Source organism: Cupressus sempervirens, chromosome 4 (genome assembly GCF_028749045.1).
Source record: "Cupressus sempervirens isolate cs-2001-9-10 chromosome 4, ASM2874904v1, whole genome shotgun sequence".
Taxonomy (NCBI): Eukaryota; Viridiplantae; Streptophyta; class Pinopsida; order Cupressales; family Cupressaceae; genus Cupressus; species Cupressus sempervirens.
The window spans coordinates 519,439,397-519,727,754 of NC_143121.1; the positions used below are offsets into that span (position 1 = coordinate 519,439,397).

Consider the following 288,358-nt stretch of genomic DNA (forward strand, 5'->3'; position numbering starts at 1 on the left):
ACCTCTAGAAAGATTTTCTCCCTCTTTGTATTCTATTTTATTAACAGCTGTTGGTGAACCTGAATGTTATGATGACAGTGTGCAGGTAGATACAAAGATTCAATGAGAGTCTACAATGATAGATGAAATGGATTCCTTATTGAAAAAATAGACTTGGGATTCATGTAAGTTACCTATAGGTAAAAGGGTTGTACAAAAGAAATGGTTTTATAGGTTGAAAGAAGAGGATGGAGGTAAGAAATGATTTAAAGCCAGGTTAGTTGTAAAGCGATTTGCATGGAAAAAGGGCATAGATTTTGATGAGATATTTTATCCTATTATTAATATGACTTCTACTCACATTGTTTTGAGTTTTGTGGCTATTGAAGATTTGCATTTGGAGCAACTTGATGTTAAAACTACTTTTTTTTCATGGGCTAGAGTAACAATTCTCCGACTATCAAAAGGGTTAGCCCTATCCTCATAGGGGTGAGGGGCTAGAATAAGGTATATATGTATGTATGTATGCATGTATGTATCTATGTATGTATGTATGTATAGGTATATGTATATGCACATATACATATATGTATATGTACACACACACACACACACACACACACACATGGTGAAACCATAGGGATTTGAGGTCAAACATAAGGAGAATTTAGTGTGCAAATTAAAGAAAAATTTATACGGCTTGAAGCAAGCACCTTGACAATGGTATCTTAAATTTGATAGTTTTATACATGAGCATGGATACACTAGGTGTCATTCAGATCATTGTATTTATTTTAAGAGGTTGGATAATGAAAACAACATTATTTTATGTTTATATGTTGATGATATGCTTGTAGTTCAATCTAAAATGGATCACATTAAGGGGTTAAAACAACAGTTAGCACATTCATTTGATATGAAGGATTTGAGGGTAGCAAAACAAATCCTTGGTATGAAAATTGTAGAGATAGAAAAAACATAAAATTAACATTATCTCAGGTTGATTTATTGAGAAGGTGTTGCAACATTTCTCTATGGAGAATGTTAACATGGTAAGAAAACTTTTACCTAGTCATTTAAAATTGACTAAGAAGATGTATCCAAAGACACGAGAAGAGGAGGATAAGATGTCCAAGGTTCATTATGCTTCAATTGTAGGGAGCTTAATGTATGCCATGGTATGCACTAAGCCATATATTGTACATGCAGTGGGAGTTGTTAGCATGTATATGAGACATCCTGGGATTGAGAATTGGAATGCAATCAAATGGATTCTCATATATTTTTGAGGAACATCGAGTAAATGTTTACATTTTGGGGGCTCTACTACTTATTTACAAGGCTATGTTGACTCAAATTTGGAAAGGGATCTTGATACTAGGTTGGGTACTATAGGTTATGTATTTACTATTGGTGGGACAATAGTGAGTTGGATTTCTTGGTTATAGATGGTGAATAATTTATTTACTACAAAGGAAAAGTAAATTGTTGCTATAGAGGAAACCAAGGAGATGATATGGCTTCAATTATTCATGGAAGAATTAGAACATCCACATAGGGGTAATTATCTACATACAAATAGTCAAAGTGTCATTCATCTTACCAAGAATTCTACTCTGCATTCAAAGACAAAACACATACAATTGTGATACCATTTCATTCGGTCAAATTTGGATGATGGATAGTTAAAGCTAGACAAGATACATTCTCATGATAGTCCAACATATATGCTCATAAAGGTAGTGACAAGGGACTAATGAATCAGCTAACATTTGTATTTTGAGTGTTGTTACAAGGTTACTTTTGGGTTTTATAGGTAAAACAAGTAGGAGAAAGATCATGCACTAGTACTCAAATTGGAATTTACACAAGAAGCAAGAAAAAATAATTAGATCCAATAGATGAGGTTTGCATTCTCCTATTTTGGTTTCTTTTGGTCTATCATATTTTTTTCTTTGAGATTAGTCTGTAAATGCTTGGTTTATCTTTGTATTCTTTGCACACTAGTTTTAATAGCATACATTTTGGCATGCTTATCGGCCCCCCCACAATAGGATCGTTCCTCTATCCTATGTTGACTTTGTTACTTTAATAATTGACTAATGAATCAGCTAAAATTTATGTTTCGATTATTGTTACAAGGTCATTTTTAGGTTTTTCAGTTAAAACACATAGGAGAAAGCTTAAACACAACTAGTACTCAATTGGAATTTACACAAGAAGCAAGAAAATCCTCTCTAGTTCATGATCCCATGCTTGCAAGAAAAAAACCTAAACCTTTAAAAAATTAATAAATGTGCTAGATTATATCTTTCTCACATCGGGTTGACCCTGTGAGAGTGTTGTATTTAAGCTATGAGAATTCTCTATGGTAAATTCATCTGTAGGTCTCTATTTTATGTTTCATTGTTTTCTTCATGAATTTTTGGCATGCTTTCCTAGGTTGCAAGAGCATGATCTCATGACCATGGGAACACTCCTTTGACCTGTGGGAACACGCCTATTATAATTTCTAACTTATTTTTTGATGATATATGGTATATTGTTGGTGTTGTCTAATTTAGTTTAGTTTAAAATTGAACTCACTTTTTGTTTGGAAGCTTGGAAATGATCAATGCATGCCTTCATCTCATACAATCTTGAATGATTAAGTGAATGAACAAAACAAATAATTTTTCAATTCGGGTATAAACAGAAGTCATACAATCTTAAATGTATAATGGTTAATGAACATTGTAAATCAAACAATTTATTTTTGGGCTTAAAATGAGAAAACAAACTCTAGAATGCTAAAGGCTAAACCATTCTTATTCCCTCATCTTTCAAACTTTCACATTTGATTTCTTAAGTTGTCTATTGATTTCTTAAGCACACATGCATTTACTTTCAAAGAATGAACCCTACATCTTAGTCACATATGTCTTCTGTCATAGATAGAAAATCTAAAATCTCAATTATAATGAACAAGTGTTTGATGTGTTTCTCAAAAGCACTTTTAGGGGCTCATTTACCTTTCTACATATTAGATCCAAGTAATTAAGTGACATATGTACCAAACAGTTGTTAGTAAGATCATTCACAACAACTCTAGGAAAACTTATAGAGAATCACGTCCTTTGGGAAGTGCATCTCCATCAGAGAACAACCTCAAACTGGTAAAATCCTCAACTGGTATATAAATAAAGTGCTAAATTTTTTTGAGCTTCATCTCGTCAAGCTTGGGCAATGCGCATTTCTTCTTGGATCCTTCCCCTTGTTCATACTTAGGTAAGGGTTTGATGTAGACCTTCTGATCAAAATTGGTTTTGTGTCCATCGACCACCTCAACTTTGTTATTTTCAATAACATCTTGAATGAGGTGCTTAAGTCTCTTGCAATTCTTAGTTTTATGACCTTTTTTTTTCTAAGATAGTTGAAATAATGGTTATTATTCCACCACCTAGGTTTGACTTTGGGTTCATATGGTTTTGAGTTGTCTAGCAATGTGATAATCTTATTTTGTAATATTATTTTCAGCACCATCTCAAGTGATTATCTTAAAGGTGTAAAAGTGTGCTTACGTAGATAGATACCTATGATGACTTGTCCTTGATAAATTCATTAGATTTAATTGGAGCAACTTGGATGTTACTAGTCAATTTGAAAATGAGCTCTTTATATTTGATATCAGATGTGTCAACTACACCATCAATAACTACATTCTTGTTCTTGTTCCATAATTTTCCCTTATCAATTCTATTGTTGCTATTGTTGGATTCATCCTTGTTTAGAGTGATTTCACCTTTTTTTACTAGAACATCTTCAACGTGTAGTACTTTCTATCACCGTATTAACACATGACAAAGATTTCTTTTTTCAAGTTCAAAAAATAGTTTGGAAAAAAGGTTATTTACAAAGATATCAATCTTCTTTGAGTTGGGTATTTGTTGAGGGTAACATGAGTGCATATTCCTCCATTTCTGATGAAAGGTAATAAAGGCTTCCCTGGTCATTGTTTGATGTTTCAAAGATCTAGCATGGCAACTACATGTTGAATGTTATAGTAGTATTGTTTGATGAATCATTGCAATAGTTGGTCAAATGACCTATGTGGAGGAGATAGTTTGGTGAACTACTGCATAGCTTGCCCACTGAGGCTCTTAGGAAAAATTCTCATGAGATATGTATAAGGCTCGTATAAGAACTCCATACTAGTTACACAAAACTCCCTAACATGGTCTTGAGGATCTCCACTACCATCATATTTGTCATACTTAGGAAGCTCAACCTTGGGAGGAAAAGGAAACATGTATAGATATTTGTCAAAATGAAATGAGCATATAGTCTCAAGTGAAAATGATGTCTTAGGTTGTTCCTTCTCCTTCTCAAGTTGAATCATCTTTTTTTTCATCTCTTCCATTTGCTTGATTATGATCTCATATGGTGATGGTTCTTCTTTTTTAATCAAGTCCTTTATATTGAATTTGTGTGGGATTTTCACTCCTCAAGAGGCTAGATGCATAAAGTATTTGCCCTTGTCTTGATTAAAACTCAAATTCATGAGCTTTTGCAAAGTCTTGTCTTTCTAAAAGCATAGAATGCCATCCTCAATGTTCTTTGTATCAAAATCATTGTCTTGGGATGCATGTCGCGACACATGCTACTATGTTGTGGGACATGTTGTCAACCATATATAGAGGTATGATGATTAAAGGCTTGGTTCAAATGCTAACTCTATCTTCCAAAGATTCTTGGTTCTCTTGTCCAAAATGTTTGTCTCCTATTTTTTTGGAGAGTTCATCTATCTTTTTTATTTCACCCCGCCATCGATATGGTCAAAGAAACAACATTTTCAGACTTAGATGAAGAATATAAAAACTCACTAAATCTATTAACAAAGGTATTCAAACCCCAAGATTCTATCTCTTGCAAAGGTTTCCTATCAAAGAGATCCTTGAGTTGGTTTCCTTGGTGAATCTAATTTCAAGTTTGCATCAACATGAAAGAAGATGCAAGAAGCTAATAGGAAAAATAGAATGTGCTTGATTTTCAAACTAGTCAAGCAAAGTGTACACTTGTCCAAAGTAGTGATCTAAAATGATAAATTATAACTTGTCGCAATATAGCCACATTGAGGGCTTGAATGCACAAGGTACGACACCTATGAACAAGAAAATATAAGATAAAAATAGAAAAAAGAGTTGATAAGAAAATGTGTGCATTAGTGATACACTATGCTAACCAAAACTTGTAGTGAAGTAATTTAAGCCCTCTTAGCTAAAGGCAATTCCAACTTGATGTGATAACCCAAAAAATAGAAAAATATTAAGAAAGGAGTGGCCCTAAAGAAATTTTGATCAAGTTTTGAACACTAAAGACACAAAACAACAACTAGTAAAGTTGTATGATGAAACTCTACACATGAGACAATAAAACATAAATAACACAATAAATCATCATAAGGAAGGTGACATAACTCTCTAATGTGACAATACTTGTGAACTTAGGTGACAGATCTCCAAAAGTAGGTTGATAACCTGGATAACTGATAAGTGACATAAGCCTGTGTCATATGATAAATCACATAACTACATGTGATAGAAGGATTTGAAAGTGAAAATTGTTTGATTATTTGACCCAAAACATGTGATTATGCATTCTATTTTGATTGTTTGAAAATGTTTGATTGGTTTTGAAAACATCTAGGATCAATCATGATAGAAAATTATTGTTTAGAACCACTCACACAAGACACAATGTAATGCAAAATGTAGTTTTCAAACAATCTCACAAGGGATAAAGCAACCTCACAAGATACTTACACTTGTGAGGTTTAGTTTGGTGTAAACCCTAGCTATCGTCAATGTGTATGTTCAAATAATTTTCACGAGTCTAGCACAACTAAAAGAGACACCAAACACTTTCTACCTAAAGGATCTGACTAGTATCAAAGTCGTTTCCCATGCTAAGTATCTCATGAGTACTAATGTTTTGGAGAGTGAGTGACCCTTAGGTCCAAAGTTGCCCATTCATGTTTTTGTACTGCATAGTACAAATGGTGAGTGTAAAATCTTCAAGAAATCTGGTTTGTCCACTTGGATCAATCCTTGCACAAAGATAATGATACTTTTAGGGATAAAAGAGTGCCCTCTAACCTAAGGTTCTTCATAAGGGTTTTCATTGTAGCACCCCCTAGTTCAAATACATGATTAAGGCTTCATGACCCTAGGAGTACTTATATATGGTGGCCTCGCAAGAAAGATTAAAACCTCAAGGGCCCCACACATAAATAAGCATAACCAAATTAGTAGTCTCACAAGAAAGATTAAGACATCAACGGACCACTAATTGGATAGAAGTAACTACGTCATTTAAGACTTTGTTATCAATGACAGGCTTCTTTTTTATAGTGGGTTGGAATAGCTAGGTCCGCTTGTTCCCACAAGATTTTTTCCTTAATGACATACCCTCTAAAGGATCTAAACAAAATGAATGAAAAGTGAACATCTAAATTTCTAATTTTCCTAAAATGGAAAAGAGCATAATGTTGTCTTGCATTTTGTCACCACAAAATGTTGGTAACAACATGAAACTTTTTCAAGCTAGTTTCGTGTATCTCTAAGTTGAATTTGGTATTCAATTGCTCAATGTTGATTGATTGATCAATTTCAATTTGCATATCAAATTATTTTATTGAAGGCTTTTGTCAAGTCTTTTTCATTTTTCTTTTTGTCAAGTCTTTGCTTGATTTTTGAAGCCTTCATCATCCTTTTCTTTTCTTTTGAGTTTGCATTTGTTGATTTTTAGTCCTTTGGTTTTGCTCATGTCATGGCTTTTAGTTTCTCCTTTGATTTTGTCTAACCTAGAACGTAATCAGAGTTGTTAGTCAAGAGTTATGATCATTTTAGTGCCTCAAAAGTGGACCTTTTTGATGCAACAACAAAAATTAAAAATATCATGTTATATTTTTTATTTGACATTCACTTTTTGAAAAATATAACTTAAATTCACTTTATGTTATGTTTTTAAGTTACTTTATCATTTAAATTTTCACTTAAAGTAACTATAGTGCACTTTATGTTATAAGTTTAAGTTGACTTACTTTTTGATTTTTCACTTAAAGTGACCATATAAACTATATACTTTCAGTTTAATTTTTGACATTTAAATCAAATGCTCATTTAAATGTTACTTTTTGAATGATATTTACGTGTTATATTTATTAATATAATATATAAATATGGTTTATACCCCATTAAAGTAACATTTTAATGAAATTAAATTGATATATGTTTATTAAATGACTTTAAGTTATCAAAAGTGGACATTTTATATGCCATTACATGTAAAATCTATCAAAAGTGGACATTTTACATGTCATTGCATATAAAGTTTATCTTAAAAGCATAAGACTATTAAAAGTGCACATCTTTGTTGTCATTACACCAAAAATGTGAGCTTTCACTTGAAATGTGTCATTGCATCAAAAACATGAGCTTTAACTTAAATATGCAATCCTCCCCAAAAGGTCCAATTTTAACCAAGTGCATATATAAAAATGTGTCATGCCTCCAAAAAGGTGCAATTTTCCTTATGGAGAGTTTTTAAAATATGCATTCCATCTTAAAAGGTCAATTTGCATCTTGCACATATTTTAAAGCATGCCATGCCTCCTAAAAAGTCTGATTTTGGAAGAACACATGTAATGGGCCTCCAAGAACTTGATTTTGGAGATTGTGAGAGATTTACTTGATGGTTTTGCATGAGATCTTCTCCAATAGGGTCATTTTTTCTTGGCAATGAATTTTCTAACATCAAAAATGGATTCATCTTGCTAAAAGATGTTTTTCTAAGCTCTATCCTAGGGCACATTTTTGGTAAAAATTCCAAATAAATCCATTTTTGGCCCATGTTTTTGCTTAAGGAGGAATTGACTTAGCATGTTTTGGATTTTGCATTACATCTTGGTATATGTTTTTGTGTTTAATGACCAAAACGTGTTGATCTTGTGCCTTGGAGAAAAATATTTTTTTTAGCGAAAAAGTCCCATATGCATGCAACCCAAAAACGTTGGATTTTGGAGCAATGATAGGGCACATTTTGGCATTTTCCACCTGAAACACCTTTTTTTCTACCTTCTCCCATTCAAATTTGCAAAAGTTTGAAAGATTCTAGTGTTTTTGAAGATTTTTTAAGCTTTGGAGCATCTTTTTCCTCTATTTTTGGCACTTAATCCTCATGTAAGTGGAATTATTTTTTCTTGCTATTTAATGTATACTTATCTTGTTGATTTTATACACATTATTGCTTGATGATTGCCACTTGTTGAAATTGATACCATGGAAAGTGCATTTTTTCTTTAAAAATGAAGAAATTGTTCATTTTCATGTTTTAGATTTTTTCTCCAAACTCCAAATTTGAAATTGTGTGTTAAAGTTCTTTGTATATTGACATGTTTGAGTCACTTTCCAAAGGTACATTTTTCTTTGATTTTTTGTGTTTTGTGCTTGCTTTCCAATTTTCTCCACTTTGGAGAAGTTATAAGCTCTTTCCCAAGAACTTGTTGTTGTTTCACTTCATGCAAAAGTATCATCATGTTTCACTTCCATCTTCCATGTCACAACACTTCACATCTCACCTGACAAATGTGATTACATGTTTTCCATCTCACTCACCATCCACACATGCATGTAATCCCATTTTCTGATTCCATTTTCACTCATCTCACTTTCTGCATTCAATTGCATGACACGATTACATGAAAATCCTTACGTGTAATTACATCTCAAAACCTTGATTTTGACTAAAAGTCACTTTTTAAAAAGTCAAAAAGATGTCATTTTCATCTTCCACATACTTTGACTTCAACTTTTCATCAAAGATGACTATAAAGTTCATTATCCCTCTTCCATTTTCCATTTCCATCTCTCCATATGCATTTGCACCTTCATAAGAAAATACGTGTTTCCACATCTTTCCATGCTTTGCACCTCATCCATCATCCGCTCTTGGATGTAAAGTTCATCCTCCATCCACATTCACATCTTATCTCACTTTTCATCTCCCATTGCATGTTGCATTTACATGTAATCATTTTTCATGCAATAATGCCTTGAAAACCCTAAGTCACATTTGAAATCAACAATCTTCATTTGCACACATTCTCATGCATTCCACATTCACACATTTTCATTTCATTCCATCTTCCATTTTCCATATTCATAACACTTCATTCCACATTCTATTCATTTTTCATCTTCATTCACTGCATATGGATATGATTTCTTTTTGAGATAATTTCATCGGATCTACAAAGTCTCCAATCCATTTCTGAATCTTTGTTGCTAACCACAAATCAACTTGTATGGTGATTCCTTTTGATGATGTGTTTATGTTTTGGGATTTTTGTGTTGTAGCGCAAACACAAGAGATGCCCTCATCATCAAAATCTAAAGGAAAGATGAAATATCAATACAATAAAGAGTTGGCTCATCCAACTCCATCATCAATTGTATCTATTCTTGATAATGTAATGGACACAATGATCGGTCATGTGGACGTGGCTGATTTTCTGTGGAGAGTTGAAACTCCTATTGGCCACGAGATGAAGCACATCAAGAGAAGTCACATTCACTTGGTCTCTGCATTTCCTATGACAACCATGGAACTTGATTTTGTCCTTAGGTGTGCAAGAAACTTTAGTCTAAAATCAAAGACTATCAAGGATGTTGACAGTAAGGTTGTCATTAGCCTTGATCCAAAGGTCATCGAATAGATCTTCAAGGTACCACATAAAGTAGAGTGTGCAGATCTAACCAAGGAATCATTCTTGGCATGTTGGAATGAGAAGAAAGGTGATTATCAAAAATATGTCAACCAATACTGGTTAGACAATAAAAGAAATAACTTCTCAAGATGGCCAAAGATCATCCATCAATCTAATCTCAAATAAGAGAACAAAGACCACATCATCCTTCTTAGCAGAGTTTGCGGTCTCAAAGATTCTACTAATTTCAAGCCATGGATGTACAAGTTCATCTTCCAAATCATGGACAATAGAGAACACATCTTTTGGGGAGAGTTGATTAGCACTACACTTTGCCAACAATTACTCAACGTAGGAACTTCAACACCTTTTTACATGAACTCCTATCTTGTCTACATTGCTACTGCCATGAGATCTTTCTCTAGTCTCTCAACCAAAGGCAATCATCTTCGAATTCTTGTTTGGGATTACTATGACCAAATCACTCTAGCAAATAGTAAATTCCATTACAAAAGAGTCCATGATGCTTTCTTTGTACATTTTTGTTGCTTGTTCAATAGACAGTTATCTGTCAAGAGGGTATCTAATGTAGCATGGGGAAAGGTGAATCAATACAATTGTATTTTCATTCAGTTTCCAACTGTTACATACGCAAGAGTTGCATATTTTAAAGGCAAACCATATACCTTACCTAGGTATGCTATAGATCAAATAATCTTGATAGAGCTAGCTAGACAGCTTATGGATGTGTAAAGTGATCAACATGTTATGCATAGGCCTAGTTTCAACATTAGTTCAACCAAACCCTTAGCGATTGGCAACTATTCAATTAATTCCATCCCCAAAGCAAAGAACATGGAAGTAGAGTTGCACTTAATCACCTTGAAGAAGTTCAAAGCCAGATTTGACTTTTATTACCAAGAAATGAATTCTCAAATGAAAAGAGCTTACACATGTTCATCGCATTGAGGACATCTAGATTGATATGAGAACAAAGCTTGACATAATGAAGATGGAGTACTGTAGATTAACCTTATAGTAGATAATCAATCTCAACATGTTGGAGATTCCTTCAAATTTTCAAGTTGAAGATGACGACAACATCCTTGATATAAAGTTTCATCAAGCCAACTTTGATAAGAAGTGCCCTTTTCCTATTCAGTGACAACAAAAGGAAGGTACATCTATCATGGATAGATTTCAATCTATCTTAGTAAACACCAACAAATGACTGAAAAATAAAGGCCTTAAAAGGGTTAATCCTAAGATGGGTTTGGATTATGGACGCTTTGGCCATCTTGGAAGGAAGTCACAGCTGAAAATAATATGAAAAGATGGTGCCTCATCTTTTGATGCTAAGGGTTCTCTCAAATTAAAATTAAAAGGTGGAAAAGGCTCTAAGTCATCTCAAATATTTGAACCAGTTCTAGAATCAGAGGAAGAATCATAAGAGGAATTGGAGACAAAATTGGATAAAGAAGATACAAATGAAGAATGGGAAGTCGTGATCATATCTCCCCCAAGTCTTGCATAAACTCGTGCACCATCCATACATGAGGCACCTTTTCTAGATGAAGTAGATGATGATGTGGATTCATTCTCTATTGTTTTCACTCCTATTCCAGTCTCGGGAGTTAATATAATGAATCTTCCTATTTCTTTTGTTACTCCTCTCATCCCTGCAAATGAACAATATCATTTGGCAATTGTGTTTGAGGATTTTCCAACTCTTACATGTGGTCAAGTTTCCCAACTTGATACTTCTTTGATAGGTTTTGAGCTTTTCATGACAGAATCCTCTTAAAATGCTCCTATGCCTTTAGTTGTACAAACTAAATCTTGTTTCGTTACAATGGAAATACAATCTGGATCAATGCCAATGGTCTCCACTGTACCTACTTCTACAGATGAAGGTTTCAACTTGCCTACATGGTTGAGCAGAATAACAACAAAGAGAAGAAAAGTGGTTGTACCTTTGGATAATCTCCTTGTCAAGAAGACCAAATCCAAATCTTTGAAGGATAAGATTGTTTCAAGGATTTTGGTTGATTCAAATAAAACCAAATCTGTTGAAGTTGTTGAGCCCTTAGTGGACAAACCTATGAAATAACTTACTCGTTCTGATTACAAGTTCACTAAGGTTGAAATTGGGAAACAATCACATCTGAGTTGTTTACAATATGCTCAAGATGCATTGGCTAATGTATCAAAGAGAAATCATGAGCTATGGGAGAAGAAAAATCAACTTAAATAAGAGGTTTCTTGCCTGAACGAGGTCATTTGGCAACAATCTTCTCAAAGTGTTGTTGTTATGTCTTAGACATCTAAGGAAAGGAAGTTGATTGAAGTCGCCAAGCCTTGGATAGGGGAAATCATCTTTGAAGGAGTTCGAGCTATCACAAAGACATTTGTAGTTCTTATGTGCGTCAAAGAGATAAATGAAATGGAGTGAAACTTGATCTCTTCTTTGACTCCAGAAGTAGATGATTTGAAGGAAATTCTCCATGATTGGGATGAGATGGCAAGATTTGACCAGGATGCCTTGGTCTCATGTGACATTCTTTCGTCATGTGAAATGTTCTTTAGATTTTATGGACTTATGGGCTACAAAGAAGAAACCTTGAGGAAGTTGATTATAAAGTTGTAGGAAGCCCTTGGAGATGGTCAAGCAGTTGAAATAGGTGTTACTTGTGACTTGGAACAAATGGGATGCTAGGTTCTTGAGTTGAAAAGGTAAGCTCAAAATATACAATCAGGATCAATGCTAATGTAGACTCGGAAGACTTTGGGTTACACAAAATGAAAAAGTTTGTCTTGTATAAATCCTCGAAAAAACACTTGGTAGATTCTTTGGCAACAAATTACAAAGTTGTACAATCAGTGTATGCAGATGCAGTGAGGATTGAAGCCATATCAAAGACCATGGAAATTGTTGATCTTCCCACAGTGCGTGATATCATCGTCAAATTCAAGGCATTGAGAAACAATCTTTAAGATTGTTTTATTTTATTTTATTTTATTTTTGTTTATAGGTCTAAGAGGATGCATTACATGAAAAGATGTAATTAAAGGTAATGTGAGTTACGTGTATGTAAATAGATGTAATGTGAGTTACATGTGTAGTTGCATGTAACCCTATAATTTCTTTTCTAGTTAGACTAGGTCAAAGTTGGTTGAGTTGCTCCCACTTTTTCCTCCACCTTTTTCTCAACTTCTACGCCTCTATAAAGGAGTGTCCCCTCATTGTAAAAATCATATTTATCTTTATGCAAGAGAGATCTGGAGAAATTGTGGCTACATAAGTTTGTTTGTGTAAGCACTATTTTGAGAGAAAGTGAATACAAAGGAGCATTTGAGACTTAAATTTGATTAAGTGAGATTGTTACTTGTGTGACTTATAAGCTTTGTCTATGATTTATCTAAGTTATCTTTGATTCATGTTACCTTGTGTTCTTGATAATTGTATCTTGTCAATTGAATATAAAAGAGTTAAGAAGCAATTGGAGCTAGAGCTTTGACTAGGAGCAATTGTGGAAGTGTATAGCTAGAAACTTTGTTTATAGCTGATACTTCTTTCTTAATTCACAAAATAGTTAAGTTATTCTTACTTTTAGGAGTCTTTGTGCCCTAATTGTAAAGCTTTTCCATATAGAAGTATGACCAGAGTTAGAGCCAAACTGATACATTTTCAGCTAGCCTCTGAGTTAGTGAAGGTTTATCAGTATCATTGTTTCTAGCTCTTGATAGAAGTGTTGTTAGAGATTCACCTTGCCCATTACTCACCCCACACATAAGTGGATTCTTTCTTAAAAGATAAGAAGAAAGGATATTGGTAACACCCATTTTATAAAATCTCTCGACTTCTTGCTTACCTTGGGTTCATTCAAGGAATAGTGAGAAGGGGGAGCCTTCCCTTTGTAGGAGGGACTCTGTCTCACACGCTATGGTTGGTCATCCTATTTTGCAACTGATTTTTTACCCAAAACTGTCAGTTGCAAAATATCCACCCAACACATACTCTCCTACTTCATATGTTTCTCCCAAACACACTAAACACTTGGTTTATGTTGTGGTTCCATAATACACACCCCATTTCTGACTTTAGAAATGGAGACCCCCTTTTTTTTGGCTTACATAACCTCATTCGTTAGAATAGGGTATCTTCCAAGGTGCTTGAGGGAGTGAAAATTTTATAGTTTGGGTTTAGGAGTCTAGTCAGTTACCGTAATTTTTAACCCCTAGCACTAGTATAGTGATGTTTATCTTTTGTGTAGTTCATCATGACATCCTCATCATCCATAACACAAAAAATTACCATGCTATTGCATATGCATTTTCAAAATAGGTGTCTTGGGATTTTAGATAGAAGAAGCATAAGGAGTTTGAGTCTATGACAATGTTGGGCTATACAGAGGGTATAAATCATCAAAAAGGGAAAAATAAGTACACTAGAGTACTCCCAGATCCCATCTGAGCAAAACCTAGAATCCATTTTCAAAATTGAGAACTTTGAGTTTTTGGTGAATTGAGCACCTTTCACACTTTCTTGAAGGTGCGTAGGTGCACAATTGTTTAGGTGTGCAAGTGCTCAATTTGAAGATTTGGTGAAGGAGTTGACTCTAGAAGGTATGTAGGTGTGTAGTTCTAAAAAGTCTTGAAGATGCCCAAAGTCCTAAAGATGCTAAGGTGCACAAGTGCACAATTTTACAAAGTTCAGAAGAGCAAAGTGCATAGGTGTCCAAATGGGCCTAAATCATCAAAAAGATCAAAATAAGTACACAAGAGTGATCTAAAACCCCATTTGAGAAAAATCTAGAAACTATTTTCAAAACTAAGAACTTTAATTTTTTGGTGAATTGAGCACCTTGTGCACTTCCCTGAAGGTGTGCAGGTGCACAATTTGAAGATGTGGTGAATGAATTGTCTCTAAAGGTGCACAAGTGCACATATCTAAAACATTTAGAGACCCTTGAGGTCTTGAATATTATCACGACTTCCTTGTGTTCTGCAACATCTATGATCATACTTAAACCCATGACTTTCAAGTTCTAGGGAATGCCCAAGAAGTCACACTTCATGATTTCCAAAGGGAAGTGAGGGAAAAGTATGAAACTTTAGATTTATTAGTTCCTCAAAAAATCACCTTTGCCATCCAAAATTTCAAAGGGGAACATCTTGACATCATTTTGGTATGAAGGGGAAGAAAATTGAGATGTTGGAAATTTAGTTTTGACACTTAGAAGAATTTTTGGATCTTTGGGTCTTGTCACCAAGGTGCCCAAGTTTTTTTTTTTTTTTTTTTCCAAGGTGTGCTTTTCTCAGAGTTGCTCGAATAGTTTTGAAGAAGAAGCAATGCGCGAACAATTAACTGCCAATTGCTATTTTAGAGCATTCCATGCATTGGAAAAGTATTTTGATGTCAATTTAGCTCCTAGAGAGAACTAGAGAAGGTCGAGCTTCCATTTTTAGAGCTCTTAGTGACTCCTATATCACCTCATGGCTTCTATCTTCTTATCTTCTCATTCTTTTATTACTTTTAAGTCATGTAAAGGCTCATACACCCATTAATTGATATAAATGAGGGTGAAGACCTACGTAGCACCATTTAGAGAGTCAATTTGTATGTAAATAGCTTTATTTTATTAGTTTTTTAGCATGAGTTTGCATTAGAAGAGCTCTTACTCCTAACACAAAGGGAGGAGATGATTTCTTTTAAATACATGTATGTAATATGTACTCTAGGTCATTATTTCGATGCTTATTGGTGCTCTCATTCTGAGTGTAGTTATTCTTGTCAGAGTGTGTTATTTTTGTGAATGCATGTTCATGAATAATAATGGAGCCAATGGTTTTATTGTGTTGTTATGATTGTGCGATATTTTAGTTTTGGTGTTTTCCTTGTGTTAAATTTTTTTTTTGCTGTAGTGACGAATTGGGGAAATGATCATCTTTGTTCTTGCATACCATTTTGTCTCATGTGAGCGCACTTTTTGTGGCCTCATGATTTGATGTAACATGAATCATCTTTTGGTTATTATTGAAGTTCCCATCGACGATTGCATCAGTGGAGTTGAGGAAGGGAAGCGTTGCTTCTAATTCCATTGGTTTCCTACCAGATCCTTTTGATAATTTAATTCATAGACATGTTGTTGCTTTGGCTTATGTTCGTTAGTAATTTCCCTTTCAGTTATTTGCTTTAATATCTCATTACTCTATCTTTGTTATTTTCTTTTCGAACATTTGGTTAAAATATGAATTCATATAGTTGCATTGATAGATTACATTCATCATAAAAGAAAAAAATATCAAAATATCTCTTTTGTGGTTACATTTCAAATAACAACAAATTGTGTAGATGGGTTATAACTAGCAAAGGCCTCCTCACAAACATACACATTTATCTTCAATTCAGTTACTCAGTAGGTTGAAAAACACCCACTTGGAACCTTAGAGTTGGTCCTTGATCAACTTTTCAAAAGAGAGATTTGAAAGGGTCTCTACCATTCATCATCATGCAAAATGACAGCTCAAAAGTTTATTAAGGTCACTAAAGAGAAACTTTCTCCCAAATCACTTTCTATGATTAATCCAAATGATCTAGGTTTCTGATTGTCTTAGAAAGACAAGAGCATAATCCCCTACCAATGGAGAGACACATACTAATAAGATTTAATGTGTTTAATAAAATGAAATGAAATCTAATAACAAGTGTAATGTTTGCTTGGACCTCCAAGGCAACCTACAAAACAAATGGCATTAGTAGTTTAGCTTTCTAACTTTGACAAGTGTACCTACAAGTTAGGAGCTTGACATATCAAAATAAAAGCACATGAACCTACAAAACCTCTAGATTAGTGAATATAAGCTTTTGTGTAAAACCAAAAATGCTAAATACAACTCAAATGAAATCAAATCAGGCTGTTAGAATTAGAAAATACTTGCTGGAAAAAATGTGCAATGAAATAAACTTCACCAAGATATTGTACAACAAACTCTCAGAAGCCAGGTGATAAAACCCGCACAAGCGACAAAATTCTAGAACCAAAACAATAAACCTACAAAAGCAAGACAATACAACTACAAAAAGCATAATGATAGACTATGGATGAAAGCCAATCACCTGCAAACCAATGAAATGTTGCACATAGATTAGAGTTCTATCATCCAATATTTTGTATCCGAGCACAAAAATAAAAGACCTACAATATATAAATCTAAAAAAGCAAAATGGTAGAGTTGAAAACCTGGTTTCAACCCCACAATGAGTGCCAAAAATGTATACCAAAAATATGAGATACTTCTATAAACCTTTGTATCCAAAATATCCAATGGATTTGGAGTCTTAGAAGGTGACTAATTACTTCATATCCATAGCTTGCAATAATCATGTAGATAAATATGGTGGCTTTCAAGTGAACCCAATAAGCAAGATCCCTGCAAGGTGCACTATAGAATGAAAGATTCAAAAGGTATCAAGAAATGAGAGTGTTAGTATCCAAGATCTCCATGATGATATGCAAATGCAAAGCTAAACTAGATGATATGCAAAAGTGCAGAATAAAGAAATCTAAGCCAACAAGATGAAAGAATTACTATTCCAAGCTATTTAAGCTAGACTCTATAAGCTAAGAGAAAGTAAAGTAAATGACAACTAAGCTAGTATGCAAGTGCAAGAAAGCTCAAGAAGTGAAGCAACATTAGAATGATATTATAAACTCTAGATGTATCTAAGATGAGAGAATGAGGAGATAAGATGAGAGAATGAGGAGACAACCTCCTTTAAAATAAATCAAGAAATAAGCATACAATCAAGATTAAGAGACAACAACGTGGAGATTGAATCTTGGTTGATCCATGTGGGCGACGTCTATGCAACTGGAAAAATGCACCCGACTCTAACAGATTTTTAAATTTATTAATTAATTTAAAAAATCAAATGCCTGTGGTTCTGTATTTTTAAAATTAATTAATAAATTAAAAAACCTGTCACGTCAGGTGCATTTTTTTTCGCTATTTAGCCAAGGGCGATCCATGTGCTCATGTCTTAAGAGGCAAAGGTAAAGACTATGATTAAGATACAAAACAATGAGTGTTGAGATAAGGAGACAAAAGTATTTTGAAAAGTCAAAAGATTCCACTTGTTGAAAATTGCACTTTTAAGTGGGCGAGATTTTCTTTTTACTTTTATTTTAAAATGTCTTTTCATGTGCAATTATGATAAAAGAAATTTAATTATTTAATTAAAACAGGACATGTTCTTTTAATTAAATAAAAATAAAATAAATTGGTCAAACTTTAGGATATAATCAAATAAATGATTATGTGATGATTTAGTCAAGGATCAATGATTTTTAATTATGTAAAACTGTAGTGTATAATAATGGTCTAGTATATATATATTTAAAGTATTCAAAAGATAGTTTATAATTTACTAGACCAAAACCGAATGATTACAACAAACTTAAATTTATAGTCGCTAATATCTCCTCCCCATCACCCTATCCATCTATTTATACTAGTTGAAAAAATATTAATTTAATACATACAATTCTAATTTACTTGTGCCAAATTTATTTTCCTTTCATCTTTTTTAATCTATTTTAATACAATATTTTTCCCCTAACAAATATCATTTTCTAAATTCGAGAGTACTTTAAAAAAAAAAAAATTAATCAAAGTTTTCCTAATTGACCATTCGCATACCTTGAAAGTACCCATATTACTAAGGTACTAGAGTACCCATATTACTAATGCCGATTTATTCTTTCTTATAATTGTGCTTTTCATGACGACTAGATCTTAAATGACCATCTCCATAATTAAATTTTACAACGACATCCATATATACAAACATATTTCTATTAAAAATTAAAAAAGTAGTAAAAATACTTCATACATGTGATTCTTAAACATATTTCTATTAAAAATTAAAAAAATAGTAAAAATACTTCATACATGTGATTCTTACAATTAAATTAAACCGATATCAAATGGCCATAGCTATCCGACATAATCTTAAAAAGTTCTGAGCGTCCTTTTATATAAGCTATGCATGTTAGGGTACTGTTTCGACATTTCCATTTATATTCAATTTGAACAAGAAACTGAGTGCAAGGGAGGTGAAAGGGCCGACATGGAGAAGGTGCATTTGTACGTGGATCGATTGTCCCAGCCATCACGAGCTATCGTCATATTCTGCATGTATGTACAAATCGAACCTCCTTTTCCTTCCATTCTTTGGTTAATCTTACGTACTTAGTTGGATTCTCCATACGAGTCTTGAAATTCCAAAAGTTTCCAGGAATGAAGATATTGCAGAGCTAAGTGAATGTTTTTATCTCTAGAAGACAGTGTGTATCTTTACTTTAATTTTTAAATTTTGATCTTTTTACTTTTAGTAATGGTCTCTTATTGGCGAGTGAGTTTTGGATACGAAATCCTAGTGTCCTCAAGATATAAATTTAGGTTCAATGGACACGGTAATGCTCACACAGTTTCACAATAATATGTTTATCGAAAAACTATTCATACAAACTTGCGCATAAAATATCGATCCGATAATAATACGCGCAATTGAAATCTACGAAGAGCAAATTATCAATAACAAGGATGTCACACAAGCAAGAGAGATGAGTAATATACTATACACATGGAGAAAACAAGATGGCGAAACGGTCGAAGAGTATTACACACTAAAAGATGTTTTGGCGAGGACCGTAGTTACTAGGATAGAAAAGTCCATTCATTTGGTAGGCTAAAAGAGTTGGAAATCCGGAATTTGAAAAACAAAAACAAAAAACTAAAGTAAAATCTCCCGAGAAATTGAAAAGTCTAGACCAAATTTGTCAAATACTGGCGGTTCAAAAAATCCAGATCCAGTCAGAATTGAACCAAGTGCATGATTTGGTAGCTATTTTGTGGACCACCCTAAAATCATGATAAAAATGAAGTGCCGTATCCTGAGTATTAGAACCCATGGAGTCTAGTAAGTCTAAATATAAGTCAAAACTGGAGAAGAAATCGATATATTAGTATTGTTAATGCGATTACTAAAGAGTGGAATCTTTGCTTGACCAACTTGAAGCTCTGTTAGCGAAAGTCCATATACTGTTTATATAAAGAGTTCAAAGTTGATGGGTTTCACTTGTTGTGCGAGCAAAAGCCTAAACTCAGAGTACATTAAATGTAACAGCACAAATTAGTTTTAAAGATGTAACAGAAATAATTGAGGTGAAATAACAGAATATAAAAAAGACACAGATTTACATGGTAAAACCTTGACAGCATGCCTAGGAAACATCCATAGGGCAAGGTATCTGTATTCTTATAGCTCAGAGGAAAAACATCAATCTTCACAGCCGCCGCTGTCACAATTATGATTACAATAACTTTACCTTCAAGGCAACACAGGTATATAAAATATCTTTAAGATGACAAACAACATTAAACATAGAGAAAACAAGTTTTATTCTTTTAAAGAAATTAGGAATTTCCTCTCAAGAAAAAAAGTGTTATTCTAAAATAGAAGATTAGATTTGTTTGATTGTTTACTTTTCTATTGTTGTCATTATCCAACAATTTCCACCTTGACAACAATTTACCTAATATCCCCTATGCCCATTCATCATCTTTTTTGCTAGCCAAATAGAGCCAAACTCCACCTCAACTTCTCTATGAGTATTTGTTTAATAAGCATATCTGTGCTTTTGTTCTGATGTATGAATTTTGTCAAGGGTTGCTCCACTCTATCAATAACTTGTCTTACAAAATGGTACTTAGTTTTAATAGCCTTAGTCCTATTGTAATAAGTAGGTTTTTTAGTCACATGGATAGATAGCACTTGGACTCTCACAAAAATCAGTCACTTTTTCTCACACTTTTCCAATCACACCCAAAAGACCCTTAAACCAATTGCCTCTTTGCATGCATGTGAGTCAGCCATATACTTTACCTCAGCTGTGGGTAAGGCATGATTTCTTGAAGCTTTGATATCCAACAAATATCACTTCTTGCATTAAAGGCATTGCCTTAAGTAGATCTTCTTTTGTCCAAATCACTTGCGAAATCAAATTCAGCATAACTACACTCTAAATCACTGCAACCATCATAGGTGATACAATAATCACTCGTGCCTCTAGTAAATCAAATCACCCATTTTACTGCTACCCAATGTCCTTTACATGGATTTTCCATGTATCTACTAATTGTAATGGTAATTGCATGATTGATTAATAAAAAGATGAAGTACATATATAGCCAATCACAAAGATAATGTTTCCATAACAAACGATCATAAACTGAAGAAAATCAAAACATTCTATTTTAACAACAATTCATCAGAAAATACTAAATGACCATTAATTAATAACTAAAATATTACTTTAATGCCCTCCCTTAATGGCCATCCTCTCAACTACAACAAGTTGCACCTCAAATTTTACAAATTTGTTCTGTCAGAGACTTGGTGAGAATGTCTGCAATCTGATTCTCAATTGGAACATATGACAACTGTACTAATCCATCTTCGACAAGCTTGCAGATGAAAAGTGTAATATCCCTATCCAAATCTGATTGAAACTTGCTATATTTGCTTTTAAAAATTTTGTCAAACACTTGTACAACAGAGGGATATATGACTTATTTTATTTTCAGTTTGTTTTCAGAATAAGAAAGATGACTTCTAATATCATAGGATGACTGAAAAATGACTTCTTTTCCGCTTAGTCTACACCTAACATGAAATGCAGCTCTTTTTTTGTTTTTTCTTGATGCAATATATGACATCTATTCAATGCAAATTAACACTTACAGCCAAGTGACATTATGTCAAACAGTTGGCATGCAAACTAACATTATATTTCAAACTTCAAATTGATTTTTTGCTGATATAAAAATTCTGATATAAAATCAGGTTACAATGCCTTCAACAATCTAACTAGACTGTCCATACAGAACCATGTAGATGTATTTTTAGATAATGCATAAACATGAAGATAAAATGAAGGGAACCTGAGATTGGTAGGCAGCTTTAAAACTGATCAGAATTTGTCGTGCACTGTAGCGGTATTGTTCACAACATTGTAGCAATACTATTCATGACCATTGTAGCGATAACACTATTCAAGATTCCTGTAGCGATGACACTATTCACGATTCTTGTAGCGATGACACTGTTCATGATTCCTGTAGCGATGGCACTGTAGCAGATGGGTATAAACTTCCTAATATGTCTCCAAATTAGCTGCTTAACTCCTTCCAAAGTGCAGATAAAATGAGGGCATCGAATGACCCTTAAATCTAAAGTGTATCTTCTTCATGAATTGCTGCAAAAACTCAGGAAGCTTCAATGAAATGACTGAAATATCACCTCTAGCAAATGCAACAATATCAGCTGATAGTTTCATAGCCTCAAAGTTGCCAATCAAAGAGAATTATCGTTCTCAATTATTGAAATGTCCTGTAGAAACCTTTGGCTCCACAAGTGCACAAGCAAATGTCAATATCAAATCTGGATACCCTACAATGAGGCTTTCTCTCCTCTATTTATTCTATTGCTTCACCCCTTCTAGAAGAACATAAAATATTATTTTATTGCACTTTTCTAGAAGCTTCCTCCTTTCCAACAATAATTAGTTGTGCTTCTAGAAGATTCCCTTTTCCATATAATATAATATTATTTTAGTGACTTATGATTTAATATTTATTTTAGTCACTTTTTAATTAAATTAATTAAATATAAAGTCACCTTTTAAATTTAAAATTATTTAATGACTTTATAAGAAATTAATTTAATTATTTCACCTTATTTCTCCACTTAGCCTTTAAAGAATGAAAGGCTAAGAACTCCATTGAGAGGCTAAAAAGATGGGGACATTATAGTCCGCCCCTTTGGAAATTGCTTGTCCCCAAGCAATCTCAACTATGGATGTTGTAGAATCTCTTCACTCTCCCATGTAGCATCCTCAATAGGTAGGTCCTTCCATTTAATCAAATATTCTCTAATGACACGGCTTCTCAACTGCTTCTCTCTAAAATCTAATATAGCCTTTGGTATCAAAATCAACTTACCCTCATCATCTAAGGGTGATAGAACCGCAGTAGGAACCACATGATGTCCCAATGCCTTCTTGAGGCGTGATACATGGAAAATATTGTGCACTTTGTTGTCCATTGGCAACTCTAGCTCGTAAGCCACCTCACCCACACACCTAATGACCCGCAAGGGTCCATAGTATCGTGGTTTGAGCTTCTCTGCACCACTCTTCTTGAGAGTAGACTGTCTATAGGGCTACAACATCAAATAAACCATGTCCCCAACCTCAAAAGAGCGTTTTACTCTCTTCTGATCTGCATACTGTTTTTGCTGGTTTTGTGCCTTCCGGATGTTTTCACGAAGAGCCCTCATGATATCCTGATTTTCTTGTAACATGTCTCTAGCACCAGGCACTCTACTATCACTCATCAACAAATCAAGAAAGCTAGGAGCCTCATAACCATACAAGACCATGAATGGTGTCATCTGAATAGAAATATGGTAAGTGGTATTGTAGCAGTACTCGCAAAGGTATATCCACTTAACTCAACCTTTTTGTTGCCCAACAATATAATTTCTGAGGTACTCTTCCACCCATTTGTTGACTATCTCCGTCTGTCCATCTGTCTGAGGGTGGTAACTAGTACTTGGAGAAAGCTCGGTCCCACACAATCTAAAAAGCTCTTGCCAAAAATTGCTCATAAACCGACTGTCTCGGTCACTAACAATGTTTTGTGGTAATCCATGCAATCTAAACACCTCACGAAAAAATAGTTCAGCAACTTGTGTGGCTGAATATGAAATAGTGATCGGAAAGAAATGTGCAAACTTGGTCAAGCGATCAACCACCACATATACGCAATCCTTACCTTGCGCTTTTGGCAACCCTGTGATGAAGTCCATGGATATACATTCCCACTTCCTGTCTAGAATTGGAAGTGGCTGTAATAAACCAGCAGGATATGTATGGTCTTGTTTGTTTTGCTGACAAACAACACACTCCCTAACATATTGTAGAACATCAGATTTTAGTCCTTTCCAAGTGAACCTCTCCCGAACCTGTTGATAGGTTTTGAAATACTCGGGATGGCCTACCAATGGTTAATCACGAAAGGAACTCAATACTATGTTCTTTACTTTTGATCCTGGAGTCAAGAAGATCCTCCCCTTGTAAATGATAAGATCATTCACCACCGTATACCTATCATCCTGCAGTGACCCATCAATAATACCTGAAGCCCAAGAATCCTTAGCATATTCTGCCACAATCAAATGACTCCAATCCTCTGAAACCTCAGCCATAGAGCTCAAATGTGGTTTGTGAGACAAGGCATCAACGACTATATTCTGTGAACCTTTGACAAAAGAAATGTCAGTCATAAGATTGCAACTTGATTACCCACTTCTGCTGACGGTCATTAAGATCCCACTGTCGAAGGAAATGTCTCAAGCTATTATGGTTTGTTTTTACAACGAACTTACTACCCACTAAGTACTGCCTAAACTTGGCCAATGCATGCATAATGGCCAACATTTCCTTGTCATATATACTGTAGCTCCTCTCAGGACCTCTCAGCTTCTTGCTCTCATATGCAATTGGATGTTTGTCTTGCATAAGGACAACTCCAATCCCCTCACCCCAAGCGTCACATTGCAACATAAAGGGTTTAGTGAAATTAGGTAATGCAAGCACTGGGCAAGTAGTCATAAGTCGTTTGAACATCTCAAAGCATTCCTGTGTCTCACGAGTCCAAACAAAAGCCCCTTGGTCAAATCTGTAAGTGGTGCTGCATGGCAAGAATACCCATTGAAAAATCCACAATAGAATCCACATAAGCCCAAAAATCCTCTAAGTTGGGTTAGATTCGTCGAAGTAGGCCACTCAACAATTGCCTTGACCTTATCCGGATCCATCCGAACTCCTTCTGCACTAATGATGTGACCCAAATATAATAATTTTGTCATGCCCAAGTCACATTTAGATTCCTTGGCATATAGAGATTCGTTACCAAGAATACCCAAAACTATGTCAAGATGTGCAAGATGCTCTTCCCATGTCCTGCTATAAACCAAAATATCATCAAAGAAGACTAACACAAATCGCCTCAACTGTGAATGTAATACCCTATTCATAGTAGACTGGAATGTAGCAGGGGCATTGGTTAGTCCAAATGGCATAACCACAAATTCAAAATGTCCACAATGGCAACGAAAAGCTGTCTTCTCAATATCTTCTTCCTCACACAAATTTGGTGGTAACCCGATCTCAAATCAATTTTGGAGAAGTACTTGACACCATTCAATTCATCAATCAACTCATCAATCCTTGGAATGGGATATTTGTTCTTGATTGTTCTCTTGTTAAGCATTCTATAATCAATACGCATCCTTAGAGTACCATCCTTCTTTTTAACCAATACCACTGATGAAGCAAAAGGTGACTTACTTGGTCTAATATGCCCCATAGCTAGAAACGCTTTGATAGTTTTTTCTATCTCATCTTTTTGCCGCTTAGGGTGCCTGTAGGGAGTGACTATCACGGGCTTAGCACCCTCCTCCCATTCGATGATGTGCTCTATCCCTCTATCTGGAGGTCTACTGGGTGGAATCTCGCTAAAGACCTTATCATGCTTGATCCTCAACTCTTGTATATCAGGAGGATAAACAGGTTTTTGCTGCTCTTCCTGTGTTGGCTTCAAAACACAACCTGCTGCCCACTCAACCATGTCATGACACAAGAGATGTTCGATTTTCCTGAAAGAAAGTCTTGCAAGTGGTGTCTCTGAGTGCTTTCAACACATGAGTTTTTCCATCCATCTCAAATCTCATTTCCATCTCACGAAGGTTGAGGGTGAATATTCACGAAGGTTGAGGGTGAATATTCCTATGTCATGTAACCATGTCATTCCCAAGACCATATTTGTGTCTCCCATGTTCACCACATAAAAATCTGCCTTAAACTCATAATTATTCAAGCGCATGGGCAAATTTGAAATCATCTTGTCACACCTAAGAGTGTAAACATCAGCAACCTTAACTTGAATTCCCTCAAACTCCTCAGTGTGTATACCACGCCTCTCAACAAGCCTAGCATCAATGAAATTGTGTGTCGCACCTGTATCAAGAAGGGTAATAATCTTTTGACTAGCAAGAACCCCTCGCATCCTAAAAGCCCCTTCTTGCTGAATACTTGTGAGATGAGCCTCTTTAAGCTTCACTTCTTCCTCTAATTCTTCATCATGTTCTGATTTTTCTAATTCTAAATCATTAATTTCAGATTGCTGGTCTGAATCAGAATCTTCAATTAGTGCCCACATTGCACAATTTGACTTCCCTTTAGGTTTCATAGGGTAGTCTTGGTTAATATCATATGGTCCCTTACAATAGAAGCATAATTTCCTCTTTCTTAAATCATTAAGAGTCTCACGGTCAAGCGGAAAAGTAGACTTATCTTTAGCTTCGTCCTCCTTCTTAGGAAACTTCTTGTTGTCACAATTGGAAAATGTTCTCTTTGATGTAAATTTGCTGGTACGGGCAGCGAACTCCATGCTTCGTGCCTTCTTCATTACTTCCTGTAGTGAGGGAGGATTGAAAGCTTTCAACCAACCCTTAAATGGCTCCATCAATCCTTCCATGAATAAGACCACCAATCTTCTTTCACTGATGTTAGGAACCATGATCGATAATTGTTGGAAGTCATTCACATAAGCATCAAGGGAACCATGCTGTTTTAGTTGTGCCAATTCATGGAAACTCACCTCAGGATCTTTGACATCAAACCTTTCAATCAGCCTGTTGGTAAACTCCTCATATGTAGTGATAAGGTTGTGTCCAAGAGTGACTAACCCATGATACCGCCACTCGTGAGCAGCTCCTTCAAGATGTAGTGTGGCAAATCTTATGGCATCCTCTTCAAGCATTGGTCTCAAAGAAAGATAATTATCAAGCTTTTGAACTCAAGACCTAGCTGTGCATTTGTTACTTCCATCATAGTAAGGCATGAAAATCTTAACAAGTGTTTGTTGATAGTCATTTTTTGGAGCATAGTGATCATTCCTTCCTCCTCTCCTATTTCTTTGCTTCATGAATTGATCAAATGTCCATATTTCTCTCATATCAGGAGGGAGAGTGGTATACTCCAAGTAGGCCTGTCTAGCTTCGTCTTCAAAAGAAACAGCTGGAGCAGCACGTGGTTGTTCTTCTCTTGGTGTAAAGGTGGGAAAAAGAGGCCTAGAGGCTAATCCTCTAGTGTCTTCAGCGCGATGTATAGACCTTTCCTCATTAACTCCACTATGTTCAGTTGTGTTTTGATTTTGAGTGACTTGCTGATCCATTTTTGCTAATAAGCGTGACATCATATCAAGCATGGTATCAAATTTCCTTTCACCTCTTGCATCCCTATTTTCTTCTTCTGCCATATTTTGAATTGTTTTGCCGATATCTCTTTCTCTTAATGCTTCTGAGAATGTATCCCCTTCAACCTGAGGATTCTGATATTGTTGTCTCTGTTGTTCCCTGCTATAATATCTGATTTCTCTCTCACTCATCTGCTATTTGACTGATCACAAGATGGTAGGATGAAAGCTCTGATACCACTGTAATATCCTTGTCCAAATCTGATTGAAACTTGCTATATTTGCTTTTAGAAATTTTGTCAAACACTTGTACAACAGAGGGATATATGACTGATTTTATTTTCAGTTTGTTTTCAGAATAAGAAAGATGATTTCTAATATCATAGGATGATTGAAAAATGACTTCTCTTCCGCTTAGTCTACACCTAACATGAAATGCAACTCTTTTTTTTTTTCTTGATGCAATATATGACATCTATTCAATGCAAATTAACACTTACAGCCAAGTGACATTATGTCAAATAGTTGGCATGCAAACTAACATTATATTTCAAACTTCAAATTGATTTTTTGCTGATATAAAAATTCTGATATAAAATTAGGTTACAATGCCTTCAACAATCTATTAAGACTGTTCATACAGAACCATGTAGATGTATTTTCAGATAATGCATAAACATGAAGATAAAATGAAGGGAACTTGAGATTGGTAGACAGCTTTAAAACTAATCAGAATTTGTCATGGATTGTAGTGGTATTGTTCACAGCATTGTAGCAATACTATTCATGACCACTGTAGTGATAACACTATCCACGATTCCTGTAGTGATGACATTGTTCACGATTCCTGTAGCGATGGCATTGTAGCAGATGGGTATAAACTTCCTAATATGCCTCCAAATTAGCTGCCTAACTCCTTCCAAAGTGCAGATAAAATGAGGGCATTGAATGACCCTTAAATTTGAACTGCATCTTCTTCATGAATTGCTGCAAAAATTCCATAAGCTTCAATGAGATGACTGAAATATCACTTCCAGCAAATGCAACAATATCAGCTGATAATTTCACAGCCTCAAAGTTGCCAATCAAAGAGAATTATCGCTCTCAATGACTGAAATGTCCTGCAGAAACCTTTGGCTCCACAAGTGCACAAACAAATGTCAATATCAAATTTGGATGCTCTACAATGAGACTCTCTCTCCTCTATTTATTCTATTCCTTCACCTCTTCTAGAAGAACATAAAATATTATTTTATTGCACTTTTTTAGAAGCTTCCTCCTTTCAACAATAACTAGTTGTGCTTCTAGAAGATTCCCTTTTCCATATAATATAATATTATTTTAGTGACTTATGATTTAATATTTATTTTAGTCACTTTTTAATTAAATTAATTAAATATAAAATCACCTTTTAATTTTTAAATTATTTAATGACTTTATAAGAAATTAATTTAATTATTTCGCCTTATTTCTCTACTTGGCCTTCAAAGAATGAAAGGCTAAGAACTCCATTGAGAGGCTAAAAAGATGGGGACATTACAAAAAGGTGATAAAGCTAAACATGTGTGGTTTGCTCGTGGATGGCTTTTTTGGCAAGTTTCAACACCCCTTGATTATCATAGAACAAGAGAAAAAGACCAGCTTGATTATCTAGTAGACTCTTGGCATACTTTGACTAAGAAATAAAAACGTGACCATCTAGCTGCCAATTCTTTGCACCAAGACAATAAATAGATTAGTCGCAATTCTATCATATCAAATGATTGGCACAAATTCTATTTTATTCGCTTGATCAAATGTGCTGCACTATCAGTGATGATCAGGTCATCAACATAGAATGCAAGAAGGATAACACTACTAGTATTCTTAACATACAGATTGGGATTGGAAGGACTCCTCTGAAAGACTTGTTCGACTAATGACTTATCAATTTATACCTACCAAGCCTGCAGAACTTGTTTGAGCCAATAGAGTGCTTTTACCAGTCTGTATGATTGGTGTTCTTTACCGACAACCTTAAAACTTGGAGGTTTCATCATATAGGCTTCTTCTTACAATCCACCAGCGAGGAATGCACTCTTGATGTCCATTTGATGGACTTCCTATTCAAATTGGGTTGAAATAGCGAGAATAAGCCAAATGGTGCTCATTTTGGTTGTGAGAGTAAATATCTTCTCATAGTTGATACCCTCTTTCCGTGAGAACCCTTTGGCTACCAACCAAGCCTTGTACTAGTCAATAGTTTCATTAGCCTTATACTTGATTTTATACATCCATTTGTAGCCAATGGGTTTATTCCTAGGTGGAAGATCGGACATAACCTGTGTTCTTCAAAAAACTATGGTGTTCACCTTCTGTAGCCTGTTCCCACTCAGGTATTCGTTTAGTCTGTAATTATGTCCGAGGCTCATAAACACTATGAAAGTTGGCATACGAGCAAAGTTGACCATGTTTTTTTGCTTACTCTTGTGTCTAATTGATCTATCCTCAATAAGCTCATCATCATGAAGATCACCAATGCTCTTGACCTACTACTTGGGTTGGAGAGTAGCACCTTCAACATCAAATTGGGTGCTTGGAACAAAGTCATTTGAATGTGGATCAAAAGTTTCTGGAGGAAATTTGAGTGGTACAATGTCATGCTTGGGAGACTCCACAACTTTAGAGTCAATGTTATTTGAATCCCTTCCATTAGGTGGACCTAGGGGGAGATAAACACCCAAATCCTTAGCCTTCAGAGGCTGATCTTTAGGGCTCAAAACAAGAGAAGAGAGTTGAATGGGTCTTCGTTCTTCATCAAGTACAACATCACAACAAAATATGAGACGATCAATGTCTACATCAATCAAACGATAAGATTTATGGTCATCATTGTAGCCTATGACCATCACTTTTTGGCTGGTTGAATTTAGTTTTGTGCACTTGGCATTTGAAATTTAAACATACGCAATAGAGTCAAAGACCTTCAAATGATTGATTTTGGGCTTCCTTCCAAATCGAGCTTCCCCTAAGTTCTTAACAACTTGTGTGGGAGATCGATTTAGAAGATAGACTGTAATGTAAATCGCTTAGGCCCCAAATTTCTTTGGAACATTTCTATGCTCCATCATAGAGAGGGCCATCACGGTGCTTGTGCATTTTCTATGCACAACAACACCATTCTGTTGAGGGGTGCAAGGTGTTGTAAAATGACACTTAATTCCATGTGTGGCATAGGAATTGGAGAAATTAGAAGAACAAAATTCACCCTCCTTGTTTGACCTAAGAGTGACTTAGATAGCTCGACTCTATTTCCACTAAGGTCTTAAACTCTTGAAATATGATAAACACCTTTTATTTGTTTTTAAGGGAAAACATTCACATTTTTCTATTGAAATCATTGACAAATAATAGAAAATACTTGGATTTAGTGACTGAGGGAGTGTTCATTGGTCCATAAACATCTTTATGAACTAGTTGCATGACCTTGGATGCTTGCCAAGAGACCCATCTAAGAAAGGGTTTTGATGTTGTTTTCTTGAGTGGCAAGCTCTACAAACTCATTGATTTCGTATTTGAATCTCTGGTAACCCAACAACTAGAATCTCTCAAACTAATTGAGGGAGAGTGCACTTTAAAGGTGCCTATACTATTGATGCCAAAAGCTGGTGATGGAAGAACTTTGGCTGCCATGACACGCTCCTCAGAATCATCAACATCTAAAAGTCTATAAAGACCATGATACTTAAGTCCAACAACAATTATACAAGTCACTCTATCAACAATGCTGCACTTGTGCAAATTAAAATGACATTTAGCTATGAAGAATGACACATAATTTGATTGACTAACAATAGATTGAGCTCCATACTTGGGATAAAGTATATATTGAGAAGTATCAAGTTTCTCCTATTAGATATGTTCTGAACTTTTACCCTTTCCAAAAGGTATACTCTTTGCCTTCTCCAAAGACTTTTGATTTAGTAAAAGCTATGCATTGTATAAACCAATCCTGATAATGTGTAAAGTGCCAAGAGGCGCCAAATTCAATATACCAAGCATACAATTTCACATGACGAGATGAGCATTTGGCTATAAACACATAGAAGGCAAGGTCCTTATGTTTAGAATGCTTGGCAACATGGGCCTTTTGCGAGATCCTCCCTGTCTAGGTTGCTTAGATGCTAGTAGTTTCTTGCAATTTTTCTTTATATGGCTATAGGACCATGACAAACTCTTCGGAGTTATGACTACCATGTTCTCTTCCATTGTGTGACCAGTAGCCTTTAGTTGGTCGCAAATGTCCTTTATCTTCATCAAATGCTCTTGCTGGGACAATTTTTCATCCTCCATGATTAAAAATAACCAGCTCTGGAGACAGAGTGGGTTTCATGGAGATTATTGACCTTCAAGTGTTTCCAAATTTTTGCGACTATCTTGACAAACAAAACTTTGGGCAACTAATCATCGGTGACCTATAATTTGCAAAGCAACATTGCTTCACGGTTGTGCTCATCATATTTGTCCTGACATTTTCTCATTGCCGTAGGTTGAGTTGTAGTGCCTAGAGGCTAGAACAACCTCATCAAGACATTGATACTCAAAGATAGTTAACATGCATCGTTTCCATGTGTTGTAGTTGTGACTGTTGAACTTCTGATTGTTTTCCAACATAATGTTGGTCAAAGAAGACATCACAAATACCATGGTCGAAGAAAGTCAGCCTTGTGCGGGCTCAAAGAATGAGGCAAAAGCTATTGATTAAATCATTGAATTAGCTATCACATATCCCAAGGCAGTGTTGTCCGGAACTTCGTATTTTCAAAATTGGGGCAACAGTATGAAAATTATTATAGTTTAAACTCTCTAAGGCAATTTATTGGTTGGATTGTGTATTTTTGGTTTTGTTTTTGTCCTAGTATTGTTGCTATTGAACTTTGCTTGTGTTGAGCTATCTTAGGCATCAATTAGAGTTGAATTTCAGGAGATATTGAGAAATTAATCAAAATGCAGGTGACGTTTTGAGCTTGTCTGCATGTCTTCGTAAGATATCACATAAGTGAGCTTTTTGTTGGTCTTTACATGACGTCTTGGGTATTATTTATATGCAATCTGAAATTAAAAATCCTCCGTACATATTTGTAAAAGAAAATGTGAACTTTTATAAAGATCTTAATGTGTTGGGGTTTTTTTTTAAGCCTTAATGCATATTTTCTCTTTAAAAGTTTAAGTGCTTGTAAATGTACATAAGAAACTTGTTGTGATCAAAAGGCAAAAACATTTAAAGGCAAGGAGGTGATATGTCAAAAATAGTCTTAAGGAATATCGCAATTATTCCCTTATTCTTTTTTGAGGTACTTCAATTTATTGACCATTTCGTATGCTTTTTAATTTTAACATTCCACACTTTTACCTTTGTACCAAGGGAAATTTATGCCTAAACATGCAAGAATGAAACACCACAACTAATTCCAAAACCATTCTATACCTTGGCATCTATTCCCAAATTTGGGTTGGGTGTCGAGAAAATAGGGTAGGTGGATAATTTTTTAGGTATGGGTCATTCCAAGGTCATGACAGGTCATGAAGGCCACAAATAGGGATATGGGACCTCAATGATGGAATGCATTATGGGTTTGGAGGAAAAACTAAGAACACCTAGAAATAAGAGCTAACCTCATTTTTTCACAAGATTGAAAGGATTGAAAGGATATAGGACCCTTGTTTGAATTTAGGTATTTATAGAGTTCCATATAAGGTTTTACCATAGAAAACACACTAAGGCAGACACAAAAAAATCCTTAAATTATACATAAATTAGGTGCTTACAATTTAGTACAATACAAATATTAATAATGTTAGATCTTGTAGCATATGGATTGACTGAGGTATGTTTATCCTTGCATGTTTCTAGTGGAGTCAATATCGAGAACATATCAAGACCTCGTATTCATTACCACATGAACTAGTTTCAGACTATAAATTAGTTTATTATGGAAAGAAATTGCACGTGGGTAGGAAAAAATTGCCTGTGGGTAGGATTTTTTTAAGAAAAAATGCAGGCACCCAAAAAAGTGGACATAGACCAAACCCAATCAGTAAGAGGAACATTTTGATGCAGGAAACATTAAAAAATGTTGATGAAAATCCCATGTCTTTGCACCAGAAACCCTCAGCTAACAAGAGTCATCACGTTGATTTTTCGAAACAAACACAAATTACAAGAAATAACAAAATGCCCATAAGTTTTTGCTTGGTACTATATAAAGGTAATTGCATAATTGATTAATAAAAAGACAAAGTACACATATAGGCAATTGCAAAGATGATGTTTCCATAAGAAAAATCGTAGACTAAAGTAGAGATAGAAACATTTTATTCTAACTATAATACACTAAAAACACTAAATGACCATTAATGAATGACTTAATATTACTTTTAGTAATGACAACATCAACGGCATGTGATATATCTGGTCTTGTACGTACCTTCAATGACACCCATTAAATTCCTACTACATTAGCATAGGGTACACGATATATAATCTTTTTCTTCTTTATTTTTAGGACATAAACTTAAAGAAAACTTAAAATGGGAAGCTAAAGGGATATTTATAAGTTTCACATTTTGCAGACCAAATCTTAAGATAACCAAAACTTACAATGTCCTCTTTCTCTATGCATAAGTATGCATTAAATTTGTTTTTCTACTCCTACATCCTTCATATCAAATGTCCTAGTCAATTGAGCCTTCAACTTATTAATTTCAGCCATGCTTTTACTTGCTACAAGCATTCATCACCTATTACACCAAGATAGTGAATAAACTATTTTTTGAATTTTTAAAGTAAACACAATGGTCATACTCACTTTTTGGTAAGTTCACACTCAACATGAAGGAATCAAACTTTTTGTACGATTGCTTGGCTTACTACTTCAAGCCATACAATGAGTTCTTGAGTTTGCAAACAAATTTTTGTTGTGAAAAATAAATAAAACCTTCTTGTTGTTCCATATATATCTCCTCATCCAAATCTCCATGTAAAAATGTTGTTTTAACATCAAGTCACTCCAACTCAAGATCAAGTAATGCAACTAATGCTAATATTATAGATCAAAATCTTTGTGAGAAGTGGTAGAGAACTATGCTTCTCGTGAGAAGTTGATGCCAAGAAGTTCTCAAATTATTAGCAAGAAGTTGAATACTTCTCTCGAGAAGTTGAAAAAATCTCACGGGCGACACTAGCAAAACTGGGACACCTAAAGAGTTACCATTTAGTGGCCCATTTTATATTTGCAGCCTTTGGAGCAGAGGAGAAGGGTTTGGTGGAGACAAATAGTCCTAGGCAGCCTCGTAGATCCATTGCAAGTGGATTCAAATTGATTTTTCATGCAAATCTGGATTCAAAGCAGTGTAGTTTTGCATCGGAATTGGATGACATTTAGCAGGAGGGCAATGAGAGCGAGGATACAAATGATGTGGAGTCATTGCTAGCGCCAACACCATCTACATCTAGGATGGATATCAAGTCACAACCACAACCACAACCATAGTTGATTGCTAGGGCTACACCCCCTCCCACTCCCACTATTGGGAAGGGGAAGAGGAAGATGTAGAATAGTTTCATATTGTACTTGACATTTGTATTTGCTTACCTTTTTACAAAGACAATTTTTAGTTTGCTTCAGAGTTCAGAGTCTCAGACTATGGCTGCTAACCATTGACATTCCATGCGAGGATGTGATTTTGTTACATATTGCATCTATATATATATATATCAGCTTTTTTGGTTTGTTTACTCATTTACCAACTCATTAAATGCATCTCCTTATGGAATTTTGCAAAAGCAAAATGTATTTCTAATTAAATTTAAGTCTATATATATATATATCAGCTTTTTTGGTTTGTTTACTCATTTACCAACTCATTAAATGCATCTCCTTATTGAATTTTGCAAAAGCAAAATGTATTTCTAATTAAATTTGAGTCATTTTAAAATTCTGGATATTTTCCGGAGAAGTTACCAATTAATCTCCGATATTCATTGAGTTCTTGTTTTTTTCGCCTCATTGATAAATGGAAGAGAATGAGATTTTGAACTATGGCTTATACACCTTGAAGAGAAACAAGATTAACAACTTGTAAATTTTTTTTGAAAATCAATGCCCTTCCTTTTGAGAATATCCTTGTACTACTAGTCTTGCCTTGTACCTTTTCAATTTTATTACCAAAGTCCTTCAGCTTGTAGACTTATTTCCAACCAACAATTTTCCCACCCTTTGGAACTTCTACTAATTTCAATGTTTTATTCTTCTCCAAGGTATTTATTTCTTCTTTTATTGCTCTTTTCCTCTTAGCATTTTCTGTGCCATCTATTGCTTCTTGATAACAAATTGGCTCCACATCATTAAAAAATCAAAGCAATACATGAAACTGCTCATCATACCTTTTTAGGAGGATTTTTTGATTTGTGTAGACCTCCTTAGGATTTTCTGCATTCACATCTTCATTTTTAGGAGCTATTTCTAGCTCCCTATTTTTTGTAGGTTGTTGGCAAAAGTGTGTTATGGCATCGGGATTAGTTAAGGTGTGTGTTAGTAACTGAAGGGTGTTCTGTTATGACGCGATGATTCAGTTGCACCCCTTTGGGATCTTTATGTACGTTCTCCGTTGGAGAGAGGATTTATTCAGTAATAGTCATTTCTATCTATCTTGTGTATTAGCGTAAGATGTACTTGAAGCATTAATGAAATACATATGTGGTTTTTGAAGCATTACACATCTTTTTGTGTCATGTCCTATATCTTGTTATTGTAGCATGCATTAATCCAGTTTAACTTGAAGCGGTTAACATTTGGCACCATTGCCTGCTTGAATCTGGAAAGAGTGACGTAGTGAATGATGTATACAGAATAAATGGGAATACTCGTACTAGAGAATATTAAAAGAACTAATGAAGATGGAGTGACTGAGTTGTTCAAACTGGAAGGCGAGCACACGCTCATGGAAAACTTCGTACACAGACAAGCCGTACGCGCAAAAGTTCCCTAGGACTCAGTTTGGGATGCTTTGAATGCGAGTCCCGTGGCAAATCGGCTTTTGCACCAGTTTTTTTGACTGTTTGCTCAAGCATTCCTTGCACATGCGAGGCAAAGTGAAGAAACGAAGAGGGAGCAACACCGGCAACAAACTGTAACATACCAATTTTCCTAATCAAGTTTCAATCTAGAAATAAACTGATTTCCTATTTCAATTCTTATGACTATGCATTCCATCAACGGTATAAACTGAAATTTGAAACTTCATAACATAATCTACGAGTTTACAAAATGAAATATTTAACTTCATAATCAGCTGAAAGTAAATATCAGATGTTCTTGAAAAGAAAAATCAATTTAAGATATTATTCAATGAAGACAATTATCTACTTTATCTATTCAATTGAAATTAAATAACAGATATGTAATTAAATTAAAACTATTTGCAAATAAAGAGCTTTCATCTTGAAACGAAATAACTAAATATTCAGAGGTTAAAAGAACATATAATATAATTTGTGAAACTTCTTTTACTTGTTGTCCATGCCCTGGCATTGGTGAGAGGAGAAGCATTGACATAGGCTTAACCTCCTAACCGCGGGCCATTACTTATCTCCACTTATTCTAAATTATTAGAACGACCCTCCCTACCCCGAGGTCGGGCTTGGGATGTTCATGAGTCCAGCCATCAGAGTATTCAGGTGGGTTGAAGTCCCAACAGTTATTCGACAAAATAATTGAAGCATCTGGACAATCAACAAAGATCACTTGTTCGGCAAATCTGCCTAATTCCACCCTGGCCAAGGATTTCAAAATGTGGGTCGACAAACGTGATCTCCACCACTTGGCTTGACAACATCCTTCATGAGTGGAACATACATGAGCTAATGCATTATTTATTTTATTATTTATTTAATTCTAATGTCATTCTTGTTTTGCAGGTACATCTACACCTCCTCACCATGTTCAGGCCATCAAGCCAGTGATTCCTTGGTGCCTTCAGATTACTTCACATAGAAGCTTTACCTTCTTCACCTTAGATTGGCATTTTCGCCTGGTGAATTCCTTGGTGTACTGATTTCATATCTCATTTTCAGTTACTTGTTTTATATTAGGATGTAATTGATTTCCAATTGGGTAATAACTTTCTTGCCATTGACCTTAATTGATTCAGAGATTTACTACATATTCGGATATTTATATGGTTAAAAGAAATCATCAGACTTATGTATAAATCATTGTAATGTTATCACAAAGAAAAACATCAAACTATTCATGGATTACGACAGACTTCAAGCATTTATCGATGTCATATTACCACAAAAGGAACGACAAACTTTGCAGTGGAATATGACAGACTTTGTACAATTCGGGTCTTATTTTCATATTCTATTACTAGAGAAATCATGATTAGAACTGCCGGCTTAAGGATTAAATACTGCATTCATAATATTAAAAGAAAGTGTAAATGGTTACACGAGGTTAATCAGATATCTTATGTGACTCTCTGTCACCAAATTCTGAGATGAACCCGTGCTTGAATAAATTCACCAAAGCTGCTCTGTAACCTGCAGAAGATGGTATTGATTTGATTTAAAACAGAGTAATATTTGAACAGGGTTCAGTCACTACAATGATAGCTAACAAGGAACTCGATTGCTAAGGAATTAGAGAAGCCGAAGGAGAGTGAATGAAAGAATGCCAATAGACCATAATAAAGATTAAGCCTATCTCTACGGCTACCTTCAGTTACAAGATTCAATTCAGAAGTCACTCAATAAAAGAAAGAAAAGTGGGAAAGAAAGAAAGAAAGAAAATGAGGAGTTTTGAAAATTAATATTATTTTATTATTATTATATTTTCTCATCTATTCTTATGTGTACGTAATAATAGAGTGGCATTATTGGATTATTAATTTATAATGTAATGGTGTCATCTTATAATTATTTACATATGACCATATTTGAGAATGTAAAATAATAATTAAGTAATATTAATATTTTGATAATTTATGTTTATTTTACATTGTTTTATTATAATGTTCCACTTTTAGCTCATTCTTTTCCACCATGAAATATGTTGCCAAGTCCTAGTAACTTTGCCAAGTTAGTTTTAGGTCAAACTTGTCGATTCTGATGACCGAACCATTCGACCATCCCCTTCCAATGAACCCATTTCGCAATGCTGCCCCTCTCTCTTTAGTCTTCATCCTGCAATCATTCAAAACAACATTCTCGCTCAAGATTTATAAATTGTTAAATAAAAATCATCAAGTGACCATTAGGAATTCCATCAATGTCAGAATAACTAACTTTACATGCTTATCATATATGTACAACGGCTATAATTAACTAACTCAATTTCACATGATCGTGAATAGATTGATACAACGACTATAATTAACTAACTTTAGTATGATAATTAAATGGATACAATGGCTATAATTAACTAACTCATTTTCACATGTTATAACAACGACTATAATTAACTAACTCAATTTCACATGATCATGAAGGAATAAACAACGGCTATAATTAACTAACTCATTTTCACATGTTATAACAATGGCTATAATTAACTAACTCAGTTTCATATGAACATGAAGAAATAATTTGATTCAACGGCTATAATTAGTTTTAAAATTCTAGGGCAAAATTTGGGATGTAACACAACTCTGAGAAACTTTCCCGAACGTAACTGTCAGGAAGAAGAGGAATGAGATGAGACCCGAAGGAGGTCTAATCCATGAGCCTTAGGCCTTGGGAATGTTGAAGGAAAAGAGCACTTGTAGCTTTGTAATGGTCGCATAGACAACCCATGATGTACGAAGACTATAAATAAATAAAAAGCGTTCTTTCTTAATTATGATGTTTTGAATTGATGCCAAACCAATTAAATAAAGATAGAAATAGAAATGTGCAAAATGATGTCGTACACGCAGTGCATTAGACTTTAATCTTTGTGCAACAAGCCTAATAGAGGCAAAGAATTAGGCAACTTGCCGAAGGGGAACATGGTGGTGTCATGGAGGGTGACCACGGTGCCCGGGAGGTGCATTGGCCGATGGAGAACACTGTTCGCTTGATCATCAAGTGGTGAGAAGTAGTAAGGACTTGATAGAAGAGGCACAACAAAGATTAAGTTGTATCGAAGAAACAAGAGAGGAGTTCATCAACTTGTCTCGCATACCACGAGTGGAGAATTGTTGTTGGAGCGAAGAGGGAACCAACATGGCTAGAGGTGTCGAAGCAACACAAGCTCGGGGTAACCTTTCGTTCCCCACACATTGCACAAGCGAGTACAGTGCAACGCGGGTGTGCAAGGACATGCACAAACACAGACCTTGCACGGGGTACAACAAAAACAATTGTTACAACCGTTACAACCAACTGTAACAACACAACAACCACGAGCTATGGTAGGACAAAAGCAAAAACTGCCAAAATTTATGGGTGATGGTACAAAAGACTGTATGCGACATTGTAAAACATGTGAGACTATATGGACGACCAACAACATAACGGATCATGATGATTGGGTGCGACAATTCATAACCACTCTAAGAGGAGTAGTAATCGATTGATTCTCAGACATCGATCAGACGAAGGTAGTCACATAGCCGGACCTGAAAAAGTAGTTTGGGGTAGAGTTTTGGGTATTAAAAGATGATAATGAAATTGTAGCGGAAATCTACAACACCAAATAGGCGAAGGATGAGATTGTCTGCAGATATGGGCGAAGATAGGAGTTGGTGTGGAAAATGGAAAGCCCAACTGTTGACGGTTTGAAGAAACACTGGTCCATTGAAGGATTAAAGCCCGCACTTTGGAGAAAAATGAAAATTGTACCCCCGACATCATACATCGATACATATAATAGAGTGTTGGATCTCGAAAACGAAAGCAGGATGGGGAAGAAGAAAAAGAATAGATCATCCGATGAGGAAGATGATTCTTTCGGAGAGAGCAGCAATGAAGAATCAAACAAGAAGATCCAGGCGCTACAAAAAGACATGTTGTGCATGATGAAGGAATTTAAAAGCATGAAGAAAAACCCTAGCCGAAGCACCAATGGGGACTTATGGTGTACATATTGCAAAGAAGGAAGGCCACACGAAGGGGTCTTGCCCCCAAAATTAGTTTTGCAACATCTACTAGATAGTTGGACATTCTGCTAAAGAATATCTGTTCAACATGAAAACTAAAGGCCACCAACAAGCTCTAATGACAGAAGAAGTATCTACTTTAGGTGCTACGGGAACGTGGAATACAAACTCTAACGTGGCATCATCGAGACAATAAAGGAACAATCGACGAGGAAGAGGCAGAATAACAACAATAATAATAGAGGTCGCAATCGTATATAGTACGACCTAAGTGGGCGACCAATGATACAATGCCGTGCTTGTAATCAATGGGGCCACTTTGCCAGAGTGTACAAAGAGTGAAGCACTGTAGTTTCTATGTAGATGGTGTGGTCTTGGAGACCAGGATGAGTCAAAATGCTTGAGGCCAGGGGTAAACCTGTGAACATTGATGGGAACAATGAAGATGTGTTAGTGGTCAACTGAGCACAAGGGAAGAAAGTAGCGTACCTAAATCCCAAAGAAAAAAAATGAAGGATGTGGGAAGAAAAAGTCAAAATAGAGGAGATGATGGCAGAAAGAAGGGAAATGAATGATATTGCGAGTACCTCAATGAGGACTCAGGCAGAGCAAAACATCATAAGACAGGTAATGCAAGCTAAGATCCCTATAAAACTAAATGACCTTCTTGCAACGCCACAACTAAGAATGACGATGTTAAACATGACACCATCCTCGAAGACATTGAATGGGCCAATGGAGAGTATTGATGATGAAAGGGAAAGCTCCATCTGAAAGAACATTCCTCTTCGGACAGAGAAGGACCCCATGTTACTTGCTGTGAATATGGGAAGACACCTTGCAGTGGTGGAGATAGGCATCCTTGGGCCCATCTTGATGGACACCATTGTAGATGGAGGTTCTGGTGTTAATGTATTGTTGGAGGAAACATGGAGGAAATTAGGACGACCAACACTATGGCTGCCGACATTTCAGCTGCTAGGCGTTGATCAACATGGTATCAAACCTATTGGGACTCTAATGGCACAAAGAGTGATGATCGGGACACAATCCTTTGTCCTAGACTTCGTAGTGATCTTACAGAAGAGGAAAGGATATGACGCGATGCTCGGAAGGGATTGGTTAGTGCAAGCAAAATTGAAGCACGATTGGAAGAGGAATACTCTTTCGATGGAGAGAGGGGGTCACAAGCTCACAATCGACCTACAAATGGAGATGGTGAGTGAAGATCTGACATCATCGTTTGATTTTGAAGCTGAAGAAGAAGATGATGAAGGGAAGAGAAGCATGGAACCTAATAAAGAGGGAATTCAAGAACTGGAGGGATGTCTTGATGGGGACCTAGATTCATTAAATGGACTCTTCCATTGGCAAATGGAAGACTATGAGGTGTTTTCAAGTTGCAACATGTTAGGGGTGGATGAAGGAGATGAAGGGCATGAAAAGAACTCGTTCCCACTAGAATATGGGGAATATAAAGAGGGGAGGCACCAATGGATGAAACACAGGCACATGCATTCGATAAAGAAAAACCTTCGGTGAAGGCAATGAACCTAGGGGACAAAGCCAATCCAAATAACATCTTTTTCGGTGACGACTGGAACCCAATGTTGAAAGCAAGATCATTCAAGATATTTATGGAATACAAGGACGTATTCGCTTGGACTTATAAGGATTTAAAAGGGGTCCCTCCTAGTGAATAAGCTAATTATTCAAGGGTGGTTGAGTAGATGGTTGCTCCTTGTACATGAGTTCACATTTAGTATTGTTTACGCCCCGAAAGGAGTCACGTGAGTGCAGACCACCTATCAAGGATCAAGCTAGGAGAACCACGCGAAGAATTGAATGATGACTTACTGAATGTGCACTTGTTTCAAATTGCCGTACTCCCATCTTGGTATACAAGCATTGGAGAATACCTTTCAATAGGGTAGTTCTCGAGGGAAATGCAATTGAGCGAAAGAAGGAAGCTTGTGCTTAGGAGCCAAACATTTTAGTTGATTAATGAGTTGTTGTATAAGATGGGACCCGACCAAGTCCTTCGACGATGTGTCATGGAAGAGGAAGTGTCAAGCATATTGAGAGAAGCACATGAAGGTCCCGCAGGTGGATACATGAGGCCTAACACAATAACACAGAAGAGACTTCTGTCAGGGCTGTGGTGGCCTACCTTGTATGATGACGCTAGGGAATGGGTTGTCGGTTGCAATACTTGCTAGAAGGCGGGAAAGCTATTGAAGAGAGATTTTATGCCGCTTAACCCTTTGCACGCACAAGAACTTTTTGAACAATGGGGGCTGGACTTTGTTGGATCCCTAAAGGCAAACAAAGCTCGAAGGTGTCGATACATCGTTGTAGCGACAGAATATCCCATGAAGTGGGTAGAGGCACGAGCCCTACTAGATAATTTGACAGTAAGTACGACAAGGTTTATCTATGAACAAATCATTACCAGGTATGTTATTCCTATCTATTTAACAAGTGACCAAGGAGGATACTTTGTGAATCATGTCATCTGATTGCTCACGATGTAGTTCAAAATTTGTTATTCCTTTTTGAGTCCATGCTACCCAAGAGAAAATGGGTAGGCTGAATCAATGAACAAGATATTGGTATCCGTGATTTATAAGTCATGCAGAGTCGAAGGAGAGGACTGGGAGGAAATGCTGCAATCTGTGTTATGGGCCTACTGCGTCACTTATAGGTTACAACGAGAAACCTCGTTGCAATTGATGTATGGTTAGGAGGCTGTGGTGTTGGTTGAGTTCATGGTCCCGAGCCTGAGGATAGTAATTGAGAACAGATTGGGTGACATGGAGAGCCTTAGGGAAAGGTTGTATAATCTAAACAAGCTCGATGAATGGAGATTAATGGTGCAGTGGGCCACCGAAGTATCTCAGCTCAAGTGCAAAGCATGACATGAAAAACACTTGAAGCTAACTAAATTCACACTAGGCCAACTCGTGCTGAAATATAACGGGCGTAACGAGATTAAATCGGGCAAGTTCAAGGTCAAGTGGGTTGGACCATACAAAGTACATGAAGTCGGTGAGATTGGAGCAACCAAGTTGTTGAACTTGGACAGGAAAGAGATTGTTGACCTGGGCAATGGCTCGAAGCTAAAGATCTACAATTAGAGGAATGAAGACCAAAGAAGTAATACCATTCGTCTAGAAGGGTGGAATACTTAGACTTCAGGATTTTTTTGGAAAAAAAAACCGCATGGCCACATTGAGGAAATACCGTCTAGCCAAGGAAAAGAAAATACTGTACAGTCAAGGAAGAAACACACAATAAATAAATACAAAGCCACTGTACGGTATGTTAGTGTGGAGGCATCATAGTATGTTTAGTCACCGTACGTCACAATATTCATGAAGAGGAAGTGGATTCACCAAAGCCACCATCGTACGACGGTCAAAGAAAAAAGATGCAAATTTGTACGATGCTTGAAGACACAGAGAAGAGACTAGTAATGTATGACATTTCAGACTAGTACTGTACAACATTTAAGATAACAAGAAAACCACATAAAGACTCCTATACACAGTATGCTCAAAATAGTATATCCACCATTCATGGGAAATGTGGATGAACAAATTATAAGTGATCAGTTGGAACATCGTATGGTTAAGATAAAAGTATGAATTGGCACCCGCATCACTGTACAAAGTTCAACAACGTGCAGGGGTTGACAATTCAAAAGCATCGTACGGTGACAACCGATTGGAGGGGCAAAAGTGACAACTGATTGAAGGAGATCAGCAAAAACACCGAACATTGACTTACTGTGCGAAATTCATCAAACCCAAGCACTTAATGAATCATAGTGGTACTATGCGACCATGAAGTGAAAAGAGGCAAATATTGGTGGGAAAACTTGATATATTTGTAGGCGCTAAGGGGAAATCATAGGCATGAGAGGGAAGTTGTACGCATATACAGCTAGGGAGCAATCGTCTAGGAAGCGAAAGGAGTAATGCTAGAACAAAGCAAACACAGGGACAGAGAAACCACGCATACAAAATGAGCCGCAAATGGTAAGCAACCATATAAGCACCTCACAATCTTCACTGCATATTGTATGACCAAATAGGGAGCAAAAGGGCATGACACCAGCAACAGGAAAATCCTTCAACAAGCACACAATACGGTAGAGAGATTTCCGTGCGAGGGAAGGAGTGTGAATAGCCCTAATCGTTTCTTCCTTCCTCCTATTCAATAAAAAACAAAAACCGTTATGGACAAGCAACCGTGGAAAGCAAAGGTGTAGACGCAGGCTAGCAGTTCAAGTTTGAGCAATACTATGTTCAAGAATACCCAAGTACTACCCCCAGGAGTGAAAATTGCGGGACAAATAGACACAGGAAAAAAGAACATACGACCAAAAGTAACACGCCTGCAACATCTCATGTAATGCCTCAAAACATACATTTTGAAGGGTTGAATGGCTTAGGGTGCCGCAAGTGGTGGCTGGAAACTCCAAATGATGATCTAGGGAAGGGAAGCATAAGGAGAGCGCAAGTAGAATGGCTAATAAAAATGCCAATTTTTTGCTTTAAAGATTTTGAGTGTTCCTTAAGGATAATGATAGATACCTATGACAGGCACTCGAAAACGAGCACCTTTTCCTATCTAGACCATGATGTAGAAATCTCCTTCAAGGCGCAAGATTTTACAAGAGTATTCAACGTACCTGAATATGTAGAAGGGGGCAAAAATATACCTTTAAAAGCAAAGAAAATGAAATAGGAGGCACATGAGCGACTCGTAACCATGGTGTGCAAAGACCTATCTGACGCAAATATACAAGCTTTGATGCAGACTTCTAGAGGAAGAGGGCTGAAAAAAATAGACATTAGAGAGGAACTGCGTTGTTGCATTATGAACTTGGTGAAGAGTAGACTTATGGCATCTAGCCGTACTTTAGATATTTCATTTATGCATGTGGCATTGATGAACGAGATTATGACAGGAAGGGTATATGACTAAGCGGCACTGCTTTTAGAGCATATGTATGAATTTATGACATTGCAGCATAAAACATTCTATATGCTGCACTAGGCTATTGGATTGTTTCTCGATGCTAGGACATCATTGATCTCAGTTGATAGACTTGAGATCAAGCCAAGACCCTTAGCTCTAGGAGAGCCTTCAATTATGCAATGGTGCCATTTGGACACACCAGGCAGATAGAACGCCATGCTAGGGAAGCAACGCAGAGAAGAGGTGGAATCTAGATCCAAGCACAGGAACACAAACAACGACAGACATGACAACTCATTTGAGAGTGCCACTAGTGACACAGATGAGGGGAACGACACAAAGGATGAGGAGGTCGAGGTAATCACGATGACATCACTATTGTTCCCACGACCTCTTCTCTCCTTAACAACTCATTTGACCACCACCGTAGGTATGCACATTCTTGCTTTCGGACAGATTAGGCAACCTATCGACATGACTTTGACTGCCGTAGTGGCGGTGAGAGCACCCACGGTGATTTCTGAGCCAACAACCATTCCTGAGGCAATAGTTACACCTTAGACCAATTTTGTACTAGAGACAGAGTCCCACACCTTGCCAGCTAGGGTTGTGTCAGATGAGGTGATGGAGGTACCTGAGCAGGAGTAGACACACGATACCCAGGAGGAGCCATAGGTTCAGTTAGATGAGATTGGGTCAGATGTTGTTGTCATAGTAGATGCAACATTGGTAGTCAGCCCAACTAGAGAGAGTACCGACCAGGCAAGTACAACACATGATCTGTGTAATTATTTGAGCCAGAGGTTCAACAAAACATTACTGGCACGAGCATCTAGTGTTCTCTCACCTTTGAGGGAGGTGCCTGAGGTCGAGGTTAGGGAACTGAATGTATCTCCTAAAGTTCTTCCAGATGAAGAGAGCTACCCCACCCATGCGGATAAGCCATCACCTCCAACAGATTGTGCTTAGAGGATGTTGGAGACAGTAGACATGGCGATGGGCATGTAGGAGCAGCCAGCATCAAGGTCATCCAAGGACATGAGAGAAGATGTAGAGGCCTACTTAGCAAACACGAGCACTCGAGGGGGTAGTTCAAGAGTTGTAGCATGTTCTCTCATTTATGAGAGTAGGTTGCCCTATTGCATTCATCGCATGCTTCGAGGCACGAGGATGGTCTGTCACAGAGACTCCTAAGATGAGATAGGATTGGATTATTGGAGAGGCGGTAGTGGAAAGCTGAGTGGAGACCCTTACTCCTGAGATAGTGTAGGTTTACCGAGACACCTACTATGCTCTGTGATGGAGTAATGCAAATCAGGTAGCAACAGAGAGGGCTCGAGAGGAGACGGCTACCCGATTAGTTGTAGTAGAAGGGAACTTGGCTACACAACAATCATTCAAGGAGTCGGATCAGGCAACACTCATTGCTCAGCTTGAGACAGAGAAGCAAGAGAAAGAATCAGAGAGGACAACATTCCTAGCTCAGCTTGAGGCAGTGAAGCAAGAGAAGAGTCTATTAGAGGATTCTAAAGCAAAAAAGACAAAACGCGAGAACATCGTGGAGATGATGAAGACATCATTGGAGATTCAAATGTAGGCTGAAGAGAATTTGAAGAAGAGGATCGAGCAAGTGTGCGAGTTATGGGCACAGTTGCAAGCTTCCACATCAACATCTCCAGGGAAGCATCCTCCTTCCTCCTAGTTTATGTTTTGATGTATTGTATATAGTCACATCATCTCCATTTTTGTATGTTGTCTGGAGATGACTTTCTTTTTGGGGGGGATGATGTTGTCAACAAAAGTGTGTTATGCCATTGGGATTAGTTAAGGTGTTAGTAACCGAAGGGTGTTTTGCTATGCCATGACGGTTCAATCACATGCCTTCGGGATCTTTATGTACACTCTTTGTTGGAGAGAGAATTCATTTAGTATTAGTGATTTCTATCTATCTTGTATATTGGCATAACATGTACTTGAAGTATTGAAGCTTTAATGAAATACTTATCTGGTTCCTAAAGCATTACATGTCTTTCTGTGTTATGCCCCATATCTTGTTACTGTAGTATGCATTAATCCAATTCACTTGAAGTGGTAAATAGATAAGTTTCCAAGTGAGCATGCTGATATTGTGGTACTTGTTTCAAATTCAAATAACCTTCTACAATGTTTGATTTTATTAGAGAAAATTCATCAAATACTACATCTTTGCTAATGGTGATTTTGTGGGTAGGAGGATCCTGCAATCTATTTCCCTTAACTCCATAACCATAACCAACAAAAATATACTTCTTGGATTTGGGGTCTAATTTAGAATGCTAATCCCTAAAAATAAGAGCATATTCATCACAACAAAAAAAAATTCAAATTTGAATAGTCACAAGAATGGCATGTCCATGCCTCTTCAAGAATCTTATAACGTATTGCAACCAATGGTGACTGATTTACCTAATAGCATGCTGTATTAACTTTTTCAACCTGTAACTTTTGCTTCAACTTGGCATTATAGAGCATCTCTCTCTAGAAGAGTTTTATTCATGGGCTTAGCAACACTGTTTTGCTGAGAAGTGTTAACTGTGGTTTTATATATGCCTTTTGATCCTAGCTTCCTTACAATAATTTTCAAATATCAAACATGTGAACTCACCTCCATTATTTGTTCTCAAACATTTGATTGATCTAGTAGTATTCTTTTCAACCAAAACTCTAAAAAGCTTAAATACACTAAACACATCAACTATACTACCCACACCTTTCTAGAGTAATTGTCTATAAATGTTATGAAATGTGATGCTCCTACAAAAAAAATTGGAGGGGATGATCCACAAACATCTAATGAATGTAGTCTAGAACACATTTACTTGTATGAATACCTGATTTTAACTTCTTACATTGCATCCGAAAGCTGCAATCTTCGCAAATATTCAAATATAAAGATTTTGAATCTGGAAGTAAATTCCAGTTTATCAATACCTTAGTCATTTCTCATTTATATGACCCTATCTGGATTCATTTGCTTCTCTAGATACCACCACTGCCTTGTTTATCTTAGTACCTTTCATCCGGTAAAGGTTTCCAATCTTTCTAGCTTTCATGATGACCAAAATGCCCTTGGACATTTTCAGCAGCCCATTTTGAGAAGAAAATTATAACCACCAGAATCCAAAACTCCCAAGCAACTTAAATTCTTTTTTAGTTTATTACACGTCTTATCTCTGTTAATGTCTATGCAACACCTTCAATGATTTTAATCTAATACATCCAATCCCAACAATTGTATATGAAGTATTAATTTCTTATAAGAACAATATGACCATCAATAGCTTGGCAAGTAAAAAGTTAACTCCAATGTGGATACATAAGATTAGAAGTACCGAAATCTAGTAACCACCCCTCATGATATTATAAGATGTTAAAAAGAAATAACATTTCACCCATAGTTGGAAAACTCGCCAAATGCAAAAACTCGCCAAGCCCCCCAAAAGTTTAATCGGGAAAAACTCGGCGATTTAAAAAAAAAATTCGGGAAAAACTCGGGAACCTAAAAAACCGCTGAAATTTAATTAAAAATACATTTATTTTGCAAAATTTAATGAGAAGATGCATCTAATAAGTTAATTAAAGACAATACAAAAGAAAGAAACAAAGTTTAGATATATATAAATGCATAATGCGTACAAAATTGCATTCTCATGCAGAATGCTCATGGTAGGAAGCAAAATAGTAAATTACTAAATAGTTTCAATCTGTCAAACTAGAAGTAAATACTAAAAGTCTAAATACATCAATACAATGTGACAATGCCAATCACATCTTCCTCTTTCCACTTGCACTAGCAGGAAAGCGAGGGGGTCTAGTCCTAGAAGAAGTGCCCCGCATTGGGATAGGGCGTGAGCTGCGTGACTGTGAACTCTGTGGCTGTGCCCCCTCGCTCGACGTCCCTACTGACTGGCTCGGCGTCCTGGAAGAGGATGCATCTCCTCCTAATGGTAATGTCTGATCCTCGCCTGAATCATCATCATCCTCGTCCTCATCCTCAATGTCATCCATAGTGAACTGAAAATCAGTGTCAACCTCCCCCTCCATTGCTTGCCTCTCCAAATCAGCGATCTCATCTGGTGTAAAAAATGGACTTGGCTCCTGTGCTGTCCAATCAGAATAAGGATCTATCTCATCTAGATCAAGCGGACCAGGTAGTTCTAAGAGCTGTGACTTTTTTATGCGCAACTTAAGATTATAGTGCACATAAACAAGGTCATTAAGCTGTTTTTGAGTCATTCTGTTTCTTTTCTTTGTATGGATGGACTCAAATAAGCTCCAATTGCGCTCACAATGGGATGAGCTACAAGGTTGGGATAGGACTCTGAGAGCAAATTTCCTTAAATTGGGGGTATTGCCACCCCAACTTGCCCACCAAGCATCTGCAAAACAAAATTTAAAAAGTTATAAAGCAATAAAAAAAAAAATCAGAAGCACAACTTATCAATTAGCAAAAGTTTTAATGTTTGACGCTTTACCTGGTGCTTGAGTAGATCTTGCTCTCTTTGCTAGCATAGAAGAGAACAAAGGACCCCTTGATTCCACATAGATTTGTTGTTCGGTCACAATAAGGTCTCTCTCCTCTTCACTTGATATCATTCTCTCAATGCATTTAGAGAGACCTTCCATGACCTCTCCATTAGGATCTGAGTAGGAATCATCAGCCCTAAAACAAATAGAAAATGATATCAAGTCTTACTACACAACCTTAAAAAGTAAAGTAAAATAAAGACTTATTAAAATCCCAACTTCAAGGACAATCAATTATCATAGTACCTGAATTTGGGATTGAGGAAGTAGCCTGCTGCATGAATAGGTTGGTGGAGCATATTGTTCCACCTCCTATCAATTATTTCCCAAATGGGGTCAAATCGGAGACTGTCCCCGTGATAGTAACTTCTAACAGCCTCTTTCGCCCTATCCATGGCCTCATAAAGACCTCCCATTGGGGATTGCTGCCCATCACATGTGCGCAAGACTAGAACCAGGGGCAGAGACATCTACATTTGAAATTTGAAAAATACAAATTAGTTAATAACATAGTAAGTTATGAATTGAAAATGAAACTTGAATAAACTAAAAGTCTAAAAATATAATGAAGTTACCTCCACAATCTCCTTAGCCTTTGCAAAAAAGCTATCATCAAAGACTATTCGTGCCACAGCTTCTCCTTCGGGCTTCTTTGAGTAAGGTGAAGCAACCCAATCAACACACACAAACATTTGCTTCAAAGCCAATATGTGGTCAAGAATACTTTGCAACGTCAAGAAGACCGTTGCAAACCTTGTCATAGCAGGTCTCATCAAATCTTTGCCTTTAGTGGCTTTTCTCATCAAACTGAGAACCCATGGGTGATTATAGATATATTTCGTGACTCGCCTAGCATCTTCCACAACTGGACTCACCCAATCAAGTTTTCCTATGTCCTCCAAAAGAAGGTCAAGGACATGTGCTGCACAAGGTGACCAAAAAAGTGTGGGATGCCTCTCTTGGAGGATTCTACCTAAAAGATTAGCAAAAAATCAATAATCAGTAACAAACTTTCCATATTTAGTATTTACAAATTACATCAAATCTAAATTGAATAATACCATAGCATTACATTCATGATTCATATTGATTCAAATATAAAAAATTAAATCTACCTGCTGCCACATATGCTGCTGCATTATCTGTGATTATTTGCACCACATTCTCTATTCCCACCTCCATGACAACATTCTCCAACATTAAAGCCAATGTGGCTGAATTTTTCACTTTGTTGGAGGCATCGACAGATTTCCAAAACACCACATCATCTTTGCAAGCAATCAAGAAGTTAATAATGGTTCTACTTCTTCCATCTGTCCACCCATCAGATAAAATGGTGCAGCCATACTTCTTCCACTCTTTCTTTTGGTTTTCTATCAACAATCTTGCCCTACCAACCGCTTTGTCAAGCAACCTACAAAATTTAAGTGTAATATTAAATAAAGTGTAAGTGTTAGTAAAAAATTAGGAAATAAGTTATAACAATTAAGATTTAAAATATAACAATGAACTAAAGTGAATCTCAATTATTTACAATTACTAAATAGTAAAATACTAACCTTCCACTCATATCCTTGCGATTAGGCGGCTTGTACCCTTTGCCTGATATTGTCATTGCATTCACCATATTGACCCAATAGGGACTATCAGCGGCATTCATTGAGATATTGTTGAAAAACCAAAAATCAGCTGCTGCAATATCAGTTTGCTCATGCACCTCCTTAAACCATGCAGTGCCCTCTAATGATGGCTGTGCTCCAGGTGTGTTCCTGGGCACAAAATAACCACCTATCCCTGATGGGGATCTAGATGGTGATGATGAAGAAGTAGGAGATGTAGAAGAAGTGGAACCGGTAAAAGAGAAATTTTGTTTGCGGATCCGTGGGCCACGAAGAGATCCTGGTATGTTCTCAAGTGCTTCTTCTTCCTCTTGCATATCAAAAGGAGCTCCTTCAGATTCAGCTATGGCTGCCCTCATAGCTATTTTTGCCCTCTCCCTATTCAATTTTTTCTCTTCAGCAGCTGCAAGTAGGGCATGGATGAATCTTTTTTCTTCATCAGTTACCTTGAGACAAGGATTTGAGTCATGTTTCTTTATGCCTGCAAGGTGGTATTTGAGGCGGTTTATGCCTCCAGAAATAATTCTCTCACAGGGAATGCATATCACCTTCCCAATATCATTTGGATTTGGAGCTTCATAGGCATACCGCCATGCCTTATCTCTTGCATTTTTAGGTCGAGTGCCTATATATCCAGATGGGCATGGTGTTTGTGGCCACTCTTCTTGTGGGTTTGTCATTTTTTTAATGGTTGACCGTTGCCCTACACATAAATATATAGAGAAATGAATAAACAAAGTTAGAACTTAGAAGCTAGGGTTTCAAATGATTCAAACTTCAAACTTGAACCATATCCTTAGCAAACAACAAACTTCAACCATATCCTTAGAAGCTAGGGTTTCAAATGATTCAAAATGATTTTAAATGATTTGAAAACATTTACAAAAAACAACAAAAACAAAAGAACATTTGTTATAAAACTATAAAAAGTTTTCAAACTATGATAAGATGAACATACCTGGAAAGAAATTTGTCTTCTAAAATCGGTTAGAATCCTCTACAATCCACTCAAATCCGCCTTGAATCACTTGCAATCAGCCAAGAATGCCTCCAAACCTTCTTCTCTTCACTCCTCAAGGTTCTAAACAATGCAAATACAAGAAAGAATGAGAAAAAACACACTCACTGCCGCTTAAATCCTCACAGGCCGCGTTCACCAGTAAACCGCGAGTTTTTAGGAAAAACTCGCCGAGTTTTTGCCGACTACTCGCCGATTACTCGGCGAGTTTTTACCAGTTTGCCGAGTTTTTAAATCGGCGAGTTAACTGGTTAAAAACTCGCCGAGCTAGGAAACTCGGCGAGTTTTAAAAACTCGCCGAGTACTCGGCGAGTTTTCCATCTATGCCTATGAGAAAGGCGTCTAAGGTAGGTCCTAGAGGACCGCCGAGCCATGTCCCTTGCATGGGCAATGGGCTCACGAACAACGTCGCTAGGGCCTGCGTCTGTGCGTGTGTGTGTGCGTCTACCAATGCCTGAACGTTCTCTGGCTGCCTCCTCTGCCATGGCCATAGCCTCTGCCTCTACATCCACTTGGTCAACCCATGCGCGGTCTTCCTCAGTGAAGACTGGTTCCATGGTCTCTATGATTCACTCTGATTCTGGATCAATCTCCTCCAGAATGATCGGAGAGGAGTCAGCACCCAAAATCTGTTTGATCCTAAGACGAAGGTTGTAATGAACGAAGACAAGATCATTCAATCTCTGCACTGTCAACTTGTTTCTCCTCTTTGAGTGGATGTGCTCGAACATGGACCAACTGCGCTCACATCCAGAAGCACTGCTCGGTTCACGCAGAATACGGATGGCAATTTTTTGAAGGTTTGGAGTTGTGGCCCCAAACATTTTCCACCATCTATCTGAAATAAGGAAAAACAAAAACAATTAGTCTCGTTTACAAATTACAACTCTAAAATTAATGCATTATATAATCAACTTTAAGTTTAGAATCTAGATTCATGAACATTGAATATATTATTTAATTTTTACCTGGCTGTAGTGTTGTCTGAGCATTTATGGCCATCCTGCCAGAGAAAAGTGGCCCCTCTTTATTGTTGAACTGGTCTAGCTCAACAATCGCAACAACACTATTTTCATCGCTACTCAACCTCTGAATCATTGTGTATAAGCCAGTGAGAACCTCCGCATCCGCCTTGAACTAAGGACAGAAACGAAATGCCGGATTCAGATAGTAAGCTGCTGCATGGATAGGTTGATGGAGCTGATTCTGCCATCTCCTATCGATGATGTCCAAAATAGGGCCATACCTCTCCTGCACTCTTGCATATTGGACTCTGATGGCCTCCTTGGCCCTATCCATGCCCTCGTAAATGTAGCCCATAGAGGGCTTCTCCCCATCAGCAGTTCGTAGCAAAGCTACAAGGGGCTCAGTGACCTACATATAAAGTAAAACGAAAAATTTGAGTCAAAACCTAAATATAAAATAATATAACTTAAAGTAAAAGTAAAATACTAAATGTTAAATTGCAATAAATTTACCTTAAGGATTTCTCCAGCGGGTTTCCAAAAACCATTCTCATCAAATATGCAATCCGCCACATCTAACCCTACAGTGGTCGTAGCATAGGAAGAGCAAATCCACTTCTGCCCAACAAACATGCTCCTCAATCCATCCCTTGATGTCAACAAGGACTGTAAGGTGATGAAATTTGAGGCAAACCTCGTGATACCTGGGCGAGCTAACTCCTTGCCTCATGTGTACTTCCTCATTGTGCTAAGGACAAATGAATGATTATAAATGAACTTGCATATGTTTTTTGCCCTTTCCACACATGACTTGACAAACTCAAGTTTGCCAATTTCCTCCAACATGAGGTCAATGCAGTGTGCCACACAAGGGGACCAAAATATGGTGGGGTGCCTCTCTATCAAAAGTTTACCTACAACAATTTTAAGTCAATTAGAAATTCAAATTTCAAAATTCAAATAAATTTATTTTCAAAACTTGAAAAGTTAAAAGTTTACCTGCAGCAACATAACTTGCTGCATTATCCGTCACCACCTAGATCACATTTTGTTCCTCGACCTTTGCTATGACTTCCTCAATAGCCTCACATAAGTATGTAACATTTTTTACATGTGCGGAAGCATCAATGGATTTGATGAACATGGTATATCTTACAAGTAACAAAACAACGAATTATAATATTAAATGGATCATCAACAAATTAGCATTCAACAAATCAAAATTTACAATTATGTATGTAGGAAAGTAGAATAATCAATCACCTCCACAGGATACAAGAAAATTGAGGAGTGTTCTATTCCTCTTATTTGTCCAACCATCAGTCATGATGGTGCAACCCTTTGCAATCCACTCCTTTCGGTTCTCCTCAAGGTCAACCCTCATGTCCTCTACCATCTCATCCAAGAGGTATTCGCTCAACTCAGCCTCAGCTGGGGCTTTAAACCCCAGACCATAAATAGCAACTGCATCTATCATATTCTGCCAATAAGGAGCCCTGTCACAAATAAAAATTTAGATGTCAAAGACTCAAATTATAAAACAAGTAGATATAATTAAAGTTTTACTTTTACTTTTAATTTTAACTTTAAAGAAAACAAAGAAAAAGGAATCAATTACCTGGCTGCAATAAATAGAATGTTGCAAAAGTACCAAAATTTGCATATCTCCTTTCTGGCAGCATCATGAATCTCCTTGTTCAAACCCATGCCCTCAAGCGTGGGTTGGGAACCAGGAGTAATGCCGGGCACAAAGTAACTATCCATTTTGTTTTTCCGCACTCTAGGCTGCAATAGGTTGGTGTGGGACTCTGTCTTAGTATGTGATTGACTAGCACTAGCACTAGCACGAGCAGAAGAACTAGGATAAAAAGGAGGTCTAGAAGAACCCTCTCCAACACAACCTACGAATGCGGAAGCTGATGCAGATGTAGATGTGGATGCGGCTGCGGATGCGGGAACATGGGAGCCAATACCCCTTAACCCTTCAACTTGCATTTTCCTATTTGCTTTGTCTTTTTGAATTTTTTCTAATGCCATTAAGCAAGTGCGTTTTGCCTTAGGAGTTTGGTGAGTGCAAACTGTAACATCGTGTCCAGGTATACCAGCAATGTGGAATTTCAATCTATAAATACCCTCGGAAGTTATTTTTTCTTTACAAAACATACATTTTGTTTGATATTTGGTTCTTCTAGGAAACTCTTCGTTATATTTCCAACATTCATTTCTTTTACCCATTGCGAATTTGCGAAAAATGAGAGCAAAGGCTGCTGCAATAAATTTTTTAATTTTAAATATCAAAGTTTGAAGCTAATAAAAACTACAAAACAACAAACCCTAGTTTGCAACTTAGTAAAAATAAAGAACATTCAAGATTTACACTAAAAATCTTGAGAACTATAGAAATTTAATAAAAAATGCATAATACACTAAAAATTTAACAAAAAATGCATAATACACTAACATGCAAGAAAAAATTGAGCACTTACCTCTTGCAAATGAGTTGAGGAGTGTTGATATTGGCTCCTTAATCCTCCCAATGCAATTGATGGGCTCCCCAAATGGCCTGCTGATCTCTTTGGTGCTCTTCCTTCTTGCCGGTTAGAAACCTATGGCTTTTCTTTTCTCTTCTTCTCTCTCACTTTTCCTCTTTTCTACTCATGCTTAACAAATAGAAGGCCCTTTAGGGTTATAACAAAGAGAATAGGTAAAAAAGAAAGTAAAAAAAACAAGTTATTTTAAAAAAATTTCCAACTCCATACTTTACATGCCACGGCCGATTTCCTGGCGATTTTTTGAGCCGATTCATGCGATTCATCCAGGAAAAATCAGCTATGGCGATTTCCGATTCAAAAAAAATCGCCTAGGGTGAATCTGATCGGTGAATTGCCAATTCACGTGATTCTTTTTACTATGGTTCAGATTTGTTTTGCCGATAGACTGCACATTCCTGCACGTACTGCAATACATCTTCTTTAAGTCCCACGAAAACCTCTCGGTGATCTATCTATAGGTTTTGGGAAATCCCCGGTGCTCGGCCAAGGGTGAGGAATGTATTTCCTTCAGGATTTTCTGCTTTAGTTTGGATTCAAGCACTCAATATATCCGATCCTTATAGTAAATGATGTCATCCACCACCTTGTATCGGTCATCCTGAGTGTTGTTGTCCATTAGCTTACATGCAAATGTGTTTTTAGAGTATTCCACTAATAAGTGTGCATTTCAGTCAGTTGAATCTGAGACAGTAAGCAGATAGCGGGTTTTCTTGACAAAGCATCTGCAACCACATTGTTCTTTCCCTTCACATAGTCAATGTCGAAATCAAAAGCCTGAATCTTAATTACCCATTTTTGTTGCCTCTCACTCAGATCTCATTGCTCCAGAAAATATCGCAAACTATTATGATCGGTACGGACGACAAACTTAGTACTCACTAGATACTATCGGAACTTGGTCAGTGCATGTACGATAGCCAACATTTCTTTGTCATAGATGGAATATAGACGCTCTGCTTGTGTAAGCTTCCGACTCTAATAGGCTATAGGGTGTCTATCTTGCATCAATACTACGCCAATGCCGTCTTCGGATGCATCACACTCCAACATGAATGGTTGAGTGAAGTCAGCTAAGGCGAGAACTGGGCAAGTGCTCATTGCTTTTTTTAACTTATCAAAAGTGTGTTACAATTTTTTAATCCAATGGAAGGAGCCTTTCTTAGTCAGATCTGTTAATGGTGCATTTAGATGAGAGGATCTTGTAACAAAGCTTCAATAATAACTGCACAATCCAAAGAACCCTTGTAACTCAGAGAGCAATTTTGGTGGGGGCCAATCAAGGATTGCTTGAATCTTCTCCTGGTGGACTTGCACTCCATATTTACTGAAAACATGCCCTATGTTCAATATTTTTGTCATCCCGAATTAACACTTGGATTCCTTGGTGAGCAAAGACTAAGCCTCCATGATCCCTAGGACTTCATCCAAATGTCTCAGGTGTTCTTCCCAAGTTTTGCGTAAATGAGGATATCATAAAAAATAACCAACAAGTATTGATGCAATTGTTTGTTGAAGATGCTATTCGTGAAAGACTAGAAAGTAGTTGGTGCATTCGTTAATTTGAACGACATGACCAAGAACTCGTAATGCTCGTTGTGACAACGAAAAGCCATCTTCTCCACATCTTCTTCCCTCATGCGGATTTAATGGTATCCGGAACAAAGATATATTTTAGAAAAATAAACTACACCATGCAACTCATCCAACAATTCATCGATCCTGGGAATAGGGCATTTGTTTTTTATTGTTTTCTTATTCAACACATGGTAGTCCACATACATGCGCATCATTCTGTCCTTTCTAACCAATACTATTGATGACATAAAAGGGCTAGAGCTGGGGTGTATCCATCCTTTCTTGAGCAGTTCTTGAATCGTCTTCTTGATCTCATCTTTGAATTTTTTTGGATGTCAGTATGGAGTGGTGATAATTGGCTTCGCTTTTGTTTCTAGTTCGACGGTATGCTCAAAACCTTGACGAGGAGGTACATGTGATGGAATGTCAGAAAAAACTTGCTCATACTTATCCAAAATGGTTTGAAGTTTATTATCTGGATAGTAGGCTTGTTGACCCTTGATTGGCTTTGTAGACACGAAGCACTATGCGACCCACACAATGTCATCATGTCGGAAAATAGCTTCCATTTTTTGTATAGATACTTCCTTCGGACCTTCATTCATCCCTCTTAGGACCACCTTTTCTCCATCGAAAACAAAAGTGAAATCCATCCGCTTGAAACTTTGTGTGTACTCATCCAGAGATTCCATCCACTGTATGCCTAAAATGACTTCCATATCTACTAGGTCTACTATAAAGGAGTCTTCTATTATTGCGTGGTTACCCATGGTGATGCTTAACTGGGGAACAAGGTGTGTGCATGGTAACATTGACCCTCTGACAACTTTGACTTAGAACCTTGTGTGACCTTTTGTGGGCAATCTCCTTTGCTTCACGAGTGACGAGTTTATGAAATTCAAGGTAGCTCCATTGTCCAACATTACAATCACCCTTTGACCTTGGAGAGTTCCTCGTACCTTAGAAACCGTATATCTTGGGCTGCCAGCAAGGGCGATGGTTCCTCCGCGTTTCACTAATGTTGCTACTCTCTCCGTATAGTTGAGACCGATGTCTTCAGGGTCCTCATGTTGGTATTCATCTTCAGTAGAAGAGTCCTCTTGTTCATCATCCGACATGACCTCAATGTAATGTACCTTCCCCTTTTCAAGGCATCTATGTTCTGGCTCCCACAGTTCTTTGCAACTAAAACATAATTTCTTCCTTTATAGATCTTGCTTGGTGGCTTCATCCATTAGGCGCTTTCTTAGCGGAGGTCAGCTTTCTTTTGGTGCTGATGTAGGCTTGGAGTGAAAGTTGCTTCGAACGGAGGAAGATGACACTTCCCAAAGGGTGGCTAGATTCAACCCTTTAACCCATCCCTTTAATGGTTCCATCAATCCGTCCATGAACAGTACTACTCGATGCCATTCCGAAATATTAGTGACCACTATAGAAAGTTTCTGGAATTCAGTGATGTATTGATCCATCGATCGTGTCTGCCTCAACTATGCCAACTCCTTGAATTTGAGTTTCTTGATCTTGTTTATCAAACCTCTCTATTAATCTTTCAGTAAATTCCGCATACATACTGATCTGGTCATGTCTGAGTGTGGTTCTACTATGTTGCTACCATTTGTGCGCTATTCCTTCTAAATGGAGAGCGACAAACTTAATTGCTTCTTCTTCTAATATCAGATTGAGCTAGAAGTAAGTGTTTGATTTCATTACCCAGGCTTCTGCACTCATAGAGCCCAATCCATCAAATCACTATAGGTTTACTTTACTCAACTTCCTTTTGAGATCATTATTATAATATCCTATATTTCCAGATCCAGAATAATGCATTCTTTATTCTGCGTAATCTTTATATGAAATTTCTCCTTCCAAATTGGCATTCCTCCAATCTTCTCTCAGTTGTTCTTGTATTTCTGTGAAATTTGGTTCCCTTTCTCATTGCGGCACCTCTGTTCGTGGAGGGGAAGTCGGCATGGAAGGTTGAGAGGTGCTGGATGAGGGTTTGCCTTACCTGACACAGAGTCCGTGCTGTGACCATTTTGTTCTCTAGATATCTTATTGTCTGCTAGTTTCCTGAGAGTTTCTTCCATAAGTCGCTGAGTATCATTGATTTGAGCCTTATTCCTCGAAAGATCCCTTAGTAGCGCCATGAATTTGGTAGGAGTGGGTTCTTGATCTGCCATTCTATCAACTGAATGGGATCTCCTTTTTTGGCTATAAACTTTCATTGACTGTCCATAGGCTGGGAAGATTAGTGGAGACGTGAATCCTCTGTATGCCCAAATTCGTCTCAAAGGGCATCAAATTGGTGGCCATGTACGGCCTGGAGAGTGTTTGAGCTATATGGTGATTGCTGAAGGGGGCTGTATGGTTGAACTGGGAGGCTGTATGGTTGAAACTGGGAGGCTGTACGGTTGATACTGAGGGCTGTACGGTTGGGATTGGGAAGGCCATAGGGGGTGATTGGAAGGTCGTACGGTATGGAGAAGATGGCGTACAGTGTTGGAAGTGAGGCGGATGGTGGGGAGTAAGAAACTGTACAATGACAGAGGGGGTGCAGTGCAGTGTTGTTCTTGATTCGCTATGGCTAAGTCGTCCAAAATGGAATTGACAACTCAAGGAAATTGTACAAAGAGACACCAAAGTATATTGAGATAAACACAGATAGATGGATATATTCTAGACTAAAATGGTGTTCCGGATTTGCCAGATCCGAAGCAAAGTAATACATCGATTGAATAGGGTGAGGGTTGAATCCCATCGAAAACGAAGAAGCCAAGTAGGGAAGATCTTTCACTTCCGAAATAGCAAACAATACTGAACTCCAACAGGAATTTGCAATACAAAGTAATAATCCAAATCACATACCAACTACTACCTACATGTTGTGCTCAAATACCCTTCAGAGGAATTTCCCGAGGATTTACAAATATAGCCGATAGCCACACCTATGGAACAATAAAATAAAAATGGGTTCGAGATATACTAAATCAATTGGTCCATAAACAAATGTTTGATTAATTATTTATTTTATGACGGGAGCATTACACAAGGATCCACTGGAGACGGTTAAGCACATGTCACAAATCCATCGGTCTATGCTAAATTGTACCTTCACCTAGAGGGACGGAGGCAACTAATCTCCCAACAATCCCCCCTCAACATGACCTGAGGGATTTGAATCTGTAACCTAGCGCTCTGATACCACTTGTTGGAATCACTGTTGCCATTACACCAAAAGCTTGAGCTATCAATGAACGCCACAACGGCTAGAGACAAGGATCCATGGGAGGTGGTTAAGCACATGTCGTAAATCCATCGGTCTATGCTGAACGGTACCTTCACCTAGAGGGGATAGATTCACCAACCTCCCAACAATCCTATCTTCTCATACTTCATTATTACCAAACTAGGAGTAACTACCCAAATTTGTTTAACTACACGAGCCACAAGTCAAGCTCAAATGGATTACATCCTCCAAGAGCAGGAAAATGTATTACAAATATAGGTCAAGACCCAAATCATATAGATCTCCCTCAATTCAATGAAATAGGAATTGAGATCCAAGAGAAATGTTGGCCAAGGATTCAAGAACCTTGAGATTTGCGCCATTGAGCCTTACCAATGAAGTTGGAAGATTGGTAAACTTACATTGGCCATGAAACATTTAGAATTGATAGGTCCTGCCAAGAATCCATCAGATATCTCTCAAGAAGAATTAGATTAGGGTGCGATCCTAGACAATGGTCCAACATGACTTCAAGAACACACTGCAAGGTTCACAATAGCAATAAAATTCAAGTATAGGCTAGTTGAGGAAAACATAGAGACTTTACAAACAGGAAACTGAAAGCAAACATGTTTTTGGTTAATGCAAGATTGCCAAGAACCTAAGATGCTCCTGCATCAGCTATCCACTAACTCAAATTGATAGTGTGAAAGATGGCAAAGAGATCAAGTGGGTCAAACAAATTTACTTGGAGGTTGAAGAGATTTGATTGTCTATGACTAATCATTATAATTCATAATGTTAAGTTTTCAGATTTTAGGGCAGAGAATGGTGAATAATTACTTGCACATTATGTTTTGATGTGTTCATTATTCATCACCCAACACATAATATATATATGAGATGAAGAGGTGTGTCTTCCAAAGGCATGACACTTCAAATGGGGCCAATTAAGCTTTCCCACTTAATTGAATTATCATATAATAAAATAATATATTTCATATTATTAGTATTATATTGCAATTAAATATGTAGCCACTCTTGGCTTACATTTGCATATTTAATTATTTATTGTTGATCTTTTCCATAAAGGCCACAAACATTAACACTCCCTCTTGGACTTGAGAGGAAGATCAACCAATAAGTCTCAAGTCTATAAAAGACCTCAACTTCTCTATCTTCATAATTGGTAGAGGTACCAAAAACATAACTTTAATAGATCTCAAATCTATTTGTAATGTCCCCATTTTAGCAGTTGACCAAGTGTGTGTGCGTTAGCCTTGTTCTACATGGTCCCGAGGGCTGATGAAGGGTTTAATGGGATCCTGGAGTGTTTTGGCCTAGTCATTTCCAGTTTGGGCCAAAACGAAGTTGATTTACTCAGTTTCAGGCATACTTACTATTTTTAGTAAGTCGACAGGACACAGTGCAGGTCAATTTCGGTGATTGGATTTGATACTCCTCGGTGAGAGCTTTCCGATGAGCTATCACTCGCATTATTCGGAGTCCGATTGCTAATACATTTTAATGCCTGAAGTTTTATTAAAGTAACGTCTAATTTAATTGTAAATTATTAAAGTGTTACTTTGATATTTATTTTATGGGGATGTGTACCCAAGGGAGACATAAGGGGTATTTTAATATATGTTTTATATACTACACATCTTTTATCCCACATTGCCCATATGAGTTGAGCGGACCCTTGGAAATAGAATAAAAGGAAGCATTTGTGGCTTCATTAGCCAGGCTGAATATGAGAAGAAATTGGTGTGTGAGTTGCAGCTCCGTTCTTGGCATTTGAGGATGTCTATCCTCTCTTGTAACATTCTAGACATCATTCCTTTGGGGTTTGGCCTTTGGAATTCTTTTTTATTGGCTTCATTATCAGGCAATTTAGTTGCATTTCCAGCTATAGGCAGATTTGGTATTTTGCTCATATCTTCTTCACTACTTTTCCAACGCTTATGCCGCTTTGAGGGAATGATATTACGAAGGTAGTGGACTGATTGAAGGACAAAGCACTGTAGCAGTAAGTTCGAAAGCATGGGCTGGAGTATTATGTCAATACTGCTGAAGTAATTAGTGAGTTGATAAATCTGCCATGTATTTGGTTTTATGAATTCTGAAAATAACATTTTATTAGCAGCAGTTCATTTCCACTTTGCATATTATTGTAGTTTCTTTCTTGTTTATGTTGTATGATACCAATTCCTTGCACAAAACACAACAAACAAATAAACGTTTGATTTTCGGAGTTATAAGGGGTTTAAAACATTAAACGGAGAAATAAGAGGTTGAATGCAAACTATTTGACGAAATTCCTTTCAGCAAATTGGTTTAGTTTTTTGGGACATCCAGGGGTGTCCATTACAGTGGTATCAGAGCTATAAGTCCTGCCATCCCGTGGAGGTCTTATAGGGAATTTGGAACAGTCGGATAGAGGGAAAAGTGTTTGACGAAATGTCAAAACACTAAAATCAGAAATAAATAAAAAAAAACACAGGCTAAGCATTTATGTTTGAGCATGCGACAGGGGCCTTATAATTTCCGCGATACCAAAGCAAGACAAAATAGGATTTCAGACTTGCAAAGCAAACAGTCTAGTACATCCGTGCAGGGGGACATTGAATCCAGCCATACAGACACAGAGGAGATATTCTTTGATCAGGACAACAATATTGGTGATCGAGATGACAGGAATACAGGATTAGGCGAAGGCGGGAATGCCGGTCTAGATCAGGGGGACGTAATGTTCAGACAATTACTGGATACATTAGAGTAGGGGCAGCGTATGCAGCAGGAGCAGAATAGGCGAATGGACATGATGTTGCAGCTCATGGCTAGACAGATGGGTGTCAATATTAATCCAGGTGATGCCAACAACAGAAACAATAACAATGAGGGAAACAATAACAATGGGGGAAACAATAACCATGGAGGCCAAGGCAACAACAATGGTCCTGAGAATAACATTAATGGTAATAATGGACACGGCAACAATGGGAATGAGGCTGATAACTTTAGACACGTTGCATGCCCAGCGCGGACTGCGAGCTTGAGACCTCTTCTACCCACCTTCCCACCCAGAGATCCGGTTCAACCAGTAAACGAACCACAGATTACTGAGTTACAGGATCAGTTCAGGAGGGACTGGGAGGCTAGTGGACCAGAGTTTCAGGCGGATATTTCCCTCAGAGATTATATGGACTTGAGGATGAGACACATGCCTAGAGCAGGAGGGAGGAATCAAAACTTTGAGCTGAGAAAGAAAGTTGGAAAACTTTCCTTACCTTATTATGATGCTTCAGGGAAGATGACTGCACGAGCTTGGGTGCAGAAGGTAGATACATACTTGCAACTAAATCCTATGCCTGAGGAGGAGGCTATCAAGTATGCGGCTATGCACTTGGATGGCATTGCACATGAATGGTGGCATCATGGCATGGTGACTTTGGGGCATAATCAGATCACATCCTATGAGGAATTTAGCGAAATATTGATTGAGAGATTTGACACTAGGGATCCCGAGTTACATTTCAAGGAACTAGCACAGTTAAAACAGTCAGGTTCTGTGGATGCTTACATTGCCGAGTTTCAGCACTTGTCTGTACTTGTTATTGATATCTTTCCTAGGAGATTGGTGGTGTTATTTTGTGATGGTCTTGCTGATCCATTACGAGGTTGGGTGAAGGGACAAGATCCACTCACCTTAGCCGAAGCAACTAAAAAGGCACGAGATTTAGCCCCTTCGGTATACAAAGGAAAAAACCATTCAACAGATTCTTCCTACCGCAAGGACAAAGACAAAAAACTGTTCCAGAAAGAGTATAGCAAACCCAAAGAACGATCAAAAGGACTAGACAATGAAACCTTGAATGAACTTCGAAAGAAGAAGCTGTGCTTCCATTGTAGAGAGCCTTGGGACTTATCTCATAAATGTTCTCTCAAGGCTAAGGCAAATCAAATGGATTATTTTTCAGCAGAAGATTCAGAGTCAGAGGGGGAGGATTAGCACTCCGATTCAGATGAGGGTAACACTATAGAGGAGAGCAGCATTCCTAAGGATGATAGATCGTTGGCACGCTTGACAGGGGCCCAAAAGGCAATCACATTTGAGGTCAAGGGTACTATCCAGGGGTAGAAAGTGACATCTCTTATTGACACTGGGGCTACACATAACTTCATAGATGCACAGTTGGTAGCCAGGAGAGGGTTACAGACAGAGGAGCATGATGGGTTTAGAGTCATGGTGGCTAACGATGATAAATTATTATGCACTCGGAAGATATCTAATCTTCACATCAGGTTTGGAGATGGCTACAAGTTGAAGGATGAGTTCTATATTGTGGACATGGGAGATTATGATGTCATCCTCGGCATGACATGGATGGCTTCACTAGTGGAGTTCACACTCAACCTAGCGAAATTGGAGATGAGATTCCAGCATGGGGGCAGAACTGTGGTACTTAGAGGTCTTTCAGATGGAGGTTGCAGAGTAGTGTCCTTGAGGAGAATGCAGAGACTTTTTCGTCATGATGACATAGAGTGGGCGGCAAAGTGCTACATTATGCCAACTTCACAAGAGCCACAAGAAAAGAGTCATCCACCAGATATCCAGAAGATACTTGATAGACACGCTAAAGTATTTAGCGATATTCCTCATGGGGTTCCTCCTGACAGAGGGATGGAACATGTTATTGAGCTCGAGGAGGGAGCCAAACCAGTTATGATTACTCCTTATCGTCATCCTAAGAAACACAAGGATGAGATAGAGAAGGCGATTAAGGATTTGTTGGAGATGGGGCATATCAGGCCCAGTAAGAGCCCCTTTGCTTCAGCAGTAGTATTGGTAAAGAAGAAGGATGGGACGATGCGCATGTGCATCGATTACAGGGCACTGAATAAGAAAACAATTTAAAACAGGTATCCCATTCCTAGGATTGATGAGCTGATTGATGAGTTGCATGGGGCATGCTTCTTCACCAAAATTGATTTGCGATCCAGATACCATCAGATCAGGATGAGAGCAAAGGACATTGAGAAAACAGCCTTCCGATGTCACTATGGCCACTTTGAGTTCATGGTTATGCCATTTGGTCTAACCAATGCACCCGCTACATTTCAAAGTTGTATGAACCAGGTATTCAGGAAACAGCTGAGGAGATTTGTCTTGATCTTCTTTGATGACATCTTGGTCTTCAGTAAGACCTGGGAGGAGCAATTACATCATCTGGAGGAGGTGTTATCTATTCTGGAGAGAGAATCATTGTACGCCAAGGAATCTAAATGTGAGTTTGGCATGATTGAGCTCCTTTACCTTGGGCATATCATTAGTGCAGATGGCGTTTGGGTTGATCCTGAAAAGATTAGAGCTATTGTAGAGTGGCCTACTCCCACAAACCTTACACAGTTTAAGGGATTCTTTAGTTTATGTGGTTCTTATAGGAGGTTTGTTAAAGGATTATCACAGATTGCTACACCCTTGACAAATCTTACCAGGAAAGGAGCCTTCGTGTGGATAGGGGCAGCACAGAGGTGTTTTGAGCATTTCAAGCAGGTAATGTCTTCATGTCCAGTTCTAGCTCTACCGGATTTCACGAAGCCTTTTGAGCTTCATTGTGATGCATCAGGTGATGGGATTGGAGCAGTATTGATGTAGGAGAAGCATCCCATTGCATTCGAGAGTAGGAAGCTCCGGGGAGTTGAGAAGAGTTATTCTGTCTATGACCGGGAGATGTTGGCCATAATGCATGCATTGGCCAAATTTCGATCATATTTGGTAGGTGGACGTTTTGTGATCAAGACTGATCACAACAATATTAAATAATTCATGAGCCAGCGTGATCTTAATGACCGGCAACCAAAATGGGTGACTAAATTGCAGGCTTATGACTTTGACATAGAGTTTGTCAAAGGTAAGAAAAATGTGGTGGCTGATGCCTTATCTCGGAGACCTCACTTATGTGCTCTAGCAGAGATTTCAGGAGATTGGAGAGATCGGATTATAGCAGAGTATGTCGGAGATGCTTGGGCTTCTGGATTGATTTTAGGTACCATACAGGATGATCACTATGAGGTGATAGATGGATTGATCAGAGTTCAGGACAAGGTTTATTTGATTCCGTCATCACATTTGAGAGAGGCGATACTGAAGGCATTTCATGATGCACCCACAGCTGGACATTCGGGGGTCTTCAAGACCTATAGGCAGATCCGAGAGCGGTTTTCATGGAAAGGGCTCAAGGATGATGTTCAGAGGTATGTCAGGGAGTGTGTGGTTTGTCAACAGAATAAGGGAGAGCACACATTTCCTGCAGGTTTATTACAACCCTTGCCCATTCCTGATAGGAAATGGGAAAGTATTTCGATGGACTTCATCACTGGTTTATCACGAGTGCAGGGAAGAGATTGCATCTATGTGGTGGTGGACCGCTTGATGAAGTTTGCTCACTTCTTTGCTATTCCGTCCACTTACATAGCAGCACAGGTGGCAGATCTTTTCTTTAGAGAGATATTCAGGTTACATGGGCTGCCCAGATTCATTGTCAGCGACCAAGATAGTAAGTTTATGAGTGTTTTTTGGCAAGAGTTATTTAGGTTGTGTGGTACAGATCTTACACCTAGCACTAGTTATCATCCACAAACAGATGGGCAAACAGAGATTGTGAATAAATGGGTGGAAGGATATTTAAGGAACTATGTAACTGCATAACAAAAGGCTTGGATCAGATGGTTGCATATGGGAGAGTATTGTTATAACACCACTTATCATATGTCCATCAAGATGACTCCTTTCATGGCACTCTATGGTTATGAAGCACCTAGCTTCATGGATTTAGTTTTGGGGGACAGTAGAGTGCCCAAAGCCAAAAACTTATTGCAGGATAGTTAGGACATCTTGAAAGTGCTCAAAGAGAATATACAATAGGCCCAAAATCAACAGAAATTGTATGCTAATCAGCACTGAATAGAGCGTAGCTTCGAGGTAGGGGATATGGTTTACTTAAGGCTACAACCATATAGACAGTCATCGCTCAAGAAGAGCGGAGCTGAAAAGTTGAAACCTAGATTTTATGGTCCCTACAGGGTGATTCGCAAAGTGGGCAAAGTCGCCTATGAGCTTGAGCTTCTAGAGGGCAATCGAGTGCACAATGTGTTTCATGTGTCTAGGCTTAAGAAAGCCATTGGTCAGAATGTAGTGCCTTCTGCAGATTTACCCCCTTTGGATGAGGAGGGGAAGCTTGTGTTAGTACCCAAGGCTATTCTGGACACCAGAGAGAGGAAGCTTAGAAACAGGATAGTGAAGGAGTATTTGGTCAGATGGAGAGACTTGCAAGAGGAAGATTCTACATGGGAGAGTGAGCAGGTTTTTCAGCAGGCTGGATTGAGATTGCTTGAGGACAAGCAATTTTAAGGGGGGTGGACTGTAATGTCCCCATTTTAGCAGTTGACCAAGTGTGTGTGCGTTAGCCTTGTTCTACATGGTCCTGAGGGCTAACGAAGGGTTTAATGGGATCCTGGAGTGTTTTGGCCTAGTCATTTCCAGTTTGGGCCAAAACGAAGTTGATTTACGCAGTTTCAGGCATACTTACTATTTTTAGTAAGTCGACAGGACACAGTGCAGGTCAATTTTGGTGATTGGATTTGATACTCCTCGGTGAGAGCTTTCCGATGAGCTATCACTCGCATTATTCGGAGTCCGATTGCTAATACATTTTAATGCCTGAAGTTTTATTAAAGTAACGTCTAATTTAATTATAAAATATTAAAGTCTATCCTCTCTTGTAACATTCTAGACGTCATTCTCTTGGGGTTTGGCCTTTGGAATTCTTTGTTATTGGCTTCATTATCAGGCAATTTAGTTGCATTTCCAGCTATAGGCAGATTTGGTATTTTGCTCATATCTTCTTCACTACTTTTCCGACGCTTATGCCACTTTGAGGGAATGATATTATGAAGGTAGTGGACTGATTGAAGGACAAAGCACTGTAGCAGCAAGTTCGAAAGCATGGGCTGGAGTATTATGTCAATACTGCTGAAGTAATTAGTGAGTTGATAAATCTGCCATGTATTTGGTTTTATGAATTCTGAAAATAACATTTTATTAGCAGCAGTTCATTTCCACTTTGCATATTATTGTAGTTTCTTTCTTGTTTATGTTGTATGATACCAATTCCATGCACAAAACACAACAAACAAATAAACGTTTGATTTTCGGAGTTATAAGGGGTTTAAAACATTAAACGGAGAAATAAGAGGTTGACTGCAAACTATTTGACGAAATTCCTTTCAGCAAATTGGTTTAGTTTTTTGGGACATCTAGGGGTGTCCATTACACTATTATATATCCCATACATCATTTCATGATGTAAAACTCAGACAGATCTCAAAAGATCTCAAAGTCATCATCATATACTCTTAAGTATTAGTCTCTTGAGTCTAATTGACTCAACCAATATCAAATCCATGATGTCAAAAGCATTGGCCGAATATCAAGTCCATAATATTCACTAAATGCTTTGAGTAATGGCTTCCTGACATCAAGTCCATGATGTCACCATGTACTCAATCTGTGGATCTTCGATCCATGAGTCACAAGGACTCAATTGACATCAAATCCATGATGTCACCCGTATTGGTATCCGAACATTAAGTCCACCAAGTACTAAATGCGACATCACATCCATGATGTCACTCGTACTGGTATTTGGACATTAAGTCCACCAAGTACTAAATCCAACATCAAATCCATGATGTGACCTACACTAGAATTCGAATATCAAATACATGATATTCACCAAGTGCTCCGAGTACTAGTATTTGGACATTAAGTCCACCAAGTACTCAATCCTTGAGTTGAGAAGACTCAAACCATGAGAATTTTCTGTTTATGTCACTTAGTCCAGATTTATCTTAGAATTAATGGTTTATACAACCAGTTTTAATTCTTTAACTCATACTTTGCAATGAATATAATGTAATATCCCTATTGACATTCAACCTTAAATAGAAAAATATTCTGCTATGTTTAGAGTGCAACTGGAAATGTTCGAATGCTCATGGAAATGATTTCCTTTGACATTTGGTGGCTTCCTTTGTGCACCTCAGAAGTTTTTCAGTGTTCACTTTCAGTAGTGAATTCCCTCTCAATCAATATGATCGATACTGTCACAAGTTGACTAAACCATCTACTCCCTTTGAAGCCAAGTTTATCAAACTTCTTGACCCATTTGAAGATAACAGACTCCCTCTAAATTTGAATTATATATGTGTTCATCCTAAAAGTATGTCAAAGATAGATTATGAATAGTTCATAAAGCTAAACTATCTCGAATGCAAATACAAATGATAGAAGCATACAAGATTTATTTAAAATTCATATGGATAATAAAACATGAGATACTTATCTTTTATGAATTTCAAAGTATTTCTTTTCGTAAGGTGAGCCCATATAATATCACACATGAATCAACTTTTATATGATTGTTGAATCTGCAATGGATGTGCCCCACATTCTCTGATACCATGTTAAGTTTTCCGATTTTAGGGCAGAGAATGGTGAATAATTACTTGCACATTATGTTTTGGTGTGTTCATTGTTCACCACCCAACATGTATAATATATATAGGAGATGAAGAGGTGCGTCTTCCAAAAGACATGACACTTCAAATGGGGCCAATTAAGCCTTCCCACTTAATTGAATTATCATATAATAAAATAATATATTTCATATTGTTATTATTATATTGCAATTAAATATGTGTCCACTATTGGCTTACATTTGCATATTTAATTAGTTATTGTTGATCTTTGCCGTAAAGGCCACAAACATTAACACACAAGGCCTCTTTAGAACCTCCAACTTGGAGGTGTTGAAGGTAATTTAAATTCTATTTTAATACATATTTTGTTTCTAATTGTTGATGTGTAACATATCTACTTTTAATATTTGATCGATTTTCTTTTTACACCATGTTAGGTTGCTGAAATTTAGTTTACATCACAATTGACTGTTGTAAAATGACTTGTAAAGGTGTTGTATGTTTTAACGTCCCCTTTTGGAAATTGCCCTAATTTTTGCCCTAACATCACAAATTCCATTAAAATAAGGATTAGAAGATGGTTAGAGATATAACCTTAACCATAAAAATACCTTTAAGAAGGTAAACCAACTCAAATACTAAATACAGATCAAGAAATAAAGAATACTTTCCTCTTAGACCCAATGGTCACTTGCATAAACAGTAGGATTGGTACCTGTCATACTATCTGGAATGCTTTTGCGAACCCTTCTGCACTCTTGCAGCTATTTCCATCCTAGCATCTATGATAGGTTCCTCAATCTTCATCTCCTTAGAAACTTCTCAATGACTTCCTCCAAGAACTAATAACAGCCTCCTTATATGTGATGTATACCAAATGTATTCTATAATCTCATATTCCCTCAAATAGATAAATATAATGCACATGTATTAATATCACAGTTCTTGTCTTATTGCAGTAAATAATACTTCAGATACATCTGTTTCCTGTTGACAATATTGACTGTCCACTAGCCACAGTCATCAGACATGTATAGTAGAACAAGAACAGTAAATAGACTTCTCAATCTACACTTATTCAGTCTTCCAAACAGAGCTTCTCTCCTGCTTTTTAGGATGATACATTTTATCTGCTATATTTCGAGCTGAACTCCTATCCTTTAGTTTATGCAATCAAGCTTGCATAGATGAATGGCTTTGGGGGGGATTCTAATAGAGATCAATAGATAAAGAGGAACAATTGACGATGATTGTTCTTATTCCATGCTATTTGTCTGGATAAAGATTCAATGCGATGGTATAGAATTCGTTGGATTTCCCCACAAGTGATTGTAATAACACAGTTGTAAATTTCACTGAAGCTTTTATTCGATGTATATACCTCATATAGCCTTTCCAACTGTATTGAGTTTTGTTGATTGTACATATAACAGATTGGAATACAACCACCGCTGATGCTGTACGTGCTCCCTGCTGATATACATTTTCCTACACTGCTTGCATACATTCCTTACTTGTTGATACTTAGTCAATGTTCCCCCTTTGATTCATCGCCCATATCCTCCATTGGACTCCCTGATGGTCTTGTCTTTAGTGGAAGGAGACAACCTGATAGTAGTACGAACTTGAAATCCACAGGATTGCTTATTCAGAATAATGCCATATTGCTGACTGTTTGATTCTGATTGCTTACTAGATTTATAAAGATTGGCGACTGGATGAGAATCACAGGGGATGCGCTGAAAGCTCATTACAGAATACAATAACCTTGGTCCATGATGTGATCTGAAAGTCTTGGTTTACGCTGCTCCTATATTGCTGAGATGAAACACAGACCACCACTGTAATGAGTCTGTAGTCCCCTTTCCTTGGTTGCTGGCGCTGAATATACCACAGTTGGATGCAACCATGAAGATGGGGGGTATAGATTCCATTGTACTCTGTAAGCGATTATCTCCAAAAGTTATTTTTTTGCCCGAACAAATTGATTGCCTTTGTATCCAACAAGGATTATGAGTTTCATTATGAGAGATGTGTCCTTATATTAAAGTCTTCTTCCAGTTGTATTGTTTCAAGACTATTATGATTAACAATTTATCCATACGATATGCTGTCTGAAATGCATTTTTCTTATTTAATGTTTGGTTGTTTAGTTTTATCAGATCTGTTAATTTTGCAATTATATTATATTATAATTTTTTATTATTGTCACTCATTTATCTATTATTATAATATTATTGTTATTGTATATTATATTTTAAAATAATAATTTATTATATTTATAGTAGATTATTATTTTATTTGTTCATTTGTTATTATGATTATTATGGGTTGGAGTTAGGTTTTCTAATAGGGGGACATGACATCTGCATTGAGCGCTACGGTCATTAATACTCTATAGGGTCTACAGAGGTAATCAAGTACAAAGAGAGTCCAAAAAGTCAAAAGTGAAACATCGATCCTTGCTGGTAAGTGGTGGGCACTTGTGGAATAAGTTTTGAATTTTATTGAGGCCATCATTAGCATGATTATGTATGCTGATATAAATTTTTTGTGCTTGGGAAATGATTATGATATTGAATGGTTGAAAAACTAAGGGCCATAATAGAAGCCAATTAGCATGAGTCCACATAAGCATTTTTCGAAAAAGTGAAAATGACCATTGAACAAGATGACTATACCCTTGAATCTACTAGATTTTTCTTTGTTCCCAAAATTCTATAGCAAATTGATACTTTCCCTATTGAGGATGGTGGCACCACATTCAGATGAAGGGATTGCTATAGGCTACAAGCTTGCATTTAGAAGAATATTCCTAGATGTACATGTAAAAATTGTAGCCTTGAGTGTATTTGACCATTTTATATCTTTAAGGCATTGTGATGTTTGTGCTCTTTGAGAGAAGTATAAAAAGCATGCCCATGATTGGTGATACATACATGACCAAGGCTTTATTCACTTGCATCCTCTTGCAATAAAATTTCTCTCAAGTATGCATCTTTTTATGTTTTAACATTCTCTTTTTTCATTCGTTGCTATATATCATAATTTATATAAGTTATGATTTATGGTTTATAATTTTAAATTTTGTATGCAAAGTAGGTTGTGAGTTTTTCTTTTGTTGAGCATAATTGGAGTACATACTTCTTTGTCCACTTCGTTAAATGCAATCAATTGGGTGCAAAAAAGCTAAGGATTTGGTCTTTGTGCACTCCAACTTGTATTTCTTTCTCACAATACACCTAATTCCAATGAGGATGTGACAGAGAAATGGGATCTATTTGTTGAGTGTGCTAACTTAGAAGCTATAGTTGCATAAGGTGCTGAAGTTTCTATAGACGAGGCGACTTCTGCACATGACATGGTTGGTGGAGTATTGCTCTAGTTGATTGTGGTTCAAATGAAATTGAACAAAATGTTGATGTTGATGAAGAGCACTATGAAGATTATTAAATGTTGATTGTAATTTTCAGTATGTATTAACAAATGACAAATTATTGGATTATGAATTTATGAGTATTGTCAGTTTTGTAAATTATGAGGTATTTAAATACTTTATCTATTGGCAATTATGAGGATTTTATTGTTTTTAATATATATATATATATATATATATATATATATATATATATATATATATATATATATATATATATATATATATATATATATAGATAGATAGATAGATAGATAGATAGATAGATAGATAGATAGATAGATAGATAGATAGACTGACTTGACCAAAGGAAAAAGGATGCTATGCCATCATACCTAGACCCCACACCTCCAATAGGACCAATGACTTAGACCAAAAATCAAGTTTGAACATAAATAGGTGTATTGGAGACTCTAGGCATCTGCCTATGTCACAAATGTCAAAAGGCAAGTTCAAAACATTCACAAGTTGCTCGTAAGTGATCAAGTGCATGCTTAGACTATTGGATGGAAGAGAAGTTAAATGTCAAAACATGAAAAAATGTTATCCAGTAACGAAGTGTATGTCATTGAAAGCAATCTTCATGGTAAACACACTTCAAAAGTGCTCATGAAGCTCTAATCACAGATTTGGCATAAGGTTATAAAGAATTTAGAAATCAAACTCCAAATTTTTTTTCCTTCAGTTTTCATTCAAGGCATTTCAAGGTCATTGGGTTGGGGTTGTTATCAAGTAGAGGATAAATTGTTAGGTTTCATTTCTATTAAGAACTAGTGTTTCATGTATCTTTTGAAAATCTCCCATACTTGAACAAGGAAATTGCATCAGACTTGTTGCAAAGAATCCTCTATCAAATTAATTCTTTTATTCCATGCTACTTTTAGGTACAACTACCTTTAGCTGTTATTCTAACTATTGTGAAATGGCAATGTAGAAAATTTATCAAGGAACATTCTATTTCATCCTTTTAGAACAGTGTACTTTTAAGGCAATTATGTATGCAAATCTTGCCTTATGCCCAAACTATTGATAGCATGGGACATTCAGATTTTTATTTATCTTGAAAAAATTATATGCCAAAAACTTGTAAACACTTGTAAATAAGTACTGATGTCTTGTGCCCTTTGTTTGAGCATCAAAAAGATTGGCATTTGTTTTAAATATGTATGTATTGCATACTTAAAGCCAAGTACTTAAAGAGTGCTTGGATTATAACGTTGATTAGTTGAGAATTATATGTACTTGAGAATTATATATACTTCCCAGTAGATTTTTCAAATCATAAAATGTCTATACATTCTATTTCATGTATTTAGCTGCCAACTATTTGTGTAGGAATCATACAAATTTTATCATTACTTTTTTTGTTGTAAAATTTGAGCTTTTGTATTATATTGTTGAAAGATTGAATTTGTTACATTGACAGGGTAAATAAAATTGATTTTGAAGAGCATCTTATAAACCTGGCAAAGCGTGACCATAAACGACCTGAATTTAAAGGTGTTTAAAAATGCCCATCATTCTTCCTTATTGAATATTGCATCTTGCTTGCAAGGAGTTGTAACAAGAATAATTTTTTTAAAAATATACTTGTGTATTTTGAATATCTAAATTTCCTACTCTTCCAATGGTAATTGTTTGTAGTTTGTGCATTTTAAAGCATCTTGTGATACTGTCAATGATAATGAAAGTGATTGTGCCAGTTAAGAGTGGCCATGGGCAGTTCGATAGGTAGATCATTATTTTTAATTGGTTGATATCTCTCAATTGCACTCGTATTGCTTGATATTAATTAGTATTGTATAGTGATGGATGCACAGAAACTTATTGGAGTTTGCTTAAAATAATGGATTTTGCTGAGTAGGTCTTAAGTAGAGTCAACTCTGATAGCACAAATAAAATCTTTGCAGAGACCAAGCTTAGGGTCTTGTGATAGTCTTCTTGGAATTGGCTAGATAGACATGTTCAAAGCACTATCACAATTAAAAATATGATGGTTTCAATGAATTTCTGAACATCAGCTTGAAATTTGAACCATGCGAGAGGTAGGGCTCAATATGGGAGCAATAATTGCATTTATAGGTTTTGGAATCCTTGATGTCTCTTAGCATATAATATAATCCATTCCATTTCAGTCTCTATTTATTTAATGTATTTTAAAATCATTTGATCTTATACAATCCACTGATATGTAAAGGTGATAACAGAAAAATCATAGTTTCTCTTTATATATAAGAATTGATGGAGCTTAAATGTGACAGAGATACAGGCAAATATAGGAGATGAACTGGCAAAATGTAGAGGGAAAATCTTGTTATTCTACTTTTCATTCAGTGAGAAAAATGTAATTGGTGAATACATGAATGGGAGACATGACCAACTAAATTGCCAACTAATCTTAAATAACAAGGTCAACTGCAAACTTTGACCCTTATTACAAATATTATAATCACAATGTTGTCTTATAATACTGTGCATTTATTTCCCATACCGATGCATATATAAGTATGACTTATTGATAACTGTTGTACCCATACGTCCAAGGGGTTTAGCTTGGTGGAAGCAATGCATTCTCATTGTGGAGACCCTGGTTCAAATTCCAAGAGGGACATCTTTGTGGAATTCTAAGATGCGACTCTTGGTCTCCATTTGTTGTATTTGTCTCATTCTAAAAGGTGGATTCTAAGCCGTGACTCTTTGTCTTTCAATTGTTGTTTCTAGTGCGGTTGCTCGTAAAGAGCTCGAATAAACTTGTAAGTCTCATGTTGTTGTTCTAATGAGCACAATTTGTAAACTATCTTCAATATAAAACTGTTGTACCCATACAAATTTTTTCATATGATGCCAAAGTATTGAGCTGAACTATTTCACTTTTGTCAATTTGAGAGTCTTATTTATTCTGTTGTTCTTGCCATTTCTTTTGTGTCATTGCATGGATCATGGAAAGAAGCTTTGGAGGTCACCATCAGTCCCATGGCACACAAAAGTGAAGAATTGCCACACCAAATGACTGCACGCTAACAGAGGATTTTGTTTTTCCATGGATATCCACTGAGCCTTGGAGTCAAAGGTGCACCTTTGTGAATGAAACAACATTTCATAGCTGAGTCTGAAATTGATTTGTTAGGTTTGCACCTAATAAGGAGAATTAGGTTGACTTGTCATGAGGATTGATTCCTATTGACAAGTGCACACCTATAAGAGGAGGACCAGATTTTATCTTTCGTAGGGTGCACACTTGACAAAGGAATGCACTGTTAGATGTGCACTTGACAAGGGAAAAAGAATAGTCCATGCAGTTTCAAAATCACATATATAGCTACGCACATGTATGAACGAAATATATTTTTACAATTAGATTCACAAATTACAACCTGAGGTGCACACGTCAATAAGAATTATTTTCAAAATCAGTAAACTTCACTAACACATGCCAATGCAGCAGTGTGAGTCAGAGAATGAGAGTCGTTTGTTCAAGTGCACACCCAAGTGAAGAGGTTCTACTTTCTAACCCAAAATATAGATTTCCATGGACATGCATGCACCCCAATAAGGAAGTTCAAATCAAAAAAATAATCAAAAGCAAGTTTTATTGGTATAGTGCGTGTAGGAATGAGGAACGAGGTGGATCAAGTTTATAAAATCAAAGGAGAATTCACACACCTTAGGTGCATGCTTGATAGGAGTTAGATTTAAACAGAAATCAGAGTCTGAATTACATGTAAAGATGTGCTTTGGTGTGTAGAAAAATTAATATCAAGAACTCCATGATGAGTACATGTTTGTGCTTAGGAATTAAGGTCAAGTATTTTAGCCATAGTGAGCTGCACACCTTTATGAAGAGCTTTTGTCTCAATGAGTTCATAGCACATGTTTTCATTTTGAGAAAGGGATTCTGAAGTTAAAAGGTCAAGTCTGAATTGCTTTGTACATAGCTGCCCCTTATTGAATCAAGGTTAAAGTTTGATCCTTTAGATTACCAAGGTGCACCTGTACAAAGAGATGTCATTCAGATGTAAGGGAGAAGCACAATGTATAGGCCCATCTGTATCATAACGAAGTCATTGACTGTTTCAATAAAGATAGAGTTTTCCTTTTTGGGACACACTTATGCGTCAAGGCCAATAGACCAAGTTTGGAAAGATTGAAAAACATTTAGTAATAGGCATCAAAGAGGCTGATTAACATTGCTTGTTAAGGGTCCATCTATTAATAGGGAAGGGTGTCCATTTATACTGTTGTAATTTTCAAATGCACGCAGATCTGTTAATAAGAGAGGTGTCTATATTCAGAGCAGAGTCTGTTAATAGCAGTTCTAGACAAGGAATTAGCTGTGATGATTATAGAGCATTTTGCCACATAATTAACAGGAAATTTGCGATTAGAAAAGCCTTTTATCCTCGCTATATTCCACATCAGCTCACGGCTGAATACAGAACAGTAAGGTGTCAAGTGAATAGAGTCATTTCAGTGGCAGGAAAAATAACAGCAGAATGCCAAATATCATGCAGAATTCCTTCTTTTTGTTAAGTTGGGACTGGTTAGTCCTGTGTTACTCTTGTAGTCTTTCTTTTGTATCATTGCAAGGATCATGGAAGAAAGCTTTAGAGGTCATATTTAGTATAAGTAGAAGTGAAAGGCTGTCACACCAGACAATGCCACAATACCAAAGGAGGTATTTGTCAGAGAAAATGGCGAAGGCAGGAGATTATGGGTGCACATATGTAAAGGAGACAAATTGGAGTCCAAATTTGTAGTGTCAGGTGCCCACATATGTAAAGTTGAATAAAGTTTTTGTAATGTCCCCTTTTTGAGGCATTAGGAGTTCCCAAGTTAAATACATATAATAATAAATTTGACTTCATGAGAGTTTAAAGCGAATTTATAAAATAGGTAAATTTAATATTATAGAGGGATTTAAAAGAGGACAAAGAAGGAAAAGGATGAGAGGAGTCTCAAGGGTCACTTGTTGAGTCTTTAAAAGAGGAAGGAGGAGTTCACTTTAGACATGCTTGGTTTAAGATTCAGACTTCAGTTTCTCTCTTGGAGAGTTATTAGGAAAGTTTTAGCTTTCATCCATAGCTCGAGGACGACAACCTTGGTTCTGTTGATGGGACTTTGTTTCACATCTTGCCAACAGAGTAACAATTGTCACCGGACTGGAATGTTCAACCAATATCGCTTGAAGAATGGGAAGCAAAAACTTTCCACCCCCAAGCTCCCTGTAGATTGGGTCTCGGTCGTGCAAGAATAGTCAAAGTTGGATGAGGAGGTGACTGTCTTATAATAAGGTGGGCTGGAGCTTCATTGTTTTCCTTTGTCTTGGTTAGGCAATGGATTACTTGAACTAGATTGGGCTAATATCTCATAATTGAACTAGGGGATGCAAAGAAAAGCAAATAATAGAAATAAAAGAGCCTATAGAGTTAGAAATCTAATCTACTCATAGTCTACTCTTGCACTATTATTATCAACAATACATGCTTGAATGCTAGGATAACTTAGATACATGCTCGTTCAATCAATCTAACACATAAGTGCTACAAATGAAACTGGTACCAAAGTAAACATACTGACTTAGTTTTATCCAATCCAAGGAAGATAATAGCAACAAAATAGAAAGATCTCACTTTTTTTGAAGGTAAATGAATCCCATAGCAAGCACTCCAAGATTTTTCTACTCAAAACACAACTTACAAACACCAGCAAGCACTGGGTGAAACAAGGATGATATTGCTTTCATTCACATTTAAAGTGTTACAAATGGTCTGGACGATAAAATCATCTGTTTTACCAACCCTAGAATAGTCGACAATCCTCTTACTTTTAGAGGAGTATTTACAATTTGGACGGGAAACCAACTTTCTACCCTAACTAACTCACCTACCATCTTCATTGACAAAATCTACTGCTATCTTTACGTAGAAACATTTGCAGAAAAAAAAAGTTACACTTGAAAAGCCATGAAAAGTGAACGAAATGAAGCGGGGAAATAGAAAGAGGGTATTTCCCAAGGAAAATCTGATCTAAATGATGATCTTTACACGCTTTTTCCATCAAATCTCTACCAGTTATCTCCTCGAGGTGTCCACTGGTTTATAAAAGCACTCCACCACTTTGACAATCTTAAATGCATCAATTACGTGGGGAAACAAGTAGGTGAAGAGGAATTATCTGCCATCATTAACTGCCTACCACTTCATTAATGAGTTTGTTAGCCAACAATAGCAGCGGATGGTCAGCTTTGGAAGGAATTTCAACACATTTAATTGCGTTGTGGAAGGACTTGAGTTTCAAGATATCCAGGCTTAGATTCTTGAATGCCAGCTACCATGTAATGCAAGCTCACCCGACTAGGTCATACTGAAGAAAGAATCTTCGAATTGGAATTGTACTTTGTAGAGTTGTGGTGTTTCTGAAAGCAAGTGAAGCTCCTTCTGAGCAAGTACTGAACTAAACCAAAAAGATCCCTTGTTGCTAAAAATCTTGCTTGTAATGGGGTCCTTGTCATGTATCCTTCTATGTCACGATACAAGGTGCATCAGACATAGAAGGGGAGGCCTTATCGACCTAGGAATATAAATATTTTGGACTTGCTGTCACAGAGTACCGATTGTGCAAGCACCCTTCTGTTTGCTAACTCGTTGCTTTTAAGGCTTTCCTTGCTTGGAAGCCTTGTTTCTTGCGTTGGCAATTGGTCCTTCCATGGTTGGGGTCTTGGGACTTGACAAACCTTAAACCCTTGGAGAATCATCTTCCCTTCTTTGCTCAGAAGTGTCCATTTTACAAGGCAACAACCTTCTTCTGGAATCTATATCGGCTCTTGTCTCGCCAGATAATCGAATAATTTTGCTGATCCTCTGGAGCTAGAATCTGCTAGCACTTGCGAAGATTAACATGTGTTAATACCATGACCCATAAAACCCTTTCTTTTACTAGGCTTAAGATTTAGTGTTCTCAGGACTTTGTACCCTCTTGTCCTTCTTTGTAGACAAATATACCGTTTAGGAGGGAGTACAAACTCTGGAAGCCGAAACAAGTAACTTTTGGTAAAAGACATAAGATGGTTTTCGAAAGCCATACTTTGGAAATATGAAAACTATCCCTCACAGGTCATAGGAGACGAAATCCCCAAATCCTAAAAACCTGCAATTTTAGAACTTGTAACAAAAAAAAAAAAGTTTTCAACTTACAAAATATCGATTGTTTATTCTTCGCTGGAATCCCAAATTATGTCGCCAGGACAAAGACTTCGACGATGTGGCTTACAACGTTGAGTTGTCCTTATGCGGTTGACAAGACAACTATTTAACATTTGCTGGTGTGACGCATGGGATCAATTAATATTGCCTACTTTGGATGTGACAACCATTTGAAATTGAAATACAAGCCAACTGTTGTTAAATGATGCAAGGCACTCAACCAGAGGATGAAGAATGCAACTTGGTAGACGATCAAAGACGAAACTCATCATTTGTAGTCATCCAAGAACATGAACAAGATTACCGGTGCAACGCTAACAAGCCACCACTAACCCACCAGGATTGAGGTTGCACGTGTACTCTTAACCATGACAACATATGCCACACTCTAACTTTCAAAGCCAAAGCCAACAACTAGACACCCATGAGGGCGTCCCTGCAACTTCTTGGCCCAGCCAAACAAACCAACTCGACCGGTGAGATCTAACCCTACACAAAACCAAGTTGGTAAAATGGGCACTAGAGGGCACACAGGATGCAAGAACCACTCTCTTAGTAGGGCAACACCCAAAAAAACCAAAATAAGCAAACTTGCACCACCAAACCACACAAAACAAAAGAAGAAAAAAAACATAACGAAGCCCACCTTCCTCCAGCAGGATGCCTCTTATATCATGAGCTCAAACCACTAGCTAGTGGCCTAAACACAAGCTACCGCATACATTTTGTGGGAGGAAAGTTAATTGGTTTTGCACGCAAGGAGAGTGGAGCTGAAAAGCTTCGCCATACAATGAAGGACTAAATGAAATAGAGCAAAAAGGAAAACATGACAAAAGAAAGCCGAGTGATAGACACCTAAGCAACACCTCGGGAGGCAGAAAAAGAAAACAAGAACCAAAATAACCTTGACAGGACAAAGAGAAAAAAGGACGAGCGATGAAGAAGTAGAGAAAACCACAAATTGCAAATAAGGGAAGCGAAGAGAAAAACACCAACTTGCAAAGGTGCCACAATGCTAGGACCCGTTCTTGTTTGAGCTTGAACCAAAACTAGTACAACCCACCAGAGCACTTAATAGATTTGAGAAATGATTGCTTGTAGGCAATGTGACAACCCAAAACAAAAACTTTGCTTGTAGAACACAATTGTGATTTCAAACAAAGTGACGATTAATCCCTCTAGGCGTCTTAATAACATGTCTATTACAGTAATTAAAGGACATATTAATTGTACTTCTCCTTCATTTATAAACCTTTGCCACACATTACTCCTAGATCATAGAAGCTCCCAGACCATAGAAGCCTTTTGCTGCTGCGGAAGACATGGGGGAAAGGGTTCCTAATACATTCAAAAATCACTTTTTCATCAGCTGTAGACCCCTTGGCACTAGGCCGGGGATCCCTACTTTCTTCTCCCACACACAAGGGACTGGCAACCTGGACAGGGATGTGGGGACCCAAACACTGAAAACCGAAACAAAACACAAAGAACTTTTCTCCAGCGAGGCAAGGCAAAAGCTAAAAGAGGGGACCCAACATTTTGCTTACAAAAAGTAGGGACAGGTATGCAGGGGATAACAGGTGCCGATAGACACTTGGACACAACCCCATTGTCTGTGGAGACATCACACTAGGTGTCTCATGTGCTTACAAGTTCTTTCTTCGTTTTCCAATCTGACTGTAATACTGTGTTTAAGATTGGATTTTTGATAGCTGGTTATTGTATTGCTGATTTATAATGCGATAACACATCTTGAGGAGTTCATGTGAGTTTTTCATGGTCACGCTATTGTATTCCTGAATTTTATAATACAATAGAAACTTCTGGGCTTTTTAAAGATGTAATTGTTTTTTATTTGCTGGTCAAATTTGGAAGTTATTGCATGAGCCATCTGTTTACATTCTGAAAATTACTGTGAAATACAAGTTGAGGATATCTTGGATATTATAGTGGTATTGGAGCATCAACCTTGCCATCTTGTTGGGTATAATCAGAAATTTGATCTGAACATAGCTGCAGATATACAAATGAAGTAATAGGTATATGCAGTTTGTAATTTCTATTAGAGTGGGAGAAAATAAACAATTATGCATCTTGAACTTAAAACATTTATATAAATATTCTATGCGGATATTTCTGGGTGTAGAACACATAATATAGTCGTAGAAAGATGTATGTAAATTTCGTAGAGCCTGTGACAGGATTGAAATAAAAAAGAAAATATTTCCAAGTGGAGACTATTCTGCATGGAAGTTTATATTTTATTTATAATGCAAAATGTTTGCTCTTAACGTTGTATTCATGCCTGTAGCTCTGACTTAATCAAGTATAACCCATTTTATTTAGTTCTAGGCAGAGACGACTAAGAGGAATGAAATTATTAATATTTATTTCCTCTATAGCTTGGACAGGATATAAATTTGGCCATATAATTTTTCAGCGGGTCCCAAAAATATATTTCGAAACAAATTTGTGGAGTTTCTTTTGGGTAAACAATTTGAGCTTCTCAAGTTTTATTGAGCCCGTTACAAAGGAACCATATTGCTGTATTTAGTAAAGTTTGTGATTGACAAAATTCTTGTAGAAGTTGGAATAGAGGTAGATTTCGGACCAATATACCAAGAACGACGATGCAATGAAAGACGTAGTAAATCTTGGAAATTATTTTTTGAGATTTTTTGAGCTGTTTGAGTTAGGTGTAGCAGGCATGAGAATAGTGGAAACTCTAATTTGAATATTCTCAAATTGTAGATTTAAATGTCGGGCTTTCTGGTAATTTCATTGGCAGTGCTAATCATTCTTGGCTGAGAATACATAGGATAATCACGTTTGAAGGAGCCATAGAGGAGGATGTGAAGGATTTTTTGTATCGAATCTAGCAGAAGGAGACTGTTCATTTTTTGGAGAGGCGTGACACTAGCAAGTCCTAAGTTTTCTTCCAGATTTGTAATGAAGAGGCAACAAATGTAATTAAACTTGTTACAAATTTCTGTGCCCATATTGTTGTTTGGCGTGAAGGGCAAACTCTACTTGGAAAAATCTTGGTGTCATTTGCTACGTGAGAAGAGCATCAAGTAATGCCATCTTCAGTCTGGAATTAGCGACTGAGTAAATAATTATACATTATTGTGCAGATACAAATGTTGTCTAGGGAGTTACAGAGATAAGGAAGCGACACAATGAGTCAGAACGGGCAAGCATTACCAGCATTTCAAATTGGTATTAAAAACAAATAGCATAATTGCCACATATCCAATGGGTTGAAGGAATTGAAATTTTTGATTGGGGCCCATCCTATTTCATATTTTAAATTGATTAATTAGAACACTTCATAACATCGGGAGTTATAAGGACAATTTTCAATACACCCTATAGTTTCCGCAAGTTGCTAAGAAGTATTGGCATTAAACAGGTCTGCCGAAAGTATCAAAGTTCTTTATAATGGTATATGTGGATGTTGAGGGACTACAGTTTATATACACTGAATAAATTTTGGGGAACAAACATTGGTGTCTGCAAAGCTTGATGATATAATCAATATCTGTCATCTTGAACAATACCCGAGATGCCTCACTAGCTGCCGTCATTAAGTCTTTTGAGACGGGAGTGTGAAATGTGAAATTAGCTGTCATCAAAGATGCAATTGAGAGGAAAGAAAATCATTTCTGAACTCCTCAAGCTTCAGAGTCAACAACGAAAATGTAAGCCTACTTGACCTTGTACATTTTTCATTCACGAGAAGAGGACATTACACATAACAGTGGAGTGGAGCTGTAAATTCATTGTTGGCGCAAACAAAATTAGGGTTGGTTGAAGACTTCTGGTTGTCAATATTCAATTCCAGTTTATACAGTGGTCGAACTCAAACAAAATCCAATATGTTGCCTATGAGCTGAAAATTCTGCAACTGGTGAGATAACTGTGGAGGAGATAACAACTACCTATTATATCCTGAGTACATTATGAGTGCAGATGCATTAAACTGGGCATATATATATCACACATTTGTAGACGAATAAGTCTCCTGTGATCTGGATGGTGCTGTGCATCGTAAAGAACCTTGCTGTGATATGTTCATAATGATACTGGGTTAAGATGAATTCTTCTCGGGACTAGGCCTGTTGGAATATGTTGATGTTGTATGGTGATTACTTTGATGGTTGTTGAGCATCTCCATTCCACTCTACTAATGGCATCAGAAAAATCAGATTTGGAACATTATCTAGTGCCACTGTTTGGTAAATATGAGACTACAAAATTTCCATAGGAGTGACAATCTCTGAATATTGATGTTAGGAGCAACACTGGTGTTTGTAATGTTATTGGATGTTTGACTTCATTCGTTGGGACTACATGCTAGACCATTGTTGTTACATACCAATAGTTGTAGGAAAGATTTTGAAGTCAAGATTCAATTCTTGAGAATTAGTTACAGTCTGATCAGAAAATTATTTAATAGATTCCTTGAAAGGAAGAGCGTGTTGCCATGGGGAAAACATGTGGCTTCAAAGGAGTTAGAAAAGATCTTTTTAAATTACAACAAGAATTAGCCTGAGACTCGCAACTCGATGTAAGAACAAAGATACTTGATATGTATGATGACTATAACAAACTTCCTTCATAGATTCAGAAAGAATTACCCTTCTATTATGTGGACTTTCATCCAATGCTGCAAAACGAGAGTGATGTGGCAAAAGAAAATATTAATTTGATTTGGCCTAGGATCTCCTTGCAAAAGATGGGTAGAAATTCGTATGACAATAATCAACTTGCTAGTGGTCTTGAAAAGGAAGAGCAGCCTGCTCATGATCATGTGGAAGGTGTTAAACATGTTACAGGTCTATTGACGAGAACTATGGAGGTAGATGAGCATGTACAGGTTCTTGCGGGGCTACCGACACTACTACTCTTGATGAGCATGTTGAGAACAAATTGGAGAAGATTGTCCAGCTAACTAATGATGATGACTCAACATGAGTGCTGATTCAGACCTCTATGAGCCTCTACATATGGTACGGATACTTGTGAAAAATTTATTTCTGAATATGATTTCGCCCCTAAGCCTTTCTCACATCTAACTATAAAAGAACACATTGATGATATGGATATGTATGATGAAAGCACAAGGATTAATGGTTTCAATCAGCCTAGGGGAATAAGGTGGAAGGACTCATCAACAAAGCTGAGGTGTATTCCAAAGTTTTTATTGGTGATTTGCAGATCCATATTGGCGAGGAGGGAAATTCCTTTGAAGATACTATAGATGACCATATTGTTATCCCACTTGTCCTACATGGAGAAGGCATGACCCCAACTATAGAAACAATTGAGTATGATGATTGTGTTGCTCCAACAGTTAAGGGTAAATCAGAAAATGTATCACATGACAACCCTTAGCCCTTAGATGGAATACAACCTTTATCATGGCAAGATTTGAAGGAAAGATTGTTGGTTACAGAGGAGAGGGTTGTACAAGTTTTAACAAGGGCAAATGAGTCTCACAAATACATTGAAGATCTTATGTGGAAAGCTCAAATGGATGAGAGGCAAACAGGGAATCCATGTGGGATTACTAGTATTCAATTGCACACAATCAAAGAAGCTTTTGAAAGGTTAAAATCAGATTTTTGCAGCTGTTCAGGGATAAGGATCTCACTACCAAGTTTGCAGAAGATAAAGAAAAGGAGATAGATGAATTATATCTCCAACTAAGTATGACACAATACTCTTTGTATTAGGCTGAAAACCAAACCTCTATTGCAGCCACCCATAAGGAAGATGAAATTAAATATAGAACTATGGAGGTGGTACAAATTGTTTAAGGAATCAATAGCATTTGTGGGCATGAAAACAAGAACAATGTTTCCACCGTTCTCCATCTAGATGAGGCACTTTGTGCTAATGAAGACCATAAGGACCAGGAAGAGGTGAAACACATGAGTTATGATTTTTATAACAACTACACGATTTCACCATATCATGGGGTAGAAGATGAGCCAAGCGATTTTACTTCAAAAACTATGTGTGATGGTGATCATTTTGTTGATTGAGGTGTTAATTTTAGTGATGACACTTATGGTGAAGCTAAGAGTTCAGATCTATCTTTAGTGTTTCCTAAGGGTTTTTGTAGCTTACCAAGAGATTTATCACAAAGTTCTTATCATATGGTAGTTTTCGACTTATTGATTGGTGATTTTATATTTTTGCACACTCCAGTTATCAGTAGCTGCCTTGCTTGGACTATTAGTAGATTTTCAGATTTGGCTTGGCCTACAAGGGTTATATTAAGATAATATCTTTAATATCTTTATTAAGATATTATCTCCTTAGTTTAATACTTTCTATAATGGTCAACTACTTGTTTGTAGTCCATCTATTAGTCTAGATAGGAATGTTTCCTATCCTGTCTCTTTTGTCTTCAGTTCAGATAGGAATGTTTCCTATCCTGTCTTCAGATTTGTTTCTAAATTCGTCTTTAGTCTACGTTGTTTCTTTTAGAGACATCCTTGTAATTCTTTATAAGGAACACATTTGTTCCTCTGTTAATCAATCAATCATCCGAAAATCCGTTAATCTGCCAATTCTTGAATCTTGTAACGTGGTATCAGACTAATACTTAAATTCTTTTGGAAAAATTTATAGTTTCTTCTAGAAATTATTTTTTTAAATTTTTTCAAAATTCTTTTAGTCGATTTTCTCTGAAACCCACCTAGGGTTTTTCTGCCTAGAGAAATTTGAAAATCACAAACTAGGGTTTTTTATGAACACTCTAAACTTGTTTTGAAATCACTATGAAGATGCATATTTGTATGATGGAAATAAGTTTTCATAATTAGATTTATAAATTATATCTTGAGGTGCCTCTAAATAATGAAATTGTTGAATGGATGTTGAAGGGATTCCTACCAATTAGTTGGTTTTGTTGGATGCTTTTCATCAAAGTGGTATTAGAGCTTGAAGATTTTGAGTGTGTGGGTAGACCGCTGAATGGGGCAATTCACACCAGGACCTTGAAGATTTGGTTTTGATTTTGTTGATGAGTTTTTGGTTGTAGGTGCTCATCCATCTTCCTGCAAAAAGCTGTTGTGTAGATAGATAAGGAAGTTCTATTAGGGCCATGAAAAGGTCCAATGGATGCCAAAACACTAGGGAAAAAAGGAAGGATGCGACTCCTAGGTGAGGCACATGAGAGAGTTGTTTGTGGTGAGTTGTGTTGGTTCCCAAAATCGCAGATTGGAATCCTACGAGCCTTGCCTGCTCGATGCTGGGATATCTAGTTGGTTAAGGCCAACTTGACGGAACTGGATAATACGGTCCAAGTTCCCTGCACTTCTGGCTCTGCAAAACCGAGGCGGGTGTACCTGATCCTGGACAAAACACTTATATCCAAGATGCTTAAAGCAAATTTATTAGAATGCGAATGTTATGAAGGCTTTTTAAAATGGCAAGAATTTTAGAAAGCTATTAAGATTGCAAATCTCAAATTAAGGATAAAAGTAAATATTTGTATGAATGTTTTTTAAATAAAAGTGATTATTACAAATGATTGCAATGAATGAATATATTAATTCTTCAATGGAAAGAAATGAAACATTTGCCAGCGTATGGATTATGAATTAAGAATAAAAGACCAGTGCCTAATTAAATGGGCAATCAGAGTCAACATTATAAGCTGAACGTACAACTTTATAAAGTTCAATAAATTAAACTATAAACAATTTTAATAATTCAAATGCGATGGATCAATTATACAAACGCAATTTTAAATGACTCTAAAATGCACTTTAACTCCTGTGGAGACAAATTAGACATAAATACGGAAACAATAAAATATTTCACAATATTTACGTTTGTGAAATTTAAAATGCAATAATGATCCAATCCACTTATCCGAATATTAAAATATTTATAGAAAATAATAAGAAACACTTATAAAGGACACAACTTAATAATAATTTAAAACTCCGAAATATAAAATAAATAATAATGCTGAAAATAAAATCACAATAGAGACATTCTTTACAGAAGATCCATCTATTGCAAACGTATCCGGATCGCACAAAATCCACTCACTAATTTAAATCCACGGGCTTAGTTCAAAAGTCCATTTCTCTGCCAATTGAAAAATATAATACATCATAGAGCATAGGATAGGTAAAATTTTAAAGATTCAAAAATGAATATTGTCTCCCTCCTAAATTTCATTTTACATCTATTTATAAGTTTTAGAAGGGTGCCGGTTATTATACTAAACATCGTATCCCTTCACTACAAAAAACTAACCAAATTAATTTTATCTAGGTAAACTAACTAATATATAATTTTATCTGAACCCAAACATAATCAGCACTTTAGACTATTGTCTTTTTATCTCCTGGGCATCGTTTATTTCATCTTCTCCTGCGCAATTCTTCACCCGTCAAATGACTTCCCTGATCCAATTGCAATCTGATTCAAAGATCGAGTCCTGGAAAACTTGCAATCCCGTGAGCGCTTTTTTTCAAAACTTTCCGCACAAAGGCACGTAGCTGACTGCAAAAGCACCACTTCCATTCGACCTCTGCTCTTCTCCATACAATTCCTTACTGCGTGACTCTAGAGGTGATGATGCGATTTCCCTAAATCCCGTGGGCATTTTTCTTTGCAATCCACTGAACGGCTTCTTTCTCCAAAGCGTAATTTGTAACATTCCACTCTTTATTTACTTTTCTTTTACACAATATTCAAATCATATACATTTTAGAGCCGCCTTGGTTATGACTTGAAACGGGTAGTGTAATTGATGTCTAAAAACAAATATTGTGCCCCATTCTTAGATTTTAAGTCTCCGCTGTCAACATATGATGCGCTCCTTGTTGGAAGTTTCATTTGCACAATTTATCTTTTCCATCGCACTCCATCATCAAACCTGAAACAAATGCAATGAAATATTAGATATATTAACAGTTGGTGCTGATTAATGTAAAATTTTCTTGATTTCTGTGGAGTGGATCCATTGTCTGGCTCATGTAAATCTGCTGTTGATGACTTCCAAAAAATAGCAAAGGCTTTCTTGATGGATGAGGGATGCACTGTCACTGGATTCCCAGAAGCAGTTTGAAACATTGCAGTTGGCTTATTTACAGTCTGCGACTTGGATCTAGTATGCAATTCAGAAAATGTGAAAGATGTGTCTTCCTGCAAATTATTTTCTGCTCTCTGGATTGACAAAGAGGAATCATTTATAGAATTTCCTTTGCCAACTTCAAAATTGGATGTGGTCTAACTTCGAGAAAACAACACTGTCACATGATTCTCTTTGGCAGCACCAAACATTTTCATATCCTTATTCCTAGTTTGAGGAACAGATTTGTCATGTGATTTGATCAACTCCAAAGTAGGATGTTCACAAATAGCAAATTGTGGTCTCATGATAGAAGATGTTGAAATTACTTCAAGATCTTCTCCTTCAGTAGTTTGAGGCACCAGCATACTATGGGATTCCAACACTTCAAACGCAACATCTTCAAAACAAAGAGACTATTCCTACTGAAAGAAATTAATCTTAGGATAAAGAGCGCTGAGAGAAATTCTCAAAGAAGTAGGTGCAACAGTTTCATGGGTTGTTTCACTAGTCACTGAGTTTAAAGCGAGAAAAATACTGTGGAGTGTACAGACAACACAAGGATCGCCGACATGAACATGCAGGGATTTTGACAGTTCAAGAAACTCCTCTCGAAATCTCTGCAAATGCCATAGTAATTGTATGATAATATTTAAAAAGCAGTTGTACTTGCCAACTTCATTCTGTAGTCTTTATCAATTTGCTTTTATCATCCATCAACAGACCTCTATCAACATGATTAGACATCTTCACTGCCTGATGGTTTTGTTGCCCAAAAGAACCAAGATAAGGTTTATCTTTTCCAAAACTTGCATATTTATCTTGATCTACCGAATAGCTATGGCAGTCATCTAACCCAAAGTCTGTCTCCTCTAGAACTGTAGATGCTCATCTTGGATAACTACCAAAAGAAGACATTTTCTTCCCTGGTGGCACAGAGTTATCCTCAACCATGATTTGCTGCCCACCATTACTGGTTACCTTTAAATCTTTGGTTCTCCTATGATCCTTGTTCTTTTATATTTTTGCACTTCAATTTACTTCAAACTATAATGCATTGATATCAATGAGCCTTTCCATCATGAATCTTCATTATTTTACAAATGGAGGCCTTAAATTTTGCAAATGTTTTGGGCTCCATCAGTGGCTCTTTTTGGGGACGTATGCTCCTTGTGAGCATAGCGAGATCTCAGCTATTTTTGGAAGAGCAGACCAGGCATCCATGCTGAGCACGATGCCTGGTGAAATTGGGTGGCCCCAGGCCCCCCAAAAATGAAAATTGATTCTTTCCTCTGTCGAATACCCAATTTTGACCTTTCAACACTTTGGACCTTGCTGAAGTAGATGCATCATGTTGTTCCCTAGAAGAATCTGATTGGCTAGAACATAATAAATAAACATTGCATAGTATATGCATCTTTTTCATCACTTGTTCAAGGTAATTTGCCTTTGCCTTATCAATACGATCATATGAGAAGAAATACATTTTACCATCATTTATATCAAACATCTGATCTCTTGCTTTATTCATTGGGTACTATACATGGGAGAAAAATCTTCAAAAGAAAGATGGTGATAATTTAACAAAATCTCCCTAAGCATATTGTTAACAAATGTTATCATAGAATATTTAGGAATACTTACCTCGGTATACTGCATATATTTCTTACCTGTATCAAATGCATCATTCTTATGAGCAATACTTACTGTCTCTACTTCATGAATGCAATCTTTGGTATTTGATACTTGTTTGGCCTTTGGCAAATCTTTAGGTACATTGTAATCCATGTTGAATAGGATATCCTTATGTTTTTGATCTGTCATAGGAAATATTGCTTCAGTTTTATTAAAAATCTGATTAGGTAGGATATACGGGGAACTTTCAGCACCAATTGGCAACACGTCCTGCTTATTTGATTGCATCATATTCTCACATTCTAAATGCAAATATTGATCATAAAATCGATTGAAAAATGGCTGTTCCTCTGAGCATACTGCTCCACATTTGCTCTGATTTTCATTACTTTTAGAATCATCCTTAGGCATATCATCATTGTGCAGATTTATTTGATCTAAGAACTCTTCTTCAAACAATGGATTCAAGAAGGCATCCTCAGGAATATCCTCAAAAGATCCTTCATCTGAAACTTCTTCATGCTGTCCTATTTCACTTTCACAAAATATTATGTCTGGATTCTCTTTTGTTTCATTGAATAAAAGATCTGAAGTGATGTTGAAGATGTTGGATGCCTTTTCTTCTTTTTCATGCATATTCACACTATCCTCAAAATCTAGAAATGTATTAGGGCTGTATTCTTCATTCCCTTATGCTAGTTCGCGTATGGGATCTGAAAATTCTTTGAAATTGTAACCGAATAGATTGTTTTCTATACTTAAATCATAATGCACATCTTCAACCAATATGCCATCCTCTTGAGAAGTGCATGATCTCTCTAGTTCATTGCTTTGCTCCTCATGAGAGTGATACAGATTTGACAAGATGAATGAGTTTTCTTGTTCACTGAATGCTTCAGAGGACACATATATTATCTCATCAATATGCTTTTCTTTGTATACAGGAAGAAATTTTTTACCACCCTTTTCAATCATTGATAGAATCTGATAAACAACCTTGCATTTCATTGTTTTTTCAATTTGGATTTAAGGCAAATGATATCATATTGACAAAAGCAAATCAGTCATATTCACAAGCAACAGGTTTCATTATGGAACGATATATCTAATTTCAATTATAAAGAATCTGCAACATCCTTCCAAGAGAAGGTTTGTCTATACTATCGAAGGAGCAGTAAAGTTGTTCATTTCAACTCTATACAAGTGGCTATTCATGTTTTACTGCTTTTTACATGTGGCTTGGTATTGAGGCAGAGTTATTGCAGTTTTGGAATCACGAATTTTGCAAGGATTGACGCAATGAGAAGTCTGCGAATGAATATCATGAAATATGCTTGCTTGTATTTGATTGTTTGCCACATCCATTTCTTGTTGAGGAATGTTGAAAAGAACTTCCGTCGCCATCTTCTTTTGACCTCAACTGTGTTTTGAGCTTTTCCATGTCATATTACCTATTCAGGTCACGAAGCTCTCCTGAGAACCATGTTTCAGACTCCTCTGATAGCGCTAACAAAATACCAATGGATATGATATATGTAAATGCCAATACACAATCTTTAGAGCCTTCTATCGCAGATGAAAACAACGGGATGGCAATATAATAATACACTCTGCAAACACCCATTTAAGACTTCCAGATCATACACCGTCAGGAGTCTTTATCCTCAATAAAGATTGTACATCATAAGCAAGACGGAAATCACAGAAAGTCAAAGAAAATCCATAAATAGTAGAGTGATTCGAAGGCAAGCTTGTGTGACGGGAATTCTCATCATAGGAGCTAAAGAATTATAAAGTGATTGCTGATAAAAGAATTAATAATAATTCTTATTTTGCAAGATATAAGTTAATTAAAAGCAAAGAAGGAAAACTCGATAATCATAACGCTAATAGGTGATTATATTAAAAAGGGTGCAATTAAAATAATCTAAAGCAAAGTATTAATAAATAAAGGATGCGATCTTAAGTATTGAAATAGAGTAACTTTTCTATTTGAAAGGTCGCATCTTTAGAAGAGAAAGATATATATACAAGGGAAGATATTCATCATTGGAATATATCCGAACATTTAGATTGAGAAGAGGCATTTCATATTTATATTTTATTGTAAGGAGGAATAAGGGTTCAATATGATTTTATAATAAAATTCCATTATTTTATTATTATAAAATTATTTTATTTTAATAATAAAATAAAAATGTTCTTTGTTTATCATTAATGGCATGGAGATTTAAAACTACAGGCGAATCGTCCTTCATAATTATATTTTAAAATTCTGTATATGATTTTGTTATCAGATAAGTGGACATGGTCAATTAAGCATTTTAAATTTGATCATCATAGGTGTTGTGAAATATTTAATTGTTTCCACAGCTGTGTCCGGTTTGTCTCAGTGGAGTTAAAATTCAATCTGGACTAATTTAAGATTGCATCATAATTGATCTGTTGCATCTAGATTATCAAAATTATTGGTAGTACAAGTGCATTGAACATCATGAAGTTGTATGTAAAAATTCTCTGAAGTTGACTCTATTGCCCGGATGAGCAAAGGCACTGGTCTTTTTGTTGAAGTCAAAAAATCAATATATTCCTTCTGCAAGCATCAATTCCATTATTTACAAAATTTATACAAAACATTCAATTATCAAATATTCAACATCCAGTTTCAGTTTCATTGAGTTCGAGGACCTTGCCTGTTTAAGAGCTTTAAGTTTAAATTCGCTATAGAAAAAACCTTGAACTGAGCAGTCAGTGTTCAAGGTGAAGGTTAACCCGCCTGGATGTAGCGGAGCCCGAAGTGCAGGGGAATCTAAGCGATTTCCATTCATTGGCCAAAACTGATTAAGAAGTCCTACAAGAGAAGTGGCAAGCTCTTGGATTTCTAATCTGCGGTTTTGGGAACCAACAGATTGGCGACTCTGCTGGGGAGAGTTGCTCGCAGCAGGTGTTGTTCAGTTACCTAGAGTTTCAGATTTTGTAGACCAGAATTAGAAAACAATTGTATCCGTTTGATTGGAAGTGTACTCTACTGGAAGTGAGAACCCGGATGATCAATACATTCCTCGAAAGAGGTGGCGACTCTATTCAATAAAGTTTCAATTGGTAACTCTGCTGAGGGAGAGGACTTAGAAGGAGATGATTTGATTATCTAACATGGACAATATGTGCTATGATCAGGATGAGGATTAATGTTACACCATGGAGGAAGAATACATACATCCCTTGGATGCCTTTTTCAATTTGGAAAGTTATGAAGGTGAGACATCAGCACACTTATTTATAAGAATGGTGGATATTTTTCGGGAAATACCTTTAGACATCATGCCTTCGCACAAGGAATTGATACGAAAGTTTCGTGAGTTGGGAATCTCACCAAAAGATCCTGATTTGATGCTTCTTTTCCAAATCATGGATGAAAAGTCAAGCTATGTATCTCCTTTGGATGCATATTTGAATTTAGAAAAGCAAGAAGATGAATCTGCAACAGAATTCTTCCTAAGAATGTTTTATGCTTATCAAGAAATACCTTCAGAATACAAACCTCCATTATCTGATCTTCTGTACAGGATGCGGGAATTAGGCCTCTTATATGATCGTCATTTTCTTAACTTTCTTGAACTTATGGATAAAGAGCTGGTTGTAGATGATAATGAATGCAGGACTGAAATAACAAATGGGTCAAGTGAGGTTTCAAATTCAAGTAGAGATGAAATTTTTGAACATGTTGAAGGTGAATCAGCTCGTGATGATACGTATATGCCTATAGATGATGATGAATGTGAAAATAAGGAAGAGGATTCCCTAAGTGTGGAAGAGATTTCAGCCTTGTTAGATCAGGAATATCAGAAGCATGTTGAGAAAAATGGTCCAAATTTTTTCTCAAATCACCATGGTGAGCAAGTTGATGAATCAGTGCATTCTAAGGAGGTATTGGATGAAAGATGTGATCATTCTGAAGAATCACATTATGGAGATGAAATAGAATTGTACACAGTGTATGAATAGGAAGAAGTTTTAGAGTATATTGCTGATGAAGATATCCCCCTTGCTGGTCAAGCAAATTATGATTTTCAAAGTGATGAAGTTAGTACACTATTTGATGAAACACTTATAATTTGGGTGAAAGCTCTTTTGAGGCCATGCTTGAATGCTCTATGTTCGTAAACCCTTTGTTGGAGGAGCAAGTGGAAGGAGATATGCTTGAGTTCACCACGTTCTCAAATCCATTGTTTGAAGAAGATCTCTTGGGTGATCAAGCACATTGGCATCATGATGAAGATAGCAAGTCTGATTTTGAAATTGATGAAACTCATGAAGTGTATTCAGAAGGTGAAACATTTTTTCCATCCTATGAGCAGGAGTTGCAGCAAACATGTGATGGTGAAGTGGAATCAGCCAAGCATAATGAGGAGAATATGCTGGAAAATAGTTCTGAAAATTGTTTCAGCATCTTATCTGATCAGACCCTTGATGAAAGTGAAGTAGCATTTCATAAAGTTAAGCCTTGTTGTGAGGAGAAACAATGTTCGGAGTATAGATGTGGGGCAAATTGTGTGCAAGTAGACAATGAAGCAAAGAAGATTTATTTGGATACTCGTATGAATGTTCACATGCATGAATCTAAAGACCTTCCATTCAGCAAAGGCTACATTGCACCTCATGATCTCTCAAAGGCAAGTAAGACGGATACCAAAGACTTCATTGGTGGAATTGAGCCAATAAACATTCTTCAAAGTGATGGCACATCTACTACAAGTTTGATGTTTGGGCAGCAGACTAAAATGATGAATGGAAAGCATGTCTTGATCAGAAGAAAGGTGTTACATGATCAGAATCAGGTGTTCGATAGAGGAAAGATTGATGTTCATCTTTTGGGGGGCTTGGGGCCACCAAATTTTCACCTTGCATCATGTTAAGCATGAATGCTTGGTCTGCTCTCCAGAGATAGCTAGGGTCTCGCCATGCTCATAGGGAGCATACGTCCCCAGAAAGAGCCACTGATGGAGCCCAAATTTTAGAAGCTCCATTCTTATATATTTTCATATCTTTTCGTTTTTTATGTTGTGTACCAATGACAAGAGTTCTCATGCCATATGCTGATGATTATAAGAGATCGATTTATATGAGGAAAGGAGCATTATGAAAGGATTGAGTGAACTATCAAAAGATGTTGATGTGCCCGAGAATTAAGAGTGTAAAAGCCATAATCTGGAAGTACTCTTCATTTCTACCTTGAGATCCAGAGATTACAAAAGAATATTGAACGTGTAGAAGACATTCATATTGATGAATGAGATTAGTCAAGGATTGAAATGAATCAATATAAGTAATCTTACGTAGACCTGCAGAATAACAAATTGACACGGGAACAAGACAGCTTCAAAAAATACATATGAATGTACAATAATGATGTAAAGATGTATTCTCAGGAACGAGATATAAAACACACAAGAATAAACATATAAATCTGTTGTTGGGAAAAAGGCCCAGATACAAAAAGTAAAACGCAGTCTGCATATTTCTAAGGTTCTGTGATGTAGAGAATGGTTGTTGAACATTGAAATCTTGAATAACAAACCCTACTGTAAGCACTAATTCGCACATCAAAAGTCTCTATTGCAGGAGCGTACAATGGTGAATGGCAATTACATTTTTTCATCTACCAAGGTTAGAAATCCTGATAAAAAAAAACAAAGTAGAGCAGAAGTGTTCATCCGTTCATCAATTTGATGTCATTGTCATGTGAATTCCTTGCGCAAGAAGCCAGTGATATGAAGAGTATACGTCAGAACAAGAAGCACCCACAACGATATTCAGAGATGGAAATTCTTCAAAAGCAATAGATATGTTTGAAGACGTATTGACAGGTTCAGAAATCAATGCTTGCTTTTTCCCACCACTCGCCTTGTGTGAAATATTGCTCGTGGAAATAGGCCAGAGGATCTTCGAGTACCATTTGAATAGTTTGGAATGGTAAAGGAATGACGGCTTCAAATTTAATGCTTGGAATGCGTCCATGGAGATTCGACCCATTAAACCAGTATAACATCAAGAAGCCACGCGAGTGGACAAAGCGAATTTTTTTGAGGATTCAGCGTCATCAGGAGTTTTATAGCTTTAAAGGGCCTCGTAAAGGAGATACATTTTAGCGGCAACCAGAGGCGTTGAGGATTGGGTTAAGACCAGTGTCGAATGAAGGAAGATGCCTATGTTTTGCCGCATCTTTATCTATGTGCCAACGGAATGGATCGGAAGCAAATGTGACAAAATTATGCATTATCCCAATACGATAGTATTTGACCGCATCATAAATTAAGGAAATAAAAATATAGCAGATGGTAATATTATAAAATTTGTTTGATAGAGTTAAAACTATGATTATGAAAAATTGTTTACTTTGGAAAAGATTTGACTTTATTATGAAAAGTCATTTTCTTTTATATATTCAAATATAAATATGGAGCGGTGGCGAGGAGTAATATTCAAGATAGCATCTCCTGAATACAAACCATCTTTGAATCCACATCTTGAAAATGAGACAGATTGTGTGCAAGACGATCAGGTGAAGAGGACGCATTCCAATGGTTGTATAACAGATCAAAAATGTAACTCCAGCAATCCTCCATTCAGCAAAAATAGGGTACCTAATGATTTCGTGAAAGATAAACGTAAGACACATACTAGACTTACTAGAGAATGCGTTAATGAAATGGAAGAAATAAGTGTTGTTTATAAGGATGATGCCTCCAATACAGCAGGGCTGAAAGTGTTACTCGATCAGAATAAGGTATTTGATAGAGGGAAGGATCTATTCAGTTTTTGGGGGGCCTAGGGCCAACCATTTTACCTTGCATCGTATTAAGCACAAGTGCTCGGTCTACTCCTCCAGGGATAGCTAAGATCTCGCTATGCTCACAAGGAGCATACGTCCCCAGCAAGAGCCATTGATGGAACTTAAAAGTTTTGGAAAATTTTAGAGTCCCAAACATCATAGTGATATCTAAATAATTGGATGGGCTTTGCGAGAGCATTACAATGAAGAGAAATATGAGTAGTTCATGGAAAGAAAGGTATGATATTTCCCTGAAAGTCAAAGGATTGGGAACTAAGAATGCCATCAACTTTTGGAATGAAACTAGAAGAAAAAGATTAGGCCCCTTATCAAGTCTTTATTTCTCCAGTATTGAAGATAGAATTAACAGTCACTCCAGATTTCAGTGGAATAATAAAATTCATATGTTGAGCCTTTCTGGACTGTAATAGAAGACAATGATCTAATTTTAGCAACACGATGCAGATAGTTTGGATACATCTGAATCTGTGTATCAAAAGACCCCAATATCTGAATAGTATTCTAATCTGTCATGATTCATTGCCGTTATTGCCAACGTATGGACACAAATCAAACGAGCCAGTATATTAAGAGGAGCAAAACGTTTGCAAGTTTCAGAGCCTGTTAGGTTGCTTGCAGATTCCAGGGAAGTGACAGCTACCAGCATCAAATCCAGTAGTTCCACCAGCAGCTCAAGCAGTGATTCTGAACCTTCCTCTAATGATTCTGATTCTGAAGGACCACTTCAATTGAGACTTGAAGAATCCAGCATGAATAAAGACTCCTCTGTAAGACAGAGGGTGAATCTCAATAAGAGTTTCAAGACTTAATGGAGTGATAGCGAGTACAGTAGCGTTCACCATTTCCAAAGCAATACCTGACTTTTCCCAGTACAGAGGGAGGAACAATCATTGATAGAATCTGATAAAAAACCTTGCATTTCATTGTTTTTTCAATCTGGATTCAAGGCAAATGATATCATATTCACAAAAGCAAATCAGTCATATTCACAAGCAACAGGTTTCATTATGGAACGATATATCTAATTTCAATTATAAAGAATCTGCAACATCCTTCCAAGAGAAGGTTTGTCTATACTATCGAAGGAGCAGTAAAGTTGTTCATTTCAACTCTTTACAAGTGGCTGTTCATGTTTTACTACTTTTTGCATGTGGCTTGGTATTGAGGCAGAGTTATTGCAGTTTTGGAATCACGAATTGTGCAAGGATTGACGCAATGAGAAGTCTGCAAATGAATATCATGAAATATGCTTGCTTGTATTCGATTGTTTGCCACATCCATTTCTTGTTGAGGAATGTTGAAAAGAACTTCCGTCGCCATCTTCTTTTGACCTCAACTGTGTTTTGAGCTTTTCCATGTCATATTACCTGTTCAGGTCACGAAGCTCTCCTGAGAACCATGTTTCAGACTCCTCTGATAGCGCTAACAAAATACCAATGGATATGATATATGTAAATGCCAATACACAATCTTTAGAGCCTTCTATCGCAGATGAAAACAACGGGATGGCAATATAATAATACACTCTGCAAACACCTATTTAAGACTTCTAGATCATACACCGTCAAGAGTCTTTATCCTCAATAAAGACTGTACATCATAAGCAAGATGGAAATCACAGAAAGTCAAAGAAAATCCATAAATAGTAGAGTGATTCGAAGGCAAGCTTGTGCGGCGGGAATTCTCATCATAGGAGCTAAAGAATTATAAAGTGATTGCCAATAAAAGAATTAATAATAATTCTTATTTTGCAAGATATAAGTTAATTAAAAGCAAAGAAGAAAAACTCGATAATTATAAAGCTAATAGGTGATTATATTAAAAAGGGTGCAATTAAAATAATCTAAAGCAAAGTATTAATAAATAAAGGATGCGATCTTAAGTATTGAAATAGAGTAACTTTTCTATTTGAAGGTCGCATCTTTAGAAGAGAAAGATATATATACAAGGGAAGATATTCATCATTGGAATATATCCGAACATTCAGATTGAGAAGAGGCATTTCATATTTATATTTTATTGTAAGGAGGAACAAGGGTTCAATATGATTTTATAATAAAATTCCATTATTTTATTATTATAAAATTATTTAATTTTAATAATAAAATAAAAATGTTCTTTGTTTATCATTAATGGCATGGAGATTATATTTTAAAATTCTGTATATGATTTTGTTATCAGATAAGTGGACATGATCAATTAAGCATTTTAAATTTGATCATCGTAGGTGTTGTGAAATATTTAATTGTTTCCATAGCTGTGTCCGGTTTGTCTCAGTGGAGTTAAAATTCAATCTGGACTAATTTAAGATTGCATCATAATTGGTCTGTCGCATCTAGATTATCAAAATTATTGGCAGTACAAGTGCATTGAACATCATGAAGTTGTATGTAAAAATTCTTTGAAGTTGACTCTATCGCCCGGATGAGCAAAGGCACTGGTCTTTTTGTTGAAGTCAGAAAATCAATATATTCTTTCTGCAAGCATCAATTCCATTATTCACAAAATTTATACAAAACATTCAATTATCAAATATTCAGCATCCAGTTTTAGTTTCATCGAGTTCGAGGACCTTGCCTGTCTAAGAGCTTTAAGTTTAAATTCGCTATAGAAAAAACCTTGAACTGAGCAGTTAGTGTTCAAGGTGAAGGTTAACCCGCCTGAGTGTAGCGGAGCCTGAAGTGCAGGGGAATCTAAGCGATTTCCGTTCGTTGGCCAAAACTGATTAAGAAGTCCTACAGGAGAAGTGGCAAGCTCTTGGATTTCTAATCTGCAGTTTTGGGAACCAACAAGTTGAACCAGCAATGGTAAAGGTGGATCTCTAATTGATAAGGCATTGTGGAGTTGCAACCACTAATGCTCCACTAATAGGAGTATTTGAGAAGATTATTTTGAGGACAGTCTTGTGTCCTTAAAGAAAATGATGATGGTGATAGAAGCATGAAGAGGTGTGGGTCTGAATGTGAAATGTGAAGTTTTTTGATTCAATTTTTTTGCAAGTTATTGATTCCATCATCCCAAGGGACTTGAAAACTTTTGAAGTCGAGGGAGTATGGTGCAGGAGCACCTAGACATCAAGATGTTGTAGATGATCCCAAGGGGTATTTTAATGAATTAATTTACATCCATATGTTTGGATGTGGTATTCCATCTCATGGAATCAGTTGTAATGCCTAAGGGCAATAAAAACGTAAAGTGGTCATTTAGTTGTCATTCGGGACATAAATTGCTCAAAGGGTCAAAATGATATTTGAAGTCATGAAAAGGTTAGAAAGAATGTAAAATATCTTAAAAAGGTTATTTGGACATGTCTAGAGGGTATTTACTAAGGTTGAGGTCATTTTGTAGAAATGTCTTAAAAGTTGTCAAGAAAGTGCAAAATTGTGAAGTTGTAATATTGCAAATTTCACTAAATGTTGCAAAAGAGAAGTTGAAAGGTCATAGCTGTAATTGGATGGTTTCCAACTGCCTAAAATAGCGTAAATAACATGTATTGGTTGTTCCAAATGATAATGGGAAGGAGAGCATTTTAAAGCAATTGGTGTACTCAATATTTTGTATTTTAATTGGTGTTAGTTATTTTTATACTGTTTCCATGCCTTGTATGGACCTATACAGCCTGAAAATGTTGTGCAAAGTGTATTTATGATAAAGTAGGATGAATAACTTTACTTTTGATTCTTGTTTGGAATGGTTATGTGGAGAAATGAAGAAGTTATGGATGTTTCAATGAAAGCTGCTGTTTGTAGATTTGAGATTCCTTGACAACAGTCATTTTGCAGTGTTTGGTATGGACACGTGGAATATTTATGACCTCCAAATGGATGGATTTGAAAGATATAGGAATAAGCTTTCATTTCCTTTTGGTTTGAGTCATTGTTATGCAAATTAGGGAAAGTTATGGATCTTTTAGTGTAAACGGGTTTTAAAATATGTTCACTGGAGTTGCAAGAAAAGATTTGTGCTTATGCAATGATTTAAGAATTGGAAAACTTAATGGCTCACATATTCTGAAACTAGATTCATAGAGGTTTAGTATGAAACTGGTTTGGGATCATTAGGTTTTGTTTTGGGAAAGACATTGGATGCCCTAGGCAAGGTTACATGTATCCTTTCTGGTTTAATACAGTGAAAATGGGTCTTTGTGCAAAGACCATAACTTGTAAATAAATTGTTGGGTTGGGCTCAGCTTTGGATATGTTATAATAGGCCGAGTTTGAAATGATTCCACCAGAGGGTTTTACTGTTACAAGAAGATGTCTAGAACAAAAGTTATGAATAATATAATCAGGTATAGGAATCAGATTGTGTGAATGGAGAAATATTGATAAACTTGTGTTGAAACATGTTTTGTTTACCTCATGAGATGCCTCTAAATAATGAAATTGTTTAATGGATGTTGAAGGGATTGACATGGACCCTGCCAATTGGTTGGTTTTGTTGGATGCTTTGCATCAATAACTCCAAACTCTAGAACATCAACACTTTCTCTTAACTAGGGAGGTATCCTTTCAGATATTGATGACATGGAATCTCTTGATAGGACACCCACAATGACTACATCCATTGTGAGGAAACCAAAATTTATCACATAGTATATCAATGTGATAGCATCATGGAGTCACTCAACATGATGTTCACCATGGCTACTCCCATGTGTGAAATAAATGTAAACACAAGCTCTCATCATGGAGTCATTCAACATGATGGTGTCCTAGAGTCTCTCAACATGACATTCACTAGACCATTATGGCTACTCCCATGACTGGAAAGAGCAATGTGTTTCATGGGCTTTCACCTCATATATCTCCCTCTCCGAGAAATATGTATCACAAGGGCTTTCACCTCAAATTTCTCCCTCTTAGAGAAAAATGCATTTACAAGGGCTTTCAACTCAAATTTCTCTTAGAGAAAAATGCATTACAAGAGATTTCACCTCAGATTTCTTAAAGAAAAATGCATTACAGGGGCCTTCATCTTAAATTTCTCCCTTAGAGTAAAATACATTACAAGGGCTTTCACCTCAAATTTCTACCTATTAGAGAAAAATGCACTACAAGAAATCTTTACGATGAAGTGACTCGCACTAAAGCTCTAAGAACCTGCATCAACACAAATCTTCAATCTTTCCCTGCTATTAACACCATACCAATACTATACAATGATCACTACTCAACAAGTATACAAAACAACCACTGTCCATGATGCACATGAGAATCACCTTCCAATGAATACCACTAAAACATTCCTTGAAAGAAGACCTCTCGAAAAACAAAAAGGAATGTGAACAATCCTCAATCTAAATGATAATAACTGAAACAAGAAGACTTGTCCATAACTTGTGATTGTTTAAGAATATCCACCATAACAACAACCATAATGACCTCCGCATCATACACAAGATGACGCCTTCTAGTTTTGTTTGCCGTGACTTTTCAATGAGTCCACCGTGTCTATTCAAAGACTCTATTGCATGGAATATGAAACAAATGTGACTATGTCTTGTCTTTACCAGCTCTAAGAAATATCCTCCCATTTTTCAGCGATTGGCAAGCTAGTCACAACGGAAAAATGTTTTTCAAGAACAACAATGCACTTCCTAGCTTGAGATCCCATACTTGTCCTATGGCATTTGTACTTCCAGAGTTCAGCAAAGAACATTCACGAGGATCCAAATGAAATAGAATTGTTGTAACACCCATTTGGTGACCTCGAAAAGAATGTGTGCAGAATCCTCGATTCATATCTCACACAAGAATATTTTGTTAGTACCAATAGTTGTAAGCAATTCTCCAAAAGTATCACATGTTACATCATCCATTGGACCATTATGCACCTTCCACGATCTTATGTGGGTGAAAGAAGATAAATCCTAGAGTAAAACTTGCATGCTTCAATTATTAGCAAAGAGTAATATATTGTCAAGGGTGAGTGCCATTGCATTGATAGGCTCATAATCTCCCTCCAACATGCCTCTGATGAAGCCATTTCCTACCTTCACAATGTTAACTTGGTCATTAGAAGCACAAACCAGAGAAGAAGTCTTTGAAGAAAGCCTGTAAGGTCCCCTTGTGTAGAATTTCTGTAGAGTAGGGATGCTTCGATAATTTTACTTCAAATTTACTAAACTAGTCATATCTCACTCTATGCTATGCTACGAGCTCAGGGGAAATCTACAAATTACTTTGATTTGAGTTGTGCTTGCTCTATTAACCTCTGAATATTTGTAGCTAGGGCTTTATTGAGAGTGATAGAAAGCCCGTAGGGCAGTAGGAAAGCCCCTTAAATATACATTCACTTTCCTCAATTTAGTGTGAGTGAATTGGAACTTCTGGAGATTCAAACATAGCACCTCTGATCGCTTAAGATATTACAAGAGAATTAAAAAAAATTAACAATGACAATAAAGAAAATTGCACTACTTGAACAAGTCTGGTTTAGGATCTTTACAGGTATACTTAGCTCTGATACCATGTTAAGATTTGAACCATAGTAGCACTCAAAATGAATAGCATAAGCAAGATGAACTGGGAAAACCCTCCTCGAGGGGAAAACCCAACCGCACCAAGAAATACTACTTTATATTAATGAAAGATCAAGAAATCTGATTTACAATTTTGCAAAATGCTGGAGTGCGCTGAACTAAGAATCCACCCAATGTGTATCCATCAAGACATATATATGCTTGTCTCGTCCCTTCATCATCTTGATAATGAAGGGTCAGACAGTTACAATAAAGAATGACCTTTTAGATTACAAATGAAATGAAGAGATACCCACAAAAAGATAACTTCAGATGCTAAAACATCAACATGCCTCACATGTGACAAATATAACCCTAATTTGATATTCAGTGGCAAACATATGCTCTAGTGTTATCAGTTTGTATAATGAAGATGTACGCACTTGTAAATTGTTGGATATGAGTTGAAAATTAAGACAAATTGCTATGCCATATTTGAGTTTGGTTGGTAATTAGTTGGAAAATTAATTCACAGTTAAAGTTACTGGAATTCGAGCAACAACTAAATTGAATTAAAGTAGACTCTTTTGAGTTGATCATTGTGGATATTATGCAAACACTGATTATTTTGAAAGCCAATTAAATGCAAGTACAAGAAGAGCTGACTAAATACGTGCTTCATAGGTTTGATCAAAATGCAAGGATCTAGGATTGATATTGATTGGGATCATGGTTTCAAATGCTTGGAACAAATTCTCATTGTAACTTGGATTCAGTGGGATAGGGAAATGCTACCTGATATATTAACCCAATCAAACAGTGCCCAGTTAATTGCTAGGAAAACTTGTGTTCATGCATTCAATTAAAGATCAGACTTATTTGCAGTTTTGCACTATATAGGGATAGTTGAGGGAAGCATAAAAGCATCTAGTGCAATATAATCAAATGAAGCAATATAATATTAAAATAATGCAGAAATGAAATCACATTTAACTATAAAGCATCTCATGAAAGTTTGAAACAATATATAGAAACATATATAGTAAAAATAGTAAAGTGGATACATTGCCTTCAGTTCAAACATATAATTCAAAATGTATTTGATCCTTAATGCATAGTCAGATAGTATGATGATAATACAAAACATTATCACTTCTAATATCTGAACCAAAATCTAAATCCAAAAACCAAGCACTAGAAAAAGGGTGCATATGCTTGGGGCCTTGCAATAAGAAATGCATCTGATGTGCTTAGTAATTAGCTTTCGTTGGTCTTGGACAACAACATAAGTGGGAAGGGCCAAGTTATATTCTTGTTTGCATCTCTTGATAAGGTAGTCGTTAATTTTAGAGGCCCAGTGAAATGAAAGATAACAACAATGTAGGAGGGTTGAATTGATGATTAATATGCAATCTAAAGTATATATGGCATGTTTTACTTTTACTAGAACTTTTGCATTGGGATCACCCTATAGTAGTTAGGGGGCAGCCAATTGGAATAGGAAACTTTGATATTGACTAGGAAGAGTTCAATTTATTTACTTTGCCACTTGATTTAATCTCTGACATTTATTATCTGATCCAATGTTCATTACAATTAAGGAGTTAAGAAGCCAAAAGGGATTCGACATTCAGATAATGGCAGAGATATAGGGCAGAAAACAATTGGATGATTCAGGTTAATCATTAAATCTTATAAGACTAATAGTTACCCAAATATGGAAGGAGATAGTAGGGCAGATAATAAAATGGTAGAGAAAACGATTCACTGAAATTTTACAGCTTCAACTACCATCAGTGCAGATTTCTGACCAACTCATCATCTCCTCCTTTGGGTCACACCAGATTTGTGAGACCTCGCAGAGGTTACACTCGGCAACACCACCCATTCTCCAGAGGCTCCTCGAGACAGCCCGGGGCACATTCTCGCTCAGGACTGTACTGCTAAATTCTGGACTACTTATTGTGTGAGGAGAATTTAGTCTTCTTTTGGTTTTGGTGGTCCCACTGCTGGCAATTGCCCCGTTGTACACTTTGCAGTCCCTTAAACCCTTGTGGTCTCTTGTTAGACATTAATAAATTTATCTTTTCTTATCTTATTTGATCTAGTGGTCATCAGTGATCACAATTAGTGAGTTAAGAAGCTAAAAGGGGTTCATCAATCACATGAGGGCAGAAAACAATTGGACGATTAAGGTCAATCATTAAATCTTATCAGACTAATAGTTACCCAATAACGGAAGGAGATAGAAGGGCCACATAATTACAAGCATAAGGGGGGACCAATGAGATTTTATAAAGGTTTGAAAGTGGCCAGGCATGATCAAATGATTGACATTGATCTAGGCTGAATCAATAGTTATGGAATGAAATTATTGAACAATCATAAAAATGGACTTTTTAGTTAATGATTAGATTATTGCTTTCAAATGATACAACTATTCAAATAATGTCGTTCATGATTTGATGGTAACAGTTTCTTTGGGAGGGAAGGTTAGGTTCATAGTCACACAGACTAAGACTGAGAAAGATAACCATGAGAAATGAGAAAAAACTTCAGGCTAAAGAAGATTCAACTGATCATTAATAAATAATGAAGGTTAGGGTGAATGATGACCAGATGGTCATGGCTTTAGGTTCTTAGGAAATGAGACTTATCAGCATGGGTTCATGATAGTGAACCACTGGGAACACAGTCCATTATGTTTGGGTAGATGATATCTCATAATTAAACCTCAATAGCTGAAATTTTCCCATGATAGATCAAACAGATCTGGCCTTATGAAGATCAAAGCACAAACCACTTTTTTAACAACATAAAGCCAATAAAGAAAAATTGGACACTCATCAAATATGCATTCAATGCTAGTGCTTAGAGGTCTTTATATAAAGTAATGCTTGGAGTTTGGACTGAGGAAAAAACCTTGACTATAAATTTTACAGGCTTATGGAATAGGTGGTTTTGAGAACAGATAATCTGCATAAGCTCAACCATCCTTCAAAACTTTGTAATATTTAGTAATCTACTCAATGTTAGAATCTTGGTATGGCATGACTTTCAAATGGACTTAAGGGACCATTGCCAGAAATGACAGATGCTAACACCATACAAGTGAAATTATTCTGAGAGTGAGCACGAACATTACATTGTAAGTTAAACAAAGAATCCAGGACACAGAGTTTGCGGAATGATACATGAAGAGCATTTAGGAATACTAGATGTATCTCAATCAAGTTTTCATTCTCTTAGAATTGCCATTTTATTCTCTGTAATAGGTTCATGAGTCAGAATCTTGCAAAAATATTGATGCAGCACTGTAACATGTCTATCCATGAGAAAGTTAAACTGTAAAAGTTTCTTAATATGAATCGTCATGAAGAATTTCCATTGGGGGGCAGGTGGCTAACATTAAATGTTGACACCTCCTGCAAGAACAGCACGGGCAAAACAAATTCTAGCATATGAGCAGATGGGTGTGGAAACAACACTGTATCACATTAATTTCTCTACTTTGAATGCATAGAGATAATCTTCGATAGGGATCTTACAGGATACTGAATTATGTGCTCGATGATGGATTATATTCTGTAGGAGATTTGTGCATATGTAGAATCTAGGAGGAATGGGTACAACTGCTTGTGTCCAACCTGTTGAAACTGCCCATATATCAAAATATTATATACCTCTCCTGGTCTAATCATAACACATTACTAATGCTTTATTAATTTATTATTCCTTTTAAAACTCTGTACAATTCTCAATGTAACTAAATAACCATTTTAGACCATGCCATATCTAAAAGTGCAATGGAAGACCAAGGAAGCCACTATAAACTGAAGTATTTATGAAGATAAAATCACGAACGCATAGAATAACAATGACTATGTCATATGAAATTGGTAAGTTGTAGATGCTTTCCTCAATTATGACAAACAACCCTTGAGTTATTGGTTCACTAAGAGTCATCAACAAAATCAACTTCTCCATCAAAGAATTGATCACCATCAAATGTTCAAAACTAGTATGACTTGGCTTATTTGCATTCTTTTATAAAAAAAATTGTTAAATAATGATATTTTGAAGAAGTTTGGCTGCTATTACAAAATTCAGAATTGCTTCCATACTTTTGTGTCTTATCTTCATCCCTTTCATTTACTTGGCATTGAAGTACAACCTTGGTAACATGATTCCTAAATATCTATATAGTAAAATTGAACACATGTAAATATGTCATGATTACCAAAATAAAGATGAGGGAGAGAGATTTAGTCACAGTGATGTCTGATGTACACATTTCAGAAATAAAAGAAGCATCGAAAGTAGATAATAGAAGATATGTTCCAAAACAAAGAGATTTAAATCATGTTACCAGTTGTTCAAAAGCATACACTTGATTCTAACAAAGCAGATAAAACCCTTATTTCTCCTATACTCATGCAATGACAAAGATGTGCAATAGCAAATGCAATTCTATGAATTCCACAAGTTGAGTGAGGGTATCCTTTTAGCTCTTAAACGGAAAGGGAAATTGATGATTATAATTTTGATTTCAGAAAATCCCCAAATATGCAACAGTAAGAACAAATTGATCCTGTAGCTGACCAGTGCCTTATCTATTGAGCAGTTCCATAAATCACACACATACATTGATGATACCATTGACATATTCCATATATCAAGATATCAGATCTGTCCTATCACTTTGTGAATCAGACATCAGTGTTCATAAAGACCTCATACTCATGCAGTATCCTTCTCAAATAACCAGCAACCCTGTCAAATATATTAAAGGTCTTAGTGCTTAAAGGTCTTTGTATAAAATAATGCTTGGAATTTGAACTAAGGAAAAAACCTTGACTATAGCTTTTACAGGCTTATGGAATAGGTGGTTTTGAGAAGAGATAATCTGCATAAGCTCAGATAATCTGCATAAGCTCAACTGTCCTTCAAAACTTTGTAATATTTAGTAATCTATTCAATGTTAGAATCTTGGTGTGGCATGATTTTCAAATGGACATAAGGGACCATGGCCAGAAATGACAGATGCTAACACCATTCAAGTGAAATCATTCTGAGAGTGAGAATGAACATTACATTGTAAGTTAAACAAAGAATCCAGGACACAGAGTTTGGGGAATGATACATGAAGAGCATTTAGGAATACCAGAGGTATCTAAATCAAGTTTTCATTCGCTTAGAATTGCCATTTTATTCTCTGTAATAGGTTCATGAGTCAGAATCTTGCAAAAATATTGATGCATCACTGTAACATGTCTATCGATGAGAAAGTTAAGCTGTAAAAGTTTCTTAATATGAATTGTCATGAAGAATTTCCATTGGGGGGCAGGTGGCTAACACTAAATGTTGACACCTCCTGCAAGAACAGCACGGGCAAAACAAATTCTAGCATATGAGCAGATGGGTATGGAAATAACACTATCACATTAATTTCTCTGCTTTGAATGCATAGAGATAATCTTCAACAAGGATCTTACAGGATACTGAATTATGTGCTCGATGATGGATTATATTCTGTAGGAGATATGTGCATATGTAGAATCTAGGAGGAATGAGTACAACTGCTTGTGTCCAACCCTTTGAAACTGCCCATATATCAAAATATTATATACCTCTCCTGCTCTAATCATAACACATTACTAATGCTTTATAAATTTATTATTCCTTTTAAAACTCTGTACAATTTAAGTCTACTATGAACCATTATGATCTTGCTATATCAGTTTGGCAAATTAAACATACTCAAGTAAGCTGATAGTGAGAACATAAGACTGGTTCCCATTTTTTCAGTTTAGTATTCACCAAATTACTTCATTTGTCGGAAAATATAACACTTATTTGTAAAGATTCCTGCCATACCACTCTGAGAAATTAAAAAATAGAAAGGAATCCCAAAAGCAGTATCTGACAACATTTACCATATGGAATGGCTTCTGGTCTCAAAGCTTCCCAAAATAAACGCCCCATCAAATTTCAAGTGCCTCATAGTCTTTTGGGTTTAGAGCAAATTAAGAATCATCAATCTTTTTATAAATAGCTATCTTCTGTTTAGTATCATATTAAACAAATTGGTTAATATTATAATTTGGTTAATACTTAGGATGCACAATGTTGCTTGACATGTAAGAGGTAAAAGCTACAACTGACTGTAGGGTAGAACTGTTAATAATCTCATGCATGTAAATATTCAATTTTATTGTGCGTAAAGGGAGTACTTAAATATTTTTCAGTTTATCATCGGAGCAATAATGCTAACAACAATAAAAACAATATGTGGTTTCCCTATACAATTAAATGATTTTTCATAATTTTATGATATATTGCAACTTGTTTGAAATTAAATTTGTGGACTCCTATTTTCCTTTAATGACCATCAAATCTGTCAGGGGATCTTGTAATACACCTGTATATATTTGATTCTGCTGTGCATTTTTTAGGAGAAATTCCCAGCTAACTGTTTTTTATAGGAGATGATTTTGTACATAATAATTTGAATGCATAAATTTTCCTTTCAGCTATCAATGCTTTGGGATACGTTCCAGCAATTGATGTTGGTGGTTTTAAGCTTTTTGAGAGGTAATGTACATTCTCTTAGTTATGCCATACAGATTTAAGTTTTAGATATGCTCAATATATTTATTCTCTCATGTATTTTCCCCAATCCATAAATTATTCAACCTAATCCACATTATGATAGAGCTATTAAATGACAAGCATCGACATGGTAGTCTGAGATTTATAAGATGTAGGAAAAAAATATTTTCCTTAGTCTTTGGAACACTAAAATATCCATTCTATAAAGAAAGTACTAACTGTATTAGTGCAAATTTGGGGTTCATATATGAATCACATTGTGGGATAGAATAAGTTTTATTCATTTGGTGCAATGAAAGTCTTAAGCCATACATTTTTTGCCATGTAATTTTAGAATCAATATTCATGCGATTGATGGATTATATATTAAGAAGTTGGCTAAGTTTGTCCCAATAATATGCTTAAATAAGAATAGCCTAATACTTAGTAATTGATGTGATGTTTAGATATAGTTAAAAACTCATAAATGTCAACCTACATTAATTAATACACTTATAATTGATATGGACTTAAATAATGTGATGGTTATTGGCCACATTTTCTCTACATTTAAAAACAGTAATTAGGTGCTGAAAAAACAAAACAGCAATTAGATATTTATTGGTGCTAATATTGTTCATGTAATGTCCAAATAATTTGTTGTGGATTCCAACAATTAATCTTTGTAATGCTCCCATTTTCGTGGGCATCAAAGTTTTGAGGGATTAGCCCGTCATTCCAACCCTTGTGGGTTAATGGATTGATTTGAGGGTCTTTAGTTGTTCAGTTGATCTCAGTTTTGATGGCTTGTTGCTTTCACTGTGCTAACTTTTCTTTGGAGTCTTGCTACAATGTCATCTTTGGCTTATTATTGGAGCACTTACTATTTATAGTAAATTGTTTATCAATCAGATTCTACTTTTGGCTGGACAGACCTAGTATGGATCACCAGGTAATTTGAAGTTGGGCTTGGTCATTTGCATTTGGGAATTAATGGTTATAAACTTATAAAGCATTTATTAATTTAGCTAAATAAGTAATAATATGATTTAAAACTTTATTATATGACCAAAGGCTTTGTAATTATATCCATTTTATTAAGAGAGAGCTTATTATTTAGTACCCACTCAAGGAGGGAAGACATAATATTTTATATTATTTCAAATGTTTGAAAAGATTATGTTTTTGCAAAGTCGAACCATTTCAAGTTATGCGTGGAGTATATTTGAAGCTACTGGTTAGATTGTTATGAGGATGTTATATATTGCTTGGATGGGAATCAAACCACATTCATACTTGTGATTTTTCTTGTGGTTGAAGGAATACTTTGGCAAGGGTTTGAGGAAGACCTAACCTGCAGGGATTGTGAATTCTTGTTAGAGTTTTAAGCACTTTGAATGTGTGAAACATCAGGTGAATTGTGCCATTGGTGGCTTCAGACAGAGGTGACATTTGAGATTAATTAGTGTGAACTTGTGTGAGGGTTCCAGCATTCAGATTCAGAAATCTTGATTGTGACTCAGGTTATAATCGAATTGAAAGAAGAGATTCAGTGTTTCATCTTGGGATTTGCTGCAAGTCGGATGTGTGTGTTTTGAGCAGCTTGTGGCCATCATATTACAAGCTGCATATTTATTACTGGCCGCCTGGATTATTACCGAGACAGCAGTCTTATTACGGCTGCTGACAATTTCATGGAGGGTCAGCACTGAACTTTGGAAGGCTGTGATAATTCTTATAGAGCCTGTGTTTCTTTTATTGGCTCGTTTTTACTTGTTACTCTGCCACGTTTCCTATACTAGAATCCATGGCTCAGCTAGTGTCTTAGATTGAAGGCTGCGGTTATCATTGGTGGAGATCAATGTCGTTTCCAGGTTCTTATACATATTCAGAAATAAATAAAGTTTCATGGATATTACAACTCAGTTCCATTCTGAGTTTGCATGTTTATAAGGAATGAATAAGCATTTCAGTTTGAATTTGAATTTGTCAATGTAATAATTTCATAGAAAGTCAATGGAATAGAGTGTTGGAGAAGCTGCATTGTAATTAGATCATTCTTGTATTGTGATAAGAAATTGCAAAACTACTCAAATACCATTTAAAACAAACTCATAAGTGCTCAGAAATCAGAAATTATGCAAGTACATGCCAACTGTTTGATGAAATGTCAAACATCTAGATTGAGTTCCAGCCAGCAGAGTTCTTATATTCGTGGACTCTTTCTTAGTTGAGCCTAGTGTAGATGTCCCATATGAACACTCTCCATAGATCTTCAATCACACTTCGTGTAGTATTTTTATAAGAGCTAAGGTTCTTTCTTTATGAATAAGATAGAGTGGAAGTGGACTCATATTTGACAAGTCACTCTAGAGAGATGCCAAAGGAAGATTAAGTCTTGGAAATATTCAAAAGTCTTGTCCTTCATTGATCAACATATGATGTTATGACCCAAAATAAGGAGCTTGATAGAAAGAAGTATTTTTTTCACTTGACAATAAAGTTGTTTGAGTGGTCCACCCTTATGTGAAAAGACAAAAAGGAAAGTTGGGTGTTATGTGCCTAAATTTTTCATTAAATAACTATTTTAGATTTCCTTCAACATCATGATCAAACAACTAAAATGATCCTAGGGGATCCCCACTACAATGCTAATCATGAATAAGGTTGCTGCTTACAGCACATTGTTTGTCCCTTTTGTTGGCTAAATTTTTTGTCAGTCACTGTGATCACACCTTACAAAACTGTGATATAAGACAATGTCACGTGAGATTACTCTCTCCTCTTACCAGCAGGGGAGGCTCCCTTCTTACAATAGGTGGCTTCGACAAGGACTTGATCGATACTTACAAGAAAAGGCGGTTCTTACAATCAATTCCTCTTTATTCAGGAACAATTCACAAATATCTTGCGAATAACACTAAAATTATATAAAAAAGGACTTGTCTCTATGATAATATCAATATCCTCTTAGTTGACGTATGGGCAACTGAGAAGATATCAATTTTCTTCCTATTGAAACAGTTATAGAAACCCAAAGTCTTGTACACTTATTCTGAGAGATAGATTAACAATTCTAGGTACAGGATAAAGCTCAAAGTCTTTAACCAAAAGCCTTCTAAATTCTACAAAATTTCCTAAACATGAGGCGCAAAGTCACTCAATTCTTAGTATCTAAAAACTGCTTCAAATTATCTTAACCTACCTTTTTTGTAACACAAAGTCTACACAAGACACATATCAAGTACTCAAAAGATTATGATAGTCGAGATAATGCAACCCAATAAATTCAAGATTGAACTTTTTATTCAATGTAAGAATACATAAACAATCCACAAGCCTTTCAACACAAAGTTTGAGGAAAACTTGTTCTTTCTATTCGCTTTGAAACTTTTGCATAGTGAAAGTCAAAGTTTTCACTTCAAGAATTTTCAGCATAGCCTACTTGCATAAACAAAAGACCCTTTTTACAATGAAGCTCATTGAGGAGTTGGGAAAAAAAGTGCGAGAACCCTAAAAACCTGACTTATTCTATTACTAACTTTGACTTACTCAAAACACAAGTCCTAATGTATTTGACTTGCAATTCGATTACATGTAGTAGCTTTACAAGTGAAAGATCACCTACAATTACAACTTGCTTTTTGATTACATGTATCTATTAACAACAAAATAACTACTAAAATGCATGAAAGAAGGTTAAGTGTCTAAGATACTTCTAGATCTTCTTCAAAGACCATCTATGAAAGCCTCAAATCTATAAACAGATTGTTGCATTGCTCCAAGATTTGGTGCACCTTTATGTTGTCCTATGATAGTCGTTTTGATGACTATGTTTGTGCACTTGGAAATGGCTTTGTTGCTGTCTTCAAGTCCAACCTAAAGACGATTCGGTGAAAACTTAAAGCTTGAGAGTTTGTTCATGCAATTCAGAGTGAAGTAATCCACCCCAAGCTTTAGGTGAATCACTTTCATGAGCTTTGATATTGCAACATCTTCTGGAATCAACTCATTACTCTCACTTATTTACCTCTGTGTCAGCTCCTTGAATCCTTTGTTGATCACACGTTATTTTTCATCATAGATGCCATTGACTGCCTTTACATCTATGATTAGCCCTTTAATCACTTGGCTCTTGTTCACCATTAGCTCCTGATACTCAGGAAACATTTCCCGAGAGAAAATGACGCTAAACTCACACAACTTGTCCAAATCAATTTATGGAAACTTATTCTATACTCCCAAGCCCTCATCTAAGATCTTTACATCATGATTAGATTATGCAAGGACTTCATTCGATTTGGCTGAAGTCTCTCTTGCATGAGTCAATACTTGGAAAGCTTCTCTGATCACTTGTGTCCTTGTTTTCAATAGATATTTTTCACCATATTTTTTCCTTGTTTTCGATAGATATTTTTCACCATATTTTTTCCAAAGAATTCATAGAAATTCAAACAAACATTTGCATGTAAGTGATTTTCAATTTATCCAACAAACTATATTGGAAACCATACAATAACTATCTGAAATATAGATTTCTTAAATGAACATTGCATTTAAATCTTCAGAACAACTAAAACAAAATATCAAATCATAGTTATAGAACTTACAACAAGATTGGATACTAGGAATATGAATCTGAAGCATTAGTTGAGATACTTGCGTGATATCTCCAACCGACAATGGGTTTTCGTCCACTACCTCCAAGCTTGAGTTTTCCATCCTCAAACTTGCTAAAAGCCAAAGCTTCCAAATTCTCCAAAAGAACAATAATCAATCATAAAAACAAGCATATCCAAATGAGCTTCTCTTTGTTCTTTTAAAATGCATCCCTATGACCTTTCGTTTTCCAAATCTTGTCTTTTTGTGTTCTTCCTTTTGATCCCTTTTTAAACTTCTTTTTAATATTAAAATGACTTATATTAAATTGCAGTGAGCTCCAATAAAGTAATTTTTAATATTTTGTTAGTTGTCAGTCAATTTCCATTGTCCCCAAAAAGGGACATTACGTCCTCCCTCCTTAGAGATTGCATATCCTGGAGCAATCATGAATCCGCATACCGATACCAAAATCCCATATTAATCTACAAGCAATTTTGTGGCAGACTCTGGGACAACAGCAATTTTGTGGCAGACTCTGGGACAACAAAACTCAAATCCTGCCACATTGTGACACAATATGTTCAGATGCAACTCATTCATCATTTATATCCCTGAATCCCAAGACAATTTGGAAAACACTGGTTCACCAATCTGTTGTGCCACTCTGTAAATAATAGTACTTTGCCTTAAGTTGTAAAGCAAAACCCATCGGGATCCATGAAAAATAGAGCACCGATCTTATCCACACAAGGAATTCAAACCAAATTATCCATCCAACCATGGGAGTAGAAATAAATGTCTATCACTATGCCATCTTCCTGTAACATCCACCTGAATAAGAAGCCCACCCAAAAGATGCCAAGAATGACTCCGATATGCACCAAGATCAACTCATTCAGCTATCAAATGTCGTTGCTGTAACCCAAGTCAGCAATAAGAATGATCTCGCTGTTGTCATTATTCCTTTGTACTGGAAAGATGATCATCTCATATGAGATATTTGTCAAGCAAAGATGTCTTCACAAATCTTGATGTAACTATATAACCATTTTAGACCATGCCATATCTGAAAGTGCAATGGAAGACCAAGCAAGGAAGCCACTATAAACTGAAGTATTTATGAAGATAAAATCACAAACGCATAGAATAACAATGACCATGTCATATGAAATTGGTGACAAATCTGAATTTAAGCTGTAGATGCTTTCCTCAATTATGACAGACAACCCTTGAGTTATTGGTTCACTAAGAGTCATCAACAAAATCAACTTCTCCATCAAAGAATTGATCACCATCAAATGTTCAAAACTAGTATCACTTGGCTTATTTGCATTCTTTTATAAAAAAATTGTTAAGTAATGATATTTTGAAGAAGTTTGGCTGCTATTACAAAATTCAGAATTTCTTCCATACTTTTGTGTCATATCTTCATCCCTTTCAAACACCTTCTCACTGAAATTTTTTCTGGCTAATACTTTCACTATGGCTACCAACACTTGTAGACCCTTTTCCATTATTGTTCTAATGAGGAAAAGATGCAAACTCATTTGAATGCGAGGATAAACCTTTGCTGTCCCAAGTCAAAAGTTTAGGCTCCTCTATACTCTCATTGGACTCATCACAAATCACCCAATCTTGACTTGTAACATGTCCATCCCAAGTGAACAAAGGTGGCAGCGTTTCAATGAAGTCTTCTTCAAAAGACGTCAGAAGGCTGCAAGGTATTGCTTTGTGAAATTTCTTAGTTCTTTCATCAATATTTTGGATGTCCCTAATATGTAAATTGTTAGGATCATTGCCACCCATTTCCTCTCTAAGTAGTTCATCAATCCCTCCTATTTGTTTGATCTCCATCTCCCTTGTACCCACTTCTTGATCTTTGGCTTTAGATGAAACAAACAATTGATTTTTTGATTGGTATAGAGAGAAATGAGCCATGCTAAGCTGATAACAAAGATCATCAACCTCATTTTCCTTGTCCTTTCTAAATTTGATATTAAGATCCCTATCCATTAACAGCTGCAATTAGTCTGATTTCATTCTTTCAAATGCTTCTTTGATGGTGTGCAATTGAGAACAAGTTACACCACATGCAATTCCTTTTTGCCTCTCATCAATTTGAGTTTTCCACAAAATCTTCAATGAATTTATGTGAATCATATACCCTTGTTAACAGTTGTACAACCCTCTCCTTTGTGACCAATAATCTATCCTTCAAATCTTGCAATGCTAAGGGATTTAGTTCAAATTTGTAAAAACCCTATGTATGCTCCAATAGAGTTATCTGTACCAATGAACAATGTTTCTATGTTCGCTTGTTTTTAATTTTTAATTTCTGAAGATATATATAATGCAAAGAGAATACTAGATGAAACAACACGACGTCCAGAACTACTTATAATTTTAATGGAGAATGGAAAGATAGAATTTAATACATTATCATGAACTGGATTCCAGTATTCAATCAATAATGAAAACTTGATTCCTTCCGTAGCATATTCCTATGTGCTGCCAGTTGAGAGGACAACCCGAATTACATTATTAGAGGTGGTTTCCTAACACAGTGATCACCATTTCCATGTCTCACACAATTCCAAACTCAATCGCACCAAGCTGGTAATGGTTTATGTTACTCCCAATGCAGATTTCGGGCAGAATATCATTGACGTCCAGCTCCAATCAAAATCGCAGGTTGCACAATGCTGGCCGTAGGCTAATTCCAAAGTGCCAGGCTTGCCTTAGATACTTCCCAGGCCAAATACCTATCTTGCAGTCCATCCTAATTGCAGATTTTTGGCGTTCAAACTGAATTCAATCCCACACGTAGCTCTAGTATGAAAAACGCTAGTCAGCAAAAATCCAATCAAACCTCAATTCAGTTTCCAAGTCTTGAAACCCAAATACAGTCAACTCCTCAGTATTTCAATCTCCTTAGCCACAGTGAACAAAATTGGAGAATACCTAGTAAATAACAAATCCACTTTACTCTAGTAGTGGAATGAAATACTTCTCAGCTACAATGATGAACAATAGAGAAGTTGGGCAATCTTAGCTATACCTCAACAGCTAACTTGCAAATGCATCTCTCAGAATTTACAACCCCTATACATCAGCAAGGGCATAGAGTTCAAAACTTAGGAAAAAGCCACAAAGGCACAAAAATAAATATATAATCAAGTGTGCTTTTCCCAATGAAATGAGCTCTCATTTATAAGCTTTCATTGGAAAAAGTTTCCATAAAACTCCACTTCAGAAATCGTGGAAGTTTCCCAAAAAGAACTCAACACTAGAAACTTTCCAACACGCTTTTTAGAAATATCTCTTGAAGTCATTATTATAATAATATAAACATTATAATAATAATGCAACTCAATGATTAATAAATAAATAAGAGCTCATGCAATTATTAACTTGATTAACTGTAGGTGACGACCAATTGCCAAGCCACCCACTGCATTGCCAAAAATAGCAACTACCAAAAATAGACTTACTAAAAATAGTAAGTGATCAACTTAGACCCCCAAAACACCCTGTCAGCTCACGAGGGTTGCTATGATGAATAGACTTGGCCAACTGTAGGAACTTGCTAAAAATGGGGACATTACAATCCTCCCTCCCTAAGATTGCTTGTCCCAAAGCAATCCCAGAGCAAAATGAACACACAATCCACCTGGATCCCAAAGGTAGAACTGCGTACCATCCTTGTTGTGTACAAGCAACTCCTGTAACACCAACAAACAAATAATGAACATCAACATTAGAATCATTTGAGAACTGTCCTAAGATGCTGATGAAGGCAACAACCCATTGGGACTCAACGCAATTGAAATACCAACTTTGTCAACACCTAAGTCCCCATGAAACTGATACTCACACGCAACCGCACTGTGGAGATGGTAACAACCATAAGCAACCGAAACACTACCACCAACTCCAACCTCTGCCAAACTGTCTTGGGTGTGTAGAGATTGCAAGGGGTCAAATTTGCAGTTATCAATCCTATCTATAAAGGATGGTGCTAACCTATCCCATAATGAATAGTATGAAATTGGAGCCAACCCACACCGAGGTGAAACCAAATCCTCTACCTGTGGGCCAAAATTAAAGTGATGAGCACTCCTTATAGTGAAATGTTGATAAAAACTCCCAATCACTGTCAAGGGCTCATCAATATCAGTCTGGAAATCAAAAGATGGCTCCAATCTCTGTGTAATGATCTGGTCTTAATATGATCAAAATGAGTTAAATTTTGACTTGAGATATTTTGTCAAACAGTTGGAATGTAACCTTGGTATTAAGCTCTGAGATCACTGTAATAATCTCTGTTGGATTGGATCAGAAATATTGAAATTGGACTAACGAGTATTTCGTCAAACAATTATTATATAAACAAGTCCTTAAGCAATATTATTGCTAACATACCATTGTACTGATTGCTAACAGAAAAGCTAAGAAATACTTATATTAAACTATTAAATTGTGTTCTTTCAACAAGTCCCTAGATGGTGGTCCAAAACACAATATTGCAACAATGAATTATAATCATGCTAACAAACTAATAGGTGTTGCATAATGTACTGATGATAGATTTCAAACTTCATACAAAAAGGAACAACAATGATTTGAATGCGGATTGGATAAGTATCATACAGACTTGTCGTTACTGTGAGTACCAAACTGAAGGTCCGATTGTGCTCTGAATATCCTCCCAGTGCCCACGTCCTTATTTCTGGTCTTAAATGCCGACTGCTGTCTTTAACATACTAAAACCGAACTGCACTTACTCATCTCCGTTCTCTCTTCAGAATTCATTGTGGTTGGGGTATACTGATTATGATTAGATGGAATGGTGTTGGTGTTTCTTAATGCCAAGTTGTTGTCTCTGAATCACTGTCAAGTATATAATTGTCCTTGCAGCCCCTCCAATCTCTGTAATTATTTTTGTTATCAGCCCCAACCTGCTACCTTTGGGTGAGATACGTGTGGGAGCTACTATGAAGATAACCAAACTGTCGTACAATTCCCCCCCTATCTGCAATGCTTCCAGTTCTGTAGTGTGATGTTATACCATGCTGTTACAATCTAATTGGACTTGAAAATGGTACTTATGTGGGGAACTACTCTTCTGTCGTGGGATGTCTGACCACTCTCCTTGCTGCCCAACTCCAACTTTCTAGATAATGCTCTATGTGTGGTATTAGGCGTTACAAACTTTATTCACTTTTTGGTCTTGGAGCTATAATCTATTGAGCTCAACGTATCACTCCAGTTCTTAGTTTTGAAAGTACAATGTGAGTGCCAGGTTTGCATCCAGCCTCACCTTTTTTCCTTAAGGGGTTTCGTCCTTAGGAAATAGCCAATTACATTCAAGCAACCGATTAGGATTTGAATAATAACAAATATTTGTGTTAACAATCCCAATGCAAATGCCTTTATAACTTCTAAATGAGGAGAGGTACTAACAACTTAGCAATGTGGGATAAAAGACTATTTTGATAAAAGACTATTTTGTCTTTTAGTCACTTAAGTCATTTTGTCATAAAGTGACTTTGTAACTTTATAATAACATTAAAATATTTAAATAAATCACTCAAGTTACTTGAACTTTAATATCTCTTGAAATACTTGTCTGATTGCCATGCCGTCTGAAATAGGAATCTCTCCTCATAAATCCCCATGTGACCAAGGACACTTTCTAAAAATAGAAAGGGTCCATCTCTATTACTCCTGACTTACTATACATAGTAAGTATGGAAAATGGAGTCCAAAACATATCGAACAAAGGCCAAATCCATAAATCTTTGAATATTGGAGACGAATCAATCCTTAGAAGACCCTTTAACCATCCTTATTAGCCTATGAGGATCCAATATTGGGCTAATCTCTGAAATTTTGATGGTGACAACAAATGGGGACATTACAGTCCTCCCTTCCCGAAATTGCTTGCCCTCAAGCAATTCAACAATCACAGTGAACTCCAACCTCCACCTGGATCCCAAATGAAGTTGTATGTGACACCCCTGTTAACATTGAACCAATTGGTTACCACTAGCATCATCAGGACCAACAACATAACCTATAGTATAACACTCAAAACTTTTGCTAATGATGTAAGAGTTAGAATATCACCAGAAGAATACCCCACAAGAAATATCTTCATCCTGGTTCTCACCCATATAATATAAATTGGACTAGAATTCAGATCAACAATCTTTTGAAGAGATGTAGCTACAGGAGAACCATATGCACTCATGCCAATTGTATCAACCGTAGGTCGCTACGTCAAAATCTGTGGACACAGGAACGTTACTAATTGCCGCAACACAAAACTTAATCTTTACATATGATGAAGACTGAGCCCAACTCCACTTAGGTGAGTGATCAACATCATCCTTAAACAACGGATTGTCATAAGACAATGTTGCATCCATGTCCAACGTAGGACTATTCATGAAGTGAACATCAACACTTTGTTGATCGATAGTATAACATGAATCTATCAAAACATCGCTCACCTCATCAATAATAAAAAGTTTACTACCATCAGAGCACGCATATACAACTGCTTGCATATTGCAAAACTCCTCATTGGATGGCTCAATCGACAAGTGGTTGCTGATATGATAGTATCCTCGCATGCTCCCAATCCCACTATTGCTGCATCGCAATTAAATACATGATCCGGGGAACTCATGTCAACAACTGCATCATTTGACTTAACCTGACATAAATCCTCATCACATTCCACCTCAATTGTGCCCAATTCATGTAGTGTCTCATAAGAAATACCTGACAAATCTGAAGCCGCAACTGTATCATCACCTTCCACTCTTAGAAAAAGTTATATCATTCTCTGCTCAAATCTTTGCTTTGAAATCAGTTGGGTCATCTATTTGTGATTTTGATTCATCTCATTCACTAGCACAATAAACTGTTGCACAATACCTTGTATCTCAGAATCTCCATCCATTAGCGGAGAAGTACGCCCTCTGCGGGTGTAATGAATACCAAACCTTCTGTCACCATCCATAACACTGAAAACCAAGTCCTCCACCTGTGGGTGAAAAGAAAAGTGACAAGCACTCCTCACAGTATAATGCCGATAAAAACTCCTAATCCTTGTCAAGGGCTTATTGTCATCAAATTGGAAATCAAAAGATGGCTCCAATCTCTGACTTTGAACTATTGGTCAGACAAGATCCTGGGCAATCCTCTCAGCAAGCCCAACCACAAAATCCCTATTGGGAAGCATTGTAGCCAAGGTCTCTACAATCTTACCAATTGTCGAATAGCACGAGAGCCTTTAATGAGAGCACCCTCAGATATACTGTATGAAACGTTCCGCAGATCCAAGCTCTCAAGCAAATACTCCATGAATGACTCAATACAATAGAAATTATATGTGGAAGCATCAATTTGCTCCCTCGCAATCCACAACTTATATCTCTGAAAATGTGACAATGCCAACTATCCAATGCTACTCACTGTATGAAAAGAAGAAATAGATTCACTTCCAGGAGAAAGAAGCAAATCACCATGAGAGCCCATCTGTAATGTCCCTTCTTTGGGAACATTAGAGAATTATTAAGAAGGAACGAATTTACAATTTTAAATTTGACTATGTAAGCTGGAGATTTATTATTAAAGGTCAAATTAATATTCCTTGTGGTCACAAGAGGACAAGGAGGAATAAGTTGATTTATCAGAGAGAAGTTGAAGAGTCGCAAGGAATATGACGAAAACCAGAGAGGAGTCGAAGAGTCTTGGTTTGTGTATTAAAAGGGGAAAGAGGCTCATTGTTGGCATGATTGATTTTATGTTTCAATTCAATTTTCTCTCTTGTGAGAGTTTTCAGAAAGCTTTACCTTTCAGCTAGTTGGAGTATGTAGCCCCTTGTGCTAGCAGACAGTGGACGCAAATCCATTGTCCCGGGAAACATCATTTCAGGTGTTTCATTCGCACTTACAGGTTCTCATCCTTGCATTCCAATTTGACTGTTAGATATGTATTTAGGATTGGGTTTTGTGTACTGGTTATTGTATTGTTGTTGTATAATACAATAACATATTTGCGGAGTTGTATGGAAGTTTCTGTTTTTAATATTATAAGTCTGTAATGCATTTCTATATGCCTGGAACTTTGAATATTATTCTGAAAGGAACTGGTTATTAATTTGTGAAGAATTCTTCTGGTTTAAACATCGTATTGTATTCCAATTGCCTATTTTTGAGTTTTTGAATTTTATTATTAAGAAGAACTAGTTAAACATCTGTCAGCTATTGTATTGGATTTATTGTGCTGGAAGCTATTTGCAATGTTTTATTTCTGAGTGTATTGTTGAAAGGAAAAATCAGCAAATATCCTGTTTGGGATATTACACCGTCTCCACTGATGCTCTCGCCTCCTCTATACATACTGCACTCATATCTTGGACGAATGTGTTCGCCACATCATCACGTCCCTCATCCTCAACCGTAGAAGCAAATTCACCACCAACCACAATATGTAATTGAACAAGGTTTGGGGCTAGTGTTGACTGTACCCGTTCTAACTACACAGTAACCTCACTCAACTGTGACTGTGACTCCTGAAGAGCCAACTGAGTATACTGAAGAGAGTGCATCGTCACCTCAAGCTCCTGGGTGAGCTCAACCACTTCCTCCTCTTTCCCTAACAACGCCTCATAGCAAGTGCTACCCCACTCTAGAATGTAATCTCTGTCATCAACTAACTCAGAGTAACTATGCTTCAAGATCCTAGTAGCCTCTCGAAGCGCATGAACCTCTGCTATGGAAAAACTACTATCACCATGCTCATCTGACATTAGGGCACCCCAACTAGATGTAGCTAGCATATGTTGAATAGCATCATAATGATCAAGAGATGAATAAATGTCACTATCACTCACCTTCAGTGGATAAGTCACATGATGCCTTTGTAATCCTTGACTCCTATGCAAGCTCTGTGTCTCACTAACTGCACTGTGATAGGAAACTGAATCAGAACTATCCACCACAAGATCACTCATACATGTGCTATCGTCCTTGCACAACTTTGCATCTGAGATACAACTACTATGTATCTCAAACAACTCCTCTGAAGAAATAGCCCTCGCAATCTCAATCTCCCCACATGTCTTAGCTTCCTCCTCAATAATAAGATCTTGTAAACATTAATCCCGAGACTCATCCAAAATCTCATAAGAGTCATCACCCAATATTTGACAAGGGCTATCATACCCTGTGCAAATCATAGCATCATCCAAAAAATCATCAGGGTTGTCCATACTGCCTGCATCCCCATCACCTAATAGAGCCTCAATCGCCGTCACCAGACTCTGCACACATGACTCTATGCTAGGCTATGAATCAATAACGCTAGAGCATGAACCCACATCTACTGACTCCACTGGGACACCTAAATCACGACATCACAGCTGGGTGACTCCATAAATGCATCAGTCCCACCTGAGGAAGCAATTGCCTCCTGCATTGGAGCAACACTATGACAACTCGCATACCAATCTCCAATAATAATTCCCTTCTCAAGAGAGCTTGAAGTATCAGTAGTAACAACTGCGTCAACTATCCTATGCAATCCCTCTGTCTCACTAACTGCACCATGGAAGGAAACTGAATCAAAACTGCCCACCACAAGATCACTCATATGTGTGCTATCATTCTTGCACAACTCCACATCCGAAGAAATGGAAGCCCTCACAATATTAATTTCCTTGTATGTCTCAGCTTCCACCTCAATTGTAAGATCATGTAAACATCGCTCTTGGGACTCATTAAAACCTCCTCGGAGTCATCACCCAATATTTGGTAAGGGGTATCATACCCGGTGCAGCTCATAGCATCATCAAGTATATCATCAGATGTGTCCATACCATTTGCATCCACATCTCCAAATGCAACAACAAATCTGAAAATAAAATAACTTTCCTACCCTACAGGATGGCAGGAAACTACTCTAATACCACTATAAAAACCCTATGTATGCTCCAACTGAGTTATCTGCATCAATGAACAATGTTTCTATTTTTCCTTGTTTTAAATTTCAAATTTCTGAAGATATATATATAATGCAAAGAGAATACTAGATGAAACAACACAACTTCCATAACTACTTATAATTTTAATGGAGAATGGAAAGATAGAATTTAATACATTATTATGAACTGAATTCCAATATTCAATCAATAATGAAAACCTGATTCCTTTCGTAGCATATTCCCATAAGCTGCCAGTTGAGAGGAGAACCTGATATACATTATCAGAGGTGGCTTCCTAACACAACGTTCACCATTTCCATCTCTCACGCAATTCCAGAGTCAATCGCACCAAGCTGGTAACGATTTATGTTACTCCCAATGCAGATTTCGGGCAGAATATCATTGACGTCCAACCCCAATCAAAATTGCAGGTTGCACAATGCTGGCCGCAGGCTAATTCCAAAGTGCCAGGCCTGCGTTAGATACTTCCTAGGTCAAATAACTGTCCTGCAGTTTGTCCTACTTGCAGATTTTTGGTGTTCAAACTGAATTCAATCCCACACACAACTCTAGTATGAAAAACAAGAGTCAGCAAAATTCCAATCGAACCTCAATTTAGTTGTCAAGTCTTGAAACCCAAATACAGTCAACTCTTCTCAGTATTTCAATCTCCTTAGCCATAGTGAACACAGTTGGAGAATACCTAGTAAATAACAAATCCACTATACTCCAGTAGTGGAATAAAATACTTCTCAGCTACATTGATGAACAATAGAGAAGTTGGGCAATCTTAGCTATACCTTAGCAGCTAAATTGAAATGCAATTCTCAGAATTTACAACCCTGATACATTAGCAAGGGCATATAGTTCAGAACTAGGAAAAAGCCACAAATGCACAAAAATCAAATATATAATCAAGTGTGCTTTTCCCAATGAAATGAGCTCTCATTTATAATCTTTCATTGGCAAAAGTTTCCATAAAACTCCACTTCAAAAATTGTGGAAGTTTTCCAAAAAGAACTCAACACTAGAAACTTTCCAACACACTTTTAAAAAATATCTCTTAAAGTCATTATTATAATAATGCAACCTAATGATTAATAAATAAATAAGAGCTCATGCAATTATTAACCTGATTAACAACAGGTGACGACCAATTGCCAAGCCACCCACTGCACAGCCAAAAATAACTACTAAAAATAGACTTACTAAAAATAGTAAGTTATCAACTGAGACCCCCAAAACACCCTGTCAGCTCATGAGGGTCGCTATGATGAACTGACTTGGCCAATTGCAGGAACCTGCTAAAAATGGGGATATTACAAAATTCACTTAAGGAATATGGGCTGTCATACATTGAATTTTTTGATTTGTTCAATTATTTGAGCAATATCACCATCACACTTAATTGTTTCTATGGCTGGTGTCATGCACTTTTCATGATGTAATAATGAAATCATCATGATCATATATTGTTGTAGTATAAGGCAGCTGAATCAACAAAGGAGATAACCTAGCCCCTAACAAGTAACCACACAACGGAAGATAAACAATAAAAAAGATATTGTGATTCAAAAACAATGCCAATTCTCATAATAGAATCATAAGATTTACATCCAACAATGCCCGACTGTAAGGCCTTCTGGGTTATGGCCAAATATATAAGCAATTATGATAACAATTCTGCAATATGTCGCAAGATCCAAACTCTAGCTAGCCCACACCCACAATTTGGTAAAAAACCCCAAGAAGAATCTAAACCTATGCTCGCAAGCCACCAAGTAACCTTCTTGTTTCCCAAGCCCACTCTTAGCTACTAGCTTTGCCAACTTTGCTCCACTCAACAACTGTATGCTGAACTGAATTGAATGACTTTGGACATCACAAGACCCTCTACTTATACTAAACCAAGCCACAAGCCAACCTATCAAGTTACATTAAATAAACTCTCAAGTCACAAGCTGGCTTGCCAACAAATATTAAATACACAAAATAACTAAATACTTAGGACAAGCCCCAAGTTTACAATGCATAACTAATTCATAGGACAACATCAAAGTACATCCCCTTAGGCATAGGTCCACGTGCTACCTAACGATCCAAATTTAAGAGCACATGAGCCAACTCTCACGGATCGGAATTCATGGAAACAATCTTCGAAGTCTCTAGGAAATCAGGATCATGCTACCAACAACCACCAAAATGGCTCTAACTCCAACACAATAACTCCAATCTTTATGTGCACTTAGGAAAAGGTTCCCCAATGTGCCTGGAACATATCCTTAATTGTGTGAACCATAGGTTCACAAATCCGAGCTCGATACTCCCACATTTAGGATTGCTGATTACCCTCGGATGCTCCTGCATCAAACACCCCAGGTGGGAAGAAAAGATGTTCTTAACAGCTGGAAGAAAATCTTCTGTGGTTCAACATATAAACCTCAAACTGGTTCTTCACATGCATGTCCTTCAAGTTGTCAACTTGTATACTCTTGCCTTTGTTCCATTCCTGCATTGGACAAATCCACAAGATCAACTAGCACTACAAGATCGACCAACTCTGGTATCACTTGATGCAATACAAGGAAGGTGAATCCCCAAAGGAGATGACCTAGCCCTCAACAAGTAACCACACAATGGAAGATAAACAATAATAGAGAGATTTTGATCCAAAACAACGCCAATTCTCATAATAGAATCATAAGATTTACATCCAACATGCCCAACTGTAAGTCCTTCCGTGTTATAGCCAAACATATAAGCAATTACAATAACAATTCTGCAAGACCTCACAAGATCCAAACTCTAGCTAGCCTAGACCCACAATCTAGTGGAAAACCCCAAGAAGAATCTAAACCTGTGCTCGCAAGCCACCATGCAACCTTCTTGTTTCCCAAGCCTACTCTTAGCTACTAGCTCTGCCAACTTTGCTCCTCTTAGCGACTCCATGCAGAACTCAATTGAATGACTCTAGACATCACATGACCCTCTACTTATACTAAACCAAGCCACATGTTGGGTTAGAAAGTTACATTAAATAAACCCTTACATTAAATAAACTCTCAAGCCACAAGTCGGCTTGGCAACAAACATTAAATACATGAAATAACTAAATACTTAGGATAGGCCCCAAGTTTACAATGCATAACTAATTCATACAACAACATCGAAGTATGCGCCCATAAGCATAGCTCCACGTGCTATCCAACGATCGAAATCCAAGAGTGCATGAGCCAACTCCCACGGATCGAAGTTCGCAGAAACAAGCTCCGAAGTATATCTAGGAATTAAGGAACACGCTACCAACAACCACCAAAAGGCTCTAACTCCAACAAGATAACTTCAATCTTTATGCACACTTAGGACAAGGTTCCCCAATGTGCTTCGAACACATCCCCAATTGCGCAAACCACAGGTCCACAAATTTGAGCTCGAGGCTCTTGCATAGAGGTTTTTTGACTACACAAGGATGCCCCTACATCATATATGAATTCGTCAAAGGAGTTCTTCACTTCACTAGTTTTGTCAGTAGTAATCTACAAATTACCAATTAAAAGTGTAGTATACCTCTCACCTGTATCAACCGATTCTTCCTCGAAATTATCATCCTTAGCTTGTTCGAGAGCATCATTCTGTATGTTTTCAACATGCCCACAATCGAGCGTGTTTGTTTCAGCTTTCTCCCCATAAATTAAGGCTCCATTTATATACATATCTTTGTCCTTATTGCTGTTTGGCAGCAATAGGTATTCCTCCATGTTGATTCCACAATGACGAGCAGGTATCCAATGATATGAAAAACAAATCCACTCTTTCCTCATTTGGTTCTTACTCTTTTTCAATGATCCTGCAACCTGTAAGCCTATTTATATTAGTTTGTTTTCAGTCGTGCTTCTTGAACCTTTTAATTTTATGCTCAATCAACCCTTTGAGAGTTCATAGGCCATCGGTGAGGTTTTATGCTCCCTTCTCCAAGTGTCGACAAATCTGATTGTAACTGCTTACAAATATCATTCGCCTCTTCTAAGTTTAAGGACATAATAATATGCATACAAGCTTTCACAATGTCTAGATGGTGGTTCCTGGACTCCATTTTGAAACATTTGAAGTATCATTCTTTCACATTTCAGATCTGTTGGTGAATGTTTTGTTACCTCAAATTTAAATTCGTAAATGATTCCACAACCTAAGGAAGTGTAATTCAATGCGTGCAACACACAAATGGGAGACCTAATTATGACAAAACTTATCTCTGAATTTTAGAGGTTCATCTCCCCCATATATGATATGTAGTGAATAGAAAGTCCGTATGCTTTTAACAAAAAAGCAAAGGAATGAATAATCATGCATGTAAAATAAATAAACTATAGTACCCTCAAAGTAAGTAATCAATACAAATGAAACAAAGTCCATTTATACAAGGCAATTCATAGTACGAATAGGGGGAGTAAACTTTGTAGTGCTTAGAGTCGTCGTTCTAAGATAACTTAAGCATAGAAACAAAGGCCTAGAGAATGGCAACACAAAATTTCAGTATGCATTCATATGAAAAGAAGAAAAGAATAAAGCCTTTTACATAACAAATAAAATCCCTAAATTATGCCTTCTTTCTAATATCCTTGCCCCCCTAACATTTTAGAAAGGGTCTCCTTATATAGCACTAACTACCTATTTCAATGACAACTGTTACAAAAAGGAATTGGAAACCATTTAGTTTTTGTTATCAAGAAAGAACTCATATTCCATTTGGCTCTACTTCTGTGTTTTTTCCGTTGTCTTCTTTCACATCCGCATGCAACAGATTGAGGAGGTTCACCATGAAGTCCAGAGCTCTTTCTTCTTCTACCTCATTCAAGATAAAACCGAATCCTGCACAATCTCTTTCTCCTTCCAGCTTGAAGATATCACTTTCATATTGGGCGTGACTAGTTCTTAGATCCCAGGTAACACTGAACTTTCTGGAAATGATGTCGAATTGGTCCATCTCGGCCTTTATAAGGTCCCACTGAAGCACTTGTTCATGCTCTTCATTATTATATCCTTTTGGGAGAGGAATTCCTATCTTGGCATAGGGGAAGTTGCAGTTGGAATACCTTGCAAGCTGGTGTTCAGAGAACAAGGTGACCAAGAAATGAATATGCACTTTACTTATAACAACTCCAATTAGCTAATTAAGGAGGGTGGCACATGAGAGATTTAAATGTTGTACTTCACCACTTCATGACAAGACTTTTTTTCACCAAGTTCAAGAAAAAGTATCCCATTTGAGAGATATGCCAGGATTGCTTCATTTAATGCAAAAGTAATATTATGATGACCACACCTTGATAAACTTGTAGTCGGTAGGTGCTTACTTCTCGAAGCCTCAGAGCTTATGTTGGAAGTTATCAAATTGTGAGAGGGGGTGACTGGGTGACAATGTCGCTGGGTCGCAGGCGCTCTTAAACATGAAAGCACAGTGTGGGCTTTACAGAACTTGCGATGGGACAACATCAGTGGGTTAGGATTTGGGGAAGACAACAACTGAGCGACATTGGGCTCACAAAATGGGAATTTTTGAAAAAGGGGGTACATACACCATGACTAATAAGATCCAACGTGAAGATAAAAAATATGGCTTTTGCCATAATTTCTAAATTCTTAGCCGTTGTATCAAAAGTAGGGTCTTTGACATCATGTTATCTACATAGGCTGTCCACAATCAGTTGGAGAACCTTGTTCAAGATACCATCATTATAAGGTGCAGCAAGAGCTTCTTTTCCTATGATTTCATTTTGACAACAAGCAACTATTAGTCTTACATCTTCAGACGAATGTTCCAATAACTTGTGCTGGACCAAAGCGAGCATGGAGTGCTGAAAAACCCGATTTAGAAGATTCCAATCTGACATCTCTACTCTAGATAAATACAAATCCAATTCTGCCAACTTAGAAAGAAGACCATCCAAAGATCTCATGGATTCCAATTGCAATTCAATTATATAGAACCTATTTCCTATTACTTTTCTTTCTACAAGTCTCTTAATTGTTCGCCATTAAGGGTGTTATTAAATTCTTTTGATAAAATATAACTTTTCAGATTTTCCATTGTCTTTATTGTGAATTCCACCAATTCTAATGCACGATGCAATAAGCTTCCTTGTTCTGGTATAATTTTTGCACTACTTTTGTCAAAATCTATTATAACATCTACAAATGTCTGAGAATTCCTTTACAACAACTTCACGAACCAATAAAAACTTCCTATGTACTATAAGTTGAGTGGTTGTATCAGACATTGACAAATTAGTCTTTTGGTGTAACGACAACCCCATTCTAACAACAAGGTCTCGTCCAATGAAATAGAACATAAAACTTGAGCTTATGTTCCCCCCAGTTGAAGATAATGCCAATATTGCACACGCTAAAGTTTTTTTGTTGCCATAGTTTGATATAAGAAATCAGACTTTCTAATCTTTAGGAACGACAACGGTCCACATGATTTCTAGTTGCTAGAGCACTTTTCATTATCATATTTTGAAACTCACATAGGGATTACTCATGCCAAATAAAGAAATGGAATACTAGATTCACCAAAATGATCAGATTTCCAACGTGACTCGGACCATAGATGTCAATAGCTTTGATGATCCCTAATCAAACATCTACAACAAAAGTCTATCGAGCTCCAACTTTTTTTTTTCATAACAAGGTGATGCCAATAATGTTTGACTCGGGCCTCACAATAGTCTTCAAACGGAAACAAAGATAATATCCACAACTGTAATTATTCTTTCCAAGGCACTATTGAAATATCGATGTTTGATATATAAATTTTTCTACATTTATAATATAATAAAAATCGCCAAATACATAGTTGAAACTTCTTCATTATGTAAATATCAAACACTTACATATTGGTAATTAGAATTTTAAAGGCCCAACCGTAGTAGTTGTTTAGTATAAAAATATCAGGCCCACAAGGAAATATGATACTACCTTAACACTTGCCTAATTCACAGGCAGGGATGAATATCTGGAAATGCAGGGTATTATTAGTAACAACTCATAGTTCTTTACCATGATTGGTCTCTTACGGGTTGTTGAACTTGTAATGTCAATATATGGGCAAACCACAAACCACAAAATTTCACTGTAATGGTAGGGGTACCAACCTTGACAAAGAGTCTTTTCAATTCCCAACTTTACAATGTCATGCTTAGAAAGAATTTGAATTTCAGCCAACAACCCTTCAATCTTATTACAAATCCGGCTCAAAATGTCGTTTTAAAATTTATGGGTCCGTGTAACCACTAAAATGATGTAATCAATATCTTTCAGGTGACACATATAGGTTAAATAAGTAGGAAGGTAACCATTTGGGAACCTAGATATCTTCACAACTGTAATATCCCGTGTTACATTCTACAAGATTTGGGACTGAATTTTCTAGATACTTATCTGTATGTGATAAATTACCATATATCTATGTGATAAATTACCATATATCTATCTTCTTTGAATCATTGAGTTTGATTAAATCAAATGTTCTTTTATTTTTCCATAATGCATAATCTACAATGTTCCCCTTGTTTTATGAGAAAATGTTATTATTGTTGTCTTCTTCAAACCTTGGAATTCTCTCGTACTAAGGAATGGTAGACTCTTATATCAATAAAGTTAAGTTCATAATATCCCACTCTCTATTTTGATATGAATATGTTTTGCAAGAAATTTCCAATGATGCTCTAGTATTCTCAAGGAATATGCTATCGATGTTATCCTATCCAAGCACATGTATTGGTGTCATTGGGTTTCTGTAGTATTCCCGTTCTCCTGTATACCGAACAATGTTAAAATAATGGCGTGCGTATTCTACTGAAGAGAGTGTACAGATCCGTACGGTCTTAGAATCAAGGAATGTTGGTGCAAGAAGTCCGTACGGGAGGCTTGGTTAGGCCATACAGCTGAAACTAAATGTGCCGTACGGTGGAATTTGTTTGGTTGTACAGTTGAAAGGGTGTAGGCCATACAGTTGAAAAGGAACAGCTGTACGGTGAAAGGGAATGCTGTACGGTGGGGAAATGGAGGAGGGGAAGGTGGAGGATGGAGGCGGGGTACGGGAATAGAGGGAGGATGCTTGGCTATACGGTATAACAAGAGGGCCGTATGGATTCAAGACCTTACAAACTAAGACAGGAGGATGAGCGGTAGGTGTCCTGTGTATTATGAGTCATAGATGGGGCCTGTGTGTTATGAGTTGCAGACGGGGTATGCACAGATTTGATTGAGATCTATGCTGGACAAGTAAACACAAGTAGTCACGAATATACCAGATAAAGCCAACAAACGATGGTGCTTGACAATGGTCGTACGAAAGATATTGTCTTATGATTTTATTTGCCAAGACACCTAACAACACCAGTACAAGCATGGAAGAACATTCACAAATGGATAAGTATTTGCAAATAATGATGGCACTCCAATTTTGCCAGATACAGACCAAGTGAACACGAACGAAATAGGGTGAGGATTGAATCCCATCGAAACCGCACGAGCCAAATAGGGAAGATCTGTCACTTCCGAAATGACGAGTTACAGGGAACTCCAACAAGAATTCGTAGTATAGAGAAATATAATCCAAAGCATACCTAAGATTTCCTACGAGCTGTGCTTAAATACCTGTTAGGAAACCATTCCGAGGGTGTGCAAAGATAGCCGATGGCAACACAAACTTTGAACACAAAAATAAAAATGGGTCCGAGATAAATTAAATCAATCGGCTCATTACAAGGTTTAATTATTTTATAACAGGGACATTATAGTTTTTGGCATTGTGGAACAATTAAACTTGTAGAGCTATGTATGAATGTTAGTCAATCTCCAATTATTTCCTCTGTTCATAGGTTGTATTACTCAAACAAATGAATACAGTCCTTCACGCTGTTGTTGATCTCTTTCTAGATGTTGATGTGTCTTTTTCCCACGTAGAACTTCATGGTAACATTCATATGTTCTCAATGTGTATCGGTTTCCTATAATCTGGAAATATCTTAATGCTTCTTCTTATCACTGTAGATAATTATCTTTTTGAGAAGAAATTCAATTTCATTCTGCTTGGTTGACCAATGCCTATTCTTCCCAATCTAATATTGATAGCTGGTTATGTATTAAACACATTTTCAGCTTTCTCTGCACTAGAACTCGTTGTAAATTAATTATATACACTGCCTTTAACGTATCCAATTAATCTCTTCTCATCTTTGAAATGTAAATTGGAGGTAAGTACTAACAAAGGTGTTTCAACCTGTCTCATACCTGCCAATGCAATTTATAGAATATGTCTATGAGTTGATCAAGTTGTGATATTCATTTATTATCATCGATACAACATGGGGTTTTGTATGTATGGCTTTCATAACATTTATATTATTTCCTATGATTGCTCACTACCCCTCGAGTTTATAACCCTTCCTAATTGCGTGCATATTGCCCAGATAATCTGCACCCGATAATTGCATGCATTTTGACTTGTCTGTTAACATGCTATTGTGATAGGTGTTATTTCTCCTTCATCCGTATGATTTAATCTTGTTAGAAGTCTATGTATGGGCCCGATGTTGCTCACATAGTAAATGCTCGTTCTCTCTGTATCTTACATTCCCCACTTTTGATATTCTCCAAACCTAGTTTGCCTATCCGAAAAACCTCACCCCTTTTAGTGAGAGAGACGACTATTAATATCCGTATGAGCAATGCCCTTTTAGAAATAAAACTGTTTCAAGACACATGCATCTCCTGGTTGAATCGGTTTGTTAGCCTGCCTTATGATGTTGATTTGTTTTGATTTAGGTTCGATATATTCTTGTTTTTCTGCCAGTTAGGGACGTATAATAATAGAGTATATTAGAAATATTAGAACTCTCTTCTAATCATCAATCTATTACTTCTTATTTGAGAATTATATCATAGATCCATTCTTCATCATATTTAAATATATATCATCCTATTATAATATGATAGTTCAAGATTAGTAATTATATCTTGATGATATATCTGTTGAAACAATTGATTAATTGTGTATTGTCTTTGATGTTACACAAAATGTCATATCATTATCAGTTTGTATATGCTGAGCTCACTCAGACATTGAAGACAGTTTTCTGTGTCTACCAAGTTCACTCGGTTGCCAAATTAAAGTTTGTGGAAGATGAGTGTTAATGAAGCTCACTCGGTTAATGAAGGAAATGTTGGATGGAACCAGTGCTAACCGAGCTCACTCGGTTACCAAAGGAACCTTGCATATATACAGTGTTAACTGAGTTCTCTTGGTTAACACAAGAAAATCGTTTCTGAGTTAGTGTCTACCGAGCATGGTTGGCTAACGAATGATTTTCTTGTTTTGGCATATTGAGTGTAATTGATTTATCTGTTGGTTCTAGTTGACTGAGAAGATGAATATTAATAATCCTAAGTTGTATTTGAGCCGACTTGACAATATGAAAGATAAGTAGGAGATAATTTCCACAGCAAGTCAAATTGTGATATTGCTATCAGGATTTAATTGTGTAATTTTGAGTCAAACTCATTGACCCATGTTTCATGAGTAGTGATTCAACATGAATCCATCTCTCATGAGAATAAATGGAACACTTTAGCACTCATTGGATCTACGTGATGCTCATAGGGGTAAAGCACCGGGACTTCCCGGGAGGTCACCCATCCCAGTACTACTCCAGCATGAGCGCATCAGCTAGATCCAATGAGTGCTAAGTGTTCCATTTATTCTCATGAGAGATGGATTCATGTTGAATCACTACTCATGAAACATGGGTCAATGAGTTTGACTCAAAATTACACAATTAAATCCTGATAGCAATATCACAATATGAAAGATATAAATAAAAGGTCATGTTGAGGGTTAGAAAGTGAGAAGTGTGTAAATGCATGGAAGATTTTGAAGATTTAATGATGCAAAGAGGAAGTGAATTAGAAGGATAAATAGAATATCCTTGAGAAGCTGAAAGGATATATTTGATCAGGAAGGATCAACTATACAAGCCAGAATAGAGATTTGAAATCAGCAATTTAGTTGCATCCAAATTAGGTCATGTCATTGTTACTCTGTAACCATTGTAGTAGTAATCTAAATCTCTTAACATAGTTGGCTTAACAGCTATTTGTAAATCCTCTAACAAGCTGGCAGTTCTATTGAAGTGTTTAAAGTCCTCTAGCAAGGACACTCAGAATAGGGTGATTAAATCCTCTAACAAGGTCACACCTAACAGTGTGTTTTATAACCTTTAACAAGGTTGGCTCCTAATAGGGCTCACTTCAGAAGAGTGAAAATCAGGAACTAGTGGCAATTGGTGGTTTTTCCCAAATTGGGTTTCCACATTAAATCTTGGTGTCAAATGTGTTCATGCTATTTCTTTTATTTGTTTGCAACTAAGTTAAAGTAAGAATTAATCACAGCGAACATCTTAAGATTTTCATGATAAATGTTTGCCGAGCATATTCAGTATTTACCGAGTTACAACACTTTCAATGTGTTTGCCGAGCATCAACAGAGTTTAGTTTTTAGAGATTATTTTGTACTGGCATCTAAGGGATTTGGGATTTTTTTTTGTAGTAATTGATTCACCCCTCCCCTCACAGTTACTCTTATATTTCCAACAATTGGTATCAGAGCTTTTGGTGCTTGCAAAGAAGTTTTCAAGAATCTAAGCTAAAGATCAGGATGTCTTACAGAAGAGAGATTCCCAAGTTGAATAAAGACAACTTTGCAACATGGCAAGGACTTATGAGGTTACATCTGACAACCATCAGTGATTCAGGTTGTAAGTATCTTAATGTTGAATACAAGACTTCTACTGGAGCATTATCAGTTGAAGATATTGCTGAAAAAAAAAATCATAACATCATGATTGATATTGCATCTGCTCTTAGTTATGCTGAATTTGATGAAGTAAAGGACTGCAAAACAACTCATGCAATGTGGACTAAACTAAAAAACATCTATGGAGGAGATGACAATGTAAGAAGAGCCAAAGTAGAGTCTCAGAGGTCAATTTGATTAGATGAAAATGAGAAAGATGAAAACATTGCAAAATATGTGGAAAGAATCAAAGCACGTGTGAGCACAATCAAAGCATTTGGAGGAGACATTGATGACAAAATAGTTGTAAGCAAGGTACTTAGAACTCTTCTTCCTATTTATGCAATTAAAGTGTCAGCTATTTAAGAAATGAGATGTGATCCAAATAATAAAATAACCTTGGATGCTCCAGTTGAAAGATTGACAGCTTTTGAGTTGGATAACTATGATAACTATGCTCCTAGTTCCAAAAATATTGAGTCTGCATTTGAAGCCAAACTCTCACTCAAAGAAAAGAGCAAGAAATCAAAGACCAATCAATCATAAAGTGAAGGAGAAACTGAAGAAAGTACTGATAGTGATCTTGAAATTGTTGAAGCCCTACTTGCAAAGAAATACTCCAGAGGCAGAGGAAAGTATAAATGCAAGATTCTTCTAATTTGTTTTTCTTTTGAAGAAATTGGTCACATTGCTGTTAGGTGTCCAAATAGAGAAAACAAGGATGAGAAGAAAAGCATTAAGTACAAAGGCAAGAAGGAATTCAAGAACTACAAGGAAAAAGGTAAGAAATTTTATTTTATGGCTAAAGATTCTGATAACAGTAAAGAAGAAATGGTATATATTGCTGTAAAAGATGAATTTGATGATCGAGATAAGATGGCATTGATCTCTCATGTTAGCAAAAATGATACATGGATTATTGACAGTGGCTGCTCACATCATATAACTGGAGATAAAACAAAATTTTAACAAATGGAATACTATGATGGTGGTAGTGTAAGATTTGGAAATAATGAACCTTGTTGCATAAAAGGAAAATGATGTATCTCTTTGACTAATGAACTTGTATGTGATAATGCTTATTGGGTTGAAGGATTAAAGCATAATCTATTTAGTGTGGCACAGTTGAATAATATTGAATTCAAGGTAGAATTCATGGATGGAAAGGCCAAATTGCTGGATGGAAAAGAAAATTTGGTTGGATCAGACAAACAAACAAAAGGTAATCTATATTATCTTGATCTCAATGAAATTTCATGTTTTATTGTTCAATTAGAAGAAAGTTGGCTATGGCACAAAAGATTATGTCATGTAAACTTTGATAATTTGGTTAAGATAAGCAAGCATAAAAGGGTTAGAGGTATTCCTAGTTTGAGGAAACCTGATATGGGTCTATGCAAGAATTGCCAAATTGGTAAAATGGGAAAGACTAGTTTCAAAAGCAAAAACTATCATTCGGAAGAAGTCATAGAGTTTGTGCATACAAACTTATGTGGACCTATTGGAATAGATAGTTCCTGTGGAGAAAAGTTTTTCATTCTCTTTGTTGATGATTACTCTAGAATGATGACTGTAATGTATCTAACATATTTTAAAAATTCGGTATCGGCAATATCTTGGCCGACCCAAAAATTTTTAAAAACTTGGAATCAACAAAAGCTCAGCGAAAAATTCAGCAATAAATCGACACTTTTATCGAACATTTGAAAATATAAAATTTCTTAAAATATGCTTAAAAACGCATACATACACCAAATTTGTAGAATATATAATAATTTGAAAATTGAGATATTCACCATATATCATTCAAAGTTTTAAGTTAAATAGTAATTTATACTTATAGCAAGAGGAACTTAGTAGATTAATCATTAACATACTACTAGAATCGTATACCAAAAAACAAGTAGAACATCTGAATATAAATAAGTTCGATACATAGAAGTCAAACTCTACAAAACTACTACTTCTGAATACATATTAAGTTCAAGTCTCAGTATCAATGAAAATTGAAAGTAGCAACTAGTAATCATAAATTGTGTCTACGAGTAAAACTCAAAAGAGATCCCTGCTGTTGGGTGGGTGATGTTGAAGTAGTTGTTGTGGCAATATCCTCAACAGGTGCCTTAATAGGTCCCTCATGCTGGACAGAAGCCTTTGATGGATGACCAAGCTCATGTTCCTCTTTACGTGCTACCACATCTGCATCCCACTCGTCTGTTTCTCTCTCAAACTCAGCTAGCTGCTCATCTGTTAGTAAAGGTTCACCAGCATCCACATCCTCACCATCAGGAGGAGCAATCTAATCAGCTGAGAATGAATCAATATCATCTAGGTCTAGTGCTTCATATGAAGCTTTCCCTTTCACCTTCTTCTCGTGCAAGAGAGTTGTACTTCACATAAACCAAGTCATTCAGGCGCTTTTGAGTCAACCTATTACATTTCTTTGTGTGTATGTTTTGAAAAGTACTCCAATTTCTCTCGCAGCCAGAAGTAGTACAAGGCTGCGATAAAATTTGGATGGCAAGCTTTTGAAGATTAGGCATTGTGGCACCATAATCTTTCCACCATAGATCTGCAAGGATTAGAAAAACCATTTATAATTTGGTAAAACTTCCAATAAACTTCATGAGTGAAATGAACATTATGATAAAATTAAACATGTTCTTTTTTACCTGGCTGCAAGGTGTATCTCCTACGTTTGCAATCAGGAGAAGAAAACAATGACCCCTCTTCGCTCTTGTAGCTCTGCAACTCATCAAGTATGAGGTCTCGGAGGTCCGTATTAGCAACCAATCTTCGAATACATGTGTTCAAGCCAATTTGAACCTCTGCATTTGCTTTAAAAGTGTTGGAAAAATAGTACTTGGGGTTCAAGAAGTAGGCAATTGCATGAATGTGTTGGTGGAGTTGTCAGTTCCACCTACGATCAATGATGTTCCATATGGGTCTATATTTAGTCTCATTTGACCTATAGAAGTGTTGAATGGCCTCTTTTGCACTATCCATGGCCTCATATAGAAACCCCATGGGGTTTTTATCCTCATCCACAATTCGTAGAACCTTCACCAACAGTTCTGATACCTAGACATAATAAAACTTACAAAAATCAGCCAAGGAAAATATTTCAAAATTGAATATTAAATCATCAATGAATACTTGAAAACTTACTTTGAGGGTCACTTCCATCAGCTTTTGAAAGCTACCATCAAACACAATCCTCACAATCTTCTCTGCTTCAGGCTTCCTGGCATAAGGACTCTCTAACCATTTCTTATCAAGAAACATGCGCCTGAGGTTTAGCAATGTCTCAGATATGCTTTGCAAGTTTAAAAAATTTAGTAGCAAAGCGTGTGACCTCTGCTCGTACAAGATCCTTACCACTAGTGTGCTCTCTCATAAGACTCAAGACCCATGTATGATTGTAGATGTACTTAGCAATATTCCTTCCATCTTAAACCACCTTCTCCACCTAGCTCAGTTTCCCTAGATCCTTAAGAAGCAAGTCAAGACAATGGGCAGCACAAGGGCTACAAAATGATGTGGGATGTCTCTCCATGAGAAGTCTACTAGTAGCCACATATGCAACTGCATTATCAGTCACAATGTGGATGACATTAGCCACTCCCACTTCTATTACCACCTCATCCAGCATGTTTCACAAATTTTCTGCATTTTTTACTTGATTAGAGACATCAACTGATTTTAGAAATACCAACTGCCCCCCCTTGAAGCAACTAAAAAGTTGATGAGTGTACTGTTGTTGCCATCTGTCCACCCATCAGATATAATAGTGCAACCTTTCTATTCTCAAACTTTTCTTTGCTCTTCTACAAGCTGATGAATATTTTTTATCTCGTCCTGTAACAATGGCCCACTCACGTCATAGGGAGTTGGTGGTTTGAACCCCTTACTAGACAAAGAAATGGAAGTTACCACTTGATCCCAATACGTACAGCATAAAGAATTGAAGGGAATATCATTGTGTATCCAAAATCTTGTAATTGCCACCTTTGTCTTCTCATGCATCTCTTTGTTCCATGCAGTGCCTAGCAAGCCGGGTTGAGCACCATGAGTGTTACGTGGAACTCAAAAGTCTGCTAGAGACCCACTCATACTTCTCGATCCTCGTATCTGAGGCCCAATAGAAGAAGAGCCCTCTCCACCTATTTCTGATCTTGTAGAACTAAAAGTCCCCATTGGGGCTGCCATGGCCACAAATGTCCTCTTTTTTTCTGCATTACTTTGTGCATATTTTTGTAGGCTTGTCAAAGCCTCTCTTGTAGCGTCTTCCAGACATTCTTCACACGGTGTAATATCATTGCATGGAATCTTCGCAAGATGGTATTTCAATCGGCTTATCCCTGAAGTCATTTTCTTATGGCAATGGATACATTCAACATGTCCATTGATTACCCCCGTGATCCCATGTTTCCATAAAGGATCCTTAGCTCTGCCACCACCAGTAATCTTGTAGACTTAGAGAACCTAATAAAAAATAGATGATGTATAGTTAGAAAGCATACATTATCTGTTAAACATTCAAAAACTAAATTATAAATCTTTTAAGTTTAAACAATACACTTAACGTTAAAACTTAATACTGTTGTTATGTTATATACAAAATTATAAATTTCAATAAAACAATAAATTTAATTACAGTAATTCTATTTTATTTAACTATTATAATTCTAAATTCATATATAACGGTAAGTCAATAACAAGTTATTTTTAAAAAGATTTCTGATTTATAATTTAGTATTTTAAAATTTAAATATATTATAATTTATTTATAAATTATGAATACTGTTAATAGTAAATATTGTTAATTTGTTAAATACTATTAATTTACTATCCAATTTAAGTGTATTTTAAATCTTAAATTTTTTTCTCAAAACTAAAATATAAGTTTTAATGATTTTTTTACTAGATTGCAAATAAATTAAAATATACTCCAATATTTACAAAAGAAAAAATTATCCATACTTGGCCTGTGATGAATGCGAGAAAGACCCAGTCCTGAACAGTGAAGATGCAGTTGAATTGAACACCAATCGATTTTGAAGGTGGATTTGAAGACACCGTTCGTAGCAAGAAGATTTGCAGCAAATCTGACTCCTCGCAAATCTGACTCCTCAGCAAGATCCACGACAGCATGAAATCGCAGCACACGAAATCGCAACACAAAAAATCACAGCAGGAAGACACAAACAAAATCGCAGTGGCAACACGACCTAAAACTCGGAAAACACAACTTTATTGGCCAGTGAAGACCTAAATTTTTTTTGGCGTTTTGCGTTGACCTACTCCACAATTTTAACTTGTGCTTTCAGTGATATTTCACGATTTTTACTAGATTTTAATGCTGCGTTTTTTTAATAATACCGGTGCTGATTTAATGGGCGTTTTTATCCTTTTCCTCGGCATCTCGCGAGATATTGTGGTTTTTTCGATTTACCATAGGTATTTTGAACTGTGGTATCTAAAAGAAAAATTAGAAGCTTTTCAAAAATTCAAGCGGTATTTGGCAAGAGTAGAAAAAGAAATTGGAAAGAAGTTAAAATGTTTGAGATCAGATATAGGTGGTGAATTTGTCTCCAATGAATTCAATGAATTCTACATTGAAAAAGGAATTAAAAGACATGTATCGGCCCCTGGTACACCTCAACAAAATGGTATAGCTGAAAGAAGAAACAAATCCATCATGGATTGTGCAAGAAAATTGATGATAGGAAAGAATGTTGCAATCAAATACTGGAAAGAAGCTATCAGAACTACAATTCATACTTTAAATAGAGTACAACTGAAGAAAGACTCAAATCAAACTCCTTATGAATTATGGCATGACTACAAACCTAATGTGAGTTACTTGAAAGTATCTAGTAGAAAATGTTATATTTTGAAACAATCTAGAAAAGACAAATTTGATGTCAAAGGTGATGAAGGCATATTCCTAGGATACTCCTGTAGAAGTAAAGCACACAAATGTTTGAATTTGTCTACTCATAAAATCATAGAAAGTGCACATGTGAGAATTGATGAATTTGTAGAAAAGAGTGAAGAAGAAAGCAACAAAGAGCCTGAAGATTACAGAAGATTTGTTTACTATGAACCTGATACCCGGCCAAACCTATCTGAGAGAAAGGAGGCTTCACCTCTTGATTGCCCGAAATCTCCAATTGCTACCGAGTTGCAGACAGTGCAACCTGAGTCACAGTCTGAAGGACCCGAGTCGCAGTTAGAAGCTACCAAGCTAGAGCTAACCGAGTCTGATGGACCCGAGTCACAGACAATGGGCCCCGAGCTTGATACTGAAGTTCATGATGAAATTAGTAAATCCAAATAACCTGTGTTAGCAAAATATGTCAGAAGGCATCATACACCTAATCAAATCAGATGGAACAATGACAAGAAGCAAATTGAAAGGTACATGTTTACTTGCTGAATTTGAACCGAGAAATGTTAAAGATGCTTTGGATAATGAAAGTTGGATTGAAGCAATGAATGAAGATATAGAATAGATAGAGAAGAACAAAACTTGAACTCTTGTTCCTAAATCCAAGGATAAAAATATAATTGACACAAACTGGGTATTCAGAAACAAGCTAAATGAAGATGGAAATGTTTCTAGAAACAAAGCAAGGTTGGTATGTAAAGGCTATTCTCAAGAAGAAGGTATTGATTATGGTGAAATTTTTGCTTCTGTTGCAAGATTAGAAGGTGTTAGAATTTTACTAGCATATGTAGCTCATAGAGGATTTAAAGTTTATCAAATGGATGTAAAATCAGCAATCTTGAATGGAATCCTTGATGAGGAAGTCTAAATTGAACAACTAGAAGGTTTTGTATATTCTAGCAAAAAGGACACGATCTGCAAATTACACAAGGCATTATATGGTCTCAAGCAAGCTCCTAGAGCTTGGTATGAAAGACTTCGTAACTTCTTGATACATATTGGTTTCAAAGAACTAATGATAACAATAGCCTATACATCAAAGGAGACCAGACAAAAGGATTATGTTGGCAGAAATATTTGTTGATACTTTATTCACAGAAAAGGATGACTTGTGCAAGGCATTTTCAGAAGAAATAAGTAAAGAATTCGAGATGTCTATATTTGAAGAGATAAAATTCTTTGTTGGATTGCAGATTCAACAGAAGAAAGATGGTATCTACATTACTCAATCTAAATATATCAAGTAGTGTACTATGCCTTTCCAAATATTTACTAAAAACTCATGATATAAAACTTACAAATTTAAAACTGAACAGTAAACCATTATTTGATATAAATTCTAGAACTTTAATCAATTTGTATTCAGCAGATATGCATACATGAAAACTTAGAAAAAGTTTGTTTGATTCCTCCAATAAGCAGCAGTTAATACAAATAGCCGCCAAATATGTTACTGTATTATACAACAACAATGCAATAACATGCAACAATTCAAGGAAAATCCAATCTTATAAACAACGATAACAGTCAAATTGGCAAATGTAGATAAAACCTATAAGTAGGCTAGGTTTGCATCCAACCTTCAAATGCTTCTTCAAGGGTTTGCATCCTCAAAGAGATAACCAATCATTGTTTCCAGCTCCTAGATTAATATTTGTTTTAAAATATTATAATCTTTATACCTCCCCATGTGGAGCCTGTTGTACCTTTATCACTTTTTCTAATGTGATGCATGCCCTTTTAGGCAATGTGGGATAAAACACCTTTTTTGTCCTTTAGTCACTTAAGTGAACATAGTACCTTTTTTAAAACGTAAAGTGACAAGTTAAATGAACTTTAAAAGTCACTTAGTAAACCATATAATCATCAGACATAAAAATAATTGACCAAATGAACTCAGATAAGCATGTGCAATAGCTCGTTGGAAAGCTCTCGGCGAGACACTTCCAAACCAATACTGAGATACCATGAATTCTGAGCTCTGTTTACTTACTAAAAATAGTAAACATCCAGACAACCTGCCAAAACTACTCCGATGGGCCTGAAACTAGAAATGTCTAGGCCAAATCTCGAATTGAACCTCGTAAAGAACCTTTTTGCCCCCAAAACCTAGGCAAAGTGAGTAGGCAACACAAAATTATAATGTCCCAGAAAAAAGGGCAATTACAAAGCCTCCCTTCTCAAAGATTGCTTTCCCTTGAGCAATCCGCTCATATCAGCAGAAACTAAATGCCAAGATCTCATACTCACCTCGAGAGTGAGGTTCTACTCCTCAGTTGATGTACCCCGGTATGCATCTCCCAAACCCGGAATGGTGAAACAGTACAATAGGAATCAATGTGCCAAATAACTGAATGCCAGGATCCCAAATCTCATCATAAAGGGACAACAACTGCCATGTGTTGCTACCCTGTGTGCCAATACCCATAGTTAGAAAGAATGCCTCACTCCATGAGTGACCCTATGAGTCTCTACTGTCAAGTGAGAATGGGAGCTCAACAATATACTAATATCCACCTCAAGATGATAGCAACCAAACTCTCCACCTAGCTCCCCGATAAAAGGCAATACATAGGGATGCTCCACCTGGATCCCAAATGAGAACTTGTACGCTGTAAGATACTATTAATTATCCATCAGATGTAAGATGTAAGATACTATTAACACCTAGATCCTCGATCACCCAATCAACAAGATCCTAGGTAAAGGAAAGAGTGGTTGGTGAATCACCAACATCATAAATGCTAACACTGTCTTCAATATACCACTAAATAAAAAATGCAGACACTTCATGTGGAATGTAGGGTTACGTATGTTCTCCCCACTCATCTGCAAATAACTCATTGGCCCTTGAAAGCCAAATAGAATCAGTAAATATTGTACTAACATACACAGGAAAACCATTGATAGTTGGAATATACCAACAAGGCTATGGCCATCTCATAAGAGCTGGGTGATAAAACTTTGGGTAAGTTGAAAAATCCCTCAGAGCATGCTAAGGATAAATTTGAACTTCCGATTGCACCATAAGTACCCTCGCTTATGTCAAAGTCTTCATAAAAGGAAGGTTCACCATTAATTGAAATTTTTGAATTATCCTCACTTGTTGTATCACTAACTATGTGCTCATGTGAAGGTGTACAACTGCTGTCATAAAAATCAGAATTTCTAAACTCATCAACTTGCTGATCCATAGAATTTTTCTCATCATAGGAAGTCTCAGACAGGGAACGCGTGATTGAATTACATTGTTTGGCTTCACATCTACCCACTTTATGAATTCTTTCAATGATTTGCGTGATTTCTTTTGCCCTTGAACCACGGTTATCTTCTTCATGAATGACTGCCCCACTCGTTTGATTTTCAGCTTTGTGGATGGAGTAATGTGTTAAGCTCAATTGAAGGTATAGCTCATTTACCTCACTCTCCTTGTCCTTCCCAAATTTTATTACTAGATCTCTATCCATTAATAGTTGCAAGTAATCATATTTTATCATTTTCAAAGTTTCAAAAACAGTACGTAAAAGAGGACTTGTAACACCGCATACATTCCCATGTCTCTCTTCTATCACAATCTTCCGCATGAGATCCTTAATCAATTTGGAAGAATCATCCATCCTTGTCAACACTTGGACAAGCTTGTCCTCTTTGACCAAAAGCATATCTAATAAGTCAAGGAGTGATAATGGTTTTTGACCATCTCCTTCGAACACAAGTGGGCTGTTGTCCATAGAATTTTTTGCTTTTTCATCACCTAAGGGGGACCACATTTTCAGATATGTCCTCTAACTCAATGTGTGCTAGATCATCTATCTTACCAACATTGCAGTCCATTTGCTCCTTAAAACTTGACATAATTTCTAGCATAGTATCACCATAAAATTTATCAAAGTTAATTTTCATGTCACCCAATAAGATGCTAGTGTTTTCCATGTCTAAATAAAATGGGGAGTTGCCAACATTGGCGGTTTGGTCAACTCTTCTACATGGGCCATCAACATGCTCATCAGAAGGACTAGTGTAAACAGCTCCATAAGATACTTCTGTCTCCCAATTACCTATTAGTATACTTGTGCCGTTATTAGTATTATATATATTATCATGCGAAGGTTGCTCTTCTTTTTTAGTACTACTATCAAGTTGATTGATAGCTTCCTTATGCAAATTTCTGTAACTGTCTTTTGCAAGGAGATCTCAAGCCAAATAATAGCATTTGTTTCTTATCATATCGGTCTTGTTTTGCAACTCTAGTTGAAAGTCCACATAATCAATGAAAGGAAATTCTTTTTGAAGCTTTGACAGAAATTTGCTATAATCATCGTACAGTCTCCTTACTTCAGTTTTACATTCATAAGGATCTTTGATTTGTCCATCACGAGTGTACCTTGAATTCTTATTTTTTTGGGGGTCTATTGTAACCATGTTTTGTGTCTTCAACAACTTCCTGTCTTTCTATACTTGTATTGAAAGACTGATCAAGATCTGCTTTGTATTGCTGCTTGTATGAAGTCCTTTCACAATCAGCAGCATTCTGTCCATTTCTCCATGAGGTAGCAGATGGTTTTAGATTCATTGCTTGAAAAGGCCTTTCAAAACCATCCTTGAAATTTAAACGCTCCCAATGAAAACCTGCTTTCTCAGCTATTTCTATCATTAGGCTCAATTTTGCATCGTTAGTTGGAGGTTCACTTGAAAGATTCTCTATAATCTGTTGGTTCACACTAACTCTCTGAGTTACACCATTGCATATGCGTTCTACCAACACAATGTTTATGCATTGTTGTGTATTAAATAGCTATTGAATTGTCACCTGCGGACTGATATATGACCTTGCGAAATATAGATGGCACCGTCCAACTTCCTGAATCTGCTTCCGACTTAATGCCAATCACTGTAGTATTCCAGAAGATGTGGAACTTGATTTTGTAGAAGTTCACAACAATAGTATTTGACTGTGAGTACCCTCCCCTCTCCTTCCTTCTGAAAAATTAGCTTCAAAAACTCCACTGTCGGTACTGATTTTGCTAGAGGTCGCTAATACCAAACACTCTGCTACCCACCCGATTGGTTTCCTTGTTGTGACGTTAGTGGTTAGAATAAACTTTGCTAGTTTAGATCAACAATTTCGAATGAATACTAAAACTTTAGACTACACACGTTATGCATCTATCTCAAATCTGGAACAAGTGAGTTCTGAAACTATTTCCATGCATGATTTAATGGCTTCCATTACCAACAAATTTACAACACAATTAATGCTAAGAGGAACCTAGCAATGAAACACAAACGGTTATTTGAGACTGCTCTCGATGACCTTCAGTTCTACTTGTCAACGTCCAAACCTTCTACTTATTCAATATCGGCAAGTAAACTGATATAGACGTGCAGCCTAAATCCTCAAATGTTCAGAACTTCATATACCCCGAGGTCATTAGATGATAATGGCGTTCCTCTGCGGCACACATTAATTGTGTGCTGAACTCTGGTAACTCGTGAGTGCAATGATTGGTGTTATTTGTCTGCAACTATAATAGTTGGCATGAGGAGAGTCTAATCTGTATCGATTACTGCATAAGTTCGTGCCTCTCTATAACCTGTGGTTTTCTGGTGAAGCTGTCATAGATGCTTGAATAAGTAATACTCTTAACTGGCCATGCTTATAGTTATACCACAATCTACAAGTGCAAAAAGAAGCTTGGTTGGTTATGTGGCATAACTTATACTCTCTTCTTTAGCCAGTAGAAGAATTGGAGTCCGTTGCTGGAATGAGTAGAAAGGAGAAAAATGGCCAGAATTGATTCTATTGATGGTAGCCAGTCGTCTTGGCACCCGCATCATTCAATAATCCCACTAAGTATAGCAGATACAACACCTGACTACTCACTGCTATTGAAAACCACGTGTGAAGGACAATCCAGCTCCTACTTGCGGTGTGGATAATGTCGAGTCTAGTTGGTAGTAATTGCTTGGAGTGTGCTGACTCGTGAACTGGTGTGGGAAGGTGGCATATATTGTGTTGTCATCCCAACTCCAACAACCTGTGAAACTCTTTGCTGGACGTGAGAGTGGAGATATATTGCATTGATGAAGATCTAGTTCTGTGGCCTCTGTTACAACCCGCACTCCAAGGTACTAAGGCATCAATAAGTTGTGCTTACTTCCCTTGCATGCTCTAAACATCTTTGCATCCTATAGTGGTTTGATAGTTCCTTCAGTTCCTGAATGGCAAATACATAAGTACCCTTCAGACGTTGGTAGCTTTATATAGCAGACTCTGCATGCTCAAGTACACGAGAATAAAGTGCATAAGCTTCTATACGTTTTCCTGACAACCTGTACTATTTCGCTACATAAAAGCACCTCCAATATATTTTCTCATTCCCACAATGTTCAATAAACTTATTCATAGGAAGCCTCGCCTGAAGAAACTGATAACTTCAATATAAACAATCTGCAATAACAACAATAATCTGCTCTTGGATACTATATTGCCTTCGATTTGTTCATAATCGCAAAATCCCCAATAGGATAGCAGGTTTAGGGCTTTGATACCACTGTACTATGCCTTCTGGATATTTACTAAAAACCCTTGATATAAAACTTACAAATTTAAAATTGAACAGTAAACCGATATTTGATATAAATTCCAAAACTTTAATTGATTTGTATCTAGCAAATATGCATACATGAAAACTCAGAAAAAGTTTGTTTGATTCCTCCAATATTTAGAAGTACATATATAAACCAGCAATTAACACAAATAGCCGCCAAATAGAATACTGTATTAGACAACAACAATACAATAACACGCAACATTCCAAGAAAAATCCAATCTTATAAACAACAATAATAGTCAGATTGGCAAATGTAGATAAAACCTGTAAGAAGGCTAGGTTTGCGTCCAACCTCCAAATGCTTCTTCAAGAGTTTGCGTCCTCAAAGAGATAACTAGTCACTATTTCCAGCTCCCAAATTAATATTTGTTTTTATATATTATAATCTTCATACCTCCTCATGTGGAGCCTGTTGTACCTTTATCGCTTTTTCCAATATGATGCATGCCCTTTTAGGCAATGTGGGATAAAACACTTTTTTTGTTCTTTAGTCACTTAAGTGAACATAGTACCTTTTAAAAAAAAAAGAAGTGAAAAGTTATGAATCATAAAAGTCACTTAGTAAACCATATAATCATTAGGCATCAAAATGACTGACCAAATGAACTCGGATAAGCATGTGCAATAGCTTGTTGGAAAGCTCTCAGCGAGACACTTCCAAACCAACACTGAGATACCAAGAATTATGAGCTCTGTTTACTTACTAAAAATAGTAATCATACGGACAACCTACCAAAATTTCTCTGATGGGTTTGAAACTAGAAATGTTTAAGCCAAATCTTGAATTGAACCCCGTAAAAAAAATTTTCACCCTTGAAACCTAGGTGAAGTGAGCTGGCAACACAGAATTATAATGTCTCAGAAAAAGGGACATTACAAGGAGATACTAAAGAAATTTGGAATGAAAGACTCAAGACCAGTTGGAATCCCTATGTCTACTGGACATAAGCTTTCCAAAAATGATGATTCCAAAGAGGTAGATTAGAGCACATACAGATCAATGATTGGAAAATTGCAATATGTAGTGCATACAAGGCCTGATATTGCATTAGCAGTCGGTATGGTGGCAAGATTCTTAGCAAATCCCAAAGAAAATCACATGATGGCAGTTAAAAGAATCATGAGATATCTGAAAGGTACTAAAGAATATGGTGTATGGTACCAAATAGGAGGCAATTTGGACTTGAAAGTATTTACAGATGCTGATTGGGCAGGAAGTATTGATGATAGAAAAAACACTAGTGGTGGAGCATTCTTTCTTGGTTAAAGAATAGTGTCTTGGACAAGCAAGAAACAAAATTGTATCTCTCAGTCTACAACAGAGATAGAATATGTCTCTGCAACAGTCAATTGTTCTAATATTGTTTGGTTCAAACAACTATTGACAGATAGGAAGATAGAAATCAAGGATCCAGTAGTTATATATTGTAATAACACCAGTGCAATCTCAAAGAATCCAGTGATGCATACCAAAACAAAGCACATTGCCATAAAATATCATTTCTTGAGAGAATTAGTGCAAGATAAAGAAGAGAGAATTAGTGCAAGATAAAGAAGTCAGATTGGAATATATAAATACAAAAGAACAAATTGGAGACATATTCACCAAGCCATTACCTAAGGATGCATTTTTGTATCTAAGAGGTAAGCTAGGGGTCATTCCCCTATCTGAAGCTCACTAAATGAAGTTTAGCGATGAATCAACCAGAGCATGTTGAACATCAATTAGTTGATGCAGAATTCGCAAGGGCATATTGCAAATGAATCAATACTTGAGGTACATTGATATTCACTAAATATTGTCTTTGGCATGAGATGTCAAAGAGGGAGAAGTTTACTGTCATATCTCATAGAAATTTTGTTGAAAAGCGGGAGAAGTTTGCCCTCATAGAAATTGTGTAAAATGATGTTAATAAGGGAGAATGAACTTGGCAGAAGTTCTAGTAGACATAAATTTTTTGACAGAGGGAGAAATTGAAGGCATAATGAGTTCGCACTGATAGAGGGAGTTCCAATGGAAGAGAATTAGAATAAAACTAAGGATATATTTCTTACTTTATTTCTGCTCCAAAATTTCATTGTATTATGATATGTTGTGTTTCCATCAATGCCAAAGAGGGAGATTGTTGAAACAATTGATTAGTTGTGTATTGTCTTTGATGTTACACAAAATGTCATATCATTATCAGTCAGTATGTGCCGAGCTCACTCGGACATTGAAGACAGTTTTCTGTGTCTATCGAGTTCACTCAAGTGCCAAATGAAAGTTTGCGGAAGATGAATGCTAACCAAGCTCACTTGGTTAATGAAGGAAATGTTGGATGGAAGTAGTGCTAACCGAGCTCACTCGGTTACCAAAGGAACTTTGTGTGTATATAGTGTTAATCGAGTTCACTTGGTTAACACAGGAAAATCATTTCTGAGTTAGTGTCTACCGAGCACGGTCGGCTGAGGAAGGATTTTCTTGTTTTGCATATTGAGTGTAATTGATTTATCTGTTGGTTCTAGCCGACTAAGAAGATGAATATTAAATAATTCTTAAGTTGTATTTGAGCCGACTTGACAATATAAAAGATATAAATAAAAGATCAAGTTGAGGGTTAGAAAGTGAGAAGTTTGTAAATGCATGGAAGATTTTGAAGATCTAATGATGCAAAGAGGAAGTGAATTAGAAGGATAAGTAGAATATCCTTGAGAAGCTGAAAGGATATATTCGATCAGGAAGGATCAAGTATACATGCTAGAATTGAGATTTATAATCAACAATTTAGTTACATCCAAATCAGGTCATGTCATTGTTACTCTCTAACCATTCTAGCAGTGATCTAAATCTCTTAACAGAGTTGGCTTAACAACTATTTGTAAATTCTCTAGCAAGGTGGCATTTTTATTGAAGTGTCTAAAGACCTCTAACAAGGGCACTCTTAAAAGGGTGATTAAATCCTCTAACAAGGTCACACCTAACAGTGTGTTTTGTAACCTTTAACAGGGTTGGCTCCTACCAGGGCTCACTTCAAAAAAGTGAAAATCAGTAACTAGTTGCAATTGGTGGTTTTTCCCAAATTGGGTTTCCACGTTAAATCTTGGTGTCAAATGTGTTCATGCTAATTCTTTTATGTGTTTGCAACTAAGTTAAAGTAATAAGTAATCACAGATAACATCTTAAGATTTTCATGATAAATGTTTGCCGAGCATATTTAGTATTTACCAAGTTACAACATTTTCAGTGTGTTTGCCGGGCATCAATAGAGTTCATTTTTTAGAGATTATTTTGTACTAACATTTAAGGGATGTGGGATTTATTCTTGTAGTAACTGATTCACCTCTCCCCTCCCAGTTACTCCTCTTATATTTCCAACAATATCACATTTACTATTTAATAGTAATAATAGCCTTTTTTATAATGGTTCATTATTATGACTTATATTGTAATCTTATTATATTATATCATTTTGTATTAATGATATTATTAATCTATTTCTTTAAATTTGAATTATGATTTTTGTCTATTATTGTTTATTATTATTCATCATCTACATTTTCAAAATCTTTTCGTTTAGAGGAGAACGTGAAAATGGGGGACATGACAGTCCTTCCCTCCCAAATTTGCTTGTCCTCAAGCAATTCAATACTTTCTCATTATGATTTGATCAACGGTCCTGCAACAATAATTTTAATTTGGGATTAGAAAGTTATAAATATAAAATTAAATATTACAAGATTATCTTTAAATTACTAAGAATGATGTTGAATAAACTTATCTTGATGTTGTCATGCATAAGTGTTTCTCATTCCTGATGAATAAATCTCTCAGATATAGAATCTCTAAAATGCTCTTTGCCACTAGGGGTGACACTCTTATAGAATGCACTCTGCCACAAATGATGACGCTTACTAACAACATCCTCTACCAAGCCTGGTGACACTTCACTAAGAATGACCTCTGTCCATAATAGTAGTGCTCACTAAGAACACTCTCTACTAATAATGGAAACATTCACTACAAGCACCCTCTACCAGGCATAGTGGTGTTCACTAAGAACACCCTCTATGGCCGACATCCAAGAATGTTCTCTATGGCCGACTTTCACATGATGTGCTTTGTGGCCGACATTCGAGCATGCCCTCTATGCCTGACACTCAAGAATGCCCTCTATAGCCGACATTCACATGATGTCCTCTGTGGCCGACATTCAAGGGTGCCCTCTATGGCAGACATTCATAAAGAATGCCCTCTATGGCTGACATTTAAGAATGCTCTCTATGTTCAACATTCATTAAGAATGTCCTCTGTGACCTGCGATAAAAAATGCCCTCTACAAAAATCTCTTGCATCTCTGGATTCCCTTCAGGAATCACAACATCCATTTTGAATGCTCTGTTTTTAATTCTTATAAATAACTCATTTTGTCACATATCATTCTTAGATGATCTCAATACGTTCCTTATGCTTTTAGTATCACTCTGAATAGATATCACTGTAATTAAATGTGTCTTCCTTTGAGATTCGTTGGACTTTAATTGAATTATGATATCATCTTTCTTGTGATTACATGATGGACATTTTTTTCTTTTCCTTTCTCTTTTTCTTTTCTCTTATTTGATATTTGTATATTTTCTACCCTACATGATGGCAGGATCATGCTTTGATACTACTGTAATATCCCGTGTTGCGTTCTACAGGATTTGGGACTGAATTTTCTAGATACTTATCTATATGTGATAAATTACCATGTATCTATCTTCTTTGAATCATTGAGTTTGATTAAATCAAATGTTCCCTTATTTTTCTATAATGCATATTCTACAATGTTCCCCTTGTTTTATGAGAAAATGTTATTATTGTTGTCTTCTTCAAACCTTGGAATTCTCTCGTACTAAGGAATGGAAGACTCTTATATATCTATAAAGTTAAGTTCATAATATCCCACTCTCTATCCTGATATGAATATATTTTGCAAGAAATTTCCAACGATGCTCTGGTATTCTCAAGGAATATGCTATCGATGTTACCCTATCCAAACACATGTATTGGTGTCTTTGGGTTTCCAGCATTGTGGAACAATCAAACTTGCAGAGCTATGTATGAATGCGAGTCGATCTCCAATTATTTCCTCTGTTCATAGGTTGTATTACTCAAACAAATGAATAAAGTCCTTCACGCTGTTGTTGGTCTCTTTCTAGATGTCGATGTGTCTTTTTCCCATGTAGAACTTCATGTTAACATTCATATGTTCTCAATGTGTATTGGTTTCCTATAATCAGGAAATATCATAATGCTTCTTAGCACTGTAGATAATTATCTTTTTGAGAAGAAATTTAATTTAATTTTGCTTGGTTGACCAATGCCTATTCTTCCCAATGTAATATTGATCGCTGGTTATATATTAAACACATATTCACATTTCTCTGCACTAGAACTGGTTGTAAATTGATCTTATACACTACCTTTAACGTATCCAATTAATCTCTTCTCATCTTTGAAATGTAAATTGGAGGTAAGTACTAACAAAGGTGTTTCGACCTGTCTCATATCTGCCAATGCAATTTATAGAATATGTATTTGAGTTGACCAAGTTGTGATATTCATTTATTATCATCTATACTAAATGGGGTTTTGTATGTATGGCTTTCATAACATTTATATTATTTCCTATGATTGCTCACTACCCTTCGAGTTTATGAGCGTTCCTAATTGCATGCATATTGCCCAGATAATATGCACCCGATAATTGCATGCATTTTGACTTGTTGTCTGTTAACGTTCCATTGTGACAGGTGTTATTTCTCCTTCATTTGTATGATTTAATCTTGTTAAAAGTCTATGTATGGGCCCGATGTTGCTCATGTAGTAATTGCTCGTTCTCTCCGTATCTTACATTCCCCACTGTTGATATTCTCCAAACCCAGTTTGCCTATCCGAAAAACCTCCCCCCTTTTTAGTGAGAGAGACCACTATTAATATCCGTATGAGCAATTCCCTTTTAGAAATAAAACCGTTTTAAGACACATGCATCTCTTGGTTGAATTGGTTTGTTAGCCTGCCTTATGATGTTGATTTGTTTTGATTTAGGTTCGATATATTCTTGTTTTTCTGCCAGTTAGGGACTTATAATAATATAGTATATTAGAAATATTAAAACTCTCTTCTAATCTTCAATTTATTACTTCTTATTTGAGAATTATATCATAGGTCCATTCTTTGTCATATTTAAATATATATTATCCTATTATAATATGATAGTTCAAGATTAGTAACTATATCTTGATGATATATCACATTACTATTTAATAGTAATAATAGCTTTTTTTATAAATGGTTCATTATTATTACTTATAATGTGATCTTATTATATTATATCGTTTTGTATTAATGATATTATTATTCTATCTGTTTAAATTTGAATTATTATTTATTATAATTTATTGTCTATATTTTAAAAATCTTTTCGTTTAGAGGAGAATGTGAAAATGGGGGACATGACAACAGCATAGCAACATGTCAGAACACACCAGCACAAAGAAAGTATTCCACTTGAAGGCTCAAAATATGGAGACGATTCCCTAAATTGTGTTGCAATTACCAACAAGAAGTATCTGCGGCAGCTACTCAAGGCAGCTATTAGTTGCCAAGAAATGAAGAATGATAACCTTCCACAACTATAACAAGTGAGAAACCTGAAACAATGATGCAGTATAGGTATGACCAAATCTTATGATCTCAATGACACGTAATGAAGGTGCATATAGCCAGAGCTTGCACCAAGAAAACTGAAAGATGAAAAATGATATTGTTTCCTTAATCAACAATACCCAACACATTTCATTCATGCAACTTCTTGTAATGCTCAACAATAATGTTGTTTGCTTCTTTGTTCCCAATAATAATATCTTGGGATTTAATCTTTAGTGACTAACCAAATGAAATATTGCCTTGCCTATACAAGACTCACTTAAATTTTTTTAAACAATAATCTTCCACCAATTTTGTTAGATACGTCCTCCAGGAAGACATATTTGATTGACAACATGTAAACTTCCTTCTCAAAAGGGCAACTTAATAAAAAATGATAAATCAAACCTTTAACAAGATAATCCCGTGGTGCCAAGTATATGACATATTAACATGCTGTAATGTCCCCTTTTTTGGGATATTAGAAAGTTAATAGGCCAACCCAAAAATATGTTAAAATTGACTATGGAGGATTTAATGCAGAATTATTAAAGTAAATTTAATACTATTTATGGGGTCAATAAGAGACAACATGGCAAGAAGACAAGGAGACAAAAGGGTCACCTTTTGAGCTTTAAAAGAGGAAGTCCCATTCATTTTTGAGCGTGCTTAGATTTGGAGTTTCTTCAGTTTTTCCCTTGAGGAGGTGGAAGCTTGGTTTTCAGTTCATGATCATGAGGACGAACACCTTTAGGCTCTTCTTGTGAATCAAACGCAAACCCGGTTCAGCCTTGTGGAGGATTCAAGACGAAGTTCATATTGTGCATACAAGTTCTTTCTTGGTGTCTCCAATCTAATTGTAATACTGTTTTTAGGATTGAATATTTGATGTTGGTTATTGTATTGCTGATGTATAATGCAATAACATATTCTGAAGCATTTACTCAAGCTTTGCTGGTCATGATAGTGTTTTGCTGAAAATTATAATACAATAGACATTTTTAAGGTTTTTATGTGCATTTGTTGTATATTTATGGGTCAAGCTTGAAGGTTTATTGCATGAGCAATTTGGTTGTAAACTGAAACTTGCTTATGAGAAAATTTGGAAAAATATCGTTCCGGATTAGTAGAATGGTATCAAAGCATCAAACCTACCAGCTTGTGGGACATATCTACAAAGGGTTTATCATTTTTAGAGCTAAAAATTGTTTAGCAGAAAGATTTCTATAAAAAATGCCGATTTGTTAGACTTCTTGAATATCAGAAAATTAATTTTAAGAGAAATGTGAATATAATCAGAATAAATTTCATAAAGAACAATATTATCTCAAGAACAATATGTATTATGATTAGATATTATCTCAAGGTCGTGGCCAAATTTTTTAAATATTTGAGATTTTGTTTGCATGCCCATTTCATTTTATTATGGGTTGTTTGGAGCCGAGTTTTATTATTGGAAAATCATGTTATCTAGCGCAATGTTTAGGGATATTGATTAAATGATGGAGAACATGAAGACATCACTGATATGTATTTGTTGCTAACATGATCTTGACAATTACATCGAGCAAGTTAAAGATGTTAGTTTTTTTTTAGTGACAAATATTGTCAGGGTATACAAATGTTAGAATCATTTCTTCACTCAAAAAAACTTAAAGATGCAAGTAGTAAGGGATATTGTGTATTGATTGTGGGTATAATCAATAATGATTGAGCAAGTCGATGGGATCTTGTATCAGATGCACTTTTGCGATAGAAGTTAGTATCAGAATACTATTTGAAGGGATGTCGTGACTATGAGGAACAAATTGTGCATTGCTCAAAATTGACTATAGTACGGGATGCGGGCACCCTTTGGTTGAAGTGTGAGCACAATCCCTTCAACGTGTAGTGTAGACATTCAGATAGAGTGGATTCGACATTGGAAGCAAACTAGGTGACGTTGGAAGTTTCTTTCTCATCCAACTATATATATCACACAACATTGTAAAAGAGCTTTCTTGATTGCTGAGCATTTGCGGTTATTCTTATCGGTTTAGAAAAAGGAAATCATTCTAAATTGGCTTGACTACTGGTGGTGTATTTTTGTGAGGAGTCAGTTTAGTTGAAGCTTTTTGGGTAGTCAAAAGATGGAGCACATACTTGAACTAAATGTACATCTGGCCTACGTTTCTGGTAGCACCAAAGTATGTAGACAGGGAATTTATTCCTTCTGTTTGAGGCATTACTTACAACTAGCTCTAGGAATGAGTAGATTCTTCATAATGGACATCAACTGGTGAAAATGACAAGTACGAGGAAGTATTCTTGTTGGTTAATAATTTCTTGCCAACTTGAGGCTAACAGTTACGAGTCAAGGAGACTATATTTGAAGTCATTAATCATCAACTGCAATTTATAAAGAATTCATTGCAGGGGATGGAATGTATGACATACTAACTATCCATGCTAAGAAAGGCAAAAACGGCTCAATGTTTTTTGAATGCGTTTGGACATAATATCGAAACTCATCCTGAGTTGTGACATGAAGAGGAAAGACTTGAACACAGAGTTATTGCATGGCTTGGGAACATGGCAGTGATTGACACGATAAATATAGAAGCAACTGGCAAAAAGTTTATTGCTGAAAGATTGACATATTTTACATCGTGGTGCTCGAATAAATAAGTTAATACATTGTTGTCATTCCATTTGGTTATGAGAGATGAAATATACAGGTCGAAGCCTTTTCTTGTGAATGAAAAACTCTTATTCTTGCTAGTGATCTTGGCTACCTTAGAGGTTAATTGATTCATATTCAATTGGATGGGGTCTTTGTTGTGCTCATTACTGAGTATGTAGCATTATGGTACAATATAGGGTGTAGCTGTTTGAGGAAGCTAAACGCCAATATATATAGTAGAAATACATTGCCTTGGGATTGCACAAAATGGTAATGAAGCACAATATTTCTTGAATAATATCAAAGTCCCATTTTGCATATAGATCGGAGCTATGGCCTTGAAGATGACATAAACATCTGTGCATGAAGAGTGTCCTTGTTGTGTGTGGTCATCTAGGAGAAAGTTCTTAATTTGGAATTCTCAGTTGAAATCTGCTTACACGATATTACTAGACTTGAGCCAAGCATTAAAGGTACCAAATTAAATACTTATTTGTATTGGTTTAAATTGTTAGGGATTTTGCAGTAGAAGGAAGGAGTTGTGAACGACATCCATGCACCTAAGCACTATGAGGTTGGCATTTAGATCAAAACTAAGGTGCAAGCTTATTACCAGCAATAGCTACTATTAGTGTGCCTTGAACTGTTTGACAAAATGTCAGAATAAATTTGAGGTATCTTTATGAGATTTGAGAAAATATTCAGTTAAGGGATATTTTCAAAGGGTAATGTTAGCCAATTGTTTGAACCATAGTAACTCAAATTGCCGCAATTTGAGTGATTTATCGGTCTGAGGAAGCAAGGGCGATTTTTGCTGACTTGTTAAACTAGATTGCCGATTTTTGAGGCAAAAATTGCTTGAATCACCTAACTCAACGATTTTTGTCAAAAATTGCCAAAAATCGGCAAAATCGACCCCAAAAATTGTCAAGTTGGCAAAACACCACCAAAAATCACCATTTTATTTTATGTACATGATGAATTTATTGTTTATGTATGTTAGGCTTTAGCTTCTACTTGATGATGTTATAGTGTGTTTAAGTTTGTTAATGTTATAATTCTATCGGATAAATTATATTATATATATGAGATATATAATATATGACAAATATTATATATGGAATAATTAACTTATATTAAGAGTGATATATATATATATATATATCACTCTTAATATATAACAATTATAATATATTGATAGTATATTACTTGTGTTATAACTATAACTAACGTAAGTTAATATGTTAAAGAGACATGTCTCTTCAAGAGACATGTCTCTTCAAGAGACATGCCTCTTTATTTTACATATATATTCATTCATATAGTAACTTGGAAAACACAAATATCTACAAGTGCTATTACAAGTTACAGAATATAGTAATCGATTTTATTTCACTAACAAAGTTATATTCAATAAAGAGTACATGAAATAAGTTTTAAATCGTTAAAATCTTTAAATTTCAAAGGTTTTTTCACTTTGCAGATTCATAGCCGATTTATGATTTGAGTAGGCCTTGTTGATTCCACTCCGATTCTGAGTTTTGGTTCTTTGGTTTGAAGTAATGCCTTGGTTGAGAATCTGATCTCTGCAATCAAGTATACAACCTTTTATGCAAATTATTAATCAACATTCGGTGAGGTAAAAGGCATGATAGAGTAATACAAGTGCAACAATTTCCAGTTATGGGAAAAATACATGGTGAAATTGTAACAACAGTTGGCTCAAAATTTCCAATCTGACACGATGTCTGAAATAATGAGCGTATATGAGCAGTACAAAAAACTCCCTCCACAGGTTCAAAATGATTTACCCTTCATGGACTATGTGGACTTTCATCCAAAGCTACAAAACAATAGAGATGTGGCAAAAAGAAATATTATGAATTGGCCTAGAATCTCCTTGCAAAAGACAGGTGCAAAAATTTGTATGAGGAAGACAATAATTAGCTTAGCAATGGTCTTGAAAAAGAAGAGCAGCCTTATCTTGATCATATGGAAGATGTGAAACGTGGTACAGGTCTATTGATGGGTAATATGGAGGTAGGTACCTTGCAGGGCTGCCAACTCTAGTGCTCTTGATGAGCATGCTGATAACACATTGGAGAGGATTGTCCAACCAGCCAATGATGAGGACTCAACATTTCATGTGAGTGCTGATTCAGATCTACGAGTCTCTACATATGGTACAGATTCATCTTGTGATGAATTTATTTCTGAATATGATGTTGCCCTTAATTCTTTTTCTCAGTTGTGTATAAAAGAGGACATTGATGATATGGATAAGTATGATGAAAGCACAAGGATCAATGGTTTCTAATCAACCAAAGGGGATAAGGTAGAAGAAGAACTCATCAGCAAAGGTGAGGGGTATTTCAAAATTTTTATTGGTGATTTGCAAGTCCATATTGGCAAGGAGAGAAACACCTTTGAGGATACCATAGACGATCATAATGCTGTCCCATTTGTGTTACATGGAGAGTGCACAACTCCAGGCATAGAAACAATTAAGTATGATGATTGTATTACTCCAACAGTTCAGGATAAATCAGAAAATGTGTCATATGACAACCCTTACTCCTAAGGTGAATTTGAACATGAGTCTTTATCGCTGCGAGATTTGATGGACAAGCTACTAGCTACAAAAGAAAGGCCACTACAAGTGTTAACAAGGGTAGATGACTCTCACAAATGCATTGAAGAATTTGTGTGGAAAACTGAAAGTGATGAGAGACAACATGGTTTCTCTTGTCAAGTCACTAGTATGCAACTACAAACAATCAAAGAAGCATTTGAAGCGATGAAATCGAATTACTTGCAGCTCCTAGTGAATAGGGAACTTGCTATCAAATTAGGTGAAGACAAGGAAAAAGAAGTAGATGAACTTTGTCTTAAGCTAAGTATGATACATTACTCCTTATATCAAGCTAAAAATCAAACTTCTATTGCAGCCATTCACAAGGAAGATGAACAAAAAAATCAAACTATGGAGATGGCACAAGTTGTTGAAGGAACCCATACCATTATGGGCATGAAAACAAGAACAATGACTTCACAATCCCCATCCCTATGAGGCACATTTTGCTAATAAAGACCATAAGGACCAACAAGAAGTCAAACACACAAGTTCTCATTTTTACAAAAGTAGTTACATGATCTCACCATATCATGAGGTAGAGGATTAGCAAAGTGATTTTACTTCGAAAACTACGTGTGATGGTGACCTTTTTATTATTGGAGGTAGCGATTTGGTTGATGGTATTCATAGTGAATTAGAAGATGGAGGTCCCTATAATTCATCTATTGTTCGGTTACCGGGTTCTTATGATAGGGCAGCTGCTTACTTATTGATTGGTGATTTTATCTTTATGCATACTCCAACTATCAGTGGTTGGTACGCTTGGTCTACTGTTATATTTTCAGATTTGGCTCAACTCTTGGAAGGTAGTAAGTTGCAGGTTGATTTCCTCTTGACGCACATACCTCATGAGATGATTTTCCTTTGGATACAAAGACAAAATGACAACATAGGTACCATTTGTATTCCTCATTCAGATTATAGTAGTAGCATGTGGGGGTCTTATGAGTCAAACTTCCTACTTTTTGGAGATGTTTTTGGGTTTTGGTGGGGTGATCTATTTGTTCAGTTGGCTGATTCAAGATGATGACAGGTTGATAGACACTTATTTCTACTCCTAGGACCGAGTTGACAAGTTGTATGTTTTGCATTTTGTGGACTATGTTGTGATGCTACACAGTTGGAGATTTATGATTAGACTTGTGTAGCCTACAGATGCAGCAGTACTTCATTGATTGACATGGGACCTAGAGATCATAGTGATAGAAGGGTTGTATCCTTATTGTTGGTTCCATAGTTTGGTGCATTCTGACCACATAGTTATTAGTTCAAGCTATGGAGCGGCTTGTAGATGGACATGGGATCCTAGTATTGGATTGTGGATTCATGATTACTTAAGGGAAAGCAATCTCGAGGAGGGAGGACTGTAAAGGGGACAATAGAGAATTAATAGGCCAGCCCAAAAATATACTAAAATTGACTATGGAGGTCTTAATGCAGAATTATTACGGTCAATTTAATATTATTTACAAGCTCAATAAGAGAAAATGGAAAGAAGACAAGGAGTCAATGAAGTGAAGCTGAAGGGTCACCTTTTGAGCATTAAAAGAGGAAGAAGTCTCATTCATTTTTGAGCATGCTTAGATTTTTGAGTGGTTTTAATTTTTCCCTTGAGGAGGTGGAAGCTTTTCTTCCAATTCATAATCTTGAGGACAGACACCTTCAGGCTCGTCTTGTGAATCAAACGCAAACCCAATTAAGCCTCATGGTGGATTCAAGAGAGAGCTCACATTGTGCATACAAGTTCTTCCTTGATGTCTCCAATTTGAGTGCAATATTGTTGGATTGGATATTTGATGTTGGTTATTGTTTTGCTGATGCGTAATGCAATAACATATTTCTGAAGCATGCACACAAGCTTTGCTAGTCATGATAGTGTATTGCTGAAAATTATAATACAATAGACATATCTAAGAGCTTTTTATGGGCATTCATTGCTTATCTACTGGTCAAGCCTGAAATTTTATTGCATGAGCAATATGGTTGTATTTTGAAACTTGCTTATGAGAAAAATTGGAAAACATCCTTCTAGGATATTATACATGTGGCCTTTATAAAGACTAATCAAACAAAAGTATTTTCGCGAGCCAATTAAGAGCTTGCAGCCTTTACGACTTCAATAGCTTCCAGTAATGTCTAAAGCCTCCACGCCAATTCCAGGTACAACCATCAAGTATTAATGGCATCCTCAAACATTAAATGTCACCACTTAATAAAGTCAAAGGCAGGATATAAAGCTTATGCCATTGAAATATCAAATTTATGGCTTTTCATTGGTAAAGAATAATTCAAAATAAAGTAATGTATATTTCCCAAACGAGCAACATATCCAATACCTTTATTTTGGAGCGGTTTTCTTTTTAAACTTACAAATTTTCATTTCAAATGAAGTAGTCTCAGACAATCAAGCTACAATTCTGTCATTCATGAAGCCTCATAGGCTGGTAGGAGAACCAACTCTAATATCACTATAATATCCCACTAAGATATTTCCACCGGATTTTTCCCAAAGAATTCACAAAAATTGAAACGAACATTTGCATGCAGGTGATATTCAATTTATCCAACAAACTATACTAGAAACCATATAATAATAGTCTGAAATATAGATTTCTAAAATGAACATTGCATTAAATCTTCATGAGAACTACAACAAAATATCCAATTGTAGTTATAGAACTTGCAACAATATTGGCTGCCAGAAATATGAATTTGAAGTCACCTGCGTGTTATCACTAATCGATAATGGGTTTTCGTCCACTACTTGCAAGCTCAAGGTTGTACCTCTGATTTCAGATTTACGCTCAACTAGACCAATTGAATCAAAGTATTTACCATGCTTAATTTTGATGGCTTTTAGGCCTCTTCTTTTTAACTATGCATTGGTATTGGCTAAAATAGAGTGAAACCTATAAAAAATAGACATGTTTTCCTTGGTTGACCAATGGTTTGATGTGATAAGAAACTTTTCAATCTATCGCTCATATTTAGGATCAAGAATATTCTCATCATCTTCCGCACCTTCAGGAATTTGGGTTAGATTAAAATCTGTAATATGCTTTAGAATCAACTTCTGTATTTCGTTCTCCTTACGTCATCCTCTATACATCCTCTATACACAGGTCAATCTAGATATCCTCGAGGCAATGAACATGAGTGCAATTTCTCCTAATTTTCTCATTTATCCCTCGGTAGTTAAAGTACTTTCTGGATTTGAACTTCTTGAGTGTAATCTCTTGCAACTTTGTTTCCATACGCTTTGACTTAGCAGTGCTGATCAATGCATATCATCCAATTCAAAGTCGGTTATGCGTAGAAATACCAAACCTTGCCTTATGTTGATTTGATTGATAGGCCTGAACTGCCATGAGCTGCCTTGTGAGCTCCATCAGGATGATTTGGCCTATGGGATACTGTGGAAGTGTGTAGGGATCACCTTCCTAGAAACCAACCCTCATGAAGGTAAAAGTAGGAAATTGCCGAAACAAACATCCAATTCATTTACCTTCTTCCTTTATGCACGTCTTCTTTCATAACTGTTGTCATAACAATTTAAGCCTACAACTTTTCACACTTCATGCCTTTTTTCACACATCTACCACCAACATTCAGATTGACTTGTGCATAAAAAATGCTTCCCTCTCATGTAAGACATTTTACATAGGAAAATAGTTGTACTTTTTGTGCAAAGCATTCATCTTGTGGATTGACATTTTGCATAGGAAAATTGCTGTTCACTTTGTGCCAAGCTTTGATCTCGTGGATTTACTTTTGCTGGCGCACATATTTCATTTTTTTAAATGAGATTCCACACATATGTAGGTTGTGTAATTGTGTGTAATGTTCCCGTTTCCCCTCTGGAGAGGAAAGAATCGAAAACAATGCTATACGAACTATTGGAGTGTGTTTATGGACGCCATACAGTATCAAGGAGGGATGGACAGTGGTGTTTGTTGACCAAAATCTTGTTGTACGGTGGCAAAGGAGTGCAGTTAAGAATGGCTGTACAGTCTTGAGGGAAAGATGCACAAGGTGATGTCCGTATGGGTGATCGGAGCAGTGGAGCCATATGGTGGGCAGCAACAAGGCCGTACGGATGGGATGTGTGGGTGGCTGTATGGTGGGAATGTGTTTAGGATAGCTGTACGGTAGAATAATGGTGGTCGTACGGTGGAGTAATGGAAGCCGTATGGTTGCAGACTGAGATGTGAGGGCCATATGGTGAGCTTGGGATTGAACTTGGAGGCCATACAATGTATGGTAGTGGTTGGAAATGGATGGTAGGAGTTTGTACAGGTGATATACGAAGAGTGATTGGAAATCGATAGATAGTGTGAACAAAAAACTAGATTTAGTGCAGATAAATAGTAAATGGAATTACACAGGACAAGAGAGAGATCAAATTAAACACAATGAATATTTGAATTATGATGGTGCTCCGATTTGCCAGATCTCAGGGAAGTATTACATGTGACGAAATAGGGTGAGGGTTGACTCTTACCGAAACCAGAAAGGACAAATAGGGAAGATCTTTCACTTCTGAAATGGCGAACAACAAAGAATCCCAATAGGAATTCACAGTACAAAGAAATATATTCATATCACATACCTAATGACTACCTACAAGAAATGCTTAAATACCCATTGGGGAAAAATTTTCGAGGGTGTACAAAGTAGCCGACAATGACACAAACTACGAAAACAAAACAAAAATGGGTCTGAGATATATTAAATCAATTGGCCCATTAACAATAGTTTGATTGATGATTTATTTTATAATGGGGACATTACAGTCCTCCCTTCTCAAATTTTGCTTGTCCTCAAGCAAATGCATTGTTCGATGCTATAGAATGTGCTCACACTCACACGTCGTGTCGTCCAACGGCAAGTGTTTCCAATGTATCAAATATTCCTTCATTGTGTGGTTTCGCATGTTCTTCTCATGTACTTCGATGATCTCGGCTAGTTCTAATACAAGCTTTCCTTCTTCATTGAGTGGTGGAAGGTCTGCAACTACCATGACATTTTGTCTCACAACTTTCTTAAGGCAGGAGACATGAAAAATGTTATGAATACGGCTCCCCTCAAGAAGTTCCAACTCATTGGCAACTTCACCGATGTGGCGAACTACCTGATAAGGACCATAAAATCATGGCTTCAATTTTTCTTTTCTCCTTTCCTTCAATGAGGATTGCCGGTATAGTTGAAGTCTAAGATAGACCAAGTCTCCCACTTCGAAACATCTCTTGGTTCGATGTCTATCGGCGCACATCTTGTATTGATTCTATGCCCATTGTAAGTTTTCCTTCAAACATCTTAGGATGTCCTGTCCCTCCTGAAGCCAGTCCTTCGTCCTTGGTGCGCAAGTGTCACCGAGAACTGCGTTGATGAAGGAAAGGGGTTTGTACTCGTATAGTGCTTTGAACAATGCCATCTCGATAGACATGTGGTAAGTGGTACTGTAACAATTATCCTCTAAAAGCATCCATTTGACCCACACCCATTGTTGTACCGAAATGTAGTTCCGAAGGTAACCTTCAAGCTACTTGTTCACAGTCTCCATCTGTCCGTCTGTTTGAGGGTGGTAACTAGTACTTGGTGACAATTTTGTTCCTGCTAGTCGAAACAACTTGGTCCAAAAGATACTGATAAATCGTCCATCCCGATCACTGACAATGACCCATGTAGATGAAAGACTTCTCTGAAAAATAGATCAGCTACTTGTGCGGCCTGAAAGTCTGAGGGGATGGTGAAGAAATGTGCGTACTTCATCTGTTTGAACCACCATGAAAATACAATCCTTTACGTTCACCTTGGGAAGTCTAGTAATGAAATCCATCGAGATACATTCCCACTTCTGTTTTGGAATTGGCAGAGGTTGCAATAACCCAACGGGTAGAGTATGTTCGGATTTTTTCTGTTGGCAGATCACACACTCTCTTACATACTACATTACGTCTCCTTTAAGACCTTTCCATGAAAACCTCTCCCTGAGACGTCTGTAAGTTTTGAGGAAGCCTAGGTTTTTGACCAAGGGTGAGTCGTGTACCTCCTTCAAGATTTTCTGCTTCAATTTGGATTTCGGCATTAAATATATTTGATTCTTATAGAAAATGATGTCATTCACCACTTTGTACCGATCGTCTTGGGTGTTGCCATCCATTAGCTCATAGGTAAATGTGTTTTTGGGATATTCTACCAACAAATGTGCTTTCCAGTCAGCTGAAATCTGGGTCAGTAAGTAGATGGCGATTTTCCTGGACAAAGCATCTATAACCACATTGTTCTTTCCTTTCACATATTCGATGTCAAAATCAAAATCTTGAACCTTGCTTACCCATTTTTGTTGCCTCTCATTCAGGTCCCATTGCTTCAGAAAACATCTCAAACTATTGTCATCCATATGAACGATAAACTTGGCATCCACCAAATACTGTCGAAACTTGGTTAGTGCATGTACGATGACCAACATGTCTTTGTCATAAACGGAATATAAGTGTTCAGTTTGCGTAAGCTTCCTGCTCTCACAGGCTATGGGGTGTCTATCTTGCATCAGTACCGCACTAATGCCTTCTCTGGACACGTCGCACTCCAAGATGAATGGTTGAGTGAAATTAGGTAATGCAAGTATGGGACAAGTGCTCATTGTCTCTTTCAACTTATTAAAAGTGAGTTGCGCCTTTTCATTCCAATGGAAAGAACCCTTGTTTGTCAGATCCATTAAGGGTGCACTGAGCTGAGAGAATCCTTTAACGAACCCTCGATAATAACTGCACAGTCCAAAAAATCCTCGCAATTCCATGAGTGATTTTGGGGGAGGCCAATCAAGGATAGCCTGAATCTTCTTCTGATGAACTTGAACTCCATATTTATAGACTATGCCCTAGGTACAATATTTCTGTCACACCGAATTCACACTTGGACCACTTGGCGAACAAAGATTGATCCTTCATGATCCTTAGGACTTCATCCAAATGCTTCAGGTGCTCTTCCTATGTCTTGCTATAAATAAAATATCATCAAAAAATACTAGTAAGTACTTACGCAATTGTTTGTTGAAGATACGATTCATGCATGCTTGGAATGTAGCAAGTGTATTCATTAATCCAAACGGCATGACCAGGAACTCGTAATGCCTGTAGTGACAACAAAAGGCCGTCTTTTCCACGTCTTCTCTCATGTAGATTTGATGGTATCTGGAACGAAGATCTATTTTCAAAAAAAAAATTGCGCCATGTAATTCATCTAGCAACTCGTCTATCCTTGGAATGGGGTATCTAATTCTTTTTTTTTTTTTAACGAACGGTAGTCTACACACATGTGCATTGTCCCATCCTTTTTGACCAATACCACTGATGACGCGAAAGGGCTAGAACTGGGAGGGATCCATCCTTTCTCCATCGGTTCCTAAATTGTCTTTTCGATCCCATCTTAGAATTTGTTAGGATGGCCGTAGGGAGTGGTTATGACCGGCTTGGCTTCTGCTTCCAACTCGATAGTATGTTCAAACCCTCGATGAGGAGGTATGGCAAGAGGAATATCTATAAGAACTTTATCATGATCACCCAAAATATTTTGGAGATCCTCATCCTGGGGAGGTGTCCTTTGCCCTTTTATAGGTTCTACCGAGACAAAACACTATGTAGCCCAAGCAACATCATCATGCCAAAAACTTGCCTCCATCCAATGTGCAGAAACTTCTTTCGGACTGTCATTTGCCATTCGGCGAAGAACAACCTTCTTTCCATCGACAACAAAAGTGAAGTCCATCTGTTTGAAGCTCTGAGTGTATTCATCAAGTGTCTCCATCCACTATATGCCCAGAATAACCTCCATATCATCAAGGTCCACTATGAAGGAATCCTCGGTCACCATGTGATTCACCATTGTGATATTTAACTGAGGAATAAGGTGTGTGTAGGGCATAAGAGTCCCTCCAACAACCTTGACCTGGAATCCCGCGTGCGTCTCTGTAGGTAGACCCCTTCGTTTCACCAGAGATGAGTTTATGAAGTTTAGCATGGCTCTGCTATCGAGCATCATCATTACCCTTTGTCCTTGGAGGGTTCCCTGTAAATGAAACACTGTGCACTTCGGGCTATCGGCTAGGGCGATGGTTTCTCCGCGCTGTACCAATGCTTCAATTCTTTCTGTATGGTTCAAACTAACCATTTTGGTGTCCTCGTGGGGTTGGTTGTCTTCAGAGGATATATCTTCCTGTTCGTCCTTATCATCAAACATGACCTCAATGTAGTGGATTTTTCCTTTCTCGGGGCATTTATGACTAGGTTCCCATGGTTCCTTGCAGTTGAAACATAGTTTCTTCCTTTAGAGCTCCTGTCTGGTAGCTTCGTCCAACGACGACTTTCTCGGTGGAGGTTTATTATCTTTGTCCCTCGGAAACACTGGCGGTTTGGAATGTAACTTCATGAAGATGACGCCAATGATGATGTCATACTCCTTGCCTTCTTAATGGCCTCCGACAAGCTGGCAGGATTGAATCCTTTTACCCAACCTTTCAGTGGTTTTGTCAGTCTATCCATGAAGAGAACTATTCGTCTTCTTTCAGAAATGTCTGTGACCAAAGTAGAGAGTTTTTGAAATTCCGCAATGTATTGGTCAACTGATCCAGTTTGCCTTAGCTGTGCCAAATCTTTGAAATTGAGTTCTAGATTTTTACCATCAAATCGATCTATCAATCTCTCAATGAATTCTACATAGGTATTTATTTGGTTATGCCCTAGTGTGATGGTGCCATGATGCCACCATTCATGCGCAACTCCCTCCAAGTGTAATGCCGCAAAGTTAATTGCTTCTTCTGGCATAGGATTAAGCTGGAAGTATCGACCTTCATTACCTATGTTTGCACAGATATGGATCTGGATCCATCAAATGGAGACAAATTTACTTTACTCAACTTTCTTCTGTGATCATCGTTAAAATATCCTCAGTTTTCGCCTTCCAAATAACTCATTCTCAAAGCTGCGTAATCTTTGTAGGATGTATCTTTCTCCAAGTTCGCATTCTTCCAGCCTTCTCTCAGTTCTTGCATTTCTTCAAAGGTTGGTTGCTTCCCTCCGTGTGGTGCCTCCTTCCACGGGGGGAAAGACAACATGGAAGGTCAAGAGCATGCTGGATGAGGGTTTTCTTTACCCGACTTTGAGTCCGCGCTATGACCATTTTGTTCATAGGATATTTTATTGTTTGCCAACTTCTTGAGAGTTTCTTCCATGAGACGTTGAGTATCATTGATCTATGCCTGATTCCTCGCAAGTTCTCTCAGTAGTGCTACGAGATCGGCAACTGTGGGTTTCGGTTCTACACCCATTCTATCAACGGAATGGGTTTTTCTCTTCTGGCTATACACTCTCATTCACTGGCCATAGGCTAGTAGGATTGAAGCTCTAATACCACTGTAATGTTTTCGTTTCCCCTTTGGAGAGGAAACAATAAAAAAAAATGGTGTATAGACTATTGGAGTGTGTTTATGGATGGCGTACGGTATCAAGGAGGGATGTATGGTAGTGTCTTTTGACAAAAATCTGGTTATACGGTGACAAAGGAGTGTAGTCAGGAATGGTCGTACAGTCTTGAGGGAAAGATGCACGAGGTGATGTCTGTATGGGTGATCGGAGCAGTGGAGCCGTACGATGGGCAGCAACAAGGCCGTACGGATGGGATGTGTGGGTGGCTGTATGGTGGGAATGTGTTCAGGACAGCCATACGGTAGAATAATGGTGGCTGTATGGTGGAGTAATGGAAGCCGTAATGTTGTAGACTGAGATGTGAGGGCCATACGATGAGCTTGGAATTGAACTTGGAGGCTGTATGGTGTATGGACAGCTGTACAGTAGAATAATGGTGGCCATACGATGGAGTAATGGAAGTCGTACGGTTGTAGATTGAGATGTGAGGGCCGTATGGTGAGCTTGGAATTGAACTTGGAGGCCATACGGTGTACAATAGTGGCTGGAAATGGATGGCAGGAGTTCGTATAGGTGATAGACAAAGAGTGATTGCAAATCAATAGATAGTGTGAACAAATAGCGAGATTTAATGCAGATAAACAGTAAATGGAATTACACAGGACAAGAGAGAGATCAAATTAAACACAATGAATATTCGCAATATGATGGTGCTTCGATTTGCCAGAGCTAGGTGAAGTATTATAGGCGACGGAATAGGGTGAGGGTTGAATCACCAAAACTGGAATGACCAAATATGGAAGATTTTTCACTTTCAAAATGGTGAACAACAGAGAATCCCAATAGGAATTCATAGTAGAAAGAAATATATTCAAATCGCATACCTAATGACTACCTACAAGCCATGCTTAGATACTTGTTGGGGAAAACTTTTCGAGGGTGTACAAAGATAGCCGATGGCTACACAAACTATGGAAACAAAACATAAATGGGTCCGAGATATATTAAATCAATCGGGCCATTAACAATAGTTTGATTAATGATTTATTTTATAACGGGAACATTACATTGTGGATACAAGTTCCAAAATCTCAATCAATAGTTGCGTTCATAGGTCTTTTCCTATACAAGGCCTTGATTCATTTATTACTTGCATTTCCTTAAATTTAAACTGAGCACATTCCTAATTAGGATAGCTATGATTTGAGGCTTTTTCTCATTACAAATTAATCCATTTTTTGTGAAAATTCAAAGTATTTGAAATACATAGCAGCCACTATAGTAAATTTTTTTGGCTATTCATGCATAATTTGTTCATCTTTGGCATGTAGTTGTCCTCATCAGCCTTATTTCCGTGAATTAAAATACCTTCATGCAAGCATTTCTTTAAAATGCAAATCACGTCATCTCCTATTTTCCATGCGCATTGCAAAAGATTTTTCAGAAATCTATATCCCACATGCTTGGATGCAAAACTTGCTTCTTGGTTTTTTTCTCTATTGTGTGCAACTTTGCAATGCACATCCTTTGCAAGTTTGTGGACTTCTCCTACACACTTGCATAACAGTCAAATTCTTTGTTTGTTGCCATGGTCTTAACCTTCCAATATTTATATATACTAGAGTCTATGTACTTTTTTCATGCTGTTGTAGTATTTACTAATTTTTGAATTGCTTGTGTTTAAAATTCAGCTATTTTCCATTTGTTTGTCTAACCTTCCATACCACATGTTCTTAGTCTTTGATTCCTTACACGTCACACCTAAAAAATCAAAATGAAGTAGAACTTTAATGGCGTAAGTCCTTCCAAGATTGCATCTACTTAGGGTGAAGTATCAAACACAAATTTAGGTCATGTGAACATGGAAGACTTTCCAAAAATGTATCTAAATGATAGAGCTAGAGCTCAATACATAGTGGATAATGAGATTTCCAAGGTTTATTAGAATATTGTAAGGTTTATAAAAAAAGTAAGCCTAAATGACCATTAATTTAGTTTCTAGAATAACAAGCTAAATATAGCAAGGACTTAGGATACTAAAAACATTTTAATAGACGAGGGGACAAAAGGCCTAAGTTTGGGGTGGTGAGGGAGAGAGGAGGGGGAGGGGAAGGGGAGTAGTGTTGTATATACTATATACTATATACCATACATATAGTACTTGAAATGTTAGTTATGAAAGGATGTATAAGATGTAAAATAACAAAATTGCAAATACTAAATACTTGAACATTGAATATCAATTGGATTGAGAATAGTTACCAAATAAAATTTCAATTTGACAAATGAAATTGTCGAATTGGTGAATGGAAGATTTCTATAATATCAAAAACATCATAAAGATGATTGCATTGAGTAACATAATATCAAAACAAGTACAAAATGTCAAAATGTAGTGAAAAGAGGTCTCTAATCATCTCTCATGGAAAACTCTTCATCATTGGGACTTAATAAAGTGAGCATAAAAACATTAACTTAATTCAATCCAATTTCCCCATCAATTTCTTCTTTTTACAAAAAAATTCAAAAGTAGGGATCTTCAGGCGGAAACCCCTAGTGGGGTTGAGGGCAATGCCTCTTCTAGGGTTTCTAGGCAACACCTCAACAGTTTCCTTATTGTGATGTAAGCAGGGGTTGAGGGGCAATGCCCCTGTGCAAAACACATTTTCCCTCATTTGTGGCCTTTGGATTCTTCATTTTTGAAGCTTTTTCCTCCAAATTTGGTGTGCTTGAATTCCCTTGCAAATGCAACATTTTAATGTTTTTGTGTGCACATATGAGCTTGTTGAGCTCTCTTGAGGGATACCATGCCATTTTGTCATCCTTGGATGGTTGGCAGTGGTCAAGCAACGGTGGGGAGACATTTCTATCCCCATTCTTGAACCGCGGGGGTTTGGGGGCTCAAAGGCATCCTTGTGTTTCATTGAGATATTGTGATTGCCAAAATTTGGGTGCGAGCAAGTGGTCCTGTATTCCACTTGGAAAACCAACTTACAAGTATTTCCATCATGTTTAACATTTCTTACTTTTGGTGACATTATCTAGAGAGATTCTCCCTAGCATGACTTTGTTTCGGCATTTGGATAGTATGATAAGGGGTTTCCAGATTTGGGCTTATGCTCACTAGTTATGCTTATATTGTTTTAGTTCATAGTAAATTTATAATAATTAAAATATATTTGCCTAGGTTTTTTTCCTCTCTGACTTATTCTATTATAATCATTAATTTATAATGGGTGTCTTTTCATGTCACTTTGAACTAGTTAGATAACCGAAGGATAATATTATATATTTTTGTATAATGTTTCTTTGTTTCTTTCTGCCCTTTACATTTAAATGTTTTTGGAGCTTCTGAAGTAGTAGACGACCTATCAAATTGTAATGTACCCATTGGTTGCCAACATCAAAATTTCAGGGATTAGCGTAATATTGGATCCTCGTGGGCTAATGAGGATGGTTAGAGGGTCTTCTGAGGATTGATTCATGTTCAACATTCAGCGATTTATGGAATTGGCCTTCGTTCAATGTCATTTGGACTCCATTTGCCATACTTATTATGTATAGTAAGTCAGGGGTAATAGAGATGGACCCTTTCTATTTTTAGAAAGTGTATTTGGTCACATGGGGAATCATGAGGAGAGATTCCTATTTTAGACAGCATGGCAATTAGATAAGTATTTCAAGAGATATTAAAGTTCAAGTGACTTAAGTGATTTAAATATTTTAATTTTATAAAGTTATAAGGTAACTTAAGTGACTAAAAGATAAAATTGGCTTTTAATCCCACATTGCCTAGTTGTTTTTGTCTTCCCTCATATCGAGGTTATAAAAGCATAGAGCTATATTGGGATTGAGGCCGCAAATGAATATATGTTATTACACAATCCGAAATGGTTGCTTAAATGTGACTGAATTCTTCCTAAGGACAAAACCCCTTAAGGAAAACAGTGAGACTAGACGCAAACCTAGTATCTCACATTTGGACTTCCGAACTGTGATTCCAGGTTGATGCATTGAATATTTACAAGAAGTGGAAGTTCAGCGACATGAGAGAGAGTACAAGTGTTTGAAGCCATTTCAAGGAACTGGTACGTACAGGTCAGTACTGGCATTTTATGTTTGGATGGCAGGAAGAGAGGTCTGTTATTCCCTAGCTGAGATAATGGTGGAGAGAACCTTGCGAATATCCATTTTCATATGACATTGGTTCAGAAGTTTTCAGCAAAGTGAAGGCTTGGGTTACAGGAAGGAGGTATTGATACTGCTTGACAGTCATCAAGGAAAGATGGATTAAGAGGTGGAATATGGGTCTCTCTAGAAGACAGGTTGAGGAGTCAGACTAACTCCAGCAGTCTGTTATAGCAGCGTTAAGAGCTCTGAACCCTGCACCAAGGAGTTTGACAGAGGGTCTGTGCGTTGGTTGTTCGTATATATGCAAGGATGGGTGCCTATCGTATTTAAGGGAGGCGACGTAGAAGAGCAGGGAGACCACGGGTTAAAACCATAACGCCAAGACATACTCCAGTAACCAATATGGACAGCACGATAACTGGGTGTGAGCAGTTTCAGAATGGAGTCCATTGGAGAATAAGCCATAGATGAGCAGCCCAGACTATTAGCGGTGGCAGTATCCAGGTTTCATTATCCCCTTGTCTGTGTTTGCAATATAAGGTGATAGTGATTTAAAATATAATAAATATGTATGAATTTATTCAGAAATTGCTTCTTTATAATCCAAGATAGACAAACGTTGTTCAGAATCTGCTGTACTTGAAGAGTAATATAAATGCAATACCATTATTGTCTGAGGTTGTCACATTGTATGCAAATTTTGTAGTCATATTGTTATATATATATTGGAGTCGGATTATTCATGGCAGTATCAGAGTTTAATGCCAAGGTTTTGTGCCAACTGTTTGATAAAATACCTCTAGCCAAGGTTTAACTTATTGTTCAAATTAAGTCTGGATTATTACACAAATCATGTTAAGTTGTGGTGTAAAGGGTAATATGCATGTGTTTTCTTTTATGTTTTGTTTTTTGTTATCCACTTGTCCAAGTTCAATGCATTTTCTTAGTATCTGTTTTCTTGTGATCACACTTCTAATTGTTCTTTGCTGAATGCCTTGGCAGCCATGCAATCTTGAGGTACCTATGCTGTGCATACCCTTCTGTTCAGGATCATTGGTAAGTGGCGCTGGATGGAAATTCAAATTTGTATCTAAAATCATAGATATATAGGCATTGGATTGGTTCTTTTGTTTTGACGTGCAAGATTTAAAGTAAAGATATGTCATATTTAGATGTCTGTTGGGTCTCCATGGAAAACATTTTGCACAGAAATAATTGTAGAATTCAAACAAAACTGACATCTGTGTAGAACGGGAACCCTTTTTGTAGGTATCCATCTGATCTTGCACAGAGAGCAAGGATTGATTCTGTCTTGGATTGGCATCATTCTAATTTGCGACGGGGTGCAGGTGTTGTCTATCTCAGTGTCTCTCTTCATACTTCTATGACTAACTGTCAATTTTTTTTCTATATCTCTTTGGTTTAAATTATGAATAGGAAGCATACATTTCAGGAAACTATAATTGAATATCAGTTTCCCATCTGCATCACTATCAACAAATTTTATCCAAATTTAAGTGGGTAGTAAAGAACAGGGAAAGATACTGGTTTGAGCTTGCAATCTGTGTCCTTATTTTCGGCAATTATCTCCTTGCAGATGGTGTATCATATTTGTTTTTGGAAATGCAATTTTTTGAACATTATCATACCAAATCTGTTAAATAGCAATTGCAGTTTTCAGTTAGTTCGTTCTTCATTGTATGTTGACTGATGTTATTCATAGGGAAGATTTGGAGATGTAGAGAAAATTATATATGTTTTTTAATAATTATCATAACTTTCTCTATCAATTTTTTTGCTGTTTTGGATTTGAAATCTCTCTGTTTTCAATTCTTACATCAGATAAAAATTTAATTGATGAAATGTAGTGTGGTATTATGTAGTTGGATTTTTTGTTTTTATAGTGAACAAAACCAGGACGACAGTAACTGTTGCTTGTGACTATACCTTCTTTCCTATAATGATTGTAAAAATTGTTTTACCTGTTACATATGATGCTAACCTGAAATAGAAGAAATGCTCAACAAACAAGAATGACAACAATTTTGGGACGAAAATTGTGATTTTATACCTGGATGATATTCTGATTTTCACAGAGTACAGAGGAACATTTGTTGCATCTGATAAGTATTGCAGAGATTGAAGGAAGGAAAGTTGTTGATCAATATCTAAGAAATATTCTTTCATGAAGGAAGAGATAGTGTATCTGATATTTGTGATTTCAGCTCAATGTTCAAAGATGTACCCTGAAAAGGTTGAGGTAATTTTGGAATCACCTACATTGGAGAATGCTGGGGAAGTTAGACCATTTCATGGATTGCCTAGTTTTTACTTTAAGTTTATCAGGAATTTCAGTTCATTTTGTAACCCTATGACAAAGACTATGTGAGGTGATAGAAATAATTTCAGATGGACATATGCAGCTGACGAAAGTTTTGATTAATTGAAGCAAAATTTATATGAACAACCAGTTTTGGCCTTACCAAATTTAAAGTAAAGATATGTCCATTTAGATGTCTGTTAGCTTTGCATGGTAAACATCTTGCAGAGAAATAATTGTAGAACTCAAACAAAACTGACATCTGTGTAGAACGCTAACCCTTTTTGTAGGTATCCATGTGATCTTGAACAAACAGAAAGGACTGATTCCATCTTGGATTGGCATCATTCTAATTTGCAATGGGGTTTAGGTGCTGTCTATTTCAGTGTCTCTCTTCATACTTTTATGACTAGCTGTTAATTTGTTTTCTATACCTCTTTGGTTTAAATTATGAATAGGAAGCACATATTTCAGGAAATTGTAATCGAATATCAGTTACCCATCTGCATCACCATCAACAAATTTTATCCAAGTATGAATTGGTAGTAGAGAACATGGAAAGATAATGTTTTGAGATTGCAATTTGTGTCCTTATTTTCTGCAGTTATCTCCTTACAGATGGTGTATTGTATTGTGTTTTGGAAATGAATTTTATAAACATTATATTACCAAATCTGTTAAATAGCATTCACACGTTGAAGGTAGTTCATGCTTCATACTTCATAGCATGTTGACTGATGTTATTCATAGAGAAGATTTGAAGATGTAGAGGAAACAATTTTAAAAAAAAAATATTATCATAACCTTCTCTAAAAATTTCATTGCTGTTTAAGATTTGAAATCTCTGTTCTTAAATCTTACATCAGATAAAAATTTAATGGATGAAATGTAGTATAGTGAACACAACCAAGATGACAACAAGTATTGCTTGAGACTATACCATCTTTCCCTTAATGTTCAGCAAATGTAAACATTAAATCTTTGTCATATCAAACATTCTCAACTTTAGTCTCACCATCATCTAAAGCAAGTGTACGTTTACCTCTAATTTTTGCAGATTTATTACCAAAAAATCTTCTATAATATACCACCAGGATATTCTTTTCCAACTTTGTTCAGATAAGATAAGATAAGATAATATTATTAATGTCCAACAAAAAACCACCAAGGTTTATGGGACTGTGCATACAAACAGAACAGCTGGCCAAAGCAGGAGCACCAAATGGTGACTGAGAAGAAACAAAAGCAAGAAACAAAACTAGAGAAAAGACAAGGTAAGGACTAAAGTCCTTCCTTGTCACAAATAAATCAGAAATAGAGGGATAAAATAGTGAACAATCCATAGTCTTAGAACTCCGTGTAGAGCCGCTATAGGATTGTCGCTACTTGGAGAGATTGGTGCGGTGTCTAACCAATTTGGAATGAGAAGTACTGGAAGGCCTTTCCAAACCCCGTGGAGGAGACAAGGGATAGAAAAAGGCGATGATGAGCTGGTATAAAATACGTGCCTGAGGTATAAATGACTGTAGGGTATTCTCCCAAAGGTGGGTGGCCTCCTGAAGATAAAGTGCAAGACACCACTGGTCAATATAGCTGAAGAATGTTGAAAGAGAAAAACAATCTCTGAATAGGCAATAAAATCTCCCTTTGATCTCATAGTAGAGAGGACATCGAAAAATGAAGTGGATCTCAGTCTCAACTTCTGCCAAAGTACACAGCTGACATATCTTATTAGCTTGATCCATATGGTGGTTGGTCCGAACCCTAAGCCAGTGAGAGCCAACTCTGAAAGAGCCTAAAGAGAACCGCAGGGCATGACTCTAGCACCAATAAATATAAGTAGGGTGAACAATAATACCATCCTGAATCTCAAGAAAATGCTTAGCATCGAAGGCCATCTTAGGTCGCAAACCCCCTGGGGGATTACTCTAGGTAGTGGTAATGTACTGTCTATATATATCCTATCCGACGTGCTCATTCAACTCTTGATGTGAGGGGAGAAGATGAGTAGGAGCATCCAGCAAAAACTGGTAAGAAGGAAGACGATCAATCTCAATCCTGATTGAGCCCAACAAAGAGGTGGCCCGTGCGTACCAACAACGAGACCTAGTACAAGTGTCAGATCTCATAACCTCAACAGAAGAACAGTATGCTAGATGAGAGTATCTGTGCTGGTCAACACCCATTTCCATAAAACCACGAAGCCAATGAAGAAACCAAATCAAGTCGAAAATGGTTGCGAGTTTGAAAGGATGAGCTCCAAACTCAGCTAAGACAATGTTGTGGGGGTGAGTCTGTGACATTTGATGGTACGCTGTAACAACGTCTAAACCCACTCAATAGAGGCCCAATCAGAAGCAATAAGAGAAGGCCCCCAAACAACCTAGCCATAGAGAACTATGGATCGGACCAAGGAGTCCAAAAAGGACAACTTGGACGAAATATTCTGGAAGTGATGCTTGAAGCAATGTCTTTCCAGAAAAGCCAGGGAACCCATGCCCTTACTAACTCTGGATTGAATAGTTGGTCTCAAGTTGAAGCGTGGCCCCAAGAACTTCACATTGAGATACATGTAAGAGGAAGTTATCTCAACCTCTTGACCTTGAAAGAAGAAATGAAGATGAGAGGTCTTTAAACAGTTAAAGACCATAATTCGAGTCTTAGGCAAGTTGACTGCGCATTGCCGCTGATCACAAAAAGAGGCTAGACCATCGAAGAGTCTTTGCAAACTATTGGAAGAAGAGGCCAAGAGGACCACATCATCAATGAAAAGGAGAATAGAGATCAAAACCTGATGTAAATAGCACCCGTCTCTAGGTTGTGATGAGTTCACAAGGAAGTCTTCAAGCTCATCAATATACAAACCGAACAGTGTGGGAGTAAGAGGGCAACCTTGCTTCACCCTAATGGTGTAAAGTTTTTGCTAAATCCTTTTCTCTTAATCAGACTTTTAATCCAGTCTTATATGCTGAGAATGATCTTCTAAGTAGTATGAATATTGATGAAATTAGTGCTTATCATAACGCAAATACAATACTAAATATTTAACCTTTTATTGTGATAGAGAATCTCAGATATAAATTGCAGGATATAAAATGCCTATAGGAGCAGACTGCTGTAACTGTGTGTCCTACAATTTGCATTTACAACCTACTTATATATCCTTTCTAAAGGGTATGTCCCTCAAGGGACATAACCCTTCCTAACTTGGCACCTATATATATATATATATATATATATATATGCCAACATTAGAGATATATTACTATTAAGAGGAAGTATGGTCTGTACTGTCAGACCTGTAGGTTTAGCTTGGTTAATATTCTTAACACTCCCTCGTAACCTGATAATCATACAGAGAGATAATATCTAGCAATACCAATACAGATGAATAAGTAAGAATTAATACACAATATCTGTCTATCTCTTCTTAGTATGTGGTATCATAGAACACATGATACAAAGTCATATTACTAAACCTTTGATATGACAAATCACTGCCACTAGTGATATTATACAGGATAAATCTGAAGAGTAATCTCTTCATTTATCCAAGTTATGATTTCATAGAAATTGGTATTTCCATATCACAACATGATCCTGAGTTTTAAGATCTACCAAAATACAGGATAAACCTGGAGAATACTAAGATTCTTCCTTTATCCAATTTGTGACCCATGAACATAGCAATGTCAACATCACAATATGATCTTGAACTCACCTAGATCTTACAGTAGAACTCTACTGTTTAGCACATTATCTAAAAGATCGTCACCTCTCATAATTTTTTATATAAGTGTTCATTATTTTCAAAGATCGTCACCTCTTCAAATAATGAATACAAATGGTGGAGCCCATAACAGTCAATAGCCTGACAAAATAAAATTATTTTATTAATAATCAAGAGAGTATAAATGGATTACAACTCAACCATACCAAGTCTCCTCCTGAAGTGTTCTATCTTCACTCTAGATGGAGGTTTGGTGAGTATGTTTGCTGTCTGATTTGCAGTGCAAATATATTCCAATGTTACAAAATTCTTGTCTACCATATCTCTTACATAATGGTAAGGAATTTCAATATCCTTGGACCTATCATGGAAAACTGGATTCACTGAGAGCTTGATGGAACTTTGATTATCACAATCAATAATTGTGGGATTCATAGCTTGCTCAAATAATCCCACAAGTAACTTCCTCAGCCATACTGCTTCTCGGGAGGCCACCGTTGCTGCAATGTATTTGGCTTCTATGGAACTCTATGCTACTAAAGACTGCTTTCTACATATCCAAGATATCATTGCTGATCCCAAACTGAAACAACATCCTGAAGTACTTTTCTTGTCTTTAACACTTCCACCCCAATCTGAATCAGTGAATCCATGTAAGTCTGAAGCAACTTTCTTATATTTGAGTCCAAGATTAAGAGTGCCTTGTAAGTATCTCATAATGTGTTTAACTGTGACTAGGTGAATCTCCTTCAGTTCACACATAAATTGACTTAAGGCATTAACTGCATAGAAAATATCTGGTCTTGTATTTACTAAGTACATAAGAGACCCAATCATCTGTCTATAGAGAATAGAATCTATGGATGGTGATTCTGTAGCAATTTATGTAGATTAGTCTCCATTGGAGAAGACATAGGTTTGCAATTCCACATTCCAAATTTCTTTAAAATATCTGATGTATACTTCCCTTGATTTAGTATGACACTGTCAGAATTCTTCCATACTTCCAGTCCTAGAAAGTAATGAAGGAGTCCCAAATCTTTCATCTCAAATTCTCTAGTTAGATCTTTCTTGCACTGATCTATGAGATGATCATCACCTATTATTAGTAGATCATCAATATACAGTATTAGAATTACCATATCATCTTTATCTTTTTTATAATATAAATTTGGATCAGCTTCATTCTTGGAGAATCCTAAGCTGGTGAGATACTTATGAACTCTTTCGTACTAGGCCCTGGGAGCTTGTTTAAGCCCATAGAGAGCTTTCTTGAGCTTGCAAACAAAAGCATTAGGATCATGAGTTTCAAATCCTTAAAGTTGCTCCAGGTATACTTCTTCTGAAATCTTTCCATTTAGGAATGTTGTTTTCACATCCATCTGATGTACATTCCATCCCTTTGATTCGGCAATTACTAAGTCTGCTCTTACGGAGGTATACCTGGCAACTAGAGCAAAGGTTTCTTCATAATCAATCCCTTCTTTCTGAGAAAATCCTCTGACTACAAATCCGACTTTATACTTCTCAATACTACCGTCAGCAGCATGCTTTATTTTAAATATCCACTTGGAAGAAACAACAGATTTTCCTTTAGGTCTTGGAACAATTTCCCAAATATCATTTTTCATGATAGATTGGTATTCTTCTGTCATAGCTTCTTCCAAGCTGTATGTTTAATAACATCAGAGGGATTGGTTGGCTCTATTTTGGATAAATCACTTATATTAGCTATATAACCAGAGAATCTTTTAGGTCTTTTGCTTTCTTTGACTATTCTGGAAGGTGCAGCAAAGTCTTGAGTTGCTTCAACTGTTTTAATGGCCCAAAGTGGTATTTTCTTTGAATTTTCTTCAAGGTTCATATTTTGAATTTCATCTTTGATTTCTTCTATGTTCTTCCTCTGGGACCTAGATTCACTATTTCTTTTAGAACTAGATAAAGGAGAAGGTTCATCAAAACTTATGGCTCTTTTGAATGCAAGATCTTCTTCAAAGATTACATCTCTGCTAAGTTCAATAGTTTTCTATCCAGGTATGAAATCCTATATACTTTAGAAGTTTCACTATACCCTACAAAAATACCTTTCCTCCCAGAGGGTTCTAACTTGGTTCTCTTTTCTTTTGGAACATGGATATATACAGGACATCCAAAAATTCTAACATGACTTATATTGGGTTTTACTTTAGTAAATACTTCTTTAGGTGTTTTATCTTTAAGATAGGAGTGAGGACTTCTGTTTTGAATATATACAACAGTACAAGAGGCTTCTGCCCAAAGATAATATTTTAAGTTTTGGTCAAAAATCATAGCCCTAGCAGCTTCTATAATTGTCCTATTCTTTCTTTTTGCTACCCCGTTTTGCTCTGGGTTATAAGGAACAGTGTACTCCCTCTTAATCCCTGATTCTTTACAAAACCTTTTAAACAAGCTTGAGGTATATTCTCCTCCGTTATCAGTTCTAAGGGCTTTAATTTTATGTCCTGAAAAATTTCCAATTAATGCTTTGAATTCTTTAAATCTTTGTAGGATTTCTTCTGATTCCTTGCATTTTAAAAAGTAAATCCATGTTTTCCTAGAGAAGTCATCTATGAACAAGACATAATACCAGAATCCTCCAAGAGAAGGAACAAACATAGGTCCACATAAATCTGAATGAATTAATTCTAGTACATTATTTGTTTTCCTAGTACTATCATGAAAGGGACTTTTGGTGCTTTTACCCAAAGCACACCCTTTGCAAATACTAGGGTGGTCTTTATTTAATTTGGGTAATCCAGTAACCATCTTTTCCATAGTTGATAAAGTTTTAAAATTTAGATGCCCTAATCTTCTGTGTCATATTTCATTTGAATCTTCAGCTTCGTGGACTAGGGCTTGAATGGATTGACTAGATTTTGTATTCAATTTATACAAATATCCCTTTCTTTGACCAATTAACTTTGCTTTCTTGATGGAAGAGTTCTTAGCCCAAGTTAATACTTTGCCATCCACGAATGCAACATTGTGTCCATCATCTTCAAGTGCTGTAATTGAGATTAGGTTTCTTATAATCCCTGGTACATAGAGTACACCTTTAAGAAGAAGAGTATTTCCTGATTTTAGTTTCAAAGTACAATTTCCAATTCCTTCAACGAAGAGTGCTGAGTTATCACCAATGGTAACTTCACCGTTAACCTTCTTTGATAAAGAATCTAGAGTTTCTTTGTATCTCGTTATATGTCTAGAAGTTTCACTATCAATTACCCACACTTTATTTTAAATTTCATTTGATAGAGAGGAATACAGAACACGGTTCTCTGGATCATAAGTATCTTCTTCTCTAATGATAGTTGTACAATTTGCCTATTGTTTGGAATTTTTAGGACAATTAAATCTATAGTGTCCAACTCTTTCACATTTAAAACACTTTATTTTAGATAGATCTTTCTTGGGCTTTACATTCTTTTGATTTCCCTTTTTCTTCTTGAAATGCTTCTTCTTGCCTTTATAGGAGTTTGTATTAAGAACGTGAAGTTCTTCATCTTCTACTTTTGGTTTCCCTCTTTCTTTAGTTCTCTGGATTCCTGTTGAAGACAATCATTCTTGAGTCTGTTAAAGTCTGGGAGCTGATCTTTGGCACTTATTCCTTGTGCGAATGTCTCCCATGAATCTAGCAATCCATCTATAGCCATAAGTGTTAATTTTGTGTCACTAATGATGGTTCCTATGCTTGATAGTTCATCTCTAATGCCCTCAACTTTTAAGAAGTAAGAACTTGTCGATTCTCCTTTCTTTATCTAAATGTGATTTAGTTGCCTTTCTAGTGCAAGAACCCTGGCTGCATTGTTTACTTCATAGGCATTTCGTAATGCATTCATCATATCAAAGGCAGTTTGATGTTTTGTAAGCATAGGTACAATATCATTTTTAACTCCATCCAAGATGATTTGAATAGCTTTTCTATTTCCTCTGCTCCAGATAGATTTGTGAGGTTCAACTAGGGGTTGTTTGGATGCTTCATCAATGAATTGTTTTACATTGTTCTCTTCAAGAATCATTATAATTCTGAACTTCCAGGCTTCAAAGTGCTCTTTCCCATCAAACTTGTCCTCGGATTTGATTGTGTAAGCCATGGAAGATAGAAGATTGTTGCTTGATGTGTACAAAATTTGATTACTGAAATTTAGCAGAGCCTAGGTTCGATTACCAGAGCTCTGATACCATGTAAAGTTTCTGCTAAATCCTTATATCTTAATCAGACTTTTAATCCAATCTTATATGCTGAGAATGATCTTCTAAGTCGTATGAATATTGATGAAATTAGTGCTTATTATAATGCAGATACAATACTGAATATTTAACCTTTTATTGTGATAGAGAATCTTAGATATAAATTGCAGGATATAAAATGCTTATAGGAGTAGACTGTTGTAACTGTGTGTCCTACAATTTGCATTTACAACCTACTTATATATCCTTTATAAAGGGTATGTCCCTCAAGGGATATAACCCTTCCTAACTTGGCACCCATAGGAGATATATATATATATATATATATATATATATATATATATATATATATATATATATATATATATATATATATATATATCATTAAATGCCAACATTAGAGATATATTACCATTAACAGGAAGTACGGTTTGTACTGTTAGACCTATAGGTTTATCTTGTTAATATTCTTAACAAACAGTGCTCTAAATCAGAATAGAAAAGCCCTATGGAGCGCTTAGCCTTCCGGTCACCTTCTCATAAAGCCTCATAATAGCAGTTTGTAACATATTTGAGATCCTAATCTCACAAAGTCTCTGAAATAAGGCCAACCTAGGAACATAATCAAAAGCCTTACGAAAGTCCACAAAACAACAATAAACCTTCTGAGAGCCGTGCCTAGCTTCCTCAATGATAGTCCGCAGCGTGAAGACGTGGTCCATAGTTTGATAGTTTGCCCGAAAACCAACTTGCCCTTTAGCTCGACAACCTTTTCTATCAAGCTCACTAGATAGCATGGTGTTCAGAGCAGTGGCATATAGTTTGGCAAAAGTATGCCCCATCATGATAGTCTTGTAGTTACTCAAGTCAGAAGCAGGCCCAGACTTATAAATAGGGTAAACCACATGTCATGACTAGGACTCAGGAAACCCAATACAAACCACTCTATTAAAGAGTGTAGGAAGGTAAGATTCGAGAACCAAACCACCAAGCTTGAAAAGTTATGCCTGGAAACCATCCTCATCTGCTGCTCTACTGCATCTCAAAGATCTAATGGCCTCAATAATACCGGAGTAGGTGAACAAGTGGTAGTATGGAGGTGGAGTGGAGTGAAGAGGTCGCTGCCTAGGAATGTCGTAAAACGTAATGATATGGCAGGTCAGAGTGTGGAAGTTGAGAATGGAGGACCGGAGGGAACATCAAGGGAAAAGGGTATGCCAAAAGATCTGGGGATTCTGAATAAGCATGGAGTAAAAGGTTCTACACTGAAAAGAGGCAAAAGAATGTCTCTTGTGGCAAAGAAAGCGAAGGTACAAAAGGCGCAGGTGGGTGAAGGCAGGAGACCGAGTCTCAAAGGCGGCGTGAACATAGTGGTGGAAAGCCTTGCAATGAGTATCAAACCATTTATTCATAGGACAAGTATTTTGATGCTTAGCTCTGAGTGAGGGAGTGGAATGATGAGGGATAGAAAGAAGAGCAGAACCCCAGATGGTAGAGGCAGGTAAATTAAACATATCGGAGGCCAAATGCGACTCACTAAAACTAGCAAGTGTTAGAAGTCTCCTAAGATGGTAAGTAAACGGCTCATCATTGCTCTCAGGGTAGTGGAAACGAGTAGGAAGAGGAATCGTATCAGTTGGGAAGTGGGAAGAGTGGAGAGAATGCGACGGGCAGGGTGAAGCGCAGGTAGCAATGCTAAGAAGAGCATGATCAGCAAAGGGGAGACGAGAAATGGTGAAACTACGAATGGAAGAAATGAAGGAGAGGTAATGACATAGTCAACTACGCTCGCACCCCCACAATGCGGCCAATAGGTAAAGAGGTCCGATCCAGGAAGGAAGGATAAACCGTTCAGAATCAACAACCCATAAGACTCACAGAGTTGGAGGAGGTGGCGGCCATAACATGAGAGTGGTCCAAGAACATCCTCTGAGGTCCACTGAAGTCCCATACTAGTCAAATCTAACTTAAAAGTGTAGTTCAAATCAGAACCACGATCATGCAGAGGAGTCTGAAGATCTCTAGACTGAGCATTGAAGTCTTCAAGAATAATGATATCACCTAAAGCCTCAAACTGTGAAATGCTCTCCTGAAGGTCACAAAAAGGATCCCCATTCTTAGGGTCATGAATGGCATAAGGGGAGGAGGTCGGTGGAAAATGACAAACAACAAGAAAAATGTCTCTCTATTAATGCTTTCGCCGACCAATCCGGACCCACATAAATTTGGCAAAGGCATCAGAGTGAACAACTGAAGTGAAACTGAAAATATCATCACGTATCAGGAAAGCCACACTCCCAGACCCACGAACTTTACTAGAAGTACAAACCTCATCTCTGCAAACTAACAACCACTGGTAATCAAGATATCCTGGAAGAGGGTGCACGAGACTCTCATGAGTCTCTGTAATGGCCAAAATATCAGAAGACCCTACCGCATCATGAAAGAGACCGGGTAATGACCATAAAGAGCCATTACCATTCTAGCAGTTGACAAGAAGAGAAGGGAACTTCCTCTTGTCAGATTGTTGTCGAAACTGTCATGCCGGTTTGGAGGTTGTCCTTGGTACCCATCCAGTAGGAGGAGAATCATGAACCATAGCTCTAAGATTCCTAATAACAATCCATTTTCCAGCTCGCCTAGCATCTGCCACAATTCCCCGAGCATGTTTGAGTTCCATAACTTGTGCCTTAGTAAGATCTTCATCTAGATGTATTTTGGAGGGGAGAGAAAACAACTTTCTCTTGGCTCTAAGGGCACGAAACCTATCTGAAAAAGAGAAGAACCTGATGAAAAGAATATCACCTGTACCAAAGCAACACCTGTCCAAGGTAATATCGGAGATATCAAGGTGGTCTAAGAGAAAAGAATGCCCCACAACAATAGGATCAGGAGTGGGTGAGAGACCTCAAACACTCAAATTGAGCTCACGTGCATGCCACACACGCTAATCATCAATCTTACCCTAGACAATCTTGTCTATACTCAGCTTGGGTGTAGTAGTAGCCGTGTTACTATAAATCGAAGCCCATGATTTCACTTTCTTTTCGGTTTCTGCAATCAGAGAAGAGTGTATTGTAGCCATTTCGGTTTGTTGTTCCTTGATTTATCCAACCCATCTAGTTGTTCAATAACAACCTCGAGATTGGATTTCAGCCCTATTGTTTCAGAGATGAAGGTGTCCGAGAAACTTTTGATGTTTGATTCAGTTGACTATTTGAGGTCTGAAAGTTCCGCTATCAAAGCAACAACTTGTTCTCTCAGCATGTTGTAAGTCTCTAGCTTAAGCACTCTATCACATAATCTCTGATATGTCAGAGTTTGAATATGGGAAGCACATTTATCTCCTTTGGTCATTGTAACAGTTGAAAAAGAAGAATAGAGAGATCAGAGCCTCTAGATGTAACAGGGAGATCAGAGAGATCACTAGAGAAACTCGAGCATAGGTGTCCTTTAACTTTGATCGCAACAATAGTCACAAATAGGTTTGGCAAAGTAAAGATGTCGCAGGTAGAAAAGGCCCCACAAAACTATAGCGTCCAGATATGGCAAGATCGTACACGGGAAAGGAAGGAAAAACACCGGGATCACACGAACACTAGAAAGAGAGCAGCCACCACAGTCGTAAACACAGATACCCATAGCCATAGCAGCAGCCCACACATAGTTCGGAAGGAAGGAGGAGCAAGGGTTGTCAGACATATGTCAAGGCCGTTAGACATTTGCCAGACTCCACAAAATCCAAAAACTAGTAACTTGTAACCCCTTTGAAATCAGAATGAGAAGATCGTGACTCGTAACCCTCAGAAGTTGTGGAAAGAAGAAGACGATGAACAATGCCAACCAACACACAATCACCTTCCCTCTCGCAGTTCATAGAAGCCATTGGTGATTGCGGGAGAAAGGATGCACAAACGTGGACGAGACGGAAAGATGGTCACGTTTCAGGATATCATCGTGGGAGGAGGTCATCGGGACAGCCTTGGTAAGAATTCTAAAAACTATTTGACATAAGAAATTTCATACTTGGCATGTAAACCATACCTTAAAAATATAAATAGATAACATATGCCATAAACACTAGCAAATGCTCATACAAAAAACTCATAAAATGTTATTGCATTATAATGTTCAGCAATACAATAACAATCCAATTGTAAAAATAGTGATAACAATTAGATTGGATAGCTAGACATTAACCTGAAATGCAACTGTGAACTCTGCCATGAAATCACCACAACTGATGGATCGGGGTTATGTCCAATCCACCCAAGGGCTTGAGGGTTTGCGTCCTCGGATCCTAAATAGAAGCTGAAACTTCCTTAATTTCTCCATGAGAAATCTCAAACCAACTCAATATCCAAGCATACTGAAAATGAACTCATCCTTCTTTTATGCTCAAAATGGTGAGCCTTCAGTTTCCTTCTCTTGTCCTTTTGTCCTTTTCCTTCTTGTCACCTTTAACCCACTTTATAATATTTATTTGATCCATTTAATAAATTTGCACAAAGCTCCCTTAAGCCAAAATTAATATTTTATGAATTTGAATTCAAAATTTCTAATATCCGAAAAAGGGGACATTACAAATCTTCCCTCAAGATTTCTTGTCCTCAAGCAATTGGTGCTAGGATCCCATGTAAATCTGCAAGTAGCCTTGTAGCCCAATCTAAAAATTATTGCTATGCCAATTTGCTGTTCTACTCTAATTAAAACTGCTCCAAGCCTAAGACTCTATCGAAAATTGTCATAATCCTCAAGAGGTGAAGCACTCATCCTATCAACTCTTGGATCCAAAACCAGCCTTGAAAATAATGCTCGAAAAACTCGTTATGCTACTTTGATATAAGCAATGAGTCTGAAATTGTGAAGCCATGCATCAATATGTTGTTAAAGTAAAGAACCAATCATACCAATACTAGGATCCCACACTATTATATTATCATGACCATCAGATATGAGAATACATAAATGTCTTGAGGAGCTATTATTATTGGACAACTCTTCATCTATTAGTGATCTGCCATGGAAAATGCATACTAATCTCCTTCATAACTGTCCATCCTGAACTATTGATGAAGGAATCAAACTGCTCAATAGCAGAAATCAGCACCAAAGGTGAAGAGAGGCCATACATTCCGTCATTAGTCTGAAATACACCTAAGTACATCACTATCATGAGTAAAGAAAGGACTAGGAATCCATCCCCTATGATCAAATTATAACTCCCATCAATTCTCAACCACGATCTATTCTGTTGGTGAAGCAAGGATTCTATTGATCTCATGTGTAAGTAAGAAACTAAAACCATGTGTAAGATGATCGAAAAATGAGAAACAATGTTAAATCAGAAACATCAGGTCATCTTACCGATCTTGTGAACAAAACTTAGTGCTAGGAACTGCAACTAGTTTCCATATCCTCCAGTCAAGATCATCTTCATCATAGAAATCAGAAAGATCTTCTGTGTTCAGCTCAAAATGTGGATTATCAAATGTTCAATCAACATCCATCTCAAACAAAGAATTGTCTAGTACCTTAAAATGATCCAAAATCTCATTACTTGATCTCTTGGGGCTAAAGAGTACACAATTATACTGAGAGGGGGGTGGGGTGAATCAGTATAATAAAAACTTTTTATCCAAATAACTTCAAATGTTAAAATCAACAATTATGCACATCAACACAATAACACAATGTTTACGTGGAAAACCAATTCGGGAGAAAACCACGGGAAATAAATGATTTATATATAAACTTGATCTTTTGCAATGTTTGGTAGGCTATGGATTAGAGGTCCAACCCCTATGTTATGAGCACCAACTCACTAGAAGCTCCAATTCCCACACTTTGTAGGCACCAACCTACTGGAGACCCAACTCCCACTTCTGTCTTTACGAGCCGACTCAACTGACGATGGACATTTTTCTTGCACAATTGTTCTTTCCCAATTTGATAATTTATATCTGCATATACCTATCTTCTACATTTTTCTTTAAAAAAAAATCTTTTCTTTTCATTGTCTAAGAACTTTTAGTCTTTAAAGCACACTCTTCTTATTAGTATATATTAGAATTATAAACCTGAATATATATATATATATATATATATATATATATATATATATATATATATATATATATATTTGTACTCAAGGTCTGATATAATTTATTCTTTTTATTCTTCCTTTATCTGGACACACTTGTCACACTTACAATATAAATATATGCTTCAAACTAAATAAAATTTTCTGCCCTTTTTACTTCACTGTTCTGCCTATTTTTCTCTTATTCCACCTACACTCTTCTACGCTTCCACTCTATATAATTTCTGCTGATTTTACTTCTATATATATTTTTACCAAAGGAGATGTGTCTCTCCAAAAAGCCACTCTGAATCGTACCTCTTTGTATCCCTTTATAAGAGGTACCCCTTAATCCATCCCTTAAGAGGCACTACAAGTCAACCTTTTTTAGGTGATATTTGTAACCAAAACTAAGTCTCTGAGGTTCAACAATGTAAGTGTCTACTGAATGCCATTGTTCTAGCCTAGGCAACTCTTTAAATTCTAATTCAGGGTCCCTCTTGTCAAAACGTTCAATCAACATCTCATTGAAATCAATATAAGTAGTAATCTGGTCATGACTCAAAGTAACCATGCCACGGTGCCACCACCCATGCACTAGACTTGATGGAGCCCTAATTTAATAAACTAAGGCCACCATTTATATACCCTCTTTCACTCATCTTTACTATCAATTTTATCTTTTGTGTCATTAACATATTGCCATGGGGATAAATTGTATTATCTGATTAGTTATGATACCCTTATCCCTTATATTCCCAAGTTACATTTTCAAGTTTCATACACCACTGTCATATGCAAACACAATTCGAAACGAGCCATCCTTTTAAGTTCAACATTTAAATCATTTCAATCTGTATAACCTTTTTCTCCTTTTTGCCAAGAATCTGTATTACTCTGCATTTACAATCCAGTTGGAATCTAGTCTAGACAAGATATGCTGATATTGGGGAGAAGAACCTAATGGATATCATGGAACATTATTGGAAGCTACAGATTCCTTGTTGATAAGAAGAGAAATTTCTCACTCACATTCATTTGCTCTCATGAATCCAGTCTTGATCTGTTATTGTTAAATCCAGGCTCATAGATGGAAAGTACAAGGTGATTGAATGAAAAATGTTCTCCTTCCTTTGATGTCTGTTATGTTGAATGTGGTTTTATGGATTCTATGACTGTTGATATTATCCTTCGCATATATGGTGCTAGGACAAAGAAGTCTTTGCATGAAATTCCAGGCCAGAGATCACATTACTGATTTATGTATTAGCAAAGGCAAGAGTGACTATCGTCATCCAATATGGATAGAACTTTAAAAGAAATATGGAGTATTCATGATGATACGATGCATATTGGAGAGCTTTAGGAGCAGCTTGGTGTAAGGCAGAAGTTAATATTATATATCTTAAGGAACTTGAGGAGAATGAAGACTGTGTTGAAAGAGACGATGAGTTTTGAAGCCAGAGCATTGAATGGATAGCATCGATGAGGAGCAGTGATAAACGACAAATTGTGGTGATGAGGAGGGAAGTTGTCGAAGCCTGTTTTAATTACAAAGAATGCATATCCTGATATGTGCATTAGGCATTAAGGAGTCGTGAGAAAATTCATGCCGTAAAACGATTAGAGAAGCCGTCGAGGGTCAAACCAAGCACAAAAAGATGTATCGATGAAATACAAGTTGTTCGAACAAGAAATTGGAAGCTGCAGGTATAAGGAAATACGTTGTCGTTAAAAACTCTGCCCAGGCAGGTTTCTCATTTTGACGGAAACCATCTATTAATGCATCGTAATAGCTACAGGTCAGAAATATAAAGAGTTAGAAGGCAAAGGGTTAATGTGAGGTTAGATAGTGAATAATCGTTACACAACTTTGATATATTTTTTTGGAATGTTACAGATGATGTTTCTAAAAGAATATGAAAAGAGCCCGATAAATCATGAAAGATATGAATTAACAAAATGGAGAGGTGCATTTAGAATTAGAATATATAATTATTTTTAAGAAATATGACCCTTCATTCAAAAAGTTATGTCTCTATATTATTTAGATATATATAGGGGCAGAGATAAAACAATAAGACATTCAAAAAACATTCATATTCTGAAAAAAGCATTTTATATTACTTGTACGGAGGGATAGGGAGTTTAATATGACTTTGTAATATAAATTCAATTATTTTATTTTTATTATTAAAATAAAATGTCCTTTGTTTATTTCTAAATCACATGGAGATTTAAATTGTAGATGAATCGTTCTTTGTAATAATTTTTTGAAATTCTGTATACAATTAAAATATCGGATAAGTGGACATGGTCATTTAACATTTTAAATCCGATCATCACAGATATTGTGAAATATTAAATTGTTTCTGTATTTGTGTCCAGTTTGTCTCCCTATCAGAGGAATTAAAATTCAATCTGGACTAATTTAAGATTGTGTAATATTTGGTCTATCACATCTTGATTATTTAATTGTTGGCAGCATAAGTGCGTAGAACATTATAAAGTTGTATGTGAAAATTCACTGAAGTTGACTCTATTGCCCAGATGAGCAGAGGCACTGGTCTTTTTATTATTGAAGTCATAAAATTTATAACTTACTTCCTACAAGCATCAAATAAATTATTTTCAAATATTTACAATTCACTCAATTAGAGCACTTAGCATTCAGTTTCATTTTAATTAAGTTCAAGGACCTTGCCAGCCTAAGAACTCCAAAGCTCAAATTCGCTTTAGAAAAGCTCTGAACCAAGTGATCAGGTTCGAGGAGAAGGTCTATCCGCCTAGGTGTAGCGGAGCCTGAAGTGCAGGGGAATCAAGGTGATTCTCATTTGTTGGCCAAAACTGATTGAGAGATCCTATTGGGGAAGTGGCAAGCTCTTGGATTTCCAATTTGCGGTTTTAGGAACCAACAAGACTATCCCAATGTAGTGCAGAAAATTTTATGGCCTCTTCCATAGGATTCAATTGAGAATGCATATCCGCTTCTTGTACCCATGCTTTGGCAGTCATTTATTGGAACCATTGAAATCCGGTAAAAAAGTTTACAAATTTTCTTTTGCAAATTGAAGTGTTGTCCTCTTCCACTTGCCTGAGGCATGTGCTTCAGCCCCACATCCATGTATTCTTTGAAAGTAATGGCTGCTATAAACTCTTCTCCACCACTTTACTAATCTCTCCTAAACTATGCCTACAACTCACTATTTTGTGGCTCCTAATTGTGCTGAACTGAAAATCGGGGTGGGAAAGTAGGTACAATGTGTCTTAAACAAACAGTTCTTGCTGGTCTAGATACCTACTCTAAATGATCTCCAATTTGCGCTTCACCATTCAGCCCATTATGTTTTCCATTATGACCCCTATTTTGACTTGCGTTATTTCCACTAGTATGCCCTCCATTGTTTGCTTCATTGTTTCCTGCATTTTTCACACCTTCTCCGTCATTATTCCCACTTGCATTCACAATAGTGCCCATCTGTCTAGCCATCATTTGAAGTAAAACATTCATACATTGATTCTGTTCTTGTGCTCTTTGTTTAGCTTGTCGTTGTCCCTGTGCTATGGTGTCCAATAACTGCAAAAATCTCCCTTCTCTTGGGTCCTTGGCATTCTTGTCACCTATATTATCAAAACCTTCTCCATCTGCAGCAATTTTTTTTTCCCAATTTTCCTTCTCCTGACCTACGTTCAAATGTGCTCTAGTGCTCCTCAAGTTGTAATGGTGTGTCAAGGGTTCAAGACTCCAATTAGTCATATCATTTCAACTATCTATCGTATTTTTACCCACAAGATTGGCAAGATTCACTCCTTTGATACCTTTGTAATGCCCCAGTCTAGTTGCTCGCTACAACACTATACCCTTATTAGTTGGCGTTACTAGAATGATCGAATATTCAGTATTTTTCGAGTTCTCCTTGAGCTTTGTAGATAGTTTGTTTGAAAGATTGAGATATTTTTGTTGCTATGCTATGGAAATTTCTAAATTATAGAAGTGCTTGTAGAATATGGAAAATGCATTTAACAAACAGAGAACATTCTTTAGGCACGAAATTAGTAACAAACTATCATTATTCAATTTAATGCAAAATATGTGTAGACCAATTGAGTTCAACGAGGAAAGACAGACTTGAACAATTGTTGATACACAAATTTGATAGCAGAAGTCAAGTTCCCTTCCACATGTAGTACAAATCCAATTTATATGGTTCTCCCCCTTGATCAAATCTACCCCATTAGAGTATATGCAACAACTCTTAATTGGTAACAAAGATCTTAGTCCTGTCAATTAGATGTGCAAATATTTATATTATGACACCCGACTCACCTAGTCCAAGAATGTATGCACGAACTTGGCTGAGCAGTCTTTTGCTAGCAAACTTCCATCCAAGTGATTCTCCCACTGTGTTCACTCGATGGTTTCAACTCCAAACTCCGCTTAGTATAATCTCTAGTCTAACTGTAGATGTGTCCAACTAACAACTTAGAATTCTTGTCATGTTACCCAACCAGACATGGAAATTGGCATTACTAGTGTATTTTAATTTTAGGTTTGTTGTTATCGCTTCCCACTGATAGTTTCAAGACCATGTTTGTGAAGTGATGCCGAAACTATAAGTTTGGGGATTTCGTCCAAGACTCCTACCAAAAATTATAGAAGAAACTTCCCCATAACTCATGCTTCAACAACCTATACCAATTCTTACCAACGCTTAATGATATTCTTTTTCTCAATGTCCCTTCTCCTTTTCGTCTTTCCTCCAATGATCCCCTGCCATCTTCCATCTGTAGAAATGTCCGACTCTTGGGTTCCTGTCATTACACCAACTACGTGGGCAAGTTAGAGAATCCAGAGGTTAGATGTTGAGGCCCATGTAATCATCCAAGTCAGTATGACAAAAGAAAAGTATTGGAACCGCAAACTGTTCTTTTAAGTGATCCTCAAATGCATAAGATGGAATTTATTATTATTTGACTTGGTCACTTTTTTCCTTCCCTTTGTCCTTTTTTGCATAAGAGTAATATTGCCAATTGTCACTCAATAATACCATGATCCCATTAAAACTTGCATTAGCCCCTTGGGATCAAGAAAATATGAGCTAATGACCATTTCCTAATGACCAATCTACACGGGGACATTATAAGTACCCATTATGCATCCCAAGGGTATCAGTTTGAGTATCCATGCAACTATGGAGAAAGATTATTACTTATTATGGAGTCATCTTTGGTGAACTTGCTTAGACCAAATCACTAGCTACTTGTTGCTTGTATGTATGTCTTGCGTGGTCAAATGACATAATCATAAGCTTAACTTCAATTAGTACTTAGTACTTACTCATTGGTTTGCATACATAGATGAAATTGATGAAATTGTATTAATTTCAACATTCTTTAAGCCATACATTAGAAGATTGTACTAGGTGGGTGGAGTCAATAACAAGACTACACCTAGTAAAGTCACAAAGATATTCACAAGTTCTTGCATCCTAGGATAGAAGTAGAAGTAGTTTAGATTCTTAAGTCTAATTTCATTATAAGTTAAAGTCACTATGTTTTCATTGTATATTGTCAAGCGATGCCATTTTGAAAACAATGTTGATAAAGTCTCAGTGAACTAGTGTAAGTCCCCTCGTGATACCATCATATCACATCATTACTACTGAGTGCATATCCATCATTTGAAGGAACCTTGGAGTCACCTTAATGATCTTTCTCCACAATCTTTAGCATATGTGGTGTCTTTTTTCAAGATGGAAGATTTGTTATTCCCTTCAAAATATGAAGCATTCGATTCTGCATGTTGTAGTGGCATAAAACTCACCTCAATAGTTACCAACCCAATCGGCACCAACCCAGATAACATAAGTGAGCACCAACTCATAGGGAGCATCAACCTTTCAAAGCACCAACTTCAATAACCTATCTTTTGATCTTGATGTATCTTTTCTTTTTACTTTAATCAAATGACATCGATGACAGTTTTCTTGATCTTGTCCACTTGACATCAATGGTAATTTTCCCAAAATGGAAGCAATGGTGATCTCTTTGAGACTCATAGATGCACAATTGTATCAGCAGCCTTTGTCATTGGCTAAATGGTTTTATCATGGAGAACAAATTCACTCAAAACAAGACAAACAGTTTTACACTGAATCGTTAACACCTTCAAAGTTCAAAATGGATATCGGGATCATCCAAAGGAGAAATCAGAAATCTTTAGGAACAGCGCAGCCAAGTTGAGAAGGAATGATGGACAAGATTTCTATAACTTAGACAGAATCAGAATTTGGAACTAGTGAGGGAAGTGGAGGAGATGTAGAGGAAAGAAGGAAGAAATTGAAAGCTGCATGTGAGACTGATTTGGCTTTGAGGATAATAAAGATAAAATTGTTCATAAGTGTGTCAAAACTCCTCCACAGATGTAGCTGAATACAAAATTGTCTTGTTTTGTTTCCCAGGTTTCTACCCCCACTTTTCTTGCTTGCCCTCCAAAATTCTACTTCTAGGATCCCTTCCCATCATCTTTTACTTACATTACTTATGAACAATCGCTTTGCTTCATCTAGAACACTTCCAATGTTATACAACTCCCCTCCCATCCTCAAAACCGTCTTCCATTTCAAACTTCTGTAACTGCTTCATCCCCTGAAAGGAGTCTGTCTTGAGAAAAATATACATGTAGAAGCATCACTTGGTTCAATCCAGACAACAGTTCAAAGAAGAGGAAGATTGCACTAGCAAGGCCCTTAACATCTTTGTACTTTCCTTTCTTCTTTTAGTGTCAGTTCCTAAGTAACCAAGAAATCAGACAAAGTTGACAAGGAGTTACTAAAGGACATATCATTTTAGAAATGACAATTAACCAACAACTGTTTATGTCTGTACAACTCTACCCTCTTATTTTAAATACTTACTCCATACATTTCCTGACAGGAAACCTACAATGACTCCTACCTTAGTGACACTTTATCGGTATATGCGAATTGAATATTGCTCAAGTGTGTGTGCATGCAAGTGCATGTGTATGGGTGTGTGTACATTAGTGGATGTATGTTTGTGGTGTGATTCTCTTTATTGCAATACACCATTATGTTTATACTTTATAAGTAAATGGAAGGGACATTAGCTGCTATCTTTCATAGGTGTTGTAAACTTCTTTTTCTGTTGCAAATTCTTTCTATATAATTAGTTGGTAAATTTGAATTCCATCGATCTGTTTTCTTCATCTGTGAATGGTTAACTGTTATATTGATTTTCCCGGGAATATTTCTCGATTATGTAGCTTTCCAGCATGCATCTAGTTTCTTGTGTGAAGCTAAACAATCATTTGATATAGCGATCCTTCATAGTTGGAGTCTGGGGCACTAATATTTTTCCTATTTGAAAACTTAAAAGCGCTACACTGATAATTTAGGTTTTCCTAATTTTATATATAATAGGTATTTCTGTACATCTTTCATTTTGTCAGTGACAGCATCTTATGGGTTCTTGTGGGAAGCTGGAAAATCATCAACTTTATTAAACTTTTTCATAATTAAATGCAATAATCATCTTCAGAAAGAATGGTAATTGATAGATTAGCTCTTATTTCAAATATAGCAGGTCTTCTATGCTTTTCTTTTTGGCAGTATGTACTATGAATACCTTAGTGATGATATTTCCATTTTGTTGTTCCTATTATGGGGGATTCTTTGAAACAAATCTGTTGAGGTATGACAACAATTCTCTAGCAAATGATGCATTGAATTTGCAGTGAGAAAAATAATCTAGTTGATTGTAATAGATGGCACAAGGTCCTTTATTTGTTTTCTCAGCCTGTTATGACCCATGATTAGCAATGGAGCTTGATATTTTTGGTTTCCTTTTGCAGCTGGCCTTGTTCTTAATCGTGTACTAGCTCCTGCATTGGGATTGCCCCTAAATCCAGAAGCAGCATCTGAAGCAGAAAATCTTCTAAGGTCATCCCTGTCAAAGCTTGAGAATTTTTGGCTTCCAGGAAATGACAGATTTTTAACTGGCAGTTATGAGCCATCCATTGCAGATCTTAGTCTTTCTTGTGAAGTGATGCAACTAGAGGTATGCTTGCTTGTCTTCTCTAGAAACAATGAAGTCTCATTAGCCATTTATCATATTCATTTTGTTGGAGCTCTCACATTAAATCCCTTTATAGTTGACTATAATGTCCCCTTCTCCGCGCTAGGCCTTATGGCGCCTTGTTGGTCTATCTCTCCATCCAGATAGGCTAACGGCATTTAATTTGAGGATGCCAGCTAGTCACAAGATTCTATTTGGTTTCGTTGGGGAGATATTTAATTGTGGAACTCCTATAGTGAAGTCACTTTATTTTATAAAGTTACTTTATGACAAAAAGTAACTTAAGTGACTAAAAGACAAAATTGGCTTTTATCCCTCATTGCCTAATTGTTTGCATTTTCCCTTCACATCGAGGTTATAAAAGCAAGGAGCTACATTGGGATTCACACCATGAAAATATATCAGTATATTGAATATGAAATCGGTTGCTTTGATGTGACTGGCATTCTTAAGGACAGAACCCCTTAAGAAATTTGGGAGACTAGACGTAGCCCCAGTAGCTCTCAGAGGTGTGTACACAGGTTAAGGTACAAAAATCACAGAATAGTGTTTGTTTTAGTTAATTCTCCAACATTTAGCAGTGAAGAAGTATGGATTTTTTAGTTGCAATAGTTAAAGGGAACACGCAGGAGCAGTAATCCACAGTATAGGAGAAAGGGAATGACAGTAGCCGTACCTAGGCAAACCACAGGCAAGTGTTTACCCTACAGTCCCGAGCAAGGAGAACGGAGGTTACAGTCTATAGCGTGGAGATTGGGAGACAAGTGATACTCGGAAATCTACCATACAGGCCAGGAAATAAGCCCAGGTTTGTCTGCAATCTGTTAGACACTAGGAGATCCGACTCAGTAAGAGCAGAGTGCGTGGAAGATATTAAAACATCAGAGCTGTTGCCTGCAAACCAGCATATATCAGGGGTGATGTTAGTGTGCCACAAGTGAGATAGGGAAGCTGCAACTACATACCATTCACCTCAGCATCAATTCCTCCATCTGACGTGAGAGTAGCAAAAACATTCAGAGCTGGAAATTGAAGAACACACATTCAGTGGAGAGTAGAATAATAGGAGCCGTATGGGCAGCCTGTACCATCATCATTCACACGTAGGTTCTTGCTACTTCATTTGTATTATGTTCATGTAATCAATCATGATTTAATGGTTCAGACTATGCATATGGATGTATAACTTTAAATGCTGCAATAGATAAAATGTGATCTTGGACTAATGTATTTAGAAATTGATATGACCCCTAAGTTGCTTCCTTTCGAGTTGTCATAACAAATTGAGTTTTCTTAATCATACTGCTGCATTATTGGAGTTTGGATTCTTTCAGTGGTATCAAAACCACAAGACCTACCGACTTGTGGGTAAACTTTTGAGTTACAGGCTGGATTAAACGGGAACAATGTCAGATAGGCATGAACAGGAAACCTTATAAATTTAGTCACATCCTGTAATGTTCTCATTTTTGTCAGTATCAGAGTTTCAGGGATTGGCCTGTTATTGTGATCCTCGTAGGCTAATTATTGTGGATAGAGGCTCTTTCAAGGCAATGGCTTGACTTGGGAGGGTCTTATCTTCTCCACAATTCAGTAAGCTACAAGTTGGTCTTCATTTGGCTCAGATTTGACTTCGTTTGGGCTTAGTTTTGTGGACTTACTATTTGTGGTAAGTTGGGTGTTGATAGAGATGAACCATTTCTATTTTTGGAAAGTTCATCTGGTCACATGGAGAAATATTAGGTATGACTCCTATTTCAAATGACATATTTAAATGATGAGTATTTTGGGAGTTATTATATTTTTAGTGGCCGAGTTATTATTAATTTATTAAATGGCTTATTATAAAATTAGAATTTAACTTTATAATTTCACTTAAGTTGAGGTTGAGTTATCATTGGAAAGAGTCATTTATTAACTAATTAAGCCAAGTCAAGTGAAAGAATCTAATGAAAGCTTCTCATTAATGTTGTGTGGTGAAGCTTCTTGAGTGAAGTTACATTTTGGCAACTAAAAGGGCATTTGGAGGTTGTAAATACAAGCCCATTTGTTGAGAAAAGGAAGCTTGAATAATTTTTTTCTTTTGTTCCCTTTGTGGTTTTTCTAAGATTTTGATTTTCGAATCCCTTGTTGAGGTATAAGCATTTGATCTGAGGTTTTTGCTCCATTGCTTAAGTATAGTGGAGATTGGTTTCTTTTGAATTATGAGATTTTCATGGTGGCTTCTTGTACTGTATTCCCTGTGGCTGAGGATCGATTGTTGGTTGGAATAATTCATTGTCTTCTCTTATTGTATTGACTGCGGCTGAGAGGGCAATTCTATCTTGGAGAGTTTGGTAATTTATATCTCTAATTTTTGGTAATTTCTGATTTGGACTTCTCAAGGGTGGACATTTGTGGTTTTGCTAGTGATAAAATCTTTATGTGATTGCAAGTGGGAATACAATTGTCTGAAGCATAGTAATTTAATGAATAAATTCAAAATTTGTTGTGAGCCATTTGTTTCTGATTTAAATGTGCAAATTCACATGGTAGATTTATATACTAGTGCTTGATATTTATTTGAGAAATGTATAAGGCTAAGGTTAATTGAATTTGTGAACAATTATTGCATTTTCCAATATTGTGATTTGGAATTTTAAATACCATATATTTAGTGATAATTGAGTTGTTTGCCAAGTGTTTGTTGAAATGTCAAATGTTTGAAAAAGTGGTATTGCTAGAGGCATAACTGAACATGCCTACTACACATCTGACCTAAATAGGCAGGATCTTCAGATCAGGTTGACAGTGAGGACAGTTTTACAGTTGATGAGGAGTTAACATTTGGGACAAGCTTATAGGTTGAACAGGGTGAACAAATTGAATAGGTATAGGACAGTCAAATGGCTCATAATGAGAATTAACAAGAACAAGAAGTGAGGGAAACCTTGCGGGCTATTAGAGATGGACAAAATAACATCTCTACTACACTTCAACAGCTTACAAGTGCTATGCAACAGCTAGCTCTGACTCACAGGAGAGCACCGAGTCATCACAGTGGAGGTGGTAGTGTGGCAAGATCACCCCGAGCTGCTAGGGCCCCCACACGGAATACTGACGGGCCACTGAATGCTCATTTTGGCTGAGAATAATGCCAAGGAGGAAGTAACACAACCCGCAACACCAGGTTTACTTCCGTATAATGTTATGGCTATGTACGATGAGTGGGATCTGTTCCCTGACTAGATTAAACAGAATCTGGCTTTTGTTCAATACATGAATTAGAAAAGGGAGATAGAGAGACCACAACAGGACCGAAGGCCTAGGGCATAGATTAGGGACTTGAACAAGCTATCCCTTTCCACTTTTGATGGCAACAGTAAGACATCCACTAAAGCTTGGATTCACACGCTAGACACATCCCTGACACTTAAGCCCATTTCGGAGACAAAAGCCATTAAATTCACCACAATGCATTTAGAGGGAGCAACATATGATTGGTGGCATTATGGGTTGGTCACTCAGGATCATGGTCTCATTACATCTTACGGGATTTTTAGCTCTAACCTGATCACCCGTTTTGACAGGAAGGACATTGAGGTCTACTACAGGGATTTGACGTAGTTACGACAGGGTAGATCTCTAGATGACTTCATGGATGAGTTTCAACAGATCTCGGTGATGGTTACAAATATGACAAAGCAGCGTAAAGTAATGTTGTTCACTGAGGGCTTACGGGACAGATTTAGAGGTTTGGTCAAGGTCCTTAAACCAAACACTTTGGATGATGCCATTAAGATTGCACACAGCCTAGAGTCACCTTCTTTGATACTATAGCCTCCTAAGAAACCTTATAAGGGGTCTACTTTGTTCCAGAAGAACAAGAACCAGCATAAGATTACCCCTCCTAGGTTGGACTTTGAGACTCAGAATGAACTCAGGAGGAACAAGCTATTCTTCACTTGTAGGGAGCCTTGGACACAGGATCACAAATGCCTTGGCAAAGGTAAAATACATTATGTCAAGGTTCTGTCGGAAGAGGAGGATGAGCAGCAAGAGGGCAGCGATGAGGAAGAAAGTGAGGAGCAACCTCCTAAAGAGAGGAAGAAGAAATTCACTCCGAAATAGTCTCCTATCATAGCTTCCCTTTCACTTGAAGGGTGTAGTTAGAGGGCAGCCTATTGTGTCTTTTAGATATAGGTGCATCACATAACTTCGTAAGCTTGTGCTGGGTCTCAAAGAGGAAGTTATAGATTGATGATATCCCCGAGTTCGAAGTTAGAGTGGAAGGAGGTGATAGATTTGTAGGAGTTGATGAAATCCAACTCCGCAATCGCCAAGATCACCTGCAATGCAAATAGCTTGCTGAAGAGAAACCTAAGGAGCAAGAGCTTGAAGGAAACAAAGCAAGAGAAAATATTTCACAATAGGAAAATGAAATTACTATGTGAATGGATGAATTTACAATGAGAGAGAGACCGCTTATAAATGCCTCAAGGAAGCTTGTAGAACAAGTTGGAAAGTGGTAAAAGATAAGGTTGACAACCAAGCATCCACAAAAGGTGGAACATGCTAGAAGGAAACAAACTCTCGTGTTGTCAAAACCTAACCACTACAACTATTAAATACTAAATATTACATAAATGCATTAACCTAAGTAAGCTTAAGTAAATAGAATAACTAATAAATAATTAATTAATTATTTACTCTAACACCCCCCCTTAAGTGCAACTTAGGGGAATACCTTAAGCTCCCAAAACTAAGGTGAAATGCAGAATGGGTCACAGCAACGAGGCCATGTTAGGTACCCATGTACAACACAAAGAAATGCAACCTCTGAAAATGGGGAAAGAGGGAAAACTTTATGGGAAAAACCCTCCCCCAAAAAGAGGTAAAAAACATGCTGAAAAAAAATATGAAGTGAAGGAAGGAAGGAAGGAAGGAAGGAAGGAAGGAAGGAAGGAAGGCCTCAACAACACCCCCCAAGGACAACTTCCACTAGAAATGTTTCAAGAGACTCTCAAAACCATAAGTACAACCAGCCCCCCGCCATGAGAGATACTAAAGCCTCCCCAGAATAAAGGAGCCCCTGAAGGAGGGATCGAACCAATGCAACTCCGATGTGGAAGAAACAAGGGTACATAACAAGGGAATCCCTGAATGAGAGGCAAAACTGGAAAGCCTAGTTGATGCCCAGAGGAGAATGTATGAGGAACTGGAAAGGGAATCCCCAAGGCAAGTGTGATGACACTGTCATGAATGTCCACTGTAGTATTTGCAACAAGTGCACCTGGAGTCTCAATGAATGAAGCTGGAGGATCAGGTAGAGTAGAAGAAGAATCCCGTGGAAGAGAAAAGCCCTCAACTGGATGTGGTGTGGAAGTCAAAATAGGGATCTTAGGAACAATACAAAGGTTCAAGTATCCTGACTGCACCACATGATGCTCCTGCAAAAGAGAAGTAGTGTGCTCCAACAATGGAGATGGTGGACCAAAGTGTGAGAAGGTGTAGAGACGAGTGGAAGGATCAATTGCCCCTGTAGCAATAAGACCTCCTGTTGCACGACCTCGAATGAAGATTGAATCAGTAGTGAACTCAACTGTCTTCCTTGATCCACTACGTGTAATCTGAGAAATTGAGAGAAGGTTGGCAGACAAAGATGGAACATACAATACATCACTGAATATACCATCTTGGATGTGAACTGAACCTGTCTCGCAGACTGGTAGTGCAATGTTATTCCCCATGAGAATATGAGGAATAGGAGAAGCCTCAAGAGTAGAGAAGACACCTTGAGAAGATGTCATATGGTGAGAAGCACCTGAATCCAGTATCCAAGGAACCTGTGAAGGAGATCTAATGGTAGCTTGTAATGCATGACCCTTTCCAAGATTTGATGTAGATGGCAAAGATGTGGAAGAATATTGAAAGGTAGACCCCTGTGAGGTAGAAGAGGATGAAGAAGAAACAGTGATTTTTTGAAGAAGAGCTTGCAAATCTGCAATTTATTTCTCATAGCCATCAAATCTCTTCTGAAAACAATGTGCCTCATCATGAGATTGTTTCCCACAATAGGAATAGGTAGGAGTCTCGGTCTTCTTTTTCTCCTTCTTCTTAGAAGATGATGAACCAATAGAAGAGGGATTTGATATTTGCTTCAACTTCTACTCCTGTGTAAGCAATGCTTGTGACTGTGAACTTGAAAGTGAATCCATCTGATTGATCTTGGATTGTTCACAGGTTAACCTATCACAAAATACCTCAAATGAAGGCATCCTATGTCTATCACCCAAGGCATCCATAGTGGAGTAGAAAGTGGAAGAGAAGATCTGATACTGTCCCCTCAACTTTGAGAGTATCAAAAAGATACACTCATCATCTATCTTGGTTTTTCCACATCCTTGCAAAAGTGTACGTAGAGATTTGAATTTCATCAAGAAGTCCTCAATGGTGGGAAAACTATCAGGTGTTAAAGAAGTCAACTCTGCATCTAGTTGAAGTGCTCGGAACTCATTTACTTGGCCAATCAAAGTCTGAAATTTGAGCCAATAAGCTCATGGAGTAGTCAAACCATCCAAGTGAAATAGTAGATTGTCTGAAATGTTCAGTGCTATGCTGAAGAACCTCAAAAGCTCGTGTAAGAATAGGTTGATTCTCATCCAAACATGACCATAAGCCCTTTGATATGAGAAGCCGTGTCATTCGTGCCTTCTAGGTGTGATAGTTGTGTGGTGTGAGACAGGTCACAGATGGATCCGCCAATGAGAGAAAGAAGAAGATAGAAGTAGAAGGGTCTTATTCTAAAGTAAATTATAGAAAAAAAAATGCTCCCCCCCCACAATGTATAAATTGGGCAATTTTTACTTAGTGCAACTATAATAGCCAATTTAGGGCCTATTTCTGAAAGTAATGTTTCTGTCCACAAAACCTATAATCTAATTGCAGATCTGGAAAGTAGACCAAAAAAATACACTTTCAAAAAAAATAGAATCTGATTGTGTCCAGATGAGCCCGTACTAAGCATTTGAAGTGGTAAAAATTGAGAATTGCGAGTTACAGAAAAAAATAGGAACAGAGATCTCAAACCACCTGCACCAATGTGTAGATCATGAAATCCTACCCCAAAACAAAAAAAAATTGCTCGAAAAAACGAGTCCGTATGAGGGAGATATCGTTGTTTGAAAATCACTGTTGTAGTTTTTTTTTTTGAATCGCCGCCGTCGCACCTCCAAAAAATAAAGGAAAAAGCCCAAAAAATATTAGATCTGTTATGCCAAACCCTCTTTCTCCTTTTTCTCCAAATACTGAAAAAAATGCTCTTCCTCTTGGTTGAAGAAAAAATCACAAACAAACTAGGGTTTGTGTCTCCAAATCGCGGCTTCAAAAAAATCCTTCGAACAAGAAGCAATAGGGAGGCTCTGATACCATGTAGGAGTTGGTGAAATCCAACTCCGCAGTCGCCAAGATCACCTGCAATGCAAATAGCTTGCTAAAGAGAAACCTAAGGAGCAAGAGCTTGAAGGAAACAAAGCAAGAGAAAATATTTCACAATAGGAAAATGAAATTACTATGTGAATGGATGAATTTACAATGAGAGAGAGACTGCTTATAAAGGCCTCAAGGAAGCTTGTAGAACTAGTTGGAAAGTGGTAGAAGATAAGGTTGACAACAAAGCATCCACAAAAGGTGGAGCATGCTAGAAGGGAACAAACTCCCGTGTTGTCAAAATCTAACCACTACAACTATTAAATACTAAATATTAAATAAATGCATTAACCTAAGTAAGCTTAAGTAAATAGAATAAATAATTAATAATTAATTAATTATTTATTCTAACAAGATTGAGGTGCATAGGGAAAGTGCCAGGGCTATCGATTCACTTTGATGATTTTCTTCTAGAGGCATATTTTTATGTTGTTGATTTGGATGAATTAGACACCATGTTGGGAAGATAGTGGTTACAGACTATTGGTAGGTACACAATTGATCATGATAAGATGTAGCTAGAATTCTTATAGGATGGCTGACAAGTGATTGTCAAGGCCATGCCAAAGAGTGAACCCAGGATGATTTAAGATCACAAGATGGAGACTATTAGAAGGCATGATGACATGGAGTGAACAACAAACTGTTTCATTTCATCTAAGGCTATATTAGATTCAGGACAACAACTTCAGTTTGACATTTAGCCGCTGCTTGATAAGCACAAGAGGGTTTTTGAGGACATACCCTTGGGCATTCCTCTAGATAGAGGGTTTGAGCTTATCATTGAGTTGAAGGAGGGTGCCAAACCCGTTATTACCACTCATTATCGTCATCCCAGACACTATAAAAAAGAAATAGAAAGGACGATTAAGGAACTCTTGGACATGGGACACATCAGACCTAGCGCCAGCTCCTTTGCTTCTTCGGTAGTTTTGGTGAAGAAGGACAACACTCTTTGCATGTTTATTGATTACCGTGCTCTCAACAAAAGGACCATTAAGAACAGGTATCCTATTCCTCGAATTGATGAGTTACTAGATGAGTTACATGGGGCAGTCTATTTCTCGAAAATAGATCTTAGATTTGGATACCATTAGATAAGGGTTCGTGAGGAGGATGTGCATAAGACCGTTTTTTGATGTCACTATGGACACTATGAGTTCTTGGTTATGCCATTTGGTCTCATTAATGCGCTGACTACGTTTCAATCATGTATGAACCATATTTTTAGAAAATAGTTGCACAAGAGCGTGTTGGTATTTTTTGATGATATCCTGGTTTTCAGCAGTACTTGGGAGGAGCATTTGCAACACCTAAATAAGGTACTTAGCATTATGGAGGAGTACTCATTGTTTGCGAAGGAGTCGAAGTGTGAGTATAGATTGATTGAGATTCTTTACCTTGGACACGTGATTGGTGTAGATGGCATGAAGGTACACCAGGAAAAGATACATGCAATCCTAGATTGGCCACCTCTGAGGAATGTATCAGATTTGAGGGGCTTCCTCGGTCTTTGCTCTTATTACAGTAAGTTCGCTAGAGGCTTCTCTCAGACAACGTCTCCCCTCAGTGATCTCACATGGAAAGGAGCATTCAGGTGGTCAGATGATGCAGAGGTGACCTTTGATAAGCTCAAGAAGGTGATGAGCACATGTTCGGTTTTGGTACTTCTTGATTTCTCTTGCCTTTTTGTCCTAGAGTGTGATGCAGGATAGGCATAGTTTTGATGTAGGATAGGCATCCAATAGCTTATGAGAGCCAGAAGCTCAAGGACAGTGAGAGATTGTTCTCCACCTATGACAAGGAAATGTTAGCCATTATGCACGCTTTAACCAAGTTTAGACAGTACTTGGTGGGTGGCAAATTCATGGTTAAGACAGATGCAACAGTTTGCGGTACTTCTTAGAACAAAAGGATCTTAATGAAAGACAACAAAAGTGGGTCAACAAGATTCAGGCCTATGATTTTGACATTGAGTATGTCAAGGGTAAGATCAATATAGTTACTGATGCGCTTTCTAGGAGATCTTCAGTAGTAGAGTGTCATGCCATTTCTGAGATATCGGTAGATTGGAAGTCCCAGTTGCTGGTTTAGTATTCTAAGAATACTCAAGCTTGTCAGATCATGGATGGGCAACTCTAGGACAGTAGTTACAAGGTAATTGATGATGTGATTTTTTATAAGGATAGGATCTATCTCATACCAAAGTCTAAGCTCAAGGGTTATGGAGACTCTTCATGATGCACCACTTGCCGGACACCCAGGTTTCTTCAAATCCTATAGGCAAGTCAGGGAAAGGTTTTCATGTAAGGGCCTCAAGAATGATGTCCTTCAACATGGTAGAGAATGTCGGACTTGTTAGCGGAACAAGTCGGAGCACGAGTTTCCAGCCAGATTATTATAGCCTCTTCATATTCTAGCACACAAATGGGAGAGTATCTCCATGGACTTCATTATAGGATTACCGAGGGTGTAGGGTAGAGATTCCATTTTTGTGGTTGTGGACAGATTGACTAAGTTCGCTCACTTTTTTGCTATAGTGGTAGATTGGTTGTCCTCTGAGGTAGTTGAGTTATTTTTTTGCGAGGTTTTTCGTCTGCATGGTCTCCATTGAACCATTGTGAGCGACAGAGATAGAAAATTTCTCAGCACTTTTTGGCAAGAACTAGTCAGATTGGCAAGTATGGAATTGGCTCCCAGTACGAGTTACCACCCACAGACAAATGGGTAGGCTGAGATAGTAAACAATGGGTGGAGGGTTATCTTCAGAATTATGTTGCGGGGCAACATAGAGCTTGTGTTGAATGGTTATATCTAGGGGAGTACTACTACAACTACCACATGTCCATTCAGATGACACCGTTTTGAGCTCTCTATGGTAGCGAACCTCTATCGTTCATAGATTTGGCTTTGCAGGACAACAAAGCACTGCTAGTTGGAGATTGGATACAGAATCAGCAGGATATTCTCAGATCTCTTCGGGAGAACATTCTACACGCTTAGAATCAACAGAAGATGTATGCTGATTGCCGTAGGATAGGGTGGAGTTTTGAGTTTGGAGACATGGTTTACCTTTGTCTCCAACCTTATAGGCAAAGCTCCTTGAAGAAGAGTGGGTTCGAAAAGCTTTAGCCTAGATTTTATGGTCCCTATCACATTACTCAGAGGGTTGGAGAGGTTTCTTATGAGCTGGACTTGCTAGATGACAACATAATTCATAATGTTTTCCACATTTCTTGCCTCAAGAAGGCGATTAGTTAGCATGTGGTGCCCTCTTGTGGATTGCCCCCACTTTATGTGGAAGGGAAGCTAGTTTTGGTTCCAATAGAGGTGATTGAGGTCAGAGAAAGGAAGCTACATAATAGGTCCATTAGGGAGTATCTAATTCGTTGGAAGGATTTTCCATATGAAGATGCCACTTGGGAAGGCGAATCCATCCTGCAACATCCGACACTAAGATTGCTTGAGGGCCAGCAATCCCGAGAAGGGAGGACTGTAATGTCCCTTTCTCCATACTAGGCCTTATGCCGCCTTGTTGTCTATTTCTCCATCTCGATAGGCTAACGACATTTAATTTGAGGTTGCCAACCAGTTATAGGATTCTATTTGGTTTCATTTGGGAGATATTTAAATGTGGACCTCCTATAGTTAAGTCACTTTATTTTATAAAGTTACTTTATGACAAAAGTAACTCAAGTGACTAAAAGATGAAATTGGCTTTTATCCCACATTGCCTAATTGTTTGCATTTCCCCTCACATCAAGGTTATAAAAGCAAGGAGCTATATTGGGATTCACACCATGAAAATATATCAGTATATTGAATATGAAATCGCTTGCTTTGATGTGACTGGCATTCTTAAGGACAAAACCCCTTAAGAAGATTGGGAGATTGGACGGAGCCCCAGTAGCTCTCGGAGGTGTGTACACGGGTTCAAGTATGAAAATCACAGTATAGTGTTTGTTTTGGTTAATTCTCTAGCATTTAACAATCAAGAAGTATGGAGTTTTTAGTTGCAATAGTTAAAGGGAACATGTAGGAGCAGTAATCCACGATATAGGAGAAAGCGAATGACAGTAGCCGTACCCAGGAAAACCACAAGTAGGTGTTTACCATACAAACCCGAGTAAGGAGAACGGAGGTTATAGTTTGTAGTGTGGAGAATGGGAGACAGGTGATACTTTGATATCTACCATATGGGCCAAGAAATAAGCACAAGTCTGTCTACAATTTGTTAGACACTGGGAGATCTAACTCTGTAAGAGTAGAGTGCGTGGAGGATATTAAAACGTTAGAGTTGTTGGCCATAAACCAACATATATCGGGGGTGATGTTAGTGTGCCGCAAGTGAGATAGGGAAGCCATAGCTACATACCATTCACCTCAGCATTGATTCCTCCATCAGACGTGAGAGTAGCAGCAACATTCAGATATTGCAATCCTCCTATCATAGATTTGTACATAGTCTAAAGTGTATTAGGCAAATCATCGAGAGAAGTCAACTTACAACCTATCACAATAGGAGTCCCTGCTGGTTTACAATTCCATTGCAAACTTTACCAACAAATCCTTAAGATATTTAGTTTTTGTTATGAATATTTCATCCTTATTTTGAGTTATTTGCAAACCAAGAAGGAATTTCATCTCTCCTATCATAATCATCTCAAATTCACTCTTCATATTTTTAAAAAGCTTATTACTCATATCATCATTTCGACTAATGATTATATCATCAACGAAGACTTCAATAATCAAAATACCTTTAGTATTAATTCTCAAATATAAATTGTTATATGTACTACCTTTCCTAAATCTCAAATGTAAAAGATACATGTCCAATCTATTGTGAGTAATAATTATAAACTTAAAACTTCTTAAATTGATCATCTACCAAAAATTTAAAAATGCATAACAATATGAAAGTGTACACCATAAGACAAGGATTTTTGTTCTCAAGGGAAAGCTTGTTAAGGGAAAAGCCTCAATGGGATAGATACCCACAAGATCATGCCCTAATATGAAAATGTCCCTTCTAGAGAACCTGACCTTGTTAAGATTGGATACACATTTATTATATGTCCCTGTTAAAGGACAAGTCCTTGTTAGAGGATTGAACCCCTATTAAAAGTTCCAACCTTGTTAGGAGTTGATGAGAAAAAAGGTTCACTGCAAGAGCACCTTGCTCGAAGAAGGTTAAACCCACCTTCAAGAAGACACACTGTCTAAGATGTGAAGGTTAAAGCTGCCTTCAAGGATTTACAAATCCAAATGATGAACTAATTAATGACAATGCACTTGTCTTAACAGTTCTAATGAAGTACACTAGGAATGATAACAAATACCACTTCTCAAAGCATTTGACAATCCTTAAGCTCTTCTTTGATATCCATCATCAAGACTCACACACATAATCTCATTCCCATACATTACAATCAAGGAAACACTTTCCTTTATACAGGTTACATCGAGCTTTTAGGTCAGCCTATTAGGACTTCCCCGATGCACAAATAAATAAATAGACCCATGCTAGGGCACACATGCCTTCTTAAACAAATAGACCATTACATAAATCAATGCCATGATTTATAATTAACTTTCGCCTCATTCAACACCCTATATCTTGCCGGCTACCAAAATTTCCATACACCACATGCTAGTGATCAATCCAGCATGGACCAAATGACCCACAAATCCCGAAATATCTGCCACTTCAAGTCTTTTACCATGCATTATGCTCTCAAACCTTAAATCCTGCTTGCCAACTTGCTATACCCAAAACACAGCAACTACCTTTGGCATAATTTTTTGTCACTTGCCTACAACTAGCCTTCACCAAAACAGTTGTAATTTCTCCAAACCATCATATAAAGAACTATAAACTAGCCAATTCTCTAATAGGATTACTTAATCAATTTTGGCCAACAAACGAGAATGATCTTCTGATTCAATTCCCCTGCATTTCAAGCTTTGCTAGACCTAGGTGGGTAAACCTTCACCTTAAACCTTGATTGCTTGGTTCAAATCTTTTGTATAGTGGATTTAAACTTTGTGAGTTATAAGTTGGCAAAATCTTTAAACTCGATCAAAATAAAGTTATATGAAAGCTTTGAAATGATTGAATGTTTGTATAAGAGTAATTGAGTTGATGCTTGCAAAAAGGAACTACAGAATAGAATCGCTGACTTCAACTATAAATCCAATGACTATATTTCGATGATTTCAAAGACCAACGCCTTGTTTATTCGGGCAATAGAATCCAACACAATGAAGATTATTATGTACAACTTTATGAGACAATATAATTTAAAATATCATCAATTATTTCTGTACTCCAAATGCAAAAGATAAATCACTTATGCAATTCGATGCTAGTCCAAAAGGATTCTAACTTCTTTGATGGTAAGCCCAGTTAAACATGGATGAGGAAACACATACATTTCACACCAACCCTGATTATCAAACAAAGAATGCTATGAAAAATATAATATATGAGCATTGTTGAAAATAATCCAATAATCGCATTATTGATCACAAAGGACAAATCCAAATTATATTTTATTCTCTTTGCCTTAAATAAAAACAAATAAAGATCTTTTATTTATCATTAAAATATAATATATGCGGCTATGTAGAAGCCACGCCTTCTGATCTGCAATCTTTCTTACAAAATTTGAATACTCCTTAATAATTGTCTTGCTTTCTTGTTTCTTCTTGTTATTGTTGTACCAAAAAGATGTGAAATCACTTTATTCATTGTGACTTTCCAGGATTAATAAACAATTGGCTATTACATAATATGGTTATCGGGTATTACATAACTTGAAATTTGTTCAGATATGTTTTAATTTATCAACCAATAATTATCTCCAAATAACATTTCACACCCTTATCTTCTAAATGTTGAGTTGAACCTTCCCTGTAGTTTTCAGTGGTCTACGGTGGCACTCTTTTCTGCCACATTATCTTGAATTGTGTTACTACACTGGTAGATATGCCTCCAGAAGCGAATTACATGGGGATAATAAATTGAAGATTGCTAGGGAATTATTCCAATAGTCTCTGTGGATATGCCTATGATCGAAAGGCAAAGTTTCGAGACCCGATATTGGGCCTGCAAAGTTTGGTGTGTGAAAGTTAATTTCCATGATAGATAGATAGATAAATGATTATTGACATCCACAAGGCTAAACATTCAGATTATGTATGAGGACTTTGGAAATTATTTAGAGATTGTTGTGTGCTAAACATTGAGAAACACTCATTTCGTGTACTGTTGGCATCTGCATTGAAATACCAGACATCTGGTTCTATTCTTACAAGGAAATACTGGAGCTGGAGACTGTGTGCAATGCTTGGCATTGGAGTTTTGGATTGTTGCAGCGTACTTACTCGAATCAGACATCAGGTGATCAATAATCTGCAGTTACTAATGTTGGACTCACTCTCATTTTTTTCTGCTTAATAATCGTTCGTGGAAGCCAGGGAATCACAAGACTGTGAGTTCAAATCTCCTGGAGTCGCTTCTGGAGGATAGCAGTGATTTGAATATGATTGTGAGGCTGGGACGATGTGCGCAACAATTTCAATGCAGCGTTAATCATTTCCAGGTATGACTGGGTGGAGCTGTTATGATTTGAGCAAGAGATTCATTCTGTTTGAGGGCTGGGCATTTTGGTTAGTGAAAAACCATTTAAGAAGGGATATGTAAGGAATTCCCAGTACAGCAGGAAATATGATAGCATATGCGTAGGGATGATGGAGCTATTTCATTGAAAGAATATAGTGGATGTTCTTGAATGTAGTTGTTGATTTACATTACATCTTTGAAGAACAAAGGGTCCAATCATGATTGCGATTCCTGTGATTGCCAAAGTGAAAAGAAATTTGCGATGTGAAACATCTCACGGTACTTAAGGTCTATCACTAGGGATTCTTTGAGATAGTTCCGATTAATTGTGGCCATTTTCTGCATTCTGATCTCTCAATGAAACCCCACTGGCTTCAGAATTCTCTTCGTGAAATTGTAGATCAAGGGCAAGCTTCTCACATAATCTGACATATTTTCTGCAAGGGTGACATAACTCTGTCCTATTTCCACATATTTCTAGATGTGCATTCAACTCTACTGCTGCCAGGGGAAATTGCAAAACCCACATATAACAATCTGCTAAAGACACTTATCACGTTCATGGATGAACAATGATCCACATTCTATGGACTCACCATACTTTGAATAAGTTACAAGAACAACATTCAGGTCTGACATCCTTCGTTACCACCGCCAACTCACGAAATGCGAATGTCTAGACGGCAATATGTTGCTTCTCATCTTTGCGAGACTCACTTTTGCTATCAACTGAAGGTTTAGATTAAAAAGTTCACAAATGGAGAGTTTTAAAAAGGGCTCCATCAAACATAAGGTCTACACTCATCCCGCAACACAAATCCAAGCTCGCATACTCAAGAATGTTGTAAATTGTCTGTACTATTATGATCAATAGCCTGTAACACAAAATCTAAGTCTATCCAACTCCATTCTGAAACTACAAAACATATGTTGACATCAACGACAATGCCTATGATCAAATCATCACATCAACAACTCCAACTCAATAATATTCAATAATCTCCTACATTGCTAACACATCTATCTCTCAACATGATTCCTCCAAAATGAACCACCTAACCATAGCTCATGTTCCATATCTACGAAGGATGAGCATAAGTCATAAAACACTTGAAAGAAACAATGTGCAATACCTTTCAAGTAGTGAACCACTATGTACATCAAGAATGGGGAATGTGAACGCTCCTCCAAGATATCCAAGTCATCATGACTCATCCAAGAACACTCTCAAGTCAGTGCTAGGTAAATGTTCCTTGGTTTTGTTACTGAAATCTTATCAAGAGTATTGATCTCAACATATCCATAATCACAAGACTTCACCTATGTCTCCATGTATCCATGAGCACTTGTAACCAATTGATACATGCTAAAATTCAAATGCAACATAGAAACATAGCACTATCATAAAGTCATCAACAAATGATCATGAATTTAATACAAAATAAACCATCCAAGATCAATATCAAAGCTCCAACTGCAGAATTAGGAACCAAAACATGACATCATGATCTAACCATCTCCTACTAGAACATCCCATGCTCCAAATGCACATACTATGGTCTCGAGAGCAATGTCTCAAGCCAAAAATATCTGATCTAGCAATCAAGAGTGCATCATAACTTAAATACCAACATACTTGTGATGACCTCTGCTGGCTCAACCTCTGACCAATCCTGTAAATGTCCGAGTTTTGATTGGTTTTGCAGAATTTGTACTTTTTGTCTTTTGAAAATATATAAATTGGAATTCACGAACAATAAATGCTCATGAAATGAAATAAGAAATGCTTGCAAATTCACCAAAGAGAATTTGCATTAGTTTATTGATTAATAATTACCTAAGTTACCGATTCGGATGCAGATTCCGAAGCAAATGCGGGAAGCGGATACAAGATACGGGATTTTTTTTCTTTTTTTTTTTTGGGGGGGGGTTGCGCATGCGTGTGTGTGTGTATATATATATATATACTTTGTATATGCAAAGAAATGAGATAAGTAATTTCAGTCTTGTATTCTTACCTTCAAGATCAAAAGATGATCTACATTGTTTCTTTCAAGTATTTTGATTAGATGCAAAATCCCTAGAAAGTTATTTGTACAATGTACATAATCTGAAATCTGTTCACTTCTTTCAGATTTTAGAAATAGATTAATTAAAAAAATATCCTGCCCTGTAATTTGAAGAGAGAATTTCCTCTCACTATTTGTTACAAAAATGACAACTTAAAATGCTTTCAAACTTGAAAAGGTTTGCAAAATGCATTTCCATATAAGCTCAACTAGATAGCAGCCCAAACTAAGAAACCTATTGCAATTCGAAAGGAGTTGTGGAATTAGTTTTGCTAGCCATTTTAAAGCACTTAGCATATAGTATTATTTGGTTGAAGTTTTCATCCATAAAGAGTTTCTTTGCAGCATCAATGTCTCATTGTTGTTCAAATCTATTGTATCACTCTTATCTTTCATTACATTTTAATTATTTTACTCATGATTTAAGCCTAATAGAACCATGCCACATATTAAAAAAATATTAAGAAATGTCTGTCTTTCTTTCTTGGGCAAGGAAGCTTGTGGATGCTCCCGAGTGTCCTGTGGGTGCCATCCAAGTGCCATCCAGATACCACTCATAGGCACCCAGATGCGTCTGGATGCCTCAAATAGGCATCTGTCTGCATACGGGTGCCTGTGAGTGGCATCCAGGTGGCACCCACAACGCACCCATCCACCTCCAGCACCCGTCCATATTCCAATGCTTTTGTTAATCTTTGAGACCGAAGATGCATAGATGATGAGAAATCTTGCATTCAATATTAGAAGCACACATGCCACAGTAGCACCCAAGGCAGGTAGTGCAACAATGTGCGTAGTAGCCTCCTAATCCTCTATCATAGTCAACTGTCCTCAATCAAAAGTAGCAACATCCTCCCAATTCTCGACTTGATAGATTTCCTTTAACTTGCTCCAAAGGTTTTGCACTTCAGCAATTGATGTTAAGGAAAATGCTTTACAATTGCAGTCTTGTCTCCTAAACAAGCCGACACCTACTCTGCAATTGCAGATACTAATAAGAGGAAGTGTTGATGTTGGGATGTATCTTTTCATATAGCTCGATGACCCTCTTATTTTCCATATTCACCAAGATCTGATATCACCAAAAGAAAATAAAATTGAATCATTGGATGATTGTCGGTTACAGTCAATAATTATGCCAATATTGCAATAATTCTGACAAGCTTTGCATATAGGTGCCTTGCGATGAATACATGAAAGTCTTACATTTCCAGCGAGCCCATTTCTAACTTTGTCCATCTTTAAGACCATTCTGTTAAATGTCATGGAAAATACCCTCATCGTGCTCAAAAGGCAAGGCACTTAGTGACATTGAACAAAAATCATACTTCATAGCCATGAAGAGTAGCCAAATGATCATTGTGATGAATACAGGAAACTCTTACGGTTCAAGTGAGCCCATTTCGGACTTTGTCTAGCTTTAAGACCATTTTGTTACATGTCACAAAAGATATCCTCATCATTCTCAAAAGGCAAGGCACTTAACAACATCAAACAAAAATCATACTTCATAGCCACGAAGAGTAGCCAAATGATGACATCAACTCTGTTGGTTACAAATCCAAATTCTGAACAGATGAAGACATTTTATAGAAAAAAATACAATGCCAACAAATACCACATCGATGCCAAGACATAAAGACTATAAGAAACATGATAAATTGAGCTCAATATAATAGAAAAGAGTGTGAAGAGAGATAGAGCTCCATCATGATCAAGATTGATTTAACAACTAGATCAATATTGTCGTTTGCAATCCCTCTAAACTGAGGCAACTGATTTAACTATGGATAAATGCACATATCGAACCACCTGTCACCGCTACCTCAAGTCTCTCTAATATTGGTACTCAGCCCTAGCCAAAAACATTTCAAAGTTCGCCTAGTACAAGACTTGCAACTAGATTCTTCTTACAAGAAAATATATCACAAGAATGAACCATTAAAGAGTATTTGAAATCCTTCTACAACATATGAAACAAAATCTTGAGACTAATCAAGTAATCTTGAAAGAAATCAAATAAGACATATCGATGACGTCTGAAAAAATCCCCAATTTGAAGTAGTAATGATTTTCATACAAAGGCTTAGAAAGGAAATAGAAAAGCTCCTATTGAAGGAATCTAGAACTACAAGGCTGCTACCAAACTAAACACAAATAGGCTATGCCTTCTTTATTACCGCTAATATCATAACTAGGTTGTGATACCATGTTAATAATTTAGTCCAAAAATAGAGATAAACAACAATAAAAGAGCAAAAATAATACACGAAAGAAAATGCATTCATCCTGGGAAAACCCTTCCACTTGAAGGGAAAAAACCCAACTACACTAGCAAAATATCTCTTTTATTGATTAGTAATATTCAAGTACAAAGTGGTGGAGGGGCAATTAGGTGGGCTAAGGAAGACCTAGGGTTCTCTTTGGGATTTTGGCTTGTAGTGGTGCTAGCCACACCACTAGGTGAATAAAGGGACTAATGTAGTCCTAAGAATGTAAGTGTTAGGTTTGACAAGCCCAAATAGGTCAAAGTTGCTCTTAGTTGCTTATTAGGCCAAACTAGGTGTTTTGGGGCCTAGAAGGGTAGAATGGTCAAATAGAGGTTTTGAGGCCATATTTAGGTGTTTAAAAGTCCTATTTGGACATTATGCAAAGCTTTATGGCCTTTAGAGCAAGTTTGAGGGTCTAACTTAACAAGATGTAAAAGTTGCTCAATTGTTGTCAATGACAACATTGACAACTTTTCTTGCAATTGTGCAACTTTTTCAAGAAGAGGAGATAATTGTTTGAAACAGTTAGGAGTGCTCATGTTAAGCCTATATGAGGCTTTCCTCAACCTATTCAAGGGGTTGGAGAAGTTTGTGATTGGATTGTACAGACCGTGCAACAAGTTCTTAGTAACAATTTTATGCTTTTGAGTTCTTTTGGCTTGTATATGGATTAGATTTCGATCTTTTTAGTTTGGAAGTGTTAAAGTAGGTTGTTTTGAGATTCCGTATGGACTTAGTTTGTTGTTTCATAGGGTTTCGGGTGCTTTATTAAATTATTTTGGTTTTCATTAACCTGCTGTTCTGAATCAGATTGTTTGCAAGAATGGGGTCATAGGGCCACTTCCCATCGTAGGCTTTGTACGGCCTTTTGGGATTTGGAACATGACCACATGTACATATTGTACAGTGAAGATGGGGCCCTGGAATGCAAAGGAGCTATTTTTGAAGTGATGCCCTAGGCAAGTCCTAGTAACTTGGTTAGGGATCATAGTGCAAAGCAAGTGGATTTGGAGAGGTTGAACGTTTGTGATACTTCAGCCAGAGCTTGGAATATGTTAGGAGATGTTGTGGTGTAACCCCAATCCCAGTGGGAAGCATTGAGAGAAGTCCTAAGGAAGGCAAACCCATCTTTGCCTTAGACTGCTTGCCAAAACCTTAGAACCCTTGTTTTAAGGCTAAAATTGTGCCCGTACTGTACAGCCATATTGGGGACCTTAGACCCCCAAAATCCTTAAGGTGTTTGAAAAGGGTGTCTAGATTGGTGGTTTATTTGATCCCTTTGTTAAGAAAATTTTCAAGAAATTTGAGTTTTACTTCATTTGGAGGGCTAATTGCTTGTAGCCCTATTACAAACATTTGAGTGCATTTTTGCTTGGTAGTTGGAACTCGATTAGGGTTTCAATCTTGATTTGGATTAAGGACATTGAGGGAAGTCCAAATATCTTCCTAAAGGACCAATCATCCATTTGGGAAGTTAAATGTACATTTGGGGTTACCTGTGATGTTGGTGAGTTAGCAAGCATGTTTGTTCTACCTAATTGATGTACACCAATTGAATGGTTTAGGTTCTCTTGAATAGAGTCCTAATGAGTATAGGGTGAGTAGAAGCCCTATTTGGGTCAAGTGGATGACCTAAGGAAACCCCAGGAGTGCTTGGGGGAGAAGCAAGTTTGGTTGTTACATCAGAGTAGTACCAGAGCAAGTTGAGAACTTTGGAAGTGGTGTATGTCTGGAGCTACTAGAGAGTTAGTGGGTGAGTTCAGTATGGTGACTAATGCAGAGCTATCTAAGGAAGTGGATGAGCAAAATGAGAAAAATAGACTCCTTGAAGTAGCCTTGGAAGACGTAAAGACAAAGTTGGATGAAGTTGTTGATGCAGATAAAATGAAGGAAGACGGAGACAATGAGAAGGGTAAGGAGGTAGCAGAAGAAGATGTTGTCCCTGAACTTGACCTTGTCTTGAATGAAGATCCCTTCTTGAAAGCTATTAAAGCCCTAGGAGGGAAAGCTTTGGAAGGTGTGCCACTATTCAGTGGAAAGATAGATATAGATGTAAAGTTTTTGCAAATTTTGCTATAAATCAGACTGAGATAATACCTTCTTTCTTGCTTGTTGGAGATGATCTTCTTTAGTTTCAGACTTGAAGTGTTTATCAAGAGTATAAATACTATTCTAGAAATGTTCTTACTCTGCAATAATTTGAATAAGGCAGTAATGTAGAGTAGCAAAATTTATTTTGTATTGTGCTCTCTATCCTCATACTTACCCTATATTTATATTGAACCCAAGAGGCATGTCTTTACAAAGGACATGACCCTTCTAGGTCGGCCCTTATAATAAACACATAATTATCCTCCAAGATCGGCGTTTATTAGATGATCAAATTAGATAGCAAACAAAGTTTAACAACTATGCAAACAAAACATTATTTAATGCTCCTAAATGAGACACGGATAAGGTAATTCATAAAGGGTTATAAATAGAAAAATCCTACATGAGGATGTCCATGCTTTATTTGATCATGTACGATCTGCTGTTCAAATCAGATCAGTATGTTATTGAAGTTACATAGAATTAACACTCCCTCTTAACTTGATAATCATACTGAGAGATAACATATCTAGCAACATCAATCAAGATGAATAAGCATAGATTGATACTCTATATCTATTTGAATCTTCTAAGCATGCGGTATCATAGAACATATGATACTATGTCATATTACCATCTTGTGATATGTCTTATCACTCATACTAGTGATAACAATATTGCATGAAATGCAACATACAGGATAAAATCCGAAGAATGATTAAATTCTTCATTTATCCAAGTTGTGACTCATAGCTACTGGCAATCCTATATCACAACATGATCCTAAGATCTACCAGAACACAGGATAAAATCCGAAGAATGATTAAATTCTTCCTTTATCCAAGTTTGTGACTAGGCATAGAAATGTCTACATCACAAAAATGATCTTAAACTCATCTAGATCTGACAGTAGTTCTCTATTGTTCAACACATTATCTAAGAGATCGTCATCTCTCATAATATCTTTTATACAAGTGCTCATTATCTCAGAGATTGTCACCTCTTAAATAATGAATACAAATGGTGAAGCCCATAATAGTCAATAGCCTGACAATAATATTTTAATTAAAAATTATTAATAATTAAATAATACAAATGTATTACAATTCAACCATTCCAAGTCTTTTCTTGAAGTGATCTATCTTCACTCAAGAGAGAGGTTTAGTAAGAATATTTGCAGTTTGATCTGCAGTGCAAATATACTCTAATTTTACAGTATTCCTATCTACCATATCTCTTACATAATGGTAAGGAATTTCAATATGCCTGGATCTGTCATGAAAAACCGGATTTACAGAAAGCTTGATGGAACTCTAATTATCACAATGAATAATAGTAGGATTCATGGGTTGACCAAATAATCCTACAAGTAACTTTCTGAGCCAAATTGCTTCCCGAGAGGCCATTGTTGCGGCAATGTATTCAACTTCTGTGGAACTCTGTGCTATTGATGCCTGCTTTTTGCATATCCAAGATATCATCGTTGAGCCTAAACTGAAACATCTTGAAGGGCTTTTCCTATCAATAACACTTCCAGCCCAATTCGAGTCTGTGTACCCATGTAAATCCAAGTCAACTTTCTCATACTTGAGCCTAACATTAAGAGTGCCTTGTATCTCAAGATGTGTTTGATTGCAACTAGGTGAATTTCCTTTTGCTCACACATAAATTGACTTAAGACATTAACAACATAGCAAATATCAGGTCTTGTATTTATCAAGTACGTAAGAGACCCTATCATCTATCTATAAAGAGTAGAATCTATGGAAGGTGATTCTGTTGCTGCTTCCTTAAATTTATTAGATTAGTCTCCATTGGAGAAGACATAGGCCTGCAGTTCCACATTTCAAATCTCTTCAAGATGTCTAATGTATACTTCCTTGATTAAGTATGATGCTGTCAGAATTCTACCATACTTCTAGTTCTAGGAAGTAATGAAAGAGTCCTAAATCTTTCGCCTCAAATTCTTTGATTAGATCTTTCTTACATTGATCTATAAGATGATCATCACCTGTTATTTGTAAATCTTCAACACACAGCATCAAATTACCATATCATCTTTATCCCTTTTATAATATAGATTTTGATTAGCTTCATTCTTGGAGAATCCTAAGCTGGTGAGATACTTATCAATTCTTTCATACCATGCCCTTGGAGCCTGTTTAAGCCCATAGAGTGTTTTTTTAAGCCTGCAAACAAAAAACTTTAGGGTTATGAGTTTCAAATCCTTTAGGTTGCTCCAAATATTCCTCTTTTGTAATCTTTCCATTCACAAATGTTGTTTTTACATTCATCTAATGTACTTTCCATCCCTTTGCTGGTACAATAACTAGGACTACTTTTACAGAGGTGTATCTGGCAATAGGAGCAAAGGTTTCTTCATAATCAATTCCCTTTTTTTGAGAGAATCCCTTGACTACATATTTGGCTTTATATTTTTCAATGCTACCGTCAACAACAAGCTTGATTTTAAATATCCACTTAGAAGAAACAACGGATTTTCTTTCAAGTCTTGGAACCATTTCCCAAACATCATTCTTAACACTGGATTGGTATTCTTCCGTCATAGCATCCTTCCAAGTTGTATGTTTAATAGCATTTGAAACATTGGTTTGTTTGGATTTAGATAAATCACTCATGTTTGTTGCATAACTAGAAAATCTTTTGGGTCTTTGCCTTTCTCTGAAGGTTCCAGATGGTGCAACGATGTCTTGTGCTTCCTCTACTGTCTTAATGGCTCAAAGTGGTCTTTTTTTTGGATTTTAAGTTCCCTCAAGATTAAGATTTTGAATTTCCTCTTCAATTTTTTCAATGTTCTCCCTTTGAAACTCAGATTCAGTATTTTTTTCAAAATTAGGTAAGGGAGAGGGTTCTTTAGAACCTAGGGCTCTTTTGAATGCTAAATCTTCTTCAAATATTATATCCCTACTAAGTTCTATGTTTTTCTAACCAGGTATGAAAATCCTATATGTTTAGATGTTTTACTATACTCGACAAAAACACCTTTCTTCCTTGAGGTTTTTAACTTAGTTCTCTTTTCTTTTGAAACATGTATATATACTGGGCACCCAAAAATCCTAAGATGACTTATATTAGGTTTAACCTTAGTAAAGAATTCTTCAGGAGTTTTATCTTTAGGGTACGAGTGAGGACTCCTGTTCTGAATATAGACAATAGTACAAGAGGCTTTTGCCGAAAGATAATATTCTAAATTTTGATCAAATATCATAGCACTTGTTACTTCTATAATTGTTCTTTTCTTCCTTTCTGCTACCCCGTTCTATTGTGGGTTATAAGGAACGGTATGCTTCCTCTTGATTTCTGTTTTTTTACAAAACTCTTTAAACAAATTTGAAGAATATTCCCCTCCATTATCAATCCTAAGAATTTTAATTTTGTTTTGATAAGTTTTCAGTTAAGGTTTTGAATTCTTTAAATCTCTTAAGGATTTCTTCTGATTCTTTACACTTTAAGAAGTAAATCCAAGTTTTCCTAGAGAAGTCATCTATAAAAAGTATATAGTACCAGAATCCTCCAAGAGAAGAAACAGACATAGGTCCACATAAATCCGAGTGGATTAATTCCAAAACATTGTTAGTTTTTCTAGTGCTATCATGAAATGGACTTTTGGTGTTCTTACCTAGACGACATCCTTTGTATATGCTTGAGTGATCTTTATTTAACTTATGTAAACTAGTTACCATCTTCTCCATAGTTGATATGGTTTTGAAATTTAGATATCTTAACCTTTTATGCCATTTTTCATTTATATCATTAGCTTCATGAATTAAGGTTTGAATAGGTTGACAAGGTTCTGTATTTAATTCATACAAGTATCTCTTTCTTTGACCAATCAAGTTTGATTTCTTAAATGAAGAGTTCTTAGACCAGGTCATTACTTTACCGTCCATAAATGCAACATTATGTCCATTTTCAAGTGTTGTAATCAAGATTAGATTCCTTTTTATTCCTGGTACATAAAGTACTCCTTTGAGATGTAGAGAACTACCTGACTTCAGTTTCAAGGTGCAATTTCCAATTCCTTTGACTGAAAGAGCGGAATTATCACTAATGGTAACTTCACCATCAACTTCTTTAGATATAGAGTCTAGTGCTTCTTTGTATCGAGATGATCCGCTATCAATTCCCCATGTTTTGCTTGACAGTGCAGAATACAATACACAATTCTTAGGATCACAGTTATCTTCTTTCCAAATAATGTTTGTACAATTTACTTGCTGCTTTGTATTCTTAGGGCAATTAGATCTAGTGTCTGAATTTTTCACATTCGAAGCAATTTATCATAGGGTTTCAGGTGCTTTATTAAATTATTTTGGTTTTCACTAACTTGCTATTTTGAATCAAATTGTTTGCAAGAATAGGGTCATAAGGCCACTTCCCACCATAGGTTCTGTACGACCTTTTGGGATTTGGAACATGACTCCATGTACATATTGTACAATGAAGATGGGGCCCTAGAATGCTAAGGAGCTATTTTTGAAGTGATGCCCTAAGCAAGTCCTAGAAACTTGGTTAGGGATCACAGTCTAGAGCAAGTGGATTTGGAGAGGTTGAATGTTTGTGATCCTTTAACCAGAGCTTGGAATATGTTAGGAGATGTTGTGGTGCAACCCCAATCCTAGTGGGAAGCATTGAGAGAAGTTCTAAGGAAGGCAAAACCATCTTTGCGTTAGACTGCCTAACAAAACTGTAGAACCCTTGTTTTAAGGCTAAAATTGTGCCCCTACTATATGGCCAGATTGGAAACCTTAGACCCCCAAAATCCTTAAGGTCTTTGAAAAGGGTGTCTAGATTGGTGGTTTGTTTGATCCATTGTTAAGGAGTTTTGCAAGATATTTTACTTCATTTGGAGGGCTAATTGCTTGTAGCTCTATTACAAGCATTTGAGTGTATTTTTGGTTGGTAGTTGGAACTCAATTAGGGTTTCAATCTTGATTTTGATTAAGGACATTGAGGGAAGTCCAAATATATTCCTAAAGGACCAACCATCCATTTGGGAAGTTAAATGTACATTTGGGGTTACCTGTGATGTTGGTGAGTTAGCAAGCATGTTTGTTATACCTAATTGATGTACACCAATTGAATGGTTTAGGGTCTCTTGAATAGAGTCCTAAGGAGTATAGGGTGAGTATAAGCCCCTATTTGGGTCAAGTGGATGACCTAAGGAAACCCTAGGAGAGCTTGGGGGAGAAGCAAGTTTGGTTGTTATATCACAAAGCTTTCAATTAACTTGCTTTAGAATATGATAAGCAATCATATAAATAGATTGCATAAGATTCTTCACCTTTCACATGAAGGTCTCTTTGAATCTCAAAAATAAGACCCTTCATATTTCCACATATTTAATATTTAACATTTCACATTTTCATATGCATGCCTCTTCCCATGATGTATGACATGTCTTTTTGCATAATATAATCACAAATATCTCTTTTAGTTGAGGATGACCATAACCGTCATAACAAACATATTTCTATTTCATAAAATAAGACATGAAGATCTCTATCGCAACTACAAACTTCAACACCTTAAAGGGAATATGGTGGGACAATTGGGAGTTGATCTTGTGACATCTTCATCATTAATGGCTTTAGAAGGTCCACTTAACCATCTTTCCCTTTTCAATAACATGTTAATGTTTTAGCCCAGAAATAGAGATAAACAACAATACAAGAGCATAATGTTAGAAAGTAAAGTCCACCAAGATAACTGAGATACGGGGGCGGGGGGTTAAATCAGTTATCCAACTATTCAAACATTTATCACCCTTGTTAATCCTTAAGCATGTGAACAATATAATTAATAACCATAAGAAGATACACATACACATACACGATAACACCAGATATGTTAACTAGGGAAACTCTTCATTAGAGGGAAAACCTCGGTGGGGATGGTATCCACAAAATGATGTACTAATATAAAAGTTCCTGGTTAGGAGCCAATGAAATACATTAAGTACATATCAGTCTCTGTTACGAGACTTTGAATTCCTATTAGGAGATTCTAACTTTGTTAGGAATTGCAAAAGGCAGATGGACCCACTGTCCAAACAACTTTAGGGGCAAGATCACTAAACTCACTGTCTAACTGGTCTCCGTATTATTCCTTGTAGAATAATAGAAATGCATAGCTCCTCTGTCCTCTGACTAGACCAAACCTCTTCTGATCTTGATACCAAATCACAAATCTCGCATCCAAATATCCCTTGGATCACTTACATGCATTTACTAGCTTCGCATATTACTTGATCAATTCACACTTCATACATCAATCACACTCTTCGCCACAAGGAAAATAACTTTCCTTTATACCATATCCTCAAAATAATTCCTTGAGTCTTTCCCAATTAATTATAATAGGACCTCATTAAGATATTACATCTTTTCCTAATTACAAATCATTGTTGGTTCACAGTCTTTACAACTTCGCACACGTGCAACCTCAAACTTTGTACACTCGTCGATGCCATCAGCAAGCCATCTATAGTCATTGTCTAATTGCAAGTATCACGATTCTATCTCAGTAAAGAGATACAAATCAATCACCATAAACCTCTTATCAGGTACTCTGTCTACTTATTGTCTTCTATAAATCAAGCACATCTTATGCATGTCTTTGACTCTCTGTATGCCCACTTATCCACGTCATCAGGATATAGTGCAGAACACATCCTTAACTACGCTTGACCAGATCATCAATATACAGTCCATACGACCTTGTTCTCTATCTGCTACTCTGTCAGTCTTCACAGAAACAATGCTATGTTGACATCAATGACAAACACAATTATGAATCCAACATGTTAATCATACTAACAATCTCCCAAATGTTCTAGTAATGCTTAGGATACTCCCCCAAAGGAATACCATCAGCATTCATGCTAACACATAAACCATACACAAAACACTCAAATCATTTATACTAGGAAAAACCTTCCATGGGAAGGGAAATACCTAGCCACACTAGCAAAATATGTCTTTTATCAATCATAAAAAAATCAGGTACATGGCTCTCCACTTGATTGATTTCAATCATATAAATAGATTGCATTTGATTCTTCATCTTACACACGATGGTCTCTTCAAATCCCATATGTTAGATTGTTCAAATTTCCAAATATACAATACTTAATATTTTCATACTCATGCCTCTTTGCATGACATATGACACGTCTTTTATATATAATATTGACTTAAATATTCTCACAGATATCTCTTTGAGCTAAAGGTGACCATAATGGTCATAACAAACATATTTCCATTTTACAGGAACAGAGATAAAGATTTCTATCGCAACTACAAACTTCAACACTCCTCTTAGCAAGAGAGAGATCTTTAATAAGGCAATCACTCATAGCAGCAGCCAAAGATGATAAATTCATATCACATAACACATGTTTTCTTTGCATAATATGATTCACCATAGATAACTTCGTAAGTGCAAAAACGGGGTCAAACACAACTTTTACCATGCCTACTTGTAGAGGGTAGAATGATGACTTTTATCTCAAAACTTCTTCCAAAGAAGGATACATTTCCACCATGCCTACTCGCAAAGGGTGGAATGAGGGCTTTCATCTCAAACTTCTCCTAGAGAATAGTGCATTTCCACCATGCCTATTTATAGAGGGTGGAATTAAGGCTTTCACCTCGAACTTCTCCCAGAGAAGAGTGCATTAATAAGCGAGAATTTTCTCTTAACATAGAATCCCTCTTAGTAGGGACAACATTAATAATTGAGATTCTTAGCCGAAACTCCCTCTTAGCAGGGACATCTTAAATAATAGAGTCTCCCTCTCAATAGGGACAACTTTAATAACATAGTCTCCCTCTGAACAAGGACAACTTTAATAATAGAATCTCCCTCTTAGCAGAGACAACTTTAATTACACAATAAGATGGTTGACTATAAACTTGCAAAGGGTCGGATGTCTCCTCCTTTCACGTAACCCCTCTGAAGCTAAATAATCGTCCCCTTTCAAAAAATGTGCCATCAGTTTAGTATCAAGACTACAAACAATATTACATAATCTCTCACCATCCCATTGCATCCTGCAACCATGAGAGATATTAATCAATGTTAAAACAATATTTAAAAATCAATATTCAAGAGATATAATCATTAATACTTATCTCTTTGTATTCTTGTCTCAATATACATACAAAATAGATTGTCATGTGCCTCTTGTTAAATCTAGACTAGAAACTTATAAATAAAACATCTGCATATATCCTAGGAAAAACCTTCTGCAATGAGGGAAACAACCCAGCCTCAAAGATGAATCGTTTATTGATATGAAAATTAATAGAGCTACGGCTCTATGAACATATATGCCATTAAATCAAATCGATCACCTCTGATCAATTACAAAAAATACTTGATGATTCTGAGCACATTAGAAAACATCAATTACAATTCGAAAAAGTCACACGGAAAAATAACACCAACGAATGTACATCTCTCAACAACTGGAAGACACCAATTGCCTATCAAGGAAATAACAGATGAAGCCATTCTTGCCAAAAATGCTCTTCAATTTGCCAACATGGGCCACTAGGTAATGCCATGAGAAGATATTGAAATATCATAACTGCTGTCGTGAGATGATATTTGCAAATATCATAACTGCCGTCGTTTCCAATAAAACTTGAAGATAATATTATATTCATGAGACCAGCGATGATTGAAGGAAAAAGAACACGTTGAAAGCAATATTACGTAACTGAAAACAAGTAGCCTTCAACGATATCCTTCATGGCAACACGTAATTGCTAAGAGAAGATAACCGATTCCAGCAAAGGGCACGGGACCCAGAATAGAGTCGAGTTTGAAATGTAATATACCCTAAAATGTGTAAGACAGAAACAAATTTCTCCATCCAAACATTATTTCATATTTAATGCAAATTAATTATTGAATCATAATTTACATTATTGCATATATGGCTAATATATTTAACACTCCCTCTTAGCTTATATGAAATTTATAAACTAGATGAAAAAGCACTCAAATGCTTAACACAAAAATCCAATTTGTTTATAATCATGGAATATCTCACATGAAAAACCATTTATTCATAACTAATAATCATGGAATTTGCTCAATATGAATTTTTTTTGTAAGACTGACAGCTAAGCCTTTATCTACAGACTCTCTCAACGTGAATAGTAATGGAATCTTTCAACATGACATACAACTCTTATCATGGAATTACTCAACGTGATAATATCATGGACTCTCTCTACATGATATTCACTATCGCATAGTGAAAGAGTTGTCATAGCTGATCTTACAATATTTATTAATTCACACACCAAAAATGATAATAGATGAATCTTAATAAACTAGACTTAGTTCCATTTAAGTCTTAAGATTTACCATACCTAGCTTATCTCTAAAATAATGAAATTTCACCTTAGACAAGGGCTTGGTAAGAACATCGGCAGTCTGATCATCAGTGTTGATATACTTGAGCTCCACAGCCTTTTGTAGTACCATGTCCCTTAAATAATGGTACTTAACTTCTATATGCTTTGACTTGTCATGGAAAACTGAATTTATAGAAATTTTTATGCCGCTCTGGTTATCACAGAAAATTGTAGTAAGTTCAGAAGATTTTCCAAAAAATTCACTTATAAGTTTTCGAAGCCAAACAGCTTTACGAGTTGATGAGCAGGCTGCCACATATTCCGCCTCAGCAGTACTTTGAGCTACACATTTTTGTTTCCTGCTGACCAAGCAATCATGGCTGAACCAAGGTTGAAACAAAAACCTGAGGTACTCTTTTTGTCCATAATACAACCAGCCCAATCAGAATTTGAGAAACCATGAAGTTGCAGATCATTAGAACAAGAGAAGCTCAATCCATACTATAAGGTCCCTTCTACATATCTCAAAATATGTTTAACTGCAATGAAATGATATTTTCGTGGCTTACTCATAAATTGACTCAAAGTATTAACAACAAAACAAATATCAGGCCTTGTGTTGACGAGATACATGAGAGAACCAATCAGCTGTTTATAAGGAGTCCAATCAATTAATTCTGAATCAGCTGAAGTTACTTGAATTTTCTTCAAATTAGATTCCATAGGAGTCACATTTGGCTTGCAATCAAGCATACCAAATCTCTTAAGAATATCAAGAGCATATTTACCTTGACTGATAATGATTTCATTAGGTTGCTGCCAAATTTCTAGACCAAGGAAGTAGTGCATTAAACCCAAATCTTTCATCTCAAATTCAGAAGTTAAATCCTTTTTGCATTTGGTAATCATTTCATCATCTCCTGTGATAAAGAGATCATCAACATAAAGAACAAGGATCAACATAAGAGCTTTATACCTTTTGAGATAAATGTTTGGATCACCTTCATTCTTTGTGAAACCCAAACTCAAGAGATAGCCATCAATGCACTCATACCAGGCTCGAGGTGCTTGCTTAAGGCCATACAATACCTTATGAAGTTTGCATACATGAGATTCTTTGTTATGAATAATGAATCCTTTAGGCTGCTCTACATAAACCTCTTCATTAATAAAACCATTGAGAAAGGCTGTTTTAAAACATCCATATGATGAAGCTCCCATTTTTTACTTGCAGCAATAGCAATAATGGTTTTGATGGAGGTGTACCTTGCTACTTAAGCAAAAATTTCATCATAATCTATACCTTCTTTTTGACTGAAACCTCTAGCTACAAATCCAACTTTGAATTTGTCCACTCCCAACAGTAGCATGCTTTGTTTTGAATAACCAGCTAGAGGAAGTGATTGATTTATCTTTAGGACGAGGAACAACCTCCCAAACTTTATTTTTTAGAATAGACTCATATTCTTCTAACATGGCATCCTTCCAAACCTGTTGACCTATTGCTGTTTCAAAACAAGAAGGTTCAAAGTCAATGAGATTACACATTAAAGAAAAATAGTTATCAAAAGTTTGAGGTCTCTTACTTTCCGAAACGTTCCCTTAGGGGCTGAAAAGTTTTCAGCTTCTTGCATAATGTTTCTTGCCCACAAAGGTCTCTTCTTCTCATTCATGTGAACACTAGGACCAGCTTCAAATATGTCTTGAATCTTAGGAGAAGAAGGAGAATCCTCTCTTAGAGAAGATTGAAGGATTAGGAGTAGCAAGAGGAGGATTTTGAGGAACCAGAGGAACATCCAAATCAACATCCAGAGAAGAATCAGCAAATTTGGAACAATCAAAATTTTCTTCAAAAGAAACATTTCTACTAAGCTCAATAGATTTTTGCCCCGGAATGTAAATTCTATAAGCTTTTGAAGATTCGCAAAAATTCCGTTCTTACTTGAAGGATCTAATTTTTATCTTTTTGTCTTTGGGAATATGAACATAAACTGATGAACCAAAAACTTTCAAATGACTTACGTCTAGTTTAGTACTGGAGAATGCTTCTTCTGGAGTCATATCATAAATTATGTAATGAGGGCTTCTATTTTGAATATAAACTGCTGTCTTGCAGGCCTCTACCCAAAGAAAAATCTGCAAATTTTGATCATGAATCATAGCTTTAGCAGCCTCAACAATAGACCTGTCTTTCCTTTCAACAACTCCATTCTGCTGAGGATTGTAGGGGACACAAAACTCCCTCTTGATTCTTGCTTCAACACAAAAGGATTGAAAAGAACTTGAAATAAATTCACCTCCATTATTAGATCTAAGAGTCTTAATTTTCTTTTCAGAAAGGTTTTCAACTAAGGCTTTCATTCCTTAAATTTGGATAGAACTTCATCAGATTCTTTTGATTTAAGAAAGTAAATCCATGTTTTGCGAGAACAATCATCAATGAAGATGACATAGTACCAAAAACCACTTAAGGAAGTTGATGTCATTGGTCCACATAGATCTGAATGGATCAGCTCTAATACATGCTTAGATCTACTTTCACTTGAATGAAAAGGACTCTTTGAAAATTTTCCCAAGAACAACCTTTGCAAACACCGTCATGAGAGGGGCTGAGAGAGGGAAGACCGATAACAAACTTTCCTAAGGATGAAAGTGATTTAAAATTGAGGTGACCAAATCTCTTATGCCATAATAAATTGTTATTGGAAGCAACATGATTTAGAACATGAACTTGATTAGCTGCAAGCTTATAAAGAGTCCCATGATGTTCACCAATAATATGAGCAGAACTGAAATTAGAATCTTTCTTCCAAGCCATCACACTTCCATTAGAAAAAGCAATATTGAAGCCTTTATCTTCCAAGGCTGAAATGGAAATTAAATTCCTCTCGATACCAAGAGCAAATAAAACATCACTTAGATGAAGAGAAATTCCAAATTTTAATTTCAATAAGGTGTGACCTGCCCCTTTGACAGAATAAGGTGCATCATCACCAATGATTACTTGAAGATGAGAATCTGATTCAATTAGATTCAAAATGTGTTGCTTGAACCCAGAGATGTGATGAGAAGTACCACTATCTATTAACCAAGTATTACGATCAGCTTGTACATGACTAGACAAGGCTGATATAAGAACAAGACCTTCTGAATGATCATAAGAATCCTTTGAAGGAGAAGAATCTTTCGAATCAGACATAGTTACATCACGAAGTTTTAGTTTCACAGTGCAATGTTTAGCAAAATTACCAAGTTTTTCACACCTAAAGCATTTAATCTTGGAGAAATCTTTTTTTCTTTTAAAATCGGAGGATGAGGAAGGATTTTTATCTTCAAACCTTTTGAAAAACTTCTTTCTTCCTCTTTTCCTTGAAGTTTGAGAAGTGAGCACTTGATCTTCCACTTGGTTAGATTGACGAGAACTCCCTCTAGCCTCCAGATGACATTCCTCTTGAATACAATCAGTTCTTAACCTTTCAAAGGTTGGAAAATCACTTCTGTTACTGATGCCTTGGATGAATGATTCCCAAGAATGAGGGAGACCATTCATTGCAAGCATAACTAGTTCTTTGTCATTGACAGTTTCTCCAATGGTGCTTAACTAATCCTTTAGTTTAGAGATCTTCAAGAAGAAAGAGACAATGGAGTCGCTTTTGCACATCTTAATGTGAAGAAGCTGCATACGAAGTGTCAGAGTTCTGCTTGTATTATTTATCTCATACACACTATGTAGTGAATCAAACATTTCTTTGGCAGATTTTAGCTTGGAGACAATAGGGACTAAATGATCCTTCATGGAGTCAATGATTATACTTTCGGCTAGAATTGTGTTCTTCCAACTTGCCTTTTCTGTAGGGTCAATGGGTTCTTGAACTTCAAATTCCACAAAAGAAAGAACATTTTCTTCCAGTACTAATAAGATTCTAGATTTCCAAGAAATGAACTTCGATGCTCCTTCCAATTGATCTTCAACCTTCAAATGAGGCACCATGATGAAAATGAAGAAGAAAGAAAACAATCTAGTCTAGTCTTAAAGATTATAAACCAAGCTCTGATACCATGTTAAATCTAGACTAGAAACTTATAAATAAAGCATCTGCATATATCTTGGAAAAAACCCTCTGCAATGAGGGAAACAACCCAGCCTCAAAGATGAATCCTTTATTGATATGAAAAACTTTCATTACATATTAACAGAGTTGCGGCTCTATGAACATATATGCCATTAAATCAAATCGATCACCTTTGATCAATTACAAAAAATACTAGATGATTCTGAGCACATCACGAAACATCAATTACAATGGGAAAAAGTCACACATAGGAAAATAACACTAACGAATGTACATCTCTCAACAAATGGAAGACGCCAATTGCCATATCAAGGGAATAACAGATGAAGCTGTTCTTGCCAAAAATGCTCTTCAATTTGCCAACACGGGCCACTAGGTAATCCCGTGAGAAGATATTGAAATATCATAACTATTGTTGTGAGATGATATTTGCAAATATCATAACTACCTCCATTTCCAATAAAACTTGAATATAATATTATATTCATGAGACCAGCAATGACTGAAGGAAGAACACGTTGAAAGCAATATTACGTAATTGAAAACAAGTAGCCTTCAATGATATCCTTCATGGCAACACCTAATTGCTAGGAGAAGATAACTGATTCCAGCAAAGGGCGCGAGACCCAGAATAGAGCCAAGTTTGAAATGTAATATACCTTGAAATGTGTAAGACACTAACAAATTTCTCCATCCAAACTTTATTTCATATTTAATGCAAATTAATTATTGAATTGTAATTTACAGAATTTCATATATGGCTAATATATTTAACACCTCTACAACCAATGTTCAAGGCATCAATATAAAATAACAATAATACTTATCTCCTCATAATCTAATCTTCCTCAAAACTCACCTGTTGGCTTATACATAACACCTCTGTAGGATAGAAAATTTATCCAAGGGACTCTTTGTTTCTTTAAAAAGTACATCATCACAATAGACATGTTGTCAACAATTATACAATCCTTAAAGGTGCAACTCTAATGTTTGCATTATTTTTTACACTTGCATATGACAATGACAAATATGGGAATACATACCACTTGTTACATATCAATACAATAGCATAGACTATGTCAAGAATTTCATAATCAAGAAATACTTATCTATTTCTCTCAAAACAAATCTTAGCATGCAGAGAGACACGAAATACTTACTTGGAGAGAAATTGCATGTCCCAATGCCAAATGTAATGTTGTGTTGTGAAAACAATCATGTTCCAAATTTACCCTTTCCCCTCTTTTTTTTAATTTTATACGCAATACAAAAAGTTCTCCAACCTGACATATCTCTACCAGAGGTATACATCCTCTGTCCAGACACATAATTTTCTCTCAGGTTGAATTCCCAAGGAAGTGTCAAATGCTCTTGAAATGCAGCCAAAGCAGGTGGTGAAAGACATGCTTGAACTTCAACCATCTTTTGACAATATCATGAACGAATAGTGTTTCTATTTCCAAATCATATTGTATCGAAATGAGGGATCTTCAAAAGTAACGATACTTATAGAAAAGAAGGATAGGTGTAGTTAGATACAAATCACTCCCATATACGCATAGCAAATAAACCAAAGAATATCACAACTCACAATGACATTAAGAGATTCAATATACGTCGCCAAGAATATGGAGAAATTATTAATGAAGAAGCGGCTTGTCATCATCCTTCCACTATCATGTATTGAATCTGCTATTAATTACTATGCCTCAAGAAATGAAATGCGTTGTCATGTGTGAGTGAATAGCTCTCAGAAACTATTCACCACTCTTCAACAATAGCTTAAAGCAAGCACCAATTGTCAGAATTTTCATCTTTGGTGCCCTTTTATGATTGTAAATGTAGTTAGAATAACAAATGAAAATCCAACGACTTATTCCTTGCAAACTTGTCTCATAGCACAATAATAGAAAGAATTCCAGTACAACTCCCAGACTATCAAAAAACAAGACGCGAGAATAATATCCCTTCATAATGAATGCCAACGAAAGCGAGTGTAGAAGGAAAAGAATCGTTAACACAGAGCAATGCTTGAAACGGATGAAGAATGGACTCTCCACAATGCATTCAACCGGGGTGGACATTGAAGTGAAAAGAGCCCTTTAAAAAAAACAGAGAGAAGTTCTTACCTTACAGATATTTACACGAAGGTGAACTTCAGTCAATCAGATGCCATGAGTTGTGGAACATGCGATATTAGCTGAGAAACAACACAATTCAAGCATAGAACACAGATTCATAGCTCAAACACAACCATTTGTCCTCCTACCACAGTCGTTATATGATTAGGAAGATCTAGACAAGGAACACAGATCAACTTCATCTTCTATTGAGATTCCAACCACCTTTTAGTCTCTTATAGCATCCAAACAATCTTATATGATGTATGGCGATTTGGACGTCAAAAAAGTTACATTTCTTAAAAAATATGAATGAACTGCTCTATTTTGTGGCAAGCTCAAGGACTCTGCAAACGCAGAAATAATTTTTTGGAAAAAATTGCAATTAGAACTTTCAATCTCTAGACACATGTTCCTTGATAATGCAAAAATAAATGAAGAACATAAGCCTCCAAGAGTGAGAATCTATCTCACAGCTTCTCAGAACATTGCAACTTTTATATTACTACCATGTTAATGTTTTAGCCTATAAATAGAGATAAACAACAATAAAAGAGCATAAACCATACACAAAACACTCAAATCATTTATCCTGGGAAAATGCTTCCATGGGAAGGGAAAAATCCAGCGACTCTTGATTAAGAAAAAATCATGCACGTGGCTCTCCACTTGATTGATTACAATGCACTGAGCAATCACATAAATAGATTGCATTTGACTCTTCATCTTACGCACAATAGTCTCTTCAAATCCCAAATGTGAGACTGTTCAAATTTCCAAATATACAGCACTTAATATTTTCATATGCATGACGTATGACACGTCTTTTTATGTAATATTGACTTGAATATTCTCACAAATATCTCTTTCAGATGAAGGTGACCATAACAGTCATGATAAACATATTTCCATTTTACAAGAACAGAGATAAAGATCTCTACCACAGCTACAAACTTCAACAGAAATCAGACTCAAAGGTGTCTGATTTCTTATTGTTGGCTGCCTATCACAAATCTCCTGGATTTATTACTTTATTTAATTCAATCCACACCCAATTCGCTCAATCTGGACCTCTGAATGACTCCTACGGGTTAGCAATAATTCAACTGGTCTTTCGCAGTCTCAGAATTGTTCAAACACTGTGAAACTAATGTCCTTGAATGCTGGAAAAAACAAGAAACTCTAGATTTCAGGGCTTAATGCCCAATAACTCTCAATAACAAAAGCAAATAATCAATAGCACAATTAATCGATTTTCACTTTGGCCATTTTGTAATTCTTTCATGAGGTTTGATTCCTAAGGCTTCTCTAACAAGTTATTGATGACTTATAAAATAGCTTTGAATTGACTTTATAAATAATCCTTAATAAGTTCGATTCAAGTAGCTTTTTCAATAAGTTTCTTTAAATGACAATATTTTCTTTCGCAGATGACTTTAGGTTATATCATTTATTAGGGTGTACTTTTACATTAAATATTATAATATATGACCCGCACATAATAATATTTTTTAGAGTTTAATATCAACTTTATAATACAACCATTATAAATAACTCCAATGCAATTATAAATTTGATATTTTATTGACTACTCATGATCTCTTTGCCCTGTCTTAACCTGTAAGTCAAACACTACTTCCATTGCGCAACCAACTGCCTTGCTAAAAATAGTAAGGGTCCATCTCTATAAACCCCCGACTCACTATAATTGGTAAATCCCTGAATACTTAATCAGCACAGATGCCAAAGGTCACCACTACAATTGAGGCCACAATAAATAGAAATTGTAACCAAACTAACACAAATGAAAAGCAATAATGACTCCTTTGACGTCCAGAAGGGAATTGGCCCATAAAACTGACAATTGGGACCCTCTAACCAACAAATCTAGCCTATTCCAATCATAAAGCATACCATCTCAAAAAGGGGACATTACAATACTCCAACCAAACATTGCCTTACGATATTTCTATGAGGATTTAACTCTGTAATTTTTGAGTCAGTCATTGACCTATGTTTCATGAGTAGTGGTTCACAAGAACCCATCTCTCATTAGAATGTCAGCCGGGACACCAAGATCAGGTATATTTCCCAAAGTTGCATGTTGAAATTTTAGTTGGGTGTGTAAAATTGGATGATCTTCGTTTACAAAATGGTTAAATTATGATTTTGTTTTAGACCTCTGGAATAGATTTTTGTATAAGCTTTTTTGAATCAACATTCTGGATTACCCTCCCCAATCCATTTGGGATACAAGAGAGCTAATAGGCATAGGATGTAATGTTGTCCCTTTTGAAATAAGATTTCATAATAACAATAATAATAAAATTTAAATGTTAAAGAATAAAAAATAAAATTTAAATTATAAATTTAAAAGAATAAAATTAAACATAACCATAATTAAAATTTAGTGAAGTTCAATGAATATTCAAAAGGCTTGAGATGAAAAGTTGTGACTTACTGAAAAGAGAACTTCATTTTGAAACGGGGGTAGGAATGGAGGTAAGAAAGAATGGAAGATGTAAATCTTTGAGGGTCCATTTAGTTGCTGGAATTACATAGCGTCAGAATTGTCAAATTCTGGAAGTTTCAAATCTGGAAAACGGTTTAGGGAATATGACTGGAATTGTTTGGTTCCTTAATTCTGGAATCGGAATACCACCTGAATAGAGAGAATTTCAGCTTGTACTCAATTCATTCGGTGGCAATTCTTCCTGATCTCTCTGTTAGATCCAATTCACGGTTTGATGTTCCCCATCTTCACCATCGACAACACAAATTGTTTCATAAATAACCCCTCCTCACCAGCATAGTAATCCACGATACTCTTCGTATTCTGCTCCACAGTTAATCCTTTGGAATACAAGATCTAATCAGATATCAAAAGCCCTTTCATACTCTGCACTTTCTTGAAAACAACTGTTGTCAAATTTGGTGGGGCTGACATTGTCCAAGGGAGACAAATTGGCATTTCCTCCTGAACTGGGACATTGTTTGGGACTGCGCTCTTCTGCCCTTTGAATGTCCCACTATCGTCCAGCAATACCAAAATCCATTGACTATTGTTGAAGTTTCTAAAGCGGGATCATGCCTTGCAATCGTATGCACACAGGGGAGTTGGCAAAATGCATGGTATCGACATCCACTAAGGAATTGGCACGGCTTGTCTCATTGCCAACTGGAGGTAACTCTATTGCCACAAATGCATCTCGTTGGACACATTAGATCGACCAGTATAGGGGTCCATAAAATTTCAAAACAGAATATAGTTGACAAAAGTTGGGTCAAATTCCATGGTCTCTGTAAAGAGTATGCACATCAGCAACATCATGGATGGATTCCAAGTCTAAAAAACATGGATATGGTCGGAGTAACTTTTAAACATGTGCATTAGGTTGGTGTTTTTTTGTTCTCCATTAACATTGTGACTGATTTAATTTTGTAGGTGTCTGAAACATATTCACCCTGAACAAAACAGTCATGGAAATGAAGGCGAAGCAGAGATGCTGCCATGCGGGGTAAACGTAGGCAAACGAACCTGAAATCTTTCTAAATTTTGATTTATAAAGAAGTGGAATTAGAATTGGTTTTCCAATTCCACCTTTTCAGGCAGAAGATTCATTTTGGGCAAAAAAAAAAGAATTTGGAGATTCCAATTCTATTTTTGTTTTTTGGAAACAAACTGTGAATTTGGGTATTTGTATTTCCCAATTCAAGCAACCAAAGGGGCCCTGATGGAAGAGAAAAGTGGAATTGAGAAGAAAATAAGAAATTGGTTCCGTCAAAAAGCAGAAATGATGAAGGGTTGAAACTCTTCTAGTAATTATGGAAATGATGAAGGGAAACTATAATAAATTAATTTCCACACTGCATTTTCTACGAGTATCCAAAAAGAACACAAAAAGCTAAAAGTTTAAACTACAATGGAGATTGAGACAGTAGAGACCATGAAGCTAACATAATGGAAATGGTCTAAAACAGAGTTATAGAAAATCACTGTGTAGAAGACAAGCTATTTTACATAGTACAGAAAAGTAATGTGCCAAAGATCATGTGATAAAATAGGACACTGAGTATGATTTAAAATTTTATGTTTTCTATCAGATGCATTTCTCACTATTTTGAGCTTCATACTTGGATTTGTTTATACCAGTTAGTGTTCACCTCTATTTTATTTTTTCAAAACAGGCATGTAACATTGCATGTTATTACTCACATGTAATGGCATTATTTTTTTACTAACCTGATTTCTATTATAGGTTTTGGACAGGAATGATATTGATATGCTCCTAGGTCCTCATGAGAAGGTGAGAAAATGGATCGAAAAGGTAAAGAAAGCAACCGAGCCTTATTTTGAAGAAGCCCATAATAAACTTTACAAGGTATCCATGAGACTTCATGGCCAGAAGCTTCAACTTAATTCGAATGGAACTGCAGTTGACTCGAGGAAAGTGCTGTCATCAAAACTATGAATTGAGACAGATAAATAGGCAAATGAAAATGCAGTAGCACATAGCAGGCTGAAAGCTATAACGAGACAATAGTATGTCAAGCCAAACTAAGCCATTAATATATGATAATCTCTAAAGAAAATAAATTTCCTAGTTATTTTGGAAGTTTGTAATAATTACAGCATCATGACACTTCATTAATCGTATTTGGCTTCTCATTTTTCATTTCATTGCACAAATGCATTTCACTGTTCCAAATAAAAGTTAGAAATTTCATTGCTTCTCAACCTGAAATATAAAACTTCCCATATATATAATTATATGATTGTGCTATATAAGTAATGAACTGTAAAAACCATTTAAGGAGTGATGTTTGATGAAAGATGAAGTTACAAGATAAATTAAAACAAAAATGCCTTCAATTAATCTAGACACCATTTTCTTACTTGAGACAGGCGTGGAGGGATATGATGTTGCCCACTTAATATACTTTCATATCACACATATTCTGGTTTTGTGATACAAACAACAAAAATTTAAAACTACACAGAAGATTAAAATTCCAACTGTACGTTGTGCTTCATAATCAAATTCTCTGATGTAATTGTAGAATCAAGGATATATGGACATGTTGATATTGTAATTTATACTTGTATTCACTTACCAAGCTATACCCATACATAATGAAACTACATTTTGAAATTCCTTGTAACTTATATTTTGAACTATATCCTAAAACAATGTCAGCCAAAATCTGCATATCCATAAATAATTGTGCTAGTTGGTGTAAATGTAATTAAAATTTGTCTCATATAGGAATTTCTGATATTATCTCAAAGTAGTATACATGACCCTTCAACGTTACGCTTCTAATAATTAAGAAATTGTTATTAATCTATGCCCTAATAGATGTGTATGTCCATGGCATATCGTGATATGATTTAAAGGTCTCAAATTGTCTCCAAAAACATGCTTGGCTAACATTAATAGGACCCCTTTCCTTTGAAATGCGAATCAACATTCATTCGTCTACATTTTTTGAACATTACTATAGTATAACTTATCAAACTCAATGATGTGCATTTAAGATTCTATTCTTAAATTTTGTTTCCATTATTGATCATGAACATTTTTTACCAATTAATTTATAGGCCCACCAATTAGAATGATGGATATTGTGGCTTTTCATTATAGACTAGATGATTTATCTATGTAAAACTAGATTCTAAACACATATTTAATGTCCAAACAAGTGGCTGTCCATACTTATAACATGCATCTTACTAGATTTGCTTGTCTTGTGTTTGTTTCATTGTAAACTTGCAATATCAATCATTCATATGTTTTATTTAGGTAAATTTGGAAAGTGTCTCTCAATACTTATAAGATGCACCTCACTAGATTTGCTTGTCTTGTATTTGTTTCATTGTAAACTTGCAATATCAATCATTTCATGTGTTTTAATTAGGTACATTTGGAAAGGGCCCAAGCCTATAACAACCTAGAAGGCAAAAGATGGGGAATCTTAAATTGATGGAAGCTACCAACCACCCCCCCCCCCCCCCCCAAAAAAAAAAAAACACTCTAGAAGAAGGATCTCACAATATCAGAGAAAAGAAAACTAAAGCTTTTGATTGGAGCTATGAATCAAAGGGAAAACGAGAGTCTTAGCCCAAGTTAAGAATGTCTTTTCCAAAAGAAGAGAGGGAGAGAAGATGTAGCACAACTTTTCTTTCATGACTAATAATAGTCTAAGCAATGCTATCAACTAAAACCCATACGAAAAGGGAAGAAAAGGAGTTCCCCCTTGAGGACACCAATGGAGAGGGGAACAATATAAAGGGGGAGAAAGGTAGAGAATAATCATAACAAAAGTTGGAGGAGAAATTGGAAGACGGTGTTCAAAGGAAGGAATTGTAATAGGGACATCACAAGGCCACCACAAATAAGCACTCCCTAAGGGTAGTGGTTAAGCCATAAACTAAAATGTTTTTTTTTTAAATAGAAGATTGAAAATGTTTGATAAAACAAAGTGTCCCCTTGGTAAGAAATGTGTTTTAGTTTAGCATTTAGACATTTCCCTTTGTAGGAGTCATGCAATGAAACATTAATCAAAGAGATGGGTTCCTCAACAGTCAAGTGATCATTTCAAGCATCCCTTCAGGTAGCAAGACCCTTCCAATGACCTTGATAACAATCTATTGTCATGTAGCTTGTAGCAAAACAACAATGATAACAAAAAGGGATTTCCTTATAATCCAAAGGTTGCAACCAAGGCTGGTCCCTGTCACCATGAAGAGATAGAGAGATCAATGTCTACCAAGAAGCAAGCATAGGTAGAGTGACCTAACAATGAACTTGATTCGTCTACCTTTAGGAACTTGCTAATAAAACTACCAATGGCTTTGTAATTGTAGAATTGGAGCAGAAGATTAGTAAGCCTCACCTATATTGGATGTATATTAAGAGGTTCAGAAAGGAGGTTGAAGCATATAGACCAAGGCTTAAGAGAGGGGTTTCTCTCCCCAATCTTTCTTTTGAAGTAAAGGAAGCAATGGAGAAGCCTCTGCCATAGGGGTGAATTTCACCCTTACCAATCTTGAGGGGCCTTCAAGATTTTGTAACAAAGAACCTGAATATATTTAAACCAAGGCCTTGTCCACTTAGAACTCTTCATTTTCCACATCTTAATCACAAACGAGTACACCCAAAATATTATCATTACCTCATAGAATGTTGATAAGATCCAAATCATAAAGTAATTATTCAAGAAGCATGGACAAAAGTGGTCTAAATCCATTAGGTTGTACTTCTCTGAAAACAAAGCCTCACTTTGCAAAATCTACATAAAAATTCTCCTACACGTTGCAAAAGGTTACAATTGCTTGCATCATTGCTGCCACAATTTGTACAAATGGAAGTAGAGATATATACGGTCTTCAATCAACTCAAGATTCATATGGTGATTGGAAAATTGGTTTAGGTTCAATAAACAAAATCGTTGGAATTTTGTCTGTTGGGTCAAGACATTAAGGATTTATCTTCTGAGACAAGACATATTGGTGGCCACTTCAAAGTGTGTAGGAATGATTATACAAGTCCTAGCTTCCTTGAATGAAGAACCATGAAACATGGATAACAACCATTAGATGCTCAGAGAGTCATGGAACCCTATTCATTATATATCATCTAATGGTATCTTTGAGAATAAGATTGATGACAAACACATCAATCTTGCAAAAGATTTATTTATACAACGATATTGAATTTTATGTGTCATAATGCAACTAACATGAATACAAAGATGGTGGCTATTCGTTGATATTGATTCCTTACAAATACACAAATACACCGTAGTCCACAAATGAGAATGTTCACTAGCCAATGTTGGTAGTAGCTCAACACCTCAGTACATCAAGAGAGGTGTCTTTTAACGATGTATGTTGTTCTAAAAAAGTCTGAGTTGTACAACCTAACTTAAATATGAGATTGTTCGAAGTCTTTTATCACCAAGTTTATAATATTATTTTGTTGAATGAAATGGTCTAGAATATCAATGACCTTCCCTCATAATTGACATCTGCAATGATCTTTGTATCACCCAATATGTTTCAAAATCATCAAAATATGTCAAAATCACAAAGTAGAAAGTTTTGAAAGATGAAAAAGCTCTTGTTTGGTTTGCAATTGTGTAGTTCTGAGGTGCAAAGACTCCTTGTGAGGCATATCCTATTGAGATCACCTCAACAGTAAGAGAGGATCACGTAGAAAAAATGAAGTATACAATCAAGTTGTTTGATTATACTCTCAAATGTCAAAGTGGGCTAATCTATTACTTAGGATGTATTGTTAGGATTCCTCTAATGTTATATTTGATGTTTCAATTTGTTAAACATTATGTCCATTGGGAATGTGAGAAGTGATAAGCCCTTGTTGATAAATGGATTCTATAAAAAGATTAGTTATCATAAGTGAAAGAATGCAACTATCAAAATGGCTTGTTGGAAAATCTTTTAAATAGGAAATTAGAAGACATTCACTAGGACTTTTTTCCAAACCCCAGGACACTTTCATGCAAAGAGTGAGAATATGGTAGGAGAGGATTCAATTTTTGGTTCTATGAAATAGAGGAAATAATTGGGGTTTTTCTTTCCACTAATACATTTGGTGTTAATTTCTTATAAGACTTCATTGAAATCTCGCTAAGCAATTGTTAGACTTCTTACTATCGTTGGAAAAGACATTCGTCACTATTTTTTGTCGAACATTTCAATGAAGATATACATTTGAATTTAAATGACACATATGTTGGAAAAGATCCATGCAAGGAGGGTTTGTGGTCATCGAAAAAGAGACAACGACAATAACAAATGTACCTCTTTTATAATTTTTTTGAAAAAAGATTAAACATAGGTACTAACGAGGTTGTTGTACCTACAACGAAAAGAAATGAATTTGTTAGTCCCTACCTTATCTATAAGGCAGGGTACTAATGTTTTCAGTGAGGGCACACAATTAATTTTTTCAAACACATATATCTAACACCTTAAGTTTTGAAATGATTTATTTTTAAATTATATTTATATTCACTAATTCCACAATTCATATTGGCTATTACCATTTTTGCTGGGGTAAAAGTATTTTTTAACCTCAAAAAAAAGGAAAAAAAGCACACGATCATTCATGAACCTTCCTGGGGAGCATCTAGGCTTCTGCGTGACATTTCTGTTGTTCTCTCTTGTCTAAGAAGTGAAGGAAACGGGCAGCCATGACGTCGGGGGGTAGGCTTACAAGTCGTGAGGAGCACAAGAAGAATAAAAGCGTGAGAGAAAGAGGAGAGCAATCGCTGCCCAGATATTCATTGGGCTTCGGCTCTACAAGAACTACAAGCTGTCGAAACATTGCGTCAACAATGAAGTTCTCAAAGCCCTCTGCAACCAAGCTGGTTGGACGATTGAACCGAACAGAACTTGAAATCATCGCCTCTTCCTTCCTTTGCAGTTTGCCCCACCTCAACTCAGCCCTTCAACTCCCCCCTTTTCTCATTCTGCTATGGCTACTCACTCACACGTGTGACACCACACATGTAGAAAACAACGCATCAGGCTTCAGCTTCCCCTCACCCTATTAAATTGGGGTTTCCAAGTGACATTCTCTCCGTAGCAGGTCCATCACAAATTATAATTGATCTATGAAAGACACAAATCTCTGGTGTTTTCTCTCTCGTCCAAGAAGCGGAGGAAATAGGTAGCCATGACATCAGGGGGCAAGCTTCCAAGTAGTGAGGAGCGCGAGAGCAATAAAAGGAATGAGAGAAAGAGGAGAGCAATTGCTTTTTTGATTGGCCAAGAGTAATTTTGCAGGGGTAAAGTTGACTTTTTTAAACAAAATTAGAAAACAAAAGGTCTAGAATCTTCTTCAGTTCTAGATTTTTTTACGACTTTTTCTTTCATCAAATTTCATTTGCAATATATTCCAGTTGTCCACACCAAGTCATTGCCAACTCTAATTTGTCTATCAGTCTAATCACATCACAAAGAACTCTGTTCCAACTTCCCAACCTTTGTGCAAACCTACTGTTATTTGTGTCCAAAAATTTTCCCATTTGTTGAAGAGGATAAACTTTTGCATCTTTGGCATGACAAATTCCCATTATAAATGTTTCAGTCATTTGCAAAAACACTAAATACTATCATGGCAGCTCCTCAACTCATTGTCCTCCTCATCTTCATTGAAATACGGGTAAGAGTAGTTCCTAGCTTTATGTGGAATTTATAGCGAGGAAAATTAAAGATAACTCCTAGAAGCTTCCCTTAGATGACATGTTTGGGTAGAAATTTAGTTTTATGTTCATCTTGTTCTTTTATATATAGTGTATTGAAAAAAAATAGAACATATTAATAGCTTATTAAAATTTAAATGTTAAAAAAAATATATCTCACTTTTAAATTTCTCAAAATTAATAGGTATTAGGTATAATGATATAAAAATTGAATAAAGGGAGAAGTAAATAAACATAATTTATAATATTAACTTACTTCTAAAAATATACATGTATGTATATAAAATAATAATTAGAATGTCTATAAAATATATTTTAAGATATAAATCAATGAATAGTTTTGAAATGTACTTCTAATCATTTATATTTAACACTGATATGTTTTTTATTTTCACTTATATCATATATTCGTAACATAATCATGATAATTAGATTTTACATGGAGACACACAGTTTATATGGACATAAAGATTTTAATAAAAATTAACTTTATATTTCTATATTTGATAAGAATTTTTTTTATCTATAATATCTATACTTTGTTTTTTTTTTTGAACATTGTGACATTAATTTAAAAATTTCACTGTTTAAACATGTGTAGTTTATCTTAACATTTTTTACTATTAAATTTATTTAAAACTTAGTGATAAATCATTAGAATTCGAACAAATTATTTTTACTTTAAACTATTTATACTACAAAATTATTTCATGTTCATTCTAAATTATTTCTACTTAAAAATATTAAAACTAAGAAAATGATGAAAAAATTTAAAATTTAAATTCTTTTCAAATTACTTAAAGTAGATATAACTTCTTTTTTTAATCTTTATTGTTCTAAATGCTAATTTATATTACTAATATTTAATACATATCAATATAAAATGTATAATTTAATTAAAGTTATAACGTAAATCCTTCTTTAACATTTCAACTAATTCTAAAACTACATATTCTCTCACTAAGAAAACTTGAATCATTCTAATAATTTTTCTTCTTTTTCAATAGACAGGGACTCATGCTCCCATTGAGCTCTTGTTGAAATTGCAATGAACACCATTAAAAATATATATATTAAAAAAATATTGTTACCCTACCAACATAGCTTTATTGGATGAAACTCATCAACATAAACAGTAAGGTCGGCATAACAATTTCATTTCTATTTTGATTCTTTGACTATGTCAATGACCCTATATGCAAAACTTCATAAAGTGTCAATATAGTTCGCTTGTGTTATCTTACTCTGACCCTCATGTATTGGTATAGATTACTCTGATGTTCAATTAGGCAAATCAACATGTGTTCTCGCAATAGTCTTGTACACCTGATCCGTTGTTCTTTTTCTACACTTATCGTCATAACTTATTTTGGTAAATTTATTGGGTGTCATTGTATGTTTAGTTTTGTTTAGTTTTGTTTTCCCACAGTATAAAGCTATTCTAATCATCACCAAGAGATGCCCCGATATAGTTTCATTGTCTATATGGTATCATGTTGCAATAGGTTTTTTCGATAAGCCTACAAGGTATCAAAGAAATGTTTACATTGTCTGGCCAATTTAGCTAGCTATTTCAATAAATATTATTGGGAAAACTTTCTCCAATGATCTTACTTTTTCATTTGGGATATCCATCAATATAGTTTATCCCCACTGACCTATCAGAAGTCGATAACACTCCAAATTTATTTGTATGATATTGTTATGCTACTTTGATGATTCTATCAATGTATATTATCCCTATGCCAACCTTTTGCATGTTCTTTCCACTATCGACGTATGTCCTCTCAATATTTTACATTTTTGCTCGTGTAACTTATCTAAATAACAAGAAAATTATGTTTCCCTACTACTTGCATAGTTCTCTGGTTAGCAATTTAACTAAGCACTGTAATGACCCTGCAAACCCAATTCTTCAGGAGGATTTAATGAAGCTCATTTCAAAATATTGTGGTAAGCATAACGTGGGGAAGATTTTGGGTCCAAAGGCCAAGCAAAAGAAATTGGAATAATCCAAAAGAAGCATAAATGTGATCAAGACTTGAGAGAAAGGGAGTGGACAAGGACAAAAATGACCCAAAAAATTGAAGATTCATCGGTTGAGTTGTCTTTAGAGTTGGAAAAGAAAAATCACAAGAACAAAAGGCCCAAGGAGTCTGAATCTGATGAAAAGTCAGAGAATGACGAAAGATGTGACAATGATGAGTCAGAAAACATTGAAGAGGAAGGGGAGTTTGACGAAGAGGAAAACGAAAAACAAGAGAAAAACGACCAAGATGAGGAAGTTGAATCCATGGAAGAAGGTGAAGATGTTAAAGAGGATAATGAAGCCACTAATCAAGAGGACAACACCTACACAAAGACCAACCAAGAAGAGATGATAATGGCTACTCTTCACGAAATTGGTGAAAATAGGGCAAATGTTGAAGCTAGAGGCAAAGAGATTATCAAGAATGATAACTGGACTCCGACTCAAGGCAATGAGGGTTAAAGCCTTAACCCTTTAACTATGAAGGATCCCTTGAGCCACCCCAGTTATGGGAAGGAGTTGAATGTCAATCTGGAAAGCCTCGTGAATATTTTTCAAACCATCAAGGCTAGGTATTCCTACTCTTTCAAGTTAACAAGTGGATGGTTGAGGAGATTAATAAGCTCAATGACAGGTTGTAGGAATTGCGCAAGAAGGTTGAAGACATCCAAAAGGGAAATAACAATAAGGATTCTAACAATAGTGTTGAAAGTGAATTCAATGCAATTATGGAGGTCCATATGCATTCAATGAATGCATATATAGAAAAGAATGAAGGTCTATTGAGTAGCATTGTGTTCCATAGCATTGAAGGCCTCAGAGCCTCTAGAACTAACCACAAAGATCTACATGAATTGTGTGAGATCCATAAGGAAAAAGAAGTAATCAATGTGGAATAGGAAGATGACACTTCTATTGTTGTTAACGTTGACCCTGGTAACATAAAGAAAATCAAGGTAGAAAAGAAGGAAAAGTCCAAGGAGCATTCTAAAATGACTAAATCACTATAGAGGCTTGAGAATTTGAAGGAGACAAAGATTCTCCTCATGCAGCTAGCCTAGCTGGTTCTTCCTGGTCATTTTTTGTTGGTCCTTTTTGGTTCTTTGTTAGTTTAGTTTAGTATTTATGTTTCTGTTGTTCTTAGTTTTCTATTGTCTTTCTTTTTGACATGTCATTTTTGTGTTACCTAGTCTTCAGGTAACTATAGTATTTGATGAAATTATTTAAAATCTTTCTGTACAGAGATTGTAAAGGGTTTCAGGTCCCTTCAAATCCTAGTTTTACCATTAGTCAAAAACTTATCAGAGTATATCATTTGAATTGTTCTCCCACCTTGGATCATTAACATGTTTTTCGGGTAGGTTTCTTTGATATTAATTATGGGTATAGCTATAGTCAACTCCACATATTCTTATCCAAAGACCAAAGTTGTTTATTTTGGTGCCTAGGTTATATGCCAATGCCTAGATGCTTTCTCGATGCAAAAACTAAAATAATAGATCTTAGGAACTAATGTGGAATGATGAACCAAGAACTTAAAACTAAGTCCCTTCATCTTGACTCCATTTGAAATTTGTGAATCAAATAAAAAAGAAAAGGACATGAAGTGGAAAGATTAAAAAGAGGGAGAAAGATGGGGCACATTTCTTGAGTCCATAGAGGGACTCAAAACATTATCACCAATCGCTAATGCCCTTAGATCCATACAATCCCAAGATCCACAATTTCATAGAAAGAAACTTGTAAGAATTGGTATACAATATTTTTTGTTGTGTAGGATTTGTTAAATAGTATACTCACCCAAGATCTAGACATTATGTGAAAGTGTGAAATAGATTAATACAACTTTACTTTTGAATTAAATGATAAAGTTTGTTTTTTAGAATCATTTTCATTCTTTGATAGAATCATTTGGAAAAAACTCATTCTTCTATCTTGTTGATTCAATTCGTAAAACATCAGATAATCAATAGGTTATAGACATATTCACTTGCTCAATAAACATAATCACCCATTCAATTAGTCTTTAATATGGAACTCTGGTAGGTTCCTTAATCCTACCAAAGGAGACATACTACATGTCTCATCAAAACAAGACACCAATCAACAACTAATCAATCAATATCAGGGTTAAAACATTATCATTCCATTACTGCATTAGGATATTCTATCTAAGCATTAACATTACACAATTAATTCTTAACTCTTCAATACATATTTCAAGGTCATGTCATTTTAGTCCATTAACCCTCAATACAATATATTGTTTATACAATTATTATGAGTATGAACTCAACCAATATAATATTTAAAATTCCATTAATTATTCACATTGTATCAACATCCTAATCAAATGACTTCATTCACTGTCATAAAGGTAATTATAATTGTGTTTATCTTATCCATTCAAACAACCTTATTGTCCTACCATTAATTTGATGATCATTATCAACAACTACCAAAGTACCAATTGAATGATTTCTTATCATCAAAACAAACTATTCTCATACATTATTCATGTTCTAATCAAACAAGTACATATAAAGATTAGTTTGTCATTGTATAGACAAATTTAACTATTCATGAAGTTAGAACATTTGAACTATTCTTGGATCATTCTCACATGCCTACATGTTGTTTAGTGCATTCCTTTAACATTTCCAATCATTGCATACCACTTTTGATCCGTACCAAATACAAACAAGAACCAAAATTCTTAGTAACTATTGTCAAACCCAAGAAAGTACTAGTTTTGCCTGTTAGGGCATCAAATTACATATAGAATACAAAACCATTTAAACTAAAACCAATTTCATTCATTATCCTCTTAAATATACTTTTAAATAAGCCAATAAACACATTTTTTCATTGGTTATAAATGCAGATAAAGACAAACCCTTTCTAACTACTATGAAACTAAGGGTTTCATTGCAATTTTTGAAAACCCCTTTAGTTTAGTTTGCAGTCAGTCCTTCATTGCACTTTCCTAATTTTTTTGAGTTTTTTGATAAATTTGGTGAGTTCTTATCCAATGTCAAGTTGACAAGACATTTTGGGAAATATTGAGGGTCAACAAAAGACCTAAGTGCCAAGAATAGATTTTTCATGAGAATCTATAGGTTTATTTTGTTACAAAACATCTGCCACAAAGAAAGAAAATATTGAAACACTATGAAAACATAAAGAAAATGACCTCTCACGATTAATACCCATTTAGAAAGCAATCAATTATCATTACCTTTCATGTTGCAAGAACAATTCACCTCCCCTATTCACCATAACACCACAATACCTTGATTTGTTGTCTACACACAAACCTTGTCTAGATAGTCTCCACTAAGTATTTTGTAACATTTTTAGTCATGTTTTTCTATTTGACCCTAGAATTAAGATTCACTATACATTATTCAATAAGAATAACAATGAAGCATAATGAAATATTGAAAAGTGTGTTAGCTTATTGAGCTATTTTTAAGAGTAGTTCAATATTCTCTACTTAACAAGGTTCGATCATATGAAGGTGAAAGTTATCACTATAAATTCCCAGTTAGCATCTAGCATTCATTAGTTCTTTCATCTATTAATAAAACATAGCATTTATTAATTACCACTTAACGTTCATTAACACACAATTCATTAACACGTGTCATTCATTAACAAATAAAATTCATTCGTTCATAAATAATATATTCCCAATCATTTGTTTATTTTGTTTTTTCCCTTAAATTTGGGTAAAGACTAAGTGGAACATCATTTTTTACCACTTCAATTCTGGTGCCCTTTACTTGTGATGTTACCATATGCCTAGTCTTGTACTCATGACAAGGACATGTATGCAAAGTGGGGACCATTGCAATAACAAAGAAACGAATGAAATTTGTAATAAATACAATTATTTCATTAATTAAAAGAACATTATAGAATTAAGTTCCCTTTGCCTAATGGAATTGCATCATCTTCCTCATCATTTTGTCTAACCACATCCTCATCATGTTGAACATCGTCTACTAAATCCTTTGGAGTTGAATCATGAAAGGTTATGTTAGTCAATACACTAATTGCAGTTAAATTTATTTAAAGGAATAAGAATGGTCCTCCTTACATGATGGGGCACATCACGTTTTAGGTGTTGTCTACTCAGGTCATGATGCTCTAAATTTTTTTTTTTTAATTACATTAATTACTAGCACCACTTTTAATTAGATAGGTTTAATTGTGTGTGTGTGTGTGTGTGTGTGTGTGTGTGTGTGTGTGTGTGTGTGTGTGTGTGTGTGTGTATAGCACACAAATACCTCCAGTCTTAGATTGCACACTATGGCCTTCATCATGTGTAGGTTCCATTCTAATGTCATGTGTGCATTATCATTGTGTGATTATTTCAAATAAATATATTCACTTTATGTTGAAAATTAACATCAAATAGATTGTTTCTCAAGTATTCAATTTTGAATAATTTTCATTTAGCTTATTTACCTGATTGATGCATGCACAAGAATCTTGTGTTTCCACACTCAATCCTTTTAGTTGTTCAACGACTTCATAGCCTTTTTGAGAGGCAACTTTCATTCCATCTTAAGTGGGAACTCTATTGAACTCAGAGCCCTTAAGTTTTTCTTGAGATCAGAATTTTAATTTCTATTGTTAATGATAAACAAAAATAATTTATTATTTATTATTTTGATCTAATATTTCATTTATTGATACTTACAATTTGTGTGATAACTTTCATATAACCACAAAAGTTGAGTTTGTGTTGTCTGTGCATTTCTAGTCTTGCCTTGGTTGCCTTTGATGTGTCGAGGAGTCTATGAAAAGTTTGAAACATGCTAAGATTATATAAATATATAAAGAGTAATTAGTACATAACCACTTTATCAACAATGTCACATACCTACCTCTGGTGTATGCCATTTTTTCCTTTCATCCTTTTCATCCAAAATCAAGTCCTTCCACTCCCTCTCTATAACCAGGGGGGGAACTTGTATGTTTGGTTCTTCTCTAAATGTGTTCTATAGTGGTCTCTCACATACTTTAGATATGTACTATCTTTCTAAAGAACTTATTTGTCAAATGGGTCATTTTCGAAGAACACAACCAAATGGTTGATGAGTTCCTCTTTTAACTTTTATCTTGCTCATTCCACCATTTATTTATGATGGGCCCAAAGATCTCCAATGCAATTTCATTTAATTTTTCTCTTAAACATCATTGCTTGCAAAAAAATCACGGGATAAGTAGTCCAAAATGAGTAATTAATAAGTAAAGTTACAATTGGACTATTTATACTAATAATTTTTAAGTGTCGAAAACCTTTCCTATCTTTATGGAAGTAAATCGTTAGTTACGACAAATGTGCTTGGCAATGTTCATGTACCAACAGTGTGGGAAGATCCAAGAAACATTGTCGTGTTATCACTAGTATTAGCCTCTGCATCCTCACATACATGTCTTAATGTAGAAAATGTTTCCACTATGAAATGCCCTAAATAAAGAACACTTCAAGGGAAATAAATGCATAATGAAAGATAGAGCACAAGTGAGATCTGCTAACTCTAGGGTTAGTACGATGTGTAGAAGTCGATGTTTGCATTCTACATGTTATCAACCCTGTAGTCGACAATATAGGTGGGGATGATTGGATCGGATGAGGCAATGTCTACAGAGGAACATGAATAGTGCCTAAAGGAAAAAACATTAAAGATACAATACATTAAATATATGAGAAATAACACATTAACAAAAGAATATGACCATGTAAAAATATGAGTTGGTGTATGCATAGAACATGGTCATCACTTGAACCACCTAGAGTACCTTGATCATGGCCATGACCAACTTCAAAAGGATGCACAATTTTGGGAAAAACAATAAGTACATATTTTGGTTCATAACATAAAAGAGTATGGAATATAAATTATTAATGAACTTATGTTGTAAATAAAGATTTCATGGTTGCATACTTGTAATTTTTCTGTTATTTGCATCAATTATTTCACCCTCTCTTTTATCTTGTTGGTTTGAGGGATCATGTGTGCTAAAGAAATAATTTCTTTATGAGTTTTTTGTGTGTCTTTCTTATCATTTCAATAGGGTTTGTGAAATATGTGATGCCATCATTGTATAATAGTGTGTCTATCGATGGAATCAGGTAGTACAAGTGCCTTTCCTCAAGCATTCATCTATGACAAGAATATTAGTAATTCTCATAATTAATCCAAATCCATCAAGTAAAGAACATAATAATATAAAGAGATTCTTCTATCTTAATGGGACTCAAAATTGTATTCCCATTTTGAGTACCATTCCAAAAAATTTAGTCATTTTGAGCCCTATAAATGCATTTTCTTGCTTGTGGACCTGGCTATCATTTTATGGTCTAAGAAGTTTCTTATGTTTTTCACACCTTGAATTTAGAATATCCATGTGTCCTATAATGATAAACAAGGCTCAAACCTATGTGAACATGATTTAGCTAAGGTGAATCTTTGGAAGATTCAAAAGCCTTGTTGTGATGTATTTTATTTCGTAAATGTAAGCTTGGTTGTGTGTGAAAATGTTAATCTCAAAGATGCATTAGGGACATGTCATGATGACTTGGAATGTGCTTTTATGTGTCACTTGACACTTGTGGATTTTGTGTGTTAATGACATGTCATCTAGGGTTTGGTCATGTTAGCAAATTACCCTAAAACTAATTGTCTTGTTAATGACTAAGTAAACCCACTTGACAAGGGATAGGATGAGTCACAATCAAAGGAAATTCGAAATTTGACTTGACTAGGATTTTGAGGGGTCATTAGGTGGTCCCAAAGTGTCTTTGATGTGAAAATGAGCTACCCATATGATAGTATAACATGTTAGGGACCTAATTTTGACAATGATAATGCCTAAACAGCTTAGGGGGCCTTTTACCAATGCATCCTTCCACCAATTCGAAAATGGAGTTATCACATGAGCTCTTTCCCATGTTTCTACTAAGTCAAAAATAGAAAACTTAAGGGGAGACAAGTTTGTAAGAGGAAGTGGCTTGGTTTTTTTTGCTAAAATAGTTACTGGGAAGGCCTTTTTAGAGAGTTTTGGACAAACTAGTGGGGTGTTCACCTAGTCTCTAAGTTTACAGATAGTTAGGGTTTTGGAGGAAGGCTAAGGGAGCTCTTCATTAGCTATCAATGCCATTAGCTTGAACTAAGGTTGGTGCTCAAACCATGAACATTTTGTTTTAGCATTTGCATAATGAATCTGCAAGTAAGGAGTGTTGGTATGGGATCATGCATTGTCATTGTAATCCTTGTGTTGTGTTGTGATTATGTATTGTGTTTCATGCACTTCTTGGTTTTCTTCCTTGATCTCTTTGTTTGTTTTGAATGTTGAATTTTTTTATGGGTGAGAACGCTTCACTCACCATTGGGAGGGAAGAAAAACCTTGGGTGAAGGGGTTAGTTGGGCTCAACATTGAAGTTGTGAGATTTTCCTCTTGGAGAGGGTTTTGTGTTCATGGAATATGGGCTCCATTGAAGCCATATGCCTTGTTTGATAGCCTTGAAGAGGCATTTGTATTATGGGAGGTATAAGTGTATTGATGTGATGAGGAGGATGTATTTGATAGCCTGAAGAGGCATTATGCAATTGCAAATGTATATGTGAATATGGATATGGCATTCTCCTCTTTGGAGAGCCCACCTTCACCCATTGTTTCATGATTCCAATGGTGAATCATTGTGTTAAACCTTGGAGGGTTTTGTAAATGTATTGTGAGATTGAGTTTTGCATGCACCATGACATGGTTGAGTGTAAACCGTTTGAGTTTTGTTTCCCTAGCTTGGTGGGTGGCTTCATAGAAGCCTAGGATGGGAGGTGAGCCTCCATGGTTCCTAGTTTCTGTGTTGTTTGTAGGTTTTGTGAAGATGGATTCCTTGAAGAGACTAAGGTTTCACCCTTTGGCTGTGTTGAAGAACCAAGTGTTTGTGAAGAGATAAATCTTTCCCATGTTATCTCATAATGTGTTGTGATGTTAAGTTTCCATTGTTGAGTTGCTGAAATGTGAAAGGGGATTTCCTTCCTATTGCATTTTGTTGCAAATGTGTAAAGTGGAGTTTGAAAATTTTGTATATAGTTGTTTTTGCAAGAGAAATATTGTAGCACTATCATAGTTGTGTAGGAAGAAAAAAAAATCAACTCATATAAGAGATTACCCATTGAACCTATGTAACTTATCTCTTGTTTTCCCCTAGATTCTTGTATTCAATCCATAACTAATCGTGATGGAATCTTTATGTAAGGAGTATAATTGTAATGAATCAGTATAGACTTGAATGATTTAATTTTATGGTTCTCTGTTATGGATTTGATGCAATGAAGATATCAAGTTCTTAATGGTTCTTATGCATGCATGGTGAAAGAATTGATGTGTTTCTTGTGTATAAGAAATTTCATCCCTCAGTTTACTTGTATATGATTTTTGTGTAATGAAAACAAAGAGTTAAATTTTGAGTACCTTAAATTCACAGATTAGATAGATGTAAGAATTGATATCATCTTGTAAATAGAGGAAATAGGAAAGTTAAGTCAAACCATTGTTATACCATAATTGTGGTCCCCTAAATTCCATAGTAGAATAGAAGAAAAGTAGCTTTAGCATAATACATAGTCTAAAATCTATACGAGAAAATATGTTATAGATGCATCCTTTAAATTTCTCCTATAGATTTCCCATAAAATATTTCCCCTAAACCAAGATATTTTTAAAAATAAAACAAATAAATTAATTAAAATTTGTTTTTATCCATGTCAAAGCCTAGGCTAATCAAATGAAGTTGCAAAAAAAAGAGAGGTAAATGCATAAACATCTTCTCACGTGCTTGAAAAGTGAAGTGAGACTTACAAGTATACCAATATAAAAAGCCCACGCAATGTCAATCCCTTTGGGAAAAGAGCACAATGATAAAATGACATAGTAAAAAGAAGCTTGGTCTTCAATAAACCTAAGTACCATTTGACTTGAGTACATCCTTGACTGGCTTAAACGAGGAGCATGACATGATGTCTTAAATAAATTTTAAAAAAGGACATACTTGCACTTGGAAAACCTCACCATTCCTCCCATTACATCTATTGTTGTTTTTTAAACCTTCTTAGTTCATGCCTAGCTAGGCTCACCTTGGGTCACGAGCTATATTTTCCTTGGGGAGTTGACCAAGCACGTGAATCTAAGATTCACATGGAGGGCTGGTCGTTTGGAAAGGTGGGAAAAAATAAAGGAATAAGTTGGGTTAGGAGGTAGTATATTTAGGGTAATTGCATGTTGTTAGGGATTGCATGGGAGACTATTAGAAAATGGGTGGTGATGTAAGATGTTTGTTAGAATGTCAATATGTTGGTAAGTAATATATAGCTAGGATTAAATAGTAGAAAACTAATAAATTAATTGTTTGTATAATATTAAAGTGTTAGTATTAGAGATTAGTGAGCTAATGAAAAAGATAAAGCTAGTAGTCAATAAAATTAGAAGTTAATAGTATTATAGTTAAGAGGGGAATATATAGGGTAATTGTTTTTAAGTATATTATGATATTTTTAAATAACAAAATGACTGGTATAATAAGTATACCTTAAATGTGAGTTGTTACATGGTCTTAATAATGTAATGATAACACATATGTGGTTAAAAATATATACCTTATATTGTGTGATTGAGCATTATATGATTTGAACACATAAAATCTAAAAGGCTAATGTTGGGGTGTATATTTAACACAAATATAGTATTTATTTATTTACTTGTTTATTTATCTATCCTTATTAATCACCTTGAGTTGATGCACAAATCCATTATCAAAAGAGTGATTAGCTTTGCCACAATTGAAATTGCAATCAAATCGCCTAAGAGTATTCACCTGATCTAGAAACGACCCATAGATTTTTGGATCATAATATTACCTGGAACTTAGTTAACAATATTATTGTAGACACATGAAGGAACAATAAATTGTAATTGCTCAGCTATCAAAATATGTTTGTGAATACCTAGTCCTATAGAGATTCTTAGTAGGTGTTTTAAATTTATTACTTGTAAGGATTTTTTTTAATTACCTCATAAGTACACTTAAATTCAAATTCATGAAATGAAAAATCTTGTAGAAGTTCATCATCCATTTTGAAATTTCCTATAGCAAAGAATGTGGCCTTCAATCAAATAATTATGCTATGACCACCCTCATAGAAACATATTGAAAACATTATCAAATTCATTTGTGTGTCTAACCTAGAAGTAAGTATGAATCCTCCACCACACTTATAAGAATTGGTTCAATTAAGGATTGAGGTTATGTTGCAACACAATAATCATAACTGATAGGTATCTTGAACTTTAGTCTTCTATAACCTAGTGTAACAATGCTCAAGTTCTCTACATCATATCCTAAATGTACTTTAAAAAAAAATGTGTTGTGTTTTGCCCTAAATTTTGGGCATGACAAATGGATTGCACCATTGTCTTCTACTTTGAAAATTCTTCAAGTGTGCCAATTTTCATGTCTTGACGAATCCATCTGCACACTTTCCTAGGTCCATTCCATTTGCAAAAACCACAGTTGTGCTGATGTTTCCAGTTCTACAATTTTGAGTACCTCACTTTGCATGCTTTCCAAATGCAAATTGTTATTCTTCATGAGCCCAAATCATAGATCTACATTCCCCTCATGACAGTGAATTTACGCCCCAATTTTCAAGCTCCTAAGTATCCATTTTCCTAGTTTCCAAAGCCAAAACCAAATGCATTTCATTGTTTTCTTAAATAAATGTAGAACAAAGTATCGGTGTGTCAGCTTTCAGAGCCTGACCATCTATTTTACTCAGTTTTTAAGGCTAGCCTATAGGCTTTCCTGTCAGCAAATCACAATTTGTAGATAAATGATAAAACAAGTTCAAAATGATGAAATAAGGATTGAATTTGATTTTAATCAATATCAGGTGATTAATGGATAAGTTTGAATTGTCAATTGTTTAAAAACAATTTTTTTATTTAGGCGGACCCACTTTGGGGCCCGATTGATTCCATCAAATCAATAATTTGCTATAAAAATACAAGTTTTGTTGATTCAATAACTCAAGCAAGCAAAGGCATTTCATGAAATATGTGGATCCATCCTTCTATCATGGGAGCAAATTGTAGATCTGACATATAAACCCAGCTTCAAACTTATAAATTCTAATGACAAACCTTCAGTAATGGTGCATCGCCTTTCTAATTTGAAGAAAAGGGTGATACTTTCCCAAGTGGACAACAAAGATTAATATATAAAGGAAATATGTTGAAGGATGACACTACCATGGATGCCAATGGTTACTGAGAATTGTTATCTACATGAGAATACTTGGTTAAGGCAGTTGAATTAGAGAATACAATTATAGCTTGTCATTTCAATTCTACAATGCTATCATGTGTAATAATGGAAGACTGCTCCCGCATTTTAGGACTGTGTGAAATAAGAGTCTCATTAGCATTCATAAGAACAACATGACTAGTGTTTTCCATTTTGGGTGGGGTATGGATTTTTGGTTTCCCACCTTTTGGTCACTGATCGAGCCACTGGCACGAGATCCCACTTGGAGCATCCATGACATTGAAGGAAAGAAGAGTATCCAATGGCATATGAGCCTCCATGGCATTGGAAAAGGTGAAGGGAGGCAATAGAGCTCCATGGAAAGTGGTAGGAGGAACAAGAACCCACTTTTAAAGGGGAGAGCAGAGAGAAGATGGTGAGTGGAGTAGAGAATCCACACAAAATGAGAAGCTCTATCTACAAAGCACTCAATAGGGCAGTCCTTGGCAAGGGAGCTATGTATATAAATGGCTTCCATTCACAAAGGGAGGATCCCAAATTAATAACAACAAAATGATGCTTGGAAACCATTGGAAGAAGCTAGATCAACCAAACCTTCCATGGCATGGAGCAAGAGCAGATGGCAGAAATGCAACAAAGCATATGGTGGCAATATATTGAAGAAGGACCATGACATGAATATCTTCTCCATACAAGAGGGGAACATTGGGAGACGTTGCAAGCTAGAGCAATGTTCACAGTGGAATTGGGAGCAAAATGTCCATGACTGAGGGAGAATGCAGAGAAGTTGTAGACCCTTGGGGAGGTCACACAGAGCATACTATTGGAGCCAAGGTGTGATATGTGATGTTTCTTAAATCCCACATTGAGTAGGAAATTTCCAAGTTAAATGATTAAATGCCCAAGAGTTCCACTACAAGGTGTCTTCAAGACACACAAGACACAAGCTGGAGGCGCATGTGGAGGGGCCCGCCTGGTAGGTGTGAAGCAAAAATTTTGATGGTCAATGCAAAGAGGAAAAGTTGACATGTGGTGAAATATAGAGGATTTCATAATTTCGTAAAGGCAGTGAAATGTACTTATGATGGCACACTAATCATAAGATTTGGTTGTCATATCGAAAAAATTTAAAAGTTCAAGAGATATTTCAAATTGAATGCATCAAAATTCAAATGTTTTAAAAAAACATTTGAAAAAATTAAACGTCCAAGAGATATTTCAAATTGAACGAATCAAAATTCAAATGTTTGAAAGATTTAAATGAAAGGGATTTATTATATAGTTCAACTATATAGTATTTTTAATTTTTTTAATTTTTAATCCTCTGACGTGGCTCAGGGCCTGAAATTTAAAATTGACCTCAAGGGTACCATTTTCATGAGAAACATGCAATACAATATACCACTAGAATCGAGAGAATCCAAATTTTCCTTTTCTATAGTCATTTTTTACATAGGTATTCATCAAAAGAAGCTGCATGTTGTTTTATGTTTATGAGGGCATCCTCAGTGATAATATAGATTTATCATTTATGATGGAATAGTATTAGATTTGGATGATATTTGGATAATATTTGATTCACTAACCATTGTAAAGGAAAAATTGAATGTTAAATGAGCAATTGCAAGAGATAAGGTTTTGTCAGCAAATATAGTTGAAGATTCATGGTTGAAGGCATAACAAAACAAAGCAAGATCAAATTGTAAAAATTTCGCATACCTTGAATCGGATATCTGACATTCCTTTATAAGGTGTTCTCATTTCTTCAAATAGATATATTAGATACTCTGTAACAACAATTAATCAGATTTTGATTGCTAGTAGATGAATAAGAAGATTAGTTAAATAGAAACAAAAAGAAGAGTCTTAGGTGGACACTTGGCAGAATCATATTTTTGATCTAAGCTTCTTCTTGTTTATAAATCTTTCTTCTCTTCTCTTTGTAAGGGTTCTTGTTTTTTACTATGAGACCATAAGGTTCCAGTTTTGGAGAATTTTCCCACTACTATATGATCATTTTGTGGTTTTGGTTTGGTTGAAATCCTTTCCCATTACTATAATACCATTTCTCAGTATTCCTCTGTTACGAACAACAAGTGTATTTCTTTTGAAGCATTTTAACTTATGCAGTCGTTCATTGTATATTCTTTGAGTTTTGGCATACAGATGATGTATTGATTTCAATAAGATTAATACAAAAAGCTTCATTTTCTTAGTTTCATGTTGATTCTCGTCTCCTTCCTCTATTATCTACAACATTTTGTGTTTAAGAACAAAGAGCTTAAAATCATTTTCAATCCCTTAAAGTTGTATGTCTTGATAGATTTTCTATTGAAACAAAGAGCCATGTAAATCCTTAATTGAAGATTCACGGTTGAAAGCATAACAGAACAAAGCAAGATCATATTGTAAATTTTTTTGCATACCATGAATTTGATATATGACATTCCTTTAGAAGGTGTTCTTCTCATTTCTTCAAAAAGATATATCAAATACTCTGTAACAACAATTAATGAGATTTGATTGTTCATAGATGAATAAGAAGATCAATTAAATAGAAATAGAAAGAAGAATCTTAGGTGGACACTTGGCAGAATCAAATTTTTGATCTGAGCTTCTTCTCCTCTATAAATATTTCTTCTCTTCTCTTTGTAAGGATTCTAGTTTTTTACTGTGATACCATAAGGTTCTAGTTCTAGAGAATTTTCCCACTGCTATATGATCACTCTGTGGTTTCAGTTTGGTTGAAATCATTTTCCATTATTGTGATACCATTCCTCAGTATTCTTATGTTATGAACAACAAAATGTGTATTTCTTTTGAATCATTTTAACTTATACAATCATTCATTGTTATTCTCTGAGTTTTGGCATATAGATGATGTATTGATTTCAATGAAATTAATACAAAAAGCTTCATTTTCTTAGTTTCATTTTGATTCTCGTCTCCTTCCTCTATTGTCTGCAACATTTTGTGTTTAAGAACAAAGAGCTTAAACTCATTTGCAATCCCTTAAGGTTGTATGGCTTGATAGATTTTCTATTAGAACAAAGAGCCATGTAAATGCTTATTTACATCGACAAGGTTGTAGGTTTCACCAAGAGTATATTCAATAAGTATGAGAGTTCTTATGAAAATAGATGTTTATTTGCAAGGTAGATAGATAGATCAGATATCTAAGTAAATGAGTATATTTCAAGTATCCATGTGTATATTGAAACTTATCTAATGCCTAATGGATAAGGGACTGATTAGCTTGGAGATTACATGTCTTTGTTGTTGCATACTTGCGTATACTAATTCAATCTTTAATCAAATAGTTTTACTAGTTTTAGTTTAAGAGTTGAAAAGAGTTACCATCACTTAGTTTATCAAATTCATGTGCCATGTTATTAGCTATTTTGTGTCCATGAATGTTTGCATAAACATAGAAGATTCAAGGGTTTTTATTTGTTATCTAGATTTAGTTATATGCCTTTACACTAGTACCATATAAAGAATCTGAGGTCCACCCACCTAGGTCTTGTAGAACCTGAATAAGAAGAAGGAGAGTATAGCCTTATAGTTGACCCTAGTGTCTGAATAGGTGCATTGACCATGGGAATTAGCTGCCCCTAGTTGTATGTGTTATTATCACTAGGTTATTCAAAAACTGTTAATTCAGGAGCCAACATATCTAATCTATACAATTAAAATGAGATTTACCTATTGAGTAGAAGGGAGCAATGCTACATTCCAATCTATGCTACATGTTTGATCCATGTCACATGTCAAATCCATGTCACATTGTGACAAAAATTAAATATTAAAAAAAATAGTGAAATGGAACCAATAGACTTACCAAAAAATAATAATAATAAAATGGTAAATCAGAGTCATTAATTAGAGATTGGTTTAAATGGTATATAGTAGGTACCACCTCCATGATAGTAACTTTGTTTGAGTCTATGTGATTCAAATTGTAATTTATTAGCAACTCTTCCTTTACACGTATTGATTTTATCACACATATGAATACATGATTTCCCTTGCACATCTTGAATATATAATTGAGTTTCTTAAATTGACTTAGGTCATGTACTATTTACAAAACTTGCAATATTCCCTGTTACTTTTGGTCTTTCATCAATGTACATAGCCACTATTTACTTTGATTATTATCTTTCCATTGTATATAATTTTCTCACAGTGCATGCCTATGCATACTTTTTTTAATAAATTAAACAAGTTGTATCTAATATTTGTAATTGCAACAAGGTCTAACACACTCCATCGATTTAGAAACTTTTTTTAACAAACTTTAATGTCATCTATGGAAAATAGGCCTAAACCATGTGATGATGATGGTGTTATACGATATATTCCCTCACAACACAAAAGTCAATGTTTATTGGAGGAAGTTCCTTGGGCACCCATTATTTCTATAGATGTTTCTACCTTAAGGGAACTTTTATGTCACCTATGCCCTCACCATCATAAGAACATGACCTCCCTCGAGAAAGAAAAAATTTCACGCATTTATTGAATTTTCTTCTAATCTTTTGACTTCTAGTTGATTTCCCTCTTTTAGACCTACTACGTGTCCCACATTAGTCTTCTCTTGTTGAATTTCCCTTTTCTCAAGGAAGTCACATCTGACAAATAGCTATTTAGTGGTGTGTGCACTCCATTAAATATGATATATGGTTGGTACAAGGTCAATAGTTATTGTGAGAGGAAATAAGTTTTAGGAATCCATGGAGGCGGTAAGAAGTTGTAATAGATGGTTCACAATATGTTGTTGTTATTTTTCTATTGAATTTAATGTTGATAAATAAGTCAGCCCTAAAGTTTATGTTGAGATCATAATTTGAATAATCCCAATTAGGGCCTAGAGTGTTGATAACTATATATTATATTTATTGCTAATATCGAGGTTTTAAAAAAAAGAGCAAGTTTGTTTTCCTAGTTTATAACTTATAGGAGGGTCAAGAAATTGAAATGAGCTATAACATGTGGATGTCAAGGTAGTTTTTCATGAGAAACAAAATCAAAGTTCTAACAAAATAGTCTTCATCATCACTTAAAGTATATAGGAGGGTTGAGAAATTGGAATGAGTTATAACATGTGGATGTCAAGGTAGTTTCAATGACTAGAAAAAAATCAAAATTTTCACAAAATATAGTTGCTAATCTTAGCTTATTATTAAACCACTCCACAATAGGTTTAAAGAGAAAGAAATCAAGTAGTAAATATTTTCTATAGGGTGTATTGACTTATACCTATCTTTCAATGACACTCTACAGAATCCTAGTCAAAGGGGTTCAAGATCCTACATATATAATTCAATTTTTTCATGTTAGCTTACATCTTATATGAAGGTCAATCATAATAAGATTTCTACATAAGTCACATGATACATATGCTAAAATTTACCTTGTAGACAATAAGAAACAAATTTATCTATTCTTAAAGTATGTAATCATCATAATCATTACTTAGTGTTTTATTCCTTACCTTTCCTCTATCTAGATTTTGTAGGATTCTTAACAAAAGAGTTTAGGATGTCTATACAAAATTACTCATTTTCACTAAGGGTAAAAAAAGCACACAAAATATATACATGTGATCAACACTAACAACTAATCACCATAAGCATTATATTTGTAATTTTTTAAAAAATACATTAAATATATGAGTAATAATAGAAACATAGTACTATAAATCACGTACATATCATCATAAACATGTAATATATCACATATATTATAAATGTTGGAGTATTTAGGAAAGGTGAGACACTAAGAGGAGGGGCTGGGGTGAATTGGTATCTCTAAAAATTTTAACCCTCAAAACATTTTTAGCCTTTGAATATTATCATCTTCTTTGCATGTATAACCAAGATAATTTAATGCATGAAATAAAGTATCCAAATTAAACATATAACACAATAACACATGCCATGATAGATCAACACACATAAGACAAAGATTTGGTCTTGCAAAAACCCTTGGTTAGAGGTAAAATTGCAGTAGGGACGACACCCACAAATCTCCACTACTATACCACAAAAAATTCTCCATTTGAGCATACAATGTTGTTGCTTCCAGTGACTTACCTTGTTAGGAGTAATTTTACCATGTTAGGATTAATACCAAGACTTGTCAAAGTCTACCTTATGAGAGGATCTTAGAAACACTCTTCAAGTGTGCAATCGGTTAGGATATTTTATAATGAAACTATTAAGTCTTCTTTGTTAAGAAATTTTATGCTACAATGGTAAGAAAGTAGCATTAATTTTCCTTATCATATCCAATCTTCTCTATTTTGTAAATCACCTTACTGTGATGGATTTCATTCAATCTTTCATTGTTCACTATTCAGTGGCTCTTCTCTAATAGCTTGATATCCAAACTATCATTCTTCCAACTTTTTTGTTTGTTCTTGATCCTTCTTTAAATAGGAATTCTATAGATTTCATCAGACATTACCTAATTAGGGTTTGGAAACTTCTAGAATGCTCAATTAAGATAAATCAATGATCCATGTTCATTCTCACTTACCAATAGTTGTTGACTTCTTGGGGTTGATTTCTTGACCTGATGCACTAGTGTATTTATTTAATATTGTTTTATAAGCTTTTGCCTCCTCTATAGTACTTTGTCCAAAAAACATTGTGTCATCAAAAAATTGTTTGTGGGTTGTCAAATTTAGGTCACTAGTGATCCTTATTCCATTAATAGTCTTCTCATGCCTAGCATTGTTTAGTGATCTTCCTAATGCTTCCACAACTAATATGAAAATAAACGGGGATATCAGATCCTCATGTCTAAGTGCCCTACTAATTCCAAAGAAGTCTTTGGGTGATTTATTTACCAGTATTGATAACTTAGGGGGGATATGCATTCAAAGATCAAATTCACACATTATTTTGTGAACCCAAAGTCTTCAAGGCACTTCCTAAAAAATTCCCAATCCACTTTATCATATGTCTTTTTAATATCTAGCTTAATTAACATACTAGGATTCTTTTGGCCTCCTAGGCAATAATTACTCATAGTATGTTAATTAAGCTATATATTAAAAAGGCATATGATAGAGTGGGTTGGGGATTTTTGAGGAAATTCCTTGAAGACTTTCGGTTTGCAAAATAATGTGTGAATTTGTGTGAATTTGATCTTTGAATGGATATCCCCCCTAAGTTATCAATACTGGTAAATGGATCACCCAAAGGCTTCTTTAGAATTAGTAAGGAACTCAGACAAGAGGATTCGATATCCCCTTTTCTTTTAATCTTGCTTGCAGAAGCATTAGGAATATCAATAAACAATGCTAGGCATGAGAAGACTATTAATGGAATAAGGATCATCACTGACCTAGATCTGACAACCCATCAATAATTTGTTGATGATGCAGTAATTTATAGACAAAGTACTATAGAGGAGGAAAAAACTTATCAAAAAATATTAAATCAATACACTAGTGTATCTGGTCAAGAAATTAACCCCAAGAAGTTTAAAATTTTCTTCTAGATTATTTGCTAACTGTTTTGTAACTACTACACTCAATAATCATTCTATCTATTAAATTAAGCTTCATTCAACATTCTCATTTGTTCAGTGTCTGGGTTCACCAACATCTCTATCTCATATTAAGAAACCTTCCTTATCATCATAGTTTTTCACTAATGAAAACAATAAAAAAATTATGGGAGTAACATTCTCCCCCTTTGGAATTAGTGAAAAAAATTATTCATGTGCTCAAATTTGTACTTAGTGAAAATTTAAACTCACTTCCCCTAAACTTGTTCTTCTGAATTTACTTGAGTTTTTTTTCAAAATATTTTTCAAAATTTGTATTTTCCTTAGATCTTCTTTCCCTTATATCTCCATACCAAAATCATCCATATTCTCTCCCTTGTAATTGGAATTAGTGGAAAAATTCATTGATGTGTTCAAAATTGTACTTAGTGAAAATTTGAAATTACTCCCCCCTAAACTTGTTCCTCTCGATTTACTTGAGTTTTTTTTAACAAAATATTTTTTAAAATTTGTATTGTCCATATATCTCCTTTCCCTTATATATCTATATCAAAATTATTCACATACTATCCCTTGTAATCATACTATTATCCATTTATTCACCTCCACCATTCTACATACCGTCCCCCCTTTTTGATAATAATGCCAAAAATTCATGTCAAAAATGAAATTATGTACAAGACACACTTACAGTTTATCAAAAAAAAATTAATGTATATTCTTGGTATTATCCATGGTGGAGTTTTATGATTCCTTTAAGGCTTGGAGTGCCAATTTATGTGCATGTAACTACGATGATAGCTCAAGAAGATGATCTATCACTGGCATATCCTAAGTTGTGATCAGTTGTCTAGCCTTCTTAACATTATTTTGCATAACCTCCAGCAATGGAATGAGGAGTACTTGTAGCTCTAAAATTTCATCTCTAATTATGCCATCTCTTCTCAAATCTATTTTTAGTCCTATTAAATGCTTCACTTTTTGATAATAAACAAACAATGGCCAAGATTCCTTTTTTAATTTGTTAGCATTTTCCTTCAATTCCTCCTCAAGATTCTTTAGCTTCCCTACAGTATCTTGTGTGAAGTGGAAAACATCATGCAACTTCTGGAATAGTTGGATAACATTTTTCAACATACTCTTCAACTTGGTCGTCTAAGTACCAAGTTTGGCTTGAACTACAATGAAATCACTGACCTTTTCTATTATTTTATGCACCAACTTCTTTTCAGCTCTTTCCATTAACTTCTCTTCAACATCTACATCAAGTGCATTAACTTTTTGTAATGTCCTCACTAGCAAGGACAATAATACCTACAAAACCAATGTAAGAATTTATACAATAATAAAACATATTTCACTATCTTACCCACTATCCTAACCCAACCTTAAAGATGTCTCTACATTGGGATCAATAACCCTCTTGAGAATCCTTGGATCATCAGTTACTTCTTTGTCTTCTACGAATTACTACCTTTAAGGTCCTTCCTAGAAGAGACATTCTCTATCTAGGGCCCTTGACACATATGCATATGTTAACATCTACGAAATATTCTGGCCTTATAACCATATTAAGATCCCTCTCTTCCCAAAGGAACTCTCTTGATCTTAAGTTATCAACCATATAAAGATCGCTCTCTTCCCTAAAAAGGGACTCTCTTGATCAGACTCTCTTGATCTTAAACCATTAACCATTAAGTTATTTGTGTTATCCATTTTGTATTATATATTTGCACACACACACACACACACACACACACACACACACACACACACACACACACACACACACACACACACACACACACACACACACACACACACACATGCATAAATTATCCACAAGTATGATTCATTGATATAAATAAATTCATAAACATAATTAGAAAAAATATAATCCATAAACATACCTTTCTTACCTTCTTCTTTTCTTGGTCCTTGTAGATTATCTCAACTCTATATTTACTTTCTAATCTTCCTTTTCTAATTAGGGAAAGGATAAAATATAAATTTTTATTTTTTCTTTTCCAATAGTCACAACCTTTAATAATGCAAATCCTTTGTAATGTCACAACACTTCATGGTTATAATGCTTTGAAAAAGTCAAAACACTTCATAACTAAAGTCCTTTGGGAAAGTCCCAATACTTTATAAATACAACATTTTTAAAGAGTCACAACTATTCGTAACTATGACCCCATTGAAGGTTCACATCCTTTCAATATCATTAATATCTTTTCAGAAAGTCCCTTCCTTATTTTCTTCATATTACTTTCCTCTTCCATTTTTTTCTTTCTAAACTCCTATCTCCTTCTATTTTTCTCCCTCTCTAAAATAAATTCTCCTCCATTTTATATCTTAATTTTAAGGATTCATATCTATTTGTTAAATATCTCTTGAATTTTCATTAGATTTAGTTAATTTATATTATTCTATGTTATATTATTATTTTACTTATGTTTATGATTTATTATTATTGAATTCTATTTAGAAAGTTAACATACATTCTACAATATTGTCTCTTGTATTTAATTTTATTTCTTTATGTATTCATTGTAATTGTATTATTTTCTAATTATTTAAAATGTCAAAATAATATGACTTCATTGATAATATAGATTAAATGATTATTATTTCCTACTTTTATATTTTAGTATTAGTTTTAATATAACTTTATTATAAATATTTATTTAATAATATTGTATTATCTAATTATTATTAAAATTCTATCTTAAATTGAGGATATGACACTTGTTCAACAAGTGATGCAAACATGAGGATTTCAATTAGATGGCAGGGGCAGGCGAAACTAGAGGTGTGAGCGAGAAAAATGGAATTCAAATTTCAAATGAGACTGGTGCAGGCCCTTCAGGGGAGGGAGGTCAACTTGAGATGACTGTGGAAGTGGGACAACTTGGGAAGGAACCCAATGGAGGTGGGGTACTTGGCGACCCGAGGGGGACCTAGGTCTACTGCTACTATCAAGATTCCTACCAAAAAATGGTCAAGTTTGTTTGGCATCAATCCGACCAGTAAGTCTTCTTTTCCTTGAGTCACGAATGTATCTATTAGCGAGAAAGGCTCATTTATTTTGGAAATCCCAAATCAAATCATAGATATGAACATATCTAGAATGGATCATACCCTTGTGGGGAGATTCTTGGGAGCCAGACCGAATATTGAGATAGTTAGAGCCTTTGTTAAAAGGAAATGGGCTTTGAAGGGATAGGTTGATATTGATGCCATGTCAAAAGGTTGCCTCTCCTTTTTCTTTTCTTGCAATGAAGATCATAGAAAAAACTTGTGTAGTAGACTATGGGTAGTGGGAAAACATACAATGATATTATAAAAATGGTTCCATAACCTAAGCTCTCAGAATGAATTAGATGTGCAAGCCCCTGTTTGGATTAAATTACCAGGAATGCCACTTGAGTTCTAGGTAGAAGATGTATTCCAAGGAATAGCTAATACCTTTGGAGAGATTTTATCAATGGACCTAGTGACAGTGTCAAGAAGGAGATTAACTTATGCCAAAATATGTGTGGGAGTCATTCAAGGGGTTCATATGTCAGATTCCATCACACTTCAATCTAAACTGGGGATCTAGCAACAAAAGATCGAATACAAATCCATCCCTTTTTCTTGCTTCCATTGTAAAATATTGGGACACTGGGGGAAGAAATTCCATGATGAATTCAACATCTTGAAGAAATAGAAAAAGAATGGATTCAAAAAGGCATCAAGGATGCCGAGCCTATGGAGAAAAATCAAATAGAGAAAGGGGTAAAAGGGGATAATAAGTACACTTAGGCTAAGCATATTGAGATGATTAGTAAAGACACTAAGAATGAGAATCAAATGGATCAATTCTAGGTTCTAAAGAAGGACCCAGTCATTCGCATTAAGCATATAGTGATAAAGGATACCTATGATGAAGAAGGCTAGAGTAAAAGGATGGAAGTTGTAGAGACAAAGGAAATAAATGATGTGAATATTGTTGAAAGAGAAAAGTTATGTGTTAGTAGTAAGAGTATTATTAACATAAAGGAAACAGATTATTAAAAGGCACAAGATTTTATTATTTTGGGACTGGGTTTATTTGAATGCTCTTAGATGAACATCGGGGATAATAGGAACTCACCACATAGGGATGTAATCTTAACATTAACAAAAGATAGACCACCCAAGTGGGGGGATGCAGAATATATTGATAGAGCTTTGTAGGGTGAGGAAGAAGTAAATCGAGAAGAATGGATAGATGTGGAGCACAAGAAGAAATTGAGGACTAAGAAAAAGAAGAATCAAAAGGAGAACAACATAAAAAATAACAAAAAAAATTAAATGCTTAGTAAAAACATAAGGAGTAACAAAATAGGGGATGTTGGTCATACCCATACTCCTGTAGGGAGGCCTTCAAATCAACAAAAAATAATTTTGGAGACTAGCAAAAGTATAGTGGATGGTAGTCAAAGGACTATCTTGGAATCAAAAGCATTCCATAAAAAAATGAAGATTATCTCATGGAATATTAGAGGATTGAATAATCCTCATAAGAAAGACATGGTTAGGAATATGATTAGAGACAATAAACTAGATATCTTGCTTCTTCAAGAAACCAAGATGCCAAAGGATAAAGTAGAAAGTTTGTCTCTCTTTAGTAGGGGTAAGATCTTAGGTGGTCATGTAGATGGAGCCTCTAGTGGTATGGTAGTTTTATGGAATGATACAAATATTCATGGGGAACTTTTATCTCAAAAAAGGAGTATGATTAATATCAAATTTTCAAATACTAAGGATGACACTTCATGGGTGCAAACTAATGTCTATGCACCTAATACTAAATGGGGAAGGAAAGCTTGTTGAACAGAAATTGCTAATCATAGGAAGGAATTTGTGGATGAGGACTGGGTCATTATTTGGAATTTTGATAAATGTTTGAAGGAAAATGAGAAGATGGGGGGAAGTTAGACCAATTTAATTAGAATAATGGATTTGATGGAATTTATTGACAACCATATGCTGCATGATATGGACTTGCAAGGCATTAACTATACTTGGATGAACAAAAGATTGGGTAAGGATCTCATACGAGTTAGAGTTGACAGAGCCCTTATTAGTAATTATTGGTTTCAAAGTTATAAATGCTCCTTAACAACTCATGTTAGATCAGGATCATATTATTATCCCATTTTTCTCTTAGCTGACCATGTTTCCATTAAAAAGAATTTTCCTTTCGAATTTGAAAAAATGTGGATTTTACACCCTAGGCTGGAAAACCTTATTAAAGATTAGTGGAGGGTTAAAGTTGAGGGAACTGCTATGTTCAAAGTCACTAAAAAATATGAGATATGTACAACCTAACATTAAAAGATGGAATAGAGAAATTTTTGGGAATATATTTGAAAGTAAAAGTAAAATTCTTGAGGAACTTAAAGAGATTTAAGACAACATTCAGTCTGAGGGTTATGAGAAATTTACTAGAGAGGAGGAGGACTCAAAGTTGATTGAGTTACATGACATTATTATCAAGGATGAGATTTACTGGAGACAATGATCTAGGAAAGATTTGATATAAGAAGGGGACAAAAACACAAAGTATTTCTATATGACCACTTTGAAGCATATAATGGTTAATAAAATATCTAGATTAAAAGTAAATGATGTTATCACTGAGGATGATGAAGCTATCAAAAGAGAAGCTATGATATTTTTCAGTGGTCTTTTGGAGAGAGAACACAATCTTGATAAGGAAAGACAGAAGGAGTTCCTGAGGTGTAGTCTAAAGAGCATATCTAAAAATCAGAACAAAGACCTCGCTACCATTCCTTCTAAAGAGGAAATAACAAAGTTTTTTCTTTCTTTTGATGGAGACAAGGTACCTGGCCCAGATGGTTTCACCTTTCTTTTTTTTCATAATTAATGGCACATCATACAAGAGGACGTTATTAAAGGGGTTAAAGAATTATTTGGATCTAGAAAACTCCTTAAAGAATTGAATGGTACTTTTTTGGCCCTAATTCCCAAAAAGTTGGGGGCAAATAGTATGGATCAATTTAGACCCATCAGCTTGTGAAACTATTTTTATAAGATCATTTAAGAAGTCCTCACTCTTAGGATATTGACTTTATTACCTAATCTAATTTTGAGACAGTGGAATGGATTCATTCCAAGAAGGTAGATCCTGGACTCTATTATCTGAGTTCATGAAAATATTCACTCCCTCATCAAATCAAATAAAGATGACTTCTTACTAAAGTTGGATTTGTCTAAGGCTTATGATAGGGTGGATTGTGATTTTTTAAGGTGTGGTTTGGAAGCCATTGGATTCAATAATATATTTTTGGATATGGTTCATATGTTGGTATCCTTTGCTTCTTTTTTTGCTATGGTAAATGGGTCCTTGACCTCTTTTTTTCCCAAGGTTTAAGACAAGGGGACCCTTTATCCCCTATTTTATTCATTCTAATGGTTGAATGCTTGGGTAGATTTGTGGAGAAAATGGTCCAAAAGGGGGATTTTGTGGGGCTAAGACCTTCTTCAAAGGAACTAATATGTTCTCACCAACGATTTGTGGATGACTCAATTGTGATGGGAGAAGCTTCAGTAAAAAATTCTAGGAATATTAAAAAGGATCTTGATGATTATGGGCAGGCCATAGAACATATTATAAAATGAAACAAAAGCTCTATTTATTTCATAAATGTTAGTGTGAATAGGCAAACCAAAACTCAAAGAATTATGGGATGTGAGATTGGTAGCCTTTCAAGTTCGTATTTTGGATTACCTCTGTGTCTAGACCTTCTTCAATCTTTCTAGAGTTCTCTGATTGATAAAACCCATATGAAGTTAGCTAGTTGGAAAGCATCCCTCCTTAGCCAGGTTGGTAAGATAATTTTTCTCAAATCTATTATTGAAAATAGTCCCCTGTATGCTCTAAGTGTTTTTAAGATACCCAAAAAATATACTATGGCTATTGAAATAATTCAAAGAAACTTCTTATGGACTAATATGGAAAAGAAGAAAACAATGACATTAATTTCCTGGGATAAGGTTTGTAAGCCCATTAAAAAAGGAGGTCTAGGATTAAGAAAGGTAAATAATATGAATGATCTCTTACTTGCTAAGCTCATTTGGAGATTTTGTAACGATGTCAGAGAATGGAAAAGACGCATGGAATAACAAATATAATATGGAGAACAAAAGATTCAATAAATTTCCTTAGCAGTGATTAAATTCAAGGGGGCTCGGCTATTTGGAAGTAGGCTTAGAAAAAAAAGTAGATTATCAGTAAAGGGATGAGATGGAAGGTACGCAATGGTAGGACTATTCAATTCTGGGATGACATTTGGATTCTTGATTATGCTCTGAGACCTAACCAGTAGTGGAATGGCTATATGGTGCAATGCATTATTATTTTTGGGACAGATGTCACTGACTATTGGGAAGGAGACAAATGAATGGATCTTACTAGAGTAGATGATTCTCTAAATGACCTTAATAAAATGTTGAATGTTGTCTTTTTTGTTAATGAGGAGGATTCTTTAATATGTAGTTTTAATCCTAATGGACTATTTTCTATCTCTTCTATGTATGGTAATAACTTTGACGATTTTCATGAACCCTTTTGGGCTAAATCCTAGTTCAAATGCCTAACACTTAAAGTTAACACCTTTTTTTAGATCTTATTGTAGGATAAAATCCTTAGTACTAACAATTAAAAAAATAAAGGTATGTGTCTTGTTAGTAGATGTTATCTATGCAAGGAAGAGAAAGAGTTGGCTAATCATTTGACCATTCATTGCTCTTACACTAGAAGCTTATGGGAAAGGATTTTTAGACTTCTCAAGATGGAGTGGGTTCTTCTTTTTAGTATCCAAGATATTTTCTTAGCTTGGAAGTTGCCATCTCGTAATGCTTTGTTTAATAACTTATGGAACTACATTCTACCTTATTTATATTGGGGTGTTTGGAAGGAAAGGAATGATAGGGTCTTTAAGGGTAAGGAATCAAACTCCAATCATATCTTTCATAAGATTAAGAGTATGGTGATAGAGAATGTCAGGCTAAGTAGGAAAGGTCAAGAGCCTCATGATGAGTGAGAAGCCAAAGTAATCAAGAATTGGAAAGTGGAAGGGATTAGTTACTCTCAAAGTGAAAGAAATCTTAGAAGCTTGGCTAGATGGGACTACCCACCAAAGGGATGTTACAAGATCAATTTTGATGGGGCCTTAATGGGTAATCCGGAGATTGTGGGGTGTGGTATTGTTATCAAAGATGAAAATAAGGATAGTATTGGTGCTATAAAAATCCCTATTATAAAGTAGACCAATAACATAGGAAGCTAGTGTGGCTCTTTATGGATTATTATATGCTAACATTATGAATATGGAGAAAATTTGGCTTGAAGGGTATTCCCTAAATATCGTTAATTATCTCAGAAAATTTAATAACCCCTCATGGACCATTCATAACATTAAATGCAAAGCTATAAACTTGATCAATTCTTTTGTGGGAAGCGTTATTATTCATAATTAAGAGAAACCAACAAAGTGGCTAGCTAGGCAACAAATGTGGCTTGCAAAAGTCTCATAAAGATGACTTGGAATAATGGTAATAACATCTCAATTGATGGGCTATCTTTGATAGAGTACGAAAAAATTGGAAGTAGAGAAAAGTGTTTTAATAATGATGGAAATGCCAAGTAGGAGTAATTATGAAATGCGTTGGAGTGGGGAATTGTGGATTATGATAATGTTTGATGAGACTGCTGACATGGATTGTGGGTATTCTTGCAAAAGAGAAAATCCAATTGTGATTCTTAAAAAAATAACTTCAATTTTCTCAAGCTTGCTGGTAAGAATAGTAATTTCTGCAAATCAAGGAATATGGGAGGTTGAAGAAAGAGGTGTGAATCAGGAAATTGCAAGGAATGGAAGCAAAATTTAGAAATATGGGACATTTTAGAATAGGGAAAGTTTATGGGATTCATGGAGAAACCAAAGGGAAGAAACTCATCTATCACTAGGCAGTTCATCAAAACTTGGAAGAATGGTAGCATTCTTGTGGGAAATCAGAGAATGGAAGTCACAGAGGATATCATTATTGAAACTACTAGTCTGGAAATAGAAAAGATTAATTTCTATAGAGATAGGAAGGTGTCTAATAGAGTTGTGGATGAGTTTATGGAGTCAACCAAGGAGAGAAATAGGTTGGCAAAAATTGTCAACTCTTACTTTAACCTTCATTCTATTTCTAGACTGTGGAGGTTTCTTTTGTCTATTGTGATTGAGTATATAAACCTAGATGACCATTTTACAAAGATTTGTGGCCACCACTTCATGTTGGTTAATCACTTTAGGCATAGGTTTAGAATAAACTTCCCTTTCTACCTTTAACATTCTCTAGATAATACCATTTTAGCCCTTCCGAATGACCCAGAAGAAGATCATGCTTGTCATGAGGGTTTGATGGTGTTGATTATGAATTTTCTTAAATACAAAAAAGTGGATAGACCCCACTTAAGAAAAAAGACTATGGAATGTGATATTGAGGGGAGTGACTTAGATGAAGTCGATGAAGAAGAAATTGAGGAAGAAGAAGCTGAGTCGATGAATAAAAAGAGAAAAAATATTTCCTTTGGGGGCTCGTCATCTAAGAAAAGGAAAATAAACGAGATGGATTATGAGATGGAGACTAGGAGAGATGAGGATTCTAAAGAGGAAAAGGGGAAGAAGACTAAGTGAAAAATTGGTAACAAAATTAAAACTAGAAATAGTACAAAGAAGAATGAGAAATTTATGAACATCCCCTCAGATAATGATCCCTTGATCCAAAAAAATGAGAAGATTGAAAGGTAAGAAGATTTTTCTTCAAGGGAAGGTTGATTATAAAGGCATTAATGATGTTAATGTTGGGAAAGATAATTTGGACATGGATGAGGAAAATCTAAATCAGAGTAGTGCCCAAGATGATCAAGGGTATATGAAGGGTGTATTTGGAAACCTTGGTGAGATGAGAAGGGACATTAGCATTATGAAGGAATAGATGCGAGCTATCAAAAGGGAGTTTGAACATCTTCGGAAGACTGATAGAGATGAGAAAACTTTAGGTCATCATTTGGATAAGCTCTTAGAAGTTTAGGTCATAATTGGGAATGCTGAAGAAGTTAATAATTTGATGAAGAGAGTCCCACCTCTTGAAGCTAAAAACAAAGCTATGGAGAAAATGGTGAAGGTCATGCAAAAGAAGATGGATACAATGGAGAATAGAGTTGATGCAATGGAACTAAATTAAATCATAAAATACCAATGAAATGTATAAATTATTTTTATTGAATGGATTAAATTCTATTACTAAGAACTAAATGGAATAATAAAATACCAATTGTTTTGAAATCAGTGGATTAATTTTATTGATAATATTATGTTTCCTCAAAATATAATATGGTTTGTCATAATAAATACTTTTAATCAAGGGAAATATTTATATCTTAAAGGATTTAAAAATTAACAGACCTTTTTAAATATTGAAACCATATGTACTAAAACAATTACCAAGGGCCATGACGTTAGAAAATATATATTTACACTATCAAATGAACGGAGAGAGGGAAAGGGAGTACAAAGCCTTTAATATGAATAGGTCAATGAAAGCCACCAATCATAGTGCACATACCATTGGCAAACGTTTGACATAACATCTTCATCAGACCGCACAACATCTAGTACCATGTTCTTCCACCACTCTAGCAGTGCAACATATAGTACATAGTTAGATATCTCATCAGTAGAAAGAATAGCTTCTAGTCAAGGAAGTGTCTTGGACCCCCACCATCATTCTAGTCTGTACAAAGACATAAATAGCCAACTGGTAAGTATATGGAATCATGCAAAAAATATTGAATTGTTTAAATAACATTTAAAAAGGTAAAAGTATTATATTTTCTTGGCATGTCAAAATTAGAAAATATAAAAGTGATAATTAATAAATACATATGGATATGGAATTAGATGGATAATGTGTAAATAAATGGAACTAATAAATTATAAGGAAGACCTATATACCTTGTACCAATATTAGAGATAGGTGTTTTCCTATTTGGCTAGTACAAGGGAAGGGTAAAGGTGCAAATATTAATGTTGGTATTAGAGATAGGTATTATACCTATTTGGCCAACTTACTAAGAAAGGATTTATGTGTTGGTATCAGAGATAGGCATTATATGTATTTGGCCAACTTATTAAGGAAGGACTTATGTGTTGGTATCAGAGATAGGTGTTATACCTATTTGGCCAAACACCAATGTATGTGAGTGCTCCCTCCCATCAACATACTCAAGGAAATATAATGGTAGAATATTCTAATGGAGTCAACATATGCATATGTGAGCCTTAAGAGGTGCATTCTAGAAAAGACGATTGAATAACTAAGGGTTACGAAACCTAATCTAGAGATGTCTTTAAGGTTTGGGATTAGGTTAGAGGGTAACTAGTCATAACAAGTTTGATTAATTGAAAGAATATTAACTTTGTTGTTGTAGGGGATATTATAGTGGTATCAGAGCATAGTCCTGCCATCCTGTGGAAGCTTGGGCATTATATAAACAATGGCAAAACAACTAGCCCAAGAACTATGGAACTTTATGGAACAAACCAATGAAAGAATTAAAAAGTTTAATAAGTTATTACTAGAAGCTATAGAAAGAATAAACAACAAAAATATCTAGAATGAAAGAACCAATCTACAAAGGGATTGCCACTCCAATCATGAAGACAATGAACCCTCATCTCAAAGTTTTTCCTCGTGAGATACCTTTCCCTATCCATTCCAAGAGGAGATGCTAATATAGAAGAAGAGACTACTACAAATATCGTGGAAGAAATTGTGCAACTATATGAAAACTTAGAACCAAACATTCAACAACATGTTTCTTTACAAGAATACTACAAAACAAAAACCATGGAAAAGAGTAGGAAGAACCAATTAGATAAATAATTTTAAAACATGGTGAATAAAGTTAAACTACCATATTTTAATGGTTTAGGAGAAGAAAATGCTCAGCCATGGATCCAAAAATTAGATACATACCTATCATAGAGTCCTATGACTGAGGAGGGTGAAATCAAGTTTTCTATACTCCACTTAAGGGGGTCAGCGCATAAATGGTGGCACTATGGAAAAAATTCCTTAGGACATAAGAGAATTACCACCTATGGTGAATTCACTCAAAGGTTGATGAATATATTTGATCAAAGAGATCTGGAGTGGTACTTTCAAGAACTCATTCACCTCAAGCAATTAGGATCAATAGAAGAATTTACAAATCAATTCCAAGATCTCTTGGTAATGGTTCCCAACCTATCACAAAGCCAACTCACCCACTTGTTTATAGAAGGACTCAAGGATTTTGTTAAGGCACAAGTAAAACCCTCAAACCATAGAACCTAGAGGAAGCAATCAAAAAGGAAAAAGAGATTGAATTTAATCATCCCAAGGAAAAGAATAAGAATTTTGGTTCTAGGCCCCCTAGAAACATGAAGGATCTAATAAATATCATCAAGAAAGACCTTGCTATATTGGTAAAGAACAATAGAACAAGGAACACCAATGCCAGAAAAAAGAGGAGTTATTCTAGAAAAAAATATGTTTTAAATGCAAGGAACAATGGAAACCTAATCATCAATAATGTAAAAGAGGAAATATAAATAGAATGGAAGAGCTAGGAGAAGATGATTGCCCATGGAAAAGAACAAGAACTAAGGAAACATAACATGGAATAATAGCCTTCATCACCCAAGAAAGTGAAAGTAAGACCTTCTTGTTGGATACAATTGTTTAATTTTGTGTTGTCTTTGATGTCACACAAATGTCATATCAGTCATCAGATAGAGTCTACTGAGCTCAGAAGGTCGGCAAGGAAAAGGACAGAGTCTACCGAGCTCAAAAGGTTAGTAAGGCAAAGGACAGAGTCTATCAAGCTCAGAAGGTCAACAAGGCAAAGGATAGAGTCTACCAAGCTCAGATGGTCAACGAGAAAAAGGGCAGAATCTACCGAGCCTAGAAGGTTAGTAAAGAAAACTTGCAGTATCTATCGAGTAAATAATTCTTATCGAGCTCACTCGGTCATCAAAGGAAATGTGGTAGAAATAGTTCTTACCGAGCTCACTTGGTCATCAAAGGAAATGTGGCAGAAATAGTTCTTACCAAGCTCACTCGATCATCAAAGGAAATGTGGCAGAAATAGTTTTTACCGAGCTCACCCGGTCATCAAAGGAAATGTGGCAGAAGCAGTTCTTACCGAGCTCTCATGAAGGAATTTGGTTCTTACCGAGTAAACTTGGCAGCCAAAGGATTTTACAGATATTGTAATGTTAACTAAGTCAAGAAGGTTAACTTAGGAAATTTCTAGAAGCAGTATTTACTGAGCAGGGTCGGCCAATAAAGGATTTCATTGTTTTATGAAATAACGTTTATTTGTTTAGAGTAATATTTGTAGCCGACTGATGTATGGTTTATTGGTAAATGTAACATGTAAATGGGTTGACTTGATAATCTGAATGGTATAATTAAGAGGACAAGTTGCGAATTCTAAGTGTGAGTGAAGTGGAAGTGGACTTAATGTGATATGAGGACTGATTATTGTGGAAGCGAATTTGAATGATGATCAGAGATCATTGAGGAGCAGCAAAGCTATATTTGATCAAGGAGGATCTAATGATGTTGAACAGAGACTTGTAGTCAGCAAATTCAATTGCATCTTATTCAGGTCAATTCATTGTTGCTTTCTAACCATTGTAGCAGTGATTTCAAATCTCTTAACAAAGTTGGTTTAACAACCATTTTATAAATCCTCTAACAAGGTGACAATTCAGTTGAATTGTTCTAAAGACCTCTAGCAAGGCCACTCCTAATAGAGTGATTAAATCCTCTAACAGGGTCACACCTAACAGTGTATGTTGTAACTTTTAACAAGGTTGGCTCCTTACAGGGCCCACTTCAGAAGAGTGAAAAATTGGTAACTAGTTACTTGGTGGTTTTTCCCATATTGGGTTTCACATTAAATCCGGTGTCTCTTGTGTTCATTTTGTTTTCAGTTATATGCATGAATGCTTGAAGATAAGTAATAGTTTAATCTACCAAGCTACAGCATTTGTTTATCAAGTATCAGCAGTAACTAGATCTTTAAGACATCTAAGGGATCTATGGATTAATTTTTTTGAGTAATTGATTCACCACCACCCCCCCCCCCCCCCCCCCTCTCAATTACTCTATCTTTAATCCCAACACTTCTGACTCAAGGGAACCATTAAAGGACAAAGAATAATTGCATTAGTGGATTTCGGTGCTTCTCATGATTTCATTAGTAAACACGTAGCCACTAAGAGGAAACTTAAAACATGAGAGTTCAAAGGTTTCAAGGTTGCTTTTGGGAATGGATCCATTGATAAGTGCACCAAGATAGTGCCTCAACTAGAAGTTACCCTAGGGGGACACACTGTTAAAAGAAACTTTTATGTAATAAATATTCAAAATGATATTATCTTAGGAATGTTGTGGGTAAATTCCCTTGCAAGATTCATAATGGATGGGCCAACTTTATAAATTTGTTTTCAACATGAAGGGAAAGAAATTACATCAAAGGGATTACCAGATGGGTCCCCCAAGATGGTATCTTGTAAAAAAATGACAAAAATACTCAATCATGGCCAAGAAAGATGGATTGCCTAATGTATGATATTAGATAAATTGGTTTCAAAAGGAGAAGCCATTCATCTAGATATTTAACCTATATTGAAAAGATACAAAGGAGTCTTTCCCCCAAAAAGAGGATTTGAACATTTGATAGAATTAGAAGCAGAAGTGAGACCCCTAATTACCACCCCTTATAAACATCCAAGAAAATTCAAAGAAGAGATAGAAAGAACACTCAATGAGTTATTGGAGATGGGTGATATCCAACCTAGCAGTAGTCTGTTTGCATCTTCAGTAGTCTTGGTCAAAAAGAAAGATGGTACCATGAGAATGTGCATCAATTAATGAGTACTAAATAAAAAACTATAAAGAACAAAGATCCCATTCCTAGGATTGATGAACTAATGGATGAATTACATGGAGCATGTTACTTCTCAAAAATTGATCTACAATCCAGATATCACCAAATAAGAAAGAGGAAAGAAGATGCACCCAAAATTGCTTTTAGGTGCCACTATGGACATTTTGAATTTTTGGTTCTCCCATTTGGACTCATTAATGCACCAGCAACTTTCCAATCATGTATGAATCACATATTTTGACAAAAATTACAAAAAAAATTATTGATATTTTTTGATGACATACTTATCTACAATAAATCATGGGAAGAACACCTACAACATATCAAATAAATCTTGAAGATCTTGGAAACAAAATCATTATATGAAAAACTTTCAAAGTGTGATTTTATCCTAGAGGAAATTTTATTCCTAGGACAAAAAATCAATGCAAAGGGGGTGAGTGTAGATGATGAGAAAATTAAAGCTATTAAAAAATAGCCAAAATAAAAAACACTTACCCAACTCAGGGGATTTGTAGGCCTATGTAGCTACTACAGAAATTTTGTAAGAGGATTCCCCAAAATGGCTTCCCCACTCATAGACTTAATAAAGAAAGGTGCATTTACATGGAATGAACAAGTAGAATAGGCTTTTGAGAAGCTTAAAGAAACCATGTGCTCTTTCCCACTTTTAGCTATTCCAAATTTTACAAAGCCATTTGAATTACAATGCGACACATTAGGTGAAGGAATCAAAGTAGTACTTATGTAAGGGAAGCACCCAATAGCCTTTGAAAGCTGCAAGCTAATAGGTACCAAAAGACATTACTCAATATATGATAAGAAAATATTAACCATAATACATGCCTTAGTAAAATTTTGATAATACTTGATTTGTAGGAAATTTATTGTAAAAATAGATCATAAAAGCTTACGATTCTTTTTAAATCAAAAAGATCTTAATGATCGACAATAGAAATGGGTTAGTTGAATTTAGGAATACGATTTTTATATAGAATATGTAAAAGGAATAAACAATGGAGTTGCAAATGCTCTCTCAAGAAAACCCCACATTCATGTCATCACTAACATCTCGAAGGATTGGAAGGAAGAGACAAAAATAGAAAACATCCAATATCCCCAAGCAAAGGAAGTATTAGAAGGAAACCTACCTAATGATAATTTTAGATTCTAGAAAAAAATTATCCTTTAAAAAGGAAGAGTATACTTAACACCTAAGTCAAAAGTTAAAGGAAAAATCCTAAAAGAGTATCATGATAACCCCCTAGTAGGGCACTAGGGGTACTACAAGACATACAAAAACATTAGGGAAAAATACTCTTGGAAAGGCTTAAAAAAGGATTTATTAAAGTATGTAAGGGAGTGCATGACTTGTTAGCTAAATAAACCAAAAATAAATCACCCAGCAAGATTACTACAACTTTTACCCATTCCAAACCAAAAATGGGAATGTATATCTTTGGATTTTGTAACAGGATTTCCAAAAATTCAAAAGAAGGATAGTATATTTGTGGTAGTAGATAGACTTACAAAATATGCACATTTCTTCACTATCTCCACAAAGTATACAACACATCAAGTAGAAAAGTTGTTTTTTAGGGAAGTTTTTTGTCTCCATGGACTTCCACAAAACATTATAAGTTATAGAGATAAAAAATTCCTCAACAAATTCTGGCAAGAACTCTTTTGACTGGCTAGAAAAACATTAACCCCTAGCACAAGTTACCACCCTCAAACAAATGGACAAATAGAAGTGGTAAATAAGTGGTTAGAAGGATACTTAAGGAACTATGTTACAGGACAACAAAAGGCTTGGATTAAGTGGTTGCACTTAGGAGACTATTGCTACAATACTACTTATCATATGTCAATAAAAATGACCCCCTTCAAGGTGCTCTATGGATATGAAGCTACTTCCTTTGGGACTCTACTCCCTTAGGATAGTAGAATACCAAGTGCAAAAGAGTTTGTAAAGCTAAACATAGATATTTTTAAAATATTAAAAGCAAATATATGCCAAGCACAAAATCAACAAAAAGTCTACATAGACAAGAAATGCACCAAAAGACATTTATAATTGGAGACTCAGTATTTCTACGACTCCAACCATATAAATAGTCCTCGCTTAAAAGGAATGGTATACAAAATATTAAACCTCAGTTCTATGGACCATACAAGGTATTGAAGAAGATTGAGGAGGTAGCTTATGAACTCAAAATTCCCCAAGATAATAGGATTCATAATTTTTTCCATTTCTTGCAACTCAAGCAAGCCCTTGGACAAAAAATAACTCCCTCCATAGATCTACCTCCCTTAGATGATGAAGGGCAGCTCATATTAATACCAAAAGTTATTTTGGACACTCAAGAGAGGAAGTTAAGGAACATAACTATTTAAGAATTATTAGTCAAATGGAAGAATCTACATGAAGAAAATGCTACATGGGAAAAGAAAGAAACCCTTAAGTTTCTTGAGAAATTAAATCATAAAATACCAATGAAATGTATAATTATTGTTATTGAAAAGGTTTAATTCAATTACTAAGAACTAAATGGAATAATAAAGTACCAATTATTTTGAAATGAATGGATTACTTCTATTGATAATATTATGTTTCCTTAAAATATAATAATAATTTTCATAATAAATACTTCTAATTAAGGAAAATGGTTATATCTTAAAGGATTTAAAAATTAATAGACCTTTTTAAATACCGAAACCATATGTACTAAAATAATTACCAAGGGTTGCGGTGTTAGAAAAGATATATTTACACTATCGAATGAATGGAGAGAGGGCAGTGGAGCGCAAAGACTTTAATATGAATAGGTCAACATAAACCACCAATCACAATGCACATACCATTGACAAATATCTAACATAACATCTTCATCAGACAATGCAGCATCTAGTACCTTATTCTTCCACCACTCTGGCAACACAACATACAATACGTAGTCAGATATCTCATCAGCAAAAAGAATAGCTTCCAGTCAAGGAAGCATCTTGGACCCCCACCATCATTCCAATATGTATGAAGACATAGATAGCCAATTGGTAAGTATATGAAATCATGCAAAAATATTGATTTGTTTAAATAAGATTTAAAAAGGTAAAAGTATTATATTTTCTTGGCATGTCAAAATTAGAAAATATAAATGTGATAATCAATAAATAAATATTGATATGTGGAAATAAATGGAACTAATAAATTATAAGGAAGACCTCTATCCCTTGTACCAGTATTAGAGATAGGTGTTTTCCTATTTGGCTAGTACAAGGGAAGGGTAAAGATGCAAATATTAATGTTGGTATCAGAGCCAGGTATTATACCAATTTGGCTAACTTATTGAGAAAGGATTTATGTGTTGGTATCAAAGATAGGAATTATACCTATTTGGATAGCTTATTAAGCGAGGATTTATGTGTTGGTATCAAAGATAGGTATTATACCTATTTGGCCAAACACCAATGTTTGTGAGTGCTCCTTCCCATCAACATACTCAAGGAAATATAATGGTAGAATATTCTAATAGAGTCAACATATGCATATGTGAGCCTTAAGGTGTGCACTCTAGAAAAGATGGTTGAATAACTAAGGGTTAGGAAACCTGATCTAGAGACATCTTTAAGGTTTGGGATTAGGTTAGAGGGTAACTAGTCATAACAAGTTTGATTAATTTAAATAATTATAACTTTTTTATTGTAGGGGATATTACAGTTGATAGTACTGAGTACGTGTTAAATAAACTTGCAGATCAAAGTTGTTCCATATCAAGAGTTGTCGTAGAAAATATCAAGAATCTACTGGATAAGTTGGAGCAAGGGAAAACTAGGGTACAAAGATGATCAAGGCCCCAAAAAATGCACAAGGGCTAATTTAAAGAAGAAAGAGGTTATGGATAACAAAGAGATTGATGAGTTGTGGGCCTCTACTTTGAACATGAACATCCTAGTTGATCAGGTTACTGACTTACTCAAGACCTTATAGTTGTCTTAATGTTGTCTTTTTTCCTGTTTGATGTTTTAAGGTTTTTTTTCTAGATATTTTAGTTTTTTGGTGTTGATGCACAACTTCTTGTGGGCTTTCACTGCATATCTACTTAGTACTTTGTAAAAGGTTTTGGGTCCTTTCAAAAACTATTTTTACTTAATCAAAAAAAAGTGATGGAAGTTGATCAATGATTTCTGCCTTCTGAAATAATGGTTGTGTCTAGAACAAATTATAGTAATATCTCCTTTACATATGATAGCACCTATTTATTCTCGACTTCCAACTTGAGCTTGTCTTGAGCTACCTTTCCCTTACCAAGTTCTCCATACTTTGTTAGTTCATCATGCTCAATCTTGGTTGAGTCACATTGTGGTATCACATTAACTTCTTCAAGTGTGATTAGACTACTCCTACTCTTTCCTTTCTTTATCTTCTCCTTCTCCTTAGATGTGATTGAACTGGTGTTTAGAGATCTCAATTTTGGTGGCACTGGAGCTTGTTTCTCCTCATCTTTCTTT

At 36.0% G+C, this 288,358-nt stretch overlaps 3 protein-coding genes across 3 annotated transcripts; 1 reads left to right on the forward strand and 2 right to left on the reverse strand.

Annotated features, from left to right (window-relative positions):
* The first annotated feature begins 18,706 nt into the window (after positions 1 to 18,706).
* On the forward strand, positions 18,707 to 242,345 carry GSTT1 (glutathione S-transferase THETA 1). Its single transcript, XM_089825757.1, has 7 exons — positions 18,707 to 18,925; positions 75,147 to 75,220; positions 111,510 to 111,570; positions 177,119 to 177,172; positions 177,386 to 177,465; positions 200,334 to 200,539; positions 241,929 to 242,345. Exons 1-7 carry the CDS (start codon positions 18,777 to 18,779, stop codon positions 242,139 to 242,141), a joined length of 837 nt encoding a protein of 278 aa, XP_089681883.1. The 5' UTR covers positions 18,707 to 18,776; the 3' UTR covers positions 242,142 to 242,345.
* LOC149562218 (uncharacterized) lies at positions 48,105 to 52,980 on the reverse strand. The gene is made up of 7 exons (XM_089824174.1): positions 52,872 to 52,980; positions 50,902 to 51,054; positions 50,362 to 50,759; positions 50,033 to 50,256; positions 49,735 to 49,922; positions 49,311 to 49,638; positions 48,105 to 48,162 (listed from the first exon to the last, which is right to left on the reverse strand). The coding sequence occupies exons 1-7, from the start codon at positions 52,978 to 52,980 to the stop codon at positions 48,105 to 48,107; spliced, it is 1,458 nt and encodes a 485-aa protein (XP_089680300.1).
* Positions 54,644 to 55,187, reverse strand: LOC149562219 (uncharacterized). Its single transcript, XM_089824176.1, has 2 exons — positions 55,007 to 55,187; positions 54,644 to 54,884 (listed from the first exon to the last, which is right to left on the reverse strand). Exons 1-2 carry the CDS (start codon positions 55,150 to 55,152, stop codon positions 54,644 to 54,646), a joined length of 387 nt encoding a protein of 128 aa, XP_089680302.1. The 5' UTR covers positions 55,153 to 55,187.
* Positions 242,346 to 288,358: the final 46,013 nt, after the last annotated feature.

Bases quoted from the DNA above. Each gene is read 5' to 3' on its own strand.
- GSTT1 (XM_089825757.1), top strand. From the start codon at position 18,777: ATGTTAGGGTACTGTTTCGACATTTCCATTTATATTCAATTTGAACAA. The intron at 18,926-75,146 runs GTATGTACAAAT...TTACATTGACAG, and splicing joins GCTATCGTCATATTCTGCAT to GGTAAATAAAATTGATTTTG. The intron at 111,571-177,118 runs GTAATGTACATT...ATGCCTTGGCAG, and splicing joins GGTTTTAAGCTTTTTGAGAG to CCATGCAATCTTGAGGTACC.
- LOC149562218 (XM_089824174.1), bottom strand. From the start codon at position 52,980: ATGGAACCAGTCTTCACTGAGGAAGACCGCGCATGGGTTGACCAAGTG. The intron at 51,055-52,871 runs GTAGACGCACAC...TTGCTTGCAAAG, and splicing joins CAGAGAACGTTCAGGCATTG to ATGATGTGGTGTTTTGGAAA. The intron at 48,163-49,310 runs GCAAGCAATGGA...ATTTACTTCCAG, and splicing joins GAGATCGCTGATTTGGAGAG to ATTCAAAATCTTTATATTTG.
- LOC149562219 (XM_089824176.1), bottom strand. From the start codon at position 55,152: ATGGATAGTTACTTTGTGCCCGGCATTACTCCTGGTTCCCAACCCACG. The intron at 54,885-55,006 runs GTAATTGATTCC...TATTTGTGACAG, and splicing joins ATTCTATTTATTGCAGCCAG to GGCTCCTTATTGGCAGAATA.